The sequence below is a fragment of the Xiphophorus couchianus genome, chromosome 2 (assembly GCF_001444195.1).
Source record: "Xiphophorus couchianus chromosome 2, X_couchianus-1.0, whole genome shotgun sequence".
Lineage (NCBI taxonomy): Eukaryota > Metazoa > Chordata > Actinopteri > Cyprinodontiformes > Poeciliidae > Xiphophorus > Xiphophorus couchianus.
In genome coordinates this window covers 14,140,685-14,408,415 of record NC_040229.1, presented here as the reverse complement: position 1 = coordinate 14,408,415, position 267,731 = coordinate 14,140,685, and the positions used below count along the sequence as shown (strand labels likewise).

At 37.3% G+C, this 267,731-nt stretch overlaps 10 protein-coding genes and 1 long non-coding RNA gene across 22 annotated transcripts; 6 read left to right on the top strand and 5 right to left on the bottom strand.

Annotated features, from left to right (window-relative positions):
- The first annotated feature begins 4,211 nt into the window (after positions 1–4,211).
- On the top strand, positions 4,212–9,881 carry fam174b (family with sequence similarity 174 member B). Of its 2 annotated transcripts, XM_028032427.1 has the most exons (3): positions 4,217–4,791; positions 5,790–5,921; positions 6,759–9,881. In XM_028032427.1, exons 1-3 carry the CDS (start codon positions 4,514–4,516, stop codon positions 6,760–6,762), a joined length of 414 nt encoding a protein of 137 aa, XP_027888228.1. In that variant the 5' UTR covers positions 4,217–4,513; the 3' UTR covers positions 6,763–9,881. The 2 variants fall into 2 exon arrangements, with proteins under 2 accessions (XP_027888219.1, XP_027888228.1); XM_028032418.1 differs by lacking the exon at positions 6,759–9,881 and having other exon boundaries at positions 4,212–4,791; positions 5,790–5,955.
- Positions 9,882–12,706: 2,825 nt separating this feature from the next.
- st8sia2 (ST8 alpha-N-acetyl-neuraminide alpha-2,8-sialyltransferase 2) lies at positions 12,707–25,580 on the bottom strand. The gene is made up of 7 exons (XM_028032406.1): positions 25,453–25,580; positions 22,360–22,831; positions 20,984–21,040; positions 19,315–19,449; positions 18,968–19,225; positions 16,709–17,002; positions 12,707–13,423 (listed from the first exon to the last, which is right to left on the bottom strand). Exons 2-7 carry the CDS (start codon positions 22,455–22,457, stop codon positions 13,117–13,119), a joined length of 1,149 nt encoding a protein of 382 aa, XP_027888207.1. The 5' UTR covers positions 22,458–22,831; positions 25,453–25,580; the 3' UTR covers positions 12,707–13,116.
- A 931-nt stretch (positions 25,581–26,511) lies between these two features.
- Positions 26,512–58,468, bottom strand: slco3a1a (solute carrier organic anion transporter family member 3A1a). Its single transcript, XM_028032394.1, has 10 exons — positions 58,307–58,468; positions 51,954–52,404; positions 32,539–32,637; positions 32,183–32,455; positions 31,019–31,183; positions 30,720–30,918; positions 28,864–29,032; positions 27,804–27,976; positions 27,638–27,702; positions 26,512–27,258 (listed from the first exon to the last, which is right to left on the bottom strand). Exons 1-10 carry the CDS (start codon positions 58,466–58,468, stop codon positions 26,906–26,908), a joined length of 2,109 nt encoding a protein of 702 aa, XP_027888195.1. The 3' UTR covers positions 26,512–26,905.
- Positions 58,469–64,353: 5,885 nt separating this feature from the next.
- Positions 64,354–65,063, top strand: LOC114152603 (uncharacterized). Its single transcript, XR_003597171.1, has 2 exons — positions 64,354–64,554; positions 64,916–65,063. It is a non-coding gene; the product is annotated as an uncharacterized LOC114152603 (long non-coding RNA).
- Positions 65,064–73,992: 8,929 nt separating this feature from the next.
- Positions 73,993–76,013, top strand: LOC114151878 (ras-related and estrogen-regulated growth inhibitor-like protein). The gene is made up of 4 exons (XM_028029375.1): positions 73,993–74,152; positions 74,233–74,286; positions 74,367–74,443; positions 74,955–76,013. The coding sequence occupies exons 1-4, from the start codon at positions 74,104–74,106 to the stop codon at positions 75,378–75,380; spliced, it is 606 nt and encodes a 201-aa protein (XP_027885176.1). The 5' UTR covers positions 73,993–74,103; the 3' UTR covers positions 75,381–76,013.
- Positions 76,014–107,189: 31,176 nt separating this feature from the next.
- On the top strand, positions 107,190–116,414 carry gnrhr4 (gonadotropin releasing hormone receptor 4). Its single transcript, XM_028029471.1, has 3 exons — positions 107,190–107,783; positions 114,589–114,793; positions 114,867–116,414. The coding sequence occupies exons 1-3, from the start codon at positions 107,268–107,270 to the stop codon at positions 115,328–115,330; spliced, it is 1,185 nt and encodes a 394-aa protein (XP_027885272.1). The 5' UTR covers positions 107,190–107,267; the 3' UTR covers positions 115,331–116,414.
- Positions 116,415–129,409: 12,995 nt separating this feature from the next.
- pex11a (peroxisomal biogenesis factor 11 alpha) lies at positions 129,410–134,240 on the top strand. Its single transcript, XM_028031434.1, has 3 exons — positions 129,410–129,732; positions 129,869–129,984; positions 130,930–134,240. The coding sequence occupies exons 1-3, from the start codon at positions 129,677–129,679 to the stop codon at positions 131,487–131,489; spliced, it is 732 nt and encodes a 243-aa protein (XP_027887235.1). The 5' UTR covers positions 129,410–129,676; the 3' UTR covers positions 131,490–134,240.
- On the bottom strand, positions 133,283–162,283 carry LOC114153076 (RNA polymerase II elongation factor ELL). Of its 2 annotated transcripts, XM_028031363.1 has the most exons (12): positions 162,120–162,282; positions 157,920–157,967; positions 145,425–145,552; positions 144,742–144,896; positions 141,956–142,197; positions 141,297–141,421; positions 140,045–140,159; positions 138,509–138,965; positions 138,022–138,091; positions 137,468–137,639; positions 137,318–137,362; positions 133,283–137,117 (listed from the first exon to the last, which is right to left on the bottom strand). In XM_028031363.1, exons 1-12 carry the CDS (start codon positions 162,255–162,257, stop codon positions 137,004–137,006), a joined length of 1,809 nt encoding a protein of 602 aa, XP_027887164.1. In that variant the 5' UTR covers positions 162,258–162,282; the 3' UTR covers positions 133,283–137,003. The 2 variants fall into 2 exon arrangements, with proteins under 2 accessions (XP_027887164.1, XP_027887173.1); XM_028031372.1 differs by lacking the exon at positions 157,920–157,967 and having other exon boundaries at positions 162,120–162,283.
- A 60-nt stretch (positions 162,284–162,343) lies between these two features.
- Positions 162,344–195,174, top strand: fkbp16 (FKBP prolyl isomerase 16). 5 transcript variants are annotated; one of them, XM_028031412.1, is made up of 10 exons: positions 162,344–162,559; positions 165,112–165,197; positions 165,328–165,875; positions 166,034–166,203; positions 167,792–167,880; positions 190,418–190,635; positions 192,105–192,286; positions 192,486–192,563; positions 193,502–193,639; positions 194,422–195,174. In XM_028031412.1, exons 3-10 carry the CDS (start codon positions 165,434–165,436, stop codon positions 194,506–194,508), a joined length of 1,404 nt encoding a protein of 467 aa, XP_027887213.1. In that variant the 5' UTR covers positions 162,344–162,559; positions 165,112–165,197; positions 165,328–165,433; the 3' UTR covers positions 194,509–195,174. The 5 variants fall into 5 exon arrangements, with proteins under 5 accessions (XP_027887213.1, XP_027887195.1, XP_027887222.1 ...); XM_028031394.1 differs by lacking the exon at positions 165,112–165,197; XM_028031402.1 differs by lacking the exon at positions 162,344–162,559 and having other exon boundaries at positions 163,206–165,197; positions 165,333–165,875.
- On the bottom strand, positions 194,702–205,785 carry rasef2 (RAS and EF-hand domain containing 2). Of its 5 annotated transcripts, none has more exons than XM_028031324.1 (17): positions 205,287–205,785; positions 203,750–203,902; positions 201,526–201,625; positions 201,157–201,252; positions 200,097–200,174; positions 199,904–200,019; positions 199,737–199,805; positions 198,464–198,545; positions 198,277–198,347; positions 197,999–198,173; positions 197,808–197,909; positions 197,102–197,243; positions 196,789–196,870; positions 196,535–196,649; positions 196,334–196,447; positions 196,142–196,218; positions 194,702–195,344 (listed from the first exon to the last, which is right to left on the bottom strand). In XM_028031324.1, exons 1-17 carry the CDS (start codon positions 205,586–205,588, stop codon positions 195,242–195,244), a joined length of 1,977 nt encoding a protein of 658 aa, XP_027887125.1. In that variant the 5' UTR covers positions 205,589–205,785; the 3' UTR covers positions 194,702–195,241. The 5 variants fall into 5 exon arrangements, with proteins under 5 accessions (XP_027887125.1, XP_027887134.1, XP_027887116.1 ...); XM_028031333.1 differs by having other exon boundaries at positions 197,102–197,246; positions 200,097–200,168; XM_028031315.1 differs by having other exon boundaries at positions 197,102–197,246; positions 205,287–205,784.
- An 801-nt stretch (positions 205,786–206,586) lies between these two features.
- Positions 206,587–262,721, bottom strand: sema4ba (sema domain, immunoglobulin domain (Ig), transmembrane domain (TM) and short cytoplasmic domain, (semaphorin) 4Ba). 2 transcript variants are annotated; one of them, XM_028041488.1, is made up of 15 exons: positions 262,552–262,721; positions 230,453–230,826; positions 219,108–219,268; positions 218,846–218,908; positions 218,278–218,376; positions 217,625–217,736; positions 217,213–217,329; positions 216,827–216,984; positions 213,248–213,429; positions 212,731–212,881; positions 212,286–212,496; positions 211,769–211,884; positions 211,257–211,414; positions 211,070–211,155; positions 206,587–210,965 (listed from the first exon to the last, which is right to left on the bottom strand). In XM_028041488.1, exons 2-15 carry the CDS (start codon positions 230,568–230,570, stop codon positions 210,193–210,195), a joined length of 2,505 nt encoding a protein of 834 aa, XP_027897289.1. In that variant the 5' UTR covers positions 230,571–230,826; positions 262,552–262,721; the 3' UTR covers positions 206,587–210,192. The 2 variants fall into 2 exon arrangements, with proteins under 2 accessions (XP_027897289.1, XP_027897282.1); XM_028041481.1 differs by lacking the exon at positions 262,552–262,721 and adding an exon at positions 251,145–251,351.
- Between the last annotated feature and the right edge of the window lie 5,010 nt (positions 262,722–267,731).

The following is a 267,731-nucleotide window of genomic DNA, read 5'->3' as shown; positions in this document are numbered from 1 at the left end:
GTGGTGACCCAGAAAGATTTTGATTTTTAAAGAGCAAACGAAGATATGCACCTTAACACTGACATTTGTCTCTTCAATTAAACCATGTATTATATATTCAGCTGTTTTTACAACAAAGTATTGACAATATCAATTATGATTTACTAAGCCACCAACTACGTTGGGATTTTGTTTTACATCTTTATTCCAGTTTCAGGTTGTATTTTACTTCTCAGTCTTATGACTGCATGAACTGTATAAGCTGAAATGTTAACAAGTTTGACTTGTGTTCCTGAGCCTTATTTTATTTTATTTTTTTTAATAGTTTTGCCACCATACAGATTTCAAAACCAATGTAATACCAGTTCCTGGTAGATCTCTGGGATGGCATTGTTGAAGCCATCAGGTGCTTGGAAGAAGATGCAGCATCAACATTTTATTTAGGGAAATATTAAAGATGTTGTTTTGAAATACATGTTTATATCTGCAGGTGCATAATCTGTGAAAGTAGAATTAGAGTTGTATGCTATAAAGAAAATCAATAAATCACACAAAGAATAAAATTCTCTCTATTTGTGTTATGGCAGACTTCATCGATCTTAGCCTTTCAGGGAGAAACTCTGCACTGTCCTATAAAAAAGAAAAACCCAAATCATGGTTAACTTTGGCTGATCAGTCAGTGCAGCCTTTGTTCAGCAGTCTATGAAGGCCCCAGGAATGTACTCCTCCCCCATCGCTGGCCAATGAGAGTCTCATGAATCAGAGCGCATGCTCCTGATGGTGGAAGATTTCTTTAAAAAGATCCACAGCTTAGCAACAGCAGCACCCTGCAAAATCAGAACAAATCCCGACAGCACTAGTTATATGAGCACTGCTATGTACTAACTGAGAGCTTGTATGTGTAAAGTGACTTCAGGTTTCACCAACAGGTCTACAAGAACATTTGAAATTGTTATTTTGGAGATTTAAAATTTAACTACCTGATAGTAAAGCAATGTTTCTTCATAGAAACATGTTTTGATTTTAATTCAGGGTGGTTATGAGTCCTGAGGGACATTATGCTGCATTTTTATGTCGATGGATGTTTCTGGATGGACACATTTTCTACTGTGCAGTTGATGCAGCTGTTATAGTCATGTAGTGGAAGCTTCTACATTCAGTTTTTTGAAGAAACAGACTTAATCTGATCATTGCCACAATAGAAACTTTCTGGACTTCAACTTTACAGCCACTATGCAAACCTTGGTATTCATGTGGCTCAGCAGCACATGCTGCTACTTACAGGGAAACACTTTTTTTTTTTTCCTGGAAAGAATGGCGGAACTGCAGTCGTTTTATCTCTGCTACAGCTCTGAACTCTGTTGCAAAAGGGCGTGCCTTGCATAGCCTACTGCAAATACAAAAAACAACAGGAAGGTTTGCATTCTTGGGCATTTAGGTTGATTGTTTCACCCTGCAAACATTTTTTGCCCTCTCAAAACAATGGGTGACTTTTTTTGACTCTTACCTTGCATGACTAATGTTTTTTTTTTCAACAAGTTATTGAAGTCATGAAACATCTTTAGATTAAATTTTTAAAACTGATTGAAAACAAGAGTGTCAAAATTCACAAATTCAAAACGTCTGTGTTGTTTAATGTACTGAGTAATGTTGAACTGAACTATTACTGGCTTTACTACTCAACTAAAACAATGTGACAGGATTGGTGCCTTTACAATCAAGTATAAGCCAGCTAAAGTGAACAAAGCAAGACACCACCAGCTACACGTCCCGATGAGGCACAGCATTGTGACAACCTGCTCAGTAGTGTCTATAAACCCCCCCTGACCTTTTGAGGCTAGTACTTTTTTATACCTCTGAAAGTGTACAGTAGGACATGGCACCAAGATGTTAGTTTGGGTCTTCATGGATCAGACTCACATCCAAGTGATGCTTCATTACATTATGATATGGAAACTTTGGAGGTAAAATCAGCCACTTATATTTTTGGTTGTGCCCCTTGTACAACTATTGAGCTACTTTTTAAAATAAGGGGCAGGCCACTGTCATCAGGAAATACTGTTTGCGTGAAAGGGTGTGAATGTTCTGCAACAATACACAGGTATGTGTCAAACCAACATTCGATGTTTGTTATAAGAATCGCACTACTTCTGCCACCCAACGTTCTTTCCTTACTTGGCTATTCATGTGGTATAAAAGAAATTGCGAATAATCATTTCACCTCACCTTCTTCCATTGCCTTGTTCTCTAGTTCTGATGCTTGTACACCTATTGATAGTGCTTTCAGTGGTGCACAGGGTTAAGGACAGCAACATGATGGGTCTTCAGTCCTAATTGGAACAAAGTGTGATACAGTATGTAATTTGACTCCTTTCTGTCAGAAGCAGCATTAACTTCTTGTCTCATGACTATAGGCCATACTTCATTTAAAAAAAATGCATGAGTAACCTTGACCTCCCCCAACTCTCCATGACGCTCTCTTTTCACCACTAGTCTTTTTGTGATATGTACTGACAAGTGAAGAACAAAAGAGCTGTAATTTTGGAGATGCTATGATCCTCACACTTGTTCTGGCTACATAACCCGCCCACTAACAGGTGATGCGATAAAAAGATCCTTATAATTTACCTCACCTATTATTAGTCATAGTGTTAATCAGTTGGATAAAACTGAATCAAATATTACCACAAAAATGACAATGGCTAATACACAATGGCTTACCATAAGATAGTGGGTCTTTAACTGTGGTAAGAAGTACGTCTGCTTGTGGTTTTTGGGCTGCCTTTAGTAGTATCGGGAGAAATGTTGTCATTATTTATTAAACAGTTAATTGGAAACAAATTAACTGTGATGTAGACCTGATATCTATTCACTGTACTTTGAAATCCTAATATTTAGTAAGTGCTTTTTATTAAAAAAAAATAAAAAGGAACCATTGTCTAAGTGGATGGATGTGCACATGTGCAGGAGTGTTATTCTAAAATCTAAAGAATTAATAATATTAAAACCTTTCAGAAAACTGCAAATTTAGCCAATTTATTGTTATTTTTCATTATTGTAGCTTTGGAAGGTCAACTTCTAGATAAATGTTCAAAGTCCATGTACTGTATACAGGAAATGCTGGTTGCATTATTATTTTGTGCTGCCACCTGGTGGCCTTGGTTAGAAAATAAACTCTATTTGGAATATATAGCGTTCCAAACAGAACTTGCTTATTTGGATTTAAGCAAGAAGCATATTACGCTAATCTGAAAATTGCACAGATAGTTTGGATAAGACAAAACATCTTATCCAACAAGCTGAGACGGTTAATTTTAACGGGAACGTTATCAAAAAGTGTCATGCAAGTGTAAGTGTAATAAATACAAAATATGTCTCCTCTGGCACTGTTTAACAATAGACGCAGGTCAATTATTAGACCTTTATGGGTCTTTTGTAGACACCGGTCTATGATTTCCTCTAATTTAATAAAGGATTTCACTATCGTGAACTGAAAGTCTTCTCTGGGAAGCAGTGTTGTTCTCTGCTCCCTAATGGTTACACTGTTGGTGCATTCAGATGCTGTCGGAAATTTGTAAAACTCCCGTCAACCTTTTTATTAAGGTTGATGGGAGTTTTATATATATATATATATATATATATATATATATATATATATATATATATATATATATATATATATATATATATATATATATATATATATATATATATATATATATACAGAGGCCTGTTTATTTTATCAACCAGAAATTACGGCTTGTTGAAGACTAAATATTTACCTTGTCACCACACATAAAGCAAGATGACAGGGAAAGAGCAAAAACCAAACAATAATCTCTTGGTTTGTATCAGCATCAACTGCTTTGAAAGACATGACAACAGCTCTATTTCAGGTTCTCATCTGCAGGTGAATAATACTTATGCCAATAGTTTAAAAAAAAAGTTTTGTTGTAGTTTGAGTATTTTAAGCTTGAAAGAACATTTGAAGTGGGAAAAGTTAGAAAATAATGAATTAGTGTATTATTGTATCAGGTTTGATCCAAAATGGGAAAATCCAGGTAATATTTTAAGCAATGTTTTCTTAAAAGCATTCAGCCTTTTGTAAATGTAGAAATGTCCAAGTGTTATTTGTTGTTTTAGGCTTTAAATCAACCAAAACTCTGCTCTGTGTGGCAACAGCTCAGCAGGAGTGGGGATGTACGTGACCAACTTGAAGGCAGCGCCAGCCCACATAACTCTCCTCTTCAGCACCCGGAGCAGAGGGCCAGCTCGCAGAGCTCTTCCGGAGGCGGATAATCCCCTCACCTCTACTCGCAGTTCGGGAAGGGATTTGCAATAACTCACCTTTAGGAAGACACCTTCCCGAAGCTCATGCAAGTTACGACTTAAAGAGAAGCCAGGACCTGCGCACAAATGGATTTTTGCGTCTCACCTTGCGCGTTTTGGTGTATATAGCAGCTGCTGTTTGGGGAAAAACAAACAAACTATTGAAGCCTCTGATACCCATATAAATATTAATCATTTCGGCAGCATGTTTGTGACGCACAGTCTTGCTTTAACTTTTATTGCGGCGGCTCTCTGTCTGATCAGTGGAGAACCGCTGAATTCTTCATCTGCGACGCAGAATTCAACATCCACGTCCATCATCCTCGGCCACGATGAACCGACGAGTAAAAACGCCACGCACGGTGCCGTGGGATCCCGGATCTCACCTCTGATGACTTACCTGCCAACTCTGAAAAACGTCGTTATTTTCATCTGTGTGTTGACAGCTGCCCTCATCACATGCCTGGTCATCAAAGTGATAAGGTAGGCTTCTCCCAAGCCATTCCTGAGGCTTAGAGTGATTGCTTTCACTGTGATATACCTGGTATTATTGTGGCTGTTTTATATCCTCTGGGATATAATGTAGACGAGGAACGAAGGATTTTTAAATCAATTGTTAAATCAAAAGAAAAGCATGACAGAGATCTGTTTATCATGTAATAGAGAAGAGCTGCTAACATGCAGCTCTTGCAAATTCATGTGTACTTTTTTAGTCATTAGGATATTTGCACTGTATTATTTAAACAGTAACGAAGGAAAAACTATTCTAAAGTAATAAAACACAACATAAAATTGGTAATTGAAGTTACAGTATAATAATGCAATCAATAAATAGTTTTTTCTTTACATACAAATGAACAAAAATATGTAATAAACATTGAATAGTAATAATTTCCTATTTCATATTGCAGATAATATAGATTTGTGTGGTTCTGCACTTTATAAAGTAACTCAAGAATAATATCATAAGATAATAATATAACAAGACTGATATTAAGCTGGTTAGATCCTGTAGCAGACAGTTTTCTTTAATCAGTCAGTCAACCAAACTTAATTTGGACTTTCCGATGAGTGTAAGACAAAGAGCTCTGCAGAGGTTAAAAACAGATAAACTCTCATAAAGACACAATAAAGGTGATCATACTATAAGTAAACAAACAAAAAAAATCTGAGATAAACACCAGAGATACTAAAACATACAGACAACTCTAAAGTTTTAAGTCTAAATGATTCACGGAACAGGAAGAAGCAAATTTTAAGCAGTTTTAAAACTGTAACCCTCTAAAAATTGATGTGCCGATAAAAGAAAAAAAAAAATGTGTACATTATTTTGGTCATTACTTGCTACTACAATTTCCTAACGCCGGCTTAGGAAACTGTATGGTTGGGTAAGGAGGTGATTATCTGGTTTTATATAAACAGAAGCTCTGACTAACTTTAGTTCTCTAAGTTAGTCCTCTCATATGTTTTCTGTCACATAGGTCTGGCCGAAAAATCAGGAAAACGAGAAAATACGACATCATTACCACACCGGCGGAGCGGGTGGAGATGGCCCCTCTGAACGAGGAGAATGACGACGAAGACGACTCGACCCTCTTTGATGTGAAATACAGGTCGGTTCCGTTCAGATGATAGGATGCATGCATTGTTTCAACATTAAAAAAAACTAAACAGAAAAATTCTCTAGCTTTTAAATGCACACTCCGAGTTTCAGTAAGTACAAATTAGCAATTTTCTGAAGCCATGCAAAGCTGAGTGAGTTGTTCTGCTGATTTAAATAACCAAATAAACAATGAAAGAAAAGTTGGTCACAACTGAGGAATTTTAGAAGCCATGATCTTTTTTTCCCCAACAGAAATGTGAGAATGTCCTCAAAAAAAACACATCATGCTCCTCCTACAAAGTAAACCTGAAGACAAACCTAGAATAAATTGAAGTTGTATTACTGTTTGCACTTACTTACTTTTTACTAATAGTTTTCTTGTTGTGTTATCACTGTATAAAGTGGAGTTTGCCTACATGTAAAGCAACTCGTACTTCTGCTTTGACTATGAAAGTTTGCAGATAAAATTCCTGGCATACTGAAACACTTCTACTGCCTCCTTTGTTAATCTGGATCATTTTAATTATGCAGAGGACGTTTGGAAAAGTAATATAACCCCCGACAACCATTAAAGTCAGCGCTTTTTAACATGCACTCATATAAACATGCTTCTTTATAATTTGTAGTTCAGCTCTTCTGTTGACTTTAGGTTTCACCCTTCCGTGCTTCCAATTGTTCCTGAGCTAGACACACAAATTCACTTCCTTAAAGGAAGATATGACGTCCTGTTTACCTGACATTCCTGACTTTCAAATCAGACGGGAGCCTCCGTCCTTCTCATCATGTGTTCATGTGTTACAATGAATCAAACTTCTCAGACTAAGAACAGTTTCTCCTCTCATTTCAGGTGAATCCCATGTGGGACAACTGTTGTTTTGGTAACTCCTTTTTTTCCCCCGCCTCAACTAAACTTCAGCGATTTTGCCATCCAAGTGTCGTCACGTCAGTGATTTCCACTCGTGTTTTACCTGCATTGAAAATGAACAGATGCCATTTGTCTGCTGTTGTGCAAAGATTCCATCGCACTATCTAGATAACTTGCTCAGAGTTTCTAAAATAAGACGCGTCACATATCCACCAAACTTTAAGTGGTCTGGACAAACAAAATTTTTAATTTTGAATTTAATCCTTGGACGAACTTTTTAAACCTGAACTACGATATGTTAAACTAAGGTGGAGGTCGAAGGAACCAAAGTTTTTCCTCATGTCTTAACTGGAGAAAAAGTTTATTAATTATTAGTGAAGGTTTTAAAAAGATCAGAAGCACAAAGTATAATGAAGGATAGTTGCTTTGTCTATAAACCTCATAAGAATCTTGTGAGTTTTAGTATCACATTTATTTATACCAACTAACCACTTTATTGTGCATATGTACTGTTAAAGGCTTACTAACTTTTCTGTCTGCAGTGTTTGTGTTGTTTCAGATTCAGTTTTATTTTGCTGCTATCAAGCTGATGTCAGTCAGTGTTGTCAATTTTGACCTAAGAATACTCTCAGGATGTCTCTTTAAATCTGTTTGCTATGAATGTGAATGGAGTACGTTGTCATAAAGTGTGCGGGAAATGCAGCAGGTTCAGCGATTAAATACCATGACAACATGTCACCAGTGTTACAGAGCCAAAACAAGATGAGGCTTTCTTCAGGATCCTAAAATCTGTCATGTTTAGCATAAGATTGCAATAAAGGCTCTCTCCACTCCTGTTAGTGTCAATCATGCAAAAAAACAACAACAAAAAAAAACCCTGAAGATGATTGTATCTTGTACTGCAGTAGCATAATCTCACTTTAGAAAATAAAAATTCAAACTGAAATTCTTTAGTTTGAGTATACTTTAATAATTTAGAAGAAACAAAAGTTAAATGTACTGAGAGTAAAATTCATAGCACTACAGAATAGCTATGGCTCTGCCTTGCAGAATTTCACAAAATAAAAAGCTGCTAATTCTTCTTTATGCATTTGGGTCAGAGACATCACGCAAGGCACACGATTAAAGCCAATCTGCTTTAATCGCCCTTTTTTAAAATGGGTCTTGTGCCATATGTGACTTCAAATTAATCAGAGTGGAAATTTAAATGGTTATCAGAAACTTTAAGCTTCATTTGGGTGTAAATATGACGGAACATGGGTTTAATTTTCCTCATGACGAGAAAGATAAGACAGCATACGTTTCAAATCAGGCAAATGGGTTTTGATTTTCATAAGTGGACAAATTCCTACAAGATGTTTTTATTTTTGTTGCCTCAATGGGTTTGAGATTATGCTACTGCAAGAAAATTTGACTTCGTTTTAAGGCTTTACTGATAATTATAAAGGTTGCTGCAAAAATATGGTCAAAAATGAAGCGTCTCCCTCCTTTGAAAGCTATTACTTGAGTTTAATGTGATGGGTTTGTTCTTGTCCATAATTAATGTGCTGTTTGAACAGTTACAGCTTACAGAAACACAAACCAGCTGAAGCTGCTAGCTACATTTGCTCATAAAATTTCCATTTATCCAAAATGTTTATAGAAACAAAAATACACCTTTAATAATTAACCTCCCCGAGCTAAAATCCTTGTATAAATTTAATCCAAATGTGCAAAATCTACCAAAAGTCTTTGCAAAAATATTCAACAAGACTGACTCTGGATACGTTTCTACAGCTGACATGAGTGTAGGTGACCTTCTGTTTTAATTCAAGCTGTTACTTGATAGCACACCACGCAGCCACCAACATTTCAAGTCTAACATAATTAGAAGACTTCAGAATTTTGGTCTAATGGAAAGAACACCAGAGCCAGCCTTTGACAATGGAGACTCAGCTTCTGCTTAGCTGCTCCCAAACCAGTAGAGGGCCCTCTAAAGTGAAAATTGATCTCAAAACTAGATATGCTATATCCAATATGGCTGCCATGCATATGAGATGTAGTAAAAATTGCAGGTATAAACTGTTTGGTTGGAGGGTACAACTTCTAATTGCCAACATATATTTAGTGTTTGAATGCTTCAAATGGAGGGGAATGCCTTTAGTTCAGTTTATACTGGTAGTAGAAGCTACAGCATCACAGCAGGTTTCCCACTGCTCTTTCGATTGGCAACAACAAAGCCCTCAACTTGACTTTGACAAAATTCTTTGATCTAAACAAATGTTTTATTTGGATGAAGCCTTGGTTTAAATGCTAAAACCTTTTGAGAGTTGAAAAAAAAGCTAATTTTTGAAGCTACATTTCTTCAGGATTGAAATAATTACATAAAGAAAAATAGTAGTTTGATGATTATCTTAAGTCAAAGTTTAATGTTGCTGTTCCTTCTTCTGCAATTTATTTACTTAAATAAAGTGAACTGGAATGAGGGGCCTAAATCAAATTCTGCTTAGACCAACTCTAATCTTATCTATTTTTCCTTCAAGAAAATTGTTGTCATGTTCAGAGAAAATTTAATCTGTCTTAATCCACATAGGACCAAAAATGTATGCAGAAATATTCTTAATGTTTTCTTTAGTCTATCTTTTGTAAAATGGATATTATCATTTTTTGTTTTCCAACAATGTGCATGACCACCTCATATGTTGGTACTTTTTTTTAGTTTGGAATCATACTCTTTTCCTCTATAACAACAAATCTGGCGAAGAGCTAAATGTCTCTCAGGCTTGTACCATTGCTATTGTCACGTAATCTTTTCTTTTTCATATATATCATGTGTGTAAAATTGTGGAAAAATCCTCCTCATGCAGAGATCTTAATTATAGACATTTATTAGTTTTGAGTCATCTGCTACACAAAGTTACTCTTGTTAAAACAAATCAGTTGCGGCTGTGAAGACTTTTAAAAAAGCTGTTTAAATAGTTTTATAAGTTTCTGGAAAACAAGTTGGACACAGATGTTGTGTGTAAACTGGTCTGTTTCCTCAGTTTCCATGTCTTTACTGGAATTATTCTACTGGAATAAAACCCTTTTTGAAGTGTTGACTCTTTAAAGGGAGAGGCTCGAATATTTCCTAGTCTGGATCTTTTGTTACATTCACACTGTCACAACTGAGCAGTTCCACTGTCCATGAGTCCTACTAAATAGATTACAAAGATTAAAATGCGAGGCAAGACAACCATGCAAAATATAATATTTGCTGAGATTCAGACAGTAATACAAAATGACAGACACTGTACATGATGGAAAAAGTAACAAAACAGAATCTCCACAACATTCAAGGAAGAGCAACATGTTAGAAAGTGTTCAAACTGTGGCAAGCTGCAGATTCTGGGTTAATTAACCCTAATAGCATTGGTTACAGAATGTTTCTATATTTGCCAACCTCAGACAGCCTCTCACAAATAAACCTTTCATTGCTCCAGTCTACTGACGTCTCTGGCGCAACTTTCATGTCTATTCTTAACTTAATTGGTGGGGTAATAAGGCCAACATGCGAGCAAGCAGTCGCATCTCGTCAAAAAAACCCCTCTAAAAAACAGTTTGTTTGTTTTTTAACAGAGAAAAATCACATGACTGCGAGCGCATGAGAGGCATCTTGTTTGGCTGCAGAGAAGGCCCTGGAATATTTCAGATGCTTCCGCTAATTCTTTTTAATGGGAGCATTTTTGTTGAAGCAAAATACACAAGTTGATTACCAGGAATAAAAAAAACAGCTTCCAGAAACCTTTTGCTGAAGCGGAACATCAGGGGAAGTACAAAAGTATTAATCAAGCCACAAAATGTTTTGTTGGCTTAACAGCCAGTACAATAAATACTTAGTGACGTAAAGAACATGTCAGCCCTCAAGTCTGAACTTTTTTGCGTATTTGTGTGTATACAGACTGTTTTCTTCTTTATAGAAATCTCAAGACGATTATAGATGCAGTGGGGAGTGTACATCACTCACATTGATCTTGATTTCCATTAATTCTGGACTATTAGTTATTTATTTAAAGAGCTCTTTTTGCAGGGTGAAACATTTATACAACACAATTTTGATAAGGTCTAAAAAAAAGAACTTTTGCACACAAATTTACTGTGAATTCTCTTCAATCAGAATAAGGGACATTTAACGTTAACTCACCAACTATAAGTGGTAAAAACTTGGACATGAAGGTCATGTACCCGACTACTACAGTGTCACAGATTTAATGGAGCCCATCAAATTATGAACTACTTGGTATTAAAATGACCTCTTAGTCATTCTATCATGCCTCTGCTTTCATTTTTAAAAAATGTCTCCTTTACAAACAGTATTTTATAAATTCAGCACCGCAGGGTACAAGTGACAGTTTTTTCCTGTGTGTACAGGTACCTGCTGTGTTACAATACAAATAGTTGACTTTAAAATGGAATTAGAGTCAGTTTTCTTTGAAACAGCAGGAAAATAGCCCATTTTTGTGTCTTCTCCAAACCTGTAGTCCCAGGTATAAAACACAAACACATCAAAACTGGTATTGGAATAAATAAAGCACCACCAGCTTAATAAAAATTAAGCGTATTGGATGACTTAAACTTCAGCCAATTAATTGATTTAAAATGTAACTTATTTTAGACTTGATTAGATTTAGATAAACAATTCCAAATTGTTTATCGAACAATTCAGAATTTGTTAGATAAACAAATTCCTCTTTCTGCTAAGCTACTGCAGAAGTTTCCTGATGGCTAAAAAAAGGAATTTAGTCATTCTGTACCTTCTTGGGTTTTCAGATTGGTGGGCTTTTATTGATATAATAGTGGGTGTATATACATATATTTGAGCCAGTATGTATACTTATGACCTTGTATGAATTAAGAGAAAATCCATAACCAAAATAATATGTGCACCTAATTATATTTTATCATTGTTGGATGATGTATAATCACTCCACCCTGAAAAAAACTGTTTAAATAATAATAATAATCTGACATTCATGCCGATTATCAGTTTCTGTTAGCTTCTGGCCAAAGCTGTATGCAAGACCTTTTTTTGTCATGAATCCTGAAACTTTGTATTTACAAATAAGTAGGTAGGTGGTCCTTTTAATGCATTGGCATTTTTTGATTATAGGCACAGAACAGTGTCAGCTACAATTAAATATGCTAATAAATCTATCATTCTCTATAAATACTGGTATAATATTAATCAAAAGTCCCTATACAAGAAAAAGTCACATCCCTATTTAAAAAAAACACTACCTCAAGATCACAATGCTCTACCTTGTTTGAGGGTTATTGCACTGAACATCTTCAGTTACAGATTCATTTAAAGCACATTCTTGTAATTCACTTACTGTAAGAAAGTCACTGATACATTCATTTTTAAAATGCTAAGCTCTCCTTCCTAACAGCAAACAACTTCCTGTACTCACATATCTCACATGTCCAGTGCAGAAACTTCGAGGAAACTCTGCAAAATGAGTTTAGTGTTGGCTGAGCAAACATTCATATGTGAACAGCTGGCAAACTGCTACTTTATCCTCACGGGAGGTACACAAAACACCGCATGCTTCCATTCAGTCATTTGGTTCTCAAGGCAACCTCATCAAATGTTGGCTCCAGTTCACTGGGGATCACTGGAATTTAAGGTGCTTTATGTGAAGTTAGAAAAGCACAAAAAAGAAATTAAAAGTCATTCCGGTTCTTTAAGAATGATAGAAATTAAGCAGCTCAGATTCTTGACCCTGATTATTTAGTGCTTCCATCTTGTGGCCCAACGAGACATCGCAAGAGCCACCAAGCAGCTGCTCATCATGCGGTGGACATGCCAGAGATAAGATGATAGATTTAATGGAGCCCATCAGATTATGAACTACTTGGTATTAAAATGACCTCTTAGTCATTCTATCATGCCTCTGCTTTCATTTTTTAAAAAAATGTCTCCTTTACAAACAGTATTTTATAAATTCAGCACCGCAGGGTACAAGTGACAGTTTTTTGCTGTGTGTACAGGTACCTGCTGTGTTACAATACAAATAGTTGACTTTAAAATGGAATTAGAGTCAATTTTCTTTGAAACAGCAGGAAAATAGCCCATTTTTGTATCTTCTCCAAACCTGTAACCCCAGGTATAAAACACAAACCATCTGCTGCATTTGTGGAAGCTCACAAATAAACCCCCAAGAGATATCGGTTGCCATAGAAATCTCATTAAAGGTAAAATACGCTTAATGAGCCAATACAAAAGGCTGTAATTGACAGTGTTCCCATTCAGTTCTTCCTTCAAGTTTTATCAGAAAAAGCAGTAACAAGAATAACATTTTGCACAGTCAGAATCATGGCTTCAGCTGAGATCTTTCTGTGCTCCTCGGTCCAGATCACAGCTTCCCGTGTGGAGCCGGAGCGCCCCCTGTCTGTGCAAAGTGCTCAAGGTCCTGAACTCCAGGGGCATGGTGTGAGGACTGGAGCTGGATGTGTACTCGTACTTTAGAGTATCGTAGTAGTGGTATTTCACTGGCCTACCCTGTGGGCCGAGAGGAAATGGCCAGAAGCCGTAGAGGTGGATCTCCTCACAGAAGCGAGTGGCCATCGTGTACATGAGGAGGCCAGTGGTGGGACGCTTGATGTGAACGTTGTTGGTGAGCCAGTACCTGTTAACATGAGAGGCTGTTAGTTGCAGGAAGTAAAGGAAAAACGAAGCATTCATTCGAGTTTAACTTGTCTGCTTAAAAGTTAGCATAAAGGTCTCTAAACTTACATTTTGATATTTTTAATCACTGCTCCATGGATGTTACAATAAACTTAAAGATAAAAGGTTAAAATGCTAAAACTTACAGTATTTTAAGCCATTTTTTCCTATTAACTAGGGATGTTCCAATAAAATAAAAAAAATCCTAATGAAACCCAACACACAATGCTTGTTGTTTTAACATCTGTGATTTCATGTCTGCAGACAAATTAAAACATTTAAATAAAAACACTGTTATGTACCTCATAAAGTATTTAGCTTTCTTTAACAATGTTTTTTGCATGACAAATTGGACCACAAACCTTTAGTCACTTTGGCACACTTGTTCTTTAAGCTTGGTTACAGAAAGCAAGTATTTTCTAAGAGACCCATTGAAATATTGTGTGCTTAGTTTATATTTAAACAGTTAAACAAAACATCCACATTAAACTTGACGGTTTTAGTTCAAGTGGTAAAATGTTTGTACATCACTCACATAAAGAGTCTGGGTTTCCCCCTCTGATTCCCTGACTGCTAGTGTGAATTTGTTGCTAGTGAGCCTTCAGACTCTCAAAATAGAGACCGTTTTGGTCTCTGTCTGCCATGTAAAAGGGACTTTGTTTTAAAAAAGCAACTCGAGACAAGGCTTTTCTGGTTTATTGCAGACCTTTGGAAAGTGACGTGTATTGTTTTAACTGTCATAGTAACAAGCCTGAAATAATGCCTAATGAATTTCATTAGTGCAGATGGTGAGTTATTGAAGGGGAATTCTAAGGTGATTTCACGTAATCATTTTTAATTCAAACATTTTTTGTTTGCATTTCTTTTCTCTATAAAATAACAAACACTGGAGGTGTTTTGCATGACTGCTGATTCCATCATTAGATGAGCTTCACTCTGATAGTGATATTCTACATCCTTCCCTCTGCGGCAGCAACTTTAACGACAGAAGGTCTCATGTTCTTTACCCTCATTTTCCCTTCTTTAAATGAAAAAGCCCATTCGTCTAGCCTTGATGCTATCATTGCCCTCTTAATCTCTCCCAGAAGTCTCCCCACACAATTTTAAAATGTTAATATTCAGAGTAGTTAATTGCTTTTGCACCATAATAACTCAGAAAACTTTTAGTGAACAATTTGGTGAAGTTAACACCAACTCGTTTTAATATTGAGCTGTGAGGAGGCCAAATGTTGCAACAAATATTTCACTGTAAGAGCATGGAGCAGAAAGCCCCGGTTTGTGTGGTTTTTTTTTTATGCTTTTGCAATACAGAGAGTTAGTTGGAGCAGACAAAATGGCATCATTTGGTCACTGACCAGCAGAGGAGGTTAGGCATTTAACAAGGCTGGAATGATTCAGAGCAAAGTCTTGCTGAATAAAAGAGCCGAGAGCGGAAGAAAACTATTGCTGAGGGGGTTTTTGATTAAAGCCTGGAAAGACTGAAGAATGCATTTCATAATTCTCCAGGAAACAGGTGTAGAAAAAAGGGTCTGCACTCAAATGGCAGCTATGAATTAATTGATTAAATAGATGGGCTAATAGAAAAGCTTAATTGGATTTAAAATGTTCATCCTAATCCCTCCAAAAGCTACTGCTAACAGAAAAACACTAATTTATTAATAACATAAGCATAGTTAAAACTAATCTTTTTAGAAGCAACACATAAATGCCCAACATAATATGGTTGAAAAACGGATTTTAACTGCAGCTCAATGAAACAGGAACGTGAAAAGCCAACTGTCTGCTGCCGGCTTCCTCGGTGTGAACTGGACAGACAACATGAGGTCTATCTGTCAAAAGCTTTCATCCCGCATCTCTTGCCAGTTGCCTGGCAATCTCCTAGTGACGACAGGACCCACTGCATCCTGCTGTTTTTTTTCCACCAAGATAAAGTCAGAGCATCTGAGTGCTTTGCCTCTGTGGAAATCACTGGAGCTGTGCTTCAGTCCACATTTCACAAAACCTGACGCAACTTTTACAGGGCAAGACGCGTATTTATGCTTTGATTTAGACTGCCTAGATTGAATCTTTCAAGCTAAAGCTTTTCTTAATCAAGACTTTGAGGTTGTAAGTGAAAATGTGCAACTCTGAAAGCATTTTCCGTACGCTGGACTTTCATGATAGATGGAGGTCTGTAATTATGCTGTCTGCCAAAATGTCTATTGGTGAAAATCCAAATTCTGGCTCATGAGGATGTTTTGGAGATTTTAATAGAAAAACAGTACAGATTTGATGGATATTCAGTTAGCTGCCATATGTTATTTGACCACTGGGTGCCACTAAATCTAACAGATTATTGCTTCAGGGGAATTAGACATTTAGAGAATTTCTGTTTATTTTTCCATGTGTCTTGTCTAGGTATTTCAGGTATACCACATAGAAAAGTTGGTCACCTTCATGTGCCACAACAAAACTGAGATCTTAAGACAAAATCAAATCTGCATCCAACATTTCAACCTCAGTTCTGTAATAGTAACCTCTGTTTGTATGACCTTTGACCATTTGGATTATTTATGTCGGTGTGTGTATGAGGTGGGTGAGCGTTTGTTTAGAAATAAGTCCGTTTGTGCCGAGTATGTGAGTGAGTTTGCCAGCTGGAGGTGCACAGCTGTTAGAGTGGCGAGAAGGAAGGGGGTGTACACATAAATATGCCACAGTTTTCAGATATTCAATGTAAAAAAAACTTTAAATCATGAATTATTTTCTTTATGTTTCACAATACTGCACCTTTCTATTGCATATAATCCCATTAAAATATATGTAGGTTTATGGTTGTGACATAAGAAAATAATTTGAATATCTTTGTGAGTTAAATTAGTGGTGATGGCAAAAAATATGTTCCAAAAGACAGGTTTTGTCTGCTGACCGCCTGTGAGTTCCAGATTAAAACGCACCATAAGCGGAAAAATATATTTCTTCAGCAGTACAGAAAATAATCATACTGCACCAAATGTCAAACGTCTTTGAACAACAGGGACATTAACAACGACAAACAAAAGACTGACTTTATAGGAAACAAAAATAACTAGAGGAGTTGGAGCCAAGATAAAGAAAAGAGACAGCTTCCTCGCTGAGTGTCTCTGATGATGAGCTGTAAGGTTAAAAATAGCCACCTGGGCCTGCAGATTAGAGTTTGCCAACATCCCTGATTATGCTGCTCACAGGTGCTCCCGCGAAATGCAGCAGCTGTGCTCGCATCTCATCTTACCCTCGGACAGCGTGGAGCAGACGCAGCGACGGGAACGCCGTGCGCACGTCCACAGTATGCACCAGGATGAGGCGGAGGGCCCACTCCACACGCTCCTCCCCGCCCTTCGCCATGAAGGCCGGGATCCACAGCACGCTGCCGCTGAGGTTCTGCAGGCGCTGCAGGAAGCGATCCTTCCACTCGTCGCTGACCAGGTCCTGGAAGGCCCGCTGCACCACCGAGGGGTTCATGGTCACCAGGTTGGTCCGCCGGCCCACGTCCTGAGAATACTCCTCCACAGGGGCCAGGTTGCACCTTAAAACAAGAAACAAAAAGCTGATTCTCTATGACTGTAAATGGAACCAGTATCAAAAAGCTTTTCAAGGTTATAGTGAAGTCTTTTTTCTTTTTTTTTGCTCATTTTCCTCCAATTTGTGCTCCAGAAGAGCAAACCAGCTAGCCTCTTCTCTGAGGAAATGCCAGAACTCTAAACTGGTTATTATCTCAGTGGGTAAATGATGTAATTAGTCATATCTGCCAGCCACAACTCTGAAGCTGGTGTTTTTCTCACCTTTTGATTTCCATGGTGTGCAATCATAGCAAAATTTGCTCCAGGTGACACCTACTGTGGCAAAAACTGACACAAGGTAGTCATTTGAGCATAAATGTTTCTGTGCGTGTCTGTGTGCAGCTGAATCTGACAGTGGGAAATGTTACATCACGTCAACAGACAGCGAGGAAACTGCAGAAATGACCAGATTAAATCAAAAGCAAGACTAAGTAAACGGACACGTACAGGCTCACATCATTTTTAGTTAGATTTAAATAAAACGGTTTCATATCTTGGTTTGTATAATGTTTCTCATGAGGGGCCTGCTTTGAGGAGTCAGTTGCTTTTGCAAATGCAAGCAGGTTTTTGAAGTAACTTTAACCATAACTATGCAAGATGAATACACAAAACTCTCTAGTCGATATCCAATCGTAACCCTAACCATTGTGGGCTGAGGAGGGTTTGCATAGGAAATACTCTCACAGTCCTAAAATGGAGATTTTCAAATTCTTATCGCAGTTCAAATGTTTTAATTTTGATTTATTTTAATTTAACCAATCTATGATTTGTTTTCATCTTCTTACACTACAATTTAGCAATTGTAAAACATAACATGTAGGAAAAGCATTAAGAATTATGCATAAATATTCAAAAACAAGAGATTTTAAATAAATAAAATTACTTTTAACAGAAGACATTTAGGTAGTCTTGTACTGTTTCAAGCCTGCTTAATATTCAACCAGGTATCTTGTTGAGTGAGAAATTGGTATGCAAACACTGTTGCTGCCCTGTACCTGATACCTCAAACGCCATCAACCTACTTTGTATAGAAACCAAGCGAAGGCAGAGACCTATATATAGCTGAGACATTATCTTCTCATCTCATGTGTGAGTGCCAAACCAAATTCCTTAGCTCTTCAAAATGACACGTTTCCTGTTCGCTGCTTTCAGTCAATGATTATCACAGAGATTTGATATTATTATCATGCATCTGGAAAGTAACCATGACCCCTCCACATCAGCATGCATATATAGGCAGCAGAGCCCGTGTCTACACACAGAAAACGTGCACACAGAATCTGAAACAGTCATTCTGCTTGCTTCTCTATTTATGCACCATCTTTAAAAGTGGCTGATTTATGAGAGGGAGTTTTTCGCTACCTCCGCATGTTCCGTTAGATCCGATCTAACTCTGTCCAGAATCACATTTTTTTGTATCTGCTATCGCAGCAAGGCTGAAAACGGGTGTATTTTTCTTCCAGAGCCAGCTGGAAATGGTGATACATAAATCACACAAACACAGAACAGGCTGATGCAGGGGTGGACAATCCTAGTACTCGAGGGCCGGTGTCCTGCAACTCTTAGATGTCTCCCTGGTCCAGCACACTTGAATCCAATAGCTGAATCACTTCCTAAGTGCAGTCAGAGTCCTGCTAATGACCTCATTGTTTGACTCAGGTGTGTTGAAGTCGAGATGTATCTAAAAGTAGCAGGAGTCCGGCCCGCCAGGCCTGGAGTTGCCCACCCCTGGGCTGATGGCTTCACAAACACAGCCCCATTTGGAAATCAGAGCAAGAAGCAGGAAAGAGTCATAAGAGTTTCCCCGAGAAGTACATCATGCTACTGGAGGACTGAAAACTGTTTAACAAGTCTATTTTATCCATATTTGAGCATTTGGGTTAATACATTTCAGTTAATGCAGTTTTAGCTTAAAAACACAATCTACCCACCTGATAACAAAATCATGAGAGTCGATTTCTGGTCCGCAGCTGCTGTTCAGCAGGATCCCAGAGTTCCCCACGATGGCACAGCGCCTGTGATACTGGTTTTTCATCGGCGATGCGGTTGGCAACAGACGATAGAGATTCTCCGAGATGTTTGTGGTGCTTTGACGATCAAACACATAGTGGATGATGTCTCCTGGCTTCAGCGTGCCCTTTAGAATTGAGATGTCTCTCTCTGGGTCGAGGAATCTGAGAATATTCTTTCTGCGAATAGGAGAAAACAGGGTCTTCCTTAAAAGACTAGTCTCAGCGGACCTTGAAGAGGAAAGTCGTGACGAGGGATCAGAACCTACCTGATGAGGTTGGAGAGCGTCTTGTTAAAGGCCCAACTGTTTGACGGGTGTTTGGTGGTGCCGTTACAGGTTGGAGGATGAGGATATTTGGCGATTGTTGTTGTCGCAGTCGGATCTGTGTGTGCTGCCGCCTTTCTAAGTTAAAGGAAGAAAGGAAAACAATGACCTTTAAAAGTCTGATAACTGAGTCTGTTTATTCTGTACAAATTATGCAGCTGTTCTTTATCGTCACAGGAACAAAACAGGTCTTCATGTTGGACAAAACATTAAATATTGATCAAATATATTTTTGCGTACCCTGTATTTTCTTGAAATTTCTATCTTGTTTTAGTTTTATAGCTTTTATAGAATATAGAAATATTAACCCAAAATCTGAGGCTCTTTCTCTCCTGTTGTGCCATGAGTAGCCTTAGTCATAGTTTTGTTTAAAATAGACCACAGGATATCTGGTATGCGGTATGTTTTTTTTTTTTTTTTTTCAAATAAGCATTTGAGAATTTTCTTTTAGCTCCTTTGAGGAGATTAGTAAAGTTCAAGCAGATTTGTTCAGTTTATTCTTGGAATTTCTACCACTTATCGTCTTAATATGTCTGGATATTGATAGCGGTCAGTTTATGTTTCTAACACATTCAAAACTGAAGTGTTGCTGAATGAAACACTCCAAAGTTTATTCAGAATTATTCTTCCTACAGATGTATCTCATTGACAGTGCTGTGTGACACATAGCTGGATATTTTTATCAGCTGCCTTAAAAAGTTACAACACACCCACTGTCAATGACTCACTGTGTTATCAAGGCTGCAAAGAACTCTTAAACGTCACACACACACACAGACCATTTGGGTCTACAGGTATGTGGGCATCTGCAGTTCAATAATCTAGAATATCATTTAAAAGTTAAACCATTTAAGTCAGTTCAAAAAGAGAAACGCATATTTTAAGCTTTAATTTGTTCTTGTTTTGGTGGGTATCATTCATAGTGAATGAAAATCTAAAATTCTGATTCTCATAAAATTAAATAAATGTTTCTCATAAAATTTAAATATATCAAACTAGATAAATGGGAAATGGGACAGCAAATGATGTTTTGTTGTCTGTGGTTCAGTAATGCAAATAATGTAATAATTGTGGCCCATGTTCTGGATATGTCTGTGTGTCTCTATATCTCCAACTACAGTTCCTGCTTTGTGAATATATCCTGAACACATGAGTTGACTTTGCTTTACAATCCTCTCAAGCTTGCAGTTATCGCTGCTGCTTATACACCTTTTCTACCATACGTTTTACCTTCCACTAAACTTTCATTGGTATGCTGACACGTAGTCAGCTTCTTTGGCAATGAACTTTTCTGGCTTAACTTTCATTGCGGTGGGTGCTGGTCAGTTTTCACCCTGACTTTCTTTTAGCTATACCATGTTTCTGCACAAAAAACTATTTTATTTACCTTATATAACCTTCAAATTTCCCAAGAAACAACATTTTGAGTTTTCATTGGTTGTAAGTCATCATCATTCAAGCAAAGAGAAATAAGTACTTGAAATATGACACTGAAATGAACCTATGTAGGATTTTTTTTCCTTTTCTTTTTTGGAAATTACTTATTAAAATCAGTACATGGAAGATGCTCCTGAATATGACTTATTACATGTAAAAAGATACGATTTCTGACCTGTGAGGTTTCGGAACGAGCTGGTGAACGCTGGTTTTCTTCGTGAGCCCAATTTTTCTGAGGGTGGGAAAGAGATTCAGACTGAATAACAATTCACTCCAGGCAGCTCATATTCACACTTTTACATCCAAGGTCTTGACTGGATTCAGCATTTGCTGCTTCTGAAGTGAGAGTGAAGGTGAAATGAACTCTTCTGGGTTTCATTTCACTTTGAGAAACCCACTGTGAGCCCATTTGCTGATGTAATAAGGAGAAATCTGGCCTTAATGGAGCCTTATTAAAGTTGAGGGGAGGTTTTCTTTTTGCAGGGAAGTGAGCAGGCTTTCTCCAGAGACCCTAAACACCTCCTCCATCATGCATTTACTGTAAATATGCAGCATGTGCACTCAGGTTTTCCACCATCAGGCACTTCTGAAAAAACATGACCTTGATCACATCTGACAAGTTCATGTCAATCTGACAGAATCAGTCTAAATGCAGGAGTGATGAACTCCCTGATCGTTTCTCCAGTCCTGGTGGCCTATAAACGATCTACTATTAAACTGCATTTATGCAGAGTTGGTTCTGGTTCTTCTCCCTCAGTGAATTACAGACCAATGTGACCTCATTACAAAATGAGCCACAGCCGGGTAATTAAGTTATAAACAAGAAATGCTCTTGCTAAAGGGAAAAGAAAATGTGAGGAATAGAAAGTGTCACACAAAAAGTAAAAGGGATAAATAATTTATTATTATTATTATTATTATTATTATTGTTTATGACCACCAAATTGAATAAATAAAAAAAAGATTTCTTGCAGGTCAAGTGCATGGGGGGGAAACATGGATGTGACCTGGAGTGATTCTACTGCACTGCTCAGAATTTCAAAATCTGACAGTGAAAATAAAATAAGAAAACGTTTTTTATATGTTTGCAGTCTGGTTTTCCTTCCTGTTCAATGTCTCTCTCGCACACACACGCACGCACGCGCACACGCACACATGCAGTTTCTCAATTTCAAAGCCTGTATGCACACTCGTACAGTGGAAATGTATCCTACATCCCGCATGCTGCAAGACAAATAGCCAAATCCTTGGAGACCCGGACAGGCAGACAGGCAAGCAGGCGGGCTGCTGTAGGAGCAGCTGCACACCACTGTTACAAATCTGGGGAGGGGGGGGCTCAAAATTTAACTCCAAACTTCAACCAGTTCATGAAAGTAACTCGCTTTGTTACCCCAACCCCCCCTACTTTTCCTCCCCCCATCGCTTTTCCCCCCTCATTGATTCTTCCTCCATGCACCCCAGATAGATTAGATCTAACCTGCCGGGCTGCAAACAATAGGCACCCAGAGAGCGGGGATACACTGATTGGATGAATTACGCTGGGCTACTTACGCGCTTTCTTTTTCCACTTCTGCAATATCATCAATTATCAAAAGCACAACCAGCAGCGCTAGAAAGCCGAACAGCAGAGAGCGGAATACAGGCGGCATGGCTGAAGGGTGGTGGGCTGCAGCCGCCGGCCCGGGAGTCCCTCTTCCTCTCCTCCTTCTTTCCTCCCTTCCTTCCAGCGAGCTCCGCGTTACATCCACCTCCTCTTAGTTCCCATCTGTTAACCCAGGACTCGCTCTGTCATATTTTTTCCCTTTCTCTCTCTCTCTTTGTTCTTATCGGACACTCCCCTGAGTGAGACGTGGTCCTTCTCTCTCCTCCGATCCTCCTCTTCCTCCTCGGATGTTGGTTGCGCTTCTGTCTCCCGACGGGGCGATGTGCCGCTGCAGTCTCCCGTTGTCTCAATTCCCCCAGTGAAACTTTGAAAGCGTGCACCTACACAGCTCTCAGCCGGAGCTGCGAGACCACATGCAGCCTTAAAGGTGCAGAGGACGGACAAAAAAAAAAAAAAAAAGAAAAAAAAACAAAGAGAAAATACAAGCAGATAAATAAACATCTCCATTCACACCTCCAGCTTTTTGCATAAGAGGTCGAAAATCTTATGCAACTGTGTCAGTGACTGTGACTGTTTCACTTAAAGTTAAATAACAAAACATTTGATGTTAAGCTAAAATTTAGCAAACTGTTTAGCTAAAGTTTTCATTTAGTCATGCAAAATGAATCTGCCTGACCTCAATATATTACTACATTGACTAATTATAGTTAATATAATTAACCATCTAATGCAGAGCAGTAATTATTGTGGTGGAGACCAAATTGTGTTTAGAAGTAGATCAAAAATCTTGGAACAGTATCTTTCAATGTAAACGCCATTGGTCTGTCTCATCCTAAAACCATATTTACATAGACACATGGCAGACATTTGTCCATGTTTATTCAAGGAAAATGAATACATTTTGGTCAAAACAAATCTGCAGTGACAGTGTTCCCTGCTTTCACAATCCATGCATACATTATCTGATGAGTTCAATGGAGCAGGCAGGGGGGTAAAGGTCTGATTTACATAAACTGAAAAGTGCAGATGGCAAGACACATAATGAGCTGTACCCAGGTGAGAAAATCTGAAACTATCATCCCTCTCATGAATTATATGTAAATTTGTGTCAACTCGCTTTTAGAATTTTGCCTAAATTTGCAGCTCACATTTGTATCCTCTTTAAAGTTTCTGATTTGTGTGAAGGACATTAAATTCTCATTTGTCAGCAGCTATTTTTGGTTAACAGTCGCTGAAACGTGGAGACAAACAATTGGCACCCGCGAGACAGCAGTCGATGGACCCGTCGATTTACTGCTTCGTATTCTCCTGCTCTGTTTGTGTCACAATTTATCCCAATAAAGCACTCTTTAGGTTAATTGACAGCTTTCGAGCCGTGCCTGCAGCTGTTTCTGTGTCGACTGGTGGATTTATTTTGTGCATTTTTGACTTTCAACAAGGACACATCAAAGCTGCATTCTGTGTGTTCGCATCGCAGAGTATTGTCAGCAGACTGGAGTTGCTTCTTTTGTCTTCATGAAGAGTGTCATTGGTCTATAATTAGACTTTCCAAGCTGCAGAGGACAAAACAGACAGAAATACGAATGGAATCACACTGCACTTTAAAGCATCTTCTATTTACACTCGGAAAGTCCCAGAAATTATAGTAACTATTACAAGATGTTGTTTTAACAAGAGTCTTCTCCTTTAGATGCATGAATAAATGACATATACTGATTATTAGTTGATGTGGTAGTTTTACTTCAGTCGCATTTTTGTTTTTTTGTATTTCATTTCGTCACCTTGATCATATTCTTGTAAACATCAGCGACTACAAGCCCTGCCTAGGAATAGCTTAGATTTTGCTGTGTAATATTTGGGGATGGCTTCAGGGATGTCATTCCTTTAAAAATTTAAGTTAAACATTCACAGACAAATCTTTAGATTCAGTGCACATAAAGTGTCCAAACACGGTGTAGCGAGTCAGCATGCTAACAAACACCAACATGTCCTTTGACTCTGCTCACCACAGTGTCCGATCAGCTGCAGGCAGCTGCCTTTCACCACTGCTGTTCACCTGCTGAGTAACCTCTGTAAATATGTTTAGAATGTGATTACCTGCAAAACAAATCAAACTTTTATATCTGGTTTGTCGGTATTTCTCTCAAACATCCACACATCTATGTATGTTTGAGAGAACATGTTTGCTCCACGCTCAGAGTAATAGCAGTCAAATGTCATTAACCAGATTGAAAGGGAGTTGTTAGCACTGTGAAGTTAATCAGTGAGGGCATTCATTCTATGAAAAAAACACAACTGGTATCAAACATGTGTCCCTTATTTAAGGATGAAGCCTGCCAATGTTGTACATGGTTATGGTGCGTTTCTCCAGACATTATCCAGATGAACAGCAAACTTTGACTAAAAAGTTGATTCCAGAGGGAAAGACTTAAGAGAGTCTGCTCAGCTAAAATGACATCAATTGTGTTGACAGGGAAAACAGTACCAGAAATGTATGGAAGACAACAGGAAACTACTATACCAATGGGTCAAAGCATGGCTAGAAAGGCAAAGACTCAGTTAATAACAAAATGACAGGCGCTAAAGTTGAAAGCCACACTGACTGGCTTCAGGAAATGGTTCAATACCAAGTGGAAAGCACTTTTTGACCTTTTGGGGCCAAAAAGCAGATTACCAGACAACCGCCACACTCTGAATTCAAATGACACAAGCATAATATGGGAATGTTTCTCATGATATGGCTCAGGTCTATTTATCATATACTGGGAATCATAGATCAGAGTTAGGTTGCCTTAAAAAAAATAAACATTCATTTAGAATTCAGTATAGGAATATTTACTTTTCTGCTAAATCTTAATAAATTAAATCAGCTTGCTATAATCAATATTAAATCCTACTGCAACATTTCTTTTTATAATTTTTCCTTCACAACTTTCTTTAACAAAAACTCTATTAAAAATAAAATCTTATTCATTTTTAAATTCTCATTTTATAACATTCTGTTTTTTTAAAGCTTCCATTACTGTATTATAGTAGCTTACCTTTAGCAGTGTTTGAAGATTTTATCAACACCTTAGCCCAATGTGTGACATTAATAAGCACACTCACTGCCTGTGTAATGGATCTTTGTAATACATTGTTTCCTCTTTTTATTACCACAAGGGTTCTTACAAGATTTTTCTAAATGTTGCTTTTCAAAAATGATTTGATTCAGTAAAACACATCAACACTTACTGCTTTTTATAAGTAAACAAAAGATTCAAGTTTGATTAAATTTTCTGAAAAATAATTTATTTCCAGAGTAAAATAAATGATATATTGCCATACAAAAAGTGTAAGAAAGGGACAAAACTGCAACTGCAAAGAGACTAGTGGAGTGAACTGAAGTGCTGTTAGGTGTAATACAGGAATAAGCTCATCATTCATTTTGTGAGCCAATTCCATAGAATTGTTTCTGCAGTCTCTATGCTAAACACTACAGGCTGAGTATGAACACTTTTTGTTCACAATAGTGAACTATACTTTAATCCTCAATATAAATATTCATAAATCATTTGTGACATAAGACAGACACATCACAAAAATGTAATTATTAGCTCTTAGTTCACATATGATCTAATAAAACATCCTGGGCCTAATGAACCAATCATATGATTCCTAATCTTAACACAAATTCTGTAACGCATAAAATAATTACTATAGATTTTGTTCTCTGCATCTTCACTGGGTGCAGAAAACAATATATATATATATATATATATATATATATATATATATATATATATTCCTATATGTTGAATCCCTTTTAAGACAAATTAGGCTGAATACACTCTGCAAGTTGATATGAAACAAACTGCTACAGTGGAAAAAAAACCCTGCAGTCCTAAAAAAAAAAGTTAAGAACACGAATAAATTGGATCTGAATTGCACCTATGTGGCAAGACTTTAGAGTCTAGTCCAAGCAAGTATTAAAAACAGTTTATTTTATTGCTCCAGCAAGAAAAACGAAAACCAAACTTTTATCAGGCCACTAAAATAACCCGGTCCAGTCTGGTCCAGGTGCATCTGGTCTCTCTTGTTCTGAAGTAAAGTACAGTGACTCATCAGCTATTAGTTTGTAAACACTTGGCAACTTTTAAACATTTGAAGAAAACATTTTTTTTTAAAACTTTATCTTTTTTTTTGAGTAACAGACAGAACACTGTGCTGACTGAAGGAAGCCTGTCATTTACCCACACAGATTAGTTTGGTCATGAAAGACCTAAACAATATGGCAACTATAGCCGTAGTAGTATCTCATCCATGCACTAGTAAACAACCAGGACTGACCCAGCGAGGGTTGTGGAGTTGTCTTCTACCACAGAGTCATGCCAGGAATTCACTGACAACACCTCATGGTTTCAAAGAACTAGAATGGACCCTCTGAAAAAGCTCATGGAGTGCACCTCAGACCCGTATGGCCTTTTATCATTTCAACAGACGAAGCAAAAATTCTTACAAAACAGACTCCATATTTTCACAAAACTCGTGGTCCTCCAGGTTGTATATAAACTTTGTCCTGTCCACGGGTTTGGGCCCGTCGTTGAGGGACGGGTAAAACTCGGTTGCTGTCAGGTTGCCCTCGTTTGCTTTGATGTATTTCTTGTAGTTCCTCCGCAGGCAGTACCACGTGGTGGTGTAGAGCAGGAAGGCCACACCCTTGAGGATGATGGCAAGGCTCACATAGAGGTGCCTGTACCGCACGTTGTCGTAAAGAAGGCAGGCGCCTTTGTCGCCACAGTCAGAGCTCCAGAAGAGGCAGGTGGAGTCGATCCCGGCACCAAAGATCAGAGGAGGCGGGATGAATCCTGGTAAACAGAAACACCAATCAGCGTTATGAAATCTGTTGACATGAAAAATATCAGTAGCTACCAGTCAGATAATGCAACAAGATTATTCAACCATTATTCTTTTTTACACTTCTCCTTCTTACAAATGTGTTTGTTCTTCAGTTGAATTGCACAAAGTAAATATCGTCATATTTTGGAAAAAGTTCAAGCTTAACATCACATACAGTATGTTGTTGGAAAGCTGCATTCCAACAATGAACTGAACCTCTACACTAGCAGTTGTTCCCTTTGGGAAAACTACTTGACTTGACTAGATTCTCTCTCTTAATATAAAAACAGAAAAGGAAGGAAGCCAGGGCAAGACGGTCTGATCAATTCTTCTGCTGTCAATTCTTACCGAGGAGTCGTAACAAAAGGAACAACACTCCTAGAGCGTATGATTTCAGTTCAGGACTCACGGTCCTAGAAGGGAAGCAGACAAAAAACGATAAAATGTTAATTTCTCAAAGGTGCTTTTGATTGATGTATTCAGCCAACACATCGAATTGAACAGCAAATTTTACCTGATCAGCACGATGACAGAGGGAGTCTGGGCCATGGCTCCCACAAGGCTGCAGACACATATCACACACAGGAAGATCAGGAACATCTCCTGGCAACCTGGCAATGGACATTTCCCAGGAGTAGCAGTGCCAGAACCATTTTTGGAAGATATACAGGTGCAGCCAGTCAGGTTCTGTAAAGATGAAGGAAAAAAAAAAAAAAGAATTTGTAAACAGCACAGCGCTGTAGATCTACATCCATGTTTGGAAACCAGAAGTAAAAACATACTCATAACCAAAGGAACCAGGAAGAAAGAAATTGCATCATTTAATCAACTTTGGAGCAATGCCCATGACTCCCAATTCTCTTGAGGCACATTATAATTTACCATACCTTACCTTTTGAAGGGAGGGCATATCTTAGCCACTACAAGCCGAAAAATAATATAACATTTAACCTCCAAGGTAAAAGCCTGCTAACTGCTGGGTGTGTGTGTGTGGAGGTGATGTTCACGTTGTTACACACATCTGTTTTTGTAAGGTCTGGGTATTGATAATAGGGAGGTGCATTATTTATACCCCAATTTACTTTGCTGTAGCCAAAGGTTGGCAAAGAGTCTGCCTTTAATTTGAGCTAAGTCATGATAAACTTATAATAGTTAGAAAAAATATATATATATACACATATATATTGTTTTTTTCCCCCACAAAAATAGCCAGAGTGCCGCAGATGTTCACATCAAGTATTAGAGATACTTGGAACTAAAAAACGAAACTCACAGCTTGACCCAGTTTCTGATTAATTTGCCTAACAACTATCCAACCACTTGTGGGCACTCAAGTACAGTCAATTGATGCTTAAACATGAAGAAATGTGTGAATAAAACAAGACTGTGAAACCATGGCAAATTTAGCAGAACAAAATAGTGTGGGAATTCCACACTCATTTTCCCAGCAGACATTCCATATTCAGAACAGGCGCACATAAAATGATATGCGTACTTCTTGTTCCACAAACCTCCCGTTCATAAATACAACAGCACATGGGAATATGTTTAACTTGTACAGCAGTGGTAAATACCTGAGAAATGTTCGATGCGGACTGAGATGCTCCTGTCCGGGTGCAGCCGGCGAAGCAGGCAGACAGATAGGTAACCTCGTTGGAGCCGCACACGGGGCTGATGGACGAGGTGAAGCAGCTGCAGTGGCTGATGCACTGAGCCTCCGGTTTCTCACCCACATTTAGTGTCCTGTACAGAAACACAGGAGATCTAAATGTCTTTTACCTCAGTGTTTAACAGATACATCTGTCCAACCTGAAGGTAAAGCCTGAACCCTTTTATGAGCAGATTTAGTCTTTATTTTTAACATGTTGAGTCTAGGTTGTGAAATCAAAAAGACAAGATGGAGTTCCTTTAGAGAAACAAGAACAGTGTGTCTAAAGAATGCTGACTACAAGAATGAAACAGTAACAACTGAACTTGAATACATACACATTATTTCCATATGAATACATACAAATGTTTTTTTATTGTTGTCTGCTTTAAATGTCTTTGTTGATGCTGTTGTAATGCAACTATTTCCCTCTGGGGAAGCCCATCCGCCTACATCCAAAAGCAATAATTAGATGTAGTTAGAGGTCATGTTTTATTCTGAAGCTGATGTACAGAAAAGTATGTGTAAATCTATTAGAATAAAGATGTATTACAAATAACAGTTTGATGCAGTCCTTGTCATAATCAAAAGCAGAAATTACAACTGGGTCATAAAGCTCAGTTTGATTTGTTGCAGCAAGTAAAGTAAATTTCTGTGACATAATCCTCTGTATTTCTCACCTTACATTCAGATGACACTGACTAATAAATATAAACACGTGTTTAGTTGTATTTTTCTCAAATGTTCAGGTTGCATCTTTACCAGTAGTTGAAATTTGATCAATTTACTTATTTATTTCCTCATACATTTTAGAATATATAAATATAATATTTTACTACATTAACACATCTCTATTACTTGTTCCTATGTACCAGTACAGCCACTATATATAGCAGAAAAAAGCAACAGGAAGCATGAGAATTGAGAGTCTCAGAAGGATTTATTTAAAACTAGAATTAAACATTGTGTGCCTGGAAGAACCTGACAATGACTGAATCAGAATAATTTATGAAAGTCAGTGCATTTTTTCCATCAAAGTTTTTCTTTTTTATGGGGATTATTGTCTGTCTCAATAACGCCTTTGCATTCAGTTCATGCAGCCCTCTGGAATGTAAAGCCACGCTGAATAGAAATCCTGTTTATAGATGAAATGAGGTGATGCAGATTTGTTTATATAAATGGAAACCCCACTGCACTCTAACAAACAGAGGTGAATTGCATTTTTACTGTGCAGGTCACCTTTAATAAAGTCTAGCTTTCCAAGGTAGAAGGCTTTATGTTGTTACCTGCTGCTACGGTCAACAGTCATTTGAGTGAACTGATCAAAATGTATGATCTACATACAATGTAATCACAATGATTACATTGAGGAAATCGTAAGTATTTATTGCTCATCTGTGGCATCTAGTCTTTCTTATCTTACATATTTTGTGCTCCTGTCAATCGAATGCCCCATGTAATGGGTTAAATAATTAAACCGCAGTAGAAGTAATATAGGGTAGATTAACTGCCATTGTTCCCTTAAAAGGCAGCATATGATGGTCTGCACAGAGAAGAGGGGCACACATGAAAGAGTGGCACTTCCATTTGCACGTGCAGGAGGAGCGAGTCACGTGCAGGGGGTGCAAACAGTCAAAGGAAATAAATAAGTACTGGTTAGCTGATATTCCAAAGAGTTATGGAACTTCTGCCATTGTGACTGACTGAACAACCAAGTTAATGAACACGGTTAACTCCAAATACAGCCGGCTAACCTGCCGTGATCACTAAATACTTTCTTACTCGTTGCCGTATGGTACAGTGACTCCAGCGACGGGGCCCGTGTCGCAGCCCAGAAACAGGAAGGAGACATAGCAGGCAGTGGAAATCAGGTTGACCAGCATGGCCATGCGGATGGCTCCCAGCGCTGAGAGGTTCAGCTTCTTCACCAGCAGGCCGCCCATGAAGATTCCCAGACAGGCACATGGAATGGCTGTCATGCCTTAACAACAAAAAGGCGAGATCCCGCACATAATGTTTACTTCAAAGCTATTCATGCATGCTTAAGTTACGTATGTCACATTTGCTGTTAGTGAACAGACCTAACAGCTGGTTTGCGGAGGTGGTGGTGAGGTTGAACTGTTGCTCAAGGTATTTTCCCAGAAAGGCTGCGAAGCCGGCCACGACTGCTATCTCCATGCAGGCAGCGAGGACGATGCAGGTGAAGACGGGGTTTGACAGCAGGTGCTTTGTCACCTTAGGGATCACTGGTGGTAAAACACAATAGGCAGCATGAGCGCTAATGTCATGATAAATTAGTTAATGGGACATACACTCTTGATTTGCTATGGCTTTAATAAGCAACTCACATAATTTATAACCCAGAAACACTTAGACAACAGCAGAGTGCTCCATCATCTAAAAAGGAAGGGCAGGGCACAACTTTATACCTACAAACATGTGGCTTTTCCCCTAAACGAAGAGACAATGCTAACTAAAAATAGATCACTGAATGTGCCTCAAGTCATAAAAAGGACACAGTAAACACGTGGCTGATAAGACAGAAATTTGATTATCTAGCTGACATCACCCTGAATACAACATCCAAATGATGACGCAAGGCAGAGGAGACATTATGCTTTGGGAATGCTTTATTCAATAGGGATAGGGAAGCTAGTCAAAGTTGATGGGAGGATGGATGGATGAAGATAAGTAGAAGGGACACTTGGAAGAAAGTCTGTTAAAGGTTGAAAAACACTTGAGAGTAGAGCAGCAGAAAAATGATCATAAACATACAGCCGGAGTTGCAGTAGAATGGTTTAGGGTAAAGAATGTGCATGTGTTACAAAGACCCAGTCAAAGTTCATCTGTGGCAAGACTTAAAAACTGCCCTTCATTCTTTAGATTTTGACCTAACTTGGTAAAAAAAAAAATCACAATATTCTCACCTCTACTGGTGAAAACTGCAAAAAATATATCCCAAAGGATTTGCAGCTGAAAGTCAAGCCAAAAGTGATTCTAGAAAGTCTTTACTCAGCGGCTGAATATAATGCATGCAATTTTTATTTTCTTTATTTTGAAAATAAAATTGAAACCATGCACATTTTGCCTTCCACTTCATAATTATGCATTAGTCCCATAAACATTTTCTATAGCACAACCAAACACCAAAAGTCAATGTAACCTCACAAAAAACTTTCACAAAGCCCAGTTTGAAGACTTTGTTGCAGTGCATGCATTTTACCTGGCTTAAAGTGAATGCTCACCTCTCAGCTGCTGACAGCAGGTGGGGCTGTTGGCAGGCTCATGGCTGAGCACTACTCCGTTGCTGGGCTTCGGAGTCTCATACTCTTGGCTGAGAGAAGGAGGCAGCATAACCTGCTCGCTCTCAGCTCCCTCGTCTCTCTCCTTCGTTGGCAGTGAGTGAGGAAAGCCGAACATCAGGATAGCCGAAAAGAACAATAAGGCACCGCACAGCAGGAAGCCTCCCCACCAGGCCCCGATCCACCGCGGGTCATCTGGAGTTATGCTCAGCTTACCTGTGATGAGAGGCACGTAACAAGTCAATGAGCTGTATGAGAGAAACAGAAAAAAAAAACAACCTCTGGACCACTGAGCTCACTGGTGTCTATGAAGATGAAGTCCACATAGAATTTAGTGCAGACGGATCCGAGGATGAAGCCACAGGCAGGTCCGAACACCAGCGTAGAGAAGAGAATTCCTGCAAAGGGACAAGCACAGACTTTGATTACTTAAACAACTTTTTAAATTATTCACATTAGTCAGATCTGTTGTGATGTATATGGCTTTATACATACAGGTTAGCTAAAAAATATTAATTTTCACATTGTAATACATTAATGTAGATTTAAATACATGTGCATATAAATACATTTGAATTTAATCAAAAGTGTAATTTATTTCACTGATTCAGTTTAAAATAAAATTCATTATGTTCATGGCAGAGTATATGTCAAGCTTGTGTTTCTGAACACTGATAATTAAAACGACACAAGAAGGGTCCAGGGTGAAATTTCCACAATTTTAACAAGTCTAAAGACATAGTAGCTTTCTATGAAAAACGTTTTAAAGCTCTTCATGCTTCCCTCTGCTGACAAGCTTTCTGTTGATGTTGATTTCATTGTGCCCCCATTCTCACAAGTACCATCACCTGGTTTACTGACCATAGCATCACTGCGCTTGAAATTTGCCTGACCTAAACGCCATAGAGAATCTGTGAAGTATTGTAAGATAGGTACTGTTGTCTACTGATCACCTCCATGCCTCGCCCCACTGATGTGGTGATCCATGCAAATGCAGCCCACATCAAGTCTGGAGTGCATATACTGTAGACATACTTTTTAGTAGGCAAACATTTCTGCTACAAAGTAGAAATTAGTCTTACACCACATTCTAATTTTCTGAAAAGGTACATTCAAGTTTAGAGAAATAAATATTTGAAATACATCACAGTGTGTGTAATCTTTGAGTTCAACCTTTTGAAGTGAACAACTGAAGTAAAATTTACTTTTCAATTGTGCTCTCATTAATTCATATGCAGCTTCACAAAATATAGAATAGGGCTTGCTTAGGGATTGCTTGAGGTGCAACAATTCTTGACTAATACATTCTAATTGATATGAACTTGCATTACTCAAGCTAATGTAATATTTTGCCTGTTGGACCTAGTTTTACGGCAGCAAATGCAGTGGACACAAATGTCAATTTTCACAGAGTCAGAAGCACAGATGACAAGAAGCGGAAAGAAGAAAACAGGCAATTCTCACAACTGATATTATCATTGGAAGATTTTGTAATATGGTGCAGCAATAAAACAGAACTCCACAATATTACAAAACCTGCCAAGAAACTGCTAGATTAATGTTAGCACTCAGGACGTAGGGCTAAGCTGGCTATCAAACTCCAGCAGGCATAACTCAGCATCATTTGACTACATAAACAGCCAGTCTAACGCATGCAGGTCCAAAAAACAGACTGAACTTAACTCGTCACCTTCTGAAGCCAGAATTATGAATTTGCTGACTAATTAAGTGTTGCGTTCAACTTTAAAATACCCTTGTTTAAAAAAAGTAAAGTGAGAAGCAATACTGCAAACAGGGAACTGTTTCGGTTGTCAGCAAAGATCAAATCAGCTGGTGTAAAAACCAAGAGGCAAGTGTAGCATGAGAGGTGCTGTCGGTGATGCTCGCATGCTTTCATCCTCCTCAAAACTTAACCGAACGCTCAGAATTAAACCCCAGACAGGAAGAGAAAGACACGTAGCAGCAGACAAGGTCCCCTATCTCCTCCAGCGTGCAGTTGAAGATGAAATTTCTGAGCTTGATCCAAAATTCTAATTAGAGCGGGCCGCGAGCGTGAACCTGCGACTCAGACTGCAGGAAGATAATGAAGAGCACAAGCTCAATTTGGGAGGCAAATTTTCCTCCCGGGCTTTTAACTCCTCTGATGTGTGGCAATATAAGACTTTCCTTTAGAGGGCTGGAAGATGTCTAGCAAACAGAGACAATCGATGGCTGCACAGAAGCCAAAACAAATTCATTTCACTGGCCTCAAGTTGGCTGCTGATCGCTGTTCTTTTAAACTGATTCCAGAAGCAGCCACTTAATGAAGCACGGAAACTGTGACTAAGCGTTGTGTTTCTCTTCTGGTGCCTAGAGTAAACTCAATGGTCTGCTTCCTGCCCTGACCACCCACTTAGGAAGGGAGGCGACGCAGTCACATAAACGTACCCTCAATCACATCATAGTTTATTTTTCACATAAAGGAAATGACTCACAAATTCACGAGGAGGAGTTCGGTAGCAACACACGTGCTACAGCTCCTTTGAGTGGAAAAAGAAATGGGATGGGAACACTCGTCCTTTTTTCTCGCGCAACCACAACTGAAACACATTTGTTGTCGACAGCGAAACCAGCACGGAAATGAGTACACACAGATGCATCCACGAGGCGCCAGAGCACGTACAGGTCTCAACCTCCTTCCTCATCACGGTAGCTTCTGAGATTCTGTTACATGGACAAGATGCAACAACAAGAAGTACAAAAAACAAACCGGTTAACACCCTGAAAGAGACTGAAGTCCAAACGCAAACTGATGAACAAGAAAGCATTGTTGTGGCAGCGAGACAAAAGAAGAGTGTTCACTAGAAACGACAGATAATGCAGTTTAGCAGCACTTCCAGAAAAGACAAAAAAAAAAAACTAAAGAAGGGCACTGCACCCACAATGTGACGACCACATTTGCCTGTGGTGTTGCAAATGAGGTTGGTGTGCTCAGTTTCCTTAGAAACCGAGTGTTGTTTTCATGTGCTGACAACATCACAATCGCTTGCACCATGGGAAATCTAAAGAAGGAAATTGAGTTAGAAAAAAAACATCACCTTGAGGGAGGTGATGGCCCAGCTAAACCACAAGTCAGCGACCACTGGGAGGAGAAATGTTTCCACTGAGATCCGTTCTAACACACAGTTGCTTTACGGTACACTGGGTGATAACATTGTCCCCCATAATGAGCAGACCCCCGAAAACTGAGCATGTCCCCCACAATAACAGTTTGACGCTTTTTGCCAGAATACAACAGAATCCTGCGATTTTGAAATTGGCAGAGTTTGTCTTCATCTTATTAATTCAATCTTCAAGCAAAATAGAAGGCAAGATTGAATCACATGTTCTTCCTGCTCTCCTAATCTAACCAAAGTTACAAATTGAAATGTTGTCCAAATGTTGTAAAACTGCATTGATTTAGTGAAGGCACCTAAATTCAGAGTGCAGTCTGATTCTGAAGTTTTGAAGTTTCTCTCCTCCAATCCACCTTCCAGTCTTTGTCTGTAAGGCAGAAACTCTGCTTACTTTTAAGAGAAGACATTCGTTTTTGTTAAAATTAGAGTTTGATTGGCTTTATATTAGCCTGAGCTGTCTTTGTAGTTATGCTGAAACCGTTTTCAGCTACTGGAGTTAATTTGGACTATTCATGTACTGCTGCCATTAACATTGCACTCTCTCAGTCTCTGTTTTTTCCATTGATACTACACATAGCCCGGTGTGTCTGCCTGTGACCCATTAGTGAAATAGGGCTATTATTAATTTTGTGTACTTTCTTTTTCTCTTTTTTTGACAAAGAATGTTCTCTGTCAAAGAGAGACAAAACTTTTGTTGCCATGTACATTGTATAGTATCAATGCTTTTATTTTTATTGGATACTACCATGCCTAACTGAAGATTCCAATCAAACTATTTATAGTTTGCAGCTAACTATAGACTAATTTTCTCTGGGTTGTAAAACAGCCTCTGTTTGACCCCCACCTCTTCCCCTTCCCCAACTCTCTCTACCCAGTCATCCTAGTGCTTCAGATTTTTTTCTCCACAAAAGCCACCCTTGTTTTTGTCCACACTTTACTTTATAAGACTACAACCTGTCTGCACATGTTGCAAAGGGACACATTTTGCGTACTTCAAAGCAGGATTAAGCAGGAAGTAAGAAAATCTAAATTAAGCCCATTAACTCTCCATGAGGAACAACACGGAGCTGGCTGTAATCTTCGCAATACACTGCTTTCCAAACAACTTCCAAATCCCCCTTTTTCCCCTTCCAGCAGTCCCACTACAAGATAAGAACAAAACAAACTAATTTGTTCATGCTGTACTTTGCCTAAGCCTTTTAGAACGCTGTGAATTATGGTCTCAGGGGAGGATGTCAGAAGTAATTCAATAACAAAGCTTGCATCTAGAGTTTTTGTCTCTCACTAATTTACTTAGAAACCGCTGGAAAGGGCTGCCGAGCCACTGTGCACGAGGCCTGTCCTCTCCAAGATATTAATTAACTGGCAGATGGATCGCAGAGCCTCTGCATTGCAGCTGAAAAGGGAGTTTAGAGTAAACATTAAACATTCACATTCAAGTAACTCCATCAAACTTTAATCATTCACCCAGAACATTAATGCAAGTATTGAGATGTAAGAAAAGATTACAACTTTATCAGACGAAGCCCGGAGAGGCTAATTTATTGCATTTATGGAAGGATCTCCCCAAAAAAACCCTCATTTGTACATTTCTAACTTTTTATCCGAGTTTAGGATTGAAATGCAACATAATTCTCAGTTAATTTCCTGCTCTCAGGGCACAAAGGGTATTCCTCCTCCTCCTCTGTTAATCCTACTCAAGTTGGCTCAGTAATCCTCTGAGCTAAATAGGAGCCGAGGGATGGAGTAATGTGGATGGCCAGACAGCAGGCTGTGTCACTTTCACAACCGGGACCAGTTTAAGAAACTGAGAATGGACTAAATGATTACTGAAGATAAGCCAGGAGCCAGTGTTTCATCTGACACGAGTTTTGTTACATAATCAATAATAGGCAGCAGGAGATGGGTCTCCTGGGTCAGAATGACTGAAGATAGTAGTTTAAGATAGACTTACTTCTAACAGTAAATACTATGAGATTTTTCTGCTTGAGTAATAGAAGCGTTGATTCCGTTTATAGGTATATTTATGCTCTAATTGTCCATTTGCATGTCAACCTTGTATTTCAATTGCATATGAAGACAGCAGGCTATGAGGAAGAAGATGTCAAATAGCATGCTGCAGGAGTTTATGCATTTTTGTTGCTTTTGAAATTATTGTGTAACAAGATAGGAATGGACTGACAGCAGCTTTATTACAGAATTTTACTGTGTTAGCCATGCTTAATATGTCTATTTAGATTGTACAGCGCATGGAAAAGTAACATAAGAGTAAATTTATTCGTAATAACAGAAGTATCTTCCAACGTTTTGACACATCTGACTACAACAAGTTGTATTTTTCATGTCTTAAGTGATTTTGGTGAACATGTAAATTTAATAACTTTCTACCTATGCAAACTCAACTTCCATCTTTGATGCTTTCTGGTGATATTACAGAAAGTGGCTTGTTTACTTAAACTATCTAAAAGGTAGAAAAAACGTCTTGGCTTCTTGCTGAAGCAGTGTCATCTCAGCTTTCAGCCGGTGACATTAGCCGTTTCTGTATAACTGACTTACTTTGAACGGTTACAATAAATGTGAGAAATTGGTGACATGCTTCACTCTGAATACTTTAAATAGCCACTTTCTCAACCTTTGCATAGTTTCTCACAAAAAAGTCCCCATCAAGAAGGATGGTAGGCCTTTAGTACGTCACTACTTCTGGTCTATATAAAACACATATCACAACATATAAATGAATAATGTGTGGACTGATGAGAGTCAACTACAGTAGACTGGCCTAAAGAGGAAGAAGTGGGAAATAGCCAATTGTATCAAACAATCTGTTGATGTCATTTCCTTTGTCAGTTAAATTGTGAAAGAAGTCATCATATATGGAAGAAATACTGACTTTCTAATGACTGGATGCTGCATAGAGAGTGAACAGTTGAGTAATTTGCTACAAATAGAAAACCATTTCTCCTTGAAAGTTATTATTTCTTTATCTTGATGAGGGATAGAAATGGAAAGACTACATAAAGATTGTAATTGTATAATCCTTTGCAGGATGTATGTGAGAAAACGGATATGGACTTTAGAATATATAGAACTAGTTCACTATTTCCCAGTCTTTCCTGCATTCATTTTATTGTCTCACAAACGTAATAATAGAAATACCTAATCTCACTAAATTATATAAATAGATATTACCATAGTCTTGAAATACACCGTATTTTGCAAAAGATAAAAGTGGTTTTGATCCACCTAAGCAAGACTTTTCAGACACGTCTAACTATCTAGACTCAAAGTTACTGTCCTCTTATCGCTCTGACAGGAATGACAACATTCTGATCTCTCATTTCTCTAAAAATATTTAGGAGCTGCAAAAATGTTTTGACCTCACAAGTGATGGTTTTATTTAACACCAAGAGTGACTACCACTGAACAACAGGAAACATGAAACTACCTGACAGGATATGTGGCAGTATACACTAAACTGAGTAAAAAGTCCCTTTTTAATATGTGGAGTGGCTTTCAAAAGTGTTCACACCCATGTTAATGTAACAGGTTTTTTTATGTTAGAAAATAAGACTATGATAAATTATTTTAAAACTTGTTTTCCATAGTTAATGTAATGTATGTTCTGTTGTTTAATAAATTGTGTCTAATTGTACAAGCATAAACCAAGCATTTCTGAAGCACATTTTGATTTGATATCAATAAATCCTCTTGAGATTAGCAAATTTGCATCCCTTAGATAACGGTATAAATTGTTTAGAAGAATGCAAGAACATCGGTTATATCTTGAAAACAGAGTGGGGTTTCTAGAACAGAAGTTTCAGATTTTTCCCAACAAAAAATAGGCTCAAATAAAACCTAGACCTAGCTAAAATCTACAGGAACTTCAAGATGAAGACGGAAAATATTTTTAAGAATCATATTGAGACTAAGCACCCATCTAAATTGACAAAAAAGGTTGATCAAAATAATTAATTTAAGGAAATCAGTACATGACATCCAGCTTGTAAACTCATGCTGTCAGAACATGAACAGGTAAAAGTCGTACCCTTTTTTCTCAAAGGCAAGGTCTATTTCGATGAAGTACAGAACAGATTAACAGTCTCCCAAATTTCAGAGCTAACAGCATTAGACAGCAGCTTTCACCAAGGAAAGTAAAGCCTCAACCCACCTTAGAGGCTTTAAGAATCAAGGTTAAAATCTCTCATTATAAAAAAAACAACAAAAAAAAACAACATACTTCACCATCTGGATATTTTAAAAACACACAGAAGGTTCTTTGCACCCTGAAAACTTTAAGCCCCACCATAACATTAAAGGTATTTATACTGGTAAAAAAAAAAAAAGTATCTTCAACTTTGCAGTAAAATTTTCAAATAAGTTCTTTAAATGAGGCTTTAATTGATTATGAGATTGGAATATCCAAAATAACAAAAATACAAAAAGAGGTACACAGGTTTGCCGTATCCTGTGGTAACCCTGTTGAGTGCACACAGTCATGACCTAAATAACATGCCAAAGCTTATCGCCGGCTCTCAACTCACATTCAAATGCCATTACATCAGGATCATCCGACATTAACTTCCGCTTACGTCAAATCATTTAAAATTTCAAACTGGCCATTGGCACACAGAAAGACAGAATCAGACACTAAAAACACTGTTGGACATTCCCATCTGAACCACAGCAGATAAGGGTTGAAACAGTTTCACTAATGCCATATGGTTGCCGAATAAAAACTGCAGCCTGAGGACATGTTTAATGTTATTAACCTTTTGACCCTCTGAGGATGAGCATTGAGGTTACTACAGAACAAAGTCCATCATGGACTTGGCTTATGCGCAGGCTTTTAGCAAGCCCTTTTCCCTCAACAAACTGATGGTAGACTGAACTTTGTCTCAATTTAAGGACAACCAAGATTATTTCATTAGCTCATTTTAGCAACACCTTGCCGCCGGCTCCTTATGGAAACCTATAAGAATCCTGCTGGTGGGCCGTTTTGAAATATGAGCCTGATTTTTGTTTCATGCTACTTCAACAGTCAATATTTTTTCTGTAATCTTTTGTGAAACTCAGCCCTTTTTTCAAAATTAAACAAATCTCTGCTTCTCTATTTTTTTTACAACCACTCTCCAACTTTAAGGATCCAAAGGACAGCCCAGGAGTTCCAGCATCCATACTTTACATGCATTGCATTGTGAAATACCCATTTATAGCTGGTGTTAGTTGGTTAATTAGCCGGTTAACTAACTCAGAGAAATGAATGGTTCTTGTTTAATTTTCAGAGTGTAGGGAAGCGAATGGATGGATAACAAACAAAAAATGAATGAATGATCAGATGGTTGGATGATGAACACATGGACAGAAATATAGAAAAACACTTTAAACACCATTTCTGAAGTTTCTGGCCTCAATATTATTATGCAATGATTACACAATAGATTTGTAAACACAATGCATTTGCTAACCCAAAGAAAAATAAGAGACTAAAATAGAACCTAAAAATATAAATTTCAGAAAATATATAGAGTTCTGCAGCTTTAGAATTAAGGCAAGAAATTCTTATATTGCTGATAGTATTTAACTTTGTATGCATCATGCTTTGATTCAGAAGTTGCAGTCCTACGTAATCCTCGCATTCAGTTTGTCCAAACAATCCACAAGGATTGGTACACATGATGATATTTATGTCACAAAAGCCTTGCAGTCCATCTAAGGAAATGATGAAGTAGCTCTAAGAAGCAAAAAAAATAAACAAAACCAAAGCAATCCTCTGTGCCTAACAGATCTTTGTCCTAGTTTATAATTCATTGGCTGCGACAGCAGAGCCGCCTAAGTCCTTTAGATGACAATGAAGAGAAAAAATTATTTTGCCAAAACACCCTGTGGTGGGATGGAAAAAGAGAAACAAAGGGCCAGTGACAGATAAATGATTTTATAATCTAAAAATCAACATCTGGCCCCAAAACATTTATGAAGTGGACTATAGATATAATAGATATATTAAGGGAGATAAATCTGGTTGAGGCACACTTTCTTACTGAATCTGTATATATCCTAATTGTCCGTCCTCAAAATTATGAAATTACTTACATTAAAAAAAAGAATGTGAGAAAAAAACCTGGAAAATTAACATTTATTTTAACACTTGTATGGCTTGAAAATGCTTTCAACGTTGTTATGCTTCTGTTTTGTGACTTAAAACAACAAAACTTAAACTGCAAAACTGAGGTAATCATCTGCAGATAATCATCTGTTGAAAAGGTGCAGAATGAAGTGTGTCCTGGGGTTTTCATTCAATGCGTTGAACACCTGTTGCAGCTCAAGATGACAAGAATGAGTCGAATCTCATGTTTGTAATCACTTTCTCCTCTCACCTTGAAGGTCAATGCCAATCGGATATTTTAATCTGACATGGAGTACCCTAATCTCTAATTCCAATTAGCTTTGTGACAAAAAATTAGTCTAGGAACTGCTCAGAGTGCTCAATAACCTAAACGGATCCAGTGTTAGATTCCATTGACCTAAGTCGATTAGTTGTTGTTGCCTGAATTGCAACACAAACTCATAATTAATGTAACAACTGTCATTTTAACCAGACATTACTTGCAGATAAGTATAACTCATTGCCTCTACAAATCATCGCTACAAGTCTTTGGTCCACTTGCAAGATGGTCATCAAGAGATTTTTAACTGATACGTGGTGCAAGCATCAACTCCTGTCATAACAATGATGATGACTTTTCTGAGTCATAAGATTACACACTAAGGCTGGGCATGTTTCCAAACTGAGCAGTGGTGTGATACTGGACGCTCCGAGGTCTTGGCCAGACAGCCAACCATGTGAACGCTGGGTCAAATGAGGAAAAGAAACAGAAAGCAACAGAAGGGGACGATGATGGAGGGTCAGTGCGAGAAAGTTAACGCAGCAGAGAAAGGGCCGGCCACACAGTGAGCTGTTTGTAACCATCTTCAGATGTAGGAAGAGGTATGGAGCCTCACACAGCCTCCATTGTTGGATGGCTGTGATGATGGGATGGAAGCAGAGGGTTAAAGCATCAGAACAGAACACTGATGGAGAGCTGCAGCTGCTCTATTGAAGACGAAGAGCAGGAAGAGGTTTGAGACTGTTTGACAGCAGCTGGTAACAGCTTCCTCTGCAGGTGGCTTGGCCTAATAATCAGGACAGAGATGCCAGCAACCTGTTTTTTTCCCTCTTTTCCCAGGAAAACGAGAGAAGTGGGCTCATAATATGCAACTGATTGTACACCAACATGTCTGGCTCAAATAAAATGATGCAAAAACTGTGCTACATCTTGAGGAAATGGATTTTAAATGGAATCGGTGCTGAAGAGCAGAAAATAGGTGTTTCTGAAGGGAAAAAAACAACAAACAAACAAACCTATAGCTAATGGGTTTAGAGCACTTGCTGTGGGTGCCTTGCAAAAGTATACTGTCTACTTTATTTTTTTCACATTTTATGTTACAATTACAAACTTTACTGTTGCAACTTTATTCCAATCTGTTGTCCTGGTGAACACCAAGGAATTTACTCATCTATTTTGGTCAGTTGTTTACAGGAAATGATGATTATCACATATATTTTGTGGGAAAACAATTGTTATAACAAAAGAAGAAGAAAAACATATACTACTTATGTCATTGAATATATTCACATTATATTAAAAGAGGAAGGAATTATTCTCTAATTAAGCAAAATGTCCCCAAATAAATGCAATTTTTTAATTATCAGTCAAGCTAAAGTTGCAGGATCATCAACATACAATTCCAATGTAAATATGTTTTTTAATATTACCCAACTCCATATGGTCAATTCTATTCAATTTCAAAATCTGAAATGAATTGTCACAATTGTAAGCAAACACTCAACAAGTGGGGAACATTTAAATATATATTGGAAACCATAAAATATGTTTGTTATTTTTCAATGCAGTAAATAAAATATGACGCTCTGCCATTTATGTCTGATATCACCTACTGATCAGAGTCCATTTAATAAGGTGCAGCTATGTTGAACACAATACTATTACTGATATGGGGGTTAAGTACTGACCATGCTGCCAGTAATCCAAGAGGTCCACAAAGCTCTTAGAAACCATCCAATCAATTAGGCCTGGGGCTTGTGGTGGATGCATAAATACTGCTTACATGTTCACTTGCTAAGATCAAGGGCTTTTTTAATGAGCACTTGCATCCATGGAAGGTCACAAGCACATTAGATAAGTCCTTGTTTGTTTTAAACAGTGAAGATCTGAAAAGCAGAGTGATGGATGTATCCTTGACAGTTGTAACAGCCAAATAACAGTCTGTTTCTGTGGTTGCAGTTTCCTGATACTGCTGGGTTTATGATTTGTTTCCTCCCACCCTTATCCCCGGGCTCCTCCTTCAACGAATGACATAAAAAAATCCCCTTTTTAATCAGCAGTGACAGAGCCTGACCCAGATTGCCTCAAGTAGACTGTCTGGCACCACAGTAAGGTTTGCATAGGCTACATGAATTCATCATAAAGACTAAAAGGTGTCAAAGGCATGCTTGGGCAAGAAAAGGAAGCTAAACACATCTTTCAGTCCTTCGAGCCTGCACTGTAGCAGATGGAAAACTGATTATTAACAATCTTGGCAAAGGCCAGAAGCTTTCACATCTAGTTTAATAGGCTGTGATGATATGACCAGAGGGTGTCATAATTGTCATCTGTGATGATCCAGATCATACAGGGGTTTGACCTATTTAGCACTCACACTTTTTCAGTGTCCCGATGATCCAACTAAGGATCAAAGACTCGTCACACTAAATAAGCAGGCTCTGTGTAGCAAGCAGGTACTTAGACTAAAACACAGCACAATGATCTGAATCATCAATGAAAGCCGGCTGCTTAATTACAGTGTTGTAATATATTTTTTGTCAAATGACCATATGTCTCACGCCTACTGACAACATTCGGCCACAAAAGAACCGAAAAGTCCCACCAATGTTAATTTGTTTGGGTGGTAGCACTCTGGGTCAGCAGCAGACGAAACAAACTGTGACGGAGAGACATGTTCCTATTGGCTTTAAACTAAAGGACTATTTCACGGGTTTTCAGTAGGTCTTGACTCATAGCTGAAAATAGAAAACACTAAGACTGACTCAACCTGAACTGGACAATTTCACACAAACTTTTTAAAGTAAATGAATGAAAACTTAAATGTATGCAAACATAAAACGTTTTTCTACATTTTCCACCTCAGAATTAGAAAGGCTAAAGAAAAACACATTATATGGACGAGCAAAGCTTGAATATCCAGATCGGCAAAAGCTTTCAGGAGCAAAACACTGCTGGAGGCTGCTGACTTTTCTCAAATTAGCACAGGGATCAGCAGCCTTTACAACCCTTACTGCCATTTTTGTCTTTGGTCTAGCTATATAAAACTTGTTTAAAGCCACAAAAACAACACAAAACAAATAGCTTATTTGTATTTATACAATATACAGACTACTAAAAAGTATTTGACACAATCTCAGCTTAAAAAAAACAAACATAAATTTTCCATTTATGAGTAAAACTGATAAAACAATGTTCTCAACATTCCACTTCCTTGTGTTTAGATTTAATGAATCTTTCACCAGTTGTTCACCATATGAGAAGACTCCAAATTGTGTAGATTACCTCACTGTCTGGAGTATGCACCAGCATTTTTTCCCCCCTCTCTTCTGAAAAATGAGATATGGTATTTAGGAATAATTATGAATTAGCTCTATGACAACATTTTCTCTAATAATCTGATGTTCCCTGCCTTTAAGACATCTTCCGGAAAATGTTACCAAGCTGGGCGAGTGAGGCTAGCCTCTCAATCCAGGCCTGCAGCTCCCCGCGAGCACCATTGGGCCACTCAGCTTGCAGAACAGCAGACTGAGGTGGAAACACCAAGCTCACACTGTACTGTGCTTTACAGCGATGCACAAGAGCTGCGGGTGCTTGATGAGCATTTGCTGCATTCCCATTTATCATCTTAAGATAACCCACACTACCGTTGCTAGGCAAACTCAGCATGCAGCTTATGGCGGGGCCGGAAAAACCCATTTAGGATCTAATCCTTCAAGATGACATTAACATGCTTCGAGTTTAAGTAGCTTATATTAAGGACCTGCTGTAGCATTCGCTTGGAGTCAGAGAGCTTCAGCAGAAACGTTGACAAGACTCTCAAGGATGGCATCGGTTTTCCCGACAAACCTGAGGCCGCAGAGATAAGAGCAACAAGAAATGGAGAAACGCTTCAGAGAATTTGCTCAGTAAATTCTCTGACAGTGCTTTCAGTGAAAGGTGATAAGGTCTTAAAAAGTTGAAGTCTGCCATTATTGTTCAGTTCCCCAGCGCTTGAGGAAATGTGTTCGCTGCTGCCGTCTTGTTACGTAATGTGAGTGTTGTCTTTTCCTGGCAAGGGGGCTATAATCATAATTGCTTAGTTATTATATTTTTTGTCAAAAACTATAAAGGCAGTGTGTATATAAACCATGTCATTGCGCACTTATTAAATAAAGTAGATGGTTTGGCACCGAAAACACTCCTGCAGCTTTGCAGCCCATAAGTGGGCGAAGTGCTTTAGTCATTTGACTGACAGCTGAATTGGAGAGAAAATGTGTTTAGAAGTTAATGAAGACATCTCAGTTAGCAGAGGTTTGTAAGAAAAAAAAAACAACTAACTTTTAAAGTTTAAGGACCAAAGCTTGGTGATGGCTCATTGCCTTAACAGATAAAGATTTCAGATTTATCTAAATTGCTGCAATATGCCAAACACCCTTCAGGGATAAGGCAAGGAAAGTTTGGGTGAATTTGTGACACATGCATTACATAATATGGATGAGTACTGAATATAAACTGTTTTCAAAAAATTCTATGCAAATTTACATCATTATCATTGGTTAATACTGTATAGGCTGAAGCTTTCTAAGTTTAATCACATAGAATTTTCTCTCAGTCCGTCAACAGTTTGATCTGTAAATCCAGGAAATACTTGTCTAGCAGGTGTTTTCTGTCATGCTGTTTTACCAGTTCAACATAGTTTCCTCGTTCTTCTGTTTCCCGTCTAAGTAATGAGAGACAGCAGCAAATTTATTTGGCCTGAAAGCAACACAGTGCATGTTTGGACCAACTTGTCCTCCAAGGGATAGTTTATACCAGGGGTTTTTAAATTGAATCCTCAAAGGCTGGTGTCCTGCAAGCTTTAGATGTTCCTGGTCTAACACACTTGAATCAAATGGCTTAATTACCTCCTCGGTATGGAACCAGTTCTCTAGAGTTCTGCAAAAAACTTTATTATTTGACTCAGGTACGTTGAAGCAGAGACATCTAAAAGTTGCAGGAGACCGGCCCTCGAAGCCTGGCTTTAAAAACCCCAGACAGTTGGTAATACTCAGCTGCAAGTGTTTTCAATGATTACTCCAGATAATCACACCTAGAGTCTAAAGTTGCTTCCTCATTCTTCTTTGCAAAATAGCTCAATTTCAGACAGATTGAATGGAGAGAATATGTGTGAAGCAGTTTTCAAATCCTGATTCAGATTCTCACATGGTATTATGTCACAACTTTGACCGGGGGGAAGGGGAACTTTGAATGCTGTTTGCCCAGGGTGTCAAACAGGCTAGGACCGCCCTTGCACAGTTTTGATGGCCTCAATGAAACTTATGAATGTGTCTAAATGGTAGAAAATTATTTTGTAACTGTAACAATGATGCTGTCACCTCCATTTTTCCCTGCTGGAAGGTTTGTGTTAGTCTATTTCATAAAATCCAAATGAAGTCCATTGAGATGTAGCAAGAATATCCAAAAAAATATCAAGAGGTTTGACCAAACCACCAGGTGAATTAACCTTTTTGTACTTTCACTAACATGATTCAAACAAGAAAGCTTTTTACTTTGCAAGCATTGTCCAAGTCATATCAGCTGCCAGATATCCTAACACACAAGTCTTAGAAACTAAGGCAAAGCTGTTTTTCCCCCTAAAATTCTCAGGATGACTTGATAACTTTGCTATAAGCCCGTATTTCATTATTGAATCTGACAGCAGAGCGATAAATATATGCAAATCATATATTTTGGGGGAGTTTTACGGAATTCATGAGAGCACAGTGTGTAGGAGAGAAGTAAACAGAGACTGTGCAGAATGAAGATGCTCAAAAGCACATTATTTAACAACATTATGGCTATTTCCATGCTGAATAATTAAAATGTACACTGAATAATATTTGTCAGCATATGTAAGATAGTTTAAGAATGGGTTCCCAGCCATTCTTACTTTTTTCTCCATGAGGAGAAACAAATTGAGAAAACTGAAACATATGCCCTTTAACCACTTCTGTATGCTACATCGATTATGCACACACACAAAAAAAGCTTTCCCGTGTACAAAATGTGTGTGATTTTACATAAGAGGTCCTCAACTTGTGTTAATAGATTTATGTCATACACGTCTGATGCTGCAGGCACTACATACTTTACATTACAGTTTGATGAGGGAATCCCAAGCTGTTTAAAAGCTTTTAAAACCAAGAGAGGCAGCTGGGTGAGGTCTGTGTTCTGCAATACAGCGTGTTCAGCTATAAAACCTGGGATGTGCGTCCTGGCCTGTGTATTTATGTAGTCATGGGGTCTGGTGGGAAGAGCCAGAATTAGCTGAGGGTAGTAATAGGTCACTTAGCAGGGCCAATGGAAAGAAATCCTGTTGACGCAACATGCCCAATAATATTTATTTCCTTGTATCATGTCAGCATCTAAAAGTGGGAGACAAACCCAAACAACACTGAAGGTTGGCTCCTGGTTTTAAAGTGCGACAGGGCAGCGGTTCCCTCAAGGAAGAAAAAGTACCACTTCTAGAACAGAATCCACTCAAGAAATGACAGTAAGCATAATGAGGTTCCTGTGAGGAGCCATAGCAGACCTTGCTGGAGTGTGTGAGACAGGCTCGCTAAAGAATATGCAGTAAAAACAGGCAGCCAAGGCCTCGGGAGGAGTTGTTTTTCACAGGCCTGTGTGGTATGCATGTGAGCCTCAACCCACTCCGGCCCACCTCGTGGCTGGCTGGTTGGCATTCCTGGCCCGCTCTGTAATTATGGCTCTTCTCCAGACTGCTTTGCTATTCTCTGATCTGATCTCTCCCCAACCACCGCCAATGCACACTTACAGCAATTAGCCACCAATGATTCTCCTGGACATTTAACTAAGAATACAATTAGTTTGGTAAATACTGTATGGCCAGCAGATAAAAAGCATCTCACCATTACACTCGGCATCGTGTATCACCAATCAGAGGTAATAGTGATGTTTTTAACTTCAATTTCAAGAGATAAAATGATGTGAAACTTGAAAAACGAATTAACTCTTTCACACCAAATGTTTCTGTTTTGATACCAATACACCCGAGTCCACTAAATCTTCAACAAGATCCTTTTTTAAAAACTTGTAAATGTGACAAATGCTGCCAAAGTGTACCATGTGTTTACATGCAAAATGAATCTATTTTTATATAATAACATCCCAGAAATGTGTATCTTTCATTTTGGCATTCTTAAAGCTTTGTACTACTGCGGTGATTTTGGAAACATTCCTTTCCTACATAAAGGAAGGACTTTGATTTTAAAGTTTGCATATAGAATACAAGAGTCTAACCAAAGGCTTTGTTTGTCTAAACAAATGCTGACAGTTTGTTTGACTTTAACTCCCTTGTGTTTCATTCTTTGAAACATTCTTGTGATAATAGGAAAAGAATTAAATGCTGGTGATTGCTTGTGCTCATCAGAGTAGCAATGCTGGTCAGAACTGGTGCAGAAACATGACCATTTTAGATGAAAATGTAGGTTTTTTTTTTTTTTCAAATACACTTTCTGTCACAAAGTAACCATTCTCCCTTGTGGTGAATTACTAAACTGGCAACACAGGGTTTTTAATTATCTGTGCTGATTTGTTAGATCTCCAACCTTTGGCGTTAAGAAAGCTTTTCTTTGAACTTCCCTCTAATCGTGGGCCAAATTGTCATAGAAACCAGCATGGTGCTGAGTAATGCTGTTTAAAACTTTTACTCTCAGGAAACTTGTAGCTGTGTTGTACTTACTTCTTTCAAATATTTTGAACATATACTGTAGTTATTAGAAGCTAAAAGCATCAACCTCTTTGAAATGGAAGCACTGAAAGTGAGATGAGACGCAGTTTAAAAAAATGCCTATTTTTTTGGGATTGCACCTGGTGAAGTAGAGAAGTCTACATGGGCCAAAGCATGTTGCTGCAAACTTTCAATGATAACAGAGGAAATTACTCATGCTGGCTACTACTTTTGTAACAGATGTGGGTTTAGGGTGAAGTGTTCGGCTTGAAATGTGTTAATTTCCATAATTCCTGTTTGACAGTATTTCCAGACCTCTAGGCATTTTCTGACCACATTTCCAATACAAACTCTTATAGGTTGAAGGTTGGGATGACGTTTTGCTGCCTGGCTGTGTTTCACATGGAAAATGAAGCCAAGCCCAAAGAAAAATTTGCAAGAAATATGTAAATATTTAGCCATGACAAAAGTTCAACAATCAGAACACATCAATTGCATATGAAAGAGAATCTCTCAGAAGTTCAGACAATCTGCACCATTCATGCAGTCGGGGGCACATGACAGGCCTGCAGCAGAAGGATTAGGATGATCAGCTGAGCAAGACTCAATACCACATTGTTCCTCACAGTTCACCGCTTGTTTTTTCCCCTCCAACTCTCCCTGCAGCTTATCAGAGGAGCCAGACCCAAATCTCTCCCCACTTATGCCTGCCAAACTTTAATCACCTACAGCCCACATCCAAACATAAAACTGTTAAGCCACAAAACCATGGTACAAAAAAAGTCAAAGCCTTCTGCTGTGCTTTTTGAAGGATCGATGTGGTTTCGAATGTGGACTCATTGCTCTAGAAAAAACACCTCATATTTGGTACAAAAAAATAACACAAAGATGGGCAATTAGGTTAATCTGCTCTAGGCTTTAGATAACAGAGTACAGATCTGCCATTGTTTACAGGTGACATCTGCATCTGGGTGACAAAAGGCAGCTGTAGAACGGATCAGGAAGGGTGTGTGCCAGCGCTCATTGTCTCTGGTTGACACCGATAGCAAACATCCCGCACTGTTCACACACACCTACTCCATCATCGGTGGATGTGGCAGTCTGGACAGTAAATTATTGGCACTATCAGAACGTCAACATTCAAGGGCTGTGTGGTTTAACAAAAAACATTTACAGGAATTATGATGGATGTAGTAATCGTAATACTGTGCCTTGCAAAAATACAAACTTTGATGTATTTCAAAGGGTCTGATGTGAAAGAACAACACAAAAGTAGTTAATATTTGTGGAGTGAAAGAAAAGGAAAATACAACAAATTTATCCCTAATTGGATCTGATCTTTGAACACCAGTTTTCAAGTCTTATCCATTTTCTTTTAGTAGATTAAAGTCTGGACTTTGACTGGGCCATTCGAACATATGAATATGCTTTAACCTAAACCATTCCATTGTAGCTCTGAGTATATGTGCAGGGGAACAGTCGGTGTTGATCTCTTTAGTTCCTCTAGTTATCATGGGCTCCTTTCTCGCTTCTCTGTCTATCAGCACAGGCTCATGGTCATGTCTTGGTAGGTTTGTAGTTTTGTTAGGTTGGAATGATATCATGACCAGTGCTGACTGCATTGTTCAAACCGTTCAAATCTTTTCTGGACTTGTGTTCCTTAATCTTTATAACACTGTGTTGTCTACAGAAACCTTATGAGACCTTCCCAGAATATCTACATTTGCACATAGAAAGAATCTGACAAGGAGAACTTATGGGATGGTTTACAATGGGTTTATCTAGGGGTGTAAGAGTTAAAGGATCTAGATACATCTGGATACTGTCAGATTTATATATACATATACTGTATATAAACAATAATTCATATCTAAACCCTTCGGTTTCACAGGTATCCAAGTAAGATAGTTTGGAGTTTGTGGTTCTATCTCTTGTTCACTGGGCAAAGTAGTCAAAGTGCCTTGATGATACCAATATTGAAAAATACCTACATAGCCACAATAGTATTAAAAACCCAGCATTGTGTAATCTGAATGTTGCACAGGAAGCACTTTGAAAAGCACCTTGAAAATTGACATCAGCAGCATTTTCCCTTTAAGAGAGGATCGGACAAAGTAGGCCCCCCTTTTTTACCTCTTCGCCTCTTAACTGGCTGTAATGGAGATTAAAAGCTCAGAGAAATGCTCACCTGGCATACGCATCAACAGGCTCAGACTTGCCACAAAGGAAGAGCATGCAGGTGTCCCTGCTTGACTGAAACGGTGCAAAAATTGCATCTGATAGTGGTGACCAAACACAGCCACGTTGGATGTGTTTGAGAAATTCTGGATTGCTATTTTTTAACTTTTACAGTGATAAATATGCTGTTTTTATGCACGTTAGTTTACCTGAACCAGATTATATATTTTGAAATGGCAAAAAGACTTTGAATCTCCATGGTGTTTTGATAGGATGAAATAGTTTCTCACCTATATAGAGTGAGGAATCTTTCTTCTTCACGTGATCATCAATGTAGGAAACTCCAAGGGGCTGCACCGGAGTGGCCCCAATCCCCAGCAGGACCTGGGCCCCGATGAGCAGCAGGTACATCATGTTGGTGTTGGCCTTGTTGGCGCAGAGAGTCTCATCTTGAGACTCACCAGAGCTAGTATTGGAACAAACATCCCGACCCAAGTTGGTCCTGTGAATTTTTTCTATTTCATACTGCTTGGTCAAGAATTCGGGAAGAGCTGAGAGGAGAGCTCCTAAGGCCATTACTATGCCCCCGCAGCCAATCAGACGGGGCCGGTGTGCCTTGGCCCCAAAATAGCTTACGAACAGAATCAGTGCCAAATTGCCGATTTCGAAGCTGCTGGCTATCACTCCAACGTCGGCGCTTTGCAGGTTGAACCGTCGTTCCAGGGTAGTCAGCACACTCACCTGAAAAACAAAACGACAAATCTGAGTCCAGGGAATAAAATTTATTCTAACAAAGAGATTGGACCTCTGCTCTACTTATTTATTTTTACCACCAGCTTTTGTGTTTCACCAGCTGCCAACCACACCACAGTTTAAAACCCAAGCAGAAACTTATCAGGAACAAAAAAAGCAGATTGGTTGTTTGCAACAGTGTCAGTAAAGCCGTCCCAGCATGTTTTTAAATGTTGAAAATTTAGGGGAATTCCACTTTGACTTCTTTAACATTTAACAAGGCAGCAAGAAGCTAATCCTGGCTTTGATTACAGCTCTTTTGCTAACCTATGCTTACATTTGATTGAACTTTTTAACTCCGGCATTTTTGTAAACTCAAAGGAGAGATCTAACTCAGCATTTAAATCTCACTTTTCTTCACCTATATCAGAACATACAATATATGGATATGATACGTAACTCTGTACATGGCAAATTTTGCCTACAAATACTACACTACCAATCAGAAAGCCAGAAACCAGGAAGAGTGAGCTAACCAAGTAGCTGACTGAGCAGCCGACATCCAGAGTGGTATGTAGTCATTTTTAAGTTATAATGTGAGACAAAAAGAGTACTGCACAGGTGTTTAACTGAGAAATTCTTTTTATATGGCATCCTAATGTTGAGAGACTTCATTCATATTTTAACAGATATTTTTTTATTGATCCATGCTAATATAATAAACAGCATGGGGCTTGTCATAGCAGAGTTGATCTTTAAGGTACACCCCAAAATCTGCTTTTTGTGTTTACAAATGTAACTAGGCTGAGAATTATTAGCCTTCACTGTTTAAAAAAAAGACTAAAAAAAAATTTGTGAATGATATGGCAAGAAACCACAACCCTATCATTTTTCATTTTAACATCATTTTTCATCTGGGAGTGAAAAACAAACAAACAAACAAAAAAAACACTTGTGGCCTTTATTGACAGTTACCAGACAGGAAATGGGCAGAGTAAAAGAAATGCAGCAAAGATCTCAAAGTCAGGAATCAAACAAAGGACCGCCGCATCAAGTATATGGAGTAACTCTTCGACCACTACACTACTTGACATCCTTATATAGTTGACTTAAAATTCAGTATCTTATTATGTTTCATATCAAGCCTTATTGGAAACAGATCACTAAATCATGAACTACATCTAAAAAAACGGGGATTCTGTTTTACATGTTAAATGCCAAATTCTTCTCTGAAGAACATTGTGAAATAAACTCCTACATTAGTAGTTCTGTGTTCAGCTGAGCATTTTAGCTACTTATATAGGCAACGGACAGCATCTAAAAATAACAGTAAAAGTTTTAACTAAGTCCTTTGGAATGTGAAGGCTGTTTGTTTTGTTACATAATGATACAGGCTGAGGGTCTTAGGTAAATAAAGCAAAGAGTTAAAACTGCAGAAGCATGACAGCTGGTCCGCTACTGAAGGCAGAGAAGATCAGCAGGTGATACGACTGCCAGAAATAATACAGTAAGGCTTGTTTTTTTTTCTCTAGGAGTTTAAAATGCGCTTTCTTCTTTGATATGCAGGTGTCACAAGTGATGCATCCAGGTCAGTGATGCAGCTGCTCTCAGTCTAAGTGCAGCATGTCCCTCCCTGAAGTACAAAGCAAAGGGAGAATGACTGTTGGGAGCGCCCAGAGTCTTCCACTGAATTTAGGGAATGGAAAACGTCGGCCCCTTGGGTGGCTATTTGTCATAAATTAATGAAAACAGAACAGGCAGGACTGGCTCCTCCAGTCGTGTCTCATGCCACGTTTGGAATGAAAAAAAAAAAAATCCAATTAGAGCCTTAGTTACTATGGAAGATCTGAGTAAATGTGAGTCTAGCTATGCAGGAAAACCCGTTCTGAGTACGATAGGTTCAACATATTCATCTCTTCAGCTCTGACCTCAATAGGCAGCTTTCCAGGAGGAGTTAAACCACCATGAAATATACAGGAAAAAGTAAGCAAATGGAAACCATTCCGTCAGTGGTCCCAGCCATGTTTTGCCCAGATTACCGTGGAAATGTTTAATCTGCTGCATAGCAACAAGTAAACTTTGTAACACTGAGCAGTGTGTCTCATCCGAAAAAAAACAAGACACTTTCCCCTTTAGAGATGTTTTTCAGAATTAACCGGAAGGGGTTTAATATACATAAAGAAAACAAGGCCCCCTGCAGCTGACATCCCTTGTATGACATTATGTTTTAGCTCTAAGGCAAAGATGTTAAAATGATGCTATTTCAATGGTTGAGCAGCTGTGTTTAACTGGAGCTGAGACTATTTAGAATAATTTCCCCTCTGTTTTATGAGCTGGAACTTACGGACTATTGGTTACTCCAACAGCAGAGAACAATCAGGTTAAAAATTTGTTATGAGCATGAAGCATAAATAACATTCATTAGCATGAGCACACTTGGATTAAAAAGAACAATAATCCTTTGAATACACTCTAAAAAATAAAACACAAATAGTGTTGTTTACATATAAAAAATAATTCTGATTGAACTCATAAGTACAACCAGTTGTCTATTTAGTTTTTTTTTTTTTTTTTTAAACATTTACAGCTTTGTTATTATTGCCTGTTGTCAAGTACTCTGTTAACAGCTGAACCAATTTTAAAAAAAGGCCAGAGGCTAGTCGCAGTAATAGATTACCGAGGTGTGGTGTTGTATTTTTTTTATCTCATTAAATATTTACTCCCTAGAGAACCAATCAACATGATTATCCAACATACCCAATACAAACTAACATAACAAATAAGCTGACAATGGCAGAGTAGTGGATAGCTGGAAATGATAAACAGGGTTTTGTTAGGCAGTGAATGGCTTCCACATCCCCTTTCAGCGCTCCGTGGGTTGATGGCTGCCTTAGTGTGACACGTCACTGAGGACATAACAGTCGAGGACCAGGTGTTAGTTTGGTTTTCCAACTTGAGCTCTTAAGTGTCAGATTTGACTGTCGTCACAGAGGTGCAGCTACACCCAACACACCACAAACTGTCTATATCTGAACATGAGTCACAGAGAGAATTTAGTACCACATAGTACTTTAAAGTATTATAATGAAACTGCATTTAACTAAATGAACCGAGATCAAACATTTTATTTAATCAAAGTTAGGCACGAAACACTATGGGTCTAACAACATCTTCATGTTGTTAAAAAAAAAAAAGACAATATTTCTCATTGAAGCAAAGATTCCGTTGAGAAGTGCGGTGTTGTTTCTGTTTTAGATTTGTTTTATAAAAATGCTAACTGGATTTTCACAAATGTTAAGCTCAGCTCTTGCCTTGGTTTAAATCTATGTAAAATGTTGAATGTACTGTTACGCTCTTGTTAAACTGTACAGATGAGCTGCTCAATGTCCCCAGTCAATTTATATGAATTTTAATGTTCTACTCAACACTTCCTTTATTAGTGTTGGCTAATATCCATTATCTAGATCTGTTTAAAACATTCTCATTTCTAATTGTACGTTAGTAGATTATATAAATTTCTGCCTGTAATTGATTGAAGATAAGATGCTGTCATATTGCTGCAAACATTTTAATGCACCTGAGCTTTTCTAACAGTTGCAATAATTTAAATTGATAATGCATAAAATCAAAATGACTTACCCAGAGATGTCCTGATCAAGTTTTTTTTACTCACTTGATATTAATTACATTTTTTCAAGCAAGCAAGACGTTTTTCTGTGGAATCTTTGTGTTAATTCAGCAAATAAATGTCCACAATTTTGACTGAAAAAGACTAAATGTGCTGCTGATTTCTTGATAAAGGTAGCTATTATAAATCCAGCCGAAAATCCCCAACCAATAGTATTTCCCTAATCTTTATCAGATTTTTTTTTTTTACTAAACTCAAAACAAAGTTGGTCAGTGAACATGAGGTTTGTAGATGAATTTACAGACTGTTTAGCACAATTTTCGCCAAAGAGAGGACAGTCATTTTCATGGCTGAGCATCTAAACTACAGGTTTGCAAGGGGCTTAAATGTCATTTGTCCCTGTCACCATTACGGACTTGTAGTTTCAGTTGTTTTGTACACAACTTCTTCAGGTGCGAAAGGGTCAGCCATTAGATGTTAAACACCAACCATGCAGTGGAGAAATTACGTACCTCAGTACATACAAATTAAAGTAATTTTCTATCATTTACTCAATCTAATGTAAGAAACATTGGTTATTTTAATGATGAAATTATTATCACCCAACAAGAGGTAGTTTTGAGTTATTCTTTATCTACTTCGGCATATTGATTAAGCAGTCAATTGGCCCAAACAAGTACCAGAACAAAAAAAATGGAAATAAGGTAAATACAATGTTTAGTTTTTAGAATTAATAAATAATTAAAAATAAAGTAAACATTCAAATGTTGGTACTCTCTTATACCACTTATTTCAATATTTCAAGAAAACACCTGCAAAAAAATAAGAAAGTGATGAAGATGAAGTGACCATGCGCAGTATGAAATGGGGATATGCTTTGGTGGAGAGGTGATCAGGAATGAAACAGTATTAATGGTGTCAGATACTTGTGACATGTGTTATCATTGTATTGGCCAACACAATTTGTTTACCAACTCAAAAAGATTCACTACTTACAATCTAAAGTCTCAGGAGTTGGTTGCTAACTTACTTTCAATTATTTTTTTAATATAAAAAGTCTCAAAAACAGCAGTCTAACTCTTTGCTTTTGTCTGTTTTGTTTCACTGTTGCACTCGAGATACTTAGGACGTTGCTGATTGTCTTGTACAGTCAAGAGCTCACCGGAAGGCATGGGGCCATAAATGTTGAACTTTCCCTCTCTGGTGCCAGCAAACTCTCTTACTGTAAGCACAATGATCCAATCAGAGATGCCATAGTTGAACATGTAAGTCAACACCAGCTTTTCAGCTTGACATCTTGCCAGGTACCCAATGCCCTGTACATGGAAAGGAAACTTCAAGAAAATTAAAAGCCCTTGTGTTTATCCAATGAGGTGACTGCAAATTTCACTGTCTGCTATAGTTTTACAGTCCATTCACTGTTTGAACAGGTGTCCAGAACTAATGTGCCATAAAAAAAAAAAAAAAAACGGCCACCAGTCCTGCTCTGTCTGAGAAGCAAAGGAGGATTCGCTCTTTTTCTTGCTGTCAGAGTTATCACAGTGTGGCACCACCATCCTCAAGCTCCAAGATGCTCGGCAGGTCCACTTACAGAGGAGATAAGATGTTCCAGTCCAAATATGGTTGAGGCATTTAGGGTTTAGGTGTATTAATTGGGCGCAAGCAGAGACATCGCTGCCTTTCCTCAGAGAATAAACACTGCTAATGTTGAGCCTAAACGTTCACAGCGGCTGCCTGAGGCTGCGAATCTCATCCGAGATGCTTTGATAAATATTGTCGCGCTCTTTAGGGAGGTTTTCTTCCACCAATTCCAAAAAATAAGAACTGTCCGCATCCCTTTTTTTGTTTCTTTCTTTTGACATTTTAATTCAACTGGCATCATGTAGAGAGAGAGAAGGAAAATGCGTTTATCTGTAATCAGTGTGAGTAAATGTGAAAATGAAAGAGTGAGCACGTGTGGAAGATTGGAAGAAAGAAGGAAAAATGAGGATTGGGGTCTTGACCTTGAATGACATTTTTGGTCAATTTAGCCAATTGGTGTTTTTGTTCTGAACTAATTAGCCTAATATCAGTATCGTAAATGATTTTTAAGTTTTTCTTTACCCACGTGACAAGAACCAGAAGCCAAACATCTGTCCTGCAGCCGGTTTCTGTAACTGCAGCCCTTCAGAAAAGCCCAGAGTGGAGCAGAAAATTTGCAGCTGCAGCCTTTCACTGTACTGTACAGTTAACAGGACGGACTCCTGGCTGCATGAGTCTGTGCCCCTGCTGTTCGGTACTCACCAGGTACGCTCCCACTGTGCCCTGTGCCAACATGAGAGCGCACTCCGATATCAGGAAAATCTTGATGTTGGAGAAGCATGATGAGTTTTTGCGGAGCGTGTCGCTTTCCAGCATGTCGCCGCCACTGCTGCTCCCCGGGTCCCGGTGCTTCTTCACCTGCATCCCCGCCGCCTAGGACTCCCCGAAACACTCGCCGGGGGAGGAGGAAGAGGTGGAGGATGTTCACCGGAGGAAGATACCGGCCGGCAGCTTCAGGGTTTCGTTTTTGTCTGCTATCCGTGGAGGCTACATCCGAGGGTTTTCTACTTGGCGCCGCGTCTCGGTAAGTCAACAAATTGTAAGGCTTTCATCTGACAAGCTTGGGAGCGCAGATCCAAACTCCGCGGGGCTCAGTCGCTGCTCCGCGGCTAAACATTGCTACCTCGTCGACACCGCGCAGAAACATGTGAGCTTTCCGAAGGCACAAGTGAACCGCCGGCATAAAAACCCCCGTCACGTCGCATGCTTGGGCCGCAGAGTTTTGTGGGTTGTAGCGGCCGGTGAAGGTTCTCCTAACTCCGGCAGCGGAGGACTGACGGGGACATTCAGCCACGACGGCTGCTGATCGTCTGCGCCCTTACCTCCTGTCTCTGCTCTCCTCCCTCTGTCTGTCTGTAGCAGCAACCATGCGCTAGGGGCGCTGTGCAGCATCTTCAGCTCTGCTCTTTTCGGGAAAATACTAAACTGTCCAAAACTCCTGCAGGGCACTGAGTGTGTTTCCGACCGCTGTTAAAGGACTGTTTTAGTGTTGGCATGACACATAGCAACAACGGATGGCTGCATTGACTGAATGTTGTGGATGTACCAGGGGCGTTACCATACATTCAGCCACATTGGTGCACAGACAGTCCTGCTGTGAAGCTTTTAATATGGGCAATATGGACAGTTACCCAGGATTGCAACAATTAAATGTGGTGGATTAAAAAAAATACAATTTCTTTGTCAGTTGCTCATTGAACTATATTTCTATTGCTTTTTGTAGAATTTAGGGAGTTGATGTCCACTGTTTGCTGACTATTTTATATGCTTTGTGAGGGACTGCAAGGGATTTTATCACAATCAAAAATGTTGATTATCATGAAAAATGTAGATGAAATTCAGGAGATCATGATTGATTAGTTGACGGAGACAAGAGAAGTTCACCCAAGCAAAAACCACCAGTGGCTAAGTTTTCTATTTTAATGCATGTTTACATATTTCTATATTATATATAGTGTTTACTTCAGTAATTCAGAGTAGAAAAGCCTGCCTGAGGCTGACTTGTGGCAGAAATGCTGAGTGACTAGAAAGCTCATCAAAGTAATTAAATATTTTTGTAATCATATATATCATTACACACTTTGTTTTTAACAATTGTAACATTTTACTAAATTGTGATCAGAAATTCTGCTCAACCACACGTAAGCAGGTTGTATTCGACTTTGTTATAATTACACCAAATGTTTTCCCTTACTCAGACATTTCCTCTACCGTTATGCAAACCACTCTGATTATTGTGAGCTGCAACTTTAAGATCGGGAGCCCCTCCGCTTTATTTCTTCCTCTGTGGTATTGTTCTGTTAAATTGTTTGTGGTCCTCAGCCCTTCCCTTTCATAAACCTGGTAATTTTCCATCTAAGTCACTCCAGTATTAAAGATTTTATAAGTTTATTTTTTGTTACCATCGTCATTGTAATATATATTTTTATCCCATTATGTGAATACTTAATTGAATTTATGACAATAAAGTAACAGGGACCGACTTTATTTTTGTTATATATTGTGTAAGATTTGGAGCGGGCGGCCCCTGATGTGCTTGTTTTTCTGTTTCGTGCAGTCCAAAGACAACCGGACCAGACCCTTCAGACCTAGTGGGACCAAGTAATCTTGCAATAAACGTATCTTTAATTCCAACAACATAATATTACAATGGAAATTTTAGAAATGTATGTGTGGTTAATGCACACCTTTATTTGTGTGCATTTACCACATGAAACATTTTAAGGTTCTAAATCTTTAAGTGTTTGAAAAAGATGATTCAAATAAATACTTATCCACTGAAGACACTGAAGGAAATGCCAGTATGTGGCACAAACATTCAAAAAAAACTTCCAAAGAGCCACACTACATAAACTATATTGTGGCTTTGAGTCGGTAGTACTATGCCACTGTTTCCTATCCACCAAACCTTTCAACACGGTTGTGAAGAAAGCAATTGTTGCCATTGTGTTTTTCTGCAGTAGAGAAGCAGAAGTTCTGTTGTTTGCTCATCTTGTTTCTATGATTATTATTGGATCATCATTTGAGTGGGCACAGGATGAGACACTGCAATGGCTATGATGTAATGCAACCACATCAATTATGGGCTCTAACTGACTGAATGAAAAACAAATGTTGTGTTATGGCTGCAAAGATTTTATGAACAATTTTTTAAGGCATGAGTAAAATGTGAGGTGTGACATAGGTTTGAATAAAACTGGCAAAAAAATAACTTATTGAGTTACACAATTATACCAATATGTTTAGTTAATAGGTGTTTCTTTTTTTTTTTGACTGAAATAATGAATGTTTTAAATATTTTCTTCGCTTGCACATTTTAAATCAAAGCTGCAGATGGGAAGATGACTTTCTCTCACTTCCTAAAATCAACAGGAGCTGGAACAAAAATGAAAGCTGAAAATGAGACTGGAAAGACTTAAGAGTCAACCATGATTTATCTCAGCCCTCTCATTCTCTGACCTTTTGTTTGGCAGGAGTCCAAAGTAAAGTAATCATGAATTGTGAACACTTCCTCACTTGAAACCATCTAAAATCCAACAACATCAAAAAAAAATCCTGGTAGCAGAATAATTTGCTGCCTCTTCTGTTCTGCCTGCTAGGAGAAAAGAACTATCAACAAACAGAGTGACAGTTTTAACACTGGATGTGTTGTTCAAACAAACTGTGACAAAGTCTTCACTTCCAGCTGAGCAGAGATGTGAAAAACCACGACAAGTATGTAAATACTGAAAGCTCAGCTGAACAGTCTTATGGGAAATGTAAATCTAATGTGTCGTGGTGTGTTTTAAAACACAGGATAACGTGTGAAAACCTGTGAACCAGCTGAAAAAGGCACCTGTGTGTACATTTTTGGTTGTGCTCAAAGTCTGTACCGATATTGTTATGCAGAGGTTTTTCAATTATTGTACCCACCTTTCAGTCAAGCAAGAATTGATGGATTATTATTGATTAAAATACTCTAAATGGGTACCAAGTTTTAAAAGAGAACATTTCTCAATAGTAAAAGGTTTGTACGGAATTAAATTTTACTGCGTCACTTTAGCCTTTCCCTTTCGCTCTAATAATTTGTAGAGTAAAATGCATATATGGCTTTTATTTAGGTTTCTTTGTGTATTTTCTTAGCTCAGTTAAATCTGTAAATAGTACATTTTAGCTTGGTTACAAAATTAGGAAATAATTCATCTTGATTGCAGAGATTACTGATTAATTTAGGAACATTAAAGGAGATGTATTATCCATGCATCAGAAAGATACCTGGTGTGTTGCTTTAATTGTTTCATACATATTTGAGAAATCTTTGAATCTCACGTGGCAGCCATTCAGGGCTGCCTAAACATTTGTTCCCACAAAGCACTGCCTATTTACACAAAGCTCCTCCTTAGAGCTGCCGTCTGACAGCTGACAGCGCAGCCCTTCCCCACACCTCCCACACACAGCTCAACCAGACTAGCAACAGCAGCAATTAAGAAAGACCTGGTGGAACTATGCGTCTGCTGAGGTGTCAAATTACAAAGTCAAATTTCTTGTAAGTCATGTTTGATATATCTTTAAAGACACCTGAAGGCAGGATAGTTACTTCATTGTACCACACTTACAACCCACACTTACAAATGTGTGGATGTTTAATATTAGAGAAGTTGCTAATTTAACTAATTACGTAATTTGTGTATGCTGAAAAATAAGAAAAAGCTGTTTTAAAAAAAGTGAACAAAATTCTAAGGTGAGTCTTATTGTTTTGTTGACTTCACAATGATTTTTGGCATAAAAAGTCAAACATTGGAATTTTAACAGTTTTTGTTAGTCACGTGTTCTTTGTGAGATTCAGATTAGCTCCAACACCAGTCTGATTGGAACGTGGAAATACATGAAGGTGTGTGTGTGTGTGGGGGTGTGCATGCTTGTGTGGGCGTGCGTTCACGCGTGTGTGTGTGGGTGGGCGTGTGTGTGCTTACACTCAGTAAACATGATGGGATGTGAGTCAGGTGGAGGGAGGAGATGGCTCGGGCCGATGCCAAGAATGTATGAATGACAAGCCCTGTGCAGCATTGTTCTGCCCTCTGAAACAGCTGTTATTTATAGGATCTGGGAAAGGGTGGATGAAGAGAGGGCCAGCCCATCTGCTGGAAGTCACTAGGAAAATTTAAGGCGTTTCAGGAATAAGTGGGAGTACAAACAACACTGAACTTTGACGTTTCCTGTTTAAACTTTTGAAGAATTTCAAGCACTACCTGTTATTCTGCTGGGTTTCCCCGAAGGAGCTCTAAACTGTAGCTTTCCTCTTTTTAGTTTCTATTTTTTGGACAATGAACCATTATTCTAGCAGATTTAATTTTAGGCAGTGTAGAGAACGCTTGATCCGAACAAACATAGATATTGTATCATAGGCTTTTGTGTTTTTCTTTTCATTTAGTACAAATGTATTCCAATTTGTAATTCAGTTTTTTTTTTTTTCAGAGCACAATATAATGCATATTTGCAAGAAACCACAAGCGACATAAAGAGAGAAGACAATCAATTGAGAGCAAATGTTCATCAAACCAAATTAATTTAAAAATGTATAACTGTCTGGAAGATAAGTGCACTTTAGTAGTTAAGGCTTCAGTTATTCAAAGATATTTCTTTGAAACATGACTCCAAATTATTGGCAGAAAATCTACCCAGAAGTAGTTATGGGTTTTCTTAGAGCCACAGACGCAAGTGAATATAAGTCTGCAGATTTATATTCATTTGCAGTCCACTGTACTTAAGCTTGTGCCTATAGAAGGTATGAAGTACTACAAAGGATTTGGACTCAATTCTTAAAACTACTGGATCAAGATGCTGCTGTCCTTTCATCAAAAATAAATTCTTTCTGATGAAACAGGTATATGCCTTAATGCCAATGTTAATTCCTTTATTCATCTCTAGTCCTGAAGATCATCCTGTTGGGTGTGGATCCATTTCAGCTATTATGGTATATATCTCATGCCTAGTTCCCAATGTTTAATATGGCTAAGGAAAAAGGTTGATCTATGACTTTGCACTAAACAAGTTAAGTAAAGTCAAGTTTACTTGTATAGCACATTTCACAAAGTGTCTCACATGATAAAAACATAACACAATAACCAACACTGAGAAAAGCAACAAACATTACATACCAATAAAGAATAATCACCATCAAATATATTAACCAGTGTTCCTCTACTAATCAAATGCAGCTTTTAGCAAGTGGGGTTTTATCCTTGATTTAAAAGAACTCAGTGTTTCTGCATTTTTGCAGCTTTATGGAAGTTTGTTCCAGATTTATAGTGCATACAACCTGATTTCTGCTACTCCATATTTGGTTCTGTCTCTGAGGTGCAGGGTCTTGTTGACCTGTTTTGTTTTACACGACTCCTGCTATTTTTCACAAACATACTAATGCTAATGACTTAAGTCTGCAAGTAGTTTGTCAAACTGAGGGGGAAAAAACACTTTCTTAGCCTTGCTTAATTACATTTTGTAAACTCTTTTCTTGTACTCTTGGTCTGGACTCTGGTAAATGGAAATGGACTGAACTTATATAGCGCTTTTCCACTCAAAGCGCTTTACACTAGAGTCACATTCACCCAGTCGCACTCACAAACACACACACATTTATACACCGATACGCAGATGGGTAGGCAATTTGGGGTTAAGTGCCTTGCCCAGAGGCACATCGACATGTGGCAGGAGGAAGCTGGAATCGAACCTACAACCTTCCGATCGCAAAGAGCCACAGTCGCCTCTGGACAATTATTTAAATTTCACTCTTTGCTCAGCACAAAACCCCTCCTCTCTTCTTTTAGCTTGGACCCAGAACTGTCTCCTTCAAACCAATGTCCTGTCAGTTTGGCTCCAGGCAGTGTAATGTTCAACCAATCGGCTGCTGCTGAGTGGAGCTGGAATTTCACCTGGAGGGGAGCAGCACTCTGCAGAGGATGTCATTGACTGTATTGAAAGCATATATCTTTTTTTTTTTTTTTTATGGAAAATTCCCATAATTTTTTCCCTGCAGTGTCAGATGTTTTTCAGAAATCCTTCATGCATTTAGAAACACATTTTTGCATGGCAGACACTGCTCTCATGAACTGCATGCACTGTAGCCGGATAATAGTCAAAGCATATTCTGGTATTTGATAATTGCATCTGTTCTCTATTAATGTCCCTAAATTCATATAATATTCAAAATAAAAACTTAAACCCAGAAGACCTGCTCATACATATAATAATATACTATTAACTCTATAGTCAATTTTCTCTCATTTTCTTCAGAGTTCACCTCAAACCTTGTTTTCTTCTATAACTTTACAGGAGATTGTCAGGACATCTACATACAGTATTAAAAGGAGAGACAAACAACTTTCTGCTTGGAGTTGGGAAAATGTCACCAGGCACTTTTTGTGATTGTGTCCGATCTAAATATAGAGTTCTGCTGTCTGTTCTACATTTTTGAACCATTTCATGCTGCTGTGCCGCTCTCTATTTTTACACTAGCATCAGTAGAGAGGGCAATGTGCTCTTTCAAAATAGAGTAACATTATCTGCACTGCTGGAGAGAGGGTTTCAAGTGTGGCACATGTAAAGCAGTGAGGTCCTGTTTCTTCTTGGGTAAATAAAGCAAATGTGCATGCTTCCCTGTGGAACTGTGCTTGATAGGCATGAATAGCACTCTGTTCCCCTTACTTTAGTCCGAATTTTGTAGCAATCATGTTTGTTTCAGTGGGAAAAAATAGTTCTCACAAGAATACATCTCATAATACCTCACTCTACAATAGCCAAAGTTTCGTCATGGGAAAGTACAAACACTACTGAAAACCAGCAAAGCCAGTTGTGCTGCATTCACATAAAGGAAAGAAGAATTACAGTCAGCTAACTGAGGATAGCATAAAAATACACCCAAAAAAGTTTAAAGTTATAAGCCATTTGAGACAGAAACAATACCACGGCCAAAGAATCATCCTGGGGGAACTTTCCAGGCGACATTTAGTTAAAACTTCAGTTTTTTTCCACTTCTATCTCTATTCCTGTGGTGAAATGCCATCAGTAAACATAATGAACTGACTGAAAAAAATAACGTAAAACAAAAAAAGTATGTCCTCCTCTCATGTCACCAACCAGAACATCACAAAGCAACATTGCATTGCTTTTGATATTTTTATTCCCATTTCGTGTGAAAGAGAACAAATGTCTCTGATATGTCTCCTAAAAAAAGTCCAAAAGCACAGAGTTATTGTTGCAGGATAAACAAATACACTTGCAAAACAAAATGAGGACAAACATATCAGAACAATACATGTTGGAGTTAGACAATTAAATTATCAGAAGAATTGTTTCACCTTGTGGACTTGTCCCCCCCCCCCAACAAAACCTTTTGATTTCTTTCGTTTTGATAAACGTAGTCCATGCTCCACTCCACATAGCTGCTTTTTTGAGTTTATGGTGACAATTTGCACAGAATCTAGGCTGCTACCAAGTCAGTAATTCAAACTATACTTATGATGTTCTTATAGAGTTTGTATGACCAAAGTATTCCATAAAAACATATGATTTCAGAACTATGTGAGTCCAGACTAATCCACTGAAAGCATTTGTTGCCTCCAGACTCATCAGGGAAGGTTGTTCTGAAGAAGATCACCACTCAAGATAATATGAGTGGTGTTAAACTGTCACTTTGTGTAATCTATTATTCTAATCTGTTTTAATTCCTCAGAAACACAAGTGTAGTTGAATTGTGTACAACATTAAACATTTTGTGAAACTGAATGTGTTTTTGATCATTTATGTATGATGTAATGTAGTTAATGTAAGACATATGTTCTCATCTATTCTTAATTAAATCTCACTGTTTGAGATGCATAAATATATTCTCATTCGAGAGAGGCTTGGGTGAATCCTGCAGTAGACCAAAAATGTCTGTTCTAACAAAAAACAAAAGCATTCTTCTGAGTTCTGTCTCTGGTATTCTCTGTTATTTTGGTCTGAAATGTGTTCTTAAAATGTTCCCCCTTATTCTTCCAAAACGTTTAAATCCAAAATTACATAAAGTACGAGAACTTATATTTATCCGGAAAATCCCCAAACTCCAGAAAGAGAATCCTGAACTTTTCATGAAAGGTACTCAAAGGGATATTTTGCTTAATGTCTGATGTAGAAACACAGACAACATATTTGCTTCTTACCTTTGCATTTATGTAGGAATGGAAGAAATAACTACTCATTTTCCTGTCTACCTACACACTTTGGACCAAGCAGAAAAAAATATTCCATACAAAACTTTGTACTTTGCTGATATTGAGCTCAGGGAGTAGAACAGTTGGATTACATGGTTCAAAATCCTTAGTTCCAAAACATCTGGTAACATTTTACCACCATTTTCTGAGCTGAAGGGCAGAGGGCTAAGGGTAAAAATCTCTGGATGGAAAACTTTTGTAACATGTCCCTTTTTGTAAGCGTGCATCACACAAGGCAGTAATTTCTGTAATTAAAGCCTTCTTTTGTCAGTGCAACTTCAACTGGCAACTTACACAGAAATGCACGCACAAATAAGGACTTGAGGGTAAAAGCAAAGCTTCATTTAAGATGGGTGGGGTAATCTGCTCAATGGGATTTGACAGCCACTTATGAGATACAGAGTTCATGATTGTATATTATATGCATGGCCTGTGAGTATGAAGCGCCAGGCAATGCAGAATATTATAGGTCTCTTTTTCTTCACTCAGCACATTTCATTACTCGTTTTACACAGGGATGCATTTACGTTGGTGACATTTGGATTGTCAGCATTTGGCATGTGGTGGGCTGAGAATTCACACTGAAGGGCTGACTAATTGGGCACCACATCCAAGAATCTCACTGGAAACAATCCAGAGTTAAGATCATTTTATACTACTGCAGATATTATTCACTTTTCCTTTGTAAATCTGCAGTGTACAACACATAACATGGAAATGATCTGTTGTGCACAAATGGTCATCTTTTATTGCTCTTTTTGTTTAAAATCAAAAATTGTCCTTAAATCTGAAAGTACAACACAGTGCCAGGATTGCAAATTCAGACATATAAGCATGTTGACTTTAGAACTGTCTCCCCAATCTCCGTCTTAATTTACATACGTTAAATTCATGCAAATGAAGGAGAAATTGCCCTGAGAGTGAACTGTCTGTGAGCGTCATTTGATTCCCCTCTGATCACAACAAAAGGATTAGAAGGAAAAGACCAAACATCTCCCTAAAAGAGCTCAAATTAAACTCTCTGTTTTTATAACTACTCTATGTAAAAAGATACTATTGTTTTTATGCTGCGCCTTTGAGTCTCTTCTAAAACTGCTGATTTGTAAAGCAACAAAGTTATAGAGAAGCCACTTGGAAGCCACTCTTGCATTGCAGCATTATGTTTTCATAAATTAGCAAAATCTTCCAGATTCCTGATTTGATATGTTTTGGTTTAGTAAATGGCAAATTATATGTTTCTATCCACTCTCCTTTGCAAAATTGCTCAAGCTCAGCTCCAGATTAGAAAAGCTTAGGTAAACAGTAATTTTCAAGAGCTACTACCGATGTAGGCCTGTACTTTGACTGGGCCAAACTAATACATCAGCGTGCCATACCCATTCCATCATAACTCTGGTTGGATCTTAAGCGTTGGTGTCCTTCTGAAAGTTAAACCCCTGTCCCAGTCTAAAAATGTTTGGACAATAGAACATGTTTTCTTCCAGAATTGCCCTGTATTTACACCCATCCATACTCCCATCAACCCCCCATGCTGAAACAATAAAAACCTCAAGGTATGATGTTACAACCACTAAGTTTCACCATGACAATAGTACACTTGTAAGTACTTTTGAAAGGCACAACATGAGTTAAAGAAAAACTTCAGTTATTAGTGAACAAAACCAATAGCCTGGTCACTGTCTTCCTGTGCAAGTCTCCTAAAAAAAAAAATCTCTTTTGAGGAGGTCAAGAGGCTGGTTTTTACCAGGCTACCAAACAATGAGAGCTAAAGAGTTTTGGCTGTATTTTTGCTGTGTTTGTTTTATGCAGCAGGATTTAAAGTTGTGCGAGGATATAAATGTAGAAGCAGAGGTTGTTTATTCTCTCTTTGAGCTCAGATTGGGACATATTTTTCCCCTGCAGCTGAGCTGAACGACTTGCTGAATAAGATGTTTGCAAATCCAGAGAGGGTTGCCTGTAAGTGTCTTTTCTTTATTTTGGTGGAAGATTTTGGTTTGATGGCATTAGACACAGTCATATTTTAACTAATACATCTACTGTTTATGAATTATTGTATAAGCTTCAGGGCTAAAGGCTGTGCTGTGATTTATTTAAAAGTAAAATGCATTCCTGAATATTTATTGAGTCTGGCTTTTAATGGAATGCTTTCCCCGACACATACCCATTTGCATTTCTGTTTTTAGCCAGGTATTCAAATGTGTTTTAACATTCGACACATAGGATTAACTCAAAACATAATTTCTTTGGAAATGCTAAGAATACAGGACTATAGCAAGGAGGACCTGGGCTTGATTTCCATGCATGGAGTTTGCATGTTCTCCCAGTGCATGTATGTAGTTAATTGGTCTCTGTAGCGTGAGTGTGTGCACGTTGACCTGCAATAGTCTAGCAATACGTCCAGAGTGTTTCTGCCTCTTGCCTGATGACCGTTGGATATAGGCACAAGCTCCCATCCCGACCCTGCAGAGATATGTGTGCTTAGATAATGGATAGATGAATATTGGTTACTTGGTTTGGTTATTTCCCCAACAACTCCTGTGAGTAGTAGCAGTTTTGGCTGTAGACTTTCTGCCAAGGGCAAAACACCATGTGGAGATGCCAGGAGGCAAACCAAAATTATTTTTCAGTTGTGCTCCAAATTAGTTTTCTCTTGCTGCATGAAATTATATAAAATACTTCTGTGTGATTTATCATTTAGTAGTAAGATCAATGTATTACACATGGTTAGACTTCAACTGATTTCTGCACTGAACAGAGCTTCTGTAGAAATCAATTCAAAACTTTTGAGCTATGGATTTCATATATAAATGTAAATAAAAGGGAGTAAAAGAGGGCCTAACAATGCTAACTTAGCGCTATGTTCAACAGAAGGGACTATAAAACCCAGTCAATAGATGATTCCAGTATACTTGAATTATTCTGATTACATATGTTTTAACATTTCTTGTTTTAAAATTCCTACTGCACTGATTTTGTAAAGACATTTTTCAAATACATCCAGAAGAACAAATATGAGGTAAATATGTTTTGGTTTATAAGGTTCATATTATATATAAATATGTAATAACTGGCTCAGAGGAATATTTGGCCTCTTATATGTTTTATAATCAAATGTTAATGCTATTTATGTGTCCACTTACCCAACTGATGTGATGTACAAAGCAACATGATGTACAATGCGTTGTAAAAGTATGCAAACCTCTTGATATTTTTCACATTGTCATTTTTTGGCTCACAAACTTTCATTAATAGTAACAGACTTTTAAAAAATATTATTTTGTCATGGATTAATACAAAAAGAACATTACTATGCGGTTAAATGAAAAAAAAAAAAACTCTCATGAATTTTAGCTTGAATAAAAATCTAAGATGTTGAGTGCATTTTAGGTCAAATATCTGCCTAGAAATATCATAATACACCTAATTAAATATTTTCAAGAGGTTGAAATGAGGGCAGCTACTTTCAAAAAATCTTTCAAAAGCAGAGATATGAAGAAATCTTTGTCTACAACAGTCACGTCTGAGCACATTTTTTGACACAAGCAGGAGATGGAGAAGATGTTACGTAAAACCGTGACACGCTTTCAAAGTCCATTACAAGCCACTTACGGTTATTTATACTATGAAATATTTAGGCAGCACTTTTTCTTGCAAGCACATTCTCAACTGTAAACCGCACTTTGAGGTACAGTAGATTGACAAAATTTGATGTTTTATGACAGGAAGCTGGACGAAATATCCAGAGAAGGGCTCATTAAGTCATGTTTTAGATACTGAAAAATAAACAAAAGCTTTACAGCAACCATTCCAACTTGAGTTTGCTTTTAATAAGCGGCAAAATCTGATTTTAGCATAAGAAGATGTAAATGACTGTTTAGTAGCCACTCTGTGTTTTCTTTACTTTCTCTGCTGAGCCCACTTTGTGTTCTTTCCTTGCTAACTCCGGAGGGACAGAGGAGGAATTGTTTCAGTCTGTGAATTGAAGGTATTCTGTTCTTTCCACTCTCATCCTGTGATTCTGACAGCACGGGTCTGAACGTTTCCTTCCTCTCTAGGAAATGACACGCTAATGGCACACTCTTGCCTCTTCTGTGGTCTTCAGTCACAGCTGTCTAATGAGAGCATCAGTGTGTAAGTGGCTGCTAATGACGGATGCCTTCAGTTTTATCAACTGGCAGCAACTGGCAAAAGCATTTTGAGGAAAAACACATTTTTGTTACAGATTGAAAAGACTGTTTTTGCGATTCCACAGGGCTAAATTTCGGTTTTGCATTACAATTAGAAGATATAAATAATTTCACTTCAGTTAACCCACTTTGGTGTAGAATCTAGAGAACAAATAGACACAACATTGTTAAAAGGAAGTCCTTATACCTCCCATTTGCAGTTTACCACGTGTTCTGTAGATTACACATGCACATTCTTTAAGAACGTTTGTTAAAAAATGTGTTCCGATTAGAAGAGATTATTATTTTAGTCTGCTGTCCAACAAAATACAGTTCAAATCATCCTACTGTTGAGATGCATTTATTCGATAGGAGAAGGGAAAGAGTCGATAGGGAGATAATGGGGCTCAATACTTGACAATCCTGGGATAAAATCTACTGTAGGCTGCAAAACTTGAGACTGAAGTAAAGATTAATCTTTTAGCAGACCAGAGATCCTGACAATACAACCAGAGCCATAAGGGACTGACTTTGATTGGCAGGGATTGGCTCTTTTCCTAAATCAAATCTATGGCAAGACATGTGACACTATGCATCCAATCCAATCAGCTTTTTGATAAGGACAAGTTAGCCAAAAATATCAGTTATGAGCAAGAAGCTGGTCGGGACATTTCCTACAAGACTTACTGTAATTGCATTGGAAATTCTTGCAAAGTTTTAATTTATATTGAATACACAGATGTTCCACAGTTTTCACATTTTTACTTTGAAGACCTTACACAATTTTCTCCTCAACTTTACAATTATTTACTGCTCTGTGTTGGTCTATCACAAACAATCTTGAAAAATTAAACTGAAGTTTATGGTTGGCACGTGACAAAATGTAAGACACTATTCATGAAATATGTTTATTTGCTATTTTCAAGACATTTTCAGGACTCAGCACAATTTGTGTGGGTTTTTCCTGTGTCGTGGATCATGAAGCTTTCTTGAAGTTATTCCAGTGGCACAATACGTACCTTTACTTCACATGATAATTTTATATATTTCGTCAAGCAGTAGTAGAATATATTTAAATGATACGATGACAATTTTTTTTTATTCACCCATGAAACAGGTGCTTTTTGATTTCATAAGGGTGTGTTTATTGTAACTTCAGCGCTTATAGGATTTCTCTGTGACCCTAAGCCGCCAGGATTTTAAAAATTCATGAGTTTTAATTGCAAACTGACATCAGTTCCGCTCACTGATTGAGCAGCAAATTGAACTGCATTAAAATAAAAATAAAATAAAAAAGAATTTGATCTCTTTTAGTCAATATGTAGGACAAAAATAATAAATCCCTCCAGGAAGTTTAGGCCTGACTGACATTTTCTGCAGCAGCTTCCATCCCAAATCACGTTGTGTTTTTGTTAAACTGTATTTTTATAATGAACACTTTTGCACATCTCGAATGAATTAAGCGCCACCTCAGTTCAGTTTTATCCCTGTCTTTTTTAAGCGTCACATTTCATGTAGAATTGCAAGTCAAGGGTTAATTTAAATAAGGAACGGCATCCGGTGGCATTCACTGGGAGGATAATTTTCCATTTCTTTTCTTATCACTGCTCCGGAAATAGAGGAAAGGCAAATTATCATGAGCATAAAGTGAGTGTAAGTTAAGTCTGTAAGAAGATTTATTTGCATAAGCACATACTAGCAAACCAGCTTCCTGTTAAACAGCTTTGGATGGGAAAATACCTTGCTGATGTTATAATACATAATGACTGTACCAAGCAATTTCCCAGCAGTGCTTTTCCCCGCTTCATGGAGTCCTACTGAGATTTTTTGCAATGACCCAAAATAGTACTTTTCATCTTTATATTCCTTAGATGACTTTTACACTAGTACACCTAAAAGAGAAAAGTTTCCCTGTTATTCCAGGTGCAGTAACATGCTGCCTGTGTCATATTCATGTCTAAGGAAAACATTCTAGATTAGTAATCCGAAGCTCCTTGATACTCAGGTCATTATAAAAAAGTAAAGATGTAAAGATAATTTAGTTTGATTTGTAGGCGGCCTAACTACAAACTGTCCCAGCCAATTATATGAGGCCCTTTTTCTGTTCAGCCAATCAATGTTCCAAGTCTGTAGGTTTAGCTAACCACAGGAAAATAAACAAAAACTGATAAAGTCTTTATGGCAGGGGATTTATTAAACTACACCTCCCCCTTGTGGCAACTCTGAGTAGAACAGTGCCCACTCAGAGAATAGAAATCTGCTAAGAATTTCATAAAAACGGTGAATAAAATAATGAATTTCACAAACTATAATAAAATGCACTATTTATACTAAAAAACAGCAATTTGAGTACAACATTTTCTATCAACTCTCTTTTGTCACGTCCTCTAGGTTTCACAACACTTCATTGCCAAAGGTAGAGTCACTCCTCCAGATTATTGAATCTAGATGTTCCACACACTTTCGTAGCCGCGGGTTAATAAAACCAAGCACATAATTATCCTAATTAGTTTTGAAAGCAGGTCAGCAAATAATACAGTGTTAGATATAAACAGAAAACTGTGTTCAATAGCACTGATGACTAGTCAGATTAATCAGAGAATTCAAAAACGCACAGTTGTCTTGATTTGATTGATCATCAGATTTCGTGATTTTTTTTTTTTCACGACGAACTTAAACAAGAACTTCATCCTCAGTTTGGATTCTGAATTCATTCACTGGGTAACTAATGCACTTTTGGGGGGACAAAGGGCGACTCTTCAAATTAGATCTCACATTTTATATTCGCCCTTTAGAGAGAAACCTATAATAAGGGTTTAGTAGGGCTGCACCTCCTCAGTACAGTAGGAGCATTAGCACCACACACACTGAGTCTAGATTTGATTTGATTTCTCCCCCCCCCCCCCCCCCCCCCCCCGCGCTGTCTCTTTGCCACGTGACATAGAAATCATTAAATTATAGCAGAGGTCTGACAGTTGTTGTTTTGCTCGCCTGCTAGCCCCGCCCACCTGTCCGTCTTATAACAGCTGCCTTCAGACGGCTGCGGGGACAGCGGACCCGGTCCTCATCCACACATGGACATCTAACAAGTTTCCTACTCACAATGGAAGCCAATATTGTTGTTATGGGGACAGAAAGTGTCGGGAAATCAGGTAAAACACGTTTTCTTCCACAGAAGACTAACTCTTCTGGAATTGCTTTTGAATATTAAGGTGGTTATTTTCTTCCTCAGCAATGACTGTGCGCCTGTTGACTCGGAGATTTATAGGTGAATATGGAGACATCGGTAAGTTCCCATTATGCTCCCTTAACTTTGATGCCTTTTCAATGAATGAACTCTGACACAAATTTCTTTTCATTTTTCAGAATCCATCTACAGCCAGAGTTTTATAGTAGATGGCAGAGAGGTCACTCTGAATATCTGGGACTCGCCTTACTCTCAGGTATATGTGCTATCTAGACCTCATAAATCTTGTAAGATTCTGCCTTATTGATGTTTTATATGTAGTAGAAGATGGGTGACCTGGTTCACTTTCCAGGGTGCCACACCCTGAGGGGCGCCCACATACAAAATAATCTGGAAATCTATCTGTCTGTTTGTTGTGGACACAATCTGTATTATGTACAATGTAAGGACTGCAGAAAATGAGAAGAAAAAAATCTGGACTATATTTGATCATCTATAATTTGAATTTAAATGTTTACACTGATCAAACCTTAACATGTTTTAGACAGCTTCAGACTTGTGAATACTTTACTTAATAGTGTGACAAGCCAAAAAGATCATTTTGAACTCTTGTTCAGGCATTAATAGCACAAGATGAATGGGAAAATTGCAATTGACCTATATGGGGGTAGTGGTGTTCATGCAAGACCTCCGATCTTAAGCAAAAACCAGGTGGAAAAAAAAAACTGAATTTATGCAGCAATTTTATTAAATGTCTTATTTTGCAGGATTTGTCTGTGGAAGCCTCACATTTGCATAAGAAGATCCAGTGGGCAGACGGCTTCGTCCTGGTCTACAGCATCTGTGACAGAGCCAGCTTTAACGCCATCAGCAGGCTGGTTCAGAAGATCAAATCCACCAGAGACTGCTTTAGCAGGGATAAGGTCCCCATAGTGATAGTGGGCAACAAAAAGGACCTGCTCCACAGACGGACAGTGTTGAGTGAGGAGGGCCGGATGCTGGCCCTCAGCATGGACTGCCTCTTCTATGAAGTCTCGGCTGCAGAGAACTACCACAGCGTTGTCTCTGTGTTTAACGGCCTTGTGGACAGGATGAAGGATGCCAAGCTCACCACAAAGAGACCTCTGAGGTTTAAGGGCATAGTAAAAAGCATGTCTGCTGTGTTTGCCAGAAGAAGGACAGATTCACTTTGAGAGAAAAATGAAGGGAGAAGAAAAGGCTGGAAATTGTGGGCATTTTACCAGATGGAAAAAATAATAGTACGAAATGACTCTGAATTCAGATAAGCTATCAAGCTTCAGAAAATATGAACTAAAACACACATGTTGCCGATGTTTCCTGGACCTCAACAAGAAAATGGCTTTCATCTTTCTGGACTGTAAAAAAACTGTTTTGTGCAGGATATTTAATCTTTATTTATCGGTGTTATATAAAAAGTGCACACTGGACTTAGGTGTCTTCATGTAAACATAAAAGTGTATTCAAATTCTTCCAGTACTGTTGATGCTTGTACCAAAGAAATGGTCTTAAAAGAACCATTTCAAGCATACTGTCATTTTAAACTAAAAGCTGCATAACTCCATGCATTCACTTCTTGTCTATTGTACTAAACAACACATAGCCTTTAACACAACATAAGTTTCAAAACTGTGAAATTCAGTTTGGTCAAAGTGTAATATTTGTTGCATAGAAGGAGGAGTGCACCTTCGAGAAAAATGTTTCTAAAATAACGGAGTGTGTTTTTATTTTTAATATTGTTTTTCCATTTCCTTGAGTGTGAACCATTATTGTTTACAGCTGGAAATAAAGAATGAACCTATATTTCATTTGTCTTCCATGTTGAATTCCTACACTACTTTTCTTGCTAATAAGAATTTACAGAATCGAACATCTAGCAAAAGTGATTACAGCAATCACATATGGTAAACATGTAATTATATTTGTTCATGGGACAACAGTGAAGACATGACACTTTCTTGCAATTTGAAGCTGTCACTGAAAAGCTTGTATAACAGTGTAAATTTGCCGTCCCCTCAAAATAACTTGTGTGACACACCATGAAATGTTTCGAATCCACATAAATATGAAGACATATGTGTGACTTTTCAAATCACTCATTATTTCACATGTAGCACATGGTCTTCACAGTCTAACATAGAAGTAAGCCCAAAAAAACATACAACCGGAGAAAATGTACCTAACATATGATTTTGGATGGTGTGGGGAACCTAAATTAATGAACCTCAAATTAACAGTTAAATTATTTGAACTTGGTCCTAATTGGGCACTGCAAAAAGAAAATGATTTTCAGCACACATCTGATCTGGTTTCAGGATGAATAAAGCAGACTAAGTTTGACTCGTAATTGCTTCTGACCTCAAACATCAGAAAAAAATAAACCTTTTGGAATCTGTCTAAAAAATATCAATAACTGAAAACTAAGCTATTTAAATGAGCTTTACAACGTTTGATAGGAAGCACAGTCATATAACTGGCAGAATTATCCCAGGACCTTGTTACTGGCTACAATTAGTCCACAGTTTATTTGCATCCACACTGGGGAATTTATTCAAATATTAATGATAGAAAATCCACAATAATTTGAAAAGATTTCTTAAGTCACCTTCTAATGTTGAAGCAAAACTTCATATCAGTGCTCCTTTTGTTTGGAGTCCAAATCCCAATCTGAAACTATTTGGAGGAGGTACCCCTAAAAAACAACAAAAAAACCTCTAACTGGCCTGAAGTATAATCCAATAAACATGATCTGACCCTGAGAGATTAAGAAAAACTGTCTGCTGTTAGGTGTTGGGAAGATGTCCATGCTAGTGATTAACAAGGCAGCTGCACATGGGGGCAAATGGCAGGTAAGCCGGTGCCGCTCGTCCTCCTTTTCTTTTCTTGTCTATGAAGAATGTGACAGGAATAAGGCAGGGGTTAACAAAGCTTTATGGCCCCTACAGGTCACTGTCACTGTCTGTGACCTCTCAAGATTTTCACATGGGGAACCCATAACAAACACCACCCAGACTAAAATGCTTTACCTGTGAGAGCTGCTTGTGGCTTTACTGGAACTGAAATCATGTGTTTATAAAAACTGTCAGCATGACATTCCAATGTAAGATTAATAAAAGATTTAGCCACATTACCACTCTGTAGTTAGAAAATTAACTTTGAGTGATAATGATCTTGATCTGCATAAAATCTCTTGTGTAATTTTGGGGAAATTATGTCTGTCCATCCGTCCATCCATCTGTCTGCTTAGAAAGGAAAATGTAAGCACCCTCCCCCCATACAGAGGATGGGGGGAGGGTGGCATTCTGGTGCTTATCTTCATGTTAGGATCAAAGCACAACAAAAAACTAAAAGGAACTTGGAGACTGATTTTTGCAAAAACTGCAAAAGAGAACTTTCAGTGAGGATTAAAAACTGTAAGCTAAATTACGTGCAAGTGGATGTGAACTCTTACTGTCAAGTGCTGATTGTCAAGGGTTACCTGGAACACATGCAGAGCTACAGAGCAACATTAATTATTCTAAAGAGTACATTTTTTTGTGTTACTTTGAAATCTAACATTTTGCACCTTGCCTACAAACTATATTTCTATCTGCAAACTAATCAATAGAAAAACTTACAAATCGTGTAAGTGTGATGGCAGCATTTCCTATTTGTTCCAAAGTGTTGTTTCTATGAATACAAATTACATTTTATTTGAAAAGACTCTATTAAAACTTCTAAAACTGGACTACGAATAACACTTAAAATCTAAGTATTTCTTCCCAAAACTCCAGATTTAATTTACCTCAAATTAGATAAAACTGATTTTAAAGTTGGAATTAGAACTTGAGGAAGCCTAATTTTATTACTGTAAGTAATTTTAAACCAAGAAACTGCACTTTGTTGTCATAATTAAATTTTTTTGGAACATATAAACAACCATTTTATCTCAGAAACAGCTGTGGATGTCTTTCCTTGGAACCAGAGCGTGTTAAAAACACTGAAAGGCTCTTCTGATCGGTCATAAGAGCCTTTCAGTGTTATAATATTATTCCCTCACCAAAAACATATGGATTGTTGCTTTGATTTTGTCATGCATGTTTTAGAAATTTATGAATCTCCCATGGAATTAAACAAACCACTACACTGATTAAATACATAAAATCAAAGTCATAAATGTAAGAGAAATTAAAGTAATTTCACATTAAAGATTTATAGATGCCATTGTACTCAGTCAAACAGTAAGATTACCATCAGTGCTCCTAAAGTGGACAGTTTCGTATGAACATTTATGTGAGTCTTCTGGCTGCACGTGAGCAGATCATCTGTGACTCCAAAGAAACCCAATAAGGAAATAATTTGCTCTTTTTTTCTTTAGCTTTTCCCTTCCAGTCACCTTTCAGACATCAACCTGTGACTATTTCCTTTCTGGCTCACAGCACGTTTTAAAGAGACACAGCTGATCAATGCACAATGTGATTTTCTTTCTCCTTATTAAATGCGAGCTGGGTTTATTTCATTACTGTAAAGCTAACTGTTTGTTATGTTCTTAAGGAGGTTAGCAGGTTTAAAGACAACATAAACAAAGAAATAGAAGGACCAAAGCAAGATTTTTTTTATATATATTTTCAGAGAATACAACATTAAGCATCCACAAATGATACTTCTAAAGGGCAGCATTTATTTATCATGAGAAATCACCTTAGTTTTCTTGGATTGCATGTTAGTATTACGGGATTATGAAAGCGATATCTGTTTTGATGAAAATAACAAACGTACAAAATTGGCCATATTTAAAGGTGAAGTTGTATAATGCAACTAAACCAGGAATCTTATGTCCAATACACGTTTTAATGAGGCTTATACACCAACACACTATGTCTGTACAAATGTAATGTTGGATTGTTGTTGTGAAGCCAAATGCAGACAGGCGGTAGCCACAATCCTAGTATGAAGAATTGTAATGACACAAACAGCACAGTTTGGACCTACAACAACAAATGAAGAACAAGGACACACTATGAGGATCTGGCAAAAAGTGGATGAGAACAGGGTGATCATATGACTGTATGCTGGGAAGGGACATGAACAATTCAAATGAACATTGGGGTAATACCCTGAACAAGATAAAGACAGGAACAAACACATATGTTTATTCCTGTTCACTGTATTTGCTCATTGTTTTCTGAATAAACCTAATAGAACAAGACCAAAGTACACAATTAACTGAAAGCGCTGCAAAATTGTATGAACACATGTTTTTTAAAAGAAATTTTCAATTTGTATCTGTCCAATGTGTACCCAGCCTCTCTCTCAATTATTGCTGTAGGTAGGCACGAGCCCACCCTTCTCCTCTTTGCATTCATTAAAAGAAACTACTTAAACTTCAAAATACATTTCATGATATAAATATAAATATGGCTGGATGGTAAAAATAAGTCATATTTATATTGTGCATTTCAGCATGGAGGCAATTCAAAGTCCTTTACATGATAAAAACATAATGCAATTAGCAAATAATAGTAAGTTCCAGCAAAATGTGGAAGTATGGCTAATTGGATTATGTTGGGCTCAGCATTTTCGGTACCCAGTTAGTGCTGTTCATTGGTCGCAGGAGGGCAGGAGCTTATCTCAGCAGTCAATGGCTAAGAGGCTGGTTACACCCTGGACAGGTCACCAGACCATTACAGGGCCAACACAGAGACAAGTACAAGACATACTGTGCATTCACAGCAACTTATACCAAAGGTCAATTTACCAATTATCATGCAGGGTTTAGGCATTGGGAGGAAAGCAGAGAACTAGAGAAAACCCATGTATGCACAATAGGCTGCAGAACTGAGCCAAGATTGAAAATGATCCTTGCTGTGAGTAGATAGTGCTAAAGAATACAGCACTGTGCAGCCCAGTGGCATGACCTTGTAGCAAAAGTTAAATGTTTTGCTTTTTCCAAAACGTTTAGTTCTGGTACATTTATAAAAGTTGTCTTTCTTTAATTTTTAAAGAAAGTTCATTTTTGTTCAGAAAATATGCTTGATGTCCCTAGGTGAATCAGGCTCATACCTCTTTTCTATGCCTTTGGCAATGAACAAAAAAAATACTTTATTTGCTAATGAAAGAATTACACAGGAAATCATGGACCGCAGAATAATCTTTGTTGCTCAGAGCTGGTGCCTTAGATTATTCAGTAAAATGTGATAACATTTCAGAAATGTCAATTATATCTTTGCTCATGCCCTTTTGTGTTTGCTAAGCTCTCCCACAAAGACTTATCAGACCTCCTGCAGCGGCCGACTGCTCAGCAGAAGGTCTTGATGTGTAACCACCGTGACCATTACTTACCCCCAGCAGTGAATGTCGTTGAAAGTTCAAAGTTCAGTAGCGCTTGTATTTTCCATGTTAAGATTTAATGATTTATCTCATTCTTCCATTATATTTTCCTGCATCTTTAAATAATTTCCAACACCCAACAGTTAAAACCATTCGAGATAGTTTGGGGCTATTTTTTTATTTTTGGCCAAAACCACAACTTCAGGCAGTAAAGATTATTCTGATGGACAACATTCAAAGCTTTGTTATGTAAATAACAGAGTCAGTATAAGCCCATCTGGGCTATTAGCTGTCAATATATTGGTCTTAACAAGTGTCATTGTAATTTACTTAATTACCACAGACCAACCAAAAAGTAGAGCATTATTAAGAAGGTTTACATTAATTTCACAAAGAACAAAAATCTTAAATGTGTCAAATACATTTAGGTGTGTTACACCCCCTTAGTGAATGTTTCATAGGATCACCTTTTACTGCAATTATAGTCTTTAGTCTTTTGAAATATGATAAATTCTATGAGCATTTTTATATCAGGTCTTCAATTGTGGGGACATTTAAAAACATCTAAACCATTCAGTGTGAGTTCTTGATCTTTGAGTCACTTGTTTTGACTCCAAAGAGCCAGACAAGGCAGATTTATGTTGATCTTGCTCTCTTGCAAAGACCTAAAGCTGCTCTGATAGGTAAACTGAAACCTGTCATGAGTTCATCCACTTTAACGAAATCCAATTTCTATCTGCAGAGAATTAACCCTAGGTCCTAATAAGCCTGCCAACATATATCACAGAATGTGTGTGTGCTCTTTTTGTTGAGTAATATATCTGAGCTAAACATACCTTTTTGAAATGCTTCTCAAAATTTTCAGTTTAGGTTCTTCAGATTGTGAGTGCGAAATATGGTTGACTAAAAGTACTTGGAAGTTTTAACTAAATCTGGGTGTTTTCTTCAGAAGAAAGGACTTGCAGCCCTATTTGTTTGTCCAAATAAATAGGAAGTACCGAACATTTCTGTCATACATAGTTGCTGATGTAATCTAGTATTTTTGAATAACCAGATTGTTTTGATCATTTGTAGTGTCGCCGCAAACTATAGCTTTAGGTCGAGGATGCAAAAAGTTCCAATTGGGAATTTATTTCAGGTAAATTAGACTGACTAAAACTGTTGATGTCAATATGACAAAATATCAAAATGAAATCAAAAAGTGGTTCAAGTGTTGAAGAGTGTGAACTCTTACCAGGTTGTTGTATCTTTTTTATTTTTCTATTTTTCCTCAAACAGATTTGTCTGTTTTTAATTGAAATAAACAAGATATATCTTAAATCAAGATAGGAAAAAATTTGAAAATTACATTTTCCAGAGCTCTACATCCACATTTTTGACAACTACTAAATATAGACAACCACTTTCAACACAGATGGATTGTGTTGAAAGTGACTTAGCAGTGTCAGACTCGAGAGGGCTAAACACAAGTATATGGCACAACTTCAGGATTTATATTTGCTCATATTTTAACATTATGCATAATTTTCCTCCACTTCACAATTATGCACTGATTTTTGTTCATCACATAAACTACCAATATCATACAATGAAGTTTGTGGCTGTGATGTCACAACATGTAAAGAATTTAATGATGTATGAAAACTTTTGAATGACACAGATCAGTCATTTGCTTGTTTGCAGTTATTTCAGTTTAGAGCTGAACACTTGCAAATCACCACAGTACTTTTTTCTATACCCACGTCTCTACACGATGCATTTAATAGACATGACTGATGTAAATGAAGCAAAGCACTGAAAACCAGCAACTCGTGTAAAGGCCCTCCACTTGATTGAAAAGGACTCTATTGACATCATTCTGTGGATCAATTAAATTTTGCTTGTTTGATCTTTCAATAACCAGAGACTCCACACTGGCTAGGCATGTCTGGAGGGCAGAACTGATAAAGCTTTGATCTAATATAAGTTAAAAGAATGGTTGGAAACACGCTCTCTCTCTAACGAGGAGCACACATGGAGGGAAAAGAAAACTATTTAGAATGTGAGCTGGCAAATGCAATCAGGCGTGGTGTCTCAGTGAATCATTACACCGTGAAGGGTGATAAAACGCTCACTGGGAGCTGCTGAATGGTGGACTCCCATTCAGCAGCCAATCTGATTTTTACCAGATTGGTCAAAAATCTGGAATGATTTTAAATGCTGTTAACTTATTTAGTTGAAGCCAAAGTTGCTCTCACAAAGACTTGATTGAGTGCATTTTCAAATTCCAACCAGAATGTGACTTTTTTTCTATTGAGATAAAGATATTGTCAAACTATACTTTGGATCTGAAGACGCATCAGAGACTTAGAAAAGCAAAGTTAAGCAGAATTTCTTGCCAGCACCAGGGATACAAGGAAGTAATGCTGACTCATAATAAATTAGGCCTCTATAAAGAACTAATTTATGGGGCACCAATGAAAAAGAACCTGACAATGACCTTTAATAAGCATCTGATATTCAAATCAATCAATCAGTCATTTTTTTTGTAAAGCCCATACAAGGCAGTTCAAAGTGCTTGACATCATAAAAACAAAAATACAAAGTCATGATAGACACCATGTAGTCAACAATTGAACAAGCATTACATTTTGATGAATGCAATAATCAAAGTCTTCTATACACATCAAATATGTTGGTCAATGTTTAATTTGTTATGATTCAAATGCAACTCTAAACAGGTGGATTTTTTAGATAGTCTAGGGCAGTGGTCCCCAAACTACGGCCCGCGGGCCAGATGCGGCCCGCCTCCACATTTGGTCCGGCCCCCTGAACAATACCAGAGTATTTTCATATATGTGCATTTTTATTTGATAAGTTGGACTTTTGCAATAAAATAAATGTTCCTTAGTAATGAACTTTATTTATTATTAACTACTAGTTAGTAACTATTTTATACATGCATATAATTGACCCTAACCCTTTTTTTTTATGTGGAGAACCCAGTGTTATTTGGTTATTATTTATTTCATAAATAGTGTTATTTCCTGACTTTTGTTCTCTGAAGAATCCAGAAAAGGTTATTTGATTGTGCTTTCTGAAAAACAATACATTTTTATGTTTAGCACTCTTACAATCGTCACACTTTTTCTGTTACAAACTGACCCCGGCCCCCCATCAGAGAAGGGACAAGTTATGTGGCCCTCACAGGAGAAAGTTTGGGGACCCCTGGTCTAGGGACTCAGTATTTTGGCTCTTTTGTAGTTTCAGATTTGGAAAACCACACAAAATAAAGTAAAAGTGTTTTGTGTCAGACTCTGTATATCTTTGATCTAAAACCATCTGTTTGGTGGAAAAACAGACCATTTGTTTAATTACTTGAATGTCAGGAATTGAAGTAATCAGCCCCGTCTGTCAGGACAGAGCTGATTACGGCAAAGAATTCAACATTTCCAATTCTTTGCTATAATCTTTAGCCTCAGAAAAAGCAACATTGCGTCAGACTTAAAGGTCTGACACAATGGTCTGCCACCTTCTGATGACAACAGCAGCATATTTAAGAAACTTGTACAGAACAAGTTTCTTCAGGTTACATGAAAAGAGCCACACATGACTTACTCACGGACCCCACAGCAGGGGTCTGTCCTTTCATGCGATACTCATTCTCTGAAAAATGCTGCCAAAAAGGGAGGAGTTGTGGAGTAAGAGTCCTGAATGTAAAGAATGCTATTAATTGCATAGTGGCATCCAGGGTCACACAGAAAGGTAACACGTGCAGTGTCAACCTTAGCCTGTCACCAAGGACAAAGGATGAAAACACACTGCCGTATTCACGAATGCAGGACAATCAGCTTTCTTGAAATTGAGCTATGCTGTAGACATCACACTGTTTGAATGTCTTACCCAAATTAGATTTATTTACAATTTCACAACATACGTTTCTATTTCTGTTTAAAGGTTTTGAGTTTAATTCTTCCCTCCCAAACAATTTCACATTCAAAATAACCTGTGATTCAGCTGCAAGGTGGTTAAGTATGTGCTTTCCCTGGCAGATACAGTGCATTTCTTTATGATGCGGGAAAAAAATTAACCAATTTTTAAGGTTCAGAAGGAGAGCAAAACCCTTTGCTGGTCTAGTGCTCTACTCATGGTATCAAAAAGTGCCACCATTCTTGGAGGGCACATCTTCATGCTAATAACTGGTTGAATGAGTCACTGTTTCATGATTCACCACCAAGTTAATAACATCAGCGCAATCGAAAATCTAATTTACTGAGTGAATGAGTCAAATGGAATCTACAATGCCAAAATGGAGAAGATCTGACATAATGATATGTAGCAATGTTTAAGAGTGAAAGATGGAAAAAAAAAACTTCAAACATTTTAGGGAACTTACTGAAAGTTGAGAATGTAACTTTCATTAAGATCCCTAATATGTTAAAAGATCTAATATAAGTTAAAAGAATGGTTGGAAAAATCACTTGAAAGTATGATTTTTGCCATTTGTCATTTTAAAGTTAAGCAGAAGGAATAAAAAGATTGTGTTGCAGTCAGATGAGCCGCTTTAAATATAGGTGGCTGTAGATCAGTGGGAAGAGTATTTGCCTTGCTATCACAGAATTCTAAATTCTAATTTAGAAGCACATAGCAGTTCTGGAAGAGGCCACTAGGGGGCAGCTATGTCCAATAAACATGTCTCTGTTTATACACAAAGTGAATCTTCCTCTTTCTTCCTCAGTTTGTCCTGTCTAATTGTTTATCTTTTGTGGACTATTCCCTCCTCAGCCTGATCCTGTTTTTCCATTTCTGTACTCCAAGGAATGAATGAGAAATTTGTTTGATCAAAAAAGCACCTTTGACAGCGGGAAGTCAGCACCATCTGGGTGTGAAAAAGGATTATGAACAACAGAGGTCATTTTTAAACACATTTGATTGTTGGGCTCACGTTGCAAGAAAACAAAGCGAAAGTGCCATTTATGATAAAGAATACTGCCCTGGTGATTGGTGCACAATGCATGGGAATCTGATGACAATTCACAGGAGGCAGTGGAGGGCTATTTTAGAGGAAGTGAATAATTCAGCACTCAGACATTGGTGCATTGCTACAGTTTTCATTTTAATACCCTGGTTTCCACCCGCAGTTGCATGGCATTCATGTAGAAGATCAGAGAGTAAAGGTGTGTGGTTCATAAAGTCAGCTGGGTTGTGCTTTCATTTTTAGCTCGAGGCAATCAGACGTTTTTCTCAGAAATGAGACATGACTGAATAGAGCCAAAAGCTATCAGACCTACTGGACCATAGATTGAGACGGCTGCTGCAGGCCCAAAATTAGTTATAATTGGTCTACTGTTATCTGGTCAACAGTTCATTTTACTAAAACCTTTTTTAGATTTAGATTATTGCAACTGAAGTTAGTCACTTTGAAATCCCATTTTACACAATAGACATGCATCACATGGTTTAGCTCATATTACAGCCCACTGAATTCAACTAGTAGTGTTTGCTTATAACTGGTAACGTTTTAGTTTTCCATGTTACCGGGAGCCACTTGATTATGCCCAATCACGGACAAAGAACAGATTTAATAAAGCTGAACACCATGTAACATGGAAAAACTGACACTTTGGACTTAATGTTCCTACATGCAAAAACATATTTTTGGCATTTATTAGAAGCCTCTAGAGAGGCAGCAGACACTAATGAGAAGAGTTGTGGTTATTTGCAAAGATGAAAACCATTCCGTATTGCAGCATAATGAATAATATGAACCAGAGATTAAACTTTTGTTTCTTGTGTTACCCTGCAACCTCAGATGGCTGAGGGAAATGTAGTAGATGATCTTCCCTCAACGTGTGATGCTGCAATATAGAAAAGACGAGACACACACGTTGAGCTCCTTTTACCTTCAACAGGAAGATTTATTCTTCTCATGATGACTGTACTCCATATACAACACTACATATGCAATACTTCATATCAAATACTTCAGGTATCACTGTATAACTTACACAAATAACCCTTCGATTCACTACATTACAAATGACTGCAATATCCCTTTAAACCGAACGAGAATTATTTTAACATGCTCCATCAGGAATTTTATTGAATGACAACATATTTTAGATAGCTTTTAATTCTCCAAACCAATTAGTTTTGTTTTAACTCAAATACCTTGTCCCTTTTCCTCAGACCTTTTATATTTTTAACTTTCAAAATAAAAATATATGGATTTGCTTTTAACTATTTTAATAGCTTTTACAATTTTTATTCTGCACAACATATACTCATTGAGTTTGACAACATTGTTTCTGTGTTATTGAAATAACCCATAAAGAAAAGACACCAAAAAATATCTTTTACCGTTTCAAAAGTGAAAAATGCAATAGGTTCAAAATGAACTCAATCTCTAGTCCTTCAACTGCTTCTCAGCTCAACACTAATGCTAATGTTCGCTCGCATTAGCATTAGTTAGCCTCCAGAAATACGTCCCGTTTTCTACACAATGTCCATCCAAAGCTGTACAAAGTGACCCACCAGTTGACTCTCGAGTCTATAACCTCTTAATTCTTGGACACCACATTTATGCATCAACATACATTATTACTGACCTGCGATATGAAAAAGACGAGACACACACGTTGAGCTCCTTTTACCTTCAACAGGAAAATTTCTTCTTCTTCTTCTTCTTCTTCTTTTCCTTTTTTATGGCGGTTGGCAAACAACTTTTAGATGTGCATTACCGCCATCTACTGGAATGGAGTGTGGATCGGGACGCTAACTATATACACCCCCCTCAAAACAAAACAAAACAATAAAATAAAAAAAATAAAAATAAAAATAATAATAATAATAAAATAACAACACTTAAATCTTTTCTATCAATTTTGTTTTCTTAAGATAATTAATTAAATAACTTATATCTTTAGAATTAGAAATTTTTCCCAAAATATCTTGTAAATTTAACTGTAATTTATTTTCTTGTAACCGGCAAACTAATTTCCTTCTCTCAACAGAATATTTGGTACAGAACAACAAAACATGTTTTACTGTCTCTTCTTGACCACAAAAATCACAACTTCCAGTTCGATGCTTTCCTATTTTAAATAAATTACTGTTTAACCTTGTATGTCCAAAACGCAACCTAGATATAACTGTTTCCTCTTTTCTATTTCGTCCCGTTCTCCTCATTGCACCAACTTTTCTTTGAATACTGTACATCCATCTACCAGTTCTATCTTCCTCCCACTGTCTCTGCCATCTTTCCTTAACCTTTTGTTTAATAATAGATTTGATTTCTTCTCTACTAAATGGAACTAATATATCAATATCACTATATTTTGAAGCTAGTTTCGCATATTTATCAGCCAACTCATTCCCTCTTATTCCTATATGTGATGGTATCCATGTAAATATAACTAATAACCCCATTGCTTGAATTCTATATGTTATTAACTGAATTTCTAATAAAAGATCCGGTCTACTATTAGCATGATTATTTTTTAATGAATATAAAGAAGAACTTGAATCAGAGCATACTATGCTTCTTAATGGACGGACTTCCTCAATCCATCCTAAAGCTAAAATAATTCCCATCATCTCTCCAGTATAAACTGATACTCCATCAGTAATTCTTTTACATTTTTTAACTTTGAATTCTGGAACAATGAAAGATACTCCATTACTGCTATTTGAGTTTTTAGACGCATCTGTAAAAACTTGGACATATCCATAGTACTTACTATCTAAATATGATTGAACCAAATATGGATCTGAAATGTTTTCTCCTTTCCTTTTCTCCAACAAAGTTAAATCAACAACATTATTATGAAATAGAGACGGATAAACTGGTGAAAGAGGAACTGTTTGACTAATGTTTATATCAGATAAACCAAAATCTTTTATAACATTTTCTATCTCCCATCCAAAAGAATTTAATTTCTTCTTTTCTTTTTCCCCAACTAGATTTTAAAATGTCTTGACATGGATGATTTCCATCATGGCCCTTTAAATTACACCAATAATTGGACTTTAACTGTAATCTTCTGAGATTAAGTGGCATCTCTCCCATTTCTATTAGCAAAGCTGACGTTGGAGTTGTTCTAACTGCTCCTGTACATAACCTCAAGGCTTGATACTGAATACTATCTAATTTTTTTAATAGTGTTTCTGATGCTGACCCAAATACAATACTTCCATAATCAAATACAGACCTTATTAACCCAGTATATATTGATTTCAATGCCTTCCTCTCAGCACCCCATTCACTTCCCACCAAACACCTCATTACATTTAAAACTCTCTTACATTTATTCACTACTATTTGAATATGATTTTTCCAAGTAAGTTTTTCATCCAACCATAAACCCAAAAACTTAAATTCCCTTACCCTTTCTAATTCATGATTATATAGTTGCAGTTTTAAATTTTCAGATGCTTTCTTCCTTGTAAAAAATAAAGTCTTTGTTTTGTCTATAGAAATTTTAAATCCCCATTTAAATGACCAGTCTTCTATAATACTAATTGCTTCTTGTATCTTTTTAACAATAAACTTTAAATTTTTCCCCCTCTTCCATATTGCTCCATCATCAGCAAATAAAGAACACCCCATTCCACTTTCCAAATTGTCAAACATATCATTAATCATAATAGAAAAAAACAAAGGACTCACTATACTTCCCTGAGGTGTACCATTCTCAACAAAAACCTTTTCTGACAATTGTTGTCCTATTCTTACTTGTATTGATCTATCTTGTAAAAAATCTTTTATCCAATAAAACATTGATCCATCCATCCATCCATCCATTTTCTGTTCACCCTTGTCCCCAATGGGGTCGGGAGGGTTGCTGGTGCCTATCTCCAGCTACGTTCCGGGCGAGAGGCGGGGTACACCCTGGACAGGTCGCCAGTCTGTCGCAGGGCAACACAGAGACATACAGGACAAACAACCATGCACACACACACTCACACCTAGGGAGAATTTAGAGAAACCAATTGACCTGACAGTCATGTTTTTGGACTATGGGAGGAAGCCGGAGTACCCGGAGAGAACCCACGCATGCACAGGGAGAACATGCAAACTCCATGCAGAAAGACCCCGGCCGGGAATCGAACCCAGGACCTTCTTGCTGCAAGGCAACAGTGCTACCAACTGCGCCACTGTGCAGCCCTAAACATTGATCCATTAATTCCCATTTTTTTCAATTTAATTAAAAATCCATCTTTCCACATCATATCATAAGCTTTCTCTATATCAAAGATTCTTCTTCTTCTTCTTCTTCTTCTTGGTTTTTATTGGCGGTTGGCAACAAACTTACAGTAGCATTACCGCCACTTACCGGTATGGAGTGTGGTTCGAGATGGTCTATAAACTTTCACTTTCTACCTTTTCCCTCCATTAACTCCTGATTAAACATACCCCTACACATACACACCTGCTTATATTATCCAACTTGCTTATAGCTTTATATACCTCTCTTTGATATTCTTTACACATTCACACCCAACTTGCTCTACTCATATCCTATGAAATAGCTTTGTTTTTTTAAGATACCGAATAATTATTTGAATATGTCTACTCCCGAGATCTCTCCTCAAAAATTCTATTAAATTAAACCTTTCTTTAATACCTACACACTCTCTCAGCATGCATCTTCTCTCTTCTTCATACTTACAACACTCTAAAATAACATGCTCTATTGTTTCAGACTTCTCACAATAATCACACTTTCCAGTTTTATGCTTTTGTATTTTAAAAAGTGAATAATTAAGCCCTGTATGACCGAACCTTAACCTTGTTATTATTCTTTCCTCCTTCCTATTCCTTCTTCCTATTCTTTTCTTTCCTACATCCACCTGAATTTTATAAAACCACCTTCCTGTTAACCCTTTATCCCACCTTCTCTGCCATATTTTCATCATCTCTTCTTTGACCTTACTTTTCCCTTCCGATTTACTCATCCTAACTGTAAAACTAATAGGATTATGTATTACCTTCTTTGCCGTTATATCAGCCTTCTCGTTAAGATTTATTCTTCTGGCGTGCTCAATCTTTTATTGGTCACTAACGCGTCAGCGCCCCTAGCGGCTATGTGTAGAATTGCACGGACTAACTAAAATAACACTACAGAACTTATTACGATGACAAATTAAAGATACAAAATGAAAAATTATGTTGGGTGCCTATTTTCTTACTTCTTGGTTTTGTTTACTAACAACTTGTTTTTCACCCCTCTACACTTGCATCGAAAATGGCACCGCTTCTGTGAGCATGCGCCTCTGTGAAACAATATAAATGTCAGGATCTTAGGTTGGTTGAGTCTGTTTTGGGTTTTGTTATTTGTGTTCTTTAGTTCTTCCTATTAGTTCTGCATTGCTTCTCTTTTTTCTTCTATTCCATCATAGTGATTGTAGTTGTGCTTATGTCTTTTGTCTAGTCCTTTTTGCTCTAGTTATTATTGTTTTCATGTTTCTTAGGTTTGGCTGTTCTTTAGTGTTGGATTTTTTTTTCTAGTCCACTGTGCCGCTTTCTCTCCCCTCACACCTGCAACCTGTTTCTAATCAGCCATCTGTTTCTTGTTCAGTAATCTACCCACCCAATATATGTACAACTCATTCTTCATTCTTCCCATCTAGTTCTGTCTCTTCTCTGTGGTCTCCTTATGTACTCCAGGCTCTCCTTGTTTATTTTTTGTGTGTGTTGGATTACTTTCTGTTTCTACCTTGGCCCTCTGTGATTTTTGTAAGTTTGTTCATCACTTTTTCATTAAAATATTTTTCTCCATGATCCATTCTCCCAGCTCCTGCCTCCAAATTTGGTCCTCCAACAACAAAATCACATGACAATAAGACACACATTTCAGCAAAATAAACAAAAAATAAAACCTTGTTTTGTTCTTTTTTGCTATTGTTCGAAAATCCCTGTTCTAGATAATTCCAATTACAGAGTTTTCTGAATGTGACATGAAATATTTTAATTGACAGAAAGTCAAACTTTTATCAGAACTTAACTCTTTGAGAAGCCTGTGAAAAAGATGAAAATGTCTAAATTTCTCTGCTCTAATTCCCAACAGTTACCTGGGAGGGAAGAAGAGGAGCAATTTTAGGACTCTGAATGATCTTTCATTTGTAAAATTTTAACACCAACACTGCCACAATAGAACAAGAAAAGAGTACCTACTGGTATCAGGCTGTTGACTTACTGACTCAGAGCTGGCTGGATCAGACCAGATGTCTGGGCACAGACAGCAGCTGTTCCAGCATGATCATCACTCAGACTACAAGGTGTTTAGATTAGGAACCAACACATCATTTGGTTAAAGTGGCAAAAAAACTTTTAAATCTCGACCAGGTAATTAGACCTGGTGTTAGATTGGCCAATCAGAGGCAGACTTGGTATAACATGATAGCAAAATCATGTTTCGTAGCCCTAGAAAAATCTACTTTACTTTCCTTAACCCCATTGTTTAGACCCAAGAGTTGTCAAAGATATCAAGAATCATGATAGGATACCATCTAATGACTAGACTCCTTTTCACAGTTTCACGCAGGATTGTTTTATGAATTCCTGAGTCAGTAAATTGGGATCATTCGAATTAGAAAATAAACAATGCAGGCAATCAGACTCTTCTGTGAATTACACACTAAGGTCACAAAACATTGATTTTTGTGGATTTTGTGTGGAATAAGAGCTTATTTTCAGGTCCCAAGTGAAAGGTAAATCTGGTGCTTTTGTTCACACAAGAAACTAAGGTTTTTGCCGACAGCTAACATATTGGCGTTTTCTGATTATCTTGTTTTCTTGCAGTGCCTAGTATGTTGACTTCTCAAAGGTTATGTCATACCAAATCTAAGAACCTAAGTAAACCCTTTAGTTAGTCGACGGGTAAAAGTAATGATAAATTCATTAATTAAAGCAAAAATAGTTGAACCTCTACTTTTAAATGTCTTAAATAATCATTAGAGTTGAGTGGTGATTCTGTGGGAATAAGCACAGTTGAAAGTTGGGCAGTAATGGACTGAATCATATAATTACTTATGTTGGAATAAATTTCCCATGTCTGCAGCTGTAACCCTCAGGAGAAGTGATGCAATTAAGAGAGAATTGCTCAGACATCTTCAGCTCCATATCCACTTTCTATCTTTTTACTTTCATTTAATCAGTGGACTCACGAATGTGTTTTCCAGCCACAAAGAGCTACTCATAAAGTGAGACTTTCAAAACAATATTAAGGATTCAAGGATTTTAGAATCACGTGGGACTAATTTACTTTGAAAGCAAAACTTGTATGAACATCATATTTACCAAGTAAATTTTCTTTTGAAAAATTCTTTCTGTAGCATTCAAGCTTGCTCTTGAATAAGATTCTCTCCACACCTACACAACATTCATCTTTCTTGCAGTGGTTTAATATCTATTGAACTGACTAAGGTCCGTAATTACGTCAACACTTGAGTGGTGAGCCATTAAAATAAGCCTTTAACAGCTGTTATAGGCCACGAAAAAAAATACTGCCTTCTATCGCCATCTGTAATAAAGTAATATTTGCACCAGAAATGCAGTTGATGATTGTAAGGGAAAGGTTATGTGAAAAAAAAAGCTTATTGTCAGCTTCAATTCACAGATTAGTTATAAAAAGGGGGAAACGGTGTTGCCGGTATGAGGAAAAGTGTTGAAGAAAGGTAGACTGTTGTCTTGGTTACCGGGATGACGAGTCTTCCCACAGAGGCTTTTGTTACTGGAGATCACACATGCAGTTAGTTCAAAAGTGAAAAAACATACAAATTATCCAAACATTTTATCTAAACAGATTTATCTCCACTGGTTTTGTGGGTTAAAAGTAACCTAAAAGCAATTTTATACCCCCATTCACACTTATTGTCACTGGGGTAAAGAAAGATAGCAACATACTCAGGAAGCACGATTGTAAAGATGACCATCATGATTCTGATAAAATAAATTAAACTGAAACATTACTGTTTTAAATTGCTCAGTGTTTTGAAGTTACTCATTTTTAATCCATGACTTTTTCTTTTGCTAGAATTTAAATGTTAAATGACACAGCTGATATCTTCACCGCTCTTCAAAATGGAGAGGACGAGAGAACGCGTCATTTAAGTAAGATGGGTGGAAACCTTCTTAGAGTAAATGACAATATGAATTTTTCTAAGTGACATGTCATTATAGCTGAATATGTGCTGGACTGTGGCAGAAAACTGTGGGAAACCTCTTGGTCTTACAGGTAGATAATTATCTAAACGTATGACTAGATGAGCACAGAAATTGTCAAAGAGAGAGAAAAAATAATAATATCATGCCCTCTCCTCATGAGTCTCACCTCCTGCTAATCCCCAGCACCTCAGATTAACTAAGATGGATGGAAAGATGAATGGATGGATGGATGGATGGATGGATGGACAGACAAACAGATACAGTTTTATTCTTCAGAAATTAACAAAATAAGAAAAGTGAGGATTTTGTGAAACTGATTTTTAGCTACTCTGCTTAAAAATGCTTCTTCAAAGAAAAGGGTTGTCTGTCCTAGATCGCCACGTTAACGTTCATCTTCCATCAGCATCCAACCAAACCCAACCCAACATGGTACTTCAGTCAGCAGCTTAAATTTGTCCCTCTTTCTTTTGGTTCATTCAGACCCTGAACCAAAAAAGACACCAAAAAAGACACCAGTTGATGCCTTTGTGTGTCTTACATTTGTAAAGGATGGTGCTGCTTAAGTCCAGATCAGCGCATGAGGCAACTCAAAATACCATAGCCTTATGGTTGAAGTAAATACCACTAGTGTCAAAAAGGTTTTACTTATGTGACAAACATGTTTAGTGTGAACTTGTGAGTTGTCCCTAAACATATGGGACAACAGAGCCACCAACCATGTTGGCTGACAAAAAAAAGCATGTCAATTGTTTTCATTTTAAGGGCATCCCAGTGTCTTTTGACATATACTGCAAAGAAGGAAAGAAAAAAAAAAGATCATATGCCCTTTAATTTTTCTTTGGAATAAAACTGTTAAATTCCCATTTGTTTTTGTATGAGTTCCTATTATTTTTTTTGCTTATTTTTTAAGCAATAACAGAGCAGGATGGTTTGATTCTACATGTCATCATCACCTGCTGGTTTGTGAGTAAATGTCTGCAGAGAGTTTCTGTTTGATTTCACAGCTGTGGAAATGGCTGTCTGCATAGCCACTGGCCATGCTTTACAAGTTAAAGAGGTTGTCTGTGGAGGCCACTGAGACAAATCGTTGTGAAACAAATAGCAAAATGTGGAAATGCAGCTCTGTGCATGATCCAATTTTATTTATTTTATTTTTCTACTTTGAATGTTGCCATCTATGGCGACCAGATTTTCTGCAAATACTCATAAATGGCAGACAGAAATATTCTGTCTGCCAGAATATCCATTCATCTTTCCAGTTCAACTTTGAACTATCAAGTTCAAAGTTGAACAAATCAAATACTTAAAGGATCTAACATATTACTTCAACCTGGACAGTAAAGCTGTATAAAGACGGAAGCATGTTGGTTCATAAATTATGTGTTTTAATATTGCAGATCAGAGAACAAAATATCATGTTGAACCTACTGCTAAACACTAGACTAATATTTGAGTCCAGTTTCTAGTGCAAATATTGTAGTGCACTTGAAATAAGACAAAAATAACTGAAAAGCAACTTTTCAGCAGGAAAAATAAGTTTGTTTTAATTCCGCTCCAGGACTAAAACAACCAATTAGAGTCAAGAGGAAGGTCTTTGTGCTGTCAATCACCACAGTGCACTTGCTGCTCACTGTCCTAATAGCAAAGGAACAACTTACTATAATAGAAAAGCTGTTTATCTGCAGTCATTGGTGGCTATGCTAACTAGAATGAGCATTCTGATATGGGAAAGAATTCGTAGCATAGAAGAGAGCAAAGGAGAAAGGTGTGAGCAGCTCACAACAGAAGAATGATTGACAACCCTAGGATCCTCTGCTGATTGGTTGTTTCCCACTGAGTGGTGTATTTCTGCAATTCCACTGAGAGCACTGGAAGAAGACAGAGGAGCTTTATTTTTTCACAATTTATTTTTCTCATGCTATACTGTCATGCCATAGTGCAGATTTAAATAATATATATATATATTTCATAAAAGTTACATATTGTAGCTTTAACAGAAACTTAAGGATTACTTGCCACCATTGAGGAGTGAGTTAAGCCATAAGCTATGGCAAGAGGGGAGAAGGTAAATGTGATTGTATGAAAGGGTGCGCTCTATTATAGAAGGTTTTAATTAAATAAATTAACTTTACTTGGTCATCTCTCAAAATGTAAATAACACCTCCTAATAAAAATGTTATTAAATGCAACAGAAATAAAATTAAAAAAAAAACCTTGTGTAATTTTGTTTTGTTTTCTCCCGGCAGACCAACTCGAATTTATTTAAATGATTGTGATATTTTGTAAAACAATATTTCAGCGTTCCTGCTCTGATAGTACATGGCCTTGCTTCTTTGTATGAATGCATCATTTTGACACCCCCATCTTGTGTGCAACTCAAAATATGTTCATCTGTTGCAGATTGAACCATTGACTCAGAAATCCATTGCAGAGCGTCTGTTTCTGCAGCCAAGGATCTCAGCAGGCTTCTTGCTGCCAATGCAGCAAAAAATCTGCCATGGGGTTTTCGTTTTCTTTTTGAGTCTGTGGCACTAAAAAATGTAAGTCTAAATCTGACCAGATTAACACATCCCTTTCAGTTATACTTAGACATCTGCGTCATAAAGTTTGTTCTATTGTAGATTCAACTCCAGCAACACTGAGAATTGTTAGTAAGGACTTTATTTCATCTGCAATTTAAAAGACAGAAAACAAAAATGGGTGTCAAGTTTAGAGTTTACAGAACCTATGATAGTAATGTGTAAAAAGTCCTGACTGAATTAACTAGACTTAAATAATGTATCTTACATTGAAGAAATATAATCTAAAAAAAAATAAAAATCCTAATACTGTGAACTTTGGAGGTTCACCTCACCATCCTGCCCACTGTACAGACTGTCAAGAAAACTAATTATTGGCCAGGGGTCCAGTTTGAAAGATCTTAGTCACAGGTGAACATCCTGATACCTTGTTGGTCTACCATCATCCATAATATGACCCACTGACAATGTTTTGCAGTCAATTTTACACAAGGACAGCATATTTTTGTGTGTATGGTTGTGAAAACTGTATTAAAGGCCGCGCTGATTACTAGCAAATCTGACTTTTTTCCTCATAGCCGAAGAATATTCTCAGCTTCTGCATAGGCTGTTGTGACTCCCTGTCTGTCCTTATCCTGCGACGCACCTTGCATCTTGGGCTTATATCCTCAGCTGTGCAGTGAAGGGATGCCAGCCCATATTATTCATTATTTAATTAGTATATTCTGTTAAATTTTTAAATCTTTTTTAGAATTTTTTCCACAAAAAAACAAGTACCGATACTTACACCGAGTACATGCCAGTACACAGCAGTATCCACTCTAAACCTTCAAAACCTGAAGGAAAAGATAACTTTCAGCCTTGTCATGTCGGAGACCTGTGACAGCAAGATTTATGATCCGAGGGGTTATTGATCCATTTTCTAATAGCAACACTGATAGTACTTGGATAAAAAGGTTTCCAACAGCAAATATAGTGCTGAAGGAAATTCACATGCTACATGAGGAAAAGATGACCTTCAAGAGAGAGGAGGACTGCTGAAGAAAAACATCTCTGTCCAAATTTTTCTCACTTCCATTTGTGGCTTTCACAAAGTGTGGCCCCGCAGAACAACATTTCAGCATTCCTAGTGACCATAACACTGGCTTCTTCTTATGCATTTGTCATTTTGTCAGTGTTCAAGCTCTTTTTCCTTCAAGCTAAAAAAATATATCTTTTTGAAATGGCAATCAGGAATGTGATTGTGCTGCTGGCCTGAGGCGAGAGTGCCGCTAGAACACTGAGAAGAAGAGGAAGACTCATTTTTTTGCACCTCCAATTTTATGAAAATGCTCCACAGGACACACAATAGTCAGACTTGTCAAAACAATCATGAAAAATAATTGTCCCAACATTTTAACCACAAATAAAATATCCACACAACTACTTGTTATCATCAAGGAAAATGATTTTTCTTAAAAAAAAATGTAGTCTTAGATGTAGCCACAACAAACTCTTAGACCCATAGTAATGTTGAAGTTTAATACTCTTCTCTGAATGTCCGTCAATATGTCTCTTACATTAATGATCATATTTTTTCTAAATTAGAAACAAACAAAAAAGGTTTTACTGTGGCACCAGGGGTGCCAGTCCAGTCTGTGAGAGGTGCCACCTTTCTACTTTTGGATGAGTATTTCTCTCACACACCCTAATCAAGCTGTTGAATTCCCTCATTACCAGTCATTCAGCTCTGCAGAGATCTGGTGAGTAAATCATTTGATTCAGGCACGTTGGAGAAAGGATGCATCTAAAAGTTGGGGGGATGATATCTCTGGAGGATTGGACTTGGGCTCCCCTGATATAATCCATAGCTAATTATCTTTAAATATTATTAAACATGTTAAACTTTGAAAGTGTGCTTGTCTTTTTAGTCAAAAATAATAATAATACATTGAAAACCTTGAACACGAGAAAGATAAAGAAAAAAAGGTGGTACTTTATCCCAGAAAAATGAGAGTCCATTTGGGAACCAGTGTGGCAGAATGCTGCTACTTGTTTCCTCCAAATTAAATTCTTATTTGATAATCGTTCGGTGATTTTAGGGGATTTAGGATCTAAAAAAACAAACAAACAAAAAAAAAAACTCGTCTCATGATTTAGGAACCTTGCTGGACCTCCAGTAAAATTTAGTTGAACAAGCTGTAACAAGAGATGAAAACTGGAACTACAGGAGCTTCTTGATCCGAAGTTCAAGTTGGTTTGGTTAGTGAGCCATCAGCTTCATTCTGATCCACCAGTTGGGTTTTTCTTCTGTTTCCTCTATTGTATCCATTCAAAAATGTAGAATTCTTCTCTTTTTTTCTTGCTCTTCTCTCTTTGCCCTCAAATCTTTTAGGTCTTAGAACTCATAAGTCATGAAACTCTTCTTTGAGCTCCTGAGAAACAGCTTACATAATATTATATACATGAAATATTGACTGCTCCCCTTATACTCCTGCAATAGTAGCCTATAGAATCAGTGCTGTAATCTGTGTTTTATCTAGTTTTTGTTGTTTTACTTTTTGTACGGATCTCGTCATGTCATTATGATAACCACAGTATCTAGTTTCATGTTACAACAAAGATCTCAGGATTTTATTAAACATTAGATTGATAGGGATCATTATTTACATGCTATTACAGATTTAAGTAGTAAAATTTCATAAAAAAAACAACAAAACAAATACTTTGGACAAGTGGACCTTCATACCTGCTAATATTGTTACATTAGGATGTAAATGTAGTGCTCCTCTTGTTTCTTTTCTTTCTCTATCTCCTCCCCTGAGTGCATGATGGACGCACTTCACATTCAGTTCATCAAAGACGTACAGAGAGGGACAGACAAGTACACTTATGAGATCTGTGTGTCAAAGCCTCTTCAGTGTCCTTTAAAGTTTGCATTGCTGCGATGTTAATCACAGCCACACTAATCCCTGTCTCCAGCATATTGCATGTGGACAAAAGATTGAAGCTGGTGTTCCTTCAGCTAATTCAACAGGAATAATTGCAGCACCCAAACCTATTTCTGTGTGACCGTTCACATGGCGTTTTCATTGTATTGACTTCTGCTAATACAGAACAAACTGCTGCTGATAAATGCAGCTGAGGTGGTCTGAAAAGAAGAATTTTCTTTTCAGACCAATTCAGGAGGAAGTAATTTATTGTGCTCTCAGTGTTAAGAAGCATTCTGGCAGTCTTTTTATTATTCCACACAACATTAACTTTCCAGTCACAAACGCTTGTAATAGGCAGAAATTGCAAAAATACCTGCTCAACAACTGCACAGTTCCTCTTTGAAGATCTAATATGTATAGTAACTAACCTAAAATATATCATACAATTTTAAAAATGTCAAAGACTAATATATTTATTTGGCATACGTAAGACAACAGCTGACCAAAAACAATTTTGACCAACAAACACAAAAAAAGCTTACAGAATAAATGTACTAAAAACAAATAAAATATGGAATAGTTAGGACTTGTAAGAACCACCCTTCTTTTCTGAATGTTTTCTTCCTTTATTTGTTTATGTATGCAATATGTGCTTCACAGAAACAGATCAAATATAAATTTTTGGTCTGAGCTACTTCAAGTGCCAGGCATATACATCTCAGCATTGCCTTGAGGGTACACTTATGATCCTGTCTCACTTCAGTGTGAAAATAAACATAAACCTTTACATAAATATGGGCCTGAAGACATCTTCATCCAAAACATCTGATTTGGATGAATGGTTCACCTTATCGCCACAAGAATCATCGTGACTCATACAGATAGGATGTGTCGTTCACAACGGCATGCAAACAGAGACACTTTTGGGCAAGATTAACAACAGCATTAATAATGTTAACAAATTACTAAAATCGAGTGAAGTTGCACAAGCAGTATGTTACAACACATTTGAATACAACCTTCAGAAAGAGCGCTGTGGAGGTCTGAATGGCAGAAACTCATTGTTTCCTCAGTGTCATATCCAGAAAAGTTTGTCTTTAATTAACTTCAAAAAGTAAAAGTTGTATTGCTCAGATTTATTATGCAGTACAGACAAGTTATTTTCATTTTGATTATGACCTGCAGCTAATAACAACCCAAACTTCAGTTTATTAGAAAATTTGAATATTACATAAGAACAATCAAAATTGATTTTAAATCAGAAATGCAATAACTTACACTATCAATCTGATTTTAAGGCTTACCCTCACTCATTCATTCATTCAACCTTTATTTAACCATATAAGCTCTTAAGAAGAAATTCTTGTAGGGAAGGGAAACAGATAGTGGAGACAAAACAACAAAGTACTCTGGGGTGTAAACCACAAAAGGTAAATGTTGCAATAAAGCCCTCTTTTTAGATGATGTAATTTCTCCCTGTTATTTGGAAATTAAAAGTTCCATTGCCATTGCTTTTCTTTTCTCTCCTTTTTATTTCCCAAAGCAGGAGGTAGAAGTGAGTGAGGCCTGCCACAGTCTCAGCAACTATCTTGCATTGTTTTAAAAGAAGCACTCATCTTCATCGGTTTCCTAGTTGGTTGCAGTAAATCAAACCTGGTTGCGAAAACCTTCATAGAGAGATGTTTGTGACACTAGGTCCATGTGCTCTAGTTACTATGGACCCCCAACCAAGTTCCTGTCACATCACGTCAACATTCTTGTCAATTTCAAGTTCAAGCTTGAGCTGCAAAACTCAATGGGATATACACCTGCATGACAAGGATGGGATCAGGACCACCAAACTGACCAGACATAAACTCCATAGAGAATCGGTGTGGTATTGCCAAGAGGAAGACGAGACACAACAGAGCCAAAATGGCATGAGATGAAGGCCACAATTTAACAACCCAGTCTTCCTTATGACATCAGGAGAGCCACATGCAAATACTCCATTAGTAGTTCAGGCAGAATGAGACCAAGTTTACCTCCTATTCTACACTGTAACAAATGACTATAAAAACTACAGCATGAAAATACGATAAAGAACCTGGGTTTTGAAAATACAGCTCTTTACTGTGATCTGAAATGCGTAAGGAAAGTATATGGGACGTGATTAGACCGCTAGATCAGGTGCGGAAATTTACAGCTGTACTGTCAATTTTTCATGTACAGTTGCATTATGGGATATTTACCGGCTGGAGGCGAATGTTCACAGGCTAGAGGGTGGGGCCAACAATGATTTTCACCAGGTACTTTTAAAAAACATTGTATTGCAGTTTTGTGTTTGTGTACAAAAATATATTTTAAGTGGTTATATTGAGCTACTCTCGCTTGTTTGCTAAAGCTAACTTCAGTTATTTCTCAGCTAGCATTATGTGCAACACAAGTGCTTTTTAGTTCAGTTCACCTAGAATATGCAGATGTACGGAAGAGGATTAGGGCCACGGAAAAAAAAAAGAAAAAAGAATTCAGATTTTTTTTTTTCTGGGTCACTGAATTTTTTTTCTTTTTTCTGGGACACAGATTTTTTTTTGCTTTTCAGTGGCCCCAATCCTCTTACGTAGATTTTAAAATGTATGTGTATATATTTTTTTTAATTAGAAAAATAAAACATTTTTTTGAGAGTTTGGTAAATGAAGTTGCAAGTTCACATTTAAACTTTTAAAAGCTAGCAAAGTTTGCAGTTTCATGATTGACTAAAATGACAACTTTTTGTAATTCTACTACAGGGATACTGTAATTTTATTATGATAAAAATGTGATGAAATCATAGTAACCATGTTATATAATTACTGTGCTATTTTAAAGAAATTACAGTAACACTAATCAAATTACAATTTTTTTACTACAGTAAAATAGTAATAAAAATTACAGTAAAACCGTAATAAAATTACAGTAAACCTGCAATAAAATTACAATAAAACTGTAATAAAATTACAGTAAGGCTACTGTAAAATAAATACAGTAAGGATACTGTAAAATTACTGTAATTTCTTTACCATAAAAATTACAGTAACTGGCTGGCAACCCTGGTTCCAGTAAGTTACTGTAAATTCTACAGTGACTTTTTTTACAGTGTACTTGTAACTCATCTCTCTTTTCTAATATGTATTTTTATGTGTTTACAGCTTTTTGTGATCAATATGTTGAAAAGATACTATATAAATAAAGTTTTACTTGCTTACTTACTTCCATCTAGAAGCCCACATGTTCTAGCATTTTTCTCTGGAACAGTGCACCGTACTTACGTTAGTGCAGATGACCAAATGTCTGCCATGTCTCTATTGTGCTCCCAAAACAAACAAACATTTTTTCCAAGTTGATCTACAGGCTGCTTTTTTTATTAGCCTCCTGTTATGGTTTTCCTGGGACTCATTCTAGACATAAACCATTGTTCCATTAGTTATTTTTCCATCATGACAAGTCGAAATATCTACTGCAGCCAACCAGAGACGGGTGAGACACATTATCTCCTCATGGAGACTGGAAAAAAACCCTACAGAGGTCTATGAAAGGCTTTTCATAGACCTCATTATGAAAAGCACATGTCTCTGTGTGGATGACATGTCATCCACACAGAGACACTATACAGATATAATGTCAGGCAGAGCCAAATACATTTTTCACACAAACAACAGATAAGTCATTCTGGAATATTGCAAAGTTAATATTGGAAGATAACGTTGCATATTAACATATTAGTTTTCATTAATATTAAAATGACAATGAAATACATTAGCTAACCCCCCATTTGAACAATAAAGTCTCCAACGTAGTGGTATTGAAAAAGATAAGGATTCAGTAGCTAATTGATGTCCTAGTTTCTGGGAGAAAGATTCTTCTGAACTTTCCCCTCCTGAACAACATTTGGTTGAGAAGATTTGTGATTCACTTTGGATGTGTCAGCTTTCAAAAGACAACCTTCCACAAGACAGCAAATATATTAAGGTAAGTCTTACATAATGCTTCACTTGTAATAATTTAAAACTTAACTTAATGCAGGATCATCAATCTCTGTTGCTCATCAGGAAACTGAATATTGGCTTACACAGGATTTATGCAGTTAACTCATAAATGAGCATGTTAATTCATAAATTCCTTGCACAAACCAACATGCCATTAAATTAGCTGTCATGCATAGTGATGCGGGCTGCACAGTGGCGCAGTTGGTAGCACTGTTGCCTTGCAGCAAGAAGGTCCTGGGTTCGATTCCCGGCCGGGGTCTTTCTGCATGGAGTTTGCATGTTCTCCCTGTGCATGCGTGGGTTCTCTCCGGGTACTCCGGCTTCCTCCCACAGTCCAAAAACATGACTGTTAGGTCAATTGGTTTCTCTAAATTCTCCCTAGGTGTGAGTGTGTGTGTGCATGGTTGTTTGTCCTGTATGTCTCTGTGTTGCCCTGCGACAGTCTGGCGACCTGTCCGGGGTGTACCCCGCCTCTCGCCCGGAACGTAGCTGGAGATAGGCACCAGCAACCCTCCCGACCCCATTAGGGACAAGGGTGAACAGAAAATGGATGGATGGATGGCTGCATAGTGATGCAGGTAGACAGAATGCAGATAAGACTTTAGAGGATGGCAGGCGGAGAAGCTAATAAGCTATTTAATGATAAAATTAAAGTGACAACAAAAGCAAGAAGTCTTCGAAAAATGAATCCAAAGGGCAGATCATTGTTTTTGACAAAACGAAGGTCAACCAACATCACAATGAAAGGAGAGAGCAATATGATGCTATAAAGGCCTTTGGGGAATTGCTATCGTTAGGCAATATCAATTAGTTGAAAAATCACAATATTTAGCCGTAGTGGTAAGTGGGCATATTGTATTTTTTTCAGGCGCATAGAGCCATTTTAAGACAAGTCAAGTTTGTAACACATTCAAGTAACTATGTTACCTTCAGTTGTTGTAAAAATACGTCCTATGTCAAAATTAGCTTAGAAGACGTTTGGTGTTGAAATTTGCACCTGGAAATTGGACTCTTCCTCTTTAAGAAGCTCCTATTTTCCAACACTCTCCCTTCATATATCACCACAACAATAACTTGACATCCAGTAAGGCTGAGGCAGGAGTGTAGTAAAAGTAAAAAATACTGCCACCTGCAATGGGTTAAGCAGTCACTTAACCTACTGCTTTTGATCATTGTTGCAAAAAAAAAATTACAATGAACTTACAATTATGCATTATTGTGAAAAATTGCAGGGCTCTGTTAATTTTGCATAAATTGCCACAATGAAATGCAACAAACTGGAGGGACAGTGTTATATTACCCAGTTAAAATCACACACATAGGGGGACTTAACTGTATTTGTACTTATAAATAATTAGGTGATTAATAAATACAATCAATTTCATCTAATTTTTTTGAGGTTCATCACACACTTTTTTCTCGTGATCTGTCACATAGAATACCAATAAGATGCATTAACGCTATAGCAATGCATGACAAAACTATGCATCAATCTAGTGTATTCTTTTGTTGTAGCCTACCCAGTGAACATTTTTTAGTAGATAATTAGGTGGGTGAATGAAAGCAGCAGCTTTAAAACAAATAAAGAGAATGCAAATATGAAAACAACAAGAGAGCCCCCCCCACCAAAAAAAAAAACAACAAAAAAACATACTTCAACCTGGTTCCTGTGAATTTTTCATTTTGTTGCCTGTGAGATCCATTTTTGGAAATCTTTTTAATTCCATCTCCTCGTTCTGTCTCCATCCCCTACTGTTCGGATCAATAGAGCTCTTCCTATAATTTGTTGTTAAATGGCTTTAAACCAGCAGCAACAAGGGTACCTTCAGCTGTCTTTTATAATCATGGACCCCCCACAAGCATGTTCTTTGAGAAAAAGGGACAGATGGTAGGAAAATCGTTGAAGAAGGTTGTTTCATCGCTGCTCCAAATAGCAACATCTGTTTTATTCTTCCCCTTGTCTTACAATACCACCTCACTCAGCTAGCTGGTCAACATCAACAAAACAGCTAATTATTTTATCACTTTCTCTTTTCATTTATTATTCAGAAAAAAATGCTTCTAAGGTTACAGAGACTTGTTTAGGGGCTACAGCCCCCCATGGCTGCCAGCAGTAATAAATGATTTAAAAATAAAAACAATTAATTAACTTAATTTAAACGAGGAATAATTTGTTTTAGGGAGTGGATGGAAAAGAATTAATGGAAGGTGCAGAGCTTGTAAACATCAAAGGAAACCCACAGAGATATTACATCCAAACACAACCACTCCACAGTTATTTTAGTAAACGAAAGGTAAGCTACAAAAAATGAACTTTTGATGTTCTTCCAATTGAGTGTGTAGAATATATTGTCTTTATTGTGGCTGCAAAGAGACTGCTTGTAAATCTGCATTGCAGCTGATAAAAGATAATTCAGTCGGGTTCTTTATCAAAGTTTCAGTCAATCATGATGTTTATGAAGGTTTGAATTAAAAGTCTCCACTTGAAACTTGGACATATATCCAACATGACAATGATCCAAAACACACATCAAACTGGCATGGAAATGGACACAAACAGGCCGACGTTAAGCTTCCGGAATGCTCCAGACCTCAACCATACCAAACATTAATGAATTACTCTTAAAAAGCTGGACCGTTGCCAAGACAATGACAGCTTTATATCTGCTCCTCCAATTTTCATGAGAGGAGTCATCATTAAATACACTGCAGATTAATTTAATGTTATCAACATTAAATTAAAGAACAATTCAAACTAATCATTAAAAGTCCCAAGATTTCTGATAAGAGTTTCAATTTTAAATTGGGTTCATGCTTTTATATCCAATAATGGCACATTAATTTTAATAGAAGCTTATCAAGGACCTAGAGGTTAAGGAAACATCTGGGAAAACCTTTAACATTTATGTTGCAGAGCATCCACAAAAATTTTGTGGATAAAGTGACGATGAAGTCACAATCTGTAGAGATGAGCTGAATAATCACATACATACTCAATGAGCTGATCATCTGTTCTGTAGTAGAAGTTCACACACTGATCTCAAATGATCACATATACCACCACTGAGTAGATTATTAGCTCATGGTAATAATTAGTTTATGATCTATTCTACTTTTACTCAGTGGTTATGATCTTTTATCGCCTTTTATAGTGTGTCTTTCACTAATGCTTGTGGTGAGATTCTCAGAGATTGCTAGGTCTGCTAGTAGAAAATCGAACAAACATGAATGTCAAAGCTTGGAAAATCCTTGGATTTTAGTTAAACCTCAAAGGGAAATATTTCATATTAACCATCTCTTTTGAGGTAGTGTGCTACAAATTATAATTTTGATGGGATCAAAAGGAATAAAACATACACATATAAGTGGAGTTCCACACAATCACCAAACCAAAAGCACAAATCCACGCTGCTTTATATTGTAATAAAAAATAATAATCTCCATTGAGTATAAGGCAAAATGCCAATCTAATTGAATCTGAATCTATACATTTATGTTCTGAAATTATATGAAATTGTGTTGTACATTCCAGTGAAAAGGATTCTCTTGGGTTCGTGGATGGATCAAACCGATCGACCCCAGCAGCAGCAGTTCTGCGCGTCACATTGGCTGAATGAACCGGACTGAAGCAACAGCTGCAGAGACTGCAGTGGAAACGCGCTCTGTGAGATCACTGTACGAGCGCTCACCGGCTCCTGTGCATCCAGGTAAGACACATACTTGGTCTCGGAAAATACTACCAATCAGCCCATGATTTATTTCCATTTTGTCTGTTTATATTAACCTAAAATTAGTAGCAAGAGATATTAAATGAGCTACATTATAAGTTCAATTATTATCCTACTTGTTACTTGCTTCTGCTATGTTGTGTATTTGTAAAACCTTTTATACACACTTTAGTGATGCATTTTTATACAGATGTCAGATTGACTTTGCACGTCATTAACAGCATTCTGCAGCCAATTCCTAGTTGCATTCTGCAATGGTGTGAGAACTTACAGATCTTTTCTTTCTCCTGTGGCACATGTCGCGTCAAGAGGAGAAACAGAACAATTAACATGAGTCTTTTTCTCGTTTTTCTCAGTTTGAGACTCAGTTGAAGATGTTGGGCAAAGGTAAAGTCTAGGTGTCCCTGTCATCTGTCCCGTCAGTCAAACCCCGGGGGTTCATTATGTTCCACCAGCTGAAGGATCAGGCGGTGAACGGCAGCTGTCAGGGAACCACCTTGGACTGCAATAAGAGCGCTGATGGAAACGCGCTCCAACTCCCCACTTTTTCAACCGCAGCCAAAGTCCGAGTGATCATTACCTTCACTCTGTGCGCGGTGTCTGCCGTGTGCAACCTGATTGTGCTGTGGGCAGCCGGCAAAGGCGGAAAGCGCAAGTCTCACGTCAGGATCCTTATAATGAACCTGACGGTGGCGGACCTGCTGGTGACTTTCATCGTGATGCCCGTGGACGCGGTGTGGAACATCACGGTTCAGTGGCAGGCGGGGGACGCCGCCTGCAGGCTGCTTATGTTCATGAAGCTTGTGGCAATGTACTCCTGCGCCTTTGTGACCGTGGTAATCAGCCTAGACAGGCAGTCTGCCATCCTCAATCCTCTGGGAATCAGCGAGGCTAAAAGGAAAAGCAAAATCATGTTGACCGTGGCCTGGACTATGAGCTTCATCCTCTCACTCCCGCAGGTAAGAGGGAATGTATCTCAGCCTAACATCAGGGGGAAGATTTACATCAAACTTTTATTACTCTACACCACTACAAAAGCACAGTTGTATAAAAATACAAGTGCATCTCAGTCAGTCAAAATTTCATTGAAAAGTTAATTAATTTCAGTAATTCCGTTTAAAAAGCCTGGATAATAGTAGTAAATAAACATTTTTAAATACAGAAACGTTGTGGCCTTGTGTTGGCATAGCTATGGAAGAACAGCTGATTGACTGCTGACTTGTTATCCAGCAGACTCACAAGTAGGTCATAGAAGATCATTGCTAAAGATGTAGGCTGTTCGTGGTGCTGTGTCCAAGCGTATTAATGGTAAAAGTGAATTGGAAGAAAAACTGACATAAAAAGACACAGTATTCACTTAGTACTTTGTTGAGTTTCTTTTTGCTTTAAGGAAATGCTGAGATGTTAAAAAAAACACAGACTACTTAAAGCACTGATTTCAGCTGCAGGTCATGTCTTATGAATCCTCCCCAAGCTCATAAATGTGTTTTGTTTCACAATCCAGTCAAAGTTGTATCTATCCCTCTTTCTTGTGCAACTATTTGTACCATACTTTTTTCCTTCCACTCAACTTTCTATGTATGGTTATGTTTGCATGCTACACTCAGAGTAGTTTCCTTCGGGAATGACCTGTTGTGGGTTAAACCTTGTGAAAAAAGTTTCAGTGATCACATACTGGATCACATAATTGTCAAAAACTAAATTTTTACTGGTCTTATGTAATATTATTATTTCCTAGTAAATTGGCTTTAATTTTGTTGTTTCAGTACCAGAACTGAAACAAGTTTTGGAAATACATATTTACATAGCTACTTCATATAATACATATTTATAACCATTTTAATTGAATGATTAAAATAAAATTGTATTGATACAGCTGGTTGAGATGTCCCTGTGATCAAAACATCTTTAAAAGTATCTCCTTTAAAGACACATAACATCTTCTGTTCAAGTCACAAAAACAAGCTTTAAAGAAGGTTGAAGGTTCTGAAAATATACCAATTACAGAGTGATTAAATTAGTCTGAGACGCTGAGCATAAATGAGGCAGCTCTTCATTTAAATTAAATCAGATCTTTGATCAGGTGCAGCATGTCCATGCCTCAGCTCTGCAGAATCTCTGCAGGTCCTCCCCAAACATCAGGGAGGAAGTCGCTAATCAAGTCTCAAAACACTCCCAGAGCTTGACAGCTAAACAAAGTCTCTGCCAATACTTGTAAATTAGCAGTGTTTCATATGGTGCAGTAGGTCTGAAATAGACAGGGATAAGTCAGACCTCTTATTCAAATCTAATCATTTAAACCAACATGACAATAAGCTGCTAAAAGGAGATGGATACAATTTTGAAATACATGTGTTCATTTCTAGTTTGAACAAAAAAGGAATATTAGCCTTTCACATAAATGCTAGGTCCAAGAATCTTTATTTTGTTTAAGATTTTGTTTAGACTTCTGTTCTTCTCAACTAGATCTTTTGCTTTGCTTACAGATAATCACTTTTTGTTTTAAGTGAACTTTATGGAGCCAATTTCAATATCAATTTCAGGTTTTCATGATTTGTGTGATTATTTTAGTGTCTGTTTACACTGTTATGTTGTTTCAACATTTTTTTTTATCTTAGCTAGGGATGCATGATATACTAGTTCTAACATGGGTATTGGTTGATATTATTCATTTTTAACTTATTGATATTTGTCCAATAAATAAAACTAGGCAGATATTGGCAACCAATATTCAGTTCCATCTTGTGGCCATTTGTTTCTGTAGGTGAGGAGTTTTGGTCATGTAGTATTTGTTAGGTCATGTGACAGTGATAGTCATGCAGCGCATGGGAAGTTAACTGACGCGGAGAGGGTGTGGTGAAATCAGGGGTTTGGTTGTTGAAAGGGTAGTCAAATATAAAATAATATTTGTAATATTGGCAAATAAGAGTTAGCAATCACAACTACAATATTAACATTGGATATTAGTCCAAATTTCTATGTTGGTCCATCCCTGATCTTAGTCAAAGTAGTGTCATGACACTGCATTCTTGTTTAACAGCAAAGGCAAATTGAACTAAACTGTCAGTGGATGTCAAAAAAATTTGTTTCCTTAAATCTTAGATGGACTGATGAGATTTTTGGCCGATTTATTTTTATCATCACTCATTCAGATTTGTCTTTAAGAAGTGCAAATAAAAACTCAATGTTTTCTTTTTTCTGCTTTCTGGAAAGATGTACATTTTATTTTTTTTACAATGAAATATTTTGACTAAATTAATTTTATTATTTTTGTACATTGGAAATTTTATGTTTTGGTAGCCCAGTTTGAACCATTTATGTTTTACTTAATTGTATCAGACTTCTCTCTCTCTTTTTTTTTTTTTTTTTAAAGCCAATTTGTTCTCCCTGCTGCTGGTGATGTTTTGTCAAAGCTAGGAGCCACTTAGCTCTGGGCATTTAATGCCCTAACCTAAAAGCTCTGGAGAACATTGTTGATGCAGAGATAATTTTGCACCTACAATGTAGCTGTAGACTTTTGTCAGATTTTAACTTGTTTATGGGTTGTTATTTATTTGTGGCTGAGACATACAAACAAGGAGCATATAACAAGATATTTGTTGCAGTGCAATGCATCATGTGGCTCAGAGAGAACATAGGAAACCTTTGTTAACAGTCCATATTGGCTTAAGACCCACCGGAAAACCTAAATTTTTGCCCTGTTATATGTATGTTTCATGGATTTAGAAACAAAAATATTATTTTATTTCAAAATGCTAAATCACCCAACAAAATACCTCCTGATGCTCTAAGGTCTTTTTTGTATTTTCATATCTAAGTTGGTTCCTAGCAACTGGGTTGTATAACATAAGTAAAAACTAGTTTGCACATATAAATAATGCAGCTATGTAGTGGGAAATGATGTTCTCCAAACAACTTTAATAATAACTTTTTGCATTGAAAAAGAGTTATTTTGGAGTTTGTGCTGAAAGGTGACATGAGGGTTCACTCAAATAACAAGCCTACAAAGCAAAACAAGATTATTGATGGAACAACATTCCACCAAAACAAGAGCCCTGTATAAGATGGAGAAAGCAGCTGGCTTACTGACTCATCACTGCTGCTGAGAAACACCTAAAGGTTACAGTCCACCTGAATCCACACTGCATATCAAAATGCTGCTGTGCAACATTGTCACAGTCTAATAGGAGCTACTACAGAGTATACATCACTGACTGGTGAGAAATTTTAAATTCATGACTGGCTTTGATTTTGACTAGTTTGTTTTAGTGTCTTCTCTAAATAATCAAATCAGCATTCTGATGGGTGTCTGAATTCTTTACCAGCAAGTTTAAAAAGGTATTGCATTAATCTAGTACCTACTCAGGTGTCAAATAATGTTTCCTTGTCTTCTCCAAAACAGAAAGTTTCTTCTCAAAGGCCTCCCAGGTGTAACCTGTACACTTCTCACCAGACCAAATCAGAAAAAGGGAAAATGCTTGCAGGTCTTCTCCAAATCTACAAAATGGGATAGTGGGGATCAGACAACAAAATCCCCATTGTCCCATTTCCAATTCTCTGAAGGTGATAATCAGGTGTTAGCTGTTCTATGGCAACGACAAAACCATCCTGTCTTCCTGGAACTGATGAGGTTTGAAAATTGGTCAGAGTCTGCTTACCTCCATCACCCTAAAATAAAATCTTTCGGGTGCCTTATAAGAATAAACTCTTGACATCTGAGGCGCACTCTCTGGTCTCAGCTTCACTGCTCCAGGATGCCGGGAAGTGTTAACAATGTCTTCCATGTGATACAGAGTCATTCTCGACACCCCAACTGGCCCAACAATATTGATATTCCTGGATCAGAACATACCAGTAAAAATCAAGACTGCTCGAGTGTTTTGATAAAGAAGAAAAAATTAATAAATAAAACTGCTGACTCTTGAAACAACGTTTCATCTAACTTTCTTCTCCAATAAGTTCTTTCAAATATGATCCCTATTTCACAAAGCCCATTCTGTTTATTGTTTTGTTTGTTTATTGACTACATTTTAAAAGATCAAAAAGGAAATCATCTTATGAAAGCTGGTTGACTTTAATACTGCAGCCTCTGAGCTCCAAGACTCTCATCTCACAGAGGAATAATGCAGTGAATGCTGGATTCTGGTCACTTCTCTGTATCTCTGCTGTGGAAGGTCACCGTATCAATTTGCATTTACCATGGCATCAAAGAAAAGGTCAAGGCCACTAAGTGTAATTTGCACATGGTGTTAGTTTGTTATGTAGGGACTCCTAAAATGGAGCAAATCTTCCTACTTAATTACATTTTCCATAAATTGAAAGTTGTAGTATGTTGTTCATTGCTACAAGAAAATACATATTTCTCTTGAAGTTGCAGATACTGTTAAGTGTGACTGGCATGTACACAAACATATAAGTTAGCAATGAAATGTGACCAAATGAACACCAGCACTGCATGCAAGAGTTTAAAACCAGCTCACGTAAACCTGACTACTCCTTTTCACTTCACCACCAATCTAATTTTCACAAGAAGCATACATCCAGCATCAAAATGGAAAATTTAAATCAAAATTGGTCAAGTAAAAAAGAAAGGAAAAGGTTTATTTTGGTTCTTTTCCATCTTGCCCACTGTGGTTCCTTTGGGGTTGTGAAATGAAAATGAACAAAACTCCATGTTACTCACAGGAAGCTTAAATGACCTAAGCATACAGAACATTTATGTATAGCATATTCCTTTTGAGATGCAGGTTTTGGCCTTGTTACACCTCTTCAATGTTTTTGTGTGTTTTTCTGTGGTCTGTGTTGCTAAGATTAATTTGTATCATTTTTTTTATTTTGTTTTACTTTCAAGATGTATAATGTCTCCCGGTGTGAATCAAATTGCTTTTAAACTGGTCAAGAGTGGGTCCCCTTCCAATATTGCATTCAAATAAAAAACAAAAAACATCAATGCCATTTAGATACTTGAAACCTTAAGGGCAAACTGATTTTCAATTATTCTTTAAATGTGGCTAAGCCTTAGTTTGTATGTCCTTTCTATTCTGAAAAAGGAAAGAAAGACAGATCTGCTCCTAAATGGGCTTCAGTGAACAATGTCTTTCTGAACTGATGCTGTTTGCCTCATTAAACTGAGTTGTAATGAATGCATTTAGGGAAATCTTGCCGAAATTATTGTACATTAAAGTAATTTTGTGATTTATGTAAAGCCTGAAAAAAAGCTTTCTATTTTCAATGACCAGAGCAGTCAACCATCTGAAAGGTAAGTGGAAATCTTGACTCAAGAAATAAAGAATAAAACTATGACATTGCTAGGTTTACAAAAAAAGAGACTGATTTAATATATAAAAGAAGGTAAGATATCTCTTCTATTTCTGATACATGGGTTAATTCATTTCCTGTTTCCACCCCACAGCTTGCACTTTCTCTAAAGGCCACTGTGATACATGCCCTCAATTTGAGTGATTTCATGTCACTTCATTAAAAATGGCCTAAAACTGATTAGAAATGGAAAAAGTAGTAGAAGGTGGAAAAACAAGATTGAATGTGATATTTAGATTTAAGGATCAAAAATGTAAACTTTATCTTTGGTCAAAAGATAAAGTTTTTTGCTTTGTTTAATACCAATTTTGCTTTGTTGTTAAAATGCAGGTCTTTTGTATGTCTTGGTGGTCTACCTTTTTGGACTTAGTACTGAGCTGGATACAAATTAAATGTGCTGCAACAAGTTACTGAAAGACATAGTCAAGTCAGTTTATTGAGATAGCACATTTACAACAGCCTCATCTCACCAAATGCTTCACAACAATCACACAGATACATCAATGACAAAACACAAAAATAAAATTAAGTAGTACACAGACAGAAGGCATACAGAAAAAATTAGTCTGATTTTGTTTTGGTTAATGAGGCCATTCCAACCTGGTTCAGGAAGTCTGAACACAGGAGGCTGATTCTGTGTTTGAATCTCTGGACACAGCTTACCATGAAGATGCTCTTCCAAGGAAGGAGACACCATGAGGAAAATCATCCAATCAGAGGTGGACTATGAACCCCAAACAGCATTAGCTTCTATTCAGGGATCCCCCTTTGTAAGCCCACATGCAATGCCACAAATATGTAAAAAAAAAAAAAAAAAAAAACATAATCTTATAGAATGTTTTTCCCTCACATTTATTCACTACTGGAATAAAAGTAGTGATGCTCTGTTTAGCATAAATGTTGCCTCATATCTTTTGATTTTAGTTGGCCTTGAGTTCTGTGTGTTGTTTACAGCAGTGTTCTCCACAGCCAGGCTGCTGGATCATTTCTATGGTCTTTTTTCTTGACAGAAACTTGTCCATTTCATGTTTTGCTTGAGGATCAAAGCAGCTTCAAAGATTTGACAATCAACCAATTAGAAAGATGAGCATGGCTATTGTTTATTTATATTTTATTATAATTACTGTATTAGAAAATCTCAAATTAAAAATGTATGATTACAAAATGTATTAGAATTATTTTTTTTTTTACCTCTTCCAATTTCATGAGCTTCACACCAATCAATTTCATGATTGAAGGCTCCTGCTGGCCCCCCACAGAGCCTCAGCCACCATTCTGAAAAACAATGCTCTACACCTATGCACATCAGAACAATGTGCATAGGTATAATTGTTAGCCAACATAGAGGGTTTGCATCATGGATTTCACTATCCATGTCAATAGTGAAATCCATTTACCTGACATCAAAATCAGGTAAATAGAGCTGTTGTCTTTTTCTTTCTACAGATGTTTATTTTCCACAACGTGACCATAACAGTGCCTGAGAACTTCACCCAGTGCACCACCCATGGTAGTTTTATCCAACGCTGGCAGGAGACTCTCTATAACATGTTTACGTTCACGTGCCTCTTCCTCCTGCCCTTGGTCATCATGATTTTCTGCTACACGCGAATCCTGGTGGAGATATCCAGCCGCATGACTCAGAATAACAGTAAGTCACAAGTCTCACTTCTGCAGGTCAAAATTATTTTCTAGAACAGAGATGATGTTTTTCTTTGTTCCAGCTCTGTCCAGAGACATCCATCTTCGGCGTTCTCACAGTAACATCCCAAAAGCTCGGATGAGAACTCTGAAGATGAGCATTGTCATTGTGACTTCGTTCATCATCTGCTGGACGCCGTACTACCTGCTTGGCTTGTGGTATTGGTTGTTTCCTGAAAAAATGGAGGAGACGGTCTCTCATTCACTCACTCACATGCTGTTCATATTTGGCCTCTTCAATGCATGTTTGGACCCCATCACCTACGGCCTGTTTACAATTCACTTTCGTCAAGGTCTGAGGAGACGTTGTCAAAATTCGACCACCCACACCGAGTTAGAAAACAACACCTGTCTGGTGCAAATGTCTGGCTTATCGTCTCGCAGGCATTTCACCTCTGGTGGTTCCGGTAAACAAACAGGGGAGGAAAGCGACAGCAGCAACTTAAAAAATGCTCCCTGTCCTGTCATTTCAGTGAGTGAAGTTTAATGGCTGAAAGACTTTCAGGGAAAAACAGGTGTACTTACTTATTAATGTTGCCTACTTCGTTTATTTGTTGTGTAAAACTTCATATGTTGAAGTCAAAAATGTTGGAAATAACTCATTTCAATTACACCAATGAAACGATTTAGAAAAGTAAATGCAAAATCTTAACATGCTGCTGTTTTTGTGAAGATTGAAGGCGACCATCAATAGAACTCAGCAAAAGTGTTATGATGATAATGGCTCTTAAAAACATAAAAATCACAGCTTAAAAAAAAGATTCTAAAATTTCTAACTTGAGAAATTTATGCTCACAAAGCTCACCCACTGTCACTGTGATGACTGCTGACGATATGATGATATGATTGTTGACTGCATTAGGGCTATCTGTTGCAGCCATGGCATAAACAGCATTGTATTTTCATTGCTCAGTTTAAAGTTTCCTTTAAGACTGACATCTAATGCAGAAACATGTTTATTATTAGCAAGAAAATATATATATTTTTGTTTATAACACATACAGTATATCTGCTTTAGATGTACATAAGAAAAGTTCATTTTGTGTAAAGTCTGTTTGTAATTAAGCTCTCTTAAATTATTTAAGATTTTGAGGTTTTACCCTAACATATGATGATATTTACTCTTTACAAAAGCTATAGTATACAGATAAAAACTGACAACATAAAACAATTTCATTTACAATTAGTTTAACACACTTGTCTAAATTGTCTTTGAAACATTATAACATGGTGTTCATCATAAATTGTCTGATTTGTGTGTGACTCCCAGACTGATGGATGTTTCTTCCTACCTCCCCAAAGTGTAAATTTCAGCTCACAGATTCAGAATAGTTTGGTTGACTCTTATTCTTTAAGGAACTATGTATAAAAAAATAAGATTCTGAGCAGCTTAACTTGTTGAATTCAACCTCACAGCTGATGTGGATGTGTTTGCTGATTTGTATTTTTGTTTAGAATGGCTGGTCTTGTTTTCTATGGCAAGACACAAAGTTGACAAAATGGAAATGATTCTTATAGCGATTAAAAGCTATGCTGTTTTTTTTTTTACTTTATGTATACTGCTCAAAAAAATAAAGGGAACACTCAAATAACACATCCTAGATCTGAATGAAAGAAATATTCTCATTGAATACTTTGTTCTGTACAAAGTTCCATTTGCACAACAGCAGGTGAAATTGATTGTCAATCAGTGTTGCTTCCTACGTGGACAGTTTGATTTCACAGAAGTTTGATTTACTTGGAGTTATATTGTGTTGTTTAAGTGTTCCCTTTATTTTTTTGAGCAGTGTATATATTGACATTTAATTTATTCAAAGACACTTTAATATGCTCACAATGTTGTTGTTTACAATTGAGCTGGAACTCGTGTTTATATGAAGTTTTGATCTACAACAATCAAAGGTCATCTGGATGACAGTAATGTAAACAAGTACTACAGTGTCTACCCTACACATGTAGGAATTTTTGGACCTGCTTTCATAGACTTCTGTGCCAGTAAAATATAATATTAGCTGTTTCCTTATTTGTATGTATTGTGTTCTATATGCACTTAAATATTTTGCATGGTACTTGAAAACTTATTGATTATTAGACTATTATTAGTGTTGTTAGCTCATTATATAGTGGATTAATGTCAGCTTTTAGTCAAATCAGGGCAAAACACTTCATTTTGTGATGTTAATTGGATTTCATGACTGGTACTTATACTGCAAAAAAAAAAAAAAACACATATTTGCCTGCTGTTGCCATTTATTCAGTAAGTTCGGTTGTGTGCCTTAATGTATTGTCAGTATCTCACTATTTTTATAGTAATAAAAACAATAAAAAATATCGGCCTCAAAATCAGTTGTACCTCAATAATCTAAATTCCATCCTAAACACATTTAGATTTAAGATCAAACTGGGAATCTCTCTTCATGTAACAGAACAGTCACATCGCGTGGCACAGTAGCCTCTTGCTTTACGTAGATTTTAGGAAAAAATGTGTCAGTCTTAAGGAACATTAGCTTTCAGCTCATCGCAGAATAGAAGAAAATGAGCATCTCAATCAAGGTGTATTTTTAAATGATAACAAATGGGTTAACTCTGTCATTTTTCAAACTTAGAAGTGACAACAGTTTAGCATATGCTTTTGACAGAAGAGTAGTTTGACGTTTTCTACAAATAGTTGTCATCTGGTTAATTTACAAACAGACAATGTCACTGTTTTGTGGAAAACACCTGCTTGGTGTCATCACTCTTACGCCCAACTAAGATCAACGACTACAGATTGGTGGCTCTCACGTCACACATCATGAAGACACTGGAGCAGCCGATTCTCTGCATTCTGCAACCACAGGTGAAGCATGTGGTGGATCCCCTGCAGTACATAGTAAATAAGCCAAGAATGGATGATGTGATCCTACATGCTCCATTGAGTAAAAATCAAAGGCAGATTTGTAAGTTTGTGAATTCAGCTCCGTCACACAGACTACCTGACAGGCGGCCACAGTGGCCATGTAGATGGATCTGATGAAGGTCTTCAATAACTGGAGCACAAAGAACTGCCTCCTGCTGAATACCCCCAAAAGGAGATGATCATTGATTTTTGGAAGTCAAAACCATCGTCCCAGCTGGTTGTCATTAATGGAGAGGTCATTGAAGAGGTGAACCCCTAAACACCTGAAGGTGCTGGGTCCAATGATCTAAACAGTACAGGACTCTACTTTGACAAAAAACATCTCTCGGTTATTGTTCCTGTGTTTTTTTTATTAGTATCTCATACATTTATGCAACATTTTTAATTTATTAGCCATTTCAGCATTTCATTATTTTGTTTGTTTGAACACCTACTTAAAATGGGGCAGTGCATCTCAAGATAAATAGTTATTTAAAGTGATTCTATTATGTTCTATCAAAGTATCTGCATTTATGTCATGTAATATGTGAAGTAATATAATTATTTTTCTACCTTGATGTTGTGACAAAGTGTGTGCAATCGCCTTCTCTTTAGAGAAGGCTATTGCTCACTGGACAGAGCTCACTGGACATGTGAAAGCTGACAGGATGGCAGGTACATGCTCAGGTATTCAGGAGGTAAAGCTCACAAGTGACCCGAAGCACACATGGCATGTTCCATTAAATGACAAGGTCAAGAAGGCTAGCAAATACTTCTCATGAGCGACACTTTTCAAAGGGACATTTTTCCCCCTCTGAGAGGGTCCTTGCTTCAGAAATGTAATCTATTACGATAAGTCATGCCGAAAGATTTATTTTCTCTAAAATAATTTCAAGAGAACGAAAACATAAGGGTGCATCTTTGGAAAAGCATTGAGGCAAGGTGTCTTAGCTTAATGTGGGTGATAATAATTTATAATTCACTTTTAAAAAGAAAGTGAAGTGGCATTAACATCATATGAAATTCATACACCAGATGGCATGGCCGAAGTAATTTGTGCTACCTCACGCCCACTCTTCAACACCGGTGAAGGAAACCTGCTGATACATATTCACACTAAAACGTTTTTGACCAAAACTCCTTTCTTTATGTTGAATTCATCCAACAGGAAACATACATTCTCTGAATTCGATGTTGTAGTCTCAAACATACTGCACGCCAAATAAAACCTTTGAAAATGTGAAGTATTGATTCTATGCTTAAATTGAATTGCAATTAAACATCTCTTTGTCAAAGTCAACATCTGGCACAACTGACTATATTTTATTGGAACTAATTTACCAGTACTAGAACTGGACTGTTTTTTAAAAAAATATTTCGATCTCAGTAAATATTTCTGCAGTTACAACTTTTTTTGTAATCAAGCAACATTTGCAGTTTAACCCAGTTGTGTGAGTTAAAGTTACTCACTAGTTGTAGTATACCAATAAACACCAACTGGCAGGGAAATGAAGCTAATAATTAATTGAAATGCATATAATAGTCAAAGTACCAATGGATATCTCTCAGAAAAGCAAAGATTAGTATATATTACATCATGTAATGATGATGGAGCTGATGGTACTATAATGGCTCAAGAAGCTGAATGGAGTAAAGATGCTAAGAAAGTTAAAAACCTGCCACCTGACAGAGCTCAAGGACAGAAAATTGTAAGATATAATACTGAAAGATGAAAAAAAAAAACTATTTCAGCGAGGGAGCTTTGTTTTTATGTTCTTTAGTTGTATTAATGGATTGGTGTATTAAATGTTTGTAAAAAAGATTTGGTCACAAGGAATTCGTACAGACAGATTTTGCAGATGCAGCCACTACTGATATACAACATTTAGACAGATGCATGTGAAATGTTAGAATGGCCAGCAGTGTGATGGACATACCGTCAAGTTAATACACAAGTTAACACTTTCAGATACTGCCAAGATAACAAATGTCTTCTTATCTGATGCAAAAAGCGACGGCCGGTATATATAAAGGTTGGACTGAAGAGCTTTTCCTCTTGACAGGAAAAAAAGGAGCTGAGTCCAGAGGCTGGTCATCCATTAAACCTTTTGTGTTCACTTTATTCTTTTCATTTTGTCCATCGTGAATCATCTCTGTGCTTTTAAGAGGTCACCGTGGATATTTGAGCCTCCTTTTTCCCCCTAATGTTTATAAATGTATAAGACTGGGCTAAATGTCAAACGATCACCTACTTTTAAGATATGAACAAGGAACTTTACAGTTATTGGTTCATCTTGACAAAAGGTCCTTTGTTGTGATGAAGGTTTGCATATAAAATGGGTATAGCCCATTTTGTTCAAAGGTTTCTTTGAAGAGACTCATGGATTGCTAGAGAGGACAAAGTATTATTAAGCATATTAAGGAAATTTGCTTAGCATTATTTATTACATTAATCACCAAGTTGTTGTGCACTTTACTGTGGCCTTGACATCTCTGTGCAACTCTTTGCAGCTTGAATGACTTTGCGCACAGGGATTTTAAGATGAAAGTAGGTATGCTCCAGAAATTTGTTGTATGTTTGTGCAAGCTTCTTATCTCTGTTTTATTTTCCCACCATGTCTTTTAAAGGTTGATTACCAATTAATAGTATGAAACAATTGAGTAGATATAAAAAAAACTGGTTTAATCTGTTGCATTTTCAGTGAAAATAAAAAGTAGCTTTTCTTTATCAACTGAGCTTTAAGCTTTAATTACTCTTGTTTAAGTTGGAATGGTGACAACTCCATCTTTCTTTATATCAGCTTTCATTTGCAAAGCAGCTACAAGTCTGTAGCTATTCAGTTTCATCAAATTACAGTTGACTGTTCTAGAAATATATAACAAAAAAGGTGGAGAAACGGTGGCCTCGTTTCTCATCCCACAACATCCTGGGAACGGAAGAGAGGTTTGTAGACTTTTGAAATTCACAATATTTTCCCCAGTTTACTCATGTAGCATTAAACTCTAACGTCTGCATGGTGACAACATCTTCACTTGCCAGCAATGAACAAAATTATGCACATGCACATGCACACTGACATGGACTCACTTCAATGTGCATCCGAAGTGTTCAGAAAATTTCCACCTCGGTGAAGGCTATGTGTTTTTAATAGGCAATCTGATCCTCACTGCAGATATTTATTTATGCAAAATATGCTGCTGAAGGTGTGAAGCATACAAATGAAGCTGTTGTCTCACGAGTACGATTTGCAGTATTAGTTTCATAAACTGTAAAGTTTTTGGCTTCCATGAAGGAGTTTTCTAGTCTTTATAATCAGGAAAGGAAGGATATTAGGATTTACATGTCCTGGTTTGACCTAGATTGCATAGGATTTTGATCTCCTATTATAATGTAATTTCAACAGGTAATTTGGATATGTGGTCAACCATAGAGTGATCATTTTTGGGGGATTGAAGGTGAAACTGAGAGCACCATCCAGCAAACATGTTGTATTTGTTTGAGATAAACACAAGGGATTTATCATTTTTGTCAGGATCTGTGTTTTTCTGTGCGTTTATTTTGAGTTTCCTGTGTATCTGTGTCTCCGTGTTGTCCTGTCTCCCTTTGATTAGTTCCCAGGTGTGTCTCGTTCCCTGATTACCTCCTGTGTATTTAGTGTCACCTGTGTGTCTGTGTCTTTGTCAGGTCCTCGTCTCATTTTGGTGTCTGTCCTGTGTGTGCGCGCGTTTGTTTCCGTCTTCTATGTACCAGTTGCTACCGATGTTGAGCCCTGGCTTCCGCTCTGTCATGCTGCCTGGTTTTGTGGACTAATTTTGGACTATTCATCATTAAAAACCATCATTCACACGTCTACCTGGATTCTCAGTGTCTGCCTCACCACTTCACTCCACCACCTCATGACAATTTTACTTCACTTTTTCTTTTTTTTTCTTCTTTACATGTGGGTCTTTATAATAACAAATCTGTCCTGTTTATAATTTTATTCTCGTTATCACTGACTTTAATTTCTTTTCAAGCAACATTTCATTGTTCAGCAACAAACAGCCTTGCATGATCCTTTCACTAAATAACCTCCTCTTTCTTAAGTCTTAAGAAATTGTAAGCCCGAAACATCCTTACTATGTTTCACTGAAAACTTCAGAGTGTATCAAACACTAAACAGGTTGGAGAAACGCTTTAACTTTCCTGCATCATGGATAGAGGCAGTCCTAGCCGGTTTGGCACTCTGGGCAAACCATCTTTCCTACACCTGAATCCCCCTTCTTCACTTTGTTTTCAATAGGTTTTGTTGAAAGAGGGGAAATCACAAGTCTCTGTCCTCATTCTTTAAAAAATTAATATTATTATATTTATTCTCTTTTTTTAACCAACAATTAATAGGGCTGAGAATTGTACAGCCACATTCTGAAGGATGTTCAGCCTTCTTACAGTTTCAGTTTGCACTGATACTATATAAATACAGCTTAATGTTTAGTGGGATATTGCTTTTTCCTTTACTAGTCGAGATTATTAATACACATCTGGTCTCTTCACCGTCCCTGTTGAAGTGAAACTAGCTGAAAGTGCTCTTCTTTCATTCTTTTGTGTTGATTTGATCAATTTTCAAGAATTTCTATAGTTAGTGATGTTCAGTGTTTGGTTAGATGACAAATGAACAATTTTGTGAGGAACCATTAGTTGAAGGTCTCTATTTGAGAAGGTAAATAAACATGCTATGAGCAATCATACATTAATAAAAATATTGAGCATAAAACCTGCAAACATTAACACAATAGCTTTTTTTTATTAACTCAAATACAAACACAAAAACTTTGCACAATACAATAAAAATTGAATTTGACAAGGAGAGCATTAATTCTTTGTTTCTGTAACCTGTATAAAAAGACTTTGCCATCTGCCACATGGATTTCTGAGCTCCTACATATCTGCTCTACCTTCTGGTCTAACAGACTTTGTAAAGGAAACCTTTTTTCTGATGTTGAGGCTGAAACTGCTGGGAGATTCGATGTTTGAGGTTCTGGTCTCCAGAGTTTGAGACAGCCTCCCACACTGAACACGACCTGCCCTATTGACTGACAGCTAGTTATTTTCTGGCTCTTTAGTCAGCAGAACTATAAATAAAATGTTTTGTATGGGTGTGTGTGTGTGTTTTTGCTGTTATTTTAGTATATAATATATAGACTATGTACAGATTAGTTGCAATCATAAGAATTTTAAAAATGGTGTAACATCTTGTTACATGAAATTTTGCTATGAAAACCAAACAACACATCCTGGTGGTTCAGTTGATGTGACTTTGACATTTGCCACTTGTCAAAACATGCCTGCCAAACAGGATGTGAGCAAGTACTGCTTGAGTAGAGCGTAATGCACTTAAGTTTTTCATGTTTCATGGGAATTAGTGAGGCAATGTGTAAAACACCTGTTGGAACATGAATAACACATGGGTGTTACTCAGTTGTATGTTGTTGTTTTTTTCTTAAGCAAGCATTTAGCTATAGACTGTTTGTTGTCCTCACATATGAACACAACTGGACTGGGGAGAAAAAGTTGTCTGGGAGTCCACCTTCAACTGCTTGAAATTTTAATGAGAAATACATAATATTTATTATTAGGTTGCCAATATAATTTACAACAACAGTATTTATTTATAGGCTTTGTATTCATACACACCATGTAACATATAATGTAAAATCTAACTATAAGACTAAAATCAGAGCATTGGGCTCTCTGGCTGTCTAATGTCTCATCCGGTGGTCATAAGCCACAGTCTATGTGAGAAATTTGTATTGTCAATATGTAATGGTCTGTGGCAATAACAATAAGTAGCATCATCTAACCTTGTACATGTTTTAATGTGGTATTTGTTGTGCATGATTTCCCTCAGCCTCTTTCTCTGGGGGCCTGAGAACCATTTAAAGGTTCCAGATTAGTTCATTGATTCAAAAGTATTCTATGCAGTTTATGGTTTACAATTATAGCTTTAAATGCAGAAACTGAAGTGTGGTTTTAGGTGTGCTCTATTGTTTGACAGTATTTGTCTGTCAGAATAGCTGGATATTTAGTTATATATATATATTCAAACAGGCAGAAAAACCTAACCTGTTCCTCAGGCCAAAAGAGGACTCAGCAGCAGCTCACAAGCATCTTAACAAGCATATAAGATGCATGGTAGGTTTGTTAATTTGAGGATGTTATTAAAGACCGCTTGTTAAGATGCTTGTGAGCTGCTGCTGAGTCCTCTTTTGGCCTGAGGAACAGGTTAGGTTTTTCTGCCTGTTTGTGAGCCTGTTCAATATTAGTGAATAAACACCTGGTTGGTCTGCACCTTATCTTTGCCTCAAGGCTCTGGCTTAATCCAGCCTCTAAAGGACATTCTGACATTCTGAGGGTGACTTTAAAATCAAACTCTTTCATTTGAATCTTTAAATGATGATTTCCCCTTATTGGCTGACTTGCTCACATGTATGAGAAATGACTAATTTAATATTGTTATGCTTTCATTGTGTGGAGGGCTAGACTGACATTTCAGTCAGTGACTGGCTGTGTAACAAGGTTGGCATGCAATACTGTGTCAATTTTGCATAGATTGATAATATCCAAATCAGCCAGGGATAAATTCTAGCACTGCTGATTGTATTTTCTTCTTCTTCCACAAAAATAAGAAAATATCAAATGGTAGAAGTCCACACTAGTTAAACTCTGTTCTAAATAAGCCACTCTTTGGCATCTTTAGTTTTTGCCTATTGTTCACCCTAAGGAGTTTGTTATGAATCTGTTTTTCAAAGTCAAAAGTTGTTATTTATTTATTTTTATTCTGACAGCAGATGATTAAAGACATGTCCCCTTTCTCTGTAAATAAAAGATCTGTGAGAGATTTAAATAAATTGAATGGATATATGCTTCAGGACAGCGTGATGGAATGTTTGATATGAAGATTTGAAATTAATTAAAAAGGCTTTCTATGTTATTGCACAACAAATGAATAAATATACCAGCTGTGAAAAAACAAGCAAATTATCTTCCAGATAATCCAAACAAATGAGTGTTTTTTACAAGTTTATGGCTACATCTCTTTTAAAGTCAACATATGCACAGCAACACAAAGAGGCCTTTCCATATTCTTCTTTAATGTGACTGCTCTTTGTCACATATGCCAGATTTTACTTAAGTGAAACCTAAAGACACTTTTCTAAGACTTAATGGCTTGTAAACCTACAATTATCTGTGTACTTGCAAATGTAACAGCATGCACACTCACATCCACCCTCCTTCTCTGTGATTGACAGTGGCTGAATACAACCAGGTGGAGTTGCAAAATAAAGCAGTAAGACATTTCAGTTCCAGTTGACTCAGTGGATATGCATATGAGAAGATTTCCACACCTCCAGATAATCCCTCTTTCAGATAATGATCTTATTGGTCAGCCAAGCGACTTCCTTCCCATCATTCCTGATGGAGAAATTTTCATCCACTTCTCCATCTGGTTAGAAAGTGACAGGAAGACCATTAGGCGTATCAAAGATCACACTTAAAAACACAACTGAAAACTGCTGGTAATGTTGGTGCAGAGAAATAAGCAAGGAATAAGTCAAACCTCTGTGCTATTGACCGTACAACGATTGGGTGAAGGATGTCACAGAAAGTAGAACTCACCCTCTCCTCCAATGATCTCTGCCTTGTAGTTTAGTCAAAATGTTTTTTTTATCAAATGAATGATCTAAACACAAGTATGACTTGAAGAAAAAAAACTGTTGCAAATTGCAGGAATCTGCTTGATTTGTGTTCAAGGCAATCCACTTTGTGAATCCTGTGAAGAAACAAAACAGGTGGCAGGAACAAATAAATTTACAAACACGGAAAAGATTGAAGGCCTTCCCTCACCAGTCTTTTTTTTTCTGATTGTCCTTTCAGAAACATTGATGTTTTCTGTTCAAACAGAGACCTGTAGGAATTCCAATTTATGCAATGTAACATTTAGGATTTAACAGAAATTTCTTACAGTATTACACTTGTCTGACCTTCAAGATAACTTGCTGAGATATCCTCCCCACAGGGAGATTGTTAACAGTATTTTTTTTTTCCAGTTGAGAAAAATCTTTGTGGATTTAAAATAGTTTCAAAGTGATCCTGTGCTCTACACAGATTAACAAGAAAAGCCTCTCGAAGGTGACTGCTGGATTGTGTTGATATAAAACCAAGAGCTGCAGACTGAGAAGCAGCCAAAACATTTGCTTTCTCTGACAGAGGTTGGCATTTCTAAAGACCATTGTATTTGATTGCACCACCAGGTTGCCACTTATCCTCTTAATTGTAATAAAAGCATAATAGGTGTACTTCATTTTTACATTCTGTTGCAATTTTTAAGTCTTTGCCAGGCATTTATAATATGTTGCAATTAGCTAATTTCATGATTATCTAGTTTCAGACTTGATTTTTTTTGTTCTGTTATACAAACTGTGCAAGTGAAAGTTGATGCAGCATCATAATACATTTCAAGTTCATACGCTGACTAGGCTCGCTAAGCATCTTTCATTTTGCTTTGTTTGAGCCGTTCAGATTTGGATCTGTGTATGTGGCGAGTGGCATGGATCAATGTCCTTCTGCATATCCTGAGTGCACTTAAACTGAGGGTCACGAACTGATGGTGAGATATCCGCTTGAGTATTTGGTAATGGAGAGTAGTTATAGCATGTTGTGCTCATCTTGTATCAGCAGAGAAACCCCAGGCCATCAAACTACCACTGAGTGATTTTACATGTGATGTTCTTTTTCTGAACTAGTGTTAGTTTTATGACAAAAATAATAGGACACACACCTTCAAATATGTCTCATAAGTATACAGAATATCTCCATGAAGGTCTTGATAATTATGAAGATGTTTTTTTTTCTTATTATTCTTTCAAATGACAAGCTACTTTTGGTCAGCAGTGGTTTTGGTCAGTCTCTTTCTTATTGCTAAGTTATGAATGATGAAAACTGACACTGAACACTGAGGTAAGTGAGAAGAAAGCGTTATAAAGTAAAGGTTTCTGGTAAAATCAGCCCTCTCTAGTAAATAATTTGAGGACAAATTGGTTTCTTTAATTTGTGCCTGTCGTTCACCCCAGAGCGTTTGTTGGGAATGAGTGTTTTGTTGTTTTGGCTGCATACAAGGTTGTGTGTGACAACAGATGATTAAAAGCATGTCCCACTGCTCTGTAAATAAAGGATCAGTGGGAGTTTTAATTAAGTAGACTGGACATGTCTCAAGATGGTGTAATTGTTGATATGAAGATTTGAAAGTAATTAAATAAGTTTTCTAAATTATTGTACAACAAATGAAAAAATATGCGAGCTGTGGAAAAACAAGCAAATTATCTGAAACAAGTGAAGCGTTGATATTATTCTGGGACTTTTGTGACTGCCAGACATATCCCTATCCTTTGTCGGCACAGGCTTACAATGTGGTTTATTTTTCAGGGACAACATCATTAACTCAAACCAACAAATTAAAGGAAATGTTAATTTTGATTTGATAAAACAGGAGTAGAACATTTTCATAAAAATGGTGTTGAAATGAAAACTTCTCAATTTCTGATAAAAATACATAGACTGGTGGTATTTGGTTTCTTTTAGCCTATTCTTGGTGTCAGACAAGCTCTATTTAAGTGATTTTTTAAATTCTACAAGTCTGACAGTAATCAGGCTTGGTGTCCTTAATGAAATAATACGCATACACTGCCACTCATTGCATCCCATGTTTTAAAATCAGACAAATATGTACAGTCAAAAAATACTCGGCTATTTCCACCCGTTGGTTCCTATTTATCATAACCTTTACCTTCACAGACCAAATTGCATTTCCTCTGAACTCCCTGTGGTGAACTAAGAGACACATTTAAAAAGCCAATCTACCAGATAATTGCAGAAGCAACTGATTTCAAACAGGTTTGTTTTGTTGCTTAATGACACTGCCCCCCTCCCACAATGCATTATATTTGTGTTATTGAGAGCAATAATGTCAAGTTTCACTGCATCCCTCAACAAAGCCAGCCTTTTACATACTCAGTGAATACTCAACGGAATTTGCTAAACTATTCAAACTTGATGACCAAAAAACAAAGGCTTAACAGCCTACTTCAAAAGCTGAATGGAAATGACAAATGAGGCAGCTGTGCAAAAATTTGTATTAGAAAGGGATTTTTACTTCCAGTCTGTGAAGTTTTATGGGGACATTTCCAAAAAAATGTGGGATTTATTATTAAACACATTGGAAGATTGTTCATAAGAAAATACACTTTACAGTAGGGAATGTTCTATTAACTGAATCAAACTTTTGCTTGGAAAAAGCTTCTTTTCTCTAAAAATGACACAGCAAGACCACTTATGTGGTCATCTGCTAAAGGCTACAAGTCTTTTATTTTATCCAAATACCTTATTTGGTTCGGATATATAAACCCTTCAACTTTAAGGAGTTGTACCCTCCTTTTACTACGGCCATTGCATCTTTCTGAACTGTTTGGTTCAGAAAGACCAAACAGTCAAAGATATTTCTTGTGGAAAAAAAAAGACTTTGAAATATCCAAGTAACATCCAAGTGACCTTACCAGAGGTCCGTGGACCTCTGGTAGAGGGGCCGCTTTGCATTGGCTGATGCCCATTCTACGTGGTCACGTGCGCGGCCGTCTCACAAACACACGCTTCCCGTTAGCTAAGTACAGTATAACGGCAGAACTGATACAACTTCTACACCTTGAAGCCTGTCTGCTACACAGGCTTACATTAGCTAAACAGATCAATATGCAATGTGTACTGTATCTGACATACACTAAAGATTGTATTTTAGCAGAAAAGGCTTTGGACTAAACTGTTACTCCTGTTAGCCACGTTAGCACCAAGTACAGCTAGTCAATCAATAATCGAGAAATAAATATCAGGCCTGGAAACTGGATATGTAACGGACTGAATGTTATGTTTTCAACGTAATCTTTGCTCGTCTTGCGGGGCGCAGGCGGTTGCCATGGTAACAGGTGTGCTTAAACTACAAAGAGAGAGAGAGAGTAAAAAGGTAGGAGTGGTTTTGAGTTGATCACCTGTGTGGGTTATTTTACTTTTGTTTACTTTTGCTGTGGCGCATTACAGCAGCTGTAGTTTCTAAACATTGGACTAATTACCTCGTTCGTTTGTGAGTATACGTAATTCACAACAAACATCAAATAGAACAAATATATTTCATAAAATTTTAACAAACAAATAGCTTCTACCACAATAATTATGTGAAATTAAATTAATTATATCCCAACTTCAGAAGATTTGCCTTTACCTTTACAGAGCTCTTTGGTTCCTCCTATCAGTCTGTAGCTTCTCATATTGACGTCATCAAACCAAATTTCAGATCTACCATAACTGACTGACACCTGCTGGCCTCAGGTTTGCAACCAGCTTGTGACTGAGAAACCAGTAACCTCCTCCCAGATGATGACATGAACTTATTAGTTCCTCTGTCCATTGTAGTAGCTGATATATTGTGAAAATCCGGTAGAGATTATGCACTAATCAGTCATGTTTACATAGAAACAACGCGCTGCGAGGCTTTGCTTGTGAGACTTGAGACGTGGGTCGGTTGTGGGCGGAGCTTGGTAAGGTCCATTCATTTTAAACCCCTTTGTCCGTCCCGGAAATCTGTTCGACGTTCATTCCGCTGCCATAAAGAGTTGTGGTGACACAACCGTGTTTAGTTCCGCAGGTGTTGTAAATCAGCTGAGCTTTAGCAAAATGAAACACACGGTGAAAGTTTTACATTTCTAAGTATTCGGTCTTTTTAAAGCGGCATCTAATGTGAGGACCTAGTGCTGACAATATACTAAAGTCAAGAAAGGAACTGAACTACACCGGCATCAACAAGAAGCTCATGACACGAGGAGGAAACTTCGCAGTTGAGCAGAACAGCCTGTCCTGATGTGTTAATAATCATGGACGCCGTTGTGAAATTCACAAGCCAAAGCCAAGGGAGAGACCGTATATTCAGGTGCGCTTTTCCTTTATAAAGTTGGCCAGGCGTACTTCTGAAAATAATAAATAATAATAATAGTAAATCTGCCAAATTGGTGATATTGCTTAAGTAATAAATTTGATAATTTTTCCTGTGTTGTTTTTGTTTTCAGAGCTACACAGTATGCCTGCGCACTGTCAATATATTTACTACGAAACAAGCCTGATAGAAAGGACCTGGTGGCCAGACTTAAAAGTTTGGAAAATAATCTAAGTGCTGGACGAAAATGTGAGTATAATCGTAAAAAAGCAATAAAACATTTTATTGATTAAAATATTTTAATGCATTTCATTATCATTAGACAACTTTCAACGTTTATTAATTAATTTAATTTATGAAAAAAAAATCCTTGTCTATAGTGTCCCTTTTGCATGTGTCACTCCTGTCCTTGTGACAAACAGTAATTAGTGTTTTGCTCAAAGTTTTACATAGTTGGAAATGTTAAACTTAATACATTTTCATAATTATGAGTTAATGAGCATTGTGAAAAATCAAGCGTTCTTCCTTTGTGCTTTCTGGGATTTTAAATACTTAATATGAGCTGTTTGACTTCTGGGATTTATAGCCTGGTAAAATACTTATAACAAATACAAGAGGTGAACTGAGATTTTTAAGACTTTAATGTATAATGTCCCAGTTCCTTCATGAATGTGTGCAAAAGACAAGAGACAGGTTTGACTTGGAAATGCCTGGAAGCGAGGTCAGGCGATAAAGATATAGCATTTCCTATTTCTGTTCTTGTGGAGCCTTACTAAGTCCAAAGCTGGGCCTCAAAGGGGTACTATTGATGCACCTCTTAATTATCGCCTCTGCATCTTAGCTGCCACCGCAAGTCTCTGCTGCTTTGGCAGCTTGACTTACTAACTCACAGACACTATTTTCTCATAATTTCTTAGCAAAACATTTTGGTGGGACATTCATTTGGAGCAGGGTCCCTAAGAGATTCTGAAAGCAGGAAAGCTTTGCTTCAAAAGTGCTGTAGAGTAGACATGAAGATACTGCATGAATGTCGACCTTGACCTTTGTGCTACAGAGTTGCTAACATGCTAAACTTATGTAGTTTATGTAGCTGTATAGTAACCTGTTGGATGCTTGTTGACTGCTTATAGCAGAATGTTCACTTCATGTTTCTCTTGAACTCATTCCTGCTTTCATTTCTGCCTCCTTTGTCAGTGCTCAGGCTAGGAAATGCAGCCAATTCCATTGTGGCTGCTAAACAAACCATGCAACTCTCTGACCGAGTACTGGGCCTGTGCCTCACAGTGGCCAACATCAACCGGGCCCTCTACTTTATCTGTGATAATGTAGTGTGGGCCAGAAATGTGGGCCTCATCCGCAGCATCGACAAGGAACGCTGGAGCATAAATGCCTCTCGCTACTACCTCTTTTCATTAGTGATGAATCTGACCCGAGACCTATATGTAATTCTCCAGTTGATGCAACAGAAAGGGAGAGATAACCGCCTCAAAAGCCAGCATCTCAGTGACTGTCCTGAAGTAGCGGAAGCCGTTATTCCTGAGCTGGATGCCCTTATTTTCCTGCTTCTGGAGACTCTGAGATCAGAACCGACTGTTGCCTTGGACACTGTGAAGAACATCTGCGATCTCTTCATTCCTTTAGATACGCTGGGCATTTACAAGTCAAGTGCAGGAGCTGTTGGATTTTGTGGGCTGATATCTTCACTGATTGGCATTATAACCCTCGCACAACCCACTTTGAGGATCAAACCCTGATAAGGAGGGTGGAGTTTGACCAAAGGTTAAAACAGACTAGCAATAACAGGCAAGATTATATATTCCAATGATAATTGTGTTGAGTGGTTTTGCAGCAGAATCTGAATTTACTTTAAGGCTTTCTGGCAATAATATAATTAGAGATGCATCAATCAAGAATTTCATGTCTGATAGCAATTTTTAATTTTTTTCTGTAGTCTAACCTTCCAATTGAAATTTTTTGTTCATCAAAGAAGGTAAATTAAGGAACTGCAGGTTAATTATTTAACATATCAAATCATTTCCCTAACCTGTGTGTGATTTTAATATTCTAGTAGGAAGTACAAAGTACCTTCTACTGGTTGATTGCTTACAGATTAAAATTGTGTGAATGCTTATTTGTGATGCATTTAATGACCATTAAAAAAGTTCAGGTTTGACCGATAGTCAAGGGACAATTCTGTTTTTCTGACTGACTAACTGGTGCATCTCTAAATATAACTAACAGCAACCTGCTGCAGGAAGTACTTTCTGAACAACCTTAATATCAAAGACTTGACTTTGTTGCATTCCTGTAAACACTACCAGCAGTTTCACAACTGATAGACTCCCAAGTAATATGGAACAAAAATTGTTTATATTGCAGGGTTTTTTGTCTGCTTTCAAAGATGTTTAATATTTTTATTTGTGGAATTGTTTGATGATTACATCTGACCTTTTTACTATTTCATACTTTTGAAATATATTGGGTTTTGTACATCACCTAACTATGCAAGATGTTTTGTCCAGACCAGGAAACAATTTGTACCCGCATTGGTGAATTGTGATTAACAATTGGTAGGTAGTGAGAAAAAGGGATTCTGTGACTCAAAAAAGTAAGATTAACAGAATGTTACTCAGTTATTTGATTTGATCAGAGGTCATAAGCTTTTTTTCCTCAACGATCAACCACCAGAGATCAGTAATAGAGTTGCAGAAAATTTAGAATTATGTAAACTTTTTAAAATTCAAGGAAAAGGGATGACGATATAATTTATCTCCATAGTTGATCAAGAATGTTTACCTTCTTAGAGGTAAACACTTGGATAATAGTGCATTATTGTCCAAGTGTCGACTAGAAAAGTTTGTTTGCTGGTGTGAAAGGGAAGAATGTTGAGATGAAATAAGTGGCTACATAACGGAAGTACAAATTGAGGGTTAGTGTTCAGGCCACTGCCACTGCTGTGCTTATTGTTTTGTGATAAAATGCTGCTAATTTGATATGACTGAAGAGTTAGTGGCTTCTCTGTCAAATGAGGGGAAACATTTAGATTTTAATGTGCTACTGAAATAATCTGCTGGACTTCAACTATAAGTACTGTTGATGAGGTTAACTCGAAGAAAAGTGATACAGGATTAAGAGGAAAAACTTTGCATGGCCATTTTATTTGTTCAAGAAGAGTTTGAGCTGCAAATACTTGGAAATCTGTTGTTTGCAACTAAATGTATTGGAATTTGCTCCATGCAACATGTTTGTCTTTCAGAAGTAGTTACACTGCCCTCTTTAAGACAAATGACAACTTGTACAATTGAAGAGCTTTTTATTTTCTGTTTCACTCAGACAACAATAAATTTTTTTGTAAAAGATTATTCTCAAGAGATGTTATATTCATCCAGATATTGCAAAAATACAGTATATTCCATTGTCTCTTTCACAATGGTTTAGTTTGGCTGTGCAAAGAACGAATAAGCAATGCACAAAATAGTCCCTCAAAAATGTACAGTCATTAAAAGCAATAAATACATTTGCTCCAAGCAAATAAAATGCAATAATATATAGTTGACAAAAGATTTTATTTCACATTTCCACTGGTGTGTTATTGTTTCCTGTACCAGTAATCTATTAAATCACACCTCAATGGAAAAATGTGGAAATAGTTTGCCAAGTTGGAAGATGAAATTAAACTGAAACTTAGACAGTTGCTTCAAAGCACTTTTAAACAGACGTGGCTTTGAGTTGATATCCTAATAGGTCTTCAATCCTATAAGACCAAGTCTCTATTACTGGAAAACTTTGATCTAATTTATTAAATATGCCTGTATGTGCATTTAAAGAGGCATCTTTTTAGATTATGTAAAAATAGAACAAAGCACTTTTAAAAAGTGGCAACAGTGTCAAGCTAAAGATTTGTAATTACCGCTGGCAGTTTTTCTTTTCCCTCATAGGACAATAACTGTGTGATGAATCTACCTGCTCTCTGAGTGAAAAGGCACCTTCAGTAGTTAGCTCCTGCAACAGGTAAATAAGAAAAAGGTACGTAGGGTTTTTTTTTCACAAATGGTACACATGTCACAGGTTATGAGTTTTTTTTTCCCTCGTGTAATATTACTTGTACTATGTTAGAGGTACATATTTGTAAGCTTCTGAAAGAAAATGGTTTTAAAATGTATTGCTTTCAGCAAACTATGCTTTGAAGAGTCTCATTATTGCTCTAACCATGTTCAAATTTCAACTTTTTAGTAGAATACTGCAAAATCCCAATAAATTTTGGATATGCACTTAAGTTGTGCTTATGCATTTTGTTATATACTTGTTTATTTTTTTATGATTTTTAGTATTTGAAGCTGGTTTATACTTTATGGGATTACAGTTTTTCCTCCAGTCATCAGTGCCAATACTTTTTGTTTTTTTTATTTCATATGTGCTCAAACAGAATAACTATTGTTACTCAAATCCTTCAAACGTATCAGAGTACCGCATTTAAAAATGTCTATTTGATTGCAGAAAAAAACCAAAAAAACCATTTGGCCACTAAACTTTTGGCAATAGAGCTGCTGCACAAAGAAATCATCAGAAGCAAATTACATAGATTCCTGCAGGTATTCGATGTTTTTGAATCTCTGACAGAACTGGATGGTAGTAGAAACTCCTGTACAGTTTGTGATTATCGCACAGACAAGAAGACAACAAATGATGGGAAAAAAAAAATTAAGACATAAGTACATGGCACAGACAGAAATAAAACAGACAACTTCAGCACAACATTTAACCAGTAACCAAAATTACAATTGGACTAAAATCCTTTTATAGAAATGATCTGAGAACACTGATTTTTGCAGGATAAACCAGGAGCATTTTGGAACGTGGGCAACTAGGAAAGTTGGAAATGTCTGACATACAGTGCATGTCAAGGCAAGCGTTAACTTCATTCATCCATTATAAGTCACTTTTAAGACAATAGATGTGAGTACTGCTACTATGATGCAAATGCTTAGAGAAAACTACAAATATTCAAATTTCTACACCAGAACCAGAGCTTGTTCCGGTAAAATTAAAAGCACAGGTTGTGACCGATCAGATGCACATTGATATATATCAGAGTGTCTGAAATCTTGATGTGGATCCCTTTTGTGTTCTCACTACTCTACAAACTTAAACCAAGCAATTTGGGCATAAAAAAACCCCACAGGACCAATCTCTTGCGACTCCTTAAATTACACACTTTAGTCACATTTCTCTGAATAACTCCTCAATGTAACGCTCATAGAAGGTAGCAATGCATTGTTTTTAGCCAAACCTTCTATTAAACTTAATTCAGGGCCTTAACAGCAGTAAAATTACACAATAAAATGATCATCCATCTACAGTGTGAACAGCATTATTTCTATGGAAGTAAAGCTATGGTCAGAAGACTTGAGAGATGAGTATGTTGATCATTTCATATTGAAAGGCAATTCATGGCACTGTAGGCTACATTTGTGAAACTGACTCTAAAAGTGCACAGTACTATGTGAAATCCAGCAAATATACAGTGGAACTATTATTGTGGAACCAATGTGATTTTCAACAACATAGTTTTAATCTGCTTTTTGACATGAACCATGAGTTACACCATATGTTCGTATCCACCCAAGTGACCCACACATACAAAGAAATGAATTATGCAAGTCCCTGAATAAGTTATGTGAAATGGAATGACATTGAAAATATCACTTGAAGAAAATTAAGTTAATAAATGCATGAAAAGCAGAGAAAAATACTGGTCTTTCAGTGGAAATGAATATCACTAACAGCATAGTCCTGACATTGGCTGCTAAAATGTAGGCCATAATCTAGAAGCAGGAAGAACATTTAACCATAAGCCAACCATACCCAGGTGCTCTTTTTAAGATTACTAAGAAGAAGTCAACAATCAGGATAATTGTCCAAGGGCCATAAAGTAGTCAATGAGCATTAGAGACACCTGCAACTAGCAGGAACAGTTTTCCATGAAAACGGTAAGTAATACACATATCTGCCATGACTTCTGTAAGAATTACTACACAAAACTCCACTGCTGAAAAAAGCACATCTAAGACCTTTTAAACTTGCAGCAGTACATTTGGACGGACCAAACACAACACAAGGAGAATTCAGGGGAGATGAGACCAAAGCTTCACTCTTTGAATGTCATTAGACACACCATGTTTGGAGGAGAAATTGCACTGGAATCACTTTAAAAACAACAAACAAACAGTGAAGTTCCAAGGTGATAAAATCATTATGTGGGACATTTTTTTTTGTATACTGAGATTACCAGACTTCATATAACAAGTGCTATTCTGCTTTATTACATATAATTTAAGGATTTATTTGTGCTCCATTCTTTGTATGTGTGGGTTACTTGGGTCATTACTGACCTCCAGGCGAATTTCATGGCAAAAGCGTCCTCAGTGACTAAGACAAATTTGACGTTTTCAATAATTCCCCACTGTGAGTATTTTTTGGCATTTCGGAGAAATGAGACAGAACATTAGCAGGCATAAAATTCATTTTGATTGTAGTTCATAGACACACGTTTCAACCCTTGTCTCTGCAGCGACTCCATATATCCTACTTTAGTGATCAATATTAGATCAGGTCTCAGTTCTGCAGGTTTTTGGATGAATGACAAATTTTAATCAAGCTAAGTTCTACAAATGATTAATTTGCCATTTTTAATCTAATTTAAAAAGCCTTAGAGTGCACTTATAACTAGCACGATGTAATTGCTGCCAGCATGTTTCTTATTATTGTACTAAATTAATCATTCATAATCCTAAATATATTTTCTATCTTCAAATCCACAAACAGTTTTTGTATTTAAATATAAACACTTCGGTGGAATTTTTTTTATACCCCTAAGTTTGATTGTACCATCACTTAATTACTTACAAGTCGACACTTTAAAGTTTCAACCAGTTTAAAAATATAATTACAAATTATGTAGTTAGGTAAGGAGGATCACATCTGTTGGCCTCTCCTTTTTACTTGTCGTGTTTTACAGCAGAACTGAAACCAGCTCTTCCAGCCATAAATAGAGCTGAAAAAACAGAGCTTTAAAGGGTAACATATGATCACGAGTAGGCGGTCCAGGCCCACTTTTGACAGAGCACCTTACACCCTCCATTCCATTGACACTGTGGAGGAAATTAAAGTGTCTCAGCATCCCTGGGACCTGGCTGGGCAGTCTTTAGGTCCACCTTGAGTCTTTTGGTCCACTTTTGTTGCAACCCGGTGTGGGTAGTGTGCAGTCACTAGGAAACTAATCCCTGTGTTCGGTCATATTCTGCGATCAGGCCTTTGATATGCGACAGTTTTTTGTGGAGGTACTCGCACCGTTTCTTTTCTTCCCGGTATCCAGGAAACTTCTACAAAACACAGAAAGGGAAAAGAGTCTGTATTAAACTTTTATTGATGGATGTTTCCCACTAAATGTACAAAAAAGTTCTTAATCATTGTAAGAACTTTTGTTTTCAGTTTTTGTTAAATTTGCCCATGCAAGTATGACAAACATGGCATTCATCAAAGTCAGGACGTTGCAAAAGAAGTGATTTTGAAAATATCTTACTTTCTTATATTTTCGATATTTTTGTAGTATTTGGTCCTCCATGAGCTGAAAAAATACAAAAAGAGTGTTACTGCCCTGTACATGATGCACTTTCTCTTTGGTATTTTACAAAATGAAGCAGTTTCAGCAGGCTCCCACTACAAAAAGTACCTTATATTCCTGTGTTCCCGGTGTGAGAGTGTTGATCTTTGAGCCCAACTGAACAAACATCTCCGTGATGGCCCCAATTCTGTCATGAAGAGCTCTATATTCATCGTACTCGGCACAAAAGTCATCGTGGTACTGTTGCCGCTGCTCCAGTGTTGTTACAGTGCTGTATTTTCTGAAAAGCAAAAGGAAACACGTCAATCTCTGGAAACCGAGTATGTACCGAATCCATCCACTAGATGGCTCTGCAAGAATTAGATTAGAGAATGGTGTGCTGAGCAGATGTATAAATGTAGGATATAAGATATTTTGTTTTGCGAGTTATTCTCAGTGAAGCTTTGTGAGACCTTATTTATATAATGTTCCTCTGTTTATGTAAATGGGTTGAAGCAGAACCGTATTGTTAAGGAAAACTTTGGTTTTTCCTTCAAGCAGTAGGTTAAAACAGAAATTCAAAACTATGCTGTAAAACGTTGCTTCAACAACTAATGTAAAGAAAGTTGGCTATGTTTTACTCATTAAAAAATTTTTAATATAAAAAATGTTTAAAACCTTACATGAAATAGTCGGGCAGTTCTTCAGTTGCGGCTCGGTTAACAGGTGTTTTGTCTCGTTCGTGGTCTGTAGCTGTTTAAAATACACATTCAGGAGAAAGATTAATTTCAGTATATTGATGGAAATCTGGCAACAAGTCTGTCATATCAAGATAAATTATTTAATGGTGTCTCTGATAACCGATCCAATCCAAGACGAGCAGTTACGTCAACAAAGCAAAGCAGGAGGTAAATCTGCCTGCTGACTAGCTCGGCCATAGGTCACCCAGCTGTTACACAGTCAATCATCAACAGACAACAGAGTAACTGTTCTTACTGCTGTTTTAGATCAACTTCTATAAAATGCTCCTCTTTTAATTCTACAAAAAAACACTTATGACTCAATCTTGGAAAGTTTATTATTTCTTTAAACAGCCTTCTTGCACAACCTCGTCCTTATCTTACCAGCAAAACAGAATAAATTATGACCTGATAAAACTTTGGCATTCACCTTTAACATTTTCTTGGTTCTGCTTCAGGTCTGGACTAGTCTCAATCCAGTCTGGCTTTAAGCGATCTCGCTCCTTGTCTTTGTGTTTCTTGGACCTTTTCTTTTTGTGCTGGCCATTGGCGAGCTGCTGTGCAGTGCATATAGAGGTGCCATTGTGTCGAGGCTTGGGACTGGGTAAAGTGGGAGCCGGTTCCGTCTTGTCTAGTTTGGAAATAGCACACGGCATGCTGAGCTTGTGTGGCGAATACAAACCAACTGGGTTTCCCTGAGGATGATTATTGGTTATGTCAAACTCTGTTTTTGTCGCCGCACAAGCGTTTCCGTGACTGGAGGAGTTACGAGCCCCATTGGTGCCACAGTCTGCATGAGAGGGCGACTGCAGGGGGAGACAATGTTCCGACAGCCTTTGTTTTTTGGGGGTTTGGATGTTGGAAGCGTCCAAAACCAGTGACCGTTTCTAGAACAAAAGAGAAAGAAAACAAATTAAATATTACTAGAAAATTTTGAAGAGGGTTTTTATAGTATTGTGGATAAATGAGTCACTCTTCAGATAGTGTTGAATTCACTTTAGGGAACGAACCTACCATTCAAAAATAGCAACAGTAAGCTTAGAAAAAATACTGAATACAGAAAAACTATGAGAAAAGTTCACGTCAAATAAGCAGAGGTAAATTTACTTTAGTTGATTGACTTTGATGTCTGTATGTCCAAGACAATAATATCTGAGGCATATTGGTTGTTTAGTTTTTAATTACCATTCCCTAAGTGACCAATATTATTCTTTTTTTAGATTGTTTTGATATTCCAATTAGAAACCTATTTATTAAGCAGTTTTTAGGACATAAATTTATACATTGCTGTAAAAATTATATGCAAATAAGTGAATATGACTAAACAAAAGCAGGTTTAAAGCATTTGAATTACTTCTGGAGTTTTTGTTTTGTTTTGTTTTTTAAAACTTTATCATTGTTGAGACACAAAAAATTTAAATCAAAGCAAACAGAGAGGAGATGAAAACACTGTCACCTTTTATCTTTGGTCCTGCAATGGATGCAAAGTTTTATAGATTTAAAATGTATACTTCTCTTTGTCCATGTTGAGTTTTATTAGGTTAGAATCAGGGTCTTAAACCTGATTAAGACCCTGATTTCTGCTATAATTTCGCAGGATTTGCATACGTTTTCGTTTTAAACAAAGTAAAGATAAATCAAACTATTTCACAGCAATAAAGCCAAAGAACAGGTTCATTTGAGAATGATTTCTAAGCTAACACCAATTATCTATAAAGACTAGTTGTGTATTCAGACATTTCCATAAAACAGAACATAACATCACTTATCTATCCATTTCCTGGTTCTGATAAATAACTAACCGTGTAATTTTATTTCCCACTGCATGATTCCAGTAAGAGCTATTTGAGTTATTTTTGTTAATGCATTTTGTTTGTACATTGACTTAAGAGGGCAATGCCTCATTTTTAGTCAGAAGAAAATTAGGAAATAAAAACAAGACAAATCTTGCAACATGAATATTTACCACTGAGAGGTTTTTGGCAGGACTGAGCCGTGAGGGAGAATCCCCAAGACCTTTGTGCAACAAATGGTTGGACTGGGGACTCCTTGATTGGTTATTGTGCAGTGGCTGAAGTTTCCTGTGAAGACATTTAGAACACAGTACCTTTACTTAGACTAACTAAGGTAAATGGCCCATAAAGCCAAATAGGAAGAACACATTATTGACGATTTTTGTGCAATGGGATGAGCAATTACAGCTAGGAAAAGATAGAGGTGGAAGTCTTTCCACAGACGAAATAATTACAGAAGTTATGCAACTGTGTTTTTGTAAAATAACACACAGGAGCTGTCCACAGAAACTAAAAAGACTCGTATGAGAAACAATAGCTGCATATTTAACCTCTTTATGGCCAAAGCCTTTTTTTCTGGTAATCTGTTTCCTACAGCTCCTTCCTTGAACAGATGCCATTACCAAAGGTCACTTGCTGCAGTGAATTCTTGCCCTCTCATTAATAGTGACAGTAATAGTGGAGTTCCTAGCCACTAAGTAGCAATAAGCAACAGTTCTTAGAACGCTGTGAAGTAGTAGTCAGATAAACTGACTACAGAGAAGATGCTCCAAGTTTTTTCAAATCACAGCTTTATTGTTTTTGGCAAAATATTTGAATGGATACAACTGAAAAGCTTTTACACCCAGCAGGAGTGCTGCAAGATTCTAGTGGGAGTTGTGCTTTTTCCAAAATGGCACTGGAGCACATGGCTTCCATGTTTTCTGGCAGGCACTTAAAGATCACTCCTTAACTGCTTAGCCTCGCAAGTCTTGCCACTTGGCAGCATAGTGCATGAAAAATTTTCCATTGCTTTGATGTCTCGATTAAAAGATTCTTCTGAGCAAAGGCGTTGTCATTTAGAAGCAGCATTTAAAAAAAAAAAAAAAAAATCAAAGCAGACTGACACCAATAGTGCTAGGCACAATAACTCAACAAGCGATGACCATATTAGACTGTTAAAAGTGTTAGACAAGTTTTAAAGTGCATTAAAAGTAAAGCCATATTTGCTGTTGAACCCTCACACCTTTATACTAAGCTAAACAGTTGGCAGTTTGTGTAATAAAGTAAATAAAGTATAAAACTTATCCTCTCACAAACATTAAGGATGAACGTGAAAATATTTACAATTACACTGTAGGTAACAATGAATAATAATAATAAAAATATTTAAATATTGTCTCGTCTTTTGCTAAATTTTCATATTTGGCCTAAATGAATTCCCACCTGATGAGAAGCCTGTGGATAAGTTGCTTTTCCTCTTCCAGATATCCAGGCCAGTCTCTTTGGACAAGTTTGTAAAGTTCATCCTTTAGAGAGTAGCTGCTATCCTTAGGATTCAGCTTACCAACCTGGAAAACCAACATTCCCGTCATAGGACAGAAAGTAGTGTAACAGAAAACAAGTCTAGCTGTACTTGTAACCTCTGACACAGCACTGTTGCACTATTTTTATCACTTGTATACAAACCCCACTAATACGAACATACCCAAAGCAACCAACAGTTTCTGCGATTACTTGGATCCCAGCCTGTGTCATCCCAACCCTTCTCCTGTCAAAAACACTATCTTCTCATCCAAAGATAATTAAAGCACAGCCCTAATTACAGTTACCACTGCCTGCACAGTTTCCAATTGATGATTGCGTTGGGACACTCACACAATGTGAACACAGGAAATATGCCTGAAATAGACCTAATGGTATCGGATTATTTTTATTTGCACAATTGATGACCAGGCATGGGTAGATTTATACAATTCTTATATATAATGTTTAATTTTTCAGTGTTATACCAGATCCCAAAGGCAGTTAAATTTACTCATTGTCTAAGATACATTTTTTTAAATTATTTCTAATTGCAACATATTATTCCACCAGTCTCCTACCTCCTCTAGTACAGAGGTCAGATCAGCCTTGTCCTTTGGGCTGGCCCTCTCCCTCTCTAGCCATAGGAGCATATCAGGCTTCTTGTAGGGCTTTAGGGCCAGGAGATGAATGATGCGATCCCTTAAGGGCCGATGTGCCACCGGGCTGGGGAGCAGGGGCCTCTTGTTGCTGGGGGAGTGCTTGTTACTGCTGTCAGAGCTGGAGACCAGGCCCTGCTTCCTTTGCACCTTCACACACTTACCTATTAATAAAGTAGACAAAGAGTTTTAAAGAGATCAATTTAATTAGAGGTAGTGGGTATTACACCAATAATCTCAAGTTGTTTAATTCAGATAAATACTTCGCTCAACTAAAGAGGAACATGCTTTCAACTCATCTGATAACAGGACTCAGGCAGTTGAAGTATCCTGAGAAAACAAGGCTGTCATATCATTCACAATCCTGTCCTAAGGGTAGATATACAAATCATGCCCCAATTTTCTAAGTCAAGCCCACACATGACAGGCAGACAATACGTTTTTGTAATTTTATCTCTTCTGTTTTAATGGATTATGCATGTGCAACAGATAAGACTGAATTTACATGCCAGTCTGAAAAAGTAGTTTACATGCGTTAATACACAGAGCTCAAGCATTTTCTTTTTGCATGTGAGTAGAGGCTGCACCAGTGTAATGATGAGGTAGTAGAATGGGCTTCTCCTAAGTAAACAAGTGGGGTGGGGAAAATAAAGCAATTAACTCAGAGAAGGTTTTCGTCATGTTACAGGACTAATTCAACTGGATCCAGGTCACTTCTTGTGGATGTCTGCCGACTGTAATCTCATTACAATGCTAAGCCATACATTGGTTTGAAGGTTATTAAAGGTAAAAGACTAACACTGTGTGCCAACAGAGAGAGCTTGGTTGATACTTGACTTTGTTATTTACATATCCTGCAGGTGTTATTGTCTCAAACAATTGGAAATATACATGGTCGTGCAAAAGCATTTGTGCTCCTGGACCTTAATTTTTTTTTTACATTATAACTGAAAATTGCCTTGCCTACTAAGTCAGCTAATTAAATTAATAAAAAGCATCCACTACTTAATTTAAATTCAGTGTAAAGTACAGCTGTTCTGTGATGGTTTGTTATAAACCTTGGTGAACAAACAGCATCATGAAGACCAATACCACAAAAGAAACATGTACATTTCTTTTTTTAAAATTATGTGCTACTTCATGTTGGTCAATCACATAAAATCCCTATAAATGACATTAAAGTTCTTGGTTATAATGCAAGAAATGCTCAAACACTCCAGGATATATGAATACTTTTGCAAGGTGCTGCTTAGAGTTGAAGATTTCTAAAAGACAGTATGGTTAACACTTACCTTAGACCAAGTAATGGACCTATTCAGCTCTGACTAAAACAACCTGCAGTGCAACATTTCATACAAGCAGCAACCAGAGACGTCCCTTCAGAGTTTTAAACTAGAACTGCTCGAGGGACATATTTGTGTCATAATTGTTTGTGCTGCTTTAAAACTTTACCATACTGCAGAAGTGTTTCTGAGAACTAGCCATACAATAAGCTTAGCATCTGTTAGCCATGTGGTAATATTACTGGGGAGAGCTTTTAATGTTTTTTTTTTAAACTTGTTTTAGCACCAGGTGCTTACAATGTCTTCAACTTAGTTGCCAGGTCTTCTTTTCCAAGCATTAAAATCACACACTATTATCTAAATGGTTTACTTTTTTTCTTCTTTTTTTTTTACTGCAGCATATAATTGTGACTTAGTGTACAGGCATTTTCTTCTGAGAAGTATAGCATTACTGTACCATAAAAAGACAGAATGTGACCACAAAACAACTGTGCACTCTTCCCTGCCATGTGGCTCATACTGAGAGCCATAACCCATTTACATGAATCTCCCGATGTGCAGGAGAAGACATGTTTGAGTAAAATGGGAAACCATATTCCTGCATGATTCTCAGTAGGAATTTTTGAAATTTGCCGCATCATTTATCAAGTAAACTCAGCTACTAGAAATATACATTATGTACACATGACATAATGCAACAGCTAGACACAGATTTTTTCAACACCTTTAAATGTTAAACAAAAACAACTAACTTTCAATGAGTGCAATTACATATTTTAAGCCTTTATTATTGTGAGGCCTCCATCATTTCAGCAATTTTTGTTTTTATCAACAAATTTGAGTTGGAAATTGGTAAAATGCCAGAATAAATTGGACTGGCTAGATTTCAGACACATATCTAGCCAGATTTTTCATGCAAATTATTCATTTGCATAAATAATTGTAAACATCCCTTTTAGAGCAAGTATGAGATATCTGTCACTTAAAATGAATATTGTTGGCAAGCGAAATTGCTGACAAGGAATGATTTAGAAGCAGTAATATGTTTCAAGTTATCTGTATTAACCAAAATATGTTTTAAAATGATAGTTCTAAATATCTGATGCCAGGTCTTTTAAATAGAATGACAAATAATCATTCAATACAAACATGGTAACATTATAAATCTTCATAAAATTACATTCACATAAACTTACTATGATAGTCTTGAGATTTTTAGTCATCTTTAGACCATAAAAGTCAGTCATTAGAGAGATTCTGAATTTGTACTAAATGAAGGCCTTAGACAGTTATCTTCTACTGGTGAGATATTACCTGCTTAATACAGTTTAATATAGCCTCACTTCAAAATATAACAATTCTGAACTACCCCTTTGGTGCTAGAACATGTAAGAGAACTTTGAAACTCTTAACTCCAAAACTTACTTGGTCCTGGCTTGATCTCAATCGCTGTGCGGCTCCAGATGTCCTTCTCCACCTGTGACATGCGCTCGCGTGTGGTCTGGTAAGAGTCGTCTGTGGCACAAACAGTGATCTTGTCTTGAATGCTCCCCTGACTTTCCAAGTGATCCCTGCCCTCCCTGTACATAGAAAAAAAGAAAGAAAGTTGAGTCCTGCATTACATTTGTCTAAAGCAGCAAAAGAAATTCTGTGCTCATATATTTGGTAGTGTTTTAGTTTTACAATTAAATCCAATGACAGAATTCTTGGACTGCTTGAGTGCACACTGACTTCTTGTGAAACACAAGTTCTATAAACCACATGAAGCAAATTGACCTCTTCTGACCTCTAAAGCAAGGGGTTCTAATTTCTGGAAGCTAAAGACTCTGGTGCTGATGTAATTTCTGAAGAAGTCCATTGACTCTGTGAAGCCACAAATGCTGCTTCTCTGTTGTCAATGGTCACACCTTTGAGGTCCGATGTGGCTTGACAGCCCTTAGGTTATTATTAAAGCTGAATGTGGCTGAACGGCAGGCGTTTTGTCCATTGTTGTGAGGTTGAAGAGAGAGGCCAGTGTTTGGTCAAGCCCCACGGTTGCAGCCTGACACCACATTTACTTTAAATTCCATTTGTGGTCGACAGCGGAAAAAGTTCTGTGTGCTGCTCACCCTGAGATAAACTGGTGAATGCAGTCAAAGCTGGACTGAGGCTTGTCTTTGCTGTCACTGGAAAGGTAAAATGAGAAGACTCTGAATCCATCTGGAGATTCAGTGGTCGGTGCTGGGATCTTTATGTACTGCCAAAGATAAAAACAAAAGAAATATGAGTGTGAAACTGTTAGGAACATTTTTAAAAGCTAGAATATATTTTCAGTCCCCTGAAAAACTATTTAAATTGCATGAACTTTGTAATGCTTCATTGCAAATGACAGTGTGATTTTTTTATTTTATTTTTGTTTGTGATTTTATGTGACAGATGTACACAAAGCAATGTTTCATTAAGGAGTCAAAAAAAATCAAAATATAGTTTTAACATTTCTGTTTTGCCCATCCTTTTACCTAATATAGCTCAAGTTTAGCATGGAAGAAGAGAGGATGTTTGAATAGAAATGTTCAACAATGTTCAACGTCTGGACTTTAACTAGGCCGTTCGAATACGTGTATGTGCTTTAATTTAAACCATTCCACTTTTATCTTGATTAGTTTTACATCTATTTGTAAAATCAGTTAAAAAGCATTTATTATTTTCCTTCAATTTTATACATTTTAATTGTAGTAACCTATCACATAAAATGCAAATATTATTCATAAACCTTTGTGTCGGAAATGTGACTCAATGTAATGGTATATGCATGTTTTTTTCAATGTACTACATATTAGATGAAAGACTAATCATTACACTAGCTGTGCAAACCGTAACACTGAGGTAATATTTAACCTTTAGCAGTTTTCTGTGTTCGCTGACAGGATTGCATTTATCTGCTGCCATTGCTATTTTGAGCAGCGCATTATGTAATAGGATTATTTTACTTCTCCTAGACACAGCCTGAACAAATTCAGTGTAATTTTCTGAATGCTGTAAAGACCAAAACAACAAAAAATCTTTTTTTATTAACTACTCAGGACAGTCCCTGATTTGTTGTGCTGCTCCATCCAATAAATGTAACCTAAATAATCCGCCAGGCTGGCCAGTCATTAGGGCTGTACGGCACCTCCCAGGTCAAAGAAGATGACCTGTAGCCAGTCATAAGGAGATCCAGTATGATAGACACAACATAACATAGAACAAAAGTGACAACTCTTTGATAAGGTTCTAGCGTCTTGTGTAAGAGTCTGTCCACTGCTTCTTCTCAGCAAACAAGCCAATGGCGTAAAGTCTATCTCCATTAGAAATCTGTTACATAAAATGACCCAAAAACCCATTTCCACTAAAAGGATAGTTGAACATAGAAAGTCATTAACCTACAGGTAACGTCCTTTAAAACCTTGTCGGGTAGTTACTTCCCTCTACATTGCCTGAAGCCGTATCTCAGTTTGTCAGTTTGAAAATGGGCAGTTTGCAACTTCTGTCAATAAAATGTCCTAGATTCAGATATGGCTTTTTTTTTTAAAGTTTTCCATTCTATTTATGGAAAAACTTCAACTAAACCCTGAATTTGTTTCATTGAAACTGCTTCTTTAGCCACACCCCATAAGTGATTGATTACCAGTCTTGTGGCTGACAGCACACTGCTCCCAGCAGATGTGACAGGCAGGACTTTAGCTGTCACAAATGCCCAGTCATGCAGCAAACCCATAAGCATTTTTTTCTTTGCAACATGAAGCCAATGAACAGCATGTCTCCTCGACACCCCTCCTCCTTCTCGTCTAAAACCCAAAGCATGCCATTCACCCTACCCCCATCCGCCTCTAGCTTCCCCTCATGTGCACAAGTCCACCCGAGTCAATACAACACGCAAAGCGGCCCGCCAGGCCGAGGACACTTGAGACACAGCTGACCATTAATTTTGACCCATTTATGTCTGGCTGTTAACAGGATGCGGTTAAACACAATGCACTAACTAGGAACGATCGGCAAAACAAGCAAAAAATATGAGCAGGGACAACAGGGGAGTCAAGCCTCCTGGATCTTTCGCGTAAAGAGCCACACATAAAGAGTTTCCTAATAACACAGGTTCAACAGTGCATCACTTCTTTTTTTTATTTGATAAATGCAAGATTTAATCTGAACAAAAGGTCTCTGATAAGATGAAATGTTTAGCATTGTAATAAAGCCACCATGTCCCCTCTTTCAGTTGATGGCAGCAGTATGAGTTCCCCTGCAGCCATGCATTAGATCTGCCTGTCACCCCGATCCATGCCACCGTACACACTTCACATTCTAATTCTAATCAATGTCACTTGGGTCAGACTGTTCAGAGGTCACCCCCACTTTATTCACAGCTTCCTTCCCAAGCTTCATAACCATATGTCATTTAACCCATTAGTTCCCAGCAGTTCCCGACGCCCACAAGTAGAACCGTTCCGGCTAATCACGGGATCACAAGCGCATCCCGAAAGTGCTATGAATCCACAGTGAGGCCAGTCAGAGAAGCCTCTGTTCCTATGAACCATAAGACATGGAGTAATTGCTTGATCTATTGGATTGTAGCCAGATAGCTTAGTACAATGTCTTAAAATAATAATAATAAAAAAAAACTTGGCCATGTTTGGAACAAACATAGCAAAGTGTATTTCTACTCCCCTATATACTACTACAGGTCTATCTCTTTTGAATTTAATTTAATTGCTAGAGTTGTTTTAAGACACCAAAGATTCCTAATGAAACTTAGTTCAACTTTCCCTTGAGGACTTCTATCTTAGTCAACAAACTGGAGTCATCTGTCTATTGCAAGTAAGGGACTGATTGCTGATGGCACCACAGAATGCCACGTCTAAAAGAAAATCTAAATCTAAAAGTTTGTTTAGATTTTCTCCTGTGATTTCTTTCATTGCCATTGGAAACCAAAAGTTTTCCAAATACTTACTGATTAGATAAAAGGTTTGGTTGCCATCAGTTATCACTAGTCCTCCTGATTTACTTTGCATCTTGTGATGAGTAATATGATTTCACTAATAACTGATGGTGTTGAGATAAGTTCAGTTTTGTGGTATTGGTTTTATATGCACATTTTATTTTAGTGAAAGTCCCTTCACATATTCACAAATGTGATGTACTGTGTTCTCTCTTGTCTCTGTTTATATTACAATAAAAATAACAATAAATCTAACAGATAATACATAATAATCAATGTTTCATTACTTCAGCAACATCAAGGAATAACTACCGCTTCTCTTTTTCAAATAAAAGGGATAATATCCAATTAATTTTTGTTTATGTTTATATTTTTATGCCACTGAGCAGCAAAACCTTATTTCTATTCAAAGTTCATATAGTCATCATACGGCATTAGTCTACATTTTAAGAATCCTATACTGACCATGCCTAATCTTTGTTGCACAAAATAATGGTTTCTTCAAAGAAAGACAGCAACAGCAAGAAGTCTCACTATTCAAAGTAAATTTTGACCCTTTTAGTGAAACTTGAATGGTCTTTGATAGATTCCACTAGATATTACCGTAATTAAAGAAGCTGTGGGGAAGTGTGATCAATAGAATTGATTCTTACAAGACAACAAAATGGTCTACAAGAGGAGATACATTTATGCCTTAAAGTTAACAGAAAATAATTTTTCTAGAAGTTATATTGGTGTCATAATTTAAGTTGCTTTCTTTGACTGTCATTAGATAACATATCTATGATTATAATGCTCTGCAGGATAGTATACTTTTAACAAGTAAAGTGAACTCTGCAAAAACTGCTGTGGTATCACCAACCTCAAAAATTACAACGATGATCTCAGTGGAATATATTCATCATCAAAGCCAAGGTATCTCCCCACCCATCCATTAACGCTGACTATTGATTATGTTTGATGAAAACATGCTTGTTTGCCTGTGAGTCAAGTAGAAGGTGAAGATTTGCATAAAGACACAGTCATGGGCATTTCCATGTGGAACGTTGGCCAGATTCCCCCAAGGCTGTCAGATTCCCCCAAGGCTGTCAGTTTGTGTGTTGTGTTTTAGTTTTTCAGCAGGGCAAGCCTCATAGTGTCCAGGTCACATGCAGGGATGAGGTCAAACATCTAGCTTATGGCAAAGGCTAAATGTCAACACAGAGGCCGGTGTCAGTCAGACTCTGTGGAAAAGCCACATCCAGTCATCAATGAATAAATCAGCGCATAAAAAACTGGTCAAAAACAAAGCACACACAACATTTTTATCAAGTTAACAAAGCTTCACATGCAGCTAATAAGTTGCTGCTAAAAGCTGAAAGAGAAATGGAACTCTAACACTCCCAGGTCAAGAACTAGGGAAACGTGTGCTTACATGCCATGGAAAGGAGCTCTGGTTACACAGTTCTACATAACTGCATGTGATTCTTTTAGTACATTGTCAACACATTGGGTTTTATTCAGGCTGTTGGGTGCTGTACTGCATTCACATTAAAAGCAAGACAATCTGGTACCCTAAAACTGCAATAATTACCAATATATTCTTTTGCTTTAGATTTTATAAATAATGACATCAGATTTCCTCATTTGAAAGTTGTCAGTGTAAAGAGCTCTTGCAAAATATCACATTTATTGGTTTAGTTGCTTGTGTTAAAGTGTAACAATGTTTGTAAAAGTTATGTTTTGAAAACCCTTAGATCTTTTTTCTGCTCTTTTAAAAATCTGTTTTTTGAAATGTAACTACACTGCAGTGACATTCCAGCTGTGTCTGTTCACAAAATTTCTCACCCAGAGGAAGACTCTCAGTCTTTTCCATTTGCTGTCAACATGACTGGGTGACGGCACAATAAGAAAATATTTAAAACTTCTTTTGGCCCTCAGTCAGAACACTGAAGTGGACATATGATTTGCTGCTTCATTTATCTTTGAGGCAGCTGTAAGTGGTAGTCAACTTGCAATCCAAAACTTTGGTTCGGTTCCAGTTTGCTCTTGCCAAACATTGACAAGCTCCTGGGCAAGACACTTAACTCCGAGTTGCCCACCAATCTGCGCATTGGTGTATGAATTCACCCATGTTTGTAAGTGTGATTGGATGAATGTGGCTTTAGAATAAAATGCTTTGAGTCATCTGTTCTTCTAGACAAGTGCCACATAAATTCAGTCCAATGACCATCACTTCAAAAATCTAAATATTTAGACTGGTAAGACTTGGACTGGATACTTTTACACTGACGAAATAGTCTTTTAAACATAGTTTGTGATCTGTGAAACCTCTACTCCATTTGTAGCAAAACTAAATATTATTTCAAGCCTGCTTGTTTTGTGTTAGGGCCACATTAGATGGAGTTTTACTGAAAACCTCCAGTTTTTGGGGAACTAAAACTTTAATTATAGATTTTTTTTTAACAAAACAGTTTGCAGCTTTGTTCAACTATTTTCCATTTCCATTACTGTCCTTGTTTTTTTAGAAAGTACTTTTAATCTCCTGTCTAATAAAGCAGATATTGTGTATCGCAGTGACGTGCGGTGAGGTGTGAAGCTGGTGAGGCACTGACTTAATCGTAATCAGATATACAAGTGCAGACCACCTGCATGTTATTGTTTACATCAGAAAGTTTTGTGCTTGCGGACAACGCTGGAGGGCAAAAAGACAATTCTTTTACATGCCATCCACAGCCGCGCTGCTGTGGTAGAATAATTCTGTTAACTCAATGAAACTTTGAAATTTAGGTACTATTAATTTTGTGTTATACTCCACAGCAAAGGGAAAAACCATTGAAGTACAACTCAAAACCAAGTCTTTCTCGCTCTCTGCATTGGCCAGGCTACACACAGACTCGTTGCCATAAGAACTGACAACAACGCCCCTAAAAAACACTCAAATATTTCCCACACAAAGAGCAGAACATTCAGTTTGTTGCAGTAGTATGGCTTTAGGCTTGATGTTTATTTTGCGATTATCAATAAGTGATTGCTGTGGCAGGAGAAGAAAACTATAAATATATTGCTGCACTTGACTTTACTGTTTGGCTAGGTCGCTGTTACTGTCTCTTACTCTACAGTTGTGGAGTCACAATGTCTGGGATAATGAGCGCCCCCTGCCATGAGGCAAGGGAACTGCCTGCCTCACTTCGAATCTGTTCTCTGCCGTTTCTGATCGCTCCTCGGCACACAAAACACGTTACACACACAGTTGGTGACAAAAAACACTGTACATTATATACATAAGCTAAATTATGGAAAATCAGTTTATACATTAAATGTTTTTTAGCCATTTTGCTGGCGACGTACAGACAGGAGGAACATGCTCCTATAGAATGGCAGCCAGTTCAGCTAGCAAGAGGTTGTGCAATCTCTGGTGAGGCTCAGCTCGCTGCTGCCTCACCAGCTGCACTCCCAAGCATTAGAATGGGAAAACGCAAAAAATCAGCAATTTTGAAGGAAAAATAATTAAAATTGGTTAAGCTAAATAAAAATTAAATACTTTACAGTACAAACCACAGGGTGAAAATAGCAATATAAATTATTTTATCATTATATTTTTCCATTATGACAGGTGAGGCTCTGCCTCACTTGCCTCCCCTGACCGCACATCTCTGGTGTATCGTAAGTGTTACATCCCTAACTACCTTAGAAAGAAATCAAATTAATTATTTTACCTATGCATTACAAGTTTCCAATTACGATCCCTGAGACAATAAGTCTGATAATCTTTACTCTGAAGGAAGCTTAAGTCCATTTTATTCTAATCAGAGAATTCTGCTAACTTGTGTCAGTTCAATAAAATTCATCAGGTCATTATTAGTCACAGTGAGACTCATGCACAGTAAATCCCCTCATTATAAGGGGAAGAATTATGGGTAGCTGTTGGACAGTTACAGTTAGAGCTACCAGATGACGACCCGCTTTCAGTGCACCCCCCACTTCTCCCAAACAGAGCATAGCTTAATACAATAACTGCCTCTGTGGCTCCAGTCCAAGCACATCTGCTAATCCAGGCCCTGTGTGTTTGGAGATGTCAAATACTTTCAAGCTGTTATAAGGTGTGAACTGGACTGGAACAGAAAACTGGCAGGGGGGCTCAGCAATTGAACAAGGACAAGGGCCAGTATTTTGTTGTTGTTGTAAAGGTTCTGTGACTTTAGGAGCAGGTCAGACTGTTTGTCTTGAGGAAAATATAACATACATAACAGTAAGACTTGGCCTGCCCTTTGCTTTGTTAAAATAAAGCCAAGTATCTGCAGGGAAAGGTCAAAAATGAGAGTTTATCACTGTCTCTCTTTGCTTTGCAGATGAAGGCAAGAATGAAACTTCTGGTATTTGGCTGAGATGAGATGCGAACTGCCGCCTCGATATGTGATTTTCTCTGAAGTCTTTTCCTCCTGCCCCTGCCTGTACTGACACTAGTTACTATTGTCTTTTCATCTGAGCCTACTCAGCCAAAGCTGTTCTGTGAGCTGCCAGTCTTTTGTTCTAGCTTTTCCCCCCACAAAGCTGAGTGCAATGGCCTGTCGGGCAGCCTGGATTATTCATGAACGGCAGGGACGTGTGGCTGTGTCTTGCTTGGTGGTAAAAGGAGGGTTTGGGGTGGATTGGGGACTTGGGCATGTGCATGGAAAAGATGGGGGGTGGTCTCAGTCACTAAGTGGAGCCAGTGCATGAGGGATGGCTCTAAATAGTTCCTCCTCTAGGAATGTGCAGCTCAGTGCGAAGAGGAGTGACTTGATTTTGGCATTGCTATTATTACTAAAATGATGGATGCTACCATCCATCATTCAATGGGCAAGTTTGCTTTTTACCACCAGGGGAACACATTTTGCTACCTTTAGTGGCACTTTCAGTCATGATAGAGTGGCAATGTTGATAAAAATAAATTAGTAACAAGTTTTAAGGTTTAAACCTTGCCAGCAACACAGCTAAAAACAAACACATTTCAAACCCCTTACAGCCTTTTTTTAGTGAGCATCGAATGATGCTGTAGTGATGTTTGAGAGTCTCCTCACTGAGGGGGGTTGGTAGATACAGGAAAAAGAGGCAGAGGGGGGTGGCTGGGACTGATGCGAATTAGTGCAGCAATATGGGGATGGGCAACTGTCGAGTAACCCCCAAGGTACTGCATGTTATGCCAAGCAGAATCAGTCTTTTTTCTAAAAAGCTGGGCCTAATCTGTCAACCTCAACAAATGCTTGCAGTCTCTCTGCACTTGACAATGCCATCCCTCCTCAAAGGTGCCTTCCACATCAAGATAGGGTGTGATAGCACTTAAGTGCCAGCAGTTTTATCAGAAATAAGTGGGGGGGGGGGGGGTTGTATTGATATAATTATTAATATGTTTTTAGTTATTATTTAGTAGTTTCATAAAATCATCATTGAATGATTAAGACTGAACACCAAAGGTGGTGTAAAAGATTTGGCTTAGTGTAAAAACTACACAAAGCCTACTGGATGGAAATGTGATTATGTAACTCTAATCAATACCTACGAGCTTGTAGCTATTTTGGTTTAAATAGAAATACGATTTTTTTTTTTTTCAGATTCAACTATCCTAAACATAAAACCAAGATTAGTCTTCAGCTGAATAAATTGTAATTAAATTGTGAGATGCAAGTCTTTTTGAAATATGTATCTTTACTAACAGAAATATTCAGAGTTATTTAGTGCAAATGGATGAATGTGTGAATTGATTCAGAAATTAATTAGACCTCATTTCACAGAGATTGGTTTTCCTTGCTGGGGCTTTGCTGTTATAGAGTGCTACCACCTGTTCCACTGTTTAACCCACTTTTCCTTTCCATGTTTCTTTTCTGATGGTTTAGTTATCTATTTGACCACAATATTCATGTCAGATCTGCATGTTATTGCTTTGGACTGTATTGTCCCAAGCCATAAAGATGAGTCAAGAAAGACTATTGTTTTAAACAATCACCACTCTTTCAAAGAAACAAAGGAAGTGAGTTTACAGCGAGTTCAGATCCTTCATGACAGACCAGCTAAAGAGACTTAAAAGTATGACGTGTCAGGCAAATGTAACAAGTAGCATTTTCTCCAAACAAACCACAAACGTTTTGGACACGTGAATGAAATCAAGATGCTTAACTGCATACACAACCCTACGCTTAGCTAAACTAAATGCAGCATGTCAACATTCAAGGACATTTTACTAAATGTCAAGTGCGGTCGTGGAGTGTTGACAATTTAGGCCTTGTTCTGGTGCCACAGGACCTTGACTTTAAATGTGGGGCCATATGTCAGACAGTTGAAACTGGACAGAAATTGGCCTGAAGAACAACGGAAATCCTACAAGAGTGTGTGTGTGGGGGGGAGGCTTTAAGTGTGGCAATTGCTGAGTGCACTGTATAGTTCTTAAAAGTGGTAAAAACATCTTTGCGACTGACAACGTCACAAAGCAGAAAATTAGATATATCTTTTAAGTTGTTCAATTAGCTGGTGAATAAAAGATGTAGCATCATTATCAATCTGTTCCTGCACTGTGGCTAAGTAAAAAAAAAAGGTTAGGACAACTTGTCCTATGTAATGTACTACAAAACATTCATTGCATTAATCTAGTTTTAAGATCTGCTAAAAAATATATTTTTTATTCGTCTATGTAGAGTAGGAAAACATTAGCACCACCCCTATTCTCTCGAAAAGTCCTCTTTAGCAGCAGGACTCCCATAAGACTTGATCCTAAAATATACTGTGTGATCAAAAAAACAAAATAAAAGAAAAACTCCAGAGAGCCTTAGGCAAAGAAAAAAATGCAGACAATTTGCCTTGCTTAACACATCTGGCTCAATAGAAAGGCGTGTGCCCTTTCAGAAACACGTGGGACAGCTCTCCCTCTCACTGCTGTGCTACTGGGAGAGAACGACCATCAAACCGCATTCCAGTTATTGTTATTCTAATTAGTGTCCAGAAAAAAAAAAAGTGATGTGTGCATGCACACGTACACACTCACACAGAGCAAAAGCTTATTTTTGGTCGAGCACGAGGCGAAGTGGGGGTAGAGAGTCAGAGCAGCCAAGTGTGAGATAGAAGCCCTGATGTCTCCCAAGGATTCAGCCAAGACACGGGGTGAAACGGCACAATAATCAACAGGGCCTGCGGAAAGGAGCCCAGGGGAAGCTCTGCCTTCACACACAGTCGTCATGAGAATATCTTTAAGAGGACCTCCACATTCCCCTCATCCTCACACAGGCTGCCTTTATGTGACAGCTGTGCACATAAAAAGAGACAGGGCTATAAACCAGAACAACTACCCTGGCTACTGTAATTCAACATTTATCAGGCGAGAGTGAAATTAAACTGTCGTAACACCTGACAGAGCAAAACATACACATCTCTACTTTAATGTTCATGTTTACTAGCAACAAAATATACCCACAAACTGTTTTCCTGATGCTACAGTATAAAATCTCAAATTGCCGTCTAGTGTATTGTGCAGTGTTTACTAAGTTCAACAGAACAGAATGAGTCAATCAAAAAAATGAAGACTGATTGAAAATAATGTTCACATGCAGGGTTGTGAAAAAGTATTTGACTTCTTAAATATATAGATTTTTTTTGCTTTTGCTTGTTTGCCAGATTTACAAAACCACTAAGGGGGGAAATACTTTTCCATTAACAGACATTCAACTGTATTGTTTTATATCTTTTCTATCTTTTTGCAACAAAATGGAAATCTTTAACCACAGACACAGTTCTCCCAAAGCCCTAAAAAAATAAGCACAAAGACGTGAAATTCCAGGCCATGAGAACTCAAACCAGTTCTCAATGCATTTCATAATCCCTCTGTGAATTCAAAGCAGATTTTGCTGTGTATCTCTGGCCCATATGCTGTTTATTGATCAGAATATGGGCTCACAGTTTGTATCATTTTTGAAGTTATGTAATTTTCCTTTTACCATGTACAATAATATATGTCAATATGAAAAGTGGTATTCTGCTGTTATTTCAAAGTTACATATTCAGCTTGAATGTCATATTCAAAGGTCTCATATGCTTTGCCTTACGTTGCATGATTACAAGCCTGGCAGGACTATTTCCAGTAGTAGGGCTAAATGCCGCAGAGACAGAGAAAAGCTGCCGAAAAACCTCATTTTGCTATTTCTTGATGGGTGCCCTGGCCCCTGGCACCGCTAAACCCTGGAGTGACGCCAGGACTGTGATTTGAGGAATTCTTATGGTTTCTGTGGCCACACAAGTGCCCCCTTTACAGGAAATTTGACATAAGCCAGCGAGGGCAAGGATCAAAAAGTAGCAATTGTGGTTTTTGCGATAAAGCTCAACAGTTGGCGGTTGTCAGTGGACAAATGACCTATTGAACCTTGTGCGAGTTCTGGGGGAAGGGGTGAGCTGTTGTAAAAGATTCAGCCAACAAACACACACCACAGGAAGTATTACATCTTTAATCCTGTAACCTTCCAATATAGATAGACATACTGGATATTATCTTGGTGTGTTTCATGCCAGACTGCCAAATTCACAAGCGTCCTCCCCCCAGTAACAGCTTAATCTGGGCTCCCCCCACACGAACAATGGCTGCATCTCATTCATTAATGGCCAATCGTCCAGCCCTGGGAATATTGTCGGAGGGGGAGGGAGCCCATGCTTAAATTCTGCAGAGCAATTTGAATATGTAATGTGCCAGCCAAGATATAATCACCAATTCTTTTTCAGTGATTAAAGGAAACTTCAGTTGCAGTCACTTGACACTGCTTCACACTCTCACAAGCAGGATAATCAGCAGGTGTTTTCACAGATATCTCACTGCACTTCAACAAGCATGGTGTGTTTTTTTTCCCAATTTAAAAAAAATCCCACTGCTTGCGTACCATTAGAGTTTTTCAGGTCTTTCATGTCTTCATGCCAACAACAAGCATGGAGACTTGGGGACTCCCTAAGGTTTGCCAAATCCCCAGACCCCATAACCCTCTCCAGAACAAAGCCTCCCCAGTTACGGGCCTGACCCAGTAACCTGGCAGGCAGGGGGTGATAGCATACCCTGTCTTTGGACTTTTAGGGCCCCGTGTGAGTGCACAGGGCCAGTATTTGTGTACAGAGCAAAGTCACTTTAGTCAGTGGAATCAGGTCTTGTAGTGATTAGAAAGGCCCATGACAGACAGAGCCGATTGTGCTATTAAAATGTACAAGCCTAACGAGCAGAGGTGGGGAGAGTCTGACCCTGCTAATCTAGTTGGACGTAGGCAACTTTCTTTTCAGGCGCTTCAAAGAAAGGTCCTCCTACTTTCTTTACCAAAGGATTTTTTTCTCTCTCAAAGACTATCCACCAGGTGTCTGTTTAGACATGTCTAATGAAGGATACTTGACGCAACAAAGTATTATTGAGGAAATGAATCACACCTTTACCCTAGGCTGTGAGGTGAGCTGGATTAACAGCGACCATATTATCATTCTGGCACAACAATAATGGCACCTCCATCATTCACCAACCTTTCAACAGACTTTCTTATGAACCTATGGAAGTGATAATTCGATATTAAATAATCTAACAAGATGGCAAAGAGAAACCTTCATAAATGTGCTTAACAGGAAAAAAAAAATATTCTCAGTTACTGAAACATTACAGAAAATATGGAAAACATCTTACCCCCTGGCTTCCCTTGAAGCAAATTACTGGCTGGTTTGATAGTGAAGCCTGTAAAGAAGGGAATAAAACATCCAATTTAAATTGCAAATCATGTTCATCTCAAATCTACAAAGTTGATAAAATATTATAGGTAAAAATATGTAGCCATTCTGCATGCCTCAGTGTTTGTTGCTATAACCACCGTTCCACAGTAAGTGTAAAGCTTAAGAGTTTCTGGCTCTAATTTGAAGAGAAGTGGGTGTAATTAATTATTCTACTGCCACCAGAAGATTTTCTTCATGTCACATTTGTTTGTGATTTATGTGTTTTTGAATATTTTTTCTGTTGTTTTTAAACATGCAATTCCAGTGGTCATTAGGTATAAAATAAAAATGTGGTTAAATATACTTTTTAAACCAAAAGACAAAGCAAGTACCCTAGATTTATCCCAGCCACCAGATGAATGTAACAACTCATGTTTGATCTGTTCTGACAAATTTCCACTATGACTTGTCTGGGCCAGGCCAACTCCTCTTTTATTATATGGTTTTAATAAGATTATAGTTGAGAAGGGTGAAACGAATGCAGTTTTGTACCCTTGAAAACTGAATCTGAACCAGAGATGGACAGTGATCATATTATTTGTTGAAAGTAACAGTGTCTGCAAACCACAAAAACTGACAACATGGATCAGATAAATATGTTCACTGTTTGAACAATTTTTTTGCGGTTTTTTTTGTTGCTTTTTTTTGTATTTTTTATTCAGTTTTTATTTGAGTCCTACTTTTAACAATGAACTGCAAAGTTCTCTGTATTTAGAGAAAATGACAGTAAATACGATTGAACGCTAACTGTTGTGATGAAAGTACATTTTTATAAAAACGGATTTTTATAAAAGTCTAAATAATTTTTAAAACAGTGAGTTCATGTGAGGGTCCAACTGTATGCAGTGATCAATTTGTAGCAAAATAGTCATTTTTTAATCCTGTTTTCAGTAAATATTTTGTCCTTGTTGCCCATCCCTAATCTGAACAAAAAAAATCTTCAGAGTGAAGATTACATTATGTATACAGTTAATCAAACCTTGTAGAGCACCATAATATACAGTATGATACTTACTTGATTCCACATGCATTTCTATATTTCTCACAGCACATTGTATTTGATGTATGTAGTAGCTATGAACCATTAACAACATTAATAAAGTATCAACGGGGCGTGCCGTGGTGGCGGAGGGGTTACCTGGGAGTCACGGGTTCGACTCCCAGACCCGACGACGTTTACCGCATGTCTTCCCCCCTGTCTTTCCCCTTTTCCTGTCAGCCTACTTTAAAAAAAGGGACACTAGAGCCCACAAAAAGACCCCTTGCAGGGTGATAAAAAAAAAAAAAATAAAATAAAGTATCAACACCACAGCTCCATTATTCTTATAAATGAAATATGCGATTGATATGTGTTAGTTCTTGTTTGTCAAACTTTGCAAAAACTTGTGAAGTTTGTTGTAGCCTTATGTCAATAGACATTCAGCTTCTATTTACTTTATAAAACAGGCCTTGTTGGCAGCAAAAAGCTGCAATGTAAATTTAGCACTTTTTAGAAGCTGTCTTAAAGTTTATGAGAAATTGATAGAAAATAATTTACAAACAAAAAACTAATGTGAAAGAATTTTATGTGACTAAGTATATCAGCAAATATGCAGCCAATAATAAAAAGTTCAATCTCAATAAAATAAATAAAACAAAACAAGTGGTTTCATTCGTATAAAAATATATGAAGATGGCAGCCTTGGCTTTGAAAGGGTGCTGGTTGTTTCACCTCTTTATCATTTTCTTCCTGTGGCTATTCTCAACTTGGGTAACAGAAGGGAGTCATCCTTCACAGGACTGATTATACTGATCAGTCCTGTGCCAAATTGAACTCGCCAGGGAGAGTTTACAGCAGCTTAGATAAATGAGGATTTAAAGTCATTTTTAACAATCTATCGACAATACTCTTTGAATATTATCTGGAGTCACTGTTATGTGACTCAAGTAAATAAAATCGGAGGTTGCTCAATTATTTTGGTGTTATTGGGTCTTTGTATCGTTTTTCATAAGAGACATCTATACAGGAATTACAAGGGGTGTAAAGTTTTCAGAAAATAATATAATTACATTTATAATTATTATTATTATTATTATTTTTTGCCAGTTTGTTGATTCTTGCGTTGTGTGTGAATTGTGATACAGTTATTTTTTGTTTTTGGGCATGTGCACTGACTGATGGCACCCTTTGAATTTCGTTGTCCTTGTGACAATGACAATAAAGATTTATCTTATCTTATCTTATCTCTTATAATGCATTATTTAATACATGGGTACAAATGCAAAGATGCAAACCGGCCCAAAGCCACTTTAGGAATAATCAAACTATTTTCTTATGGCTTGATAGATTGATCAATATTCGAATCAACTATGCTTATAAATTATTTTATGTTTTCATTGCAATGTTTCTTTTTTTCTTATAGGCTACCTCCGTTTAACTTTGTGACTGTCAAATGCTGCATTTTAGTGTTTTATTTATATTTTTTTTATTAGACCTGTTTTCAGTAAATGTGACGTTCCATTCGAAAAAAAAAAACAAATTTCTTTGAGGTTTCATTCGCCTGTTTCTTTTCACCCTTGATTGTAAGCATCGGTGAAGTAGTAGCAGCTGTCAGGTTCGGGTTTCTGCAGGACAGAAACCTTCCACCCTCACAGGGGTTGTCCTCAACCGGTATTTTCTGGGGTGGTCTCCGGCTTGGAAAACTTGCTGTCCCCTCCCCTCTCTGTTTGCCTGCTGTGGCTTGGAGGAAGCTGTCAGGCTGTGGGAGAGCTCCGGAGTTTCCTCCGCTTCACGGACCAATGAGCTCCGGAGATGGGCGGGCATCAACAATACACAACAACTTTCAGAGCCAGTGCCACCGAACCCAGCTGTTTACTATCCAGCTCAACCACCAAGGTCGGGGTCCAGGTTTAGAAGCTGTATGCGACTCGGGAATGTGGCGCACACAAAAACAGACTCATTTGTTTTGACAGCGGAAAAGAACAACAAAAAAAAAAACCTCAACTAAATGAGCCTCCTCCTGCAGTCACAACTGTAGCTCTGTCTTTTCAAACACTGCTGTGGGGAGAGAGCATTTTGGATAGACTAAATGATCTCTGACTAATCTAATGGGCCAACTTCACTCTGGTTGAAGGCAATAAAACAGCGTTCTGATCGAATATGACATTTATTGCAATGAGCGAAGCGAAGCAGTTTGCCTTAAAAAAAAATAAACAAATGAAAACATATGCGTTCATCCTTCTACCTAAATACATTTTAAGATTCCGTAAAATTAATACATTCTTTGCCAAGTGTTTTAAGACTGTCATCGACTTTCCAATTTGTGACAACATTGGATTAATATTCCTAGGAAACGGAAGACAACTTTTCCACATGAAAACCTCGCATTCCAATGAAATCGCTGCTTTGTTAGAATTTCCACAGACCTAGCAGAACAATATGTAGCATTTTATTTTCATCTACTGCGAATGTCCGCTGAAAGTTGTCGGCGGACTTCCGGCGTGCATTCAACTGAAAGTTTAATCGTTTAATGGTGTTTCGTTTTGTCGTCCGGAAAACATCGGCGGCGGACGTTCAGCGGACGTCGTCTGAACATTCAACGCCAGCTGCGGTGTAGCCTACATAAACCGAGAAAAAAATATCTGCTTTTAATAGTCAGAGGAAAAAAGAAAAGTTTGTTTTTAGGGAGACTATAAAAAAAAAAAGAGAGAGAGAGAGAACACCGCATAAAAATCTAGCCCAATTTATATTATGTTTGCTTAAGTCAGTTCGAATTATGGAATACGGGAGAATAAATTAAAAATATTAAGAATTGCATGTTTAGAGCCTAATAAATTCAGCTCTGCCTTTTCTCTGAGTGGGCGAGAATACGTTTAAATCAGCCTGCTTTTATCAGCCACCAGCCCCTTTTGGTCTGAAATTTAGACAATCCGTACTCAAAACAAAGAGCTATTTGAACTTTTATGGGTTTTTAAAAATATATGTTATTTGTGCTCCGTGCGGCAAATAAACCAAGCGAATGTTTTCCAAAGCAGTTCCCGGAGTTGGGAGAGAGACGATGAAGAAAACAGAAAATGTTCCTACATGAATAACAAAAGCCACAGCAGCTTTAAAGTTAAAGCCGGTGTTCTTGCTTACCTTCAGGTTCTGGAAGGCTTCCAGGGTCCGGATGGCCGTGTCAGTGAGTTTGACGTGGTAAAGACTTTGACTCGGGTTGTTTTTGTTAATTTTTCCACAGGAGAGCCCATACCGATGCTCCTGTCTCAGCGCTGCCATTTCTACAACTGAAGCCCATTGGTGACATTCTGCCCGGAACGTCACGGAGAAGAAGGCGTGGGGGCGGAGCTAAGACACGTACGCTCACACCCCCAAGTACCAGCGCACACGCATTCTTGAAATGTTAAAGTAAATATGTGTGCAAAGCTTCTTTTATTTTCGTTTTTTTTTTTTTACTTTCGGTTCTCTGGTCAGTATTTTTGGCCATCATTGCCACTCCGGTTGCTTGAAGTCTGTTTTTTTTTTTCTTTGATGTATTTTGGCCCATGGGTCAGATCCAAGTCTCGCTCCTTTGGATTTAGGTAAATACACTTTAAATTTTCTCACTACTTATACAGACACACACACACACGCATACAAACGTTATACCAGGAAGTAAATGCATTTGTAAACATGACTCACAAAACAAATGTCATTTTACTCAGGATGTTTATGCTGTTCACTCATTTTTATTTATAACTTTTCTATTATTGTAAAAGGTTTATTTTATCGACATCATGCTATTAGTTCTAGCTATGTAACATGTTATCTTACTGCAACTATCAACAATGCTGCTTAGTATGTTGCAAATGCAACATGTAGGCTCACATAAAACATTTAAGAAAGGCTGTAAAGGTCCAATTTACTCAACAGACAGAACAATACATGTTGGGATCAAATGGAAGTGAGAAAACAATTTGGATACAATTTTCTTTGAAAAACTAAAAGTTTTTTTTTTTTTAACGAACTGAAAAAGATCACAAACTTGTTTTTTATTTAATTTTTTTAAAGGATCTAATCAGTGAAAAATATTCAACCTCAGTTTGTCTTCTTCATGGGCCTGGGAAAGCTTTGTGGTCCTAATTCAAAAGTCTTCTGTTTTGTGTTTTTACCACTAAAGTAAAGGTTTAATCTATCGCTTAGTGTTTTTCAGTTATTATTATTATTATTATTATTATTATTATTATTATTATTATTATTTTGTTCACGTTAAGTACTTTAAATTTTGAACTGGAGACCATGATATTCTATCCAGACACATTAAAACTAAAATATTCATTTTGTGTCAATGGAAAGCTACAAAGCTAAATCTTACTTTGACTGTTAGTTGCTAAGTGGCTAAAATGACATATGGTTAAAATGATAAAGGTTTCTTAAATTCTTACTCAACAACTACTCCGTTTTACAGTTCAAAATAAGAGCCTCAAATGCAGAGTTAAACTTAAAACACTAATCTTACCTCTGGGCTTTCTAAATAATATCTCAATGTTATTTTACAAGACAATCTCATACCGACAGTAACTAGATAGAGACAATACATGCCCAGACATCATATTAAAATTAGCCCATTTTATCTTCATTGTAGTGTGAAGTAATCTTTAAAAAATAATTTTATGTAAGATGAGAAAACTATAGCAACCAGAAATATTAATAGAGGATGCTGAAAAATACAAATACTGAACAGACTCATTCAATACTTCTGTGTGGACACATAAAAACAAGAATAAATTAAAAACAACAAAAGTGTAGGAAAACAATTTTTTTTGTGAAAAATAATCCTTTAAGGTTTTGAATACAAACCTTCAAAAACAAAACAAAACAAAAAAAAAACAATATTGACACATGCAAAACATCTGCCTGTCAGAGAAATTAAATGCCAGAAATGGAATTTGGATTAATTTAATCCTGACGGATAACATCCTTTGATGTGGATTAAAGAATGAGTCAGAGAGGCAGTGTTTATTTATGAAATGTGGAAATGTAGAGTGATATTGGTGTTACAGCAATCAACAAACCTGTGTTTGAAAGCAATGTCAAAAACATTTCATTCACCATTGTTGCCACATTTGTTTTATTAAGCATCATAGTGTTTGTCAAGTAGAAATAGAAATCCATCTGATGTCTCAGAATGGGGAAATTCTAATACAGTAATACGTTGGTAATGATTATCAACTGTTCATCTACTCCTTATTCCTTTGCACCATCCTCCTCTCCCTCTTTTAGGCTTCTGATTTTAGGTGCTAATATCTGAATCACTTAATGTCATTACAGACGTCCAAGTGGCTAAAATATTTATTGTCAGGTAGAATTTCAATGCACTGCTCCTGAAATGCTGTAGCCTGACAAGTATTACACCCTCATAGTGCTTTGAGATTGTAATATTCCATACTGACAGTGTGCTGATTATTTCACTTTGATATAGGGAAATCCTTTTTTACCCATTAGAAAAACAAACCGCACAAAAATAAATACTTTAATGCTACTTGTGATAGACTTATAACTGCACTATGCTGCCATGAAAAATAATATATAATTTTCACTGTATGTAAACTTGAGTTTTCAGCTCTAATGGCTTTTGAATGATGTCACTGTTTAAAAAGCTAAACCCCAAAACATCTTAAAAGGTTCGGCTTTGTTAAATATTTGCTCAGAGCTTTGATAAGCATCGTATTCCTAAGAAAAAAATAACATTTCTTTCTGTGAGATCATGTTTATATGTTAGGCAAAAAATGCATTGATTCTCAAAAGTCTGAACATGGCACTTTTTATGTAATCAATAATCTGGTGTACTCCTTACTTTCTGCTGGCTGCAGGTTGTCTTCATTTGAATTTTGAGATTAAATACTTTCTAATATAACTCAATGTAACCAAATTGGGTGCTTCTTTCGTCAAAAATATTAGTAAACATCACTAAATTGTCACAATATTACACATGTGTTGAGCAGAACGACAGTGGAGTCATTAAGAAGCTTACAGGCGTTCTGTCAGATTAGGTTTTTTCTCCTAATCCTGTAGATTACCCCTGCACAGCCTGCTGGCTGTGAGTCCTTCGTTGCGCTGTGCAGGTTCTTTACATTGATATATTTTTTTGTAGCCACCACATTGATGAATTAAGTTGACTAAGATGGATGCAAGCTGTTGAAGAGAGGTCAAAGGGAGGCGGAATTGCAGATTTTGCAGGTGGGACAAAGCTTTAAAAACATCATATGTGACTGGGTAAAGTAGGAATGCATTCTGAGGTGGATTATCCAAAACACAACATGGATTCCTAAATGTTTTTATGGAGATATATTTTTTTGTCTAAACAAAGAATAGGTGCTGGTGAGAGCAACAACCCTACACCTCAGTGGGTCATCGGCTGAGCAAATAGGATCATCTCTTGGGACTAATGCAGATGGTCCCCATCGCTCAGTGAAATGGAGACAGAGCCATGTTGTGAAGAGCGGAGGGATGGTGTGTTGGATCCCACAGAGCCTGAGGTAGCGGAACGCATTTCTGAACCTGCAGACTGCGATCCTCTGAACAAACTGCCTTGTGGGCCTCCAGAACAAGGTGAAGAACTCTGTGGGAAAGAACCATCTGAAATCGAGAACCATGCAGTAGAGAGTAAAGACACAGAGATAAAAAGCGTATCCAACTGCGAGCAAGAGAGAGAACAAGCAGAATGCAAGGTAGAGAAAAAACTGAAGAAAACAAACAGCTGGAAGATGGTCCGGTTTCAAGACCCCTCGACGGAAGAGGATGTTGTGGAGAGGGACAGCTCTGCAGAGATTCTCTTTCCAGAATACGCTGTGGAGGAATGGACATGTGCTCAGTTTGAGGAGCTCTTCATGGCAGAGGACTGGGAGAACATCACAGGTACGAACACATGAAATGAATCATCTAAACTCCTAATATTGGAAAGTATTTTAAATATCGAACTGTTAAACCAACTGCAATAACTGGAAGTCCTTGTGGGTAGTTTCTTATAAATCCAGATTTGATTAGATTTTGTACTTTACTCTGCTTTTATGCAGAGGACCGGCTGTTGAGGAAGAAAATTCTGGAATCAGGAGACGAACAGGTCCCACGTTCCACCTGGGGTCAAGAGATCACTGTGAAGATGCAGGGTGTTCTTGAGGACCGGACTGTGGTGGAGAAGGACTGCAAACTTGTCTTTGTTATCGGAGAGGGAGATGTAATACAGGTGATACTCCAGTGCTTTTCTTGAAAGATTCTATTGTGTGTGTGTGTGCATGTGTGTGTGTGTTGCCTCAAAAAAGTCAAAAAAATCTGCATAGTCATGGTCTCACAGCACAGGCTTAATGATATCGGATGAGGGATGTTTGTAATTCTTTAAATCTGGAAATAACAAAAGGGTTATTCAGACTGACAGGTAATTAAAGTGTGAGCTGTTTTCTAAACACTGTACATTTTCCAATATGTTGCTGTTGGGCATGAATCCTTATGACTCAAATTTTGGTCGCTTGGATTTTTTTTTTGTCGAAATCAAATCTATTAGTCAACCTTAACATTTTTTTATGTTTCAGTTAAACAAATATGCAGTGAAAAGAATCAAAAGGGTGGTGCGACTTCAACTAGATCCTTCGACTTTAGAAAGATGGGGGCTTTTTTAATCTCCTGAAACATTTGGGTCAGATGTTGTGGATTTCAAATTTCAACAATATGAAGATGTCAAATTTTCTGATATATTGTCCTATTTTTAATAAATGCATTTCAAAGGTTCAAGTCAAATCTACAGCAAATATTTTGACAATGTTCAGACTTAAAATATAAAATACAAAAGTGATTTAAAAAACCAAAGGCACTTCTCTGCTGCTTTACTGGCATGTTTACAGTCCTAAAAAACATGTAACCATGTCTTCATCTGTTCCCTTACCTGAGTAAATATCTACAGGTGCATGCATGGATTAAGCTGTTAAAAGAAGATGAAGATACAGCATGTAACCATTTTCGAGGCAGAAATGGACTCTGTTTGGACTAACTCCTTTTGAGATTGTCAAACTTTTTAGAAGGGAATATAAATATAAATATTGTTATATATTCATGTAGAACTTGAAAATAGGGAAACAAAACACGTTGTGACATTTTGAGATGGCGTACAAACCCCCACTAAAGCTTTTACAAAATATTCAGAGGTAGAAGGGATTTTCTCACTGAAGTTTTAGGGCAATTACTTGCTCATAATGGTACATTGTCTTCTTGCCAAATAGAAGATAGTCTGGACCAGGGCTTCACAAACGTTGAAGATTCTGACCCACAGAATAACAATGGAAGACTCTCATGACACAGAAAATCGGTTGAATGTGAACTTTTCTACCAAGTCAGTGAGAAAGAGGGACAATGATGCCATAAACAGCTTCAACAGCTACTGCATTGCTTCTATTTAGATGAACCGACTGTTTTCATCTCCTCTAAAATTTATAGCAACTCAAGACCTCCCACTTGTTCATCTGTGACAGCAGCTCTAATTGTCTGGATCACAAAAGGTCTGGGTTAAAACTTTTTAACTTTCATGAGGTCAGTGGTCCCTTCATGGTGCCATTGGATTCCATGTAGGCATTTTCCAGGTGACAGTTGAGGAGTTACACTTCTACAAGCTCACTCATTTAGCTTTGAAATCTGAAAAGGGAAAGATAATATATTAAAATCTGTCAGTTAACTGAAATATGCGACAAATCAACATACATGTGTTTTTGTTTTACTATGCAATTGGCTGGATGTGAAACAAGCCACAGACTTGTTCTAAGTAATGTGTTTCTTGACACCTGTAGGCTCTAGAGGAGTGTGTCATGTCCATGCAGAAGGGGGAGATCACATTACTGGTGGCTGATTCCCAGTATGCCTATGGACTTCTGGGAAGGTAAGGATTTTCCAGTTGATTTTGTTTATTGTAATCTTAGAAATTAGAAAACATACTCAGAACAGGTTCAACAGGATTTAGGCTCTTATCTTTACTTTGACAATAATGACATCAAAATGCCATCTTTAGCCTCTTGAACCTGTTGCTGCGGGGGCAGTCTGTGCATCCTGAGTTATCGGGGTTAATGGACCATAAACAGGAGCAGATGGCTTTGTCTGAACACAATTCAGGAGCAACCTATCCGTGGTGTGTCTGTAACCTCCTAACCTATGGGGTAACCCTACTCATATTACAGCCAATAGCTTGGGTTTATAACCTTTTCACCAGTGAAGAGCCAGTATAAACGGAGAAACCACATAGTAACTGCTGCCTAAAACCTGTTCTTTACAGTTCAATTGTTTGCTCAAGATAAACTGAACAGGCAAAAGCGAGTTATTCTGTTCATATCTAGCAAAATGCAAATCAGTAATTATATCATATTTTATGTCACACCGCATAAACACTTCATAAAACCATCTAACGATCAAATCTGATGATTTATTTAGTTGTCAGTGCTTACACAGGGATAATTGACAGTAATATTTAGTCAGGCTGTGATGCAATTTTATTAAAAAGGCAATATCATCAACTGTCATTAGAGCCAATTATAAATTAATAGATTAAAGCACACAATGTTGATCCAAATATGTTTTTCAGGGAAGCAAACTGTGATCATTATAGCTTGAGAAACCCATAAAATAAAATATTTCCCAGAATTTTTCTACAGACAGAACACTCATCAGCAGAAAAGCTGCTTTAACTCCCATTTGTTTGCAGAATAATGTCATGTGGCAGTAAAAGCGAGAAAAGGGGCAGAATTCATTGCTAGATTTATGACCCACCTCTAGTTTTATAGCTAAGGAGAAGATATAGATATTGTCATCAAAAAACAAATCCATAAAAAAATCTAACATTCAAACATTTTGTAGTGAGAGCTTGTTTTTATTCTCTTGTATAAAACACTTTTTTTTGCTTTGTTTTTTTAACCTGTTTTAAGTGCTGCACATTAGCCAGTGTTTGTACAGCAAGTACTCTGCAAAGAACACAGCCTGTGAGAAAAGAATCTCTTTCCATGTCGTGTGTGGCGCAGGAGGCAGCAGGAGGCTGGTTAATGATTGTTTTGATGCCACTGATTAGGGTTGTGTGCTGTGCGGTCAAACCTTATTTGAACCACAAGGTAGAGAATCAGAGCTTCGTGTCTGCTTTTCCAATATGATTCATTTAACTGATGTGCGTTACCCTAAACTGTTTTTTCTCGGGTCAAGGAATATGAAGTGTTTTAGTTAAAAAATATTGTCAGTTTCTCTGATGTGAGTTGAGCCAAATCTTTTATTTAGATCTCTTTTAGTCTTTGTTGCTCTTACTACTTGTAGAGAGGCTAAACAGTTCATTAAATATTTGATTATAAGAGATGAAAAAACAATAACAAAATAAAATACAAGCAGCAACATATGTCATGTTTGAATGCGGATTGAGTGACCTCAGCATGCCTGTACAATAATGTGACAGACAGGGAGACAATGGGGGAAATCTCATTAGCCTCTTTCTGTTCTCTGGCATATGCACTGATTGAACTCTGTCAATCCTCTGCTGCAAACAGAGCTGTTAAGAGCACATCAGGGAGTGCAAAGCTGGTCAGACAGTATGATTCATCACTGCAGCCTGTAGGATCTGTCGCTCACACAGTCTACATTCTGCTGGCAGCACTGTCAAGGATGCACACACCCCTAGAGATGGTGGGAGCATTAACTTGATTGTTGCAACAAAAAGAGTTCATCAGAATGAATTGTAGGAGGCACTAATGTTTATCTGGATAAATAGGTGAACAATCAGTGAGTTTACCATGTTGCCCCTATTTAAGAAGCTTAGGAGAATCTCCAAACATATTTATATCACTTGAACATTTTTACATTTACAATCACAACAATCCACGTATTTTACCAATATTTTATGCAACAGAGTGAGGCAACTTAGTGCAAATTTATGAAGCAGAATAAAAGTCTGTTTGTATGGAACAGAAATCTGATCAGTGTGACATACAGTTGTATTGAACCCTCAGTTGTGTCTTTGTAGATTCAGGTCCTCTCATTAATCTTTTGGAAGTATGTCTCAAATAACTTTAGAGATCTAGAAAGAATATCTCTGCTCTGTTGCTGGCTCTGCTCTGTAAAACAGCTCTATTGAGGGCATTTATGAATGCCTCCTCAGACCAAAGCCTCTTGTTCCACATATTGGTTTTGTCCCACATGGCATGTGGTAAATTTTTACCTCTTTTGTTCAACAATAGCTTTCTTATTGCCACTTCAGTACAGGCTTCAAAATCTAATCTTCTTTGTGTGGTATGAAAATAAAATAACTCTCTCAGAGTTTTTCTGTTTGTGACCACCTGCTCACAAGTCCAGGGTTGATTAAGACTCCAGGTTATTTCTTAGTGCATCTCTACTTCTGACTGCCAGATCTGCTTGGTTTTAACTGATGTGTCTCATTATTATGGGCTATGTGTTTGTAATTCACCACTACAATGAGGGAAATTATGATTATGTTTTTTTTCTCTGAAAAAATGGAAAAGTGTACTTTGATTAGCTTCATGTAATAAATGTTCTCTCTTCCTCCTTCTTGCAAACTAATCTCTCTTCTTATCATCCCATGTAACATGACACAGTGAAACACTAGCACTTCTGCTTTTCATTACAATAGGCACTTGCAATTACACAGGTGGAATGACTCACTCGCCAGACAGTTGCACTGGCCTCTGTCAATTTTATTAGTTTTTATGTGCAGTCTCTCCTCCCCTGGGTACATGTGCGTAAGCATGCTGTCCTCTCCAAGAAGGAGGATGTCCTCTGATCACTATGTGACTCACTCTGCAGAGCCACCTGGCTAAAATGAATAATGTGACCTTTGTGACGCTCTGCTGTGAAAAGCACAATATGAAAATTGAACCATTTGTCTCTTTTGATGCTTCCTCTCTGCAAGAAAACTCTAACAAACACTCTGATGTTTGGTGTAGCTTAAACTTATTTATAGAGCAGATGTTTTTTTTGCTATAAAATCAACAGCTGAACTCTTGACTGTGAAGTCACGTGATCTAAACTAGTTTGACTGTAGCTTTTTTGGCTCTGCGTTTCTCTTTCCCGGTACGGTCACAGCAAGTTGACGAGAAAACCACACCCAGATCTCATACTTCGGGAGTGGGCCAGCAAGCACTGACAGCTGCAGTGCTGCAGATAACATCGGGCTCAGCTCCCAATGAGCACGCTCTCTTCAGTTTGCAACAGTGCTGCTACACTGCCGTGTACTTTCAACAGGTTAAAGTTGAACTAAAATCAAACAATAATTAAATTCTGGATGATGCAAATAGGTTGAATAACTTTTGAAATTTAGATGGCCGTTTCTTCGACATCGTGGCTGGACTTTTTTTTGTTTCTTTTTTTTTTACCACTTGAATCACTGTTTGAACTGCACATGTCAGTCATCTAATCTCCCTGGATGTTTACCTTTCCCCTCTACCAGCAGGAGGCTTATCTCTCACATCAACATTATTGTCTGTGGTATAGCACTGCTCATAGTTAAAACTACTTCTGCTTCCTGTGGTCCGAGTAAATTTAATGGGAAAGTAAATGTCCTCTAGCAAAATATGCTTTTATTGAGCTTCTGCAGGATATAAGTTTTCAGTACAAGAGACGTTGAGTAGAAACTGCAAAATAAAAAGACGAAGCATTGTCCTTGATTTTGCTTGATTGACTATTTTGTAAATATATTTCTCTCAAATCAATCTTAACTCCCTTTTGTATGTGATACACATAATTAGCTGTGTCATCACTTCCTTTTATCTTTGTATTTTCTGTGAACAAACCATTTTGTATTTAAAGTACTCGTACTAGAATTTTTAAAACTCATTCTTTTCAGTTGTGCTCAGGCATGTTGCTCATAATTCATTCTCTAGCCAAGAAGCAAGAACTGTAAAAAGAAAAAAAAAACGCGTGAGAGGAAAAGATGAACACAAGGCAGCTTTGAACAACACTGTTGCTGAAGCATTAATGCATAAAACAATGACAATCCCCAAAAACAAACAAAAACAAATTACATTTGCAGAGAAGGTCTTAATGCTCATTTCAGATTTATATATATTTTAAAAAAAAAATCAGTTCTCTTTTTTTTTTTTTGCTTGGTCGTTCATACTACTAATTAAATGTGACCACAATCAGACTTCTGTGTAATCGGTTTACAACCCCAAAGTGACCCACATGCACAGAAGAAGAACGATGATGTCAAACAACAGTTCACTGTTTACAAAGTAATAATGGATGGAAATGTTTTTAGGTTGCTTTTAAAATTCATTCAACAGCTGGAGCTGACATTATTGTCACAAGATCATGATACGAAGGAAGCTAATAAATAATATGGTGCTTTGTGGAGCATTGACTTCACATTCTCTAGAAAAGATGTGATCACAGGCGGGAGTAGTAAGAGTGTGCTGTGATGCACTTCAGTGACACAGAATTATTTCATAATTTCATAATTATAATATTCAGTCACTGTTTAAATCTGGATTTACCATGTCTAGCATCTGTTGGTAAAGAATTATGATGCATGTCTCTCATCAGTGACATAAAAATCTGATAAAACAAGTTGGCTGGAAGTAGCTCCACACCCACAAGCGTTCAAAGCTGAAAGATTCCTCAGAAGAGATAACGACAAAGCCATATGGCCTAAGACTTTTTGTTGGTTTGAACTCATTGCTCAATAAACTACAGCTCATTGAAGGCACACTATTACTTAAGCAGAACAAAGAATTGGGTGCATTATTGACCATTCTTTGAGGACTTTTTGATATTGTCTGATATTTTATTTAAAAATCTGTACTATAGCTTAGTAGGATTAGTCACAAGACCATTTGGAAAATGCTTTGGTAATACATCTTCAAAGACAATCTTTTTACATACTATTTGACAACAAAGTGTGCTATAGCTTGACAGAACCTGGAAGTGAACGATGACTCTGATTGGAGCTCTGCTCTGTAACTTACTCCTTTTATTGCCCAATAGGATCAAGGCAGCAGGTTAACTTTACATTAAAGACACCTCAGTCCGTGCATAACTCACACCAAGTTTGTTGCTTACCATTTCAAAACATTATGAGAAAGGAAATAATTATAGCTGATGAAATGCATTTCTTTAGGCGAAATGACTATCTATAATTCATTCATATTATTTTAGACTTTAATAAAAAACGTTGCCAATGTAGTTACCTATTTACAGTTATCATATATGGTTCCCTTTTTGTAAAACTTGCATCATAAGTACAAGAGATATTGACTAATTCTGTGAGTGATTGGTTAACATGAAAAAGCAAATCTGATTTTTGCATGTTGCTTTGTTGCTTGTCATCCTTCCTCAATTGATGCCATTGTATGCAGTTGATGTGATTGCAGAGAACCTTGCCTCAAAAATAAAAGGTGGAAAAGTGCAAGTATGTTATATTTACAGCTTTATCTGCTGTCTAATGCTTACCTCTCATGACAGAATCTCACAAGCTGGTGCTTAAGCAGAATATGTCCCCTTAAATGTGGACATGTTGTGGGGTTGTGCTTCGTGAAATAAGCAACATGTTACAATGGTTTGTTTTCCAGAATATGGCATAAGAAAGTGACACATAATAATTAAACAAGGTCAGATTGACCAACAATTTTCTTACCCATACCAGCTGTTATTTATAATTAATTTGTGGCTGTGGTCTATAGTACTCATAACCACAACAGTTAAGTTGGTTGGAGTAAGACGAAGGGTATTTAACAGCAAAAACCTAACCCAACGTTTAAGAGAGAAACCCCCCCAAAAAACTAAGAACATAATGTCCTCTTTTTAAAATTTGTTGAATGGAAACCTAAATTATAACAGAAAAACTTTGATGTATGCTCTAAACTAAAAGACTTTGTAAACTACTCCTCTATCCTCTTCCAAAGAGACAAAAAGTTATTTTATTGTACAGGTAAAAAGTGAACAAAGGGAGAAATTGGAAGACTTCTTTAACAAGCTCTTTCTCTTCCATACTTTGTCAAATCCGCAGATGACATGATTTTTGTACTATGGGGTAAGTTGAGACACTGTTTTAAAATAAAATGTCCTTAAAACTACTGAATAGAATTTAATCAAAATCACTGCGAAAAGTAGCGAGTGTAATTGTAATAATGTAGTCATTATGTAATATAAAATGGGGATTTAAAAAGGAATGCAAGATAATGCAGACCAGAGTTAGTAACTAGCCAACCTTTTGTTCTCATGGTACATGAGCAACAGCTTGTGTCATGTGTGAATCTACAGGAAAATATTTAAATAATTGAGGTTTTTGTGTATTTAAGGCTTAATCTCCTCCTGTAATATATCTGTTATTCAATGCTTCAAACTTACCACTCCCCACAGGCCTAAAAAATTCCCTTACTAATAAAGAAATCTCAAACCTGTTGAACTGTTATCCTCTAAGATTTTCAGACAGTGATCTACTAACTGGTCCCAGGTTGACTCTTGTCCAACTCTTAACACCACATCTTGTAAAAAGTTGTTACACAGTGTTGAACATATTTCTCACTTAACTTACTGTGTTTTTGCAAAAATACCTTTGACCTCTCTCCTTATCTTTTATTGTAAAGTAATATAGAGTTACGGCCTGCTTGCATTTTGTAGCAAATAATCAGTGCACCAGATTCTTTGCAGTCTACCAGTGAGTGGGTGATTACATGTTTAATTGAACACTGGTGGTGGCAATAAAAAACATGAAAAACAATCACAATTAAGGAGCCTAGTTTGTTGTGACATTTGTATATTCCAGAGATTTAGACAGCTGCCTTTGTTCTTTTTTGTTATAACAGTAAAGTCTAAACTGAATGTCTTTGATGAGCCACCATCTCATTATTCCAGCCTGAAGAATTAGAACTGTGTCTTCTGTCTCTAACGACCAGCTACTTAGAAGAGTAGCTGTTCAGAACACTATAAACACTTTCACCCTTAGATGTGGTAAGGCAGCATGCCCAACACAGGGCTGTTTCAAGCTAGCATTGTTTGTAGCTTTGCTTGCTTTGACTTCATAAAACAATGCATTTATATTTCTAGCTGCATTCAGTATTTTTCTTGCCATTACTCAAACACAGACTCTTTTTCTTGGAGCTTTGACCACAAGCCCATTTGGTCCTATTTCTTATTTGTTCACTCCTAAACTTTATATCTTATAATTATTTCACACTTTCCCAAATACTTCCTCACACCAACTGAAAGCCAAACACTCCTCTGTCGCAACAGAAGCTGCAGCAGACTGTCTTGTAATAACTGATTAAGTTGCTGGGCAACTAATGAGCACTTTTTATTCATTTTGCTCATCTGTAACTACAGCAGAATGGAAGCAGATGGCAAAGTGGAGGGGCAAGCTGTTTCTGACAGTGACGCGATGCTCACACTCACACACACGCGCGCGAACCCCCCCTACACACACACACACAGAATCTAATACAGGTCTGCATCGTCAGGTTAACGCGTTGAATCCATCATGGTCTCACTGGCTGAGACAGCAGTGGGTCTAAACAAATAACCTTATATGTTGGTAATGTGCAGCACTGTGTGTTTCTCCTGCTGCGGGGGGATGTGAGGTGACGAACGCAGCCTAAGAGGCCGGAGGAAAGAGGTCTCTGCAGAGTGACAAGTGACACCCCGGTATGTTGTTGTGTATCTGTGAATGCGAGTGGGACATGACTCATCCCACTGAGACGTCAGCGCTTCATCATCAGACGTCTACAGCAACGCACCACATGCAAACTCATGCTCACACACATGCACAGACGCTCTAAATATTCCTCTCAGAGTTAATGACTGGCAGATTCCCGCTGACGTCCTCCTTGTGAGCTCAAAATCAGGCGTGCAGTGTTTAAGCCTTGAAGATTACCACATGCTCATTAGCAGAACTCTTTGTAAATGAGACTCTCTCAATGGTTGGATAAATACGATGGGATTAGTAGAACTGAACCAGAGAACAAAAACAGAGATTTTATTTGAACCCCTCCAAAAACGTTTTGGTGTTCAAACCGAGCAATATAAACTGCTGAATATATTTGTTTTCCAAGCTTTCTAAGGCTGACCTTTGCCTTTTCCAAAAAATTGGGTTCTTTCTGGAGAAAAAAAGTGTTGCTTCACTCATGTTTATTACTCATGGTCCCTATCTCTGCACTGCAAGAGAGATGAAGGAGCCCTCAGATGCAAGCTGCTCCTGTGTGACAACCTGCCTAATAAGTCAGTAGGTAGCTGCTAATGATTCTCAGGCAGGGTTGGCCACAAAAAGGACTCTGAATCATTGTTGGGTAAGACTAGAAACACTTAGAGAGCCAACCTTAGGTTCTTTTTCAAATGTGACAGAGTGCTAACACTCAATAAACCAGGGCTGTTCCAGTCCTGGAAAGCTGTTCTGCAGCTTTTAGATTTCTCCCCCCATTCCAACACATCTGAGTCAAGTGGCTAAATCCCCTCATCAGCAGCCACACAGCCAGGCAAAGGTCTGTTGACAAGCCATTCAATTGATTCAGATGTGTTTGAGGTGCATCTAAAAGTTGTTGGATTGTTGCTCTTCAGAACTCGACTTGGGCACACCTGCTACAGCTGAGGGTGTTGACACATTTGGGCGAAAACAGTCAAGTGATAAAATAAGGACACCCTTTGTGTGGTTTTCTAACATTTTAAGACATATGGGTGTTTGACAAATATTTTAATAATACTAGTAAATATTTAAGTAAATAATAAAAATAATACAAATAAGCAATAAAAATGAGGGTTTTCCCATGTTTACTCTTTCTTAAAATGGCCAAAATCAAACACAGAACTATCACAGCAGGAACATATGGGGATATCTCTCATTACTGAGCATTTTGAAGGAGGTTATCCCTCTTCAATCTCAGGCATTTAGTTTTGTATGCCCCTGACTAATATTGAGAATGAACTCCATGGTTAGATCAAAATGGCCGTTTGAGTCCTTCAGAAAGTAAATTACAGTAGCATATGAGTCGAGAAGAAGTGCCAAGCTAAAGGTTAAAAAAAAATCTTTGCATGTTTATTTTTGTTTGTTTGTTTTGTTGTTGCTGCTTCTTCACAAAAATGTGTCCATTGTTCAGAGTTCTGGTACAAAACCCTCCAGTAGCTACGTGTGAACTAGACAGTTTGTATCTTTTTTGTTTCTTTAGTTCAAACAGGTACATCTTCATCCAATTTCTTAGGAATCTACACTGTAGAAAGCACGTTTAGAAAATATCGCCATAAAAGATTTGGTGATATTTTTTTTTAAAAAAGATGAGAAAAAAAACTAAATTTAACAGCAGAAAGAGTATTTTACAAAATGTTATTGAGGTCAGAACCTTTGAGGACTATAATTCCTAATTTTGCTCGGAGGAGCAGTTAGCAAGCCCATAAAAAAAATCCTTACGATCTTTCAAACTTAGATCAGTCTGATTGGTCTCTGCTTCGGTAAATGCAAATTACTGACTGGTCAATTTTATTCCATGGCAGCCAGAAAGAAACAAGTTTAAGGTGTGAAGGTCAGCTATGGAAGGTCAGCAACATCTTGTGCCTTAAAATGCATTCTCATGCAATCAACCTTCAGAGACTCTGATAACCAAGGTCTGCATGTTCTGCTTCTAATTTGCAAAATGATATCCCAGGGACGATGACATTTCCCTGTGGGAGTTATCTGATTTCACCCATGTTCATGTGACAGTTCAGGCTTGGAAAGGAAATTATTTTGTGATTGCTATCTCTTTATGACATTTAAACCCTAACCAAAATCACATTCATAAAGAAAAAGGGGCTTGTTGTAACAAACATGAATGCTCATTACAACATGGTCAAATATATTTCCATCATCTCTATGCAAAATTGCTTACATAGACTTTTAAGACATTCACTTTTTAAACAAGACTGTCTTTACACTGCCTTTGAAGTAAGCAGACCTTAAGAGTAACTGGCTTACTGGTGCTTCAGTCAGAATTTGCTTGACCATTAGAGACCTTTAAAGTTCAAATAGTGATACCTTAAACAGCTGGAGATGCAGATTATAGAATCTGTAGACATAATATCTGAGCAAAGAAAAAGCTAAGCAGTTATTACTTACTTTTAACCTGTCAGAGCAACCACTTAAACTAAACCTTACCCCCACACATTTTATGCTCGCACACCTAAACTCATGCATTATAGTTTATTTTCTTTTTAGTTAAATATATTTCATGAATTTTATAACTAAGTAGAAATAGTAATTGATTTACATATACTTACATACTTATAAATTATACACTAACATATTTTTTTGAGTTGTCCAGTCTTCAGAAAAGAATCATAGAAAAAGATCTTGGATTAGACTTTTGTAAAATAAGACAAATTCAGACTCCTGATAAGACGGAAACACAAAAATAGCTAAAAGCAACCTCCGACTGTCACATGTTATGTATCGGAGTTATAATTCTTGATGCATTCATTATACTTTAAATGGGTTGTAGAAAGTAACTTTGCATTGTCTGATGAAAAATCTCCCTGAAGAATATTGTATTAAACCTTCTGTGGCTGATAGTGGGAAACAATTTAACATCCAACTTTAGGAAACATGACATTTTTTGTGCTATGAAGCTGTTTTAACGTAAATCTATTGCATGTAGAGGTTTTGCAACAATGACAAGAAAGAATCACTGACCTTAGTACAGATATTTTTTATTTTTTGCAGACCTTTGCACAATGCACAAAACAAATCAAATACAGTAAAGCTAAAGAAAATCTCAGTCATCTCACAGTGCTTTATTCAGTGGAACAGAGTCATGTTTAATAAATTTTGCATTAACTGTTCTTTTTCCGTCAAGACGAGTGCAAATGTTTGGCTTGGAAAGACACTGTAATGAACCGCTGTGAGTCAGTATTTATTGAGCCTCTGCTGATCTCCCACCCGAGCCAAGATTATATGTTTTTCTTTTTTTTCAAGCCACTTTCATACATGAAGTACTTTTTAAAATTGTGCAGATGTGTTGCAAAAGGCACTGATTTAGAGAAAAGAAACCCAGACAACTTCTCCAGAGGAGAAGGTGAATGTCGCCTTGAGGTTTCCAGGGTACTTAGCCCCAGGGAACGTGTCCTGATAAGAGTTTCTACTGTTCCTCCCCTGTATGATGTTTTTACTCCAAAGTACTGTGACTGCGTCCAAATAGTGTTGTTTCAAAATAACTCTCAAAATAAGTCTCTTTATTTCATGTGATGTCTGGTATAAAATTACACAATAAGATATGATTTAGAAACCTCCTTTAAGTGCAATTGATTAATTTCTTTGTATATATATGTAGTAATTTGGGCCACAGTCAGCAGTTCTTGTCACTGCAGGGAAAACATTACATTTATTCAACTCCTTGGTGTGATTCTCTTGTTGAGGTTGAAAATTAAAAATTATATGTAATTGAATATGTAATGGATATCATTTTAAAACTTGACATGTAAAAATAGAGTATGAGTGGCCCGTCGGTCAAAATGACGAAAAAGTCTAGCGCAACCTCCGACTAAATGTAAAGAAAAGATGTTGCTCATTATTGTTCCTACATTTTAAGCTGGATGCATCAGATCATCACATTTATTCTGGAACTCTAAATTTGCCCAAAACCTTTCCCACTTCTGTCAGCTTTTGTACATGCAAGCTGACTTTCTGTACTTAATGACATTTTGTTGCTAAATGAGTCTTCAGATGTTCACCAAAATTAAAAGGTCTGAAAAAAAACCCATCTTCTGCATGTTGTCTGAAGCAGAGTTGGCATGCATTTTAAAAGGCCCATGAAAATATGCTGCAGGTTATATGAGGACTTTAATGGAGCTCAGCAGCCAGGATGTTGGCAGTAGATACCTTTGATCCCTTCAAGTCCTCTTTCATTTGGCCCCACTGCTGGAGGACGAAATAAAAAGAAAGAGAGAAAAGCACATGCCGAGGGAGCAGATAGAAAGGGCCTCGCACCATGGTTTGGTTTCTTGAATTGTGACTACAATAGCGGGCTGATTTGCTCCAAATTACAACCAGAAATAAGAGAGGAAAAACATCTGTGACGTCTCAGCAACGTCAGGATTATAGTTAAGCCTCTTTGCATGGTGGTGGGTGGATGCCGCGCTTGCATCCAAGAGTCAAAACAAACACATGGCTGAAAAACAGCAGCAGACCTGTTTCACGCTTATGAAAAAAAAAACAACCTCATAAATCCCTTTGGATCTTGTATTATCATACAAGCCCCAGGCTATATTTATTACACCATATTAGTGTGCTATCTGAAGTTGTAACCATAGAGACCGGGATGAGGCACATGGCTGGCCTTCCCATCATTTATGGAGTGTATGACGTCAAAGTGACCACTGCTTTCTTTCTCAGAGGGAGGTTTTTCCTTTTGTTCACAGCAGCGAGGGGTCTGCATGACAGGCAGCAGGTTGAGTCACTTTCATAAAGAAGCAGGCTCAGCCACAACACACCAGTGTAAGTCAGCAGTAATGAATTCATACCCTTCTCATAACATAAGGACGTCCTCTCTTATGAACATAAAATGACTGGGATCTCTAGTCTGATCACTACAGAAACATTTCTGACTGAAATGTGTATATTAATTCAGCGGGGAAAAATCCTTCCATGTTAAGAAGCAATTTTTTTTTTCAAATTCCATCTTTTACATCCTAAATAATTATTTTGAAATTAATTAATAACACAGAAACCTATTTCTGCCACGCGCCTTCCCCACACAGCTCCCCTAGACTAGTGGCAGCAGCAATTAGCAAACACCTGGTGAAACTGCATATCTGCTGAGCTTCTCATATTAACTTCTTCTCAGTCCAAAGCTCCTGAGAATGGCCTCAAACAACAGCATCAATGAGAAGCATTGTTGTGATGACCTGTTGAAAGGGAAGTGTCAGAAAGGGTAGAAACTTCTTAAAGAGAATGTTGTCAGACAGATTCTAAGTGACTTTCATATCTGGTCTGGTCATCAGGCCTGGTTGGGGCCTAAAGAAACTGAATTTCAATTTTTGAAAAATACATTATCACTTTTAATTCATTATATTAGATAGTATGAAAAAAAAACAAGCAATTTGCAATTTGTTCTGCTTTCATTTATTCATGAAAGCAGAACAAATGATCTGCTTTCATGTTTAATGCAAACTTAATATCAGCTGTCAATGTGAAATGGAACAAGCTTTGGCAGCACCAATGAGACCTTCAAAGAACTGCTGGGCTTAAATTACTCTATTTACTAATTAGGCAACTTCTAAAGGTAATCAGTACCACTGTTTTTCTTTTAAAGGGTAAGGTGGATAATTTGACACATATTTTTCTTCTGTTTCACAGTGATGTCCTATTTTGTTTTGGGTTTTCATATTAAATTATACTAAAATTTACAGAATTGTCACTTCTTGAAAAGTCATTAATTTTCAAAAAGTGCGAGAAAAAGGTGTTAACATTTCCTTTTTGTACGATCAGTTAGTTCAAAAGCTGGAAGGTAGTTTGAGGCCATTGCTGCTCACTTTATGAATCATCCATTGTTTGCAGGTCCCTGTTCAAGTTTGCAAAGGAATCTCCTTACCCTCATCACCTTCTGCTTCCTGTTTGCACTAATAGGACCCTGGAGGCTCTCTGGATGAGCTCAGCTCAGCAGCTCACTGGTGTTGTGCTAATCTGTGTTGGCCTCTGTAACACCAAAAACCTCATAGATCTGTAAATAGAATACATTTCTAACTCCTCATTGGTCAAGTTGGGTTTGTTCAATGTCCACAAGCTAGTCTCAAAATTCATTAGTGTCTCAGGTAAAGATTGTGATTAAATGCTCTGCATTATGCCTTGTTTTTTTTTTCTTTTTTCTTACTAACTGCTGATCTTCAAAGCTTTACACTTGTCGAATCCCACAGTGCCAGACTACATCCTGCCCATCAGTGTCTTTGTGAGTCTCTGTGACACTTTATCCACAGGATAATTTGTCATTTAGTATTCAGTGCATCAATGTGGCACATTCACAGTAGTTAGTGTTGCTTGCACTTAAGCAGCAATATCAATGAGTCATCACCCCTCAAATAATGTGCCTCAGTCTGTGTGAGTCAGAAGCAACAAAGCGGATAATTTGACTGTTGGAAACTGATCAATAGTTAATGACATGATGAGAGAGGGGTTTCACTGGAGCTGTTTTCAAAATTAAACATTATCCAAATCTACAAAAGCCAGTGTTAGTTTCAGAAATACATACATACGTACATATATCGATTAAAATGCTTTATGGCGTAAAGCAACCCCTACCTTCAGCGATGATACAGAATAATGAAAAAATTACCTGTTTTAACTAAGTCACTCAAACTAGTTGCTTTATTAAGTACGCATTATTAGTCTGAGGTTGAACCCTATTTGCCTTATGAACTACAGTAATTCTTAATAACATAGATTCAATGAGGTGTCACAAATATTCTAGAGATTGTAGGGATCAATCCTGACAGGATAGCAACATGCAATTGCTTTCTTAACACCTGCGTATTCATGATACCAATCTCCTGCTGCACCACATCTTAAAGATCAGTCGGGTTGAGCTGTGATGACAGTAGAGGCCAGTTTAGTACAGTTAAAACACTGTTATGGTTACAAAAAATCTGCTTGAGAGTATTTGAGCTTTGAGACATAGTGCATCATCCTTCTGGAAATTGGATGAATTCACTATGGTCATCTGTGATCTTAAATGGAAGGAGATGATGCTGAGGTTGGCTTTGGTGTTTCAGCAATAATCAGTTGATAGTAAAGGGCCAAGTTGTGCCTAGCAGACATCCTGAGCACCATTATATCACCACCTTCCTGAACTGCTTCTACAAAGCAGAATGGATCTGTGCTGTCATAAAATTTTGACTCTGCCATCTAAAAGTTTGTTACACCAGAAAGTTTTTTCCAACTGGTCAAATCTTGATAGGCCTGCTTGAATTATAGCTGTGCTTTATTGTTATTAGTTTACAGGAGTGTCACCTTGTGTGGTGTTCTACTGCTGCAGCCCATTTGTTGCAAAGTTTGACATTTAGAGATTGTACTGCACATAGTTTTGTTGTATGGACTGACTGAGTATTTGAACCTTTTGTTGTCTGCCATATCACACCACTCTGCCTATTCATTCTCCACTTCTTTACCATGTTTAGATGCTAAAATACCTTGAGTTGCTGCTGCATGATTAACATAGGTAATTTTATGCTAACAAGCAATTGAACATATTATCAAAAGTATTGGGTCACTCCTAAATATCATTAAATGTAGGTGTTCACATTACTTCCATTGGCCAAAGTTGTGCATAATCCAACGCTTCGGTTTGGCAATTGCTTTTACAAACATTTATTAAATATTGGTCACTCTGTGTTGCTGGGAAAGGGGGTCCTCTTTGTGATAATTCCTTTCCTGAAATCTCCTTTTTACACAATCAAGTGTTTGATGTATCTTTACTTAGTGGAAGCAATTGAACAGCTACTTCTAAGCTTCCAGCTTCCAATTGAACTGTATGAATTCACTATGGTCACCTGTGATCTTAAATGGAAGGAAATAGAGAAAAAAACTGCAATCTAGTCATCAAGTAGTAGGCAGTGAATATATTCACAGAGTAGGCACAAGACCAACTGAGATGCTCAATATCCCAAAGTCCTCCACGGTATGAAGATTCAAGCAAAGATGCCTCAAGAGAAGACTGACAGAACCCCTGAATAAATGGGCTAACTTTTTAGCACTAGTTAGATTTAATTTTGTTTTTATTTTGGACTCTTTAATAATTCAACTTTTTGAGCCATAAGCAGAAAACCGCAAGCACAAAGTTATCAAGTGAGAACTATAACTGAATCCAGTTATCCTATTAAAGGTATATATGCAGTTTGCAAACAGAGCATTTAAGCTTTGTCCCCTTTTCACACTATCTGAGAGAATCAGCCTGCTGCAAATTGCACAACACGGCAGCAGATTAGAGAAATACAACAAAGTTCACCAATAAAATCGTTCACAGATTGCTTTACATCAACAACATTAGTTCGTAAACAAACGCATACTCTCAACCTTGTGGGAAGGAGTAACATTTACAGATGATGCCAGACTGCCGGCTTTGTGTGTGCTTTGTTGCATGTGCACAACAGAGATATTGCCTGAAGGCTTGTGAATGGCTATAAACACACACAGAGCTTTTGTGAATAATTAAGGCTGGAGTTGCAGCTTGTCACATGCAATGTCTGTAAATTATAGACATCTCTTATCCTAAAGGGATATAACATTACACTATTTGTCCTATTATGTGCACACAAGGGTGTTTGCTGTACAGCTGCAATGTAAAACTCAACTAAAACACACACGATGCACTAGCTTTTTGGCTGCACTAATCTGCCAGCATTGGACCAGAAATAAAATCCATTACAGTCTGTACACATAATGCACATGCCCCAAAGCTGGCATGAGAGCCTGTGCGTAGTGCAGATGTCTACACAAAGAAAGAAAAATAGTAATTTGAACAAATATATGTTGTTTTAGTTTCACATACTCAGTAGCTGGCCGGTGTGTCCACAGTCTCACAGAAATGTACAACTCTGCACACATTTTGGTGCTAAAAACACCCCGAGCAGCAAAAGAGACAGAAACGAGTTAAATCAAAGCCAATCAAGCTGCTGACGTGACTACTAAAGGAGGCAGGCCTCATGTAAAATTAGCTTTTGTTGAAAATAAGATAGCGAAAATGTAGGGTTTTTTTTTTTTGTTTGTTTTTGCATTGTTGCTTTCCTGCTTTGCTTAAAATATTTAAAACTGGTTCTGAGCCAATAATTAGGGTAACGGCATGCAAATGTTTACTAGAAACATTAAAGAACAAAAAGCATCATGAAGAGGGATAGCACTAGTATGAATCACAAGGGACACTTTGAGGAAGGGAAGGTTTCATTTATTTTATTTACTGCAGAGTTCTAACTGGAACAACATCAAATAAGTCACAGAGATTCAGTTTAATTTCTTGATTTTGATTTAATTCCCTTGCAGAAAAGTAATCACTTTTGTTGGTGGCCAGAGAAGCAAATTTAGTTTGTTAGTTTAGTTTAGTTTAGTTTATTTCAGACAAACCTTTCACCGACAGTGTAAACGACACAAAGTACATAATATATTTCTTTTTAAAAAAAACAAAAAAAAAAAACACATCACATCGGTGATTATGAGTCTGAAAAGGAGTATGCTGAAGTATAACTTATGTAGTCATACCTCTTTTCCAGCTGTAATTTATCACAGTATTTTCAATGTCCGATATCCTTTCTGACAAAGGAAATAATAAGTATAATAAAATTTCCTCAGCTAGATGAAAATAGTGCATACACACACATACACATCTGTACACATGCATATATATATATTTACATATACAAACATATATACGTACATACACCCATATACACACCCATCTGCTTATAGACAAAATACACTGCTATTTTCATACCTTTATATATTTACCCACACCTGCGCCGACATGCCACCTACTTGATGACATCATACCTAAAGTTTTAGTTCCCAACCAGGATTATCCCCCTTGTTCTTCCATATAACTTTGAATAATAGCTGTCTTGAGACCTTTCTTAAAATGTCTCATACTTGGACTTTGCTTCAGCTCTTTAGAGAGTTTATTCCAGATCCTCACACCAACCCCAGAAATGCACAATGTTTTCATTGTTGTACGAGCCTTCAAAGTTCTGAAGTTAAGGTTTTCTCTATAGTCATATCCCCCCACTCTATCGGAAAATAATTGTTGAATCTTTTCTGGCAATATTTCATTTCTGACTTTAAACATGATCTGTGCAGTTTGAAACTCTACTAAATCAGTGAATTTCAATAAATAAGAATCTATAAATAGATTGTGGGTATGACAGTAAAAACCAACCTTATGAACTAAACGAATGGCTCTTTTTTGTAATGTGCATAATGGTTGTAGTAACGTTCTGTAAGTGTTGCCCCACATTTCCACACAGTAACTTAGGTAAGGTAAAATAAGTGAGCAGTACAGAATGTATAGGGCAGAGGAGTTTAAATATTTTCTAGCATTAGCAAGAACTGCAATACTTCTTACCAATTTAGATTGGACATATCTTATATGAGGTTTCCAACAGATCTTGTTTTGAATCAGTACTCCCAAAAACCTAATTTCAGTCACTCTCTCCACAGTCATATTATCAATTTGTATTATTAAGTCACTCTTCTCTTTACACTTACCGAACAACATAAACTTTGTTTTATCTAAATTTAGTGACAGTTTGTTAATATTAAACCACTCCTTCAGTTTACATAAGTCTTGATTCAAACAACATCTTTCTTAAATCTTCACCCGTGCCAAAGATGGTTGAGTCATCAGCAAATAGTACAAAGTTAAATCTCTTAGATACATTACATATGTCATTTATATACAAAATAAACAATTTTGGCCCCAATACCAAGCCCTGAGGGACACCACAAACAATATCCAAGCATTAGGATTGGAAATTACCCCACTGCACAAATTGTTGCCTATTGCTGAGATAATTTTTCATCCAGTGCAACACTACTCCTCTTAGACCATAACACTCAAGTTTTCTGAGTAGTATATCATGATCAATTGTGTCAAATGCTTTTTTCAAATCAATAAATACCCCAACAGCATGTTTCTTTTTATCTAAAGCACTGGTCACCTCTTCCATTAAATGCAGAACTGCCATTGCTGTGGATCTTTGTGACCTAAATCCATACTGACTTTCAGTCAGTAGATGATGTTTACTAAGAAAACTTTCTAGTCTGACAACAAATATTTTTTCCACAATTTTAGAAAATTGTGGAAGTAATGAAACAGGCCTATAATTTGTGAAGTCATGTCTATTCCCCGATTTATATAGTGGGATTACTTTTGCAATTTTCATTTTTTTTGGAAATATTCCTGTTTAAAATGACAGATTACAGATATATGTTAGCGGTTTAATAATTTCCACAATCACCTTCTTAATTATTATCATGTCGATGCCGTCATAATCAGTTGACCTTTTATTTTCACATTTATTTACTATATCTATGATTTCGTTTTCCTCCACTGCTGTAATAAACATGGAATCTGGATTTCTCACTAATGCGTCATTTAGTATTTCATGTCCTGTGGGCTGCGGTATTTCCTCAGCCAACTTTGGGCCCACACTCACAAAGTATTTGTTAAAATTGTGAACTATCTCTTCCATATTATTTAAATGTTTATCTTCATTGTTTGTGAAGTTTTGTGGATAACTGACATGTTTGATATTTTTTCTAATAACATTGTTTAAAATATTCCAAATACCTTTAATATTATTTTTATTTCTGTCCAACTGTTTACTATAGTAATCTTGTTTTGCTTTTCTTAAAACAGCAGTCAGTTTGTTCTTGTATTTCTTATATTTATTTTCTGCCACAGTTGATCTATGCCTTATAAAATCTCTGTATAGCTTATTCTTTTTTTTACAGGCATTTTGCAATCCCTTTGTGATCCATGGATGATCAGAATATTTATTTTCAGAAGGAAACTCTACAATCGGACAATTTTTGTCATATAATAATTTGAAAATATTCAGAAAATTATCATATGCTTCATCCACGTCATTTTCTTTTAGTACTGACTCCCAAGTTTGTTTAGATAAATCATCTTTAAATGCATTTATAGTTTTTTCCGTCCTTAATCTTTTATTAATTGGATTATTTTTAGTCATTACTTTCTTGTGGCAGATATCACAAACAACAAAAACAGGTAAATGATCACTGATGTCATGAACTAACAATCCACTTATGGTGTTGTCTATTAAATTTGTAAATATGTTATCTATTAATGTAGCTCTATTAGCTGTGATTCTGCTAGGTCTCGTAATTTGAGGGAAAAGACTCAGACTACATGTGGTATTAATAAACTCTTCAGTCAATTTGTGATTGTTGACATTTAGCAGATCAATATTAAAGTCCCCACAAATAAAATAGTTCTTTGAATTTATAGCTGTATATGTTTTCTCAAACCATTCTATGAAAAGGTTCATGTTAGAACCAGGAGCCCTATATATACAGCTAACAATTATATTTTTATTTTTTTCCATATATATTTCAACTGTTAAATATTCAAAATGATCTTTAACCACATTAGTCATGTTTTCAATTAACTTATATCTGAAATTGTTGTCCACATATACAGCTACTCCTCCACCAATCTTTCCTTCTCTATTAATATAACTAAATTCATAACCCTCTAATTCAAAATCGTCTCCCTTATTCGAAGTAAGCCAGGTTTCTGAGATAGTAATGACGCTAAAAGGCTGTTTAAATTGATTTAAACAATCCTTGATGTGGTTAAAGTTCGCATATAAACTTCTACTGTTGAAATGTATTATGGAGAATTTATTGTCTGTATTAACTGTAATATTATATCGTTGAGTCGAGTAGTCTAAAGTCGAGTAGTCTTTGATGAATGGTTTTTGATCTAAAACCATTCATCAAATTTCCACAGCATAAACTACACTGCAAGTATGATTGTTTATTTGCTGCACACTGTTACATAAGATATAGCCTTGAATGTTATCCAGTGTTTTCTGATAAGAGTGGCTCAAAGTGGAGACAGTTAAACTGTGGTCATATGTTGGTAGACAGTCGTTTCATAATACTTTGACACCACCAAAATAGTGGCGACTGGCGATTGTGCTCAGATTGCTGAAGCCTGAGCTCGGCTGCTAACTTCACACCCCTGTGTGTGCTGAGTGTGATACAGGGCGAGGCCTCTGGAGGGGAACAGGTGAAAGGGTAACCTGATCCCTGACGCAGCACCATATTGTCTGTGTACACAGCCAGTTGTGTTGGAGTAACATTAACTGTGTCAGTGGCACAACCAGTTTGAATAATTCATGACTTGACACGACTCTCAGAGTTATCATTGTCATGAAACTACAACAGTGTCAAGGCAAGCAGAAAGCTAAACTTCACCAAATTGTGACTTAGTGTTAGAAGTTTTCTGTTTTAACTGAACCCAGGGGATCTTTTTTTTTCTTTTTACATTTAGTTGTTAAAAGTGACCTTTTAATTGTATTTTTGTAATATGATGTACTGAACTCTACTGCCAACCTATGATCTTTCCATCCTATTACCTCCCTCTGTCACACATCTGGAATCCGAACCTCCACAGTGGAACTGATTATGGACCATTGTGAGCCATGAGTGCACAGGAGACACATGATTAAAAACCAAATTAACTTTCTTTCAGAGTGACTCTTGAGTTCGCTGAAGCCATCGGGTTCGTACGAGTTTCAAATACTTGCCTGCTTAAATGAGCTGGCATGGCTGAGACATCGTTGAAGGTGTTATTGTTGAAGTGTGTAGGCGGCTGGATCCAGTTCAAATTAATCTGTACAGAGATTCACTAATGCTCCTTCAGCACCATGATGGTGACTGTTTGTTGCTTTACTCAGTACACATGACCAAGCTTTATAATGTCGCATTATACAACCTAGTTGTGTAACATTAATGTGAATAAAAGGCAACAGTCAACAATAAAATAAGGCATATGATATCGCATATTACCTTGATATCTATTCTGAGGAACATGGTGGTGGAAACGTTATGCTGTTGGGGACAGAGAAGCTGGTCAGAGTAGTTTAGAAGATGGACGAAAGAAATACAGCGCAATCCTGGTAAAAAAAAAAAAAACTGTGTTGGAGACTAAAACTGACTTAAGACTGGTGCAGAGGTGTACTTCTCAGAAGGACAACCCTAAACATAAAAGCTGAGCAACAGTACAATGGTTAAAATCCAATAATTTTCATGAATTAAAATGGTCCAGTCAAAGTACTGACCTAAATCAAGGTGAAAAGTTAAAATCTGTGACAAAAAAATATTCACAGAAGCATTCCATGTAATCTGGCTGAGCTAAAGCTATTTTGCAAAGAAGCATGGGCAGAAATCTCAGTCTATAGGTGTGCAAAGCGGAAAATTTCTTAATACTTTCTGCCATATTTGCAGCAAAAGATGCTTCTAGAAAACACAAGAGCGCACATCACTTTTCATATTTTAATTTATAAAACATGTCAAATTTTTCTACACAATATTACAATGTAAAAATGTTTACACAGGGTTGAGTTGACAACCAAGTAAACTCCAAATTACTCTCAATGGCAACACATAGAACTTAGGATGGGACTGTATCCATTTTATTAGTGACATGGAAGTCAATTCTTTTTTTCCCCGTCAAACTCTAAATGGAAACAAAGAATATATGCATGGTGTGACAGAAGCACAACAAAGAAAATGTATTCACTAGGAAATCAGGAAAAAGTTAAGGAAGTTTTTTGGTCTCTGTCATCCACTCTGTACATATTTTCTATATTTACAGAAAATATCTGAACATAAACATAAAGAGAATTTGAGAAAAGTAGGGAACTACTTTGTACCCTGGTATTAACTTTGCTTGCTTATGTCTGTGCAGAGAGCCTGACATCCCTGCATGGGCTCCACTACTCTACCAACTGCAGCTGCTGGACATCAGAGACAAACCAGACCCAGAAACTCTGCCCATCGCTGACCGCATCCGCATTGGCAACCAGAAGAGAGAGCGAGGAAACTTTCACTTCCAGAGAGAGGAGTATAGCCTGGCTGCCAGAGCTTATTATGTAGCTCTGGAGGTGCTGACCACACACAGCCAAGGTATCACTGACATAATGATTGGGTATTTCTATGCTGGTAGCTATAACAAGGGTATGTGAACTGCAGGTATAGAATGTCATTTGACAGGAGTGCTCCACCAATCACACTAATCGCAGCGTCTCTATGCATGGCTGCGTCCATCTGTGCTGAGCGCCACCGTAAATGCTTTCACTTAATTTTTTTTGCATGATCAAAGCCAATCAACTTTCCTACCATTTCAACCTCCTTAATCACGCTAATTATCGACGAGGCAGAGAAAGCCTGAGGGAGAAATGTGGCTGAATAAGATGATGAGGTAAAAACATGAGCTGCCTCATAATGAATCAATAAGAGCTGAATGCTGAGTGAATCCAATGCGACACCAAAGAGAGGAGTTTGTTCAGATCATACAGATATTGTAATCAGTCAAAGAGAAGATGAAGAATTAAACTGGAGAAATGCAGTTATTATATTTACAGGTCTAGCAAAATTTTAAATGATTGGAATCCAACTTAAAGTGTTCAAACGCATACACCAGAACAGGTGTATTAATACAGAGATTAAATTACACACAGGTAACATTAGAAACGTTCTGCTAAAATCATCCATATAACAGTTTTTTTTTTAAAAATCCAGCTCTTATTTAGTGAAAAAAGTACCAGATTTGTCTTTATCTATCTATTCCACCTTGAGGAAACAAACATTTTCATGAAAGAAAATCTAAATCATGGGGCGTGCCGTGGTGGAGTAGCGGTTAGCGCGACCCGTATTTGGAGGCCTTGAGTCCTCGACGCGGCCGTCGCGGGTTCGACTCCCGGACCCGACGACATTTGCCGCATGTCTTCCCCTCTCTCCTTCCCCGTTTCCTGTCAGTCTACTGTCATATAAGGGACACTAGAGCCCACAAAAAGACCCCCTGGAGGGGTAAAAAAAAAGAAAATCTAAATCATTTCCAGCCTTTATTTTAGTGGCAGGACATAAACAACTGGTGGAAGTAGTATCAACTATTTTGCTGCTAACAGCATAAAGTCAAAACTAGACATTCCAGAAAAACAAATAAAAAAAAAATCAACACCATAAAGACAAATGGCTAAAATCAGCAATAAGGTTAAACTTAGTACACAGAAACTGTTCATAAACTGCTTGAATTTGTGATCCAATAAGACAGAGTAAAATGTCTGTGTGAACAAGTCCTCATTTTTTTGGTCAATACCTCTTTCAGTTGGACGTCTGGGTCTGGTACAGACACCATGCAGGAGAAGGAATACTATAACCAGCTGAATTAAAAAGCAGAGCATGAACCACTGGGAATTTGGTTTTTTTTAAATAAGGATTAAAAGGAAAAAAAAACATCCCTCCCAAGATGATTTATGCAACTACTTTTTTCTCCCCCATTTGTTTTTTTCTTCTTTGGTTTATAATAAAATGAAATCAATCCAGTACCAAGTGCAGGTGGGCATGCAGTGAGCTACATGCCTGTGTCTGTGCAGATGGTAATGATGTTGGCATGAAGGAGGAGGAGGAAGAGGTGAGGGAATACCGGGTGAAGTGTCTGAACAACCTGGCCACCGCTCAGCTCAGACTGGAGCAGTTCAACGAGGCACTGCACACCAGCCGGGACGTCCTGACCCTCCAGCCCAACAACGTCAAGGCCCTTTTCAGGACCGGAAAGGTGAGAGTCACGTTATCACCGAGAGATGTAATAAAACATCTCACCCCATCTCTAATAATGACCACACATGGCATTCTTTGTAATCTGTTTCATCTTGTGTTAGATATTATTTTGAGGGAAAATTATATTGGGACATAATTACTTTAATTTATGGGTATTCTAGTAGTGCTCACACTTCAGGTCTTCTAATCTCTTTCAGCTGCTGTCAGATAAGGGTGAATACAAAGAGGCCATGGAGGTGCTAAAACAGGCCTTGAAACTGGAGCCAACCACCAAGGTGAGATCATGTGGATGAGATGATCCTTCCTCTTTTTATGTTCCTTCCTAACCTGCCAGTAATGTATTTTGGAGGATTTCATGGGATAGTCCAACACAAATTAGTGATTGTGTTGTGGGGAAAAAAAAAAAATCAGATTTTTTTTTTTTTAACAAATCAAATTGAGTCCATAATTCGTAGATCCTCCTTTTGATGCATTTCCAGCTGTAAATTATTTGGATGACTTTATCAGCCGCGCACGACTGGAACCTGAAATCTTTGATCAATCTCATTTGAAAAATAGTTCAGTCAGATTTGTTGAAAAGCTTTAGATTATCCTCCAAACTTTGACTGGATCATTTTAACAGATGAATGTGCTTTGATCTATCTGTTGCAGCTCTCACTGATCTTTAGGGTTGTTGTCCTGCTGGAAATTAATCATCTGCTTCAGTATCTTGTCTTTTGCAAAATCTAACAGGTTTTTCTCCATGTTTGCCCTGTATGTGGTATCATCCACCTCCTCCTTAACTTTGAGCAGCTTTAATGCCCCACCCACCTCAGCACAACTTTGTGTTGGTATATTCCAGAGGTCTGCCACTTGCAGCTACAGCTCTTTAAAAGGTGGAACCTTGCAGCCTATTGAAATCAAATCCAGCATGGACTCAATTAAAGCTGTAGAAATACCAAGGATGACCAGTGGAAGCAGCTCAATTTTAAGCTTCATGCATGTGAATGACAAAAATGTGATTTCTTGATTTTCTATGCTTAATAAATTTGCAAAAATTCCACATGGTTATGATAGGATGTTGTGTGTGGAATTTTGAGGAGAGAGTCATTTATTACAATCTCAAATAAGGTTGTAACATAAAATGTGGAAAAAGTGAAGTGCTGTGAACACATTACTTATGCACTGTATAATTTCAAAGTTTTCATAAAGACATGTTCTTGTGTACACTTAGGCAATCCATGCAGAATTGTCCAAACTTGTCAAACGACAATCAGGAGGCAAAGATACGCAACAGTGGAGACTCAAACCAGCAAAGGTGCTCGGAGATGATATCACACCATTCCTTATCCCTTCTAAGAAAAAGTCTCCAGTAAGCCATTAAATAGAATAGAAACCAGATATTTACAGACATTTACATCTGCTGTGTAAGAAGATGCCCTGTGACAGACTGTTGATGCCTCTCAGATAGGCAAGAATAGGAAGATAGTGGAAATGGAGACAAACTTATGTTCTAGGTTAGTTAGGGTTACTAATATTTCTTTACATTTGCTAAATGCCATAAAACATTTTTTTTTTGTATTACTTATCTCAAATGTATAAGTTTATGTGCTCTGAGAACATCATGGCTCCAATAATCTTTTTTAAAAAAGTAAGCATAAACACCACGGGAATCTCCAGTGATCATGTTCATGTGTGGATCAACCGCAGAAGAAATTGTAAAGCTAAATTAGTTAAAGTCAATGCTTTGCAGTGGCTGTCAGAAAGCCCTGCTCTCTGCTGAGATTTGAAAAGGCGAGTGTGGGCAATAAAGCTGATTCAGTTACATAAGTTCTGTCTGGAGCAATGGGCCAAAAGTCCATCAGACTATTGTGTAAGGATTTTCAAAGGATACCCAAAACATTGGTGCAAAAACCATTAAGTAAAATACTAAAGAAATGTATGCAAAAACGTCAAAATTAAAAAAACGTTGTAAATTCTATTCTCACTCATTCTGGCATTTGGCAAATGGAAATTACAGTAATCATAACAGATATATATAGATATTATATAGTGTATGTAAATATCTGGCTTTAATTGTACTCAACTCATTCATTTCATTTGATATTATGATAAATTAATCAGATTCATACCACTCCCATCTTATGTTTTCAGGGACTTTCCTGGAAGTTCATCCTGGGAGCTCTGGTGGTGGCATTTGGCAGCTTGGTGACGTCAATGATTATGACCGCAAGAAACTAAAACTCCTCAGCAGGAAGGAAAAAATATGTGATTCACTGGAACTGATTGATTTCCAGTTGTCTACCAGCAGGTCCCCACCGTATGAGCAGCACAGCCGGGAAGAAAACTGAACTTGAGCTTTGAATGTTTTTACTGAAGAGTGGATTTTAGAAGAGAGTCAGTTAATAAGTTTATAAAAGTTATTTGCAGTCAGTTTTATTTGGGGAAGGGATTGCCTTTATTTTTGCTTACAAAGATGCTTTAAAAAGTGTAAAAAAAAAAAAACACTAAGTAAAATAGCTCAAAATTACATTTGGACTCCACAAAGTCCAAATGTTAAAATATATTTTACCATAAAATATTGAAGGAGATGTTGGTAAATGTAATCCTCTAAACAAATACATCTCTGTTAGCATTACAGTCCTGATTACAAAGGGAGATTTTAATAAAAACATTTGACAAACTCTTAAAATGATTAAATATATTTAGGCTAAATCCTAATTCACGTTATCCATTTCCAAATAAATATAAAAGCTTAAATATTTTTGACAAAATACATTATGTCAATTTGTATTTATACATGTGCAGTTTACTACAAAAACCTTCATTTTGACCAAAGAGTAACCCTTCACAAAACTATGTTTACAGTTAAGAGGTGAAATAGAATAAAGTAAAAACAAATGTAAACAAGCTTAATGTTGTTCCTTTTTGAGATACAAGCAGCATGATATTCTTCATTATTCTGTCCTCATGTTTACAGTCCACAGCAACCTTTAACAACCTTCTTTGGGAGAGTTTCATTCAATATGATCTGAGATTCTGACTCCCACCTCAATTTGCCATTTTTCTTTATTTCTCTGTAGAAACATAAGAAAGACAAGCACAGGTGCATCTCAATATGCTTTAAATACTTTTAGAATAGGCATTTTTGCCACGTCAACAAAAAGTTATACATTTTATGAAGGCTCACTCATAAACACTAAACCTGCCTGACCTGACCCTCATAGAGAACGTATTGAGTACTCCCTAGAGCAGTGTTTCTCATTTCCGGTCCTCAGGTTTGTCCTGCATGTTTTAGGCGTTTCCCTTCTGCAACACATCTGATTTGAATAAGTGAGTGACTAACAGGCTTCTGCAGCACTTGATGGTATTGGTGGGCATTTATTGTATCCTTTACCACGCAATCGTATGAATCATGTATTCTGCAACAGAGACGCATCTAAAATATGCAGAGCATATTGAGAAACACTGCTCTGGTGGAAGGTGAAGGCATTCATTTAAACAACCTTGCCTTTCTTTAGGCCTCAGCGCAGACAGGCTGATTAGCTCTGCGTCACTGACACAGTAACTCATGCAAAAGGTGACCTGACTAATTCTTGAGGGCATATACTGTGCAGAATGTGGGCTTTGCTTTTCAACATTTCTGTTAAATATCTTTGTTCATAAGTCATATGATGTTCTTATTAGTTATAAGAACATTATACTTTTTTTAACCACCTCTCAGGAAAAATCCTTTAAAAATGTTAAGTTTGAAACACTTTACCTCGTGTGTACTGAATCCAAATAAAAATATAATTAACATTTTGATGACATAATTAGTAGAAATGTGCCATGTATGGCTTGAAAATTAAAACACAAATCCCAACTTTCCTACCGTGCTAGATGAAGCACAGCTTCGACAATGTTGGTTCCTTCCTTGGCACTCGTTTCACAGAACATGGCGCCGTACGCCTGCGAAGCAAAGACAAAGCAAAGCGTTAACATTCCTGACTGCAGACTGTTTACTCTGACACCTCGAGGGCTGAACATCTTTATAAAACAATCATCCATGTGGTGAAAGTAACACCTTGGCCAGCTTTTCTCCATGTGAGCTGCAAACGCAGCTTCCTTCAGGAAGTTGCTCCCGGAGGTCCACCTTGTTTCCGACAATACAAAAAGGAATTTTTTCATCTGTGGATTCCTAAAAAAAAAAAAAACAGAAAGACATATGATATGCATCACAGCCATCTGTGAAATGTATTTAATGTCTCATCAGAGCTGTGGATACCTGAATTTGATCTATCCACTCTCTGACGTTCAGAAAGCTCTTTTCTGAGGTAACATCATAAAGCAGCAGGACTCCATGAGCTTTACGGAAAAAGGACTTGGCAATGCTACGGAACCTAAAATAAAAGGAAGCACAGCTCTTTTGAAGCAAAGTGCATCTTTCTCTGAGTCAATGTTTACACATTTACAGTGATGCAATCCATTTTTCCATGTCGCTACCGTCTTGATAAAACTTCTTTCTAGGAAGTGGTGTACCTTTCCTGACCGGCCGTGTCCCATATCTGCAGACTCATCATCTCGCCGTCCACCTGCATCTTCTTCATCTGGAAATCAATACCTGGGTGCAGGAATGTATCATGTTAAAATATCTGAAGCCAGGAATTCACAATTATGAGATTAATTTTTTAACAAATTTCTTAAAAACAGATCAGAGGGTAAAAAGTAAAGCAGGTAGAAGCTCTCGGGATAAAATAATTCAGCACAGACTCCATTTTCAGGGTCTTTCCAGTGTATTTGTAAGTAAAAAAACACTTGTGTATGTGAAGGCAACATATTTAGTGTTACCTACCCAACGTTGTCTGAATGTCTGCTCTAAATTCATTGAGTGTCAACCACAACAGAAAACTGGACTTTCCAGCTCCTGCATCTCCTGCTAAAACAACACGGTACACTGGTGAAGGTCCTTCTGTCACTGTGATGTTGTCCCCTAACTGCTACAAAGAAAGTCACAAAGAAAATTACGAATATGAGATCACAATAATATAAATTAAGAGGTGCAGTTGTTATATTTTGTGCAATTTTGAAGTTGGCATCTTGTCCTGCAATGACGAGTAATCATACAAAGTATTATACAAACAACAGAATAAGGATACAACAATATGAATGTTTAACCTTCTTCTATCGTCCACATGAAATAAAAATGGAGTTTATTTAGTCAGTTACACTTCATTCTCTAATGACATAATTGATCCAATAAATAAGTAAATGTATTCATTCATTAGTTCTATAGTTGGATCAAAGATTCTATGAATTCCTAATTAGTAATCCACAACTACTAAGTAAGGCCCTTTTCTTTTAGCCACTGGCCAATATCTGTCTTATTACAACATGTAGCAAAATAAACAGCGGGATAGAAAAAAAAGATGCCAAAAGATATGAGATAACTCCTGCACTAATAAAATCAGAATTTATTTAATTAATTTGAATTCCAACAAAATTGTCTATGTCCATGTTGTTGCTTGTTTGTAAGATATCATGAATACAAGCTTTTTTACCTTGGTGGGAAAGGCAGACAAGCGTTTTCGCAGGGATGAAGTGATGGAGCTGGTTTGGCTGGGAGCTACAGAGACTGCAGCCTCGGCCCTAACCTCTGATATCTGCAACAACCAAAATAAATATCATTTTAAAGGGTTGAATAAAAACTGTTGCTGTCTTTAATTGATACTGCTCTGTTTTTCCTCCTCACCTCTATGTCTGACGGGATGAACGAGTAACTGTGGTGCACAGTTTCCACAGAACTCATGCTGTCGTCAGTATCATAGTCACTGGCTGAGCTCTCAACCGTGTCCATTGGCAAGCCGCTGTCCAGGTACCGGTCAGCCCAGGTGGACACGCGGAAGATGCTGGGGTTCTGCTTGGATCTGCACACACATACACACACAAGTCTGAATATTGTTGTGACAATTGATCTTCCCAGTGATCGATCCGAGTCGTCATGCAGGTGAGCACAGGGACTCCATATACCTGCCATGATTGAGTGTGCTCTGTCGAATAGGTTTCATTCTCCTGGCAGGGATTTCGTCTTGAGGAGACAGCTGTTTAGTGGATTAGAAACATTTTATTTTACTTGTGCACTTGGCAGGACATTGAGGTTATTTCTGACAATGCCAGCAGGTATGAGGAAACATAGCTGAGCAAACAAGGAACTCACCCTCCTTTTAGCTGCAACCGTTTGACTGGCTAAAGCTGAGCGCAGTCCATCATTACTGTCATAAAGCTTCTTGTTCATTTCCCTGATGATGTGTTCAACAAAATACAAGAGTATATAATTAATATTCATACAGTTCCTTGAGGAAAACATAAAGTTGTTCCTCATTCTGTAATTTCTCTTTAGCTGAAATTTTTTTCAAAGTTGTTATTTTGTCATTTTTTCCTCTTATAGAAGGAAAAAGGGGCTGCTTGTTAGCAACACGCTACAAAACAAGTCCAGCTTGTTCCTTTCTCAAATAATTGTGTTTAAAGCAACAAACAAAACAATCAAGTTTATTTCAGCAACAAAACAGTTAAAGTTCTGTTCATAAAAGACTTCTGTGTCAGAAGACACAGAATTGAGAAAACCAGTATACATTATATTTTGTCAAGTGCCATCATTACACATCAATACAAACATAACTGAGATTTCTATCTACTAATTATAACACAGCTGAAGAGATTTACGAAAATATTTTCTCTAATACTAGTATTTTATGACTGCTTCATTACAGGAGCTCGCCAAAGATTACAGAGGCATTCAAAGTTTTCATAGCAGATAGAATTCAATTTCAAAACCTATAAAATCATTACGTTATTTTTTTCAGAAGAATTACAAGAAGCACTAATGTAGCACACACACCAGCAACAGAGCCTGTCAAATAGACTACTTGCTGTACAAATAACTAAGCTTTTCTTCTGGTAAGGGTACACCTTACAGCCACATAGATCAATAAGAAGAGCAGAAACCAATTTTATACAGCGCAAAGATGCTCTTTGTGTATAAACAGACGTTAGATTGGAGTGACTCAGTCTCAGACCTACATTTTCAATATCATACAAATAACAGCCAGCACTATATTGCCAAAAGTATTTGGCAATATCTCCCTCGACTCAAATACAGCTTAAGTGACTTGTGTGGTTTATCACAAAAATCTCCATAGACTTCAAGTGATACAGATTACAGCTGCCTGGGTCAAGTGGCTCCTCACCTTAGGATTCCTCTCCACCATGATATTTGCATAACTGATTGCTTCTCTATTTTGAAAGTCATTTTAATTTTGTTACGGTTGCTTAAAAAGTTTGATTTTCTATCGTTGACCTTTAGTTTTGAGGCCATGTTGATATCTAAATCTTATCTGTTCTATACAATAATAATACAATAACAATCATCTAAATTTTGGCATTCTTCATTAGGTCATCCAAAACAAGAAATATGATCAAGGTGGACTTACTGGAGGATCTGAATGTGATTAGAGTACGACTGATATTCTGTCACCATCTTTTTTAATACTTCTGTTTCTCTGTGAACACCAACAGAAGAAAAATCATACACTTCCATTTCATAAAATAATGGAACAACATTTATTAGTTGAACCAGAAAAAAAACAAAAACCTTTACCTTTCATGCTGGGCTTTTTGCTCTCCAAACATGTTCTTCAGCTTCTCCAGTTCAGAGTGGAGTCCAGCCATGTTTGTCTGGTTTTGCACCAGAGAACTTCGCAACTGCTCCTTTTCCTGCACATAGATGCACTATAAGCAATTTAACCCAAAGTGCATGCGATATATTTGACTTGGAATCCAGAGTTCTTTACCTGTAAGAGATCACTGATCTGCTTGTTCAGTTTGATCACCTCATCTTTTGCGTGGTTTAGTTCAGAGCTCTCCTGGTTCTCCAAATTAAAGCCATATAAACATTTTGTTAGACAGCTGAAACATGTTTCTGTTCTGTACTTTGCTGCCAGTTTTATTTAACATTTCATATATTGTCAAATACTGTAACAGGAGAATGAGGAAAAATTTTATTTTATACACTTTATACACCATTACTTGTAAGTCTAACATATTGAAGTAACAATGAAGTGTGGGATCACTGTTTACAGATTTCCTCAAACACATGTTTGGCTTAGGTTTAAAATAAATCTCTTGAAATTAAGGAACCCACACATTCTACTCATCAGTGTGAGCAGCATTAATCAGTAATCCTGCTTACAAGGAAGGACTGGGTTCATCATTTGTGTTTACTGTCAACTGTGGCCATCTACAGGACAAAAGTAGCAAGCGCTTCCACAAACAGACAGCAGTTGTGTTAAAACATATGCACTTTGTGTTTAATTTTTGCCTTCTGTAGTTTCAGAAAAGGCTTATGTTACTTCCAATAAAGTTTTTAAAAAATATATATGAGTAATATCATCAACTGTTGTGCATTTCTTTCAGATTGGTTGCAATGAACAGGCACTTCTCCAAGTTTTTATGCAGTACCTAGCAAAGTAAGTCCTTTAGTCCGTCCTGATCTGGGACAACTTGTGTACAGTTTGTGTAAGTATGTAGTATCTATACATATATATGATTAAATACTCATAAATATACATCTAAAGATACATATAAAATATAAGGCAAATTTATTTGAGTACACCAACTTGGCCATTACAGATTATTCTACTTCCACTTAAAATCCCAATACAATAACATAGTATTTAAAGTCTCTTTCAAAAATACCTGCAGCATATCTTTTACAGTTTTTAGAAAACAATGTGTACGTGTTTCAGATGTGTGTGACAGGCTGAAAACAAACATTGAATGCATTAGACAGTCTTCGATGGAATTTGTTGTCCTAGTTGTTAAAGTGTAAATTGTTTTCTGTGACAGGCCTACCATTAACAGTTGATCAGCTGTTGCATGCAGATCTGCAATCTCATCGTTGTATTTCCTCTGCATGGTTGCTATGATTCCTTCCATTTTCTTTCGCTCCTGCAAACATGAAACCAAAGCAGTCAGAAGTGCAGGCCAGCTAAGAGCTTGAAGTGGGGCTTTCATCTGACATTACAGACCCTCTTTGTGAGAAAGACACATAACCTGTTGAGTTCACCACAGCTATGTAGGTGGTTCTGGTAAAAACAAGCATTTTGTTTCAGCTGGAATTAAACTGCACTCTAAATGCAACATTAACTCATTATGTATATGTTTATGACTTTGATTTTCTTCATATAAAGGAGTATGAAAGGAAAGAAAAATTGTACATACAGCACTCACCTCGTCTCTGGCCCGCTCCTCTGCTTGGGCTAACTGTTGCTGAATGTCGTCCTCCAGCTCTGCCAGCCGACTGGTATTTAACTCTTCAGCTCTGTTTTAACAAAAGTGGACAAGATGTGTTGGAACTGCAGGCTCACAACTGCTGAACCAAAGCTCAAGTCCACACGTCCGCTCAGTCAAAACTTCACATTTGACTACTCTACTCAACCAGAGACAAGGGAGGGACAGAGTTTTGTAAATATGTGCTGATCTATTTCCCCACACACGTGCGTTAGCTCAGCGCACAAATGAGTTGCGCTTTGTCAATTAGACTTTGCTAATTGATTCCCAGACAGCTTTAAAACACAATAGAAAGACGTGCTTGGCTTTTTATAAGGCTAAATAACCGGGCAGGGCAGTGTATTTAAAGCTTCCTGCTTCCTTCAGGGAAGGAATGTCACCTTTCTCATACTGTGCACAAATTCAACCTGAGAGAGAGCTCAGACACGGGGCAGAAAAATCACTATACCCATCTCCTGTATATATAGCTGCATTTTTGGCAGCAGATACAAAATGAACTGTAAAGCTAGTGTCCGACAAGTGTGATTGCTGAGAGGGCAATCACAAGACAAGAAGGATTCAGGCCAAGCCAGATCTCCTCTTTGCAGATAGAGGCACAACCTGCCATGCAGAATTACATCTGCAACTCCTGCCTCACTTGCAGGAAATTTTGCAGTGTTAGATATGCAGTGTGAAAGTTTATTGACTCTTTCAAGCAACAGAGTAGAAAGTGCTGTTGAAAAAGTTAAACACAATTTCTGATAACCGCATACATGCGAGTGCAAGCAGTATTCATCTTCTATGCACCTCAAATCTCAAACAGTTTCCAGAAAACTGGAAATGTTAAGTTAATTAGAATCAAGATTAAACACCTGTTTAGAGTTGCTTTTGAACCATAATACTTATACTTTATTATGCACCAAATAACATATTTGATGTGTGTTGATTGTTTTAACAGTGGCACTAGACAAAATGTAACATTTGTTTTCACAACTGTTGACTATCTCTGTTTATGATGCATTTTAGGTATTCACCATGTAAAGAACTTTGAACTGACATGCTACTGAAATGAGTTACACAAATAAATTTGATTAAGTGTGGATTTAACACCGCACAATTTGCTGTGCTGGACAGCTGTAGTTTAGGACTGTGCAGTTATTTAAATGTTCATTTCAATTTTGATTTGCTGAGCACAAATTAACTATTTTAACTAAAAAAAAAAAAAAAAACTTTTACCCTTTCCTATCCTACTGCACAAAGAGAAACACTGTTAAACGGGGAATGTGTGCAATGTGTATGAGATCTAACAAATCTAATTTTCCCCAACCAGCTTTGCAAACAAAAGATTAGATCAGTTATAGTGATGTGACCTGCTCAGCCAAGGCATAGCTCCTGTCCATGACTAGTTGAACATGTTGGCCTAAATATGTTGCAATTTTCCTATTACTTAAAAGATTGCTGTTTTTGACACGCCAAAATTCATTGCTTCAAAAATGTACATCCTCTGTTATATTTTTTCACCCATGGAGGTCGCCATTTTTTCACCGCTGGGTTGATGGCGTCATTAGGTCCATTCTGTACTGGAGTCTACAGAGTAAACGCGGGAAGGCTAACTTTACCCCAGTAGTTGCTTGTCATATTGCATTTGACTGGTGTCACTTTGCATAATGCCACACTGTGTCACAATCGGTTGTGATAAAAAATAAAAATTGAGACTGAATCTGGATAATTTCCCACATGAAAGAAAGAAGAGCGCAGTGCGAGAGCTGGAGTGGAACACAAATAAGGACCTAATCTGGACCGTGGATATTTCTCCGCAACACTTTGCACTATTTATACCAGCAGAACCATCGAAGGCTCTAACAGCCAACGTTAAGGTAGCATTAAGGTGATCGCTACCTTAACGAGCTAAAAATAAATGACTTCCATAAATACATAGATACAAACACAAAAATTATGTCTAACAGGCAAAATCAATTTGCACTAGAGCTGCAAAATACGCTGATCTGATGATACCTCATGGATATTTTACAAGCAATCTTTGGAGGATCAGGAAAGGACTTCATTAGTCGAGCAGAAGCTCTTTATGACCTACATGTTCATTTATTTTCATTTTCCAAGACAACGGCTCGCTTCACTGACCCTACAAACGGAAAGCTTTCATTATTTTTCTTACCTCTTCAAACTGGTCTCCAACTGTTCACTCACTAGTTTGTTTTCCAGGCTTAGACTGACAAGGGAGTGGATGGTTTCCTCATACGCCTGCAGAAGAGTTGTGTTTGCAGAGGAGTGAATGGCCTGGTAAAGGTTAGCCAGCTGCTCCCTGAGACTATAAGGAGTAGAACAAAAACTTACAAACAGCAATGAGAAAAAGACAGCAACCTAACACCCAAAAGAAATGAGAGGCTGAGAAACAAGTGATATGTAGATGAATAACCTCTTTTCAATACATGTGTAATTGTAAATATAAGCTAAAATGTGTCCTAACCCAAATTTTCATTTCTGACTGTTACTAAGCGTGTCTCATTAAAAGCCAGCATTTTCAAAATACACATCTGCTTGCCATCCATGGCATATTTAATTGCTTGTTCAAACGTTAAGTTTATCTTTCCTAAATCAATGCAGTCTCATTGCAATCATGCTTTAATCAAATGCTTAACTGAAGTTAAATGGATTAAAAAGATACGCTGATTTTATTTCCAGGAAAATTACACACAAGGTTTTTCTCATCCTTTCTACAGAAGCTATTTGGTGAAAAACTTTTGACAGTTATAAAATAAAAATTGCAAAACTTAGAGGACTTTAAAATGGTAAATGGTCTGTACTTGTATAGTGCCTCACCGAGTCCACAGGACCCCAAAAGTGTTTAACTTTTCCATCAGTATTAAGGAATTATTGACTTCATCAAGCTGATATATCTTGCTGAAATGTTACTTGTAAGTTAGTTTTCTCTTATTTCAAGTGCACCAAGATATTTTCACTAAAAACTGTACCAAAAGTACTTGGTAAGATTGTGTTTTGCAGTGCACAGTAAATAACACAATGCCATGATGGTAACAATAGCCCATCATTCTGAGGGGATGTTTTTGGTTAGTAGGGACAGTGAAAACAGATGGGGATAAACACAAGAAAATCTTAGAAGACACTAAAAATTATTTAGAATAGAAAAGAAACCAACAGTCTTTATCGTCTGGAAAAGCAGCAGCAGCAACAGATATAAAGGTTCAGATAATTCTGTTTTTTTTAAGTATTAAGTATTTAAGTATATATATTTATATATATAAACAAGCTTAAACCCAACAGATTCCAACCCAGTTCACCTTCAAGCCTAAACATTTAGACAAAATTAAATTGTAATGGTTTAGAACAGAGCATAATAAAGTATTAGAATAGTCATGTCAAAGACCAAACCTAAATCCCACTGTAAATTTGATTTCAACAGACGCTAAACAATGAATCTGAGCTTGTCAAGAAATTTTTGTCCCATAAGTTCACGCCACACTTTTTGGATTTGGATTTGTAAAATGTTAAAGCCATGTCTTACTTTTCTAATGCACTACTCTGTTAGTAAAGTTTGTGGCTGTAGCATGATTAAAAGTGAAAACATTAAAAGAATGTGATTGTGCAAACCATTTTGGCTAAGAAGTGCTGTAATCACAGGTATGTAAATAATCCTGGTCAAAGTGAGACTCCGGTCTGGTTATTGACTTTACCTTTCAGAGAGGACAAACTCCTCATCTATCCTGGCCACAAACTCTTCCCACTGAGTCGGAGCTGCTCCTGCGCCAAATGACGCCAAGTTGAGAGTCTCTGAAACCTCTTGAAACCTGGAGGAAAACCGGCTGTAGTCGATGTAGCCGTCCTCACAAGCTCCGAACTTATCGAACAGAGTTTGGACTTCAGTGTTCGGGACGCTGAGCTCCCTGCAGACCACTGTGAAGTCCTCATACTCGATCCTTCCGGACTTGTTTACATCGCAAGCGGAAAACAGCCTTCTAAGACTGGGTCGGTTCATAGTTTCTGATAAAAAAAAAATCGCATTCAAATAAAGCGTATGAAAATTTTAATGGGGTCATCCACCTCCCTTTGGATGTACGTACTTCAGCGGCGTCTGAGACAAACAAACGCTCTGTCCTCCTACGAAGACACGGGTTGGTCCAGGTGTCGGTGTGGGCGGGCCGCCTCCCAGTTCCTGCAGCAGCTGAGGTTTGTTAGGCTTATGCATGGTGAGAGAAGCGAAGGTAACCTGCTGCAGATCCAGGAGAGATAAGCAAGTGCTTACGTCTGTTTGCTTTTGGTGTGTAGCGCATGGGGAGGTTTTTATCACAGACACTTCTTTACTTCTCTATTGGAATGCGTCATCCCAACACAGAAACCAAGAAGAAAGCAATTATTGAGATCTAATCTGTGAGAAAAAAAAATATATATATTTTTATATAATTAAAGCACTTATTATTACTGTTAAGATGTATTTGTTTAATTTAAATCGCAGTAGTTTAATTTTACTAATGATAAAACTGTGGAGATTATTTTATTTTGGTTATAAACCTTTATATAATTGTCACTCTTATGAAATATGAATTCAGTTTGCAAAACCCAGTTTCCATTGTAAAATATGGTTTCACTGAATTTAATACTCTGTGCACCAAAATAAGAAACTTTAAACAACTTCAAGATTCTAAAAAATGTATAACATTAGTCATGATAAATAAATTAGCTTCAAATCTTGAACAAATGTATGAAGTGGCAATTGTACTTACTCCATTTTGCCTTTTAACTCACAGTAATTATGAAGCAATGGGGAAAAAAATAACTGTTTTCATCTTTATTTGAAAAATTAAAATAAAGTGCTTTTTATATACAATACAAAAACAAAACAAAACAGTAGTGATATGATACAAAAATACAATTCACAATACCTGTACATTGGCAGCTGAATTTACAAAATAACTTTACAAAACCTGTTTACTGGCTGTACAATGCATGTTGCAGTCTGAGCAACGTGTGCTATCTAATAGAAAGCCTGACTACAGTGGTTCATTAGGAGAGAGAGCAGACGACAATACTTTTACAGTGGCATTATTAGTCTAAGCTTGTATTTAATGTACCTGCACATCATCTTTGAGTAAAATATCGCCACAATGCATTTGACTATAGCACATTTATTGTTGTTCATGGCAGTCACTTCACCAAAAGCTGCCATTTGTTTACGTTATTAACAGTCAAAGCATGAGTCTTTTACACTGCATGAGTGATTGCAGCTAGGCAGTCTCAGAAAAAACCCCAAACACTTTTATAGGAAATGTAATACTTGACATTTTTTATTTTTTATTTTTTGAAGATGTGGTTAGGAGTTGTGATTTAGGAAAAAAATTCAGTCCCTGGCTGAGACTAAAGCCACCCAATCGGTGAACTAAACTAATAAAACACCTAACGAGCTATGCTCAATGACAGAGACAATTGTGCCACTATTATATGATGGTACGAATCTTTTTACTGTTTTCAACTGTTTCCACATATGGCCATTTCTCTGACACCTTGCAGTGTCTCATATAACTCTAAAGCTCTAATACCTGGTTAGTTTATCGTCTCAAGAGGCACATCACCTGATTTTTGTTCAGAAGGCATTTTAATCCCATTTGCCGAGGCAAATTTATACTCGGAGCCACAACCTGCAACATAATAAGGCTTTTTAACATCATGTGCAAATCCCACAGCAATATGCCTGTTCTTTATGATGCTCTAAGTTCTTTACTTTGTCACAATGCTAGAGCCAAACTAAAACACAACTTATGAATGATGAAATATCCAAGAATTTAGCAGTTATTGTCGTTTATCATTCATTATTTCTGCATAAATATGATTACTCAGTGCACTGGTTCATGTATTTGTCTCTGGATGGGAATGGATCTTATTGCTCTTATGGTCGCTCAAAACTATTTAAGCAGGCAGAGGTTGTTTTTTTTATACTTTTCATCTTTAAGACTCATTGGCTAACAATTTAACGCTGAGGCTATACAGATGTGGGACGTTTAAGTCAGAATATTTCTATTTTCACCCCTACTTCCCTGTGACAACAGTGATATATATTTGAAACGCTGAAGAAGGAGTTATAAAAAATGTTTCTGTGCAACCAAAACATTTTGCCACATCGTGATGATAAATATTTATACAGTTTCATCATGCTGCAATAAATCAGCCGCCACAGATTTACATAACAGTCCTGGACCCTCGTAATCTGTCCCGTTTTGCCAGCCTGTCAAGGTTTTCACTGCCTTCTGCTCTGGAGCGTTCCACAAATGGCTAGAATACGCTGCATATTTGAAGATTGTATAAAGAGTAGCTTTGCTCTTTTTTTAGTGGCACTGATTCTAAAGTAATTCACAGCAACAAAACCTTGTGCTTACCCAATCTCGAGGTGAGGTTATCCTATGTTGATCAACCTCACTTCACATTATTCGCTTTGCATAGACCGTCGATCTTGTGACAAATACCGTGATGGAAAACAGAATGAGATTTCTCTCTGTGTCGCATGTAGAAACAGAAAACGTAGAAAAGTCAAAATTCATCATAAGAATATTTACATGCTTAAGAGCTTATCTGTCTTCATCTATGTACTGTATATACTTATTCTTCTGCTCTTCTAGCAGTCGAGTTTGTGGGATTCATGTGAAATTTTAATGCTTTTAATGTTTTCTAAAGTGCCTTGCAAAAGTATTCATAATTTTTGAACTTTTTCATATCTTGTCACATTACAACCATAAACTTCAATGTATTTTGTTGGATCGTTCTGTGAAAGACCAACAAAAGGTACCACTAGATGATTCCTTCCACAGAATCATCAAGTGGAAGGAAAAAAGTAATCTTTTTTGTCAAATAAAAATGTAAAAAGTGTTGTGTACTTTTCTATTAAACCTCTTTCAATTTGATACTCCTAAAATAAAGTTGAGTGCAACCAACTATTTTCCAGAAATACCTGATTAGTAATTTGAGCGCCCCTGTGTGCAATTTTATCTCAGTGTAAAAACACATATTTTATAAATGCCTCGGGGGAAATTAGAGATCAAATAGCATCATGAAGACCAAGGAACACAGAAAACAGGTCAGGGATGAAATTTTAAAGAAGCTTAGGAAAGATTATGAAAGAAAAATCACAACCTTTCGATATCTTACAAGCCAAAGGTCATCTGAAAATGGAAATACTATGTCACAACAGTAAATTCACCAAGACATAATTGTCCATTTAAACTGAGAGACTGGGCAAGAAGATAATAAAAAAAGCAGATGAGAGCGTATGATAAGTTTGGATCAGCTGCAGAAAAGTATAACTCCAGCAGGAGACTCTGTTAAGAGGACAGATTTTATTTGCCCACTCTACAAATCCGACCTTTATGGAAAAGTAACTAGAAGCAAGTCACTGTTGAAACCAAACTAAAATAAGTTCTGTTTGCAGTTTACCACAGCCCAAAGCTATTTGGACTCTGTGCAAAACGCTAAATGGTGGAAAAGTAACACTCATCATCTTGAAAATATCAGCGCTACTACAGTGAAAAATACATGTGTCAGAATCATGACACAGTCATAGATGTTTTTCTTCAAAAGGAATAGGGAATCTGGTCAGACTTCATGAAACAGATCGAGGTAAAGAGGAATTGTGACAGAAAACCTATAACGTGGAACATCAGACTGAAGTTCACATCCTAGCAGAACAATAAACCCATAACCCCAGAGGTAGAATGGAATGACTTTGATCAAAGCCTATTCATGTATTATAATGTCCTTGTGAAAATCTACACCTTAATCCAACTGGGGTTAAATATTTGAAAAATTCTACTCAAAGACTTAGGTGTATGGATGTATAAACCTGATAGAGAAATACCCCATGTTTTTTTTTTTTTATTTGTAAAAAAAACATAATAAAAAAATAAATCAAACAGTCTACTTCACAATGATACACTACATTGTGGTAAAGTATCAAGCAAAAATAACATACATATTTTGTGGTTGTAACACCACAAAATATAGAAAAATTCAGAAGACTTGAAAACTTTTAAAAGGCACTTTGTCATATTAGATGCGCTTTTTATATTTTTGTTTTTCCACAACTGAGGAACCATGTCTTTCAATTGTCAGACTTGTTTGTATATGAGTTGAAATTTGCAACACACATTAACTAGTGTGTAGCTTCAGGGAAGCGCAAACACCGACAGATGGCAGAATGACAATAAAACATTAGAGACCGTGTCAAACTCAGTGACATAAACCTTGAGAAACACTCTGCATTTCCAAGCATTACCAGTGTATTTTATGGACGGAGAAAGTTGAAATGCCCTGAAACACAATCCCTTACAACTGGTTTTGATGCCACCTCTGTGCTTGTTATATTCATGTGAGCTATGTGTGAGAGCATCAGAAGGCAAACTGGAAGTTGCTCCGAATGCACCGTGTGAAGGAGAAAAATAAAATGAAATGCACATTGAACCACAGGGACAGAACAAAAGTAGACAAAGTGCAAAATATCTGTAATGAATGTTTCACTGTCGGAGTGCTGTACTCTTCCTCCTATAAATTTTAGTCTTTACCAACAAGCGCACTCTTTCCAGCTCTTTGCAGACAGTCTTACACTATAGAGTCTTTAATCTCAGAGCCTAGTCTGACTCGAGGCCGCGGGCATGAGGGAGAAATCTCTACATGGCTCTCTTTTAAGTTCAGAGGCCTCTTTTCTGACTCTGAGAAGCTCTTGGTGTTGTCAGGCGAGGAACACTCATGAGGTGGAGTGCTGCAAAGGTAGTTGTCATTAAGGGTCTGGTACCCTTTGTGATCTGACGCCGATGTTGTGACAGTGCTGCCATTTAGCGGTAAATTCTCAGCAGGTTTGCCCACAATTCGGGGCTTCTTCTGCTGCATATTGGGGCACTCCCCTTCCTTCAGCATGGATTTCATGTGGTCACGGTTCCTGTAGATCACGAACAGAGAGAAGACCACCACGGAAAATCCCAGGAGAGCGCACACAACAATCAGCTCATTCCAGTAGGTTTTGGTGTTTATCTGCGGAGAGAGGGTTTCCCCTGGCAGAAAAATGACTTCCTCTTGGGAAAGCTGTGGCGCACGGGAATGGCCCGTCAAGGTGGTGCTCTCCTGCCTGGCTTCGCCCCTCACGCAGTAGTTTGCCAGCAACTCCATGAAGCCTTCCTCCACTGACCAGCACTCGTAGGTTTCCTGCCTGCCTGCCTGAGCGACCACCACCAGTCCCCCCTCTGGGCTGGGGTAGTGGAAGTGACCTGTGCCTTCGCTAAATTGCCACTTTCTCTCAGCCAAATTGGAGCGCAGCTTGCATGGCAGTACTTTGAAAGTGTTGGCTGGGATTATGATTGCCTGGCATGAAGATGCTCCTGTGTGAAGGCAAAGCAGAAAAAGATGTAGCAAGCTGTGCTATCTGAATAATAATTGACTTCACACAATAAGTTGACAGCTTTTAGAGGAGCAGTTCACCTACGTGTTGGAGGATGATTAGGAACCCGTGGGCTTGGCTTCTTGCAAATGACTGATGTATTTGCTTCATCTACATCCTGCTGCTGAGCACTGAAACACATGCATCAAATCATTGGGCTTGTGTTTGCATCATCTAATATTTGCATTTCACACTGGGTTTTAGCCAGAATATTGTGCAGAGTGGGTCATACTTGCTTGCAGGAGCACTTCTGATGTCTACGCACTGCCCCTTGTTCCAGACACAATATGGATCCCTGGAAAGGATGCACTCCCCACAGCTCTGATAATTAGTGCAGTTAGCTAGTGGAACCTCCACAAGTTCAGAGAGAGATGAAACATAAAGCCGACCCTGGAGAAGACAGGAGGCATTAGACAAATGTCTGTGTGACTTTTTTTATTGACTTCCATGTCCACTCCTGGTGTAATCATTCTTTAAAGGGTCTTTTTTTTCAGCCATTTTAAATAGTATTTATTTACCCTGATTTAAAAATGGAAGTTTATGTATGCTGACATTCAGGAAGTGTAACACGTCCACGTCTAGTAAGTTTGCAGATCCCACTAAGAAAATGTATCATTTGCTTTAGAGGAAAGCTCTTTACCACTGGGGAAATTTTTGAAAAACTTTTTAAGACTGTTTAAGTTGTATAATGAGAAAGTTTTAGAGATAGATTCAACATATTTATTTCCAAGCAGCTCTCCTTACCTTCTCAGTGTCCAGCTCAATTTGGTGTACCGGTTTAGAGTCACGGAAGATTACCATCTCTTCAATAATGTGCATCTTGTTTTTGATGTTAATGGCCTTATGGAGTCTTCCATCATCTAGAAAACACATAGCTTAGCTTAAAATGAGACAAGACTCATGTTAAAGGGAACATCTTACAATTTAGAGCCAGAAAACAAACCCCTGCATGAATCATAAATAAATAACAATCATTCTTTTCATTGTTTCTCAAGTCATAGAGACCATTAAAAATCATTTTCTTTTATAACAAGCACTTTTGAAGTCATGGTACTCTAAATTGGAAACACCGTCACACTATAGAGGTGTTGATTTTGCATTTTTAATATAAAGAGTAAAAATGTTAGACTGAAAACAACCTGAAAAACCTGAAAAGAACATTTTCAAATTGTAACACATGCCATTAGAGACAAGACATATTTTTGTCTTTAAAAGGCATGCTTGAAAGCACTGCCTTCAATACTGGTGGAAAGTGTCTTACCTGTGCCAATGAAAAGAACATTGTACACCTTTTTAGCTGTCTGGACTCCATGGACTACAATCTGCGTGTAGCGTACGTTACGCTTCAGCAGGAGAGGTTGGCTGCGAATCACGCTGTCCATCAGGAAGTGGTCTTTGACAAAATTCAGCACCTTGTCTGGCATGTGCAGCGAAGAAGAGATTCCCATCCCTTTGGCAGCATTTGTAATACACTATGGGGGCAACAAAACAAGTGATCTTATTTACATATTCTATCACACTTGATAAAAACACAAACAGTGGTTTGGTAGAATCTTTATCAAATAGCAGTCCGGTCATTAATCATTAAGATCATAACTGATGTGCAGACCAAAGCATGTCTGTCTTGCAACTGACATGACTCTGTTGTGTGTTGATGTTAATATGTGTTCAGGTTCTCCAGCAGATGGCAGCAAATATGTACTCACAGCTCCAGGCCGAGGCTCCGGGACAGGATGATTGTATGTGTACCACTGCTGGGTCTCTCTGTTGACCTCACGGTAGCGCCCATTGAAAGCCTTTTCCACTTGGTCCATCGTGAACGAACAGACTGCAGAGCTTCCTGACGCACCTTTATACCTTAGTGACCAAAAGGTTTCGTAAAAATCCAAAAATATTAGAAATTGCCCTTAAGATTTCACAAAAAGTGTAGGTTTCTAGCAAAAATATTCCAAGAAGTAGTACACACAGTTTTCTCTCATACAGCATCAAAATCAGAGTCCATGTAGAGTCATCTCTAATTTGAACTCATACTATTATTATACTCCCTACTTTCCAAAGGGACCACATTAATTTCTTGCCTAACAATCGTACTCATGTTAATATTACACCTGTCAGATTTAGATGTCTTAATATAGACTTTAATGTGTTTTGAAATATGTTTTACATACTGGAAATATTTTTGCTAAATTTTGTTGGTATGGTGTTTTAAACTTTTATCCTCACCACTGAGATGTGAAGACTCCATAAAACATAGTGTTCTTCCAGTCCCCAGGACTCGGCGTAAAAACAACCATGTCTTGGATTATATTGAAGGGAAAACCATCATCAGGCAGCGAGCACAGGAGCTGGGCCTTTAAGAAAGTGGTCCACTTCTTCTGTAATACCCTCTCGCCTCCAATGTCGCCCTACAAGACAAATACTGGAGGTTAAAAGTCTGTCTGGCTCAAGGTCAGTAAAGGGTGTAATAGCATAAATTAAAGTTCCTGAAGACCTGTATGGAATATTCAACATTGTTAACCTGTCATTTCATTTTCTTTTTATTTGCCCTCTCCTTTCTGAAAGCATAGACAGAGTGTATTTGGTCCAAAGTTGGATCTGATTAACCAGAGAAGAAGGAAAAATATTAACCCCTTATGGACTCAATCAGCTTTGCCTCCCACTGAGATTTACCCCAAGGCAGAATGCTTCTAGGTCATGAAAACAAACTACATCATCATAACAGGCATAGATAAAACACACTTGGTCCTCTGAAGAGGGCAAGTGCTTCTAAGTAAAAAAGAGAAAGAAACAATGCCCCCCAACAACCTCTCTTCCCTGACATAGCCCCTCTGATTTGCTGCCCTTGGCATAATCCTTTATAGTGCCATGAGTGACACAGGATCTTGTTGACATGAGTGCTAATTTAGCAATGCATGCTGAGAGACAAGAGTGGAAGTTTGATGTCTGATCTGATGGATTTAAGACTCAGATGTGAGTGTTCCCACATATCCAAAACGATGAAAGGGTGATGATCAGAAGACGGAAAAAAACAACAACAACACCTGAATGATCTAAATGACCTATGAGGTCACCTTGGTCAGGTGACCAAGTAGGAGACTACTGGAGCCTGGCTAGGGATGAAATGATCCATCACAAATACTGAAGCAATGACTGTGGTTATTGCAGCAACCCAGGCAGATAATAGGGAACATGCATCCCCATGTTTTATAATTTAAAGCTACTGTGATCTTAAACTGACTACTAAATAATTGAAGCAAATGCATTCCATTCATTAATCCTCTTGTAAAAGCACCCCTTGTTCGAAAGGCAGCTCATGGACAGGCCAGCTGCCAGAGGCAGCTTTCTGGGAAACAGAGCAAATCACGCAAATGAGAACACACTTTGTTTTGTTTGTTCCCGGCAAAACATTGTTTATCCAGGTTTGCCCCGATGATGCAGAGCTAAAGCAGCAAACACCTGAACATGCATAATGACAGAGAAAGCAGCCTCTGCAGAGATTTAACTGGCTTTGGGGAGATAACAGAAACAAAGCGTAGATTTTAGTATTTTATTTAAACCATTTGTAGCCAATTATACCAGCTTTTGTCTTTCTTCTGGCTTACATTCTACACTTAAGGATTCTTGTTCAAGTTTGTGGAAATTCCCTTGTGGGTAATCCGTACCAGGAAATTTTAAGTTAAGTTCCTCATTTTACAATTTCTGAGAAAACTACATGAGTGAGTGATTACTTGATTCTGGTAAATGGAGCCTTTAAACTGAATGTTTGGAAAACTTAAGTAAATAGTTGAATAATGACAGTTTAAACCTTCTGGGCGATGCCTGGTGGAGATTAATGCCCAGGAGTTCAGCTTTGTCTAATGTCAGTTCAGTCTGTAAGCTTGAATTAGTCATGATAAATCCCCCAAAGAAATACAAACATTTATAGAAGTTCAGTATATTTCTGTGCATCTTCACATACTTACATAAATACTCTTAATTTGACTTAACTATTTTATAATTTGTAAAAAATCCTTCCTAAGAATTACTTTTATCTTTCTGTGTCCATCACACATCTGAATAATTTGACCTCATAGGTCATTAATTAATTCATGTATTTATTTATGATAACAACAACATGAGATGGAGGACCGATTGAAAAATTAATAAAACAAATGTACTGACTCAAATTCTACAGAGTATAACAATTGGGGAAAGTGTTTAAGTTTGCTGAATAAGAATTTAACAATCTGTTTTTTAGGTTGGTTAAACGCTTATTTGTTTTAATAAAAATTTTTACTGCTTGATCAGAGGTTTAAAGAAAGGCTTTGAAAGGCCTTCATAACTGCCAAACAGCTTGGGCAGAGGGAAAGAGAAAAAAACGCAAAGTCTGCCTCTCTGGGGTTCTGCCTGCCTAAAGATCCCACTTAAAAAATTAAGAGTTGGTGCTGCTTCTTTGGCTTGCAGGATGTTAGGTGGTGACGACACTTTTAACACTTTTTTTTTTACCCCTCCAGGGGTTCTTTTGTGGGCTCTTGTGTCCTTACATGAAAGTAGGCTGACAGGAAAGGGGGAAGACATGCGGCAAATATCGTCGGGTCTGGGAGTCGAACCCGCGACAGCCGATTCGAGGACTCAAGGCCTCCAAACATTGGTCGCACTATCCCCTACGCCACCACGGCACGCCCCTACTTTAACACTTTTAAAGAAAAGCACATTTGTCAAAATTCTGACAAATGTATCAAAGCGATACACCACAAAAATATCTATGTAGTCTAGCAAACTCATCAGGTCTGGCTCTGACTCAACCAGAGTTTCTCACTGGTTCTTCTCTATGGGTTGTGGTTGAGTCTCTACACACAGCTGGCAGTTTCCGAACAGAAAGCCAGCCAATCATATGAGGACTTTGTGAGACATGCAGCCAAGTCATGTTGGTGAACAATTATGAAATATATTTTAGATATATAATGTTTCCTTGCATGTTCTTTAAACTTAGGGAGGACCAAAAACTGTAAATAAACGTTCACGAAACACTATCTCCTGGCTGGAGTTGCTTCGTTTTTCAAGTTCAAATAATGTAATTATTCCACTGAATGAAAGGACAGTCCAAATAAGGTTTAACAAATTAATCATTCAATTTATGAATAATGCATATAAAAAATACTTTCACACATCTTAGTAGACAGTCAGAGACTTTACTTGAGAGACATTTTGGGTCAAATAAATGTTGATGCATTGTCAAAGAACACTGTAGGAGGGCTACAGTGTAGCATAAGAGGTTACATCTAAATCTAAAAAATCTGTGAATAATATTTTCATGGTATTTGTAGAAATATTTCTGGGTGAAAGGTCACCATACAGTTGTCTGAGCTGCAATGATATTATTTCAGAAGCATGTAAATACTTGCCGTCTTTAACAAATAGGTCAACATTCCACCACTGATAAACTCAAATACTACAACTGAAGCGGCTGTGTCTGTGTATTGAATCCAGATCTGAAGACAAACATTTGTTCCTTAGGAATTTAAAGATGAGATTTGGAAAAAAAAAAAGAATCAAACAAAGCAAACATATGGAAGGGACATGATTTCCTTATATCACCACCCAGTAGAAGTGGAAGCTACACAAAATGTATTTAAGCTGAAAGCAGAAGATGACACATGTGCATTTAGAGGAGGCAGACTGAGAACAAATACATGAAATAGACAAACAAGCACTCGCCTCCATCTGGTTCGATATAATCCTACAGTGACTGCAGGGCTAGATGTTGCTTAAGGATATAAAAGCATCCTCAGATGGAAATATCTGCCCTGTAGTATCACTCACCTTACACACGCGAGCGATGCGTGACACGACAGTGTTGTCAAAGAAATCAAACTCCTTCCCTGCTTCACTGAAGAAGAAGTAAATCTTATCGTCATCGCCCACAAGGTTGCCCTTGGGCAGGCTCTCCTGTATGTAAGCTGAGCCAACAAAGGCTGGGTCTGAAAGGAAAGTAACAATACCGTCACACTGGGATCTGGGAACATACATCCCCACTGCTGAGTGAAATCCACATCCAGCAGGGACAGAAGATGGTTTTCCATTGTAGACTGATCACGCAGCATTTTCGGCACTCTGTTTTAAAGCTGAGTATTTATCCATTGTACAATAGAAATGTTATCACTGAAAGATATGATAAAAAGCATTGCTACACAGCTACATCAACATACCTTGAAGCCAGTTGAGAGAGTTTTCGGTTTTTAGAGCAGTTCCCTGACTCAAGCTTTTGTAGATTATGGGTTCATTTCCTTGGAAATTACTAACAGTGCCGGCATACAGCTCCCCATCTGCAATGCAGACAAGAATGATCACAATGTTTCTCCAAAAGAAAAAATGTTTCTGCGTCACATAGTAATGAAATCCAGAGAATATCTTCTAGTTTTTATCGCTGACATCACTGAATATGCATCTTGAAACTTTTAACAAAGTTTGGTGGTTATCAACCCCTTACTCCCAAATTTCTAAGTTTTGAAACACATTTTTCCAAACTAGCATCCCTTTATGGATATGTTTGTGTCATTCCGTCTTGGATTCTGCTGGGTAACACTACCAGTGTGTGCTCTTCAATTTGTATAAACCTACCAGCCATGATGGCAGTGGACTTGTACTCTGGGTTGAATGGGCAGCGGCTGCGTCCGTCCTCTGTAACAATCTCACCAGCATCACTTTTGACAAACGAGAAGTCCGCAGTCCTCTGAGGGGCAAGCACACGTACACACACACCACATGTGATAAGGGAATTTGAAAGGCGAAGCTCTAAGTAACCTCTCTGTCAGATTTTGCTTTAAAAGGTGGTCAGTCTTTGGCCAAAGTTGAAGTGCAGGTCAGTAATGTTTGTTTGTTCTGGCTTGTTCTAAAAGGCACTAAAAGATCTGAAGAAAATGTATAAAAACCGGATCGATTCTTATGTAATCTGATTACATGCATTATATATTTTGATCTTATCCCCACGGACATGCAAGCTAATAAAATAATGCACGTATATTGTATCTGACTGGTCTGAACGTCTCACTCAGACAGAATGCTGAGCAAGTAGAGAGGCAGGATGTGGGATGCATCAGATTTGAGATGATGTTCCACTAAAATCAAATAAATGACTCCCATACAAAGTCCTGCATCTGACTAATCACCTTTTATGAGGGAAAACAAACATTACTGTTGTCTGTAAATCTTAAAGAAATGCAGAAGCAAGACTATTGAACAGATGGGATATCTTTGAAAGAGTGGAAACTTACAATGTAGGCACACATTGGGCTGAAGGCGTACGTTCCGCATACGTACAGATGAGTGCTGTTCATACGCAGTAAAATCTTTATGTAGTTGAAGCAGTCCCTCTGTTTTAAAAAGACAAAGAAGAAGAAGGGTTTATTGTAAATTTTTCAGCTGCTATACAACAAGTAAAAAGCAGCAATGTATATTATATTAAATTATACTATATTGCATAGAATAGAGATTAGAGAAAAAGGCACAAAGTTTAAAATAAAGATCAAATGCTTTGTTTTTGCATAGTAATTTGAACTCCCCGTTTACACAAGCTCCATTTCCCTTTGCTAACATGCTCCAGTGTCAAAGGTTCAGATCTAAAGTAAAGAAGTTTAACAAAAGTGCAATAAAACTGTATTTGAAAAGGAAGGGGAAAATCCATTGTTATGAGAAGGAAAGTTCCAAGATGACAGGAAATGTCCAGGTTTCTTTCCTGGCCTGGGCTTTGTGATTCAGCAGCAGTCAGAGCTGAAGTTCAGTAAATAATGTTTGAGCCATGTGAGTTCAGCTGTGTGCACTTCAAACCAACAGTTGACTCGCCTGAAGATCTTTGCCTTTGAAACTGCACTCGTCTCTCTTCCTCTCTGGAGTTTTCCACGTGAGCTGCAGGAAAAAAAAAATGCTGTGGTATTTAAACTATATCTTTAACACTGTAAAGCATAACATTCCGCTTGCACTCTTGTGATCTCTTAATCCCTATTGCCAAATTTCCACCTTACATGAGGGATTCAAGGAGCTACATTCATATTTATATGCTTAACATCACAGTGCAGTTTAAAGGTTGCAGCATTCAGGCTCTTACACTTCTTTGTAGGTTCGCTGCACTGATATCAGAGAGGTTGAGAGCAAACAGAATCTCCCGGGCACCAATATACAGCATGTTGTCTTCACTGCTGAGCAGGAGGGAGGTGAAGTTGAAGACCCCGTTGGCTGAAAAGCTTCTCGTTGTCCTTTCCTTTGCATCTGCTCAGAAACAGAAAGGTGGTCAATGTAAGTAATATTAATTGTGTTTTCTTCAATCACATGTAAATGCATTAAGTGAATCATCACTATGAACATTTCAACAGGCATATATGATTTGACATCTGGTGTAGCAGTAAGAGCTACCCTTTAAAATAGCAGGAAAACATAAAACAATTACAGCTTAAACATTCAAAGATAGGTTTTGGGAACAATCATTCAAAAATAAAAATAAAATACATGCTTGGTTCAGGACATAATTTTACTCCAATTGTAGAAAAACATCTCCTTTTGAGAATTTTGATTCTGAAAGTACGTAGTATGAAATTCAATTCATTACTAAATATTTAGTTTTGAGAATAATGTCTAAAGGGTGAATTATTTACAACTGTAAGTATACAAAAATAATATTTATAGCAATGTCTTCTTATGCACTAGTGGTGGCAGTTAATGTCCTTATGTACCGATGGCAAAGCATCTGCATTGTAACTTATACACTTATGCAGTGATGAATATTTGAGTACAAACCCAGAGCAATAATACAATAAGCAAGTTATCACTATAACATTAGCCCGTAAAGCAGTTAGTTACCAAGGAGACTGATGGTGGATAAATACAGTGGAGTAACATTGCTGACCATGGAGTAAATTAAAATGGAATAGAATCACCCTGGAGGGAAATTATCATATGAAATAATATCATATTAATTCCTTACATTTGTTAAATCACAACAATAGTTTTTTGGGAAAAAAAATACCCAAATTATTAGTAACAGATTCACATCAAGTCAGGAAATAAATGTCATTATGTGTATCTTTTTTCATGCTGGACATAAAGGCTCATGCATCTGTTACAGTTAAACAGTGTTATTGCCTAAGTGGTCATGATTCAATAAAGAGACAAAGGTTGAATCATCAACTCCCTAAATCACTGCTGCTGATGATTTATTAGCCCACGTGTTTCTTGGATTTACGGGCCATCAGCACAGGCCCAGCTTGAACGAGTTGCCTTAATTGCATGCCAATGTAAACAGAGCGTGGGAGCTGTTGGAAACTTGAAGGGACTGAACCTCTGCCCCTAAAAATATGGCAACTGCAGGAAAAATAACAGATAAAAAAGCTTTTATTTAAAACTTAATAAGATTATTTTGGATTGTTGGGATTTTGCATGAAAAGAAGAGTCTGATTCAACTATCAGCTAGTGCTTTAAGGGACTGAGCATTTAATGAGGTGAAAAATAGGGACTTAACATCATGTTTCACTCCTAATATAAGCCTAAAATTATTTGTCTTATAAAGGGATACTGATTTCGTTCAAAACATAACTTAATGGAATAACCACATGCAGAAAAAGACAGTGATGCATTAAGTGCAGAATCCAATTCAGTTGTGTTTTATCTGTGTCAGCATCAGAGTAGACTGAACCTAAGATGGTGCTGGCAACAATTTAAGGTACTTTTCTACGTTTAACCAACTCACTCCAGGAAGAGTCTTTAAGTTCTACTCATAAGAAGCTCAATCACCCTGCAGTGTGTGTGTCCTAATTTAACCGTGCCTTGGTTCTACAGCAGATTGAGAAACTTCCTTTCCCCCAGGAAAACAACATGTTAATAGGAGTCCATCGCCACGGCAACACTGAGCCATATTGTAGTTAAATCTGTCTGTGAAACCACAAGAGGCAATGCTTCACGTACATCGACCCACAGGGGGCTTTTCAGTAGCACTACAGGATAAATGAACGGCTGCTCTGTTGTATTCTGCAACTTGTTTTGTTTCCTTTACTACAAACATAAGCATAAAATAGTTTTTTTAAACTCAAAATATATTCAGAGTTGTTTTCTACAATGAGATCAATTCTGGAAAACTGGTACACCACAGATGTGAAAGAAAATCAACTTAGACAATTGCATATTTATATATTGTTTTTTTGTAAATAAAAAAAAATACTTTTATGACTTCATTAAAGTAAATACTCTTTTGCAGTGAAGAGTTTTATAAAGTTTGTATTATTTTAACAAAAGGTTGTGAAAGAACTGAAAGCAGAAAGCAATGATTAAGTTTAACCATCTAATTTTAAGTTGTAGATTAAATCGAGGCTCGGCTATCAATGGAGATAAGAATAAAACACACATTTAGTAAGTTATTTTAAAACTGCTTTAAATACAGACCTAAAAAAATAATCAATTGACATGCAAGTATGCTAATGAGCTTGTAGAAGAGACGCAGATTCAAAATCTTTTTTTTTTTTAGTTACACTTATTTATGTATTCTTGTTTTTTATAAAGCCACTAATGTCATCACATGTCACTTATAAGCTCCAGATCGTATCTTTTTTTGTACAAAAAGTGGACTTAAAGAAAATGATCTTTAATACTAGCTTAAAGATCGTTATTTTCAAAAGGTAATTTTAATCTGACAAATAAGCCGACAGTGCTGTCAAACTCTTACATTAAATTCTGTAATGTCTTTTAGTTTTGGTCTGCCACTGCAAGATTAGTTAAACATTTACAAGAGATATAGGGCAGTGGTGGCTTTTATAAATCTAATGGCAAAAAGTGGTTCTGATACTTCTGAATCAAAAAGACTTTATCTTGCAAATTCTGTCACTCTGTCTCAAACTCAAGATAGAATAAAAACCTTTGTGAAAACTGCCTTAAATTTGTTAACAGGAGCAGCAGTGAAGAACAGAAACATGGTTTTTGAAGTAACTCATTAGTCAACCCAGGAGCAGACAAATTTCCCTTCTAATGAGCAAAGTTAACAAGTGGTTTGAACTTTTTAAAAGGAATCTAAGACTAAATGTTTGACCATCTGAGCTCCTTTTCCTGGTGGCATTTCTACACAACACAGTCTGAGGTTCTCAGCAGATGAAGAGAAACATTAGAGTCAAATGGAGGCACTTAGGAATGTATGGACAGCTTGTATCTGTGATAGAGAATCAAACAAAGCAGATGCATACATCAGGCTATTGCTGACGAGGTACACCAGTAGTACTGCAATCTGTCTAAATTACCAACCTTGTTTGTTCTTTTAAGAGTCAAAATGTCTTGCAAGGAATTTAGTTTTCACTTCAGAGATTTGTTTTTATGTGAAACAAAAAAAAAACATTTTATACTAAATCATTGTCAAAATTTATGCTAAGGTAAGTAAGGCAATAAAAACTATATCAAAATTGTACAATCTGTTTAGCACAAATGTATTCCCGTAGCGTGCAAACCCCTCCACAAAATTCCTTGTTTTTCTATAAGATATGACAGACCGTTTAGATCTTACTGGCAAGTAAAAGAAGATGAGGGAATTGTGCTCTGTTGGAGAGATACTGAGGGTTTATCTACAAAAATAACTTGGAAAAACAACAACTATCTACACTTTAGAAACAATGGCTTTGTTGACGTGTACTTTGTACAGATTAAGCTTGCTGATTATTCTAAGACAGTTTCTGCTCAAATAAGTTTCCAGCAGTAAGTTTGTCAAATAAAAGTAAATCAGTTACAAAGAAATGTGAGTATTATTCAAATTTATACTGAAAGCATTCGAAAACCTTACTGGAAGATGATCATATAGATTTATAAATTTACAGCTAAGTTCTAATGTGTGTTTTTTCTCAAACCTGCCATTTTTTTTGTTTTTTTTCTCCTTTAATTAAAAGAAATCTATATTACTTCCTTATGTTTATTGAGTACTAATTTTAAAAACAGGTAATGTCACATACTGAATATACAGTGACTATCTTTAGCTGTTTTTCCTTTAACAACAACTGAACACTGAAGAGATTTGTGACTAGTGCACCCCAGTGCTGCTTGAATTTGATACATTAACTGAACAGGAATAAATATTGAATTATAATTTTTCTGATTGGCTTTTTACTGATCAACAAGAAAAAAAAGCACCCTATTCCCATCTCTATCTAATTTATGTGGTTTATATAGCTCTTTTGCTATGTTTTTCATTCTATCTTCTTAGTCTAAATGCTAAATGGCATTTAGTAAAGCCTAAAAACAAAAGATCTTTGTTTTTTAATAATCGTGCTATACTGATGTGAACAATAAGCAGAAAGTGAACAGACAGATGATATATATCCAGTGGCAACTGAATAAATTATACCAAAACATTGGTAGGCAGAGCTGGAGGCTTTACATCTCATCATGTCAGTGATAGTAGACCTCTGATGATGGACTTTGTGAGAGCAGCTTTGTGTGGTTGTAGCACTTCATCTGTGACCTTTTTCCACTAAGCCATGAACTGCACACTTTGCAGCTGCAAGCAATAAAGCATCATAGCCATTATTATGTAATTAAAATTAATTTCTACAAATGGCACTGTTAAATTTTCTGAAATCTGTCTTAGATGGACTTGAAAATCTTTTTTGGGAACAGATTATTATGAAGTTTAAGGGAGTCCCATTCTATTCTATTGGGTCAGCTTTGATTTGCTTTGTGTATGAACTGTACTATACAAAGAACTTGCTCTAGCATTCTAATGATCAGTGTCTTGGGTGCCATTAACGGTGGCAAATATAATTTTGAACCACAACACAATAGGTCTATTTGTAATGGGAAAAGATGATTTTATAGATTTATTTAATAAAATGCAGGCTACATTGAAGCAGAAGTGAACATTTGCAGGATTTATTGACTGTGGAACATCTTTGAAAGGAAGTGTATTCTGACCTTTACTTATAGTGATCTAAAGGCTTTCTTTTGTAGAGTCAGAACTGTATTTGACTAAATGGTGCCTTTTTTGTTATTTTTATATCAGCTCATTTACAAGTGAGTTCAGCGGAACATTATCACAAACAAAAACAGGCTTGATTTAATTTGATTTGAATATCACTGATAATATCATAAATACATGTTTTACCACTAGGAATGTGCTTACTGCATTGTAATTGTAATTCACAGTAATGTACTTGCCATAGTGATCAACATCACCAAAAGCTGTGATAATAAAAATGATACGAGAACTTTTTTTATAGCACAATTCATACACAAGGCAATTCCAAAGGCTTCACAGAGTAACAAAGGAACATATACAAAGGAAACTAAATTAAAACAAGAAATGTAATAAAACACTTAGAAAATTTTAGATATAAGTAATATAAAGGCAATTTTAAGACAAATAAATACAAAAAAATACAAGGCATGATCAAATGAACAGATAAAGTTGCAATCAACAGTCTCTGTGCATCTTGAAGTTTAAGAGGTGTCTGTTCTAGAGCTGAGGAGTTTAGGAAAATCATGTATCATCTTGTTAATGTTTAAAAGTAGACAGACAGACAGATAGATAGATAGCTAAATTTTATTCATCATAAGTTAACGTTTTACTAATAGGGTGAAAGAACAGATGTTGGTCCTGGCTGTGGCATCAACACTTTGGATGAGTTGCAGATACCTCATATATATTTTATACAGAAACTAATTCAGGTGCAGGTGCATTATTACTGACAATAATCTTCTGATTTATATATAGATGTAATGTATGTTAAAATTAATGTCTGATTTTATGATAAAACCTTTGTTTCTTACTTTGTGGTTTTTTGCCTCATGGAGTCTAGATTTAGATTACTGATCCCTAATTATCAATTTTTGGGACCAGAAAACAGGGACTTGTTATTTCCTGTCATAAGCAAAGAGATCTTTCAGTACGTCACAGTCTGAGCTACATGAAACAGATATAGAATACATGTGGCCTAAGAATGGAGCCTTGACTAACTCCATGTGATCTTTGTTTGCTCAGAAAAAAAGTGCCATTGTCCAATTTGTATCAAGCAACTGATCTTTAAAGGACATCAGAGAGCCCATTCCCAGTCTTCTGAGCATTAAGATGACCTACATTGCAATGTCTCAGGGAGCTCCAGGTAATGCTAGCAAATAATGGTTTTAGAAAAGCAGGACTTATTAAAGAAGCAAACTCACAACCCAAAGTAGATAAACAAATCTTTATGTATTCATTACAGAAATACCCACAGAGAAAGCTATATGACTATGGAAACTGACAGCTTACATTAAGAATAGGTTTTGCATTGTGCAGAAAATGTTAGAGCAAAGGGACAATTTCCTACATATTGGGCATAAAGAACAAAACTCTGTGTAGATGAATTCCTTGCACTGCTGCTTTCACAGGATGGGGAGTCATTTAAGCAGTGACCACAGAGGCAGAAACCTTTAACAAGGGTCAACCTATAGCAGTGTCAAATTGTCTTGTAAGATACCAAACAACCACAGTGGAGCACTAACTGGATTATCCCAAGTATTTTAAAGCTTGCTTTTAAAAGCTCCTCCTGAATGGATAATTATGTGGGAGAGTGAACCAGTAAAGCTAAAGGACAGGGACTGGACCATCTGGAGTGCATTATGAAAAGGCCAAGAGGTTGAGAAGTTCCTCTGGCCAAGTAGTGAGCCTTGCTGTTTGTGTTGGTAAACTGTGGGGCTGAATTTTGTTAGTAAGATATTGTCCCTATGGCACCATCTGTGGACAATATCTTTTCTAATTTCTAATAATGTCATGGTGTGAGAACTACAAATATCTGCAAGTGTGATGGAAAATGAGGGGAAGGCAGGGTAAAGACATGTTTTACATATTCATATGGCGTGGATTAACAATATAAGCTTCAGTAGTGCGATTTACAACACCACAGTGTGATATTGCAGGAATCCTGCTAATCTGTAAACATAAAGAGCGCTTTACTCTGATAAATTATTAAAAAGGAACACACCTCAGGAGAAGCGTTTTCTCATGAGGCAGTCCTTGTTCATTCAGGGAACAACAAATGCTGAATTAACCATAATAATGTTAAGCAGGTGCTGGTTCATCAGGAACTCACCATGACCCCTTCCTCTGGTTCTGGAGCATTAAGAACAGAGGGGCTGTACAGGAGGTCCTGACCTGTTTCTAAATGCAGCACAGCACTAAGACCTTACTATTTGTTCTGAGCAATTACACTCGCTAAGCACAAAAAGCACCTTGTATGCAAAGCAACTTTGCAGAGGTCAATAGGTACAGGATTATATGCACAATATGGACATTGTGGTGTTATGAAGTAGAACAAATGTACCAAAGAAACAAAAACTTACTATATGCATTTAAACGTGTTATATATGATAATTATTAGTGCTTAAAATGTGACTTCATGGCACTTCCACATCAAAAATGAAAGAAACCCATATTAGAATCTACAGCCACTGACCCCATTTGTATGACAGCAACCTCATGTATTTAAGCATCTAGATACAATGAAAAAGACTTGTGAACTGAGCATCAGAATGAGATAGAAAGGAGATTTAAATAAATATGAGTGTGGCATGGTTGTTAGTGCCAATTGAGCTGAGCTGAGTATTTCAGAAACTGCTGATCTACTGGGGTTTTCACAAACTATCCTTCTGGTTTGCAAAGAATGGTCTAAAATAGAAAATATCCAGTGACAAGTCTTTTGTTTTTGACCCTATATGGCCAAGAGTGTTCATCTTCTGATTGTTACCTCCAGTAAGATACTGTTACAAAGTTTATATCACCTCAGATTGGTTTCCTGAACATGACAGTGAGTTGACTGTTTTCCATCTACCTCCACAGTCACCAGATTTCAATCCAATCAAGGGCCTTTGGGTTGTTGTGGATTGGGGAATTTGCATTATGGATGATAAGATGACAGTTTTTAAGCAACTCTGGAATTATATCAAGTCAATTCAGAGCAAAATCTCTGAGGAATGTTTCCAACACTTTGTTGAATCTATGCCACAAAGAACACAGGGAGCTATTACGTTATGACAGAGTTAAAACTTAATTATTAGCAAGGTGTATCTTATAAAGTGCAGATTGACTGAATGTTGTATTTTTGTACAAATTTTAGCTTGAGGAGCTAGCTAGGAATGGTTTATTCATGGAATCAACAAATAGAAAAAAATAAACATTTTCACAATGTGCAGACTGGCTACATAGATACAATTCAGATAGATACAGATGTTTTGATATAAAAATGATAGAAATAAGGCACAACCAATCTTATTTAATTTTTATTATTAATACAAGAAGCCAACCTCATTTAATATACTTTTAGATAGAAAAAAATAATAATTTTCTAACCCAGATAGTCTTTAGAAAAAACTGCTTGATATTACCTAATAATTACTAATTTTGTTGTTGTAGTTATCACGTGTTTGCAGCACTACATTTCCTATTTGTAATTATGCTGTGACAAAGTACATGGAATAAGGTTAAGAACTTCTCCATGGAAAAAAAAAGATTCCACAGGTGCATCTGTACTACAGAGTAAATAACACTTCTCACTTTACACTCAAACAGAAAAAAATCCCACTTAAACATACTTTTCAGACAGCAACAGCATTATAAGGGTGTAATATCACTTGACGCTGCTGTCGTTTGAAGTTACTGCAGACTGGCTAATTTAGCTAATTTGAACATGGTAGCATTTAAATGAAAACTTTCTCGCTCACAGCATGGCTGCAGGCATGGCCCTAGCCCAAAATAAAGAACCATGGTCACTTGGGTTGTCACAGAGGGATCAACAGGGAAAAAATAGAGGAGGGGGAGGGCTTATAGGTGTGCCTTTAAAGAGCACGCCAACACACAAAGCCCTTCAGTATGGTCTACATTAAAGTCTGGAACAAAAGCAGAGAGAAAGGCAGTTGCAGGCTTTACTCCATGAACCCATGATCCGTGCTGATAGGCGCATAATGAGAACCAGACAAGTGTTCACACCATAACACATACAAATCCCCATTCATTATTCATGGCAGATTACCCTCTTCATTAAGGCAGAGGCGGGAACCAGGGGGATCCAGAGGGACCCAGAGGAAAGTGGAGGGGACATTAGTAAATGAGAAATCTACCGATGAAGATCTGCCAGCCGGTTCTCTGGCTTGCCTAAGCTGCAATAGTTTAGGCATGCAAGCTGTCAAGCTAACAGGCGTTCAGATAGGACAGGGAGCACCGGAAGCCGTGACGAGGCCCGACAGTTTTTGCTGCATAAAGTTCATGTCCCTAAGGCTTGTGGTTCTGCATCCTGCTTTGATACTGTATATACAATGTGACAAAGACTTTCTGCGGGGAGACTGGAAAATGTCAGCGTAGCAGAACTGACGTTACCAAAGCAAGGCAGCATTTATCAAAGCTCTGCTGACCTTCATTCACATACTGAAACTCAGGATTTTCCTTATTTCATGATCTACAGCCTTCTAAGTGCAACAAGATGTGTTTTTGAATAAATCATTTGAATTCAGAGCTACCATTCATATAGAAATATAATTAATTCACTGTTAAAGGTGACTTATGTTCCTGCACAGGCTGGTTTTGGGCCTTATTAGCCTTAATGCAAACCTACAAGACAGAGAACAAAACAACCAACTTTGATTGGCATCAGACTCAAAGACTGTATGCATCAGTTTATATACTGAGAACTTGAGGCATGTGAATCATGCATGTTTTATGGTGTTGTTTAACTCTGGCTGCACGCCCTAAAAGCAAATCTCTGCAGCAGAACAGAGAAGCGCATAAAGCATCTTTTCACAAAATGATTGATGATGTGTGTTGTTATGAAACACTCAGCCTCTGTGGGCTCTGTAAAGGCAGGGGAGGTGAGAGAGATTATATGTTCAGGTAAAAAGTCCAACATGTAGACAAGGTGCAAGCTCAGACAGGCTCAACTTTCTGAAAGCGCAAAGTAGTCCTGGGCTGAAAAGGGAATCAGAGGACTATATAAGAGCACTCAACGAGATCCTTCCACACAATCTTCTCTGACATACACTAATGAAGCCTGACCATGAGTCACTCACCACAGTTCAAACACTACAATCTCACACTAATTCCTTAATCTGTCATTGTGTTTAATTTCCATGGAGATAATAAGGTGCGATTCTTGTTGAAATCCAACTTGTCAACTCCACTGTATCCCAACAATAATCTGATTCACGGTTATGAATTTTTCTACATGCTCTAGCTGTATGACCATAAATCACCTTTCATGGAAAAAGAAAACATGACGCTGAAATCCAGAGTTCTTTCACAGCTACCTTTGACTGACCTATTTATACTGAAAAATCAATTGTATTCTGTAGTCCATTTTTTACTTTCTTTTATTATCCTTCAGCAATGTAATTTTTTACATATATTTTCATTATGTAAAATACTCTGAATTACCTTGTGTCTAAAATGTGAACTATAAATAAACTTGCATAGACTTGCCTTGGGTGAGTTCAAATAAGATATATTTTCAGTGAAAGCTGACAGGAATATTCAACATGTTTCAAAGTTTCAAGTCAGTTTTGCAAGCGTAGGCATGAAAAGATACATTTTTGATAAAATCAGTAACACCCAAGGCCTGAGTGAATTTGTGAAGCAAGTTACAACAACCACAGGCCTGTATGTAAATATGTTTGACCCACAGAAACTCAGCAGAACCAACTCTTACTTGCAGTTAAATGCTACCAAAATCAACAGGTCTGTAAAGTTTTTTTTTCTCCATTCATTTTTTATTTGACAATTGATTGACATTTGGCCAAATGTTGCAGTTCACATAAAAGAATCTGATACAACCACATCTGGAGCCTCAGGCATCTGCAGCTTGCATAAGGCGCTATTATGATTCGAAATGCATTCCTTGCAAAAGCATCCATGCCTCATGAACTTTTTCACATTTTGTCATGTCACAACCAAAATTTTCACTGTATTTCAACAGAATTTGCATGTACTATCACATTAGAATGCATCATACACAACTGTTAAATAAAATGTTTTAAAAATCTAAAAGGTGAGGTGTTCAGTAGTACTCAGCCCCCTTTCTTGACATATATAAATGAAGTCCTCAGAAGTACTCTGATTAGTTGGGACAGGCAACCTGTGTTTCATTGAAGGGATGATGCAGAACAACCACAAACCTACCAATTAATAAAAGATGAGAAAATGAGACCTATAATAAATCTAGAGAAGTTAAAAGGTGGGAGAAACTGGTGATAGAAAATCTATTTGTGGTGTAGTCCCTGTATAGGAGACACTTATCGAATGCAAACCAGGGCTTCGATTCCCGAATCTGGATCCTGTGCTGCATGTCTTTCTCCTCTTTCTTCAGCCATTTCCTGTCTGATCTATTCAACTAAATGTCGCTAGTGTCAGTAAGAAGTAAAAAAAATAAATAAAACCCTTTATAAATGTCATAGTTATTTAAAGAAGGGACTTACTGTAGGGAAAGCTGAGACGTGGAGTGACATCATTTTCTGTGACAGCCAGATGAAGGAAACCAAGAAGTAGGACAGTGTAGGCTGGGAGACACAGCCAAGCCATACTCATCGTCCACATGCCACCGCAGGTCCACCAGCCAACTTGTACTATTTGTCTCTTTTAGGTTTTGGGGGAATTCATGAAGCGTGCCTGTTTCTGTTTATCTCCTTTCACAGCCTCTTCTCTTGCAGCTCCAGGTGCTTCAGATGGAAATCTGGTGAAATGTTGGGAAGAGAGAAAACTCCTTGTTGTTTGATATTACAATCGTTGACCTGAGAGCACAGGAGAAAACCTCTTCTATGGAAACACCAAACTGCAGGTTCTCAACAGATACCTTTGAAGAAAAAGAAAAAAAAACACAACATTGTGTTAGTACAGTATGTTGTATGAGCTAATTTGCACATGTCATTTCCTACTATAATTAATTATTTAACAGCTGATCAGGCATTTATCAAACCACTTTGCTTACTGTGAAGCAAAATATCCTTTTTAATCAGGATATTTGAACTATTGTAGTTGAATACAATGTTCCCTGTGTGGTAAGCTCTGTGATTGTGGCACTATTTTATTGCATAAAATTCTAGAAGTTAATAATGTTGTTTGAATTCTGAAAGGAGTTTGTGCTCATTTTAGAGAAGTTTAGATTTAGTTGTGATCCTAAGAGAATATTTAGCATCTTTGTAGTTGTGTTGATTAGAGTAATGCACTGCATATACTTATTAGATGCTCAGAAGATTATGTCTTCTTTTATTTACATGTCAGAGTCTTGAGTGTTTTATGACAAATACCACAAGTTTTCCATGAAAAATTGCACTGAAAGGCATTTTGAGTAAGTAGTACAGTAGGATAATTTTTTTTTTTTAGTTTCCGCTTTTGGTAATTTGTACCACAATAAAACCTCCAGAAACATGAATGCTTTGTAGTATTGTGTGTTTGAAAGTACAATGCGCAGGGAAATACATTGTTATTGTAAACTGTAGTCTCCCTAGTTATTGACTAGATAAAGGAGCAAATCCCACAGGTTATTGCATTTGGAACTAGAACTCAGTTAAATTGAATTTGATGTCATTTCCAGATGCAAGTTACAACTTCAGAGGTAACTTGAACACAGTATAAGCAGTCACCTGCAATTGTTGTTGGTTTACCGTCGTCCGCAAGTTCTTATAACCTTCTTCAAAGCAATTTTCTACAGAGAGATTTCAGATGAAGCAACAATTAATGTGCTTGAGCAACTGATCTTTTAAGCTGCTGCTGTTTAGTAGTTTTATATCACACTTAATCCATACATACCCACCTTCCAAATCTAATGCCAAAATTACTTCTGAGTACTCTTGAAGGCAACGTATCACCTGTGGTACTTGTGCTACAGGTTCAGATTCATTGCTCTACAAACTGCTTTTTGTAAACACTATTCTTCTGCTGGTAACCTTGCTGTATCACTGAATTACTCTCTCCATCGCCTTATGTTTAGGAAAGTAATTGCAGTAAGTGTAACAGACCTGGGATAGTCACTCTGCAATGTTGAATCCAAAGCCCACTTGCTCCGTTTTGCCTACGGCGTGACTGCAACCAGAAGAGAATATGTTCCTGCATTCATCCCCTTGCAAACTTTACATGACAGTGCAGGAACATCTAGACACTTAGGGGAAAAGGAATGCAGTGGAATCTTAAACCCCAAAAAACAGAAACAAGTGGCTGCTTCTGAGCAACTGAAAACACTAATTTGGCAAATGTAAAAGGGACACACAAGAATAAAAAGTCATATAAAATCTGACTAATGTTTATGTTGGTTTTAAACAAAAAAACTTTGATGGGATATTTTAATTGGTTTAAGTTAAGAACAGCTCTGGATTTGGTAAATTAAAACAGTTGTGTTTCGGAAAAAATGAAAAAAGAAAATAAGAAAAAGAATGTAAAGGCATTGTGCAATGTTTTGAAAGCAACTTTCATTGTAAGTTTTGTCAGCAAACCATTACCTTGACCCACAATGAAATACATCACAAATAAAATTATTTTACCCTTGTAGACCACTGCTGCCAGTTGGCTTAAATGACACAGCCAAGACAAGTGTAGCACATGCATCACTAAAAGTCTGTTGATAAAAGTTCAAAACACAACCAAACTTATACAGGAAGAAATATATGCCAAACATTGAAAATGCCTCTTTTTTGTATAAATGTCTTGTAACATTAGTTATTGAAATTTTTTTTTACAACATCTAACAGGAGTTAAAAGTCAGCTGAAAATGTGACCTTGGTCTGTGTTACTGAGGTCAGTAATTTAAATAACTGAATACTAATAAACGATGGCCTTCCTTGTGTCGTTAGTGCTAGTAAGTCAGTTTAAAGCAAAATAAATAACTTTGAAATCTCTGTATTGAAAGTCTTACTTAAAAATCTTTTTATAAAGTTTAAAGACAATGAGCAACTGTTTATCAAACTTCAACTTTGATGCCAGAAAAGAAAGCTTATATATTAAATCCAGTTAATTTGTAAAAATCAACAGAGATTATATTAATTCATTTTCATTTTCCCCTTTAATATCTCCACTGACATTGTAAAAAATAAATAAATAAATAAAAAACTTAATCTTCTCACCAATAAAGCCAACAGCTATCTATTATACCAGTAATAGAGTTAAAGAGTAATTCATTGATGTAAGTCTACTGAACACACTGAGGCGTAAAGGAAAACCTTAGTACGGACATCCCAGTTACAACCTCAAATGCTCCATTACACCTGCCACAAGAAGCTCCTCAGACGCAACCAAATGGAGATTCAGTTTCATGTGAGCTGTGGAAATCAATGGCAGACCATAGTGAGGGAGTCTATTCCTGGTTTCTGTCATGGAGATCCAGAATTTTAGTCAATAAGCACTCGGCTGCTTGTTATAAATGGAGCAGTCTGAATCTGAGCGTGGCGGAGGTTGTTTGGAAAGCAGGAAAGACTGTAAAGGAAAGAAGAAAATGCTTATTTCTGCAGCAGAGTCATATTGAAAACCTGGGAAACATCATTAATTCTTGGTTTGTGTATCAGTCAGCAAAGGAAACCAGCAGGAATCTGACCGAAGAATGTAGAGAAAGTTGGAGGGTATGAGAACAAGGACGCCTCAGACAGCAGAGAAATCTACATGCAACTCTGCACTTCACTGCTCTCGCCTGCATGATGCATAAACTGAATCATCCCTTTCACCCTCTACACAGACATGATAGTGTGCTCCCGCTCTGGATGATGCTCTCCAAACTCTCTGTCTACCATCTCCTCCTACAGTGCTCGTATATTCCTCTCTGTACAGCCTTCAGCAACACATTAGACTTATCCGTTTGACATAATTTTTTTCATTTGTCAAACTTTCACATTGAATATGAAGGACTTCCCCAACTTTTAAGCATTTTACGATTTGTAAAATTTATAAAATCTCAGTAAGCTGTTGATTTGCAATATGCTATGGTTTATTTTTTTGTCTGAAGGAGTATGGAATATAATATATCTTTGTGCATCATTCAGCTCTGTATTCATCTATTCTTTTATCTGTCTATTCACCATCCATTTGTTCATCCAGTGTCTTGTTTACTAAATGCCACACAAACATGTCTTACAAGTTGAAACAATTTTTTGTGGTTCTGCCGGTTTTGACAAGATGTTTTTGCAAAACAAATTTTTTTATCTTAATGAGTTCTGTCCTGCTAATATACATATTTAAATAATACATAAATTAATCAAATCTATCCATAGGTTTGTCCACTATGGTCTTTAAAATTTACATCTTACCGCAGTAAAAACATCTACCATAAATTCAGAGGGAACTTGAACTGCTGGAACCTCTAAATTCTTTAAATATTCAATAAAAAGTCTATAAATCCCAGAGCCCCCAGTTTGTAAAAGTATAGAGTTTTGCCATCCAAACCATGTCTGAACCCTATATCTCACTAATCCATTGGTCTGGTTTCTCCTAACTAGACTATCATATGACAGTGGAAGCAAGAGTTCTCCTTAAAGTGAACATGGCTGATTAGAGAGAGAAAGTGTTGAATCAGACAGAGGAATGTTCTGCAGGAAACTGGGTGAGAATTTATCACAAGAAAAGCACTGATTCATTAACACGTGGAGCTGAAATGGCAATAAGAACCACCTAAAATATGCAAATCTGTCAGAATAGAGTGAGGAGGAAAGAAATAGCTGCTTGTGATGTTAAACTGGTATAAACACTTATAACAAAGATATATTATAGTGCAAAAAACCATTTGGAGGTTATGTTTTTGCCACTTTGTCAAAACATTTCACAACAGGGAAAAGAAGAAAAGACTTTTATATTTAACTAAACTGGGAGTTTCCCAGAACTATGTCAATCATTTCCTGTTGTATATATATATATGTATATATATACTGAAAAAGCTTCTCCATGACAGCTTCGCTTCTATGAGTGTGAATGGTATAAATAGCAGCGCAGCTGAAACAGGTGGTGGAACCATTACCATTTACTATTTCAGTAGAACAGCTTGGGTCAGTGCTCAACATGTCGTCTGGAATAGTGTCGAATCACAAACGTGACCTCTTGGCATGCCATGCGTGTCAAAAAGCCACCTGTATGCAGATGAACACGGATCACCTCAGGTTACATGTTTCCACGTGTGACCTTCAGCCTATGATTCTAACTGCAAACCCCCAACCCACCCCCAAACTGCTCCGCATCACTAAAAACAGTCCGTTGTGACATAAAGCAGATGTGAGATATGGAGAGTGTCATCTGCCTGGAGAGATTTAAATAGAAGAGCATGTCTGACTGCACAGAGTGTCTGATTTATCAGGTGAGCTGTGTGGAATCACTATTATGATAAAATTGTGCAAAGTTTCAGCTGTCCAACTATTGCTTCAACACACTTAATCAGTTCTAATGATATTTGTTTGTGAGTAACACTTGATAACACTTCCACAACACAGATCTGACACACAATACTTGTGATGAATTATGATCACATTTTTGTGTATCCCCACATTGCTCCAGTAACGTTCAAGCGGTGAGTCTGGAGTGGTTCTTCCTCAAATTCTTCACTAAGGAGATGATGAGTTAACTTACTCACTGTGCTGCTTCATAAAAATCTTATACATACACATACAAACATCTGCAATTATAGTGAACGATGCAAACATCAAAAAACATCACATATTTTTCAAACCACTCCATTCCAAACTTCAATGGATTTATTGGGATTTTATGCAGTATTGTGTGAAAATCTGCAAACGATTAGGTTTTATGGTGATAGGTTGAAAAAGAAATTTAAAAGAAAAATACCAAGGAAACAAGATGATTATTATATCATCTAGAAACCTTTTTCAGACTTTGAACATTTTTGTGAATTTATTTGCAAAAATATTCTTAAATTTAGTTGCTGAAACACTGAGGAGATGGACACTCAATTTCACCCTTCAAAAGGGGAAAGATAGGAGAACATGCCATTTAATGAAGGCAGATTTGTCAGGAAACAAATAAAAGAAAAAAGCATTTTTCTAAAGCTTTAATCAGAGCAATTATTAAAACATTATAAACAACTGGAATTGTAACAAGCAATGCATTTTGTTTTCAATATCTGGTCTCAGTTGTGAGTCATTAGTTTAGATCTAGAGAACAGTAGATCAAAAACAGCTGCTGCAGCAGCATCATTCTGCTTCTAGTTAGTGTTAAAAGAAAATGTCTGTATCTCTGATCAGATGACTACTTAAAAAAAAAAAAGTTCTTCTTGATTGACCCATTTTACGTGCAATCCCCAGACCCTGTTCAGAATAATTAATGGCCCGTTCATCTCAGAGTGAAGCATACAGCAGTAATTATGACTATATGCTACTCCAAAGACTTTTAATTGCCTAATTAAAATCTTATTAAACTATTGAACAAAGATAAGGGACATTTTGAACTCAAGTGCCAGTGGAGTTCAATGAATCAAACTTGCTTCCTGTATGGAAAGGCACCAGGTCAGAAACAGTCATTTTTATCAAAAGTGCTGATTTTTCTAAATATCGTATATGAAGCTAAAATAAGACAGGAATGCATTGGCTGATTAGTGGAATATATGCTGTGAAAGTGACTGAGAACATATCATTAGTTCTGTCTTTAAAAAGTTAACACAAGTGCTTAAATCATCCTTCAAAAGTTCAAATGTCTGAAAAGATATTCGATTTCATTCAATTTCCCCTCTGCACCAATTTCCATAACACATGCACAGACTGCAGACGAGTCTCGCTGATGAAATGTCAAGCAGTGAAGCTCCGAGGTCTGTCGCTGGGTCTGCCACAGCTATTAATGCCAGTCTGTGAAAGAAGAGCAGCACGAGCTCCGTGACAGAAAGAAAAATCTTAATCATGAAAAGGGAAGGATGAAGAAAAGCAAAGAAAAGGACCAAAGTAGTCTTTACTAAAGGTTTCCAAGCAAAAATCCTATGTCCCATAGCACCCTGTAATGGTATTCATGCCGCTTGAACTTTTCTACATTTTGTCAAGTATCACCTACAAATTCCAATGTATTTTATTAGAATTTTGCATGATACACAAACACAAAGTTGACCTGTTAAAATCCAGCCTCCTTGTTCTATGCTTTTCTTCATACAGAGGGTCTGGAGCAGGGGTGGGCAACTCCAGGCCTCGAGGGCCGGACTCCTGCAACTTTTAGATGCATCTCCACTTCAACACACCTGAGTCAAATAATGAGGTCATTAGCAGGACTCTGGAGAACCTGACTGCACTTGGGAGGTGATTCAGCTGCTGGATTCAAGTGTGTTGGACCAGGGAGACTTGCAAGAGTTGCAGGACACCGGCCCTCGAGGACCAGGATTGCCCACCCCTGGTCTGGAGTCTCATCTATTGAAAAACAATTTCTTGCTGGAGGCGTGGACTCTGTTGAAGTGAAAATCAACATCATCGTTCACAACTTCTGCTTCTGTTTGGCGATTGGCTCAGTTCAATTTCAGCTAGAGAAATCAAGTTTAATGGGAGAAATTTCAGACTAAAGGGAGATTAGAATAGAGTGGAAATGCATAGGAAGGCAATGGCCAGGATAACAAAAAGTAGAGCTCAACAACTTTTATTTATAGAGAACTTTTCACAGATAAAAATCCTACATTTAGACCAAGCATGAAACACTGTTGTTGAAAGAAAGTCATATGATGTCCAGTTTATATGTTGCTACTAGATAAGCAATAGAGTAAAGATCTGGAAGAAAGTCCCCAGTTTGGATGAGCATAAACGTGTTTTGGTCTTTCAAGTGCAGAAAACTAACACTACATAACCCCCTGAAGGCATCATTCCCATAATAAAATATGATGGTGCTGTGGGGAACGCAATCAAAAAATTACCAAAAGAAAGGGCAAAAATGTAGAAAAACCAAACTGATTGAAGGTTGTTGCAATTGGACAAGATGTGGAAAGGTCCAGGATTTATAAATACTTTTACAAGGCAGAAATTACCTGAAAGTGTCTAATCTCACAAAAAAGATACAACGAGCCTCTCACGGTTTTGTACTTAACTTTTTCAGGCAATTCAGCCAAATCTCCCGTCAAAACACATCTGACAGAGCTTAACCTGGCTTAAAATTGCCAAAATGTTGTCATTAATAAACTCTGGAGCATGAAAGTGAAGGCGAAAGCTTCTTTTTCTTTCTCTGTGCCCCTTTCAGCTTTTCTTTTTTTTAAATCAGTGTAAGTTGATCCACTTTGAGGAAGGAGCCTGCACTGTTGATCTTGCTGAAATGGCCTATTTCTTTTCCAAAGTCTTTTCTACTGTAGTCACACCCTGTTCTGGGAAAGTTAGCATTCATACGTCTACGACACCTTTCATGCTCTAATGCTGAGAGGACAACTAAGTTTCACATTACTGCATTTTATTCACTAAGCATTAATCAGTGCTATTTTCTTTTTTACTAATCTAAACATTTCTTTGAAGTACTTCGAGATCATTTGACATTTTCAGGTTCAATAAGACATCTTGCATCAAACTCCTTATGTTGTCTAAAGTTAAAAATCTTTCTTCATGCAACATTCAGTAGTTACGTCTGTGAACCATCTGGGGTGTCAGATTACACTGAAAAAATTCAAAAGGAAGATCCTTTAGAATTTTTATCTGTGCTATGTGATATGCTGACAGTTGGTCAGGCTGCTTACATTGCAGCCTTTTCAGTTCTTAAATAGATATTGCTAATGAATAGCAGAGGATGGCCTGGCGGCATTCTCTACCTTATTTAACCATTGTAACTAAACAATTACATTGACAGATTTACTGAGGAACCAAAGTGCACTGTAGAAAAACTACTGTCTGTTTTTCACAGGGTTGGAAGAGAATATAATATAGTCCAAGATGTTTTCTAATAAATGTGACTGCTTGCAAACAAACAGATGAAATAAGAACTCTATGCTGCATTTGATAGAAAGTATGCCCATATGCAGTCCAGTCTAACAAGGAGAAGCTGAAAAAAATAGATAAAAAAAATATCTGGGGCTTGTGTTTTTATGAGAGTTCCTGACTGCTGCCAGAGTCAGGTGAAGAGCCTTTTCAGAGTTTCAGACCTGGCTGCTGGTAAGTAGGTCAGACCTGTTGAAACATTCAGTCTCATTTGAAATGTTTCTGTTCATTTAAAAAAAAAAAAGAAAATGTTTATAATAAACTGTTTGAATCTGCTGCAGTGAATTAGTGGCTTTGATTTTCTATTAATCCAAATTGTTCATTTTGATCTCAGCTATACAAATAAAAACTGAAATACATCAAGGTTCTGAGTTTCATCATTTACAAATATTACACAAATGTTAGACATAGCTAACTATGTGCTTAATCAGGTGTTTGTGTTCTTCTTCCAGTACTTTTTGCATCTTTTCATGTCAAATATGGAGGCATATTTCGTGTATAGCATCAAAGATCAATGTTAATTCTTCTGAAAAAATGAGTTTTAAAATGCACTGTTAAAGGTATGGCTCAGATTTTTAGTGTGATTACACTAAAAGTTAATACATTGCTGGAGTTTTGATTTAATATAAATCTAGGAAGCTGACGGCTAGGTAGGGAGGAGCCAGGACTACAGGAGACTTATTTCATCTTAAAGCAACTTTAAGTTTCAGAAACACCATAGCGATTCATGCAAACACTACTTTATGAACCTTTTAAATGCCATCATTTATGCAGTGCCATTATTACAAAGAAGCCAGTAACCTTTACATTGTAAATATAGGTTTGAGTCGGTGTGCCAGCAGATAAAAGTAAGTGTCTTATAAAGTAAAGCAACACCAAAGCCAAATTTTTTACACCAATTTAAGGGAAGGGTTACTGTGACTGGAAACACTTTAGATGTCCATTTCTCAGTTGTGTGTTTCACAGAGGAAGATACCATAAGTGATAGCATACCATTTCCTCTGTAATAATTGCCTTGTGTGCAAATCGGCATCCAGCACAACTGTATGGACAGTTTAAATGTTCATTAATTATTGTTTGCATTGACCATTGTGATGTTTTTGAAGTTAAAGTTGTTTGAAAATGATAGAGGTTCATATTAATATGGCCTCCTTTCAGACTAGCCATTAGCTGGATTCTCATCAGCTAAATCTAGAGCTTTACAGCTGATACTGGACATAAGATAGCAACATTTTACCAAACCTGACTTTAAAAGTCCAAACTATCTCTTTAAGCTTACATTTTTGACATTCCACCTCATTTCCTGCCATCTTGTTTGGTCACTTCATATCTTATTATGAATTTTTTTGTCATTATTAAGTTTGTGTATTTTGTCAATCAGAGGACTTAATGGAAATAAAAATAATGCACAGTAAATTAAAACAAACAGCAAAACCTCATTGAAATTTTAGACTAGATAACGTCAGTTATAGACAAATTGACTAGAGAAAATGAGCGACTCTTTTTCTTTTTTTTTTCTTTTGCCCTTTCAAATTCATGGAGCATTCAATCAACAGACAAGGCTCTGACACATTTATGCTCACTGAAATTGATTCGGCTGGTGTGGCATCCATGGAAAAGCTGTAAACAAAGCGACGTGGCTGCTCCCCCTTGATGTCGGCTGCAAGAAGCTGCACGCATTCCAGTAGCTTAGAGGCTTAAACAAAAGCTCAGGCTATAGGCCACTGGGCAAAGAGCTGCGCGCATCCGTCGCTGTGTGAGGCCGATAAAGGGCTCAGAATGGACATTTCTCCACATGGTCCAGAGACAAGCCTTCAACAAAACTCTAGAGTTTTGTATTGAGATTGTCTCAAACCACTAAAAGACATGCTCTTCAAGGTTCTACAAACTTAAACATCTTGTTCAACAGAGAAGAAGGAAATAGTCACTCCAAATTTGTCTCCTCTGAAAAGGATAATGGCAAGGAAAAAATTGCTCAAAATTAGCTTTGATTGTGTTGATGTGTTGTGCTATCAATGAAGATTATGCAAAAAATGAAAAAATAATAAAACATTGACATGTCCAAAGAAGATTTCTGAGAAACGATCAGTATTAAATCATGGAATTGCCTGTTCATTCAGGCCCATGTAACAAGGTTCATGTTCAGTCTTCAATCATTTATGGCGCACTATCTAAAATTATACATGTGGGAACTGTTTATAGTATAATTTTGATTTATGATGCCCTCAGCTCAAACAGATGCACAATGAGTTTAGCTAGAAAGCGTCTTGAAATTCTTAACCTCTAAAACAGATTAATCCAAGAGACAGTTTGTTTTTGAGAGTTGCGAATGGTATGCAGAACTGAGATAACAGCAAGAGATCCAGAGAAGTCAACAACTTGAAGTATGCTGTTGCTAAACAAATTGTAAATGGATGATCATTTCTTTAGTGCATTTGCAAAAAGGAAAAATTACACATTATCTCAAAAGTTTAACATTACTCTAGTCAGGTTTTTTCTGTCTTTGACCTCTTTGGTTGGCATATTGACCACATTAGAATATCTTTGTGGGGGTCAGTCTGACCCTATTATGAGATGTCTGAAAGTGGGCAGCTGCCCCCCACATGAAGTGACCTCACTTAGTAAAGATCAATAGGCGGCTGCACATTCCTCAGCAGTCACTCAACCCTTGCTATCCCAGTTATCCAAGACACTTTAGGATTTCTTTAGAACAGTGATGTTTGGGTTGAATTCCAGTTATTAACTTTGAGCATCCTAGACGACCAATTTTGACCTGTGGGTGCAACACATCTGCCCAGTGAAAGGCAAATGAGCTCATGTCACTCATACGCTCGAGTCTCGAGCAAATGCTAGAGATAATATTAAGGTTTGGATCAAGCACAAAATCTTTCGAAAAAAGTTTTTTTCAAGAATCACTATTTTGAAAGACAATTTAAAACCGTACACCTACCATTCTTACTACAAGACTTTCAATTTGTGCTGGTACATGATAAAAAAAAATACAACAAAATGTTTTTTGCTAGAGCTGCATGATTTATTAAAGGACATGGTATCAATATGCATTCAGTATTTACTCTGAAGTAGAAATGTCCAACTTTTAATTGTTAATGGCCCATATACTTAGTGACTTACACAATAAGGATAATTTCTTGCGTTCTTTCTGACACACAATTCTAAATAGCTCCTCTGCGCAACAGGTTGCTGTTCAGAGAAACAGTAATTACCTTATTGCTAAGAGCAATTAGTTGGGTTACTGAGAATGTCAGGTAGCAAATCTCACTGGTCTTGTAATCATTGCAACTGATGTATTTCCCAGAAGTTTCAACTTTAGAGATAAATGCAATACAAGATAAGCAAACCTATCACAGACAAAATCACATTTTCTGAATTCACTTCACTTTGTTCTGGAAGTTATACAAGTTTAATATCGCTCCTCTCTTCTGAAAGTTTTATTGTGATGCAAAGTTGAATTTGTTGGAATTACACATTTTTTGGAAGTTGTTATTTATAGTAGCACTGAATCACTTGTTCATATTTACATTGCAAATATATGATGCTATAATTAGAGGCCTGGACAGCAGAATTATAGGCCTCACTGACCTCTTTGCTGGATGATTTAATGGTTGACTGACTGCAGTATTTAACCAGACAAGCATAATAAGAGGATTAGAAACATATCAGATGATAGAGTTCAAAGTTCTCGGCTGCAGGTACAGTACAGATTTGAGCAGTCACACATATTGCTAACAACTGTGCACATGATGTAAATGACTTAATTCCCTATAAATCCAGAGGAAGTGTAACACTGTTTAACACTGGTTTCTGAACCGAAGGAACCTCAGTGAATGTACCTCTGTGTCTTAGAGAGAAACCCTCATCTGTGTTTGCACCAGATAAAATCAGAGTCCTGACATGTCCAAACGGTGTCCCAGGCCACTCAAGATGGATGCCTGCATGTGGGCCTTGATGCCATGGAGAGATGAAGTTGAAATGAAGTGTCACAAGAAAGCTGAGCCCCCGCACTTTAATACCAGAGCATGAAGCACATATTTCAACACCTTCTCTCATTTTATCCATTTTACAAGTGCGGACTGGTTAGGTAACTGCAAGCTGGAATGAAAATGACAAATAAAGTGCCAGATTATGAAATATCAGTTACCAGAACTGCACAAAAAAAAATAAAAAAATAAAAAATTGCTACTGATTGCAATTAGAGCTGACTTTTACATTTGACCTCCGTGACCTGGTTAAGACTAAAAATCAAGCATTTTTTTGATATTAGAGAATGCTGCATACACTTGGAATGAAAATTGTTAATGAGTGAAGAAGACTTGCTTGGCTATTTTCATTATCAGTAAGGTGTTTAAAAATGAAGCTGAAGAATGCAAAGAAGCTGTGAGAAACCTTTATAAAAAGAAAATGTATTTTCTAAAGACGGATTTCTTGTCTGGTACTTAACTCAAACAGGATAGACATCAGTAGAAAGCAAAAAGCTGGTTGATATTACAGCAAAGTTGTTCTTTTTTATTCTTTTGAAGTCCAGTTCTGTCACACATCATCCCAGATTAGGAAGTGCTGAAAGCCCTTTGGAAATCTCACAGCTAAGGTAAGAATCTACATCTTCTGCATGGTACAAACACTCAGGGACATCTGTAATGCTAACTGTGCTAACCAGTGCTCTAAAAACTGATATAAGATAGTAAAAATGGCTTGAAAGGTCAACTCTGTAATCATTTTGTTGTTTGTAGTAAATGTGCAATGCTAACAGCTCTTTCTTTAACACTCATGACGCAACTTTGTCTCTGAAACTAATAGAAATAAATAGGGATTGAAACAGGACAAGAAATATATAATAGAGTTTGTCATTAAAGAGAGAATGAGATATTCTTTTATGCAATTCTTCAAAGTCAAAGTTTCACAAAATCTGTGATTGGAAATTGGGCCACTATTCTGTGACTTAAAGTGAAAAAGAAAAAATACACAAGTGGAAGCTTATTTCCATCTTATTCAAAACATTGAAAAAATGTTGTTTATAATTGATGACATTAGTCGTGATATGCGGAGAAGTGGTTACAAATATTCAAGCATTCAAGTCTCTTATTAACAAACATCCACTGTGTTTATCTTTCTCAAGGCTCCATTTCCATAAAGCCCAAGAGAGTGCTTTGCAGATTTATCTCTGACATTTGCATGAAGCCAGAAATTCATCTCATTATTTACAAACAGGATAGGGGGTCTATGGTTTGACCGCAGAATAAATTGGTATACTTGAATTTCAAAGCAATGCAGGAGAATTTTCTGCATCAAGAACATTATTCTTTTATAAGGAAGAGTTAAATATTTGTGTAATAGTTAAGAAAAAAAAAAAACTAGAGAGAAACATAGCTATGGGTAATTTATCTTCATCACTGTGTTCCTTGGAACCATTTTTTTCTCTCTCCACAGTCGGTGAGACCCCGCTGACCCCAGCTGGTCTTATCAGAGACAACACATGACCAGTGTTACTTCCTGTGATGTTAAACTTCACCTGCATGCCGAGCAGCTTCTTCCTGTGCAGATGTCTGGAGGTCTGGCCAGCACATCTCTGACTGTTTCTTACACTGTACACAATTTAGTGGATAGCAGCCAGAAGGAAAGCAGAGATGCATACTGATATGAGCCCTGCAGCCATGCTACACTGTACACAAAAAGTGCTGAAAGAGGCCAAAGGATGTCTTGTGCGCCATGTCTTAATATATCACATCTTCAATACGATCTGATGAATTATTCAGATTGTGCTATCTGCTTTGCCTCTCACCTAAAACATCTGCCCTGCCAGCTGATCTGCCAAGTCCGCCTTGCTGCCTGCGCCGCCACAGGAAGCTTTTAGTCCGGCTGCCATCCTGTGGTCTGCGCTCCTTTTATCCTCCAATCCTCTAAGTATATACATGTTTTGGACTTCAGGAATACAGCGTTGAGGAAAAGAGATCAGGTTACTGTGTCAACAAACAGGACCAGTGGGCACAAAGATTTTAACAGAAAGACAGTAGATTTGCTACCGTTCAAATATCTGAGTTCTCAGAGGTGAGGTAAGCACGCAAAGAACTACCTCACCTAACCTGCTGTCTAAAAAAACAAAGGTTAAAAAAACTGATGCCTCATTCAACAGTTCCAGTTTAATTGTCTTTTAGTTACATTCCAGTTAGAATTTAAAGCATTCCTGAGCAGTATTAAAATATTTTCTGAAAAGCTTTTGTTGTACTTAAACATTTTTTTCCCATTCAATTTCAAATACAGCATAATTTATTGGGTTCAGCTGGTACATGATGGTGACAGTAGTTGTCAGGCATATTGTGAGTTTAATTTCAGCCTCCCCACTCTACATAGTAACATAGCTTTGGGCAACTCACAACCACAAGGGATATTAATTGTGTGATGGGTTGTGAGTTTGGCTGATACCAACATGTGTATTGTTAAAGCACTTCGAGTTGTCTGTGTGACCATGGATGCTTAATTATTGTTTTAAAATCGGGGAACAACGTGAGAAAAATCTTGAACCTGCTAGCTTAAAGGTGTAGAGTATCTTCTTCATGAGCCTAGTTCAAACCTATGTAAAAAGCGGCCTTATTTTCTTTTTCCTTTTGCTGTATTGGTTACACACTGACTAATAAGCACATTTAAGGAGTCAGCTAGATTTTAGTCAAAATAACCCCTCTGATCTTGTTTGTACCATCGGTGTATGTTTGCATCTCTGCTCTCTTTGGTCATAGATCAGAGCCTCTTGGACCTACAATTCATTTTATGATGACATCAGTCCCTAAAAACCTCATCTTCTAATACCTGCTTTTAGTCTACAACCTGTGATTATACAAAGGAAACGTGGACAAGTTTTGTGTGACCAGTTTCGTATGCAGGATTCTACAGAACTGTGTAAGAGTTTGTTCACATAAATTCGATAATATAAACTAGGTTTTCCATTTCGTATTGAAGCCCTTTTCACATTTTATAATGATGTTCACTGTGAGAGAGAGAGAGAGTGCTGTGGCTTTCCGTTTGTGTCATATAATCTGCTCCGTTTACTGCGCCCAGATTTGTGTTGGGGAGGAAATGTCACACATCACAATTAAAACACTCATCATTAGGTTTTAACTGGTTCAACACAAACCATCAGAAGCAAGAAAACAACTACGTGTGTATGTTTTGTTCACAAACTAGAATAGCACTGCAATATGTTATGTATCCAATTTTTACTGTGTCATATCAAACACCAGTAAAGATGCTAACATTAGTGTAGCACAATAGAAAACTATGTATGAAAAAACATGAGGAAGATGCAAGTTTGCTGAAGTCCATAAGATGTGTTCAGTTTACTAGTATCTAGTTTATTAACCAGTTGCCCTGTTTTAGAGCAGCATATTGAGGGAGACCTGAAGAAATGCTGGCAATCTGGTACATTGTTAAGAAAGGGAAGAACATGAAATTCCAAAATCCATTCCAAGTTGTGTTTTATTTTGTGAATGGAGTTTTGAAATAAATATTTTTTATATAATATTTCTATTTACTGAAATGCACCTGCAAGACCAGGCTGGCTTACGTACCACTAAATTTTACCATGATGTAAAAGATGACTCAGGTCATCTTTGGCTGAAAAGGACATTTTTTTTAATCTGAAACATCACAATATAAAACAATGAAAGAAATCTTTAAAAGGGACTATTAAAGGAAATTTTATGTGTAAAAGAAAATCTCATGCTTTCACTTTAAAGGGTGAAAAGGAACTTCCCATTTCCCTATTGGATTTAATGATATGACTAATCACTTGCCTCACACATCTTCTTTCATCATTCTTTCGTCATCGTTCATATATTTCAACAGCTTACTCCGCACAGCCCTAAACCCCAGTTTAAAAAATTGCTGTACTTCAACAAGAAAATACAGAACAACTTGTTTAAAATGGACCAATTAAATGTGTGTGATCAGAGGAATGTCTTCAAAGGGTCAGCAGAACCATTAGCAGAGTAAAGGGCACAACCTGGAATGCTCAGAGATATCAAATCACTAGGCAGGGGGGAGGGAGGTGGTACTGGGTGCTAAACTGGGATCGGTTGGAGACTCTTTCAGGGATCACAAACACTCCTGGTACTTCTGTCTGAAAGAACACAAACATTCACAACCACTAAGAACAACAAAAACCTGACAAACATGTGGTGCATCATATCAAAGCTCCAGAGCTAGCAATGAATCAATGGACATAGTCTTGAAGACTTGATGTTAAGAGGAATCATATGACTTCTAAACATATTATTGAAAAAAAAAAGATCACACAATGATAAAAGACTTTTTGCGCTAATAAAAACAAACTCCAGGATGGTAACAACGACCCAAAGCACTTTTTGTGACATATGCGTTGCGAGTTTCACAAGGGGTAAGTAGCAGTTTGGAAACACTACAGTGAACGCAGCAATCTGGCCGGGTTCCACGTCCACAGTCATTTCCCACATCATGGCACAGCACTAGACTGGGAATAAACAGAGGAACCCGCTGGGCTCCCAGAATGAATATTTGCAGAGTTCCCATCAGTGAATGCGCAGTAACAGGACTCCCTGAAGGCCTGTGTTTAACCTTTAGGTTACAAGTGACTGGCCACTCCACAGCACGCCCCTCCCAAAGACATTAACCCTTTTCTGGCTCTTCTTCATCAGGGTACGGGGAGATAAAGAGGAAGTTAGATAAAAATAAAACAAACCAAAGATCAAGAGATAAGTATCAGGATCAGTATCTTTATTTACTTTATTTTCACACTATGTAACAAGTGCAAGGAATTTTAGCTATTTTTACAAAGCATAGAGCAAATTAACAACAGGGCTGATTTAAAGTATGTTTCTTGTACTTTGTGCAGCTGTTTAGTTGCTTTTGTTATATGGCTAAAAGGAAACCATAAGTTGAAAATAGTGTATTTAAAAAGACTTTGTGTGAATATTTTTACGAGTATTAATTCGAAAATTAACAAAATTTGTATATGAATACTTTCATTGTGAAAACTCAAAACAAGGCTGAAAAGTTGACAAGAAAGCAGTGTAAACTTTTAGCAGCCTACCGATCCCCAGATGATCACCAATGACAATATAATGCAAAACTGTCAGAAGCACAGACAAGTACACTGTCAAAAAAACTTGTTTCCAACTTCCTGTTCCTGTGGCAAGAAAGTCTGGATAAAAAGCCTAGCCTGATGTAGATGCAAACTCTGTTTGTGCACCGCTACATCTACACAAACAAAAAATGTCACAAAGTACAAAATAAATACAAACATTCATGAACAATAAAGATTAAAAACCCTCTCAACACTTACATTCAATTTATATACATTTTTAAGGTATCTAAAAGCTGTTTCTCCTTCAATGCAAGAAAATGGGAAAGAAATTATGAAGTCAGAACATATGCAGATGCAATTAAGCAAACAAGTAAAAACCTAATATTTATTCAAATCTAAGAGATGCACATTTGAAGCCAGGCGAGATTGATTAGACTGATTCAGTTTACTACTACATTAAGCTTCATCACAGTATGTTGACTCTAAGTAAATTTGCTCTTTCATATTCCTGCACTGAATACTTCACAAAGCAGAATTACAGTACAGTAATAAATTGTAGATTTTTATTTTTTTTAATAAATTCTGGTTTGACCTATTGATATAACAGACACCTCGTTTTTCCTGACAGCATCAAGCATGCGGTTCATTGTCAAGGCCGCCGGCAGTATCCAGAATGCAAATGCCAGCTGTTTTCTTTGTGGATCAAACCAAAAGAAAACAGCAGAGCCAAGGTCAGCGCAGACAAGCATTTCTCCAGCAGCAGACACATGAGTCTCCATATGCGAGGCCGTACAAAGAAAAAAAAAAAAAAAACTCTGCGTCCACAAATGTGATTTTGCAGCTGATTATATTCCACCCCTCTCTTGGAATAATTAACCATTCTGAAAAATTTATGAAAGCTCCCATTTATTCCTAGTTCTGCCAGCTTGACTTGTTTATTGCTTGGGATTGTGTGTCTGTGTGAAAGCTTGGCTTGGGAGGGTTATGTCTAAAGTGTCCTGTTAGACAAAAACAGACTGGGTTTCAGCAGGGAGATCAAGACTTTTTTGAGCAATCACCAGAGAACAGAGACAGATTCTCCTCTTGGGAAACTGAAACGAACTAAATCCATAAAGTGTTTTTCTTATTGTTAAACTACTTGGCTTCCTGACCTTTGAGGTGTAGCCTGCTTGACACCAGAAAGCTGGTTTAATCATCATTCAAAGAGAAAAATGAACTTGTGGAAACAAAAACTAAAATATCTCTATTGAAAGAAGAATGAAGGCGGCTTAAAACGATCACTGGAAGAAGGTTGCAAATATTTACATTTTGTAGCTTGCAGATGGGCAAAAGAAAACTCGAAGAGATTTCAAGTACAACAGAATGTTATTTCTACATAGTCTGTTGCCTTGCTCAACTGTTTAACATTTTGCACAACCAGAAAAATGTAGGGTATTTTATTAGTTTTATATCTACAATAAACCATTGTAGTGCAGTGTGTTGTAAACAAAATATGTGAGAAAAAATTTGACATTATTTTTAAACCTTTTGCTAATAAAAATCTGAAAATTTCAGCATGCATTTATAATCAGTCTCTTTCATTCTGGTACCTATAAATCAAATTCAATACAAAAAAGATAAGAGAGAGCTTTAGTCAGAGGTAACTGGAGCTGCAGAGAGTCACAGGTCAAATGGGACAAGCTTAATGACAAAATTATTAGAGGTGGACTTCTTTAATTTTACCTTACATTAATTGTTTTGTTTTTTTTGCTGCTCTCTTGCTGAAGAGTATGGGATTGATGAAGGCACACTTAAGAGCTTATAAAAACAATAAAATGTTTTGAACAAAGTCAAAATTGAAACATAAGCTTCTGTTTTGTATAGACATTTGTACATCCTATTCCAGGAGTCAGTGCAGTTATGAACCTCACCGCAGGTCGATGAGACACACCCCTAAAGACGTGCAGCAGTAATTCCAACAAAGCTGGATCTGAATTTAAAGGCACGTCACATTTTAAGTTTTTATTTATAAAAGATTTTTTTAAGTCATGCACTGTGTACTTTTTCTTTCACTTCACAAATATGCACTACAGCTTTATGACATAAAACTGTTATAAATACATTGAAGTTTGACATTTTTATTTGGCTACTCTGAATATTTCAATGAAAGCCCTCAAAATCTTTCATTAGTTCCTGATAGTATATCTTTATTGGTACGTAGTATTTGAAAAAGAGCGTGAGATTTTTCAAAGGTCACAGTGTCACACACTGAAAAGTAAGCAAACAGAACATATAAAAATCATAAACTGACCCAAACCACTTGACAGACGTTTCCATTTATGGTTCCCATCCATTAGCAGTCACCCACACTTCTGGCAAGTTTACAGCATCAGCGTTGATTGCACTGTCAGCAGTGTGTGTGGGTGACAGATTTGAATTTCACAAAAAAGCACCTGAGGCTTATCTGTTGTTCCTGGGTCACTTCATAAAGCCCTGTCCAGTTTCATAACACAAAAGAAAGTACACCAGTCTCGTTGTGCTAGTGTTCAAATTTCAAAAACCAGAAGCTGCTCAGTATACTCTGTCTTGCTTTGATTCATCAGACTTTCCACACTCCTTCAGAGTTTATGCAACGTTTCCTTCCTGGGAGAGGATGTTAGTGCATTTGCTGACACATTCAGTTACTCATATCAGAAGAAAAGCCCCTTAGCAGACACAGACTTAGACCTGATGAGCTGTTGTGGCTCCACTTGAAGGAGCTCCCTTCTTTGCTCCTCTAGAGACCCACAAGTCATCAAGTCTTAAGATGCCTAATACCCTTTTAAATAGTTGTGATTCTAGAGAAAATAAGTTAAAGGCCAATATTAAGTAATGCAACCGTATCCTCTCCAAACCCACATGCAAACTCACCCACTATAGATGCTCTCATTCAGAGCGAGTATTTAATGACCAGCCTCTTGCCATGCTATCATCTTACGATAAAGACTGACTGGAGATGGCTGAGGGCTGTCTTCTCTCACATCACACCCACTTTCTTTTTAAAAAGAAAAACCAACAATGACCCCAACATAGTGTGGTTCATGAACATTTTATAACTCTCCAGCAGGGCTATCCTGGCATCACAGGTAACCAGAACTGCAACATCAATGATTCATGCAGCGGAGGCACTGAACAGTTAATGAACAGAAGGGTAGTGTCTGTAACAGTATTACTTACGGTCTGTGTCAGCCAGGCGTGAAACCAAAACTCTCTTTCACATCTCAAACAGGCTTTCCTTCTGTAGGTGGTGACATTAAAAAAAGACTAATTCCTCAGCAGGCAAAGTGTCAAAGAAGAATTCACAGGAAAAGCTGATCTAAAGCTCTGCTGGAGGACAGCTGTGTGTCCGCACGTCCTTCTCTCTCTCTCTCTCTGTCTTTCTGACAGTGTACGGTACTACAGCATGCATCCACTTAGTGTGGAGCTCCTCCCATCAGGAGGAGAGAGAGGGAGGGACAGAGCACATGGCACAAACAGAAAAAAAAAGTTTCACAACCTCTCAGTCTTTTCACAAACACTGAGTAGCTGTCAGGACTTTGAAAACCTTCAATAAAAATGTGCAGTTTTAGAAATCTAGCAGTCATTGGGAAGAGGTGGCATACAAACTGGACGAATCGTCAGTCCATCACAGGGCAACACAGAGACGTATGGCATTTTTTAAATTGTTTGTTTCCTAATGGAGTTATGGACAGCCGTCAATGATAGATGAACAATGATGGGAAGGATGGTCTGTGTAAGGGGCAGCCTTGTTTGCTGAACTGATCAAGTGAGGATACAAAGTGTGGTGTGATAGGAGGCATAAATGCTTGCTGAGCACACCTTAAGGCTCAACTACACAGAACAGCTACATTGCTGCGTTTTTTCTTTTTTGCTAACAGATCCCTCGTGGATAACAAGGTAGATTTTGGACAGCATTAAATACACCTAGGATGAAACCCTGCAAATAAGAGATTGCAGTGTTTTTGTTTGAGACCATCTCCTTAGCAACACATGCTAGCAGCTAAGGTCTTTCAGTTCAGATGAGACAAAAACATATACTTTTGAAAGCTATTTTGATCTCTATGCTGTGTTGTTTGTATGATGCAGTACTGAAGCAGCAGAGGCTACCGGCACTCAGCAGCGAGTTCAAGAGTTGGTTACCATGGAGACTGAATGTGAACTGATGGATGGACATTATTGGTGTGTAAGGAGTTACACTGACTTCTTAATCAAACCCCCTGCTGTTTAGACATCAACAGATTTGACAGTTGCTGCTCCCTTCCCAAGTGCTGTTGGACTTGTTACATCTAAATGAAGACTCTGCTATATTAACATCCTTTGAACAAAAGAAATGCAATTTTTTTTTATTTAAATTTTTTCATATAAGAAAGAATAATAAATGTCTCTTACTTGTAGCCACTAGATGTCTATGGACTCACAGATCTTGCAGATCCCCTGTAAGGATGTGAATTTGGAACCTTCTTGATTTGAAGCAACAGGGCTAACAATATATTAAAAATTTGTGATCAACATGCTAGAGTCCAATGACAATTGTTTGGATGCTACTTCTTCACAGGTTTTATCAGCCTAAACTTTAGGTTTTCTGTCCAAGCACAGTGTTTGAAGATTGCTCTTCCTCCCTCTGGAAAGCACGCTGCCAAAATATGAAAGCATCAAGTTAATCTTTCACAAAGTACTACAATGCGATGGATGAATCCTATTAACAAACATAGCTATGGATCTAATGAATCTAAGAAGCGGTTTGGTGTCTATACCCCAATGTTTAAAATGAGGCAGTCCAACTGACTTCTTTTAAATATATTCAGCCACAGTGTACTCATAAAACTTTTCATTTAAAAGGGAAATTTCTTCAAATGTAGGCTAAGCGAAGGCATATGGTTGAGCAGACTTGAAAGCTGATAACTATGTGCTTAGCAGCCACATCAGTAACAAAACACATTCTGTAATGTTAGGGATCACAAGATAAACTAGTCATCCGTAAGCATGCTCCTGCAAGACAAAAGTGGAAGCATGATCTTTTTTCTTTTATCTCTCCTGGGAGTAAGTTCAGACTGCAGGTGTTTGCCCCTCAGCCAGATGTTAGCATCGTTATAAAGTCTGACTTTAATTATCATAATTACAGTAACTTCAAGTAGCCAGAGAGAGGGGGAAAGCAAGAAGAACAAAATCAGCACAATGAGAGAAAAGTACAGTGCTGTTACAGCTCAGGCACCAAGCCTAACAGGTCTGTTTTAAAGACTTTTATACTTTAAATCTGTCCTCTGAAGTGCATAATAAGCCAGTAAATAAACACAGTCATTTGTTTTATTAAAAAGGCAATGTATGTACTCTTTCTACAGTTGGATGTTAGGATTTACTGTTCATAGCATTCTTTGTTGAATGCTATGAAACATAATGATGAACTGGCAGTTTTACTGCAGCCATCAGCACATTTTACACATGTGGTGGCCATATTGAAATTTGAGGATTTGGAAGTTGGTGACAAACTTACTTCAGTGGCCGTTTCAATTGTATATTCCACACGGGAAATTCAAACATACATAAACTGAGAGTATAAGAATGTTCATCAAGATATCAAAAATTATGTGGATCTTAAGAAAACATTTTGAGACTCAGTCAAACTGATTATAACTCCATCTTGGTGTCAAAAGAGGGCCAAAACATTTTTGCTGTTTTGAGTAATTACAGTATAGTCACTTTATGATACTGTATAGTATGCTATACTATACTATGCAGTATAGCATACTATACTATGCAGTATATCATACTATACTATGCAGTATATCATACTATACTATACTATACTATACTATACTATACTATACTACAGCCACTTGTCCAGGCTATATAGTTACCAAGCTACCCTCTAGTAGCATATTGTTTCTCAAAGGCCCAAAGACAACACTTCTATGGCAAGCATTCAAATTCGGGTTGTTTACATATTTGTTTCTGCATTGGGAACATTCTTTATATTCTTCACAGTAATCTCCACAAACACATGAGTAACAATCTGATTTAAACTTCATCATGAAATCTATAGCTGACAATAACAACAGATGCCACTTTAGAGCAGATGCAATTTCATAGACAATGCTCCTGTAGAGCTTTAAATCAGGTCATTTGCTGTGTGAAGCATAGACATAATGTGCTTCTTAAGAAACTCCAACAAGGATGATTTTTAGGCCATTGTACTAAAAGAACAACAAATGTGACGTATTAGTCTCAGAGGGGGCCCTCTTAGTAATTGTTAAGGGAAAAGTCAGCTCAAAAGAACTATATATAGCTTAATGTTATATCAAAACACAATAGATAACAACTTATTTGAACTGTATGTGCTTGGTACAGAACTGGTTTCACAAGAAATAATGTACGTCTGTAGATTGTGGATAAGATGCTAATGAATATACAGCAGAGTGCTATGAAATACTTCACGGAGAGTTACCAAATAACTTCACATGCTTGCTCCAAAATAATTTCGTGGGTAAACATAGAGAAGTGTAAAATAGCGGGGTGTTGAGACAGGACGCCTCTTTCTAAAATAGCAGATGCTAATTATACACTTTAGGCAACTGCTAAGGAGGACGACATGAAGCCAAGTTTGAGGTGTTGGGAGTCTGCCTGCTGCCTCAGTGTTTCTCTACAAACTCAAGATTCCTCACTCTAAAACCACACTGAGGATACTCAATCAATTTTTTTTTAAAGCCACTATTGGGCATATTACTTCCAGTCTGGAACTGTTGACATGCCTAAGGTTGAAGAGAACCACCTGTTGGTGCCCTGCAGAACTCCTTTTGTAAATGAGCTATGGGACATAAATGACTCCTGGGGCAGACTTTCCAAACTCATCTTTAAATATTAAGTGTGCTCTCGAAATGTCGCAAAGGTTCGTTTGAGCTACATATTTAAAATAATGGTTAAAAATAGTTTGAACATAATAAAATGTACTACATATCTAAAAAAAAATAATTGTGGTAATAAAATTAAACAATGATTGGTAGAAATCAATATGTTCAATACCACGTAGGAAAAAAAATAAAAAATAAACCATAGAAATATAAAACATAGAAATGTAAACACAACTAAATTAAAGTAAAATGAGATCAACTAAAAACAAAATGATACATTTCATTTACAGAGAGCTATAAGATATTCTCAAATAAGCAAGATTTTTTTATTGTTACTTCTTTGTGTTATAACAGCACATAACAGCTATTTTCAAAGGTAATATTTTTTGTTTTGTCTCCTGAAAATATTTAACAATTCATTCTCAATATGATGCCTTGCAAATTTAATTCCACATGTTTCTAAATAACTTAACTATTGCGTTTTGTGACACTATGCAACTGCACAGTTCTTTGCTTTTATGGCATTTACATTCAGGCATATGCTACAGCATCCCCTTTTATGATTGTCATAAAAAAGGAAATTTAATCAATTTCCACCTTCTTCATGTTTGGCACACACCAAGCTGAAGCGCTGACAGCTCATTATGCGTAAATGATTAACAGCTGAGGAAATACAGCTCAGCGATAAGTCCTCATGTTCCACATATTAGTCAAATGGAAGCCCAACAGATATGAGCACTAGTCTACTTAAATCCTTTGTGGGGGCCAGAGGCCCCGTCAACAACTGGTAAATTGTGCCATTTCAGATTTAAATCTTAAATCATCCTCAGAGTTCAGGAATAATGCTGTTTGACTGTGTCACTGTGCAACTTCACAGTTTCACAGTGATAGAGTGTGTTTGTCATTGCAACTCTCCAGTATGAAAAAATGCTGGGATTCTGGGGTGTGTTTGATAGAAATATGTCATAGAAAAAAAACAAACAGCATGACTTCTTCTTCCTTGTACTACTTACTTTTCAGTGACAATGGATTTCCAAACAGTTAATTCACAGATCAAAATAACTCTTTTTTATTGTTATTTTATTGCCTAGGCTGCAGACCTAGTGATAATCAAACACTTTTCTCTGGAGCACACTAGTTTTCTTACACTAGTTTTGTTACTTTTTCAATGGGAAAAAAGTTGAACAACCTTGGTTAACTTATATTCAGCAATAAAGCTGCTGTTAACAAACTATGACAAATATATCACCTTTTAGCTAAAACACCCCCACGCACCTTACAGGTTGTTGACAGTTGCATAACAACGGAAAGACCTTAGTCAACTCTTACATCAAGCATCTGTTCAGTGAACTCCCTGAGGATTTTAAAAAAGTTCAGCAAAGTCACAACTTTGACTAACTATGTCCTTGACCAACCAATGCTTACACTTGCCCTTTGACCTCAGAGGTTTACCGCAAATTACACTATTACAGAACAGCTATATAAATTCTTGATTTTGAACAAAAGTGCTATTTTTATAGATGTAACTGTTTAATTAACAAAACAGTATGCACAAATATTCTCAAATGTTCTTATATTCATCACCAATAAAAAAGCTATAAGCATCACTAACAAGAACAAAAAGCAACTGTACATTATCTTAAATTTTCTGCCAGCATCAGCTTCAAGACTTTAATAAAAGAAAAAAAGTTTAATTAGAAAAGAAAGATGTTATCCCTTTTCTTTCATCTATATTTATGAAAGTTATTCCTTTTGTATTGAAAAACTGTCTGATGATTTTCATCTCTTCCTTAATTGGCTCTCAACATCACTGTTCCTGAGTAATAAGGACTACAAATAAAACAAAAAATAAATAAGAAATTGCATCAGCGAGGTGTTCCAAATGTGGTCAGTATAAGTCTGTTGATCAGTCTGCCACATTTTATTTTAAAAATGTGGCAGACTGATCAACAGACACTACCAAATGCAGTGACATGTCTGGTTCATCCAGGCTGCAAAAGAGTCAGAGAGAGTGGAACTTTCAGAGGACAGAAAAACTAAACAGTGTTCTTCTGTTCTATACTTGTGAACAGTCGGTATGTTTATTATGGGTCATGCCGGGTTTGGAAATATTTGCAGCCACTTAGGAATCTCAGATATCTTTCTGTGGAACTCCCAATATCTGGACATTTTGTGTCTCAACTTTCAACACGTAACCGCAGTAATTTAATTTGTAAAAGTTAAGGATGAGTTACTATCAATTCATGAAGCCATAATTATTATTATTTTTTTTTTAACTTTGTCTTTTATTAAATTGCTTCTGGAGGAAAATGTTTCAAGTTCAGGAGGAAAAACTGTGATGTGTGACTCATTTTGGGACAGAGCATGATGAGAACAAGTTACACGGTGTATAACACCAGTGGCATATGATCAATCATCTTCCCTTCACACATACTAAAGCCTGAGGATGATGTGAGTTTTGTAGGGGGTTTTCCATTTGTTGAAATAGAGGAGCTGTGATACCTGGACTTGGTCTAAAAAAACAAAAAGCTTTAATTTTTTCCTTCATGAAGCTTCCAGCAGAAGGGGTTTGTGGGACTCGTGCCTTCTGGCAGGAAAGTCCTCCAACCCTTGGCAGTATGTGTTTATGGGCATTTAGATCAATGCCTGGACCAATTGTCTTGTATTAAACTGCTGGATTCATCCAGGATTTCTCAATGTTATCCAAATATTACTAAGTGTGAAACTGCCTTTAAAGTTTCCTGCACTCCCATCACAAGTTCACCACCTCCTCATGCAATCTGTATGACTTCTAACATCATGCGCTCTTTCACAATATGTGGTTGTTGCTCCATAATCTGGTTATACTGTCTGTTTTACTAGCTAGCAGAACACTATATGTGATAGCTTAGACAGCTAAACAGTTTATCAGATCAGCATGCTGTCATACAAGAACAAGTGGCTCTTCTCCAAAGCAAGTGGGCTTGTTTGAAATTCATCGGAGCAAAAGGAACAGCTCGAGCGCCCCTCAGGTGGCCCACCACGTCCGTGGCAGCGGCTCAACTTGTCTGCGATTTCCAACTCAGGTCTGCCTCCCCCACACAGATACACCTCCTCCATACTGAGAGAGCTCGGCTCTTTTTTCCCTTTTCTCAAAGCACACAGCTCATGTCATAAAGTAAAGCTGTGAAACTGATTATACTGTGGTAGTCTTTTTTCAATGTCGCTGGTTGTATAAGTTAATTGAAGGCAAAACTATAAACTCATGAGGGGGCTTCCTCTTTAGGGTATACTAGATCACCAGAAAAGCACAAACACATTTTTAATGCAAGTTAAGATTAATTAATTAATCCACAATTCTCTTAATAGATATCCAAGAGGCAATGCTTTATTTATGCCACTTTCAATCAGTCCTCTTATAATCTACGATGTTACATCATTGTTAAAGATCAGTTACACATTTTAATTTCTATTTTGGGTTATTGGAGTAATATGAATGAAATTAAAATTAATTAATAAGGGCCAAAGTTCCTATTTCAGCCTCATAAATTTTGGTTTTCAAATTCTGAAATGTTTTCATCATATACTCTATGTTTTGGCATGTTTCTGCTCTGCTTAGTTATGCATTGTTGGCTGAAAACACAACCACAAACAGATGAACATAATCTAAATTTATACAGGGTTACTTTTGCCTTTTAATGTTTTATTGGCTATTTCTTGTTAAAACTTCAACTTAACTGGTTTAGAGTTAAGGGTGCAGCAGATGTTCCCAAGTTGCAAATAAATTAGGAATATTTAATGAGTATCTATTATTTTGAGGGGTTTTTTGTTTGTTTGTTTTGCTCCATAATCTGGATATACTGTCTGTTTCACTAGCTAGCAGAACAGTCAAATAACTAGTCAAAACTGATAAACAATAAAAACCCAATCACAGCTTTTATTATTCCATTGTATGAAATACCTCCAAACACCAATTTTATCCAATTAATATAAAAATCTATAATTGCTGGACTGGTATGGTCTGACACCAAACATTCATGGAGATCATGTAAAAATATATTATGTATTTTCAATGACTGTTGACAGAAGGTATAGAGAGAGAGAAAAAAAATCCAGGTTATATGATGTAAATCAGCAGGCCTACATGGCACTGATAGTCTCTGCCTGCCAGAAGGTCTTAGGAGTCTCATTAAGTGAAATTTGACATAAAATCAATTACCTCTTCCTTTTCTCACATAAGAGCTGAGCTCAGTCAAAAGTTCTTAACTATCTCTCTTTCTGATATCTGATGCACAGGGAATTACACGGGATTTGGAGCAACAGGGCTTGTCAGTCCTTTGCTTTTTAATATTTATCTTTATTTTTCATGTGTATTGTTCTTTATTAATGAGTAAGCCTTACACTTAACACAACATTACTTTAATTACTCGCCATCTTCAAATGAAAAATTGCCACTAATCAACAAAAATTGTCTTGAGTGGTAATACAGTAAGGACCTGGATATAAAAATGACAACAGTGCTACTTTAAATGCTTTGATTCCAAACAACTTTTTGATTAGATGTACTTCTTGCATTACGTCTTCTGCTGCAATTGTGTTGTGTGCTGGTATTGATTCCTCAATATGACTGTCAATGTCAAGTATATTTATGTTGCATATGCAAAATCAAGCAAGGATAACCAAAATACTTCATTCAAGCAAAAACTAATTTATACAACCAGAATTGAAAAATCTAATAAAATCAACATTAAAATCGTATGCTGAAGAAGAAATTAATACGGCAAATTAAGTATGCAGGAGTTTCCTATTCAAGTCAGGTGGAAAAAAAATTGTTTTAAATAACGGCAAAATAAGAAACTACCTGGTGTGTGGGGGTGCTGATTTGGTGTGGGTGGTGAGAACATCATTAAGTATTAAAGTATTGATGGAAAAAAATGTAATTAGTCTGTGAGTGGAGTGGAAGGCAGTGAAATCAAGATTGAAATTATGTGTTTCTGCTTTGTAGTGCCTGTTAAAATATTATATTAGTTCTGTACAATGTGGAATTGGTGGAGAGATGACTGATTCAAACCAAAATACAAATTACTACAGTTGTCCAGTTGTGACAAAATAAATGTAAGTCTTTCCAGTTCTTTAATATGTAAATATTTCATAACATTTAGACTGACTTGGAATTTGCAGAAGCATAATATAACAATATAATTAACCTTTTTTTTCCAATTTGAGGGAGCTTGGAACATCCAAATGTTAAACAACTGAGAAAAGCAATTTAAGAACAGGACCCTAAAGGGCAACTCAGGGTTGTGGTATTAGATCCTCTGTTGAAATATATGTCCCAATCATTTTCAGTGAACCAATCCACACTAGCAGCATTTGCTTGGTGCTCAGTGCACCAACCAGATGCTTTATTTTAATGTATTTTTAGTGTAGTAAGCAATGTATTAACATTTCCTTTGAAAGGCCATCTGTTGGCATTAATAGATAACTGTATTTGAATAAAATCCACAGAAATATTGAAATATTGATTTATTCTGTCTTGTTGCACTTCAGCATGAGGCATACATTGTTTGTTAAAGGCACATGCATGTGTACAGATGTAGCAGCATCAAGCTGTGCTGTTTTGTGCTGCTCTGCTTCAGATGGGCAATGTCCTGAACTCCGCTGAGAAGCTCTTATTTCTCAGGTTGATTTAAACCAGTCTGGTTTATAGTATCAATTACAAATTCAAGTCATGAAAGCAACATATTTTAATTCACAATGTCAGACAAGAAACATAAAACAGAATTTCCAAAGTCAACAATTAAGCTATTGTAATTAAAATCTCTTCAAAGGCATGACTCAGTAGTGGGATGTGCTCAAAAACCACACTGGAATTTTTCCACAAATGTTGAAGGTGATTAAAAATCTTTGAAGTTGAATAGAAACAAATTTTTTCTAAAACCTTCAGCATTTACATTGTTCTGCAGTTAGACAGCACAGCTGGATCAAGGCTTTGCATTTTAATAAGAGGCTGGACAACAGTGTGCTTAAAAGCCCTGGAACACAGCCTAATGAGAGCAACATGTTAATCAAAACAAGAGTACTCAAACCAAAAACCAAAAGTGTCAAATAAGTCTTCAAAAGATAATCTGGAACACATCCTGTAGGACAATTTTCGCCATAGAAAACAGAATTGCACAAAGATAGCTGCAGTCTCCTCACAATAAGGAGGTCACAAAACTAAAATAATCAAATGGTGAATTGGCTAGTTATGTGGAAAAATAATAATCAAATGGTGACTAATCAAATATGCGATACATCTTCAGTAAAAATCGAGAAACATTTTTTTAGAAACCCCATCCAAAGATAAAGGTTCAAAGTTCCAAACAAACTAAGATAATGCCTCAAAGTATTATATGGTTAAGCTTAAGATGAAAAATGTAATTCTTCTAGATTATTCTTTAGGTACCACTTGTTGAAGAGTAGCAGATTTTTTCTGTGGCGACATCTATGGGTTAAAATGAGAGCTACAGTGAATGCAGTACATCTGAAATGGCATTATAAAAGGTAAAGCTGCTAATGTGGATGACAGAGCTACTGTGAGAAAGGACCTCCACAAAAGTCTACCTTGACATTTGAAAAGTACAAATTAACATCAAATAATCAATTAGAATACCCTAAAATATCCTAACATGCCTTGAGTCATTGTATTTTACAAGCCTATCTATGTAGACAGTATTACTATTCCCCAGTACGGCAAAACTAGAAACCCTTACAGAGCAATCAGAGTGTTTCATGGATGTTGGTTACTCAGGATTCCTCACCATAGACAGATCCAGATCCCAATGGGCCACTGACAATTTCAATTAGATAATTATTGGTTCCTTATACCAATTACAAATAAAGGGAAACATTATCCTCCTGCTGGTTTGTGCACTCTGGGAAATGACCCAGTAAGATGAATGGCTACAATTAAACGAAAAGAAGCACAGACGGGCGGTGATTAAAATAGGGAAGATCCTGCGGATGAATTAGTTATAAGGGCATCTACATGTGAGGCAACTGAGACATGAAATATTAACTTACCATTTGATTTAGAGCATGAGTTATGGTTAGGAAAACTCCTGGAAATAATGGCACAATGTAGATTAAAAAAAACAATTTAGGATCTTATGTTAAATCCAAACACCTTAAGTTAGAAAAGTGTTTGACTCAGCATCCAAGTGATATACAGTAAACCTCTGTTCTTGTCCATGACAGTCAAAAATCTGCATGCAGAAAACAACCACTGGTTCACTCATCTTGGCTAGATGATGCTCATTGTACACGCCCAGTTTTTGTAGAGCAGGCAGGTCAAAGTCAGCCATATGGTCCAAAAAAGTCAAATAAATTATAACCTAATACAAACAGACTCTTTTAGGTTCAAAAAGTGAAATAATACTAGAGATCTTGAAAAATGTCAGTAAAATCTGTTCGACATCTCCAAGCCACTGCACAAGAGATAAGAAATCATTCCACACTAAAAGGTAATTGCAGCTCTCCACAATGCCAGCACAGGAATCTGTCATCTTTACCATGGAAACGAACACCATACTACTTGCACGCACACTGACAGAGCAATTGCTATGGCATCCAGGACTAAGGCGACAAGAAGCAGAACAATTTACTCTGCAGCTAACTGCACACTCCGTCAACCTTGCTGTCTATCATTCTTTTACTCTTTCCATCTCTTTTCTTTCATTTTGCAATTAATCTCCTCTGTTATTAGCCAGTTGAAATACCTTTTATCAGCAGAGGACAAGGTCAGTTGGAGGTTCTCTCTTGCAAGTGGTGACAGAGGAAAAGAAGCTCTGTAGGAATCCCAAGAGATGCTCAAGAGATGCCCAAGGATGCGGCTAAGCCGGCACCGCACGCATGCATCCACAGCTACTATCACCGCCGGTGAGATCAGCACCAGCAGAAGCAGATCGGATAGGGGAGGGGAGGAAAATATGAAAAAAAAAGGCAAGAGAGGGGGCTGCTCTATCAGCAGCAGTAGCATTACATCATAGGCTGCCTCTGTGGAAGGGTAGGAGAGGAGTGGACAGGGGAAGGGAGGTGCTCCTTGAAACGACGCACTCCCTGTCACTGCTTCAGTGCATACACAAGCCCAAATTTAATATTTATGATCTGGTGGCTGCAAAATGCTCTCAGTAGTTGGAGTCAGACCTATGAGATAATTCAATCAACTGCTCTTAATTGTGTACGATCACTGGGCTTTGTTGTCAGAATGGATGATGTACCCTATTATGTCCTCGTTCCTTTGGGGCAAAGACTGTGCCTGTGTGCGAGTGTAGGTCTGGAGCATAGAAACCCATGCAGTGTCTATTGTGTGCAGTAATCTGATTGCGTGACCAGTGCCTGCCTACCAGTGCTCACAGAGCATGCTGATATTCAACCTCTTTGAAAGGTCATTCCAGATTCCTTGAGGCGGTTGCGAGTGTATAGGTACAACTGTTAGAGCGATTATTAATGTTAACTTGCCTGTCACAATAAATTAGTCAGGAACTGTAGCTTGACTATGCCAATAGTTTAAGCACCTTGCAGGACAGTGCAATTTTAGTAAGAGTTAGGAAGTTGTTGTCTTTCTCAATAGCTAGCTACTATGCTCCAAAAGTAATAAGTAATATGTCAATAAAGGGTTTTTAATATAATAATGATAGGGTATTATTAAGCTATATGCAACACGGGGGAAGAACCTGGATTGTGACAGAGGACGTGGCCCTAAAGCCAACTGGTAGACCTCTGAAATAATATCAAGTAGCCTAGGGACTCCCAATTAAAAGTACCCAGGTAGGTCTGGCTTAAAATGATGAAACAGAAATAGTATACAAAATATATTTTATTTATACATTCTTTTACAATATTAAAAATATGCTTTATTATTCTAATTTAAAACCCAATAAAGCACAGGAATCCAGGACAACACTAGAAGCAACCTGAGACATTAACAAAAACAACTGCAAACCAAATTAGTAGCAACACAAACTAATGACACAAAATAATATTAAACAAAAGAAAAGCAAATCTCACATTGCATCAACCCAGTCCTGTAAAGCTGTGCCTAATCAGGTAATTCATTAAAAAAAAGAAATATGAACTGTCGTTCTGGTTCTGTAGTGCTTGTGTTACAAGTCAAGCTCTAGAGGACGACCTATTAGCAAATTAACTGAGAGCAACTAAAAAATTGCACCTTCGTGAGAGCATAATATGCAACAGCAGCAATCTGTAATACCCAAAAATAACAATAAAGTGTCTGCAGACAATAATAAAGCCATATAAGGTAAAATGAAAAACTGGTACCTTAATCAGCCACAAAAACGGTACATTCAGACACTGCAGTGAAAAGCCCCCGAAATTCTTCCTAAAAAGCAATTAGAAATCACTTCAGAAAAATCAGTAGTACAGTAGCAACAATATAAAAAGCGACCTGACATTACACAAAACCTGCCACAGGTGACATCAAAAGTCCATTTACCCCACCAACAGCACAAATATCCAGGATCCAAATCCTGGCGCAGCAGCCCAACGAGCACGGCGCCAGCACTCATCCAACCGAGATCCAACTGCACACCACAATGGACCTGACTCTCATAGCTTGCCGGGCACACCCGGTGCCTATATACACTAATGAGCCCGCCAATGCTGTGAAACGGAAGTGAAGGTGGGGAAACAGGGCATTGATGTATTCAAGGGCCCGAAACGGGTGGGAATTTACAACCATTTCATGTAACCACTGTTCTCGACTAATACATCACCCAGTTACATCCATAAGGGATTAAATATATCTTCAGAAAATCACATACCAAAGATTTACCATATTGTCATTTATTTGAAATAAAAAAAAGGATGCAGGAAACTTAGCTAATTCACTGTGACCAGTTACCAGCCCGCAGACCTCCCTCCAAGGACAACATGAGGAAGACCGGGGTCACAAATATCCAGAGGGCCTATGAACACGGAGCCCCAGGATCACCAAGGCAGGGATAACTGCTCCCCTGGACTGGGAGACCCCAGTACTGTAACAACGTGTCCACAGGTTCCACTGTCAACCTGCTACGCCCTCTACACTAAGACCCGAGCCCCGAGGGCACACCACACAACATAGCCAGGGTGGCCAGTTCCAGCCAAGTCATCACCAGGCTGAGCCACACATATTTCAACACCCAGCTTTGGACACTGACAGCCACAAACTCAGTGACCTTTGGGTCCCCCACATGTGGTGGGGGGCCCAAGATGATCCAGAAGAAGGGAGCAGCTAAAACCCAACCTGAAAGAAGAACAGACACACACGATACATCGACATGTTCCCACACTCATGCACACACCGAAATTCACGCCCACTCACCCAGTGTAAACACACACAAAAATAGATGCTACACACAGTCTCATTCCCCATACACACTCTTTATGTACAGATTATGTCTCCACAGAGGGGTCACCCACACCCAGACCCAGGAAATGGTTTCCTTTAATCCAGGAAGGAGAAGTGCAGACCATCACAGCAGCCTTTCAGCCCGAACAAGGGATGATTTTCCACTGCAGAATTTCAACTTTGATTTTTCTGTCTAGGACCTTGAAAGTTTCAACCTTTGAGTTCAAATGAAATGCAGCTTTAAATCAATGGATGAAGAACTAGCTACTTTTAGATCTCTTATTTATTTGGCAGTGAGGTGGAAAACAATTTAAATGGACGTATGTGTCTGAGGGGCAGTTGTTGCACCTTGTTGTGACAGTTAACGTTAAATGAAGGTTGCCAGTTTAAACTGGAGTAAATATGGCAGTTAGTACTGAGAGGTAGCAATGACAAAGCAAAGCAACCTTATAATTTGAGAGTTAATGACTGCTCAAAGTGTGATGCTCGCCTCATAATGCTCATGAATATCTCAGGTCTACCAACTGTAAAGATACTCATTGTGTTCCATGTAAAAACCCATTCAGACTGACATCATACATACGATGAACTCAAATACTTTAGTAGAAATAAGCAAGTTGCTCTTCTTAATGCTAAACCACTGACTTAACTGTGCTATTTGCAGTTATAGTTGTCAAATCAATAAAAAAAAAATAACATAGCAACAATACAACCAAAAAGACAAAGAAGCATGGATAAAATAATCAATTGCTCTTTTGTCCATCTCTGTGTTTTAAATGGAGAGAGCAACATTCCTTGCATGCCAAGTATTGTAGGTTGGCTGGAATGCCGGCTGTACTAGGACAAGACTGTAGGATTTCAAGTGTGCATGACACCATTCACCAGTTGATGTCTGAGGAAAGAGGCTACCACAGAATGTAAACAGCACTCCAGATGGACCTGACCTTTGCTAACATGAATTGACTGAACCCTTTATAACCGCAGGGGACAACAGCTTTGAAATATTATTGCTGCAGAACACAGACAAGCTTCTTTGCCTAAGAGCTCTTCTGTCTCTCAGTTGCAAACAGATTTGAACTTCTTTGTAAAAAAGGAAAAGAAGGGGGGAAATGGCAGTAATTTATAGCAAGTGGCTGACCTCAACATGAAACCATCCCATTTTTCACAAATACAAAGATCTGTTTCAGACTCTGTGTTGAAAAATAATAAAAAGTCACAAGAACACAATGGAAAGTGAAATTTTGTCAAATTATGGGGTACCATATTGAATGTCCGACATGTGGAAACATTTGAATGTTGCCATTTTAGTTTGGTTGTTGGAAAGGGGGAACAAAAAGTCACTGCATGGTATCCCTGTTTTAAATTATAGCTATGACACCAGCAAAATAGGGGAAAAAAAACTTTTCATAAAATTGTATGAATGGGTTTATTTTAGAGAAATGAAATACAATATCACTGAATAAACTTTTTTTGTAGCTAGAGCTCAACTCAAGTTCAAGTTGAGTTGTATGCAAATAGTTTCAACACTGTTTGAAAGATATTACCAAAGGACTGTTATGATTGCACCTCCTCGTAGGCATGAGGCTGTTTCCTGTTTTGCTGTTCTGGCAGCAATTATAAAAGAAGTGGGGTTGATTCATAAATGTGGAACCACTCTGTTATTCCTTAGTTCCTTTTCAGGATTATGCACTAGAGAAAAAGGAGGCCACTAGAGAGTTTTTCAAGTAGATTACAGAGGTGAAATATTTGAATTTCCTCTTTCATAAAAATAGAAAGGTAGGATAACACAGATGTGCCCACTGAATGTTTGCCTTTTTATTGTTGATGTGAGTATTATGCCGCTTTAGTTCTGATTTATAGTCACAATCTTCAATTTGGAGTTACAGAGTATGGTAATAATGCTGTAACGCATCTAAAACAAACAAATACCTCATATCACCTCTGAAATCTATGTACAGACTAATTAAATACAGCAGGGACTACATGTCCAGCTCAGCTATATAACCTTGATCATCCTGATACATCTTTGATGTTGGGACACATTTCAGCGATAAATAAACAAGGCAAATTTAATGCCTTTCACATAGCACTCTCAGTTCAGGGCTAAAACATTTTCTTCATACATTGCTTCAACATGTAAAATGACCAGCTCAAATAACAGTAGCCGGAGCTGCATCTTTGAAGTACCCTTTAAAGATATGGATTGGTTGGTAAGGTGGTAAGTGGGGGAGTTAGTAAGGTTGAGTAAGTAAGAAGTTGTAAAGTGGACTATAGTGACAATCAACAGAACTGCAGCTACGTCACTAATTCCATAATTTTGATAAATTTTTTTATGCCCACAGCAGCCAATTGTCAATTAATGTACAGTGGCTGGATTTTCTTAAAAGGTTTAAATAAAAGACCATAAAGCAAACCACATATATTTGCTTGCTTTCATAGATGGCTCATTATCAGTCTTATGATGGACCATGTGCTGAAATGCCTAAAGTAGAAAGGCATGAAAATCACATCTATAATTCAGTTTTAAGGATGAACAAATACCAACAC

Coding starts and splice junctions, on each gene's coding strand:
- slco3a1a (XM_028032394.1), bottom strand. CDS start 58,468: ATGCAGGTGAAGAAGCACCGGGACCCGGGGAGCAGCAGTGGCGGCGAC. Junction 52,405..58,306: donor GCACAGTGGGAGCGTACCTG/GTGAGTACCGAA, acceptor TTTGTTTTTCAG/GTGAGTGTGCTGACTACCCT. Junction 27,259..27,637: donor CCTTTTGTTACGACTCCTCG/GTAAGAATTGAC, acceptor TCTGTTTACCAG/GATTCATCCCGCCTCCTCTG.
- fam174b (XM_028032418.1), top strand. CDS start 4,514: ATGTTTGTGACGCACAGTCTTGCTTTAACTTTTATTGCGGCGGCTCTC. Junction 4,792..5,789: donor CTGGTCATCAAAGTGATAAG/GTAGGCTTCTCC, acceptor TCTGTCACATAG/GTCTGGCCGAAAAATCAGGA.
- sema4ba (XM_028041488.1), bottom strand. CDS start 230,570: ATGTGGACGATGAGTATGGCTTGGCTGTGTCTCCCAGCCTACACTGTC. Junction 213,430..216,826: donor GCATCGCTCGCGTGTGTAAG/GTGAGTGATACT, acceptor TTTGTCTTGTAG/GGCGACATTGGAGGCGAGAG. Junction 211,885..212,285: donor TGTTCTTTTCATTGGCACAG/GTAAGACACTTT, acceptor TGTGTTTTCTAG/ATGATGGAAGACTCCATAAG.
- pex11a (XM_028031434.1), top strand. CDS start 129,677: ATGGACGCCGTTGTGAAATTCACAAGCCAAAGCCAAGGGAGAGACCGT. Junction 129,733..129,868: donor GGGAGAGACCGTATATTCAG/GTGCGCTTTTCC, acceptor TTTTGTTTTCAG/AGCTACACAGTATGCCTGCG. Junction 129,985..130,929: donor TCTAAGTGCTGGACGAAAAT/GTGAGTATAATC, acceptor CTCCTTTGTCAG/TGCTCAGGCTAGGAAATGCA.
- fkbp16 (XM_028031394.1), top strand. CDS start 165,434: ATGGAGACAGAGCCATGTTGTGAAGAGCGGAGGGATGGTGTGTTGGAT. Junction 166,204..167,791: donor GAGAGGGAGATGTAATACAG/GTGATACTCCAG, acceptor TGACACCTGTAG/GCTCTAGAGGAGTGTGTCAT. Junction 192,287..192,485: donor CCCTTTTCAGGACCGGAAAG/GTGAGAGTCACG, acceptor AATCTCTTTCAG/CTGCTGTCAGATAAGGGTGA.
- st8sia2 (XM_028032406.1), bottom strand. CDS start 22,457: ATGCCGCCTGTATTCCGCTCTCTGCTGTTCGGCTTTCTAGCGCTGCTG. Junction 19,226..19,314: donor ACGCTCTCCAACCTCATCAG/GTAGGTTCTGAT, acceptor TCCTATTCGCAG/AAAGAATATTCTCAGATTCC. Junction 17,003..18,967: donor TCTCATGATTTTGTTATCAG/GTGGGTAGATTG, acceptor TCTTGTTTTAAG/GTGCAACCTGGCCCCTGTGG.
- LOC114151878 (XM_028029375.1), top strand. CDS start 74,104: ATGGAAGCCAATATTGTTGTTATGGGGACAGAAAGTGTCGGGAAATCA. Junction 74,153..74,232: donor AGAAAGTGTCGGGAAATCAG/GTAAAACACGTT, acceptor TTTCTTCCTCAG/CAATGACTGTGCGCCTGTTG. Junction 74,444..74,954: donor GGGACTCGCCTTACTCTCAG/GTATATGTGCTA, acceptor CTTATTTTGCAG/GATTTGTCTGTGGAAGCCTC.
- gnrhr4 (XM_028029471.1), top strand. CDS start 107,268: ATGTTCCACCAGCTGAAGGATCAGGCGGTGAACGGCAGCTGTCAGGGA. Junction 107,784..114,588: donor TCATCCTCTCACTCCCGCAG/GTAAGAGGGAAT, acceptor TTCTTTCTACAG/ATGTTTATTTTCCACAACGT. Junction 114,794..114,866: donor CCGCATGACTCAGAATAACA/GTAAGTCACAAG, acceptor TCTTTGTTCCAG/CTCTGTCCAGAGACATCCAT.
- rasef2 (XM_028031315.1), bottom strand. CDS start 205,588: ATGAACCGACCCAGTCTTAGAAGGCTGTTTTCCGCTTGCGATGTAAAC. Junction 200,175..201,156: donor CAGCTGATCAACTGTTAATG/GTAGGCCTGTCA, acceptor TTTAATTTGGAG/AACCAGGAGAGCTCTGAACT. Junction 198,348..198,463: donor CGGTTGCAGCTAAAAGGAGG/GTGAGTTCCTTG, acceptor TCCACTAAACAG/CTGTCTCCTCAAGACGAAAT.
- LOC114153076 (XM_028031363.1), bottom strand. CDS start 162,257: ATGGCAGCGCTGAGACAGGAGCATCGGTATGGGCTCTCCTGTGGAAAA. Junction 144,897..145,424: donor ATTCACCAGTTTATCTCAGG/GTGAGCAGCACA, acceptor TTCTATGTACAG/GGAGGGCAGGGATCACTTGG. Junction 137,363..137,467: donor CGGGAACACAGGAATATAAG/GTACTTTTTGTA, acceptor GTATTTTTTCAG/CTCATGGAGGACCAAATACT.